This window comes from Oryzias latipes, chromosome 17, assembly GCF_053564925.1.
Source record: "Oryzias latipes strain Hd-rR chromosome 17, Olatipes_Hd-rR_3.1".
NCBI classification, from domain to species: Eukaryota; Metazoa; Chordata; class Actinopteri; order Beloniformes; family Adrianichthyidae; genus Oryzias; species Oryzias latipes.
The window spans coordinates 11,712,022-12,000,379 of record NC_136253.1 but is presented as its reverse complement, the minus strand read 5'-3'; the positions used below and the strand labels follow the sequence as shown (position 1 = coordinate 12,000,379).

Below are 288,358 nucleotides of genomic sequence, written 5' to 3'. Positions count from 1 at the left end.
AGAGAAATGGAACCAGGGAAGTAAAACTCAAAAACATGACAAAACAGAAAACCTTTCAAAATAAAACAGGAAACAGAACTCAAACATGACAGAAAACCATAAGCGAAAACCAAAAGAAAGAAAGCCAAACCATGACTATTTCTTTTGAGACCTGTCTCTGTCTTTCTTCATCACTTTGTTGTTTTGTTACTACTTTTCTCTTTCAGATATTTCTTCCAACATGTGTTTCTGTTCCTTCCATCACTATTTATTTTATGAGTCCTCTGTTCAGATTTTTAAGTCATGTTTTCTGTGGATAATTGAATTGCTATAAAGATATAAAAAAAGATTCTATAAAGTATAAACAATACATGGTTTTTAGTACTTCCTTTCTGAAAAAAACTAGTGAGATATTTATGTATTTTTTTCCTCAGTTTATTAACATAAATATCACTTCATAGATCCAAACTTCTGACTGTTGTTGCTAAAACACATTTGTTGATAACCATGAAGAACATGAAGACAGACTGTCCTGGTCTCCTTTTCTGAAATCTTCCTGATGAGAAAACCTTTGAAAGTTCAAAGTCTCGAAGGGAAACAAGCTGTGATGAAACCTTTACTGTAGAAAGAACTGCAGCTTCTTCAACTGGAACTCTGAAGCAAAATGACCAGAAATAATCTGGATCAAGAAACCTTCAGCTGTTCCATCTGTCTGGATCTAATGAAGGAGAAGACATTTGATGTCTTCTTTTTGTCTTTCTGAAAAGTTTAACTGCCATCTTCACTAAAGTTTTCCTCTTCCTGATCTGCAGCTCCTCCTTTGTCATGATGGGCGCAACCAACAAAAAAGAAAGGAAGAATCTGATTGGCTGAACTCACAACACACCTGTGTAAACATCTGATTGGAGGATCAGATTCAAACTAGATTTTGAGAAAGTGAAACTCTCACAGTCTTTGTGTCTGAGAGGAGAAATGTCGCATAAAGGAGTTGATCTTGATCAAGAAACCTTCAGCTGTTCCATCTGTCTGGATCTGTTGAAGGATCCGGTGACTATTCCCTGTGGACACAGCTACTGCATGAAGTGTATTCAAGGAATTTGGGATAAAGAGGCGAAAATCCCCAGCTGTCCTCAGTGCAGGAAGACCTTCATACCGAGGCCTGTTCTGGTGAAAAACACCATGTTAGCAAATATAATAGAGAAGCTGAAGAAGACTGGACTCCAAGCTGCTCCTGCTGATCTCTGCTATGCTGGACCTGAAGATGTGGTCTGTGATGTCTGCACTGGAAGAAAACGGAAAGCCATCAAGTCCTGTTTGATCTGTCCGGCCTCTTACTGTGAGAAACACCTTCAGCCTCATTTGGATGCAGCTCCATTAAAGAGACACAAGCTGGTGGAACCCTCCAAGAACCTGCAGGAGAACATCTGCTCCCGTCATGATGAGGTGATGAAGATGTTCTGTCGCACTGATCAGAAGTGTATCTGTTATCTCTGCTCTGTGGATGAACATAGAGGCCACGACACAGTCTCAGCTGCAGCAGAAAGGACTGAGAGGCAGAGAGAGCTGGAGGAGAGTCAACAACAGATCCAGCAGAGAATCCAGGACAGAGAGAAGGAGGTGAAGCTGCTTCAACAGGAGGTGGAGGCCATCAATCACTCTGCTGATAAAACAGTGAAGGACAGTGAGAAGATCTTCATTATGATGATCCGTCTCATCCAGAAAAGAAGCTGTGATGTGAAGCAGCAGATCAGATCCCAGCAGAAAAATGAAGTGAGTCGAGTCAAAGATCTTCAGGAGGAGCTGGAGCAGGAGATCACTGAGCTGAAGAGGAGAGACGCTGAGCTGAAGCAGCTCTTACTCACAGAGGATCACAGCCAGTTTCTGCTCAACTACCCCTCACTGCCAGCACTCAGTGAGTCCACACACTCATCCAGCATCAATGTCCGTCCTCTGAGATACTTTGAGGATGTGACAGCAGCTGTGTCAGAGCTCAGAGACAAACTGCAGGACATTCTGAGAGAGGAATGGACAAACATCTCACTGACAGTCACTCATGTGGATGTTTTACTGCCAGAACCAGAACCAAAGAGCAGAGCTGACTTCATCAAATATTCACGTCAAATCACACTGGATCCAAACACAGCAAATGGACTACTGTTACTGTCAGAGGAGAACAGAAAGGTGACAGTGCTGGAAAAACCTCAATCTGATTCTGATCATCTAGAGAGATTTACATATTATCTTCAGATTCTGAGTAGAGAGAGTCTGACTGGACGTTGTTACTGGGAGGTGGAGTGGAGAGACTTTGTTGATGTAGCAGTCGCATACAAGAACATCAGCAGATCTGGAAATGAAAGTGGATTTGGTTATAATGACAAATCTTGGTCATTAGTTTGTTATCCAGACAGATTATCATTTAACCACAACAACATAAAAACCTCCATCTCAGCTCCTGTTTCCTCCAGAGTAGGAGTGTACCTGGATCACAGAGCAGGTGTTCTGTCCTTCTACAGCGTCTCTGAAAGCATGACTCTCCTCCACAGAGTCCAGACCACATTCACTCAGACGCTCCATGCTGGACTGAGGTTGGGTTTTGTTGGAGATACGGCAGAGTTCTGTAAACTGAAATAGTTCCAGAAGTTCCTTAATAGAAGTAAAATGTTTGTCTTTAGTGATTTCTCTGCTTTGGATCATTTTGAACTAAACATTTTAACTGTTAATATTCTGTGAAGTAATCTTTGTAGTCAGAAATAAAGAGAGGAATGAAAAATCTCTAGAATGTGGATTTGAGACATTTTTGAACATGAATCTCGAACTTTTTGGAGTAAAATCTGTTTTCTTATTGTTTCTTTGAACTTTGGGATTTGACTGTTTTTAATTTTTATAGAAAGAAGAACTTTTACAACTTTGTTTTCTTTCCTTTTGCTTTATTTGACAACGTGTGATTGAAGATTTGTGTTTTCATTTCTATGTTCTTCAGAGAAAAGTTGTTTCTGATCATTTGACAATAAAAACATCCTGATTCTTTTGTCGTCATTCCAGCGTTTGAAATCTGATCAAAAAAAGTGTAAATAATATGAGCGAAGAGCTGAGGCAGTTTTCCTGGAACTCCAGAAATGACAGAGTTTATATAAATTTAATTTAATTTAATTATACTCATATATCGCAATATTACAACAAAGGTCGTCTCAATGGACTTCATACCAGTAATTGTAATAAGAACATGAATTCATAAAGAACATAAAGTCAAAGAATTCAATAATTAATGGCTACATTGAACTAAACAGACTAGCCTACACTGGGTAGCCCTGCCCTCAGACCTTCCTTCCTGGCAAGAAAACATTCCAAAAAAAAAAACGGAATCCGGAAAACAAGAAGAAACCTCAGGGATGTCCAAATATGGGAGGGAGGGCTCCTCCCCCTGGACGGACAGGCGATGTACCAGAAACTCTTAAAGAATAATTAGCTTTTCTAACTCTACAGTTACATGTTTAAATAGTCCAGCAGATGAGCTTCAACCAGATGGAGTTGGGGGAAGGCTGGGGGCGCGAGACGAACCAGAGGCCAAGTACAGGAGAAGGAGTACAGACGAGCCATCTGGAAACTCTGTTGCTCCCCCAGAAGAGAGTGGGAAAGAGGTACAAAACATGAATGGCACCAGGGGAATGGAGAATTAAATGATAAATAAATGAACAAGAATAAAGAAGAGGAGAAGTAGATAAGAATACAGGACAGAACACCAGTGCACCATAGTTTTCCCAGCTTCAAACTTCTACCAGACAACTAGCAACTACTTTTCATTGTTCTTTTAAATTGAATTCAAACATTTAATGGTAAGTTGCGTGCACTTTGGTACTCATAGCTAATGCTAATAGTAATAATAATAGAAAATCTAGATTTTTTGGATAGCAATTGTTATGTAAAGGAGGCACTATATTCCTCGGAATGGGACTTCTACATCCGCGTCAGGACTCCGATAAGAGAGCACAGGACAAGATGAGCATTTTAAACTTTTATCTTCAGTTTCCTTCAGTTTTCAGTCTCTTACAGAGTTCACAGCCTTGCCACATGTAGCATGCCTGCTCCCCTCCCTCCCTGTGTTTTTTTCTTAGGACCCCGTTCGTCCACATACATGCCTGAACAAAATGTACTAAACAGAGAGTAATTAACAGCAGTGCCTGTACAAAATATCTAAACAGGTGGGAATTTACAACAGCCGCCCCCAGAATAGCAGGCTATCATGAAACAGGTAAATTCACCAAACAGAACAAAGTCTCCAAACGAACTACTCAGCTTCTGGAACAGCTGGCAACTGGACAAGACGTGCTACAGGCCGTACATATGTCTTGTCTCGTACTCTGACCTCAGCTGAACGTATATGTCCATCAGCACTTAGAATCACTTTGACGACTCGGCCGATTGGCCAGTGGGCTCTAGGGAGCTGCAGGTCAATGATCATCACGACTGAATTTAGCTGAAGATCTTCAGTTGGCCTCTTCCACTTGTCAATCAATCAATCAATCAATCAATCAATCAATCAATTTATTATTTGTATAGCACTTATAAAAGCCAAGGCAACCAAAGTGCTTAACATAAAATCCAATAAAATCACAAACAATATGATGCAATAAAGAAACAATAACAATAAAACAATAAAATCAATTGAACAATAAAAGCAACAAAACAATCTTCCTCTTTCGGCTTCTCCCATCAGGGGTCGCCACAGCGAACAAGTCGCATGGTAAACTTGGCAATGTTTTTACGCCGGATGCCCTTCCTGACGCAACCTTCTCAAACCGGGCTTGGAACCGGCACAGGGGTAGAGAAGGGAACAGGGAGCAGCCCGGAGTTGAACCCTGGTTTCCCGGACGGAAGGCGCTGCAAACCAGCACGAGCTAAACCGGCTCCGCTAAAAGCAATAAAACAATAAAAACAATAAAAGAATAAAATTAATAAGACGAAGAAGTCACACTAGATATGCTCACTGGAGTTAAAAGCCTGAGTAAAAAGATGTGTTTTTAAAAGAGTCTTAAAATTACTGACAGTTCTGGCAGACCTCACAGAATAGGGGAGAGCATTCCAGAGTTTAGGACCTGCAACTGAAAAGGCTCTGTCTCCCCGAGTCACAAGCCGAGTCCTGGGAACCGCTAAAAGCATTTGATCTTCAGAAATTAGGACTCGACATGGACAATAAACATGCAAAAGCTCAGAAAGATACTGATGTGCCAGACCATTCAGACATTTAAAAACCAAAAGCAGAATCTTAAAAGAAATTCAAAAAGACACAGGCAGCCAATGAAGTGAGCGTAATATCGGGGTTATATGCTCACACCGTCTGGTCCCCGTTAACAGGCGGGCCGCTGAATTTTGAACCAGCTGGAGACGGCGGAGCAGAGACTGATCCATACTGCTGTACAGAGAGTTACAGTAGTCCAGTCTGGAAAAGATCAAAGCATGCATCACTTGTTGCAAAGCGTGAGGAGGAAGATATGGCTTGACTTTGCTAATTGGCCTCAAGTGATAAAAACTAGACTGGACTACAAGACTGACCTGTTTGTCAAATTTAAAATGTCTGTCAAGGTTTACCCCAAGTTTTCTAATGAACGGAGCATCTGAAGGGTCCAGCTGGCCAACAGCACTACAGCAGCCTGTCAGCAGGTCAGACTTTCCAAAAACAAACACCTCTGTCTTGCTTTTACAATGGCACTGCCCCACAGACAACCTTTGCTACTTGCAGAAAGGGTAGGTAATTCCTCAGGAATTGTGTCCAGAAGTGATCAGCCATCATCTGACAGTGACGCCACCGTCTCTTGGTGAGCGTGTCAGGTGCGTATGTGATTTGTGGTAGGGTGGCATCTCGCAGCCCCATCAGCAGCATATTGGGAGTCACTGGTCTGGATCAGCAACCTCTGATGACACGTATCCCAAAGGCTTAGCATTGAGGATTCCCTCCACTTCTATAAGTAGTGTCAGTAGAACGTCCTCACCAAAGGGTTGATTTCCCGACACTACTTGTAGGGCCTTTTTAACTGACTGTATCTCATGCTCCCAGGCACCACCGAAATGAAGAGCTGCAGGTGGGTTAAACTGGAACTTGATTTGTTTCTGCGAAAGCCTGTCCTGGATCTCTGGCATCATAGCTGCATAAGCTTCAGACAGGTCTCTTTCTGCACCTCGAAAGTTTGTTGCTTGATCCGAGAGAATCTCTGATGGGGTTCCTCTGCGTGCAATGAACCTTCTCATTGCTAATAAGAATGCATCTATATCGAGGCCATTCAATAGATCCAAGTGAACACATCGGGTAGTTAGGCATTTAAAGATGATCCCCCAACGCTTCTCTGGCCTATCTATCTCGATGGCCTATCTTTACAGTGAACGGACCAAAGCAGTCCACCCCTGTTGAGAAGAATGGAGGTTTTAGGAGTCGCAGTCGTGCAGGGGGAAGGTCTGCCATTATTGGGATAGTTGACTTTCCTTTCCACCTTCTGCATTCTGCACAGGTTCTTTGGAACTTCTTGATGGCTTGTCTTCCACGCAGAATCCAGCAGTAACGCCTGATTTCTGCAAACACTCTATCAGTTCCTGGGTGGAGCAGGCGTGCGTCAGCATCTTTGATGATAAGTTTGGTTATATCATGACTGGGATCCAACACAACCAGATGTATTTCATCGATGCATGAAGAGTCACTCCATCTGAGGCGTCCTCCCACATGGATAAGACCTGATTCAGAGTCCATTTCTGGGGTCAATGTGCTCAATTTGCTGCTTGGTGGTACTGGTCTGCCAGCTTTAAGGCATTTCACTTCTTCAGTAAAGCACTCCATTTGGCTTGTTCTCCGGAACAGGTTTTCTGCTTCACCAGCTCTCTCTTGAGACTGCTCACCATCTCCAGCCGCCCGGTGAAGTAATTGCTGAGTGGCATTGATTAAATCAATCCAGTTGTCAAATTGTGTGATTTCTGGTGTTTGTGGATCCTGGGTTTTCTGGATAAGACCACAGAATACGTGCTGCTTGATCTCTGTGGTATCCTCTGGTGCGGTGGAGGCTGGATGTACTGGCCATTGATCTTCTGAATTGTGCAGAAAAGATGGTCCGTCAATCCATCGACTTGGAGCTGCTATCTCAGCCAGAGTACTTCCTCTTGTGAGGTCGTCAGCTGGATTATTAAGGGTGTCCACATAGCGCCATGTGTGGCCAGCTGTCAGGTCTTGGATTTCTGAGACCCTGGTCCCGACGAAGACTTTGAATTGACATGATTCGGATGTAAGCCAGGTCAGAACTGTGGTGGAATCTGTCCAGAGGAAAGTCTGGATGATCTTAACAGTATGTTCTCTGTGGATCAGGGAAGACAGCTAATTACCTGTTAAGGCTGCGCATGGCTCTAGTCGCGGCATAGACTGCTGGCGCTTCGAAGCCACTCTGGACCTTGCCATCACGAAGGCAACATGGGTGGTGTCATCACATCTCGAGGTGAAGTATGCTACAAGTATGAATGAGGAGTGAATGAATAATGGACACAATGTAAGCGCTTTGGGTGTCTTGAAAAGCGCAGATAAATCCAATCCATTATTATTATTATTATTATTACAAGAACATGAAGTGTGTATTCGGTCGAATCGGTTGCTGCCTCCGGTGGTGCATACGTTCTTGGTATGGTTATGTTAGCCACACTGGGGAGTTCACTCTCCCAGCTGGACCAGGCTTCAGCCACATCAGGTGGAAGATTTGGATCATCCCAGCTCCTCTTCTTGGCCCAGAGTTTCTGGACCAGAATCTTGGCCCGGGTTGTATATGGGATGATGACACCAATAGGGTCATACTGGCGAGCTAGCACTTTATATATGTAACGGAGTGTTGCAGTCTCATCTTTACTCGGCCTGGTGTGGTAGCAAAGGTGGTCTGTGGGGCAGTGCCATTGTAGTCCCAATGCAGGTTCTTGACGGTCTGTGCGTTCTTCAGACAACCACAGTTCAGTGTTTTCTGATCGAGCTGAAGAGGGCAGATGAGAGACAACCGCTCGGATGTTACTTGCCCACTGCCTGATCTCAAACCCTCATGAAGCCAGACACTTCCTCATTTCATCTACAAGCTTCTTACCCGACTCAACCGTGGGGAGACTTTGTAGGCAGTTATCCACATAGAATGACTTCTCAATGGATGGAAGGATGTCTTTAGTTTGCTCTCTCCCATGTTTGTGGAGGGCAAATATCGCACAGCATGGACTGCAGGTGGTACCAAATGGTAGTACACGCCATTGGTAGATATCAGGAGGCTCTTCTCGTCTCAAGTTCCTCCATATGAATATCAGCAATGGTCTATCTTTGGGGAGTAGACAGACTTGGTGGAACATTGCCTTGATGTCTCCACTGATGGCGACAGCATGTTGTCGGAAAGTTGCTGGAAGCGACTGGGTTAGTGTATAATCTAATGCTTGTCTTGAATATGTCATAGTTGCTCCTGCTTGGGTTTGCAACATTGTGTTTTTGAGGCCTGTTTGTGGTGTCATTAAGAGTGGACTACTGTTCTGAGAGGAGAAACTCTGATAGGGGGGGTAGCTGCTGAACACCACTCATCACGGGGGACATGAGCTGGGGGGAATAGTCAGAAGGAGAAGCTGGACTGAGAAACGCCGTCGGTTGAGGGCCTTGTAGCATGTGGTCGCTCGGAATGAAACTGGGACCTGTGATATTATGGACTCTTTTTTTTCCTGGGGAGATGATGTTCGGAACTCACTGCATATTGTTAGCAAACCAGGTGATAAGCTTGCATGCTTTGTGCCACTCCACTGGTTCTCCCTATCGGCTGCTCCGGAAAAAGGGGGGCAGGAGCGTGGCCTAACTGCTCCGAACAGCCGGTCCTCCTTAGCAATAATTTGGGTTTGCAAATTGGGTGACTGCAGCTGCTGAGCAGCGACACGCTCTCTGACGTCCTGGTGTGGGGCGCATAAGGCTGGAGGGACTGTAGCAGACTGACCTGGTAGCTTTGCAGATATGAGGGGAGTTGACGCAGTCATGAGGCATGCTGCGCTTCACTCACGTTCATCGCTGCTCCGTTTCTGTCCATGCTGATGCGGGTGAGAAATCTGGCTCGAAAGGACCAAATGTTATGTAAAGGAGGCACTATATTCCTCGGACTGGGACTTCTACATCTGCATCAGGACTCCGATAAGAGAGCACAGGACAAGATGAGCATTTTAAACATTTATCTTCAGTTTCCTTCAGTTTTCAGTCTCTTACAGAGTTCAAAGCCTTGCCACATGTAGCATGCCTGCCCCCCTCCCTCCCTCTGTTTATTTTTGGGACCCCGCTCGTCCACATACATGCCTGAACAAAATGTACTAAACAGGGAGTAATTTACAGCAGTGCCTGAACAAAATATCTAAACAGGTGGGAATTTACAACAGCAATATTAATACAATATAGTATTAATCTAAGCAGGGGGAATGTGACAGACTGGCCTGGTTTATGAAACAATCTCCCTTTAGCAGAGAAAAATGTATAATAGATTTAATGAAAACTGTAATTATTCCCCAAAACTTCATTACAGTCGGTGAGGTAGGGGGAGCAAAAAGTTAAATATCCTCTGACTACTAGCTAGCCTGGCAATAAGCCCGTACAAAAAGTAAAGTTTTAAGACTAACTTTGAATGTAGAAACTGTGTCATCCTTACAAGAGCTGGGAGTTTATTCCATCCGACACGGGCTTGGTGGCTAAAGGCTCTACCTCCAACTGTATTTGAGAAAAATCTTCTGCTAGTTCCAGATAACAATCTTACAGTTCCATTCTGAACCAGCATGAGACATCTTAAGGAACTCTTAGGACACGCAGCTAACAAAGAGTTACAGTAATCCAGCCTAGACGTAACAAATGCATGGATGAGTTTTTCGGCATCACTTTTAGATAATATATTTCTTCTCTTAGCTAAATTCAGTAGGTGAAAGAATGCAGTTTTACAAGCCTGATATATGCTAGCCGTAACCCTTGTGCTATCTTAGGCACTTAACCATTGGGAGTTGGTGTCCATGGATTACATGAAATCTTTCCACCTTTATCCACCTTTGTCATGATAGGGAGAACACATCAATGTAAGGGTGGGGTCATCTAAGATAGCACAAGGGTTAAATGATAAATCCTGGTCAAATAAAACCCCTTGGTTTCTAACTGTGGAATTGGAAGCTATACTTACACCATCCAGGGAGACTATCTGATCAGACAGAGCATCTCTGAAGTTATTAGGACCTAGTACAATGACCTCAGTTTTTTCTGGGTTACAATTATAAAAATAATTAATTTTATTTATATGGCGCCTTTCTGGGCACCCAAGGTCGCCTTACAGATAAAAAACAATTATAAAATGTAGTTACAAGAATTAAACTTTATTTAAAAAACAAACAAACAATAGAATCATAAATTAATTGGGGTGCATAGGCTATAAGGTGGGTTTTGATATTTTTAGCAAACGGAGGGAGTGAGTCAATGATCTGTAAATCTGAGGGAAGTGAGTTCCAGAGCTGAAGGGCAGAGCGGCTGAATGCTCTGCCCCCCATGGAGATGAGCTGAGCGGTGGGTGTAACAAGCTGCAGCGAGGAGGCAGACCTAAGGGAGCAGGTGGGAATGGCAACATGGATAAGGTCAGACAGATATGGAGGGGCAAGGTTATGGAGGGCTTTGAAGGTCAGAATAAGGATTTTGTAATTAATCTGAAGAGGCACTGGTAATGTGCCTAGTGGAGGGGGGTTTGTGTAATGATCCGGGCAGCAGAGTTTTGGAGCAGTTGTAGTTTGTTTATAGTTTGCTAAAGAGTCCAGATAAAAGGGAGTTGCAGTAGTCCAGACTGGAGGTGATGAGACTGCGGACCAGAATGGCTGTGGAGTGAAGACTGAGAGAGGGACGGACAGCAGATGTTTTGAAGGTGGAAATAAGCAGTCCGGGTGATGTTATTGATGTGGGCAGTAAAGAAGAGAGTGCTGTCAAGGACTCTTTAGGAGGAGGTAATTCATTGTCATCCACATCTTGATGTCTCAGGCATTCCGTTTCTCTATATGGTCATTCTGGTCAGGCATGAAAAGCATAAACAGGATGGGTCCTAGAACTTAGCTCTGTGGGACTCCGTAGCTAACTCGAGTGCAATTAGAGGACTGTCCATTTACATGAACAAACTGGTATCTCTCGGATAAGTGGTATTCAAACCACTGAAGGGCAGATCCTCTGATCCTTATGTCATTGTAACCCCTAGACGGTGCTGCTGTGTGTAACAGCTCTAAATCCCTTCAAATGGAGTTACTCTAAGTCTAGGTTCAATGAGGAGACTGTTGACTGTCATGTATTCCAGTATTTAGCCAGGAATATTCCACCCCATAGAAATGTATGATTTATAGTTGAACCAGAAAAGAATACTTAGGTTTAGGCAATAAAATAACACAAAATAACAGTCTGAAGAACTGAGTGAATTACTTATATTTACACTTCACAACAAAAAACAAGTGGCCACTGACATGAAAAGGAGGTTCAAATAAAATTGAGATCTCAAAAAGAAACTTAAATCTGAGTCCAACTTTCTCTTTTCTTTAGAATAAAAATAAATAACCCTTTGAGTGCACTCAAAAAAATAAATAAAGGTAACCCCCTTAATGTCCATCCAGTAGATGAGATGAACCAAGGAGGTAAGATGACGGAATGATGATGGAGTAGATGAGTTGAATGAAGGAAGGTCTGGGATCCAGATGTACACCAAGAAAAAAACAGTCGAGGTAACGTATTTTTCCAAAAAGTTAACAAAGTCCAACGTCGCTCTTTAACAAGATTTCTCTTCCTGGGTACACTATAACTCGCTCAAGTCTTTTTTCCTCTTTACCTCGCTCAAGTCTTTTTTCCTCTGACGCTATGCTTTGAGAAAAGTTGAAAAGACGTCAAAGATAAAAACATGACAGGATGATCACTCCTGGCAAATCCCAAAAAACCAACATTTAAAATGTTGACTGCCACCAGTGGTGAAACTGAAAATTACACTAAATGAAAGAGAATAACTAAGTAACTTAAGCAGGGTTACATCATGCTTTAATCTTTTGAGTAAAATACTGTGGTCGATAGTGTCAAAGGCTGCACTGAGCTCTAACAGGACCAGAAGAGAAAGTATTTCAAATTTTGACAAAAAAATTCTTTACTGGTGCTATTTTCCTGGACCCTACGAAGGTATTTGATTAAGTAGACATTCCCAGCCTTTAGACTAATTGTTTGCCATCGGTTGTTGTACTCCATCCTTCCTGTGGTTAAATTTGTAACATTAGTGTTGTGTGTCATATAGGGGCAGTAAGTCAAACTGTATTGGAATAAATAAAGGAATCCCGCAGGGTTCTTTTCTTGGGGCTTTGTTATTTACTATATTTATTATTGACCTGCCAAATTGCTGCTCCAAATCTAATATTCATCTGTATGAGTATGACACCATAATGTACTGTTCTGAACCAAGTGTTTTTGTCATGACTTGAAGGATTGACAGACCCAGACGCTGAAACCCAGAGAGAGGACGAAGACAGGTGAAAGGTAAGAAATGGGTTTTATTTTCCTTCCAGGAAAGGTGATGTGACTTGGTGGGCAGCTGGAGAGGAAAGCGGCTTGTGGCGTGGCTGGAGGTAAAAGTGCGGCTTGGCAAAGCTTGAGGGTTCCACCAGACTGCTGGAGAACTCGAGCTGACATCCACACTGGGGACTCTTGGAGGCTGGAATCCTGAGACAGAGAGAGGCAGGTTAAGCACAAGGCCAGACTTAACAAGAAAACATGAACTAGACTTGAGACCAGGTAGAGTCACCATAGGGGGTAACGAACTGGCGTTGGCTAATGGGTCTGGATCTCCTTAAGAGCAGAGCAGGTGATGAGGTGAATTGGTCCCAGCTGGTGGAGTCAGGAGCAGAGCAGTAGGGGGAGGGGGAGGAGACTGACAGGCAACATAACAGTACCCCCCCCTCAACGACCGCCTCCAGGTGGTCCAGGGCGGCGGTCCGGGTGGGCGCGGTAGAAGTCCGTGATGAGGGCGGGGTCCAAAATGAGGGAACGTGAGACCCAGGAGCGCTCCTCAGGACCGTACCCCTCCCAGTCGACGAGGAACTGATGGCCGCGACCCCGCCGCCGAACGTCCAGGATGCGGCTAACCGTGTAAGCCGGAGCACCGTCAATGATACGGGCGGGAGGTGGGGAAGTGGAAGGCGGGCACAAGGTGCTGTCAGAGACCGGCTTGATTTGAGAGATATGGAACGAGGGATGAATTTTGAGTGCGGCCGGGAGCTTGAGGCGGACACATGAGGGGTTAATAACTTTATCAATGACGTATGGACCAATAGACCTGGGGGCGAGTTTGCGAGACGTGGCCCGAATGGGGATATTCCTGGCGGAAAGCCACACCTTTTGGCCGGGTCGGTACTCGGGTCCCACCACCCTGTGACGGTTCGCCGTCCGGCAGTTGTGCTCCCTGGTGCGGACAAGCGCTGCCTTGGTCTGTTGCCATACACGCTGACAGCGCTGGAGATGGTCCTGCACAGATGGCACAGCCAGGTCGAGTTCGTGGGATGGGAACAATGGTGGTGAGAACCCGAGGGATGCTTCAAATGGGGAGATTCCTGTGGCAGAAGAGGGATTTGAATTGTGGGCATACTCAACCCATACTAGGTACTTGGACCAGTCAGCGGGGTTATCGGCGGCGATGCAACGGAGGGATGCCTCCAGCTCCTGATTTGCACGTTCTGCCTGGCCGTTAGACTGAGGGTGGTACCCTGACGTGAGGCTGACTGTGGCTCCCAGGGCAGAACAGAAGGCCTTCCACACCTGGGAGATGAATTGAGGTCCGCGGTCCGAAACAATGTCCAAAGGAATGCCGTGATGCCTAAAAACATGGTGAACCAGAATGTCCGCTGTTTCAGTGGCCGTGGGGAGCTGACGGAGAGGGATGAAATGACAGAATTTAGAGAACCGGTCGATCACAGTAAAAATGACAGTGTGACCTTGGGAGTCAGGGAGACCGGTGACGAAGTCCACCGCGATGTGAGACCACGGTCGGCTAGGCGTAGGCAGAGGATGGAGAAGCCCTGAAGGTGGAGAGTGAGCCGACTTAGAACGGGCGCAGATGGAACATGCGGCCACGTACTCCCTGACGTCCTTATTAATGGTCGGCCAGAAAAAGCGTCTACGGATCAGGCTGATGGTTCGATGTATTCCCCCATGGCAGGCGATGCGTGAAGTGTGAGCCCATGAGATAACGTCGGACCTTAGGGAACTGGGGACAAATAACGTGCCATAAGGAGGAACAGGGTGATTGGGTTCCTCACCTTGGGCCTGGATGACTCTGGCCTCAGGTAAGGCCTTTACCTGAAACCTTACCTGTCCCAGGTAAGGTTTCCGACCACGTAGGTGGGGGGCAGGACGCTGGTGACGGAGGTGGATTCAGTGGAACAGAACTTTCGTGACAGGGCATCGGGCTTTGTGTTGCGAGACCCAGGACGGTACGTAATGGTGAAGTTAAAACGGTCGAAAAATAAACACCAGCGTGCCTGACGGGAATTGAGCCTCTTGGCAGTACGGAGATATGCAAGGTTTTTGTGGTCCGTCCACACAATGAAGGGATGAGCCGCTCCCTCCAGCCAATGACGCCATTCTTCAAGTGCCAGTTTAATGGCTAGAAGTTCACGGTTACCCACATCGTAATTCCTCTCAGCCGGGGAAAGCTTCTTGGAGAAGAAGGCGCATGGTTTCAGTTTGTTGGTGCCCGCTTCCCTTTGGGACAGTACCCCCCCAACTCCAGAGTCTGAGGCATCGACCTCCACAATAAATTGTCTGTCAGGGTCGAGCTGAATTAGGATGGGGGCCGAGACAAACAACTTTTTAAGGTGGTCGAAGGCGGACTGAGCGGTGGCGTTCCAGGAGAATGGTTTGGCAATGGACGTGAGTTGTGTGAGCGGAGCGGCAATTGAGCTATAGTTCCGAATAAAGCGTCGATAGAAATTGGCGAAGCCCAAAAATTGCTGGAGCTTTTTGCGGTTGGTGGGGGGTTCCCACTGGGATACAGCCTCTATCTTGGCTGGGTCAGGCCGGATGCTGCCGGCTTCAAAGATGTAGCCCAAAAACGGAACGGAGGTAGTGTGAAAAGCGCATTTTTCAGCCTTGACAAATAGGTGGTTCTCAGCCAAACGTTGCAAAACAGACCTAACGTGAGTCTCATGTTGGGAGGTGTCTTTTGAGTAAACGAGGATGTCGTCGAGGTAGACGAAGACGAAAAGATTAAGGAAGTCCCTGAGGACATCATTAACCAGGCGTTGAAACACGGCCGGAGCGTTGGTTAACCCAAAGGGCATGACGAGGTACTCATAGTGTCCTAATGGGGTTTTGAAAGCGGTTTTCCACTCGTCCCCCTCCTTTATACGTACAAGATGGTAAGCGTTACGGAGATCGAGTTTAGAAAAGATACGAGCACCTTGGATGGAATCAAAAACGGAGCTGAGGAGGGGTAAGGAATATTTATCTTTTATAGTGATTTGATTTAACTCCCGATAATCGATGCATGGTCTCAGGGACTTGTCTTTTTTCTCCACAAAAAAAAAACCCAGCCCCAGCGGGAGATGAAGAGGGACGGATGTGCCCAGAAGAAAGCGCCTCTTGGATGTACTTCTCCATGGCAACTTTCTCTGGACCAGACAGGTTGAATAACCTCCCTTTGGGCAAAGTTGCACCATCTAGTAACTGGATGGAGCAGTCGTAGGGTCTATGGGGAGGAAGAGAACTGGCTTTGGATTTACTGAACACATAGCTGAGGTTGTGATAACACTCGGGAACGTTACTGAGGTCAATGTCTTCCGACTGACCGCTAGGGGAGTTATTAATGGTAGGGACCGCTGAGCGAAGGCAATTGGCAAGGCAAAACTCACTCCAGTTGATAATGCAATGATTGGTCCAGTCGAACTGGGGGTTGTGTTTTCTAAGCCACGAAAAACCTAAAACTACAGGATTTTGAGGGGTGTGAGTAACGAAGAATTGAACCTCTTCCCTGTGGTTCCCAGATGTGATAAGTAATAGGGGCTTAGTACGATGAGTTATGAGGGAGAGGTGTTGTCCACCTAAGCCTGCAGCTCGAACAGGAGAGTTGAGCTTTTCGACAGGGAGCGAGAAACGCGAAACTATACTATGGTCTAGGAGGCTTTGTTCGGCGCCTGAATCAATAAGGGCTTGAAGGTCAATAATACTAGCATTATTACATAACTTGACAGGTAGAAAGAGAAAGTTCTTAGCAGGAGTACCCACCCGCGGCCTGCCTTCTAGCGGGGGGGTTCTGGAGTTTAAACGCAGCTCGCATTGGCGTACCTGATGCCCCTGGTGGCCACAGTAAAAACACGCACCCTCCTCCCGGCGCCTTTTACGTTCCTCGGCGGAGATTCGTGAAATGCCGATCTGCATGGGCTCCTCATGAGAGCTGTGAGGTCTTTCTGCAGGACAGGAGGGGGAGAAAAGAGCATCAGCAGTCGGTAGTATGGGCTTAAGAGTCTTACGTCTCTGAGGGGGATTTTCATGCTGACGCTCCCGAAGGCGGGCATCGGAGCGCAGGGCTGCGGAGACAAGTTCCTCAAAGTTATTGGCTTCAGGCTGCGTGCATAAGTGATCTTTTATGGTTTCGTTGAGGGATTGATAGAAGACACCGCGAAGCGCTGGATCAGACCAGCCGGCTTCCACCGCCAGAATTCTGAAGTCGATGATGTGATCGCTGACTGGGCGGTTCCGCTGTCTGAGAGCGAGGAGTTTTGAGGTGGCTTCTTCCTGCTTTTTTGGCTGATCGAACACCAGACAAAACTCATTAATGAAACGTTCAAAAGGAAGGTGAGTAATGGGATTGACCGCCAGAAAAGCTTGGGCCCACTGCAGGGCTTTATTTCTCAGGGAGTTGACGATAAGAGTGATTTTGCTGGAATCAGAATGGTAGTACCTGGGAGCTTGTTGAAACAGAAGTTAACACTGGAGGAGAAATCCGCTGCATGCTTCTACCTCACCGTAGAATGGTTCTGGTTGCAGGCGGAAATTTTCTGGGGTCGGAACGGGAGTGGAAGTTTGGCCGGAAGTAGGTAGCGTTGCTGTGGTGACGGAGTGAAACATTTGTCCGGGTAAATTGATTAATGTTTGCGTCATACCATTGAGCCGTGACAGTAGGTCTTCTTGAATCTTAGTCATCCGAGTAATGGCGGTGGAGTGGAGTTCCAGAAAGGTTCTTTGTTGTTTGACTGCATGGCGGAGTCCTTCTGGGTCAGCTGGGTCAGGAGTTTGGTCAGTTCGTTCTGTCATGACTTGAAGGATTGACAGACCCAGACGCTGAAACCCAGAGAGAGGACGAAGACAGGTGAAAGGTAAGAAATGGGTTTTATTTTCCTTCCAGGAAAGGTGGTGTGACTTGGTGGGCAGCTGGAGAGGAAAGCGGCTTGTGGCGTGGCTGGAGGCAGTGGCGGTTCTACACTAACTTACTCCCTGGGCGAGTAACCCCACAGGCAATTTTCTAGACTCGTATTACAGGGGGGTCAAACTCAGTCACACAGGGGATCTAAGTTAAAAACACGCCTAAGGTTTGGGCCGGTTCATTTACTGAACACACTAAAGCTAAACTTTTAAACCTTTTAAACTGAACTTTTTGAACATAAATATGAATAAAAACAGGAACACAAGTTAAACCTTAAATAACTTGTAATATTTTGCTCTCCATAGAAATATATTCTGTCAAAATTATACAAATATGAACATGCTGCAGAACAAAACAAAGAAAGCCTGGAAATATTAGTAAGAAATAACAAATCAAATATTTCCGGGTTTTTTTGCTCTTTTATAATTTTTTAGAGCATTTTTTTAGAGCTGGACTCCTGCTTCATTTTTAGCAATAATTTCTTAATGTGTGACGTCCTGTGTGTGTCTTTGTGAAACATATCAGAGGGATTAGATCTAAAATAAAACTTATTGTGATTAATATGTTTAGGTCTTATAAAACATTAAAGACTAAATCTTAGAACTCATCAGTGGGATTACTCCAAAAATATTTGGCATTTCCCTAAATTTGTGCAACACCAACAGTAGAAATCCTCCAAAAAAACTCAATCCATAAAAAATGGTCCGGCTCATCCCCCCTGTTACGGTTTCTGTTTCTTTGCCCTTGTGGTTTGTTTCCTTTTTGTTCTGGCATGTTTTGAGTTTAACTTCCTGTCTTATTTTGTAGGGTTTCCTGTTTCGTTTTTGTTGTGAGTTTTACTTTGGTTCCCCATCCTTCCTGATTGTGTTCACCTGTGTCTCGGTTGTCTGTATGTATTTAAGTCTTGTCATTCCCTTCTAGTCCCTTGTTAGTCTGCTCTCCCCGTTTCGAGTGTTTAGTGTTTCGAGTTTCTAGCCTGCCGTCTGCAGTGGTTTTGGTTTTGTGTCCTTAGTTTTGTTTATTAAAAGCCCCCGTTCCCCTGCAACCTCCTGCCTCCTCTCTCGCTCTCTGCGCCTGGGTGCTTCCTCCCTTCTCCCCCCGTAACAACCCCTCCCCCTCCCCTTCCCTCTGACACACGCGGCTCCGTCTCTATGACGGGAGGCGCAGCTGCGGCCCAGAGTTGATTGTCAGATAGAAAAAGACTCCCACCCGTTAGTGTGATTCAGCCAGCCACCGGCGAGTTGCGCCCCCCTCTCGAGTTTTTTGACTTATGTTCCAAAGACTACCGCAAAGAGGTGTGGCCGCAAGCATCTTGCAGCAGAGGGCGGTGGTCACGTGCGCGTCGGGTCTGCTGTGTTGGAGCAAGTAATTGTGGGAAATAATCCCCATTGCCTGCTTTTGTCGAAATTTGGTTGAGCATGGGTGTTTGTTCTGCCTAATTCTTTTTCATGTGCCTGTTTTACGTTTTTTCACTCTGAGTAATTTCATCTTTTTTTTTTTTTTTTTTGCACCATAAGTGTGAAGAGGAAACAGGATCAAGACATTTTTAAGAGTCTGATGTGTCTAAGTTAAAGTGTAAAGTGTGTCGGCAGTTGAAGCAATTTCAAATTAAAAGCGCAAAGTCGCCTGTTTGAATATAGTAGTACATTGTAATGCAAACGCATCGGGCACGGCAAGTGCCGCCCCCTATGAAGTGCCGCCCTGGGCGACCGCCCACATCGCCCATATCAAAAACCGCCACTGGCTGGAGGTAAAAGTGCGGCTTGGCAAAGCTTGAGGGTTCCACCAGACTGCTGGAGAACTCGAGCTGACATCCACACTGGGGACTCTTGGAGGCTGGAATCCTGAGACAGAGAGAGGCAGGTTAAGCACAAGGCCAGACTTAACAAGAAAACATGAACTAGACTTGAGACCAGGTAGAGTCACCATAGAGGGTAACGAACTGGCGTTGGCTAATGGGTCTGGATCTCCTTGAGAGCAGAGCAGGTGATGAGGTGAATTGGTCCCAGCTGGTGGAGTCAGGAGCAGAGCAGTAGGGGGAGGGGGAGGAGACTGACAGGCACCATAACAGTTTTAGATGTTAGGGAGGACTCTGAGGATGTAGGACTGTATCACTTATTTGTGGTAGGAGTTTAACAGGAAACAAGACAGAGTGTTGGTCAGGACATAGGGAGGAGGAAATAGAGATGTGACTCCACTTGGCAGATGTTCCAAATTTATTCTGTTGCTGACTAATATTCCAAGTTAATCTGCAAATAAAAAATATCACTCTCATCACAACACAAATAGCACAAACTGGCCTGCTGTAAATAAAATAAAGTACGTAAAACAAGGAAAACTGACTGAGTATGTCATGGAGAACATAAATTCCTTATAATATGCAAAATATTATTAAATCTGCTTTAAACCACAAAACAAAATGTAACAATAGTGACACCAAGTGGCCAAGAAAATAACAGCACAAATAAAATGAGTAATGCACGTATAACAATGGATTTAAACACTTACGTTTGGTCAGTTACTCAATACGGAAAATAATAAAATTGGAATGAACCGAAGACATAAGACATGGTTCTTGGGCAACTAGAGTCTCTCTATTCTGCTGACCCAGAGCACATGGAAAACAGGAACTGCCTCATGAAAACAGAGAAAACCATAGAAGAAGAAGAACTTGACATCACATCCTGTGACATCATCAACAGTGGGCTGAGCCTTCACAACAGCCGCCTCCAAATGTGCAAGGGAAATTTGCTTCAAAAGAAAACATAAAATGCCAACTAAAACTAATCTTCCCCATCCGGCAATGCAGGTAACATAACTAAACGAGCTACTGGTCGGGTGTACACATGTCCATTTACCTCAACATCAGCCGAACAGATGTGTCCATCATCACTCTGATGAAGCTTGACAACTCTTCCTATGGGCCAGGAAGCTCGGGGCAGCTGAGAGTCAACTAACATGATCGCCGCACCCACGTAGAGTAAATGCCATTTCTGTCTAGTCTGCAGGGTTAGCAGGTATTCCCCAAGGAATCTTGCCCAAATGTGGTCATCGAGCACCTGTGAGTGCAGCCAATGCCTCCGACTCAGGATCTCAGTGTCTGGATAGACCATTTGAGGCAGTAATCCGTCCGCAGAGACATAGCCAAGAGGTTTAGAGTTAAGGATGGACTCCACTTTCAAGAGCACAGGGAGAAGCACTTCCTCGTGTACTGGTTGGGCTCCAACAGAGGTGTATATGGCCATCTTCACAGAACAAATTTCCTGCTCCCACACACCACCAAAGTGCCGAGCTACAGGTGGGTTGAAGTGGAATGTGATTCTCTGCTGAGCAAGCTGTTGCTGTAGAGCAAGTCCCATGCTTGTGAAGGCCTCTTTGAGTCCAAGCTCTCCACCTTTGAAGATAGTCCCCCAATCAGACCAGATCTCTGCTGGTGTCCCAAGCCTGGCGATGAACCTCCTTAGGGTCATGAGTCACGCGTCCACATCCATGCTCCAAGGCAGGGGTGGGCAATTCCAGGCCTCGAGGGCCGGTGTGTCTGCATGATTTCCAGATACTCTTGCCCTACTGATGGCTGATTACCTGGTTCAGGTGTGTCCAGCCAATAATCTTGCCCTACTGATGGCTGATTACCTGGTTCAGGTGTGTCCAGCCAATCAGAACATGCCAGAGCAGGGTATGCTGGAAAACATGCAGGACTGCGGCCCTCAGTGCCCACCTCTGCTCCAAGGAGATCCAAGTGCACTTACTGGCCAAACTGGTTGTCAGACACTTGAAGATTATTCCCCAATGATTTCATCAACAGTGGGCTGAGCCTTCACAACATTAGATATCAACATTACGTTACAGCCGGATTTTACAGTTTTTCTCAGTCGCTTTAGTACAATTCTCAGATCAGAATGAAATTCCCAAAACTATTTGTTCAGTCTTCCCATCATGATGTCACTTGTGCACATCATATAAGCAGTTTCTCACTTCTTTGAACAAGTTGCAATTGCTTTGGTACATCCATGCAAATGATTATGTACAATTCTCTGCTCTTTGCTACATTATCAATTGTTTATGTCATGTTGATCAAAATGTATTATATAGTTCACTGTGCAATAGTCTTACTCCTCAAAACACCTAGTCATTAGTTCATTGTATAAGTCATTAACTGCAAAATGGTTGACCAAGTTGTCATAATGTGACAAACATATTTCGCTGCATTGCAAGAGAGGATATTCGCTGTGATATAGATGAGAATTTGTGGCCTAACATACAGGAACGACAAGAGGTGTAAGAAGACCACACCAATTCCTACTGCAGTGGCTGTACTGTTGTACAGAATATTGTCCTATCTTTCTTTTCCCTTTGTGTTACTGTTTGCAGTGGGTTTTTTCTATGTTGGTATGACATGGTCTGTCAACAAATTACAATATGAACAATAAAAGTGTAAATGTGAATCTTGTCCAGTCTCCTGCAATCAAACAAAAAAGGTGTAACTTACATTTTACAATAATTGTCATCAAAACTTTAGCCATAGTTTACATCAGAACCTCCCTCTAAAGCAGTGTTTTTCAACCAGTGTGCCGCGGCACACTAGTGTGCCGTGGGAGATGGTCAAGTGTGCCGTGGGAAATTCCCCTCATTAACTGATCTAAAAACATTTCCCATCTCCTGGATTTCAGCTCTGTGTTCATCCAAACAGGCCCTGATAAAACACTGAGGAGTTAGGACTATAAAATATCGTAAAATACTTTTTCTTTGCGTTTATTTTATTTTATTAAAGACATTTTGATAAGAATGACGGCACCGCGATTCAGCTGCACCTTCGGCTGTATTTTGGAAAAGTCCCGTTCCTTTAACTGTCTCCACCAATAATTCTTGGGGGGTTTAACACTAAAAGGCCTAAGGCAGAGCCGTTTGACTATTCTACCTATAGAGCCTGCCAGTTAGTCGATCGACTAAAAGACTTTCAGCTAATATCCTAAAGCAGCTGTGAACGGCTGCTTTTCTGATGTAAATAAGGCACTTACTGGTGCACCATAGCTAGGGCCATGCTGACCAACTTCAATGAAACTTGTTTTTCACTTTGTCATCTTGGGGAGAGATCAACACACATGGGTTTTTTCCTTCACTAAGATTTATTTATGGAAATCGTACAAAAACTGACATTTTTACACATATTTACAAATTACAAAAGTCAATGAGTACATTTTGAGAAATCACTCACAATCCTGGCACTGCCATGGCATCTCTTTTCTGCATTTGCCACATGTGTATCTGTAGCAGTCAACACATCGCATACTAGCATGATTGTTCTTGCAGTGATGCTTGACCTGACACGTGGCTCTTTTTCCAGGGCTGGGTGTGGATGGTTGTTGCCGAAGCAATTGTTCTTTTTGTGCCTTCTTTGCACCCACATAAGAGTGAGCCAACTCTCTTGCAAGCTCCACCAGGAAGTCCACCCGTTTCTCCTGCCTCCCGATGCATGCTTGGTACAGCACATGTGCATTTAGTGCTGCCATGTCAACCATGTTAAAGAACACAGCGACTAGCCAGCGCCGTGTTCCTTTGCGAAATGTGTACTACCGCACCATCTGGTCCATTACATCCACTCCACATTTTGTGGTGTTATACAGGGTGACTGTGTTTGGCTTCCTTTTAGTGGTTTCCTCAGTCTGAACCTCGCTGTGCATGCTGCTTAGAATGTAGACGGTCTTCTTCTTTTTGGGCGCATACACCGTCAGCGTGGCACCAGTGGTTGAAAATACCTAATAAAGACAAGTTGTTACTTTCATAGCACTTTCACACACAAATTAGAAACACATAAACATAGAGCAACAAAAGACCTGCAACATACCTGAGTGGTGAATTCATCGCGGTCTGTCTGCCTAGTAGATTGAGGAATTTCCCGGCGAATCTTGTTGAGTGTGCCAAGAATGGTGGTTTTCCGGCTAAGCAGTCGTTGCGCGAGTGACAAAGATGTAAAAAAATTGTCTGTGGTAACATTTCTGCCCTTGTCCAGGAATGGGTCCATCAGCCTCATCACTACGTTTTCAGACAGTCGCTCCCCACTGGGACGACTGGGGTCCTTGCCAAGATATGGGAGGACATTGCATATATACTTGGATTTCAAGTCGCAAGCCAACCAAAACTTGATCCCCAACTTGTCGGGTTTAGTTGCAATATATTGCAGGAAACAGCAGCGAGTCTTTGATGGGAAAAGCTGTTCGTCAACAGTGATGTGCCGACCGGGGTTGTAGGATGTGATGCAGTTGGTGACAAATGATCCCCACACAGTAGAAATTGCAGCAAACTTATCATTCTTTGCTCGCTCGCTGCGGGTGGACCTGTCATCAAAGCGTAGGTGTCGCATGATGTCTTTGAAGCGGTCACGGGACATAGTTCCAATGATTTGTGGGTTTCCCAGGTTTGCTGACCAGCAGTCACGTAGTGATGGAACCTTAGTAAGCCCCCGCAAGATCACAATTGCAATAAATGTTATAATAAACTGTTCACAACTAGGCGACGCCCTACATTCCAACATGAACAATCCTCTGCCCATGATCATCTCAACACACCTGCTTAGCAGCTCTCTCTCCCCCATACAAACAATCAACACCACCCCACACTCTCTTTTATTAGTAAGTTATTGTTATAATTTTGTCACAACAATGTTGAAAATACATTGAGAGTGTTTATACTGTAAAAAAAGGCTCTCAAGGGATTAGATTGTAAAATACGTGGGTTTTTTGGCTCTCTCAGTCAAAAAGGTTCTGACCTCTGTAAGCTTCTACTGGGGTCAAATGGAGAAACTCCCCCACCCTACATGCCTACATGAACAATCCTCTGCCACAGAATATCTCAACACAATCAGCCCTCTCTCCTCCACACAAACAAGCAACCACCCCCACCTCACAGTTCCATGCACATTCCTCAGGTAATGGCCCGATTTACAAATCAAATGATGCTAATTTTTGTCAACTCAGTAGCCAGTTAGTGTCTCTGTGGCTAAAGGAGAGCCAGAAAAATCCAGGTCTTCTAGTGTTAATCACATGTCATCGTTCTGACCAATCAGAAGTGCTTAAAGTCTTCACTTCCTTGTCCCGATTTAGCTCGTAAAGTCGCTCAGTTCTAACAAAATACCAGCTAAAGCTCGTCTTTAGCGGTGCAGCTATCCACAGAATCCGGTATCAGACCGTGGAACAAGTGAACAAAACAATGAAGCTCTGAAAACCGATCTCTGGCCGTTTTACAGTTTTTCTCAGTCGCTTTAGCACAATTCTCAGATCAGAATGAAATTCCCAAAACTATTTGTTCAATCTTCACATCATGATGTTACTTGTGCACATCATATAAGCAGTTTCTCACTTCTTTGAACAAGTTGCAATTGCTTTGGTACATCCATGCAAATGATTATGTACAATTCTCTGCTCTTTGCTACATTATCAATTGTTTATGTCATGTTGATCAAAATGTATTATATAGTTCACTGTGCAATAGTCTTACTCCTCAAAACATCTAGTCATTAGTTCATCGTATAAGTCATTAACTGCAAAATGGTTGACCAGGTTGTCATAATGTGACAAACATATTTCGCTGCATTGCAAGAGAGGATATTCGCTGTGATATGGATGAGAATTTGTGGCCTAACATACAGGAACGACAAGAGGTGTAGGAAGACCACACCAATTCCTACTGCAGTGGCTGTACTGTTGTACAGAATATTGTCCTATCTTTCTTTTCATATTTAACATATTTTCTATACATCTCCATTATATGTTTTTGTCTAAATCTGTCCTGAATTGGTAAATTGCTCTCAGGTGACTTGACTTCCTCTAACAAAAGTGCATCTCATTGACAATGAATGGGCAAGTATATACTGAATATGGCTGAAGCACAACACAATGTTCTATGTCTGACAATGGAAGGACAAGGAATTGGATGGGGTCAACAGCCAGAGAGAAGAAGAAGAGGAAGAGGAGTAAGGCTGCGTGGTGGAGGAGTTCGGGGGCAAAACCGAGGAAGAGGCCGAAGACATGTACGTGTTCCTGATGAGATAAGAGCCACACTTGTAGACCATGTTGTCAACCATGGGCTCACAATGGCTGAGGCTGGTAGAAGGGTGCAGCCAAATGTTGGGAAAACAACTGTATCCTCAATCATTCAGACCTTTCGTCGAGAGAACAGGTATGTAATCTAAAATATGAACTGTTCTGTGATGCTTCATAAAATATTACAGTATTTTTACAATATGTAAAGCTTTTTGCAACATTCAGTAAGTACTGTAAGTAGGCCTACATTTTATACAGTGACATTTTATCTTCCTGAATTTTGCATTTCTGTCTCTTTTCCACATAGGACTGCAAGACAACTTCACAGGGGCGGCAGAGGGCCCCTTTTCACTGCTCAACAGGAGGAGGCTATTTGCACCATGGTTGTAGAAAACAATGCGATAAGACTAAGGGAGATAAAGAGTGTCATTATAGAGGACAACATATTTGCAAATATCCAAACAGTCAGCATCTCAACCATTGACAGAGTGCTGAAAAGAAACCAGATGAAAATGAAGCAGCTTTACACTGTTCCATTTGAAAGAAATTGTGAAAGAGTGAAGGAACTACGCTACCAGTATGTACAGGTAAAACATGCATGGACAAGCAGCAAATGTACTGCACAGTAAACAACATGTATATCATACAACGATATACATTACAGTAAGCGGGTTTTTACACATTACACAAATCTTTACACATTTGCTATGGCTGTAGAAAAGTAATGCAATATGTGATTTATACATTTGATGTAACTCTATCTTGGCCAAAATGTAAATTTTTGTAATTCATAAAACTCATTTTGTGTCTTCTGTATTTAGCGTATGATGGAACTTGAAGCAAGTGAACGGCCGCACAGCTTCATCTACATGGATGAGGCTGGCTTCAACCTAACAAAAGGCAGAAGGCGTGGCCGAAATATCATCGGCCACAGGGCTACAGTTGATGTGCCAGGCCAACGGGGCGGGAACGTAACCATGGGTGCTGCCATCTGTGACAATGGTGTGCTTACTCATATTCCCATATTAGGTCCATACAACACAGAACATCTTATAACCTTTCTAGAAGCTCTCTACAGAGATCTCATCCCTGAAGAAGAGAGGGGTCAGAGTGGAGATCACCTGCCAACGTATGTGATAGTTTGGGACAATGTGAGTTCATCACTCCAACATAATAAGGCAATGGTTTGCATCCCACAACAGGATGCGGATGGAGTTCATTTCACCCTACTCTCCATTCCTTAACCCTATTGAGGAATTTTCAGACATGGATCGTAAACTTTCCATCTCAGCATGGAAATGGAAAGTTTACGATCGCCAGCCACATACACAAATGACCCTCCTGGCTGCCATGGATGCAGCGTGTTATGACATCACAGCAGACGCCTGCAGAGGCTGGATGAGACACTCTAAAAGATTCTTTCTACGCTGCATCGCAAGAGAGGATATTCGCTGTGATGTGGATGAGAATTTGTGGCCTAACATACAGGAACGACAAGAGGTGTAGGAAGACCACACCAATTCCTACTGCACTGCTTGTACTGTTCTACCGAATATTGTCCTACCTTTTTTTTCCCTTTGTGTTTGCAGTGGGTTTTTTTCTATGTTGGTATGACATGGTCTGTCAACAAATTACAATATGAACAATAAAAGTGTAAATGTGAATCTTATCTAGTCTCTTGCAATCAAATAAAGGTGTAACTTACTTTTTACAATAATTGTCATCAAAACTTTAGCCATAGTTTACATCCGAACCTCCCTCTAAAGTACACAGTTATATTGACAACATGACTAAGTAATTTGACTGTCTTGTTCGTAGACAATGACACAAGGACTTGACATTCTGATGGCACTGACATGTTCAATGACATAAAGACTTAGTTTTGGGAGATGAACTAAAGATTTTGAGCAAGTTACAGGCTTTTGCGAGAAATCCATAGTGTTTTGCTGTTTGAACAAATTGTTTTGAGAAATGCACACACGTATCTGCAAACTTCAATTCTGATCTGGGAATTGTACTAAAGCGACTGAGAAAAACTGTAAAATTGGTGGGCAGGGCGCTAAAAGGACATCTGCTGCTTGCTGGCAGTGATGTCCAAGCACCCAATTAAAACGGGGGGGGGGGGGGGGGGGGCTGTTCCATGCGGTAACCATGGGAGGGGGGACCACTGCCAAGTAGTTCCTTACCCCAAGGTGCATCACAGGCTGACCGGGGGGGGGGGGTCAGCCTGGGGGGGGGCCTCCATCACGCTAATAAGAAATTATATGAGGAAGAGGGTAAGTCGGGGACAGCTGGTGGACAGTCCCCTGGTGGTCAAACAGCGGCCCCCCAGCATAGGGCCCAGTTCTCCTCAGCCAGGGGCTCTCATCTCCAGCCCACCCCACCCAGGCACCGGACCCGACCCCCCGACTATCGAAGACCCCATTGCCCCCCCACCGGGTACCGGAAGGCCATGACCCCCCCCCAAGCCCAAGTGCATTTATAATTGAAACTAAACTGGGTTAGCATGACGCTTCCGGGTTAGCATGACGCTGTGACACGGACCGGCTCGAGACCTGGTGGAAAATAAGATGATTTAATCCTGGGAAACTAAAACAACAAACAAGCCAGCGGAATATCTTTTTTCTCTCTTTTTCTTCTTTTTTGGGATAAATACACCGTCCCAGTGTCATTCCCCCCCCGAATTTTTTCCAAAGTAAACTCCGAACGTCCTGGAGAGCTGCAGCAGCGAGGAGGATCTGGACAGCTTTACAAGCTACATCGACGAGCAATACGAGCGTCTCGTCATGGGAAAAACCCCTCAGTCAGGCAAGCCAGCCGCCCCCACCAAGCGGAGCCGACCCGAAGAATCACCGGGAGCTTCTCCACCGAAGACGGAGTTTGAATCTAACGCGTGGGATATGCTTCTTAGCATTGATGCAAAACTATCCAGCTTCGACAGCCGTCTTTCCCTCCTGGAAGTTCTTCACCGGGAATTTCAAGAGATCAAGGATGCTCTAGAATTTTCCCAAAAACAAGTGGAAACCCTGACCGCGGAGAATTCAGCGCTGAGGGAGTCGGTAAAGTCCATCACTGATGGAATGAGCCGACTCTCTGAAGAAAATAAGAAGATCAAGGAGTCCATTCTGGATCTTCAATCAAGATCCATGAGAGATAACCTGGTGGTCATGGGAATACCAGAAACGCCAGAAGAAAACGCCGAGGAAAAAATTAAGAACTTTATTCAAACCCAGCTAAAGCTTCCAGAGGAAAAAGTTAAAACCATAAACTTTCACCGTGTGCATCGCATGGGAGCAGCGAGACCTGGGAACCGCAGGCCCAGACCCATCGTGGCCAAGTTTGTCCTTCACAAGGAGAAGGAAGAGGTGAGGCGCCGTGGCAGGGAGCTCCGGGGAACCGACTTCAGGATGGATGATCAGTTCCCCAAAGAAATCTTGGAGCGCCGAAGGATCCTGTTCCCCATCAGGAAGAAATTTCTGAACGAAGGGGCCCGCGCTGTCATCTCTGTGGACCGACTCTATGTGAATGGACAGCTCCACCGCGACCCAAACGTCACTCCCTGGCTCTGCTAAACCAGATATGTATCCACACCCTTTACACTCTCTGCACAGGTGTTAGTTTATGCTTATATGTGACACACTGGGCATAACTCACGGGGCATAAAGGTTTCCACTTTAGGTAAAATCACCACCAGTCTCCTCAGCAGCTTCAAGCCTGTTTATGATAGGTTTGTTATGTTTCTACCCTCCCTGTTTTCTTAGTTATCCCCCCCTCTGCACTCCTTTCCCTTTTTTCTTTTTTCACACACTATTCCCTCCCCCTCACCTAAGCTGCCACATAACCCAGCCACTCTACAATAGTACTGATCTGCACAACACACTCAGACACTCAGCATGTCCAGCATTACATCACATGCACTGTACATTACACATTAAGCCTCATAGCAACATCAAGCACACAATTATGTGTACATATATACTCATTTTTGCCTCCATCAACAACATACAGTTTCTAGCATTCACCTCAACAGCAGCATGTCCACCCTAAGGTTAGTTACTTGGAATGTGCACGGAGCTGGAACCAGAGAGAAGAGACTGAAAATAATGAGCAAATTAAAAGACCTCAAAACTGATTTTGCGTTTCTTCAAGAAACTCATATGTCTAATTCCTCAGTGAATATTCTCGCCACAGCAGATTTTCCCAACGTATATTCAGCCTGTTATAATTCTAGACAGAGAGGAGTAACAATTATGATAAATAGGGAAATTAAATTAACAGAAACTAGTACAGTCATAGACCCAGAAGGAAGATTTATAATAGTCACTCTTTCCACTCAAAATATGCAGCTGTGTTTAGCTAATGTGTACGCCCCCAATGTAGATGACCCTAAATTCTTTCATTTCTTCTTCTCTGCGCTATCTGAACATACAGACAAATCGCTAATCATTGCAGGTGACTTCAACATGTGTTTAGACCCAGAGATGGATAGGCTAAATAACACAGGAAATCTTAGAATCTGGCAATCCACAAACACTGTTAAACAGTACATGGAGGATTTTGGTCTTTGTGATGTTTGGCGTTTATTCCACCCCACGAAAAGAACTTATACCTTTTTCTCCACAGTTCATCAATCATACTCCAGGCTAGATTATTTCTTGGTTAACAGCTCCTTATTGAGCATAGCTACGGAAGCACAGATCCACCCCATTACTATCAGCGACCACGCACCAGTTTCCCTGACTCTTAAAAACAAAACATCACCACCTTCATTAAGGAGCTGGAGGTTCAATACATCGTTGCTCAGAGACCCTAACTTTATAGATTTCTTTGCTAAAGAATGGTCCTCATATCTTCAAAATAATGACCACCCAGGTATTTCCTCGTGGGAGGCCGGGAAAGCAGTCATGAGAGGAAAAATAATCGCCTTCTCATCCCACAAAAAAAGAAAAGAAAACTCTAAACTAGTGGATTTAGAGCAAAAAATCAGACTGTTAGAGGAAACCTACAGCAACTCTCCGGACGAACAAACTCTACAACAAATAAGGAAAGTAAGAATCGAATTAAATGAAATAACTAATCAAAGAACACAGTTTTTATTACAGACACTACGCCTGGAGAGGTTTGATCACAGTAATAAATCTGGGAAATATTTGGCAAATCAACTCAAAATAAACAAAGAGAAGACAACTATTTCATCAGTCATAGACTTAACAGGAAATGCAACACATGATCCAGCTGCAATAAATTCAGTTTTTAAAAACTTTTACCAATCTCTCTACTCATCCCAAATTAATCCTTCTGACAATGACATCAACAGTTTTCTCAATAGCATAGATTTGCCTAGACCAACAGAGGAACAAATCACAGCCCTGGAGTCCCCTTTTACTAAAGAAGAGCTACATAAAGCATTAACCAACATGCCTAGTAAAAAAGCCCCAGGACCAGACGGCTTCCCAGCAGAATTTTATAAAGAGTTTTGGCAAATCTTAGCTCCCATTTTTCTCAGAATGACAATAGAAATTAAGGACAACAATTATCTACCTCCAAATATGAATTCTGCTAATATAATCTTACTTCTGAAACCTGGGAAAGATCCCACATCACCATCCAGCTATCGACCCATATCGCTGATTAATGCAGATCTTAAAATAATCTGCAAAGCTTTGGCGGGAAGGCTGGAGAAGGTAGTTCCCTCTCTAATACATCCTGACCAAACAGGTTTTATAAAGGGTAGACATTCATCTACCAACATGCGCAGATTAATCAACCTCATAGATTATACAACCATCAACAACCGAGAAGCAACCATTTTGTCACTGGACGCAGAAAAGGCATTTGATCGGGTCAACTGGAAATTTTTAATAGCCACCCTGAACAAATTTGGCTTTGGAAAATCATTTATTAACTGGATTAAAATACTATATGCCTCTCCTAATGCTCGTATCAGAACAAATGATCAAACATCTCCAAGCTTTAATTTACAAAGAGGAACCAGACAAGGCTGTCCACTATCTCCGTCTTTATTTGCGCTATTTATTGAACCTCTAGCTGCTGCTATTAGGCAAAGTCGAGACATTGAAGGCATTCAAACCAAAAATTTAGAACACAAAATAAGTCTTTATGCAGATGATGTTTTACTATTTAGTCCAAATTCACAATCTTCCATCTGCCAAATCATCTCCCTAATTAATAAATTTTCCTCAGTTTCAGAATACTCCATAAACTGGTCTAAAAGCACAATTCTACCAATTAATTGCAATTATCTAAATCCGTCATCTATTAAAATACAAACAGGCAACATAAAGTACTTAGGTATAAATATCTCCTCTAGGCTTTCTGATCTACTCAAGCTAAACCACACCCAACTACTTAAAACAACCGAGGCTGATCTCACTAGATGGAAAACCCTACCCATTTCTCTAATCGGGAGAGTTGCAACCATAAAAATGATGATTCTCCCAAAAATTAACTACCTATTTTCAATGATTCCTTCCAAACCTCCAACTACTTGGTTCAAATCATTAGACTCATTCATTTCCCAATACCTCTGGGAAGGTAAACCCCCACGGATCAGTTTAAAAACTATTAAAAAACCTAAAGATAGAGGAGGACTAGGCCTTCCAGACTTCCAGGACTATTACTCCGCGAAAAGATTGTGTTATGTACAAAAATGGCTGAATCCTGGTATGCTAGATGAATCCTGGCTAGACATTGAACAAAATCTCTGTGATAACCTAGATATTTCTAGTTTACCTTTCTTCAGTTCTAAAATTAAACAACACAAATGCTTCAGAAGTTTAAACATCAGCTCATCCTTAACAGCCTGGTGGGATTTTCTTAAAAAAAAACAACCTCACATTATTTCCATGTAAACTTACCCCCATTTGGGATAACCCTGACATTTTGATTAACAAAAACATGATTCATTTTGCTTCATGGAAGAACAAAGGAATCCAGCAGTTCCAGCATATAATTCAGAATAGAAAATTTATGTCCCTCTCAACGTTATCCTCAACCTATGGAATTAATATAAACAAATTTCTAGAATATCAGCAGCTTAAATCAGCTATAAGCACTAAATACTGCCTGACCCAAATAGACCTAGACCTCCCCCTTACAGTAACACGTTTCATGGACCTTAAAAATCCCAAACTCACCTCCAAAATTTACAAGATGTTATCAGACATAGATGAAACCATTTACTTACCCATGACAAAATGGGAGTCTGAGCTATCATTGAACTCTAGTGATCAATTTTGGCTACAGATCTGTTTGAATGCCTTTAATATGACAAAAAGCCCTAATCTGCAACTTATTCAATACAAGATTCTCCACAGAACTCACTACACCGGACAGAGGTTATTTAAAATGGGTCTCAATCAGTCTGCTATATGCACACAGTGCATAGGTAACAACATAGACGACTATTTGCATGCCCTGTGGGTCTGTCCACCTGTCCAATCATTTTGGCATAAGGTTTGTGAGGATTTATCAATCTGGTTTAATCATAAGATTCCTGCTTGCCCCAAATTCTGCTTATTAGGTGACCTGAATAACATCAACATGGAATCTAACAAGGCTTATATGGTTCTCACCGCTGTATGTATCGCAAAGAAAACTATCCTCCTAAATTGGAAATCTAAAAATAATCTTAGCATCAACCACTACAGAAACCTCATGTCAGAGCATATTAGTTTAGAGATAATGTCCTCCACAAAAAACCTGTCGGCTTCAGACTCTCCCTGGCTCCAGCTGGTTAGTCACATCACCTAGTAGGGGTGGGATGGTGATAGGTTGAGCCGGGTCCTGGCTGGTTGGGTGGGCCGGGGTGGGTTTGGGGGGGTGGGCTCTGCCCGGGCCTGTCGTTCTCCCGGCTCGGGTCTCTGGTTGCCTGGGTGGGGTGGTGGTGGGGGCGCACATTCTGCCGGCAACTTGGCAGGGGTTCCTGGGCGGGTGCCTTCTGGGCGCAGGGTAGGCAGTGCGGCTGACCGGGAACGGCGGCCGGGTGCCGTGCTGGATGGCTGGTCGCCGTGGCGGGGGCTGGGGGGGGGGCTTGGGGCTCTGGGGCCTGGGGTCGTCTGCCCATGTTTCGCCCGTGGCCGGTAGTTGGTGCGTGGCCTGGCCCCCCGGGGGTCGACGCCGCAGTCACAGCAGGGGTTAATGGGTTCACTTGGGTGGGTTTATTTCATTATTATTATTATTATTAATATTAATATTAATATTAATATTAATATTAATATTATTATTATTATTATTATTATTATTATTATATTAGTTATTTTATTATTATTATTGTTATTATTATTATTATTTTATTATTAATTTATTTTGGGGGGGGGCCTGGGGGGGCGGTGTGCTAGTCCTTAGGGGGGCCAGGGTATGAATGGTGGGGCTGGAACCCCTGCCCCTCCGTTCTGGCGCGGGGGCCCTTCCTTGCTGGCTGTCTCTCGGCGCCGCGAGGCTCTGGCCTCCAACTGCGGCTGGCTTGCCGTTTCTGGCTGCCCGGCCGCTCTGGGAGGGGGGGCGCCTACCGCGGCCGGCTGGGGGGCCGGTCGCTCGGGGGAGCCTTCTCCCCCGGTTGTGCCCATCCGCCCGCTCCTCCCCGCTCTCACCCAAACAAATATTGCACACAGGCACATAGGGCCCCGGGATCTGGATGGGAGGGGTATGCTGGCGGGGCTCACTGGGGATACCCCTCTCTGGGTTCTCGTTGGCACCCGCCCTCCTCCCCGCTTTTTACTTGCATATTAGACACTCTGATTCATCTAGGGCCTTGTGGAGAGGGTCTGGTGGAGGGGGGTACGGTGAAACATCCGTGCTCACCTTTCACTGGCCCCCACCACAATTTTAACTTCCTCTGTAGACACACACACTGCATGCTAGCAGCACACACACAGCAAATACACACCACTCACAGAGGGACTCCGCAGTGGGGGGCTTTGCGGCTTGGCAGCGGTGGAGCCCCCCACACTGGTGACCTCCTATTTTACCTGCAGCACACACACAGCACTCCCACACCTTATACATGGGTGGGGTCGGGGGGGGGGGGCGGCCGGTCTTCACCCGCCTGGTCCTCTCAGGGCGGCCGGGCCTATGGGTATCCTGTCGGCTGCGGGAAGGGTCGGGCATGCGGCGCTGGGGGTCGGCCGGCTGGGGGGGGGGGGGGGGGGGGGGTTACTGCGTGGCGGCGGGGGTAGGGAGGGTAACCAGATGATTGTGAGTATGTGTGTGTGAGTGCATGGGTAGGACGGACCTGGGGGCTGGCTCGCTGGGACCCTCTGGGGCTTTCCCTCCCCATCACAGAGAGGGGAGGGCACTGAGAGGGTTGGGGAGGGGGGCTCAGATATTATGGCGGGGGGGGGGGGTTGTAGTGCGTAGGGTTTTTAGGGTTATGGGGGGTGGCTGTGGGTGCGTGGCGATCCCTGGGTTGCTAAGGTCGCGTGCCTGGGCTGGCTTGCGGAGACGGGGCGCCGGTCGGGTGGTGGCCGGCTCATGGGTTCCGGGGGCCCTGGCTTCGTCCCTGGCCTTTGTCTCGGTGTCCGGCGCCCGGTGGCCCCCATGGCTGCCGCCTGGTACGGCTAAGCGCTCCTGTCTTGTGGCCTGGGGGCCGGACACTGGGTTCGCTTGTGCCTCTGGGCATTGGGGGGGCCCCTGTAGGGGGGCCCTCTCTGTGCCTGGCTGGTGGGGTGGGCGGTCCCCTCCTCCTCCCCTCCCGGGCTGCCTGGGTCCGGATGCTGGGGGGGCTTCTGGCCTGGGGGGCTCTCTTCCCCTCTCCTGGTCTGGCTGGTCTGGCTGGGTAGGATCTGGTTCCCCTTATGAACACACGGTTCACGTCGGCAGCATGCATGTATCTCCACCCCCACGTGCACGTGCACACTGCCACACTGCTCCCTGTCTGCTTCATCCCTCCTCCTTACCTACAGTGTATTGATGGACAGATTTTTTTTTCGCTCATCTTAGTGTCAGATTTTCACCTTTGATGTAACATTCGTCTTTCCAGCAGATCTGGTATAATTGTTACAGCTTAAAATAATAACTTATTCAAATCAGTGCTTGTATCCCCCACCTTTTCACCTTTCTTCCTTTTACTCTCTTCCACCCTCCCCTCACATTCTTCCCCTCTCCCTCCCCACACACACTAAATGTAACAAATAAATAAAAAATAATACGACAAAAAGGGGTTTATACAAATCTACACCTCAGTTTCTTGAAGCTATATAACCTCTTTTTGTGATAGTAAAACCTGTCCAACACAAAAAGCCTTCAGCTCTAATCTGTTTGCTCAGCTGTTGGACAGAACAAGTAAAAAGAAAAAACAAAAAAAAAAAAGAAACTAAACTGAAAATTAAAGCAAAAGCTTTCAAGTTTCAACAAGAACATACATAAAATGAAATGCTAAACAGTTTGATCAGTTCCATTTAAAATTCAAAGCAGTCATTCTACTAATAAAGTTTTACTGTTAATCTTTTCAAGTTTTACAGAATAAACAAAAATCTGTGTGTAAGTTAGGAACTGTAAGCACATTCTCAGAATTTCTTCTAGCAGTTTGGGCTGTTGCTGCTGTGCAAGTCTTACTTCTGTTTATTTCAGTCTGTGTTTGAACATGCTTGGTGGCTTTGCTTCAGGTGAAAAAACGGTTGGTGGTATTTCCAGTTTTAGAAGGAACATGCCCTCTGCACAATTTGCAGAACACGTTACTCTGTTTTGTCACATTTTAAATAACTGAAACACCTCCACACTGGCCGAAATTAACTTTTTTAATGGCCCAAAAAAAAAAATTCAGAGCAAACATATTTTTACCAGCCAAATTCTATTACTGTCTTACACAGAAATATCTTAGGGGTTTTACTCTTTGACTTGTTTTCTTTATTTTGTTTTTGAACGAAATTGCATCAGAGTAATTTATAAATGGTTTGAACACTTCTTTGTTGTCATCTAACTGTATACTAACTACATTTGAACCTTACCGTAATGATAAACAACCAGTAAACTTGTTGCTTTATGCTGCTTCATGGTCTCATCCCCCCTCCCCTCCTATTATCACCCTCCTACCCCCCCCCTCTCTAACATCCCTCTCTGTTCTAAAGGTTGGCCTCAATTACAAAAGGGGTTTATTCAGACATACCTTTGGTTTGTCTGAAGATTAATAACCCCTATTGTTAAAGTAAAATATGTCCAACACAAGAGGCCCTCAGTTCTCATCTGCCTGCCCAGCTGTTGGACAGGACAAGTAAAAAAAATAAAAAAAATAATAAAAAAAATAACTGAATACTAACATTCAAACATGCTGAGAAAAAAAGGACAGATTTTCTAGAAATGTCCTAATTCTGCCTCCAGGCAATCACACTTTATGATCAATCAATCAATCAATCAAACTTTTTAAAGTAGCGCTTTAACATTAAAAATAGAAAACACACAATAATAAGGTAAAAACCCAACCCACCCTTCACCCTTCTCACTCCCCTCCGTTAAAACATATGACCCATGGCCCCCACGTACAAAGAATAATGGTAAATGGTAAATGGCGTATACTTATATAGCGCCTTTCTTCCTACAAGGACAAAGCCCTTTACAGTCACGGACCCATTCACCCAGTCACACACACATTCACTCACACATTCACACACTGGTGGCCGCTCCGCTGCCAAACACAGGTGCCCGCCTACCACCAGAGGCAAGGTGGGGTTCAGTGTCTTGCCCAAGGACACTTCGACTCATGGGCGTGCAAGGCGGGAATCGAACCTGCAATCTTACGATCATGGGTTGACCGCCCTACCGCTGCACCACGGCAATGACTAATAATGACTATGTAACTGTAAATAAATAAATACATAAATAAATAAACAGACAAGTTAGGCTTGGATCTGCTGTAAGGAAACAGTATATGGGAATCTTTTCATTCCAGGAGCCAGCTTGTTCATGGGAGCATTGCCACAACGCCCACCCAGACTGGGACAACAGACAAATCATAAAAAAAACAGCTTGAAAGCAAAATTTAGATTATTTTCATTATATATTTTATATTTAACCTTTGCACCATTCATATTCTGCACATTGCACACTTCCGTTTTACAATTTGTGCCTATTGTACTTATTGATATATTTTTTAATATTATATTTCGTTAGTTTTTGTCTTTGCACTGCAAATGGTAATGGATTCAATTTCATTGTCCAATGCCAATACCTACCCACCCACTCATCCATCTATCTATCTATCTATCTATCTATCTATCTATCTATCTATCTATCTATCTATCTATCTATCTATCTATCTATCTATCTATCTATCTATCTATCTATCTATCTATCTATCTATCTATCTATCTATCTATCTATCTATCTATCTATCTATCTATCTATCTATCTATCTATCTATTTATCTATCTATCTATCTATCTATCTATCTATCTATCTATCTATCTATCTATCTATCGATCTATCTATCTATTTATCTATCCATCTATGCTGTCCATTTTCTTGGGTGAAATGCAGAGACGCTGCCCAGACCAGCTTTAGGTTGATGTCATGAAACGGATTTCACCGATGAAGCGAAAGGCGCTGCCTCAGAGATCAGAGCCGTCTTACTTTCTGGTTGGAAAAGAGCTCAGGAAAATATATATATTTTTTTTAATTTGTTCTTTTGTGTGCCAAAGGTAAAAGGCCTATATTATCATATACGTATATGGACATTGTTCCCTACAAATGGCTTAAGAATAGCATAGGATAGACCAGTGATAGGAAAACTACAGTCCGCGGGCTGGATCCGGCAAGCCTCCATGTTCGGTCTGGCCCACTACACAATATCAGAGATGAATGATTTTTACTAATCTGGCCACACGATCGAGACCTGTATAGAAATTGACATTTTATTTCACCCTTCTGCAGTCTGTACCCCGACCTGAAACTCTCTAAAATCCCTGTCAAACAGAACTGAAGGTATTCCTACCTTTCTATGTCGCAGCTCATCTTTCGTGGTTTCGCTCATTCTTTTAAAATGATTATGCTGCTTTTCTTTTTACGGGATTTATTTTTCTTACAGTTTTTCTCAGTCGCTTTAGTATGATTCTCAGATCAGAATTGAAGTTTGCAAATACGTGTGTGCATTTCTCAAAACAATTTGTACAAACAGCAAAACACTATGGATTTCTGGCAAAAGCCTGTAACTTGCTCAAAATCTTTAGTTCATCTTTCAAAACTAAGTCTTTATGTCATTGAACATGTCAGTGCCATCAGAATGTCAAGTCCTTGTGTCATTGTCTACGAACAAGACAGTCAAATTACTTAGTCATGTTGTCAATATAACTGTATACTTTAGAGGCAGGTTCTGATGTAAACTATGGCTAAAGTTTTGATGACAATTATTGTAAAATGTAAGTTACACCTTTTTTGTTTGATTGCAAGAGACTGGACAAGATTCACATTTACACTTTTATCGTTCATATTGTAATTTGTTGACAGACCATGTCATACCAACATAGAAAAAACTCACTGCAAACAGTAACACAAAGGGGAAAAAAAAGATAGGACAATATTCTGTACAACAGTACAGGCAGTGCAGTAGGAATTGGTGTGGTCTTCCTACACTTCTTGCTGTTCCTGTATGTTAGTTAGGCAACAAATTCTCATCCACATCATAGCGACCCCGTCCAATTCCTTGTCCTTCTATTGTCAAACATAGAACATTGTGTTGTGCTTCAGCCATATACAGTATATACTTGCCGGTTGATTGTCAATGAGATGCACCTTTGTTAGAGGAAGTCAAGTCACCTGAGAGCAATTTACCAATTCAGGACAGATTTAGACAAAAACATATAAAATGGAGTTGTATAGAAATATGTTTGTCACATTATGACAACTTGGTCAACCATTTTGCAGTTAATGACTTATACGATGAACTAATGACTAGGTGTTTTGAGGAGTAAGACTATTGCAGAGAGAACTATATAATACATTTTGATCAACATGACATAAACAATTGATAATGTAGCAAAGAGCAGCGAATTGTACATAATCATTTGCATAGATGTACCAAAGCAATTGCAACTTGTTCAAAGAAGTGAGAAACTGCTTATATGATGTGCACAAGTGACATCATGATGTGAAGATTGAACAAATAGTTTTGGGAATTTCATTCTGATCTGAGAATTGTACTAAAGCAACTGAGAAAAACTGTAACTGCACCTTATACGTCATCACTGTGGGTAATCAGGAGATGTCCTCTCAGTAACCCACCCGCCAATTTTAACTGCACCCCCTTAGTATACCCACCTTTTACCCCTTAACTCTTGTGCTATCTTAGATGACCCCACCCTTACATTGACATGTTCTCCCTACCATGACAGAGGTGGATAAAGGTGGAAAGATTTTATGTAATCCATGGACACCAGTGAAGATCACAAATCATTGAAGAAAAAAGGTTCAGCACACTGTCTAGAGGGTCTAGATGACCCAACTGCCAATGTTAAAGTGCCTAGGATAGCACAAGGGTTACAGTATACACTCCAACACAAACACACATACAGTACATACACACACACCATCACAAACACACACACGTGGTGCAATTCCCAAGGAAGGTGGGACCTCAGGCCATCTGTCCCCTATCCCATCCCTGAAGGGGGGTACCAGGCCCTTGACGATGGTGGCCGTGTTCCCTGGGTGCTTGCTTCCTGGGCCCGGCGGCCCTTTTTTTCCATGCAGGGAGAGGGATCTCTGAGTTCTCTGGCAAGACCAAGAGCCGGGGATCACATCACATCTGAGCCAGGGGGTGTCCGTGTCCTTGTGGTGTGGTTCTGGTCCTTGCCCTTGAGCGCTGGGCCCTGCCAAAACTCCAACTGTGAGTGAACCTGGTCGGACCATGTTAATAACACTCCTTGTGGACCACCTCTTCTCCTGGATGTCCTCCTCCTGGGCGGGAGTGGCCGGCCCCTGCCTTGCTCTCTTCTCGACCAACCATGCCACGGTTTCAGTTTCTTTGCTTTTGTTTTTTGGTTCTTTTTTGTTCTGTCATGTTTTGAGTTCACTTCCTGTTTTATTTTGTAGGGTTTCCTGTTTTGTGTTGTATTCGAATTTTACTTTTGGTCCCCATCTGTCCTGATTGTGTTCACCTGTGTCTCGTGTTGTCTGTGAGTATTTAAGTCTTGTTTTTCCCTTCCTCCTTTGCTGGTCCATAACATTGTGCTTCCCTATTGTAAGTCGACTCTAGTTCTCAGTTTGTAGTTTTAATGTTCCCTGTTTTTTAGCTCTCGACTCAAGTCTCTAGTTTGGTTTGTCCTGCTCAGCTGTGTTTTTTTTGGTTTGTTTGGTTTAGTTATTAAAGATCCTGTTTCCTGGAACCTCCTGCTGCCTCATCTTCGCTGTGCCTGGGTGCTTCCTTCATTTCCCGCTGTAACAAACAGCGGGTGGGTGGCTGCCTAGAGCATGGGGCGGGTCTCCCTGGGTGGGTCCTGGCTCGTGCTTGGGGTTGGGATGGGGGGATGCCCAGAACTCCTGGGTGGTGGTGGGGTGCTCGTCTGGGTCTGTGGGTGCTCTTCTGGTTGGGTTGGGGCTTGCACTCTCTGTCCCCTCCCATGCCTCCCTGCTCTCTCACTTTGGGGACCCCTGTGGCGGTCCTGCTGGCCCTGGCCTGGGTAGCGGATGAGATTGCCCAGAGGAAAGTTGTTCTCTATCTGCTACCATGCGGCTGTTGGAGTTCTGGCTGCCGCTGCTGCTGCGGCGGGGGTCTTGGTGTGGGGATGGCTGGGCACTCTCCCTCCTTTTTACATTCCATCATCCATTTTAGAAGAACATAAACACTCACACAAATAATTTGTGTGATTGAATTAAATATTTCATACTAGTTGGTTTGAAGGCATAAGTATGCATGTGCGAACATTAGTTGTATTGTTTACATGTTTGTATGTGAACATTGTTGGAGCCAGCAGGTATGTTTATAACATTTGAGTGTGTGTGTGGACAGGCCCCGCCCTTATGGAATTGTATTACATCTGACCCTCACTGCAATTATTGTAAACATCCAGTAACCTCTCTATAATCACCCTCCTATTCCCCCCCTCTCCCTCTCTCTTCTTCCTTCCTTTCCTTTTCCGTCCGGTCCGTCCAGAAAATTCATAACCCCTGTAGTTAAAACAAAACATGTGAAACACAAGAGGCCTTCATCTCTCTTTGCTCAGATATTGGACAGGACAAGTGGAAAAAAATAAAAATGAAAGTATTTTCTTAGTTATCTGACAAAACTGTTGCATTATGGTCCTTCAGTGCATGTTATGTTTAAAGTATGAAAGAAAGAAAATATTGAAATCTAAACAACCTGCTGATGATTACACATTTCTCTTATAAGCCACAGAGCATTCAAATTTAACAAATACATTTATTTGGTTTATGTCATGATTTATATCGTTATTCCTAGATATGTAAAACAATATTGTGATAAAAAAAAGTCCAGCCATAGATCAAGTCAATTATTTCTCTTCAGATGTATATGGGATTTTGGCTTCTAAGAGCCAGAAGGTACTTCCTGTTTGAAAAGGCAGGGGGGAGGAGTTAAGCTATCCAGGTCTCTCTACAGGCAATGGTTAGATTAGGAGTCTGCAACCTTCAACACTGAAGGAGTCGTTTGATCCAGTAGGAGCAGCAAAGCAGGAAAACACAACACCTCTTTTATATTTATGTTGAAAATGAAATTCCCAAAACTATTTGTTCAGTCTTCACATCATGATGTCACTTGTGCACATCATATAAGCAGTTTCTCACTTCTTTGAACAAGTTGCAATTGCTTTGGTACATCCATGCAAATGATTATGTACAATTCTCTACTCTTTGCTACATTATCAATTGTTTATGTCATGTTGATCAAAATGTATTATATAGTTCTCTCTGCAATAGTCTTACTCCTCAAAACACCTAGTCATTAGTTCATCGTATAAGTCATTAACTGCAAAATGGTTGACCAAGTTTTCATAATGTGACAAACACATTTCACTGCATTGCAAGAGAGGATATTCGCTGTGATATGGATGAGAATTTGTGGCCTAACATACAGGAACGACAAGAGGTGTAGGAAGACCACACAGAATATTGTCCTATCTTTCTTTTCCCTTTGTGTTACTGTTTGCAGTGGGTTTTTTCTATGTTGGTATGACATGGTCTGTCAACAAATTACAATATGAACAATAAAAGTGTAAATGTGAATCTTGTCCAGTCTCCTGCAATCAAACAAAAAAGGTGTAACTTACATTTTACAATAATTGTCATCAAAACTTTAGCCATAGTTTACATCAGAACCTCCCTCTAAAGTACACAGTTATATTGACAACATGACTAAGTAATTTGACTGTCTTGTTCGTAGACAATGACACAAGGACTTGACATTCTGATGGCACTGACATGTTCAATGACATAAAGACTTAGTTGTGAGAGATGAACTAAAGATTTTGAGCAAGTTACAGGCTTTTGCCAGAAATCCATAGTGTTTTGCTGTTGTACAAATTGTTTTGAGAAATGCACACACGTATTTGCAAACTTCAATTCTGATCTGAGAATTGTACTAAAGCGACTGAGAAAAACTGTAATGTTACAATTTTGATTTGTGCCCATTATATGTAGTTTTTGTAATAATTGTAATAATAATTGTAATAATAATAAGTAATTGATAAACAATTGATATTTAAAGACTAATTTATTGATTTTTACATTTAACAAAGGATTATATGAGTTCCTTTCAAAATAAACCATTGTCAACATAGGATCATCCTGATGCAGCAAATGTTCTCTGATGAAAAATGTCAACAACACAAGTGAAAAATTACATTTTCTATCAGTATAGCTATTACTTTGGTGAACTGTCATCCTTTTTCCTACTTACTGCTGCTGAATAGAATTAGGACTCTATTGTACTTTGTCTCTTAATCTTTGACTGACAGTAAAAGCTATAAATGTTTCTGAGTTGCACCCAATTGTTCTATGAGATCACAGACTGTCCTGGACTCTGATCCTGAAATCCTCCTTATGACAAAACATTTGAAAGTTCAAAGTCTTAAAGGGAAACAAGTTGGAACCTTCTCTTAATAAGGATGGTGGTCTCAGGTTTATTCTTCCATCCATCTACGGCAGTGTTCTGAAACCCAAACAAACCGAACCAGTTCCACCTGAGTCGTTAACAGCTGAAAGAGATGACCAGTTTGGGGAGGGAGTCACTGGCTCCCTCCCTCCTTGAAATTTTTTTTAACTGACCCCAATGACTATTCCACTAAGCTATCCCTGTAGATGTGGATTTGCTGTCCCATCATAGATTCATAGAAGTATTTTTTTTAACTTCATAGTGTATTCTCACCATTGGGATTCCGGCAATCATGGCATTCAAGAACGCCCAGACATCTCCCAATCAAGCACCGCTGACAACCTGAACACTGCAAGAACTCCCCCCACAGATGCACGCCGGAGACGCGAGAGCTGCAGTTCCGGGAGCTGCGACACTGCCTGCTGAACAGCCGAAAAAAGAGGGGCAGACGCGGTAAAACGGACGCCACCACATCAGAAGATGGGGGACCAGCGAGTCAGAAAAAGAATGGGGGAAAGACATATGACGCTGAAAAAGCGAGAAGGAGCATGGAGAACCAGTGACCAGTGAGCAATTTTTACTGTTCACTAGTCCACCCCTACAGTTGGAAGAGGTTTGGTGGGAAAGGTTGAAGTGGAGCAAATCTGGTAGATCTTGCTCTAGACTTCCAGCTCTATTGTGATATACAAAAAACTTGGTGTTGTAGAATTCTGACTGGCCACAAACTCCCATTATTCGTTTCTCCTCCATGATAAATTTTCAAACTGTTGGCACTTCCACAGTGCAGTTTCTCAAACTGTGGGGCGCAGAGGCATCGTTGATACATTTTTGCACATGTGACCACTACTGATTGGATGCCTACACCTGCCTTTCTTTGCAACTCTGATCAGATTTGTTAAAGAAGGGAGAAATGCGTGTATAATGGATGTAATGCCTCCGCGCCCGCCTAGTCAGCCAGTGATCAAAAGGAATGGCCCAAAAATCCATTTAACACAGCAGAAATTATCATAACACACCACTCTGCTTCAACAAACAACCCACGAAGGAGAAAGAAGACAGCAAAAAATTAAACCCTTAAAATCTATTAAAAAATTTCTTTAAATAAGCAGTTTTAGTTTAATGTAATTTAATGTTTTCTCAAACTGAAATTATTTTGCTGTCAGATTTCCTTAATCAGATTTTTTTTTTTTTGCGAGATGAGAAAACAAGTGTCTTTATATGGTGTTGAGATTCCATGTTTGCAGTCCACCACATTTAGAAAAACAGAAAACATTTTTACATAAACAACACAGACAGAATCCAGAGCAGTTTGATGATTTGATCGGTTTGAACGAAAGAACATGTTCTGGTGTTGTAGACAGAAAAAAGGGGTTAAATCTATAGAAAATCTAAAATATGAACCTATATTTCCATTGTTGCAAAATGACCTTAAAATTAGTATTTCTCTAAAAAGAAAAAAATGTGAGCAGAGATTAGCCTGTCTGTACCACCCAATTAATTGGTCATTTATGTAAATTTGCTCTGTTTTCATTGGCCAGAATAATTCAAGTCTTTAAATTAACACCATTGTATTTTATTACAGTACAATTTAAGTGGCTTAAGGCGGATTTACTATTTTTGTGTCAGTTTTTTTCTCCTGTAAAATATTAATTCATTTTTGTATTCCGTTGTGTCCCTTTTGGGGTCACGGGGCTGCCGGAGCCTGTCCCGGCCACCTGTAAAATATGATCTGACATTTTCTTATATTCTAAAAGTCCAGGTAGGAGGCCTAAATCATCATCCCTGGCTTTTAAGCCATTAGCAGTGGATGCATCAGCTTTTTCCTTGACACGTTTCATGTTGTTACGCCCCCTTTGTGTCTAGGGGCACCGAGGCAGCATAACATAAAAAAAGTAAAGTTTTGGCTAATAATTTAACTGTAACAAAAAGCACCAAACAAATGTCTCCATAAAAATATGAAAAATTTATTTACAAATAAACAACCAACAAGAACTAAAAGTGAAGCTAAAAGGCTTCAGGGTGAACCCAGGCCAAAATAACAAACAAAACCCCAACTAACTGAAACATGTAATCTTACCTGTAAAAAGGAAAAGGAAAATAAAGACAAAAACTAACCTCCTTAACCTAACAAAAACAGGAGAAAACATGTACTAAAGAAAATGGCTGTTCACCCCTACAGCTTCACTTAACATAACTATAAACCAAAAGACTTATCAGAGTGGGCACAGACAAAACTACGAAGGACTACGAATACAAAATACAAAAGTGCAACACATAACTAAACAAGAGGTGAAATCAAAAACAAAATGGAGAAGAGGGCCAAACTGCATTGGAGACTTGTTGCAGCCAAGCTCCCTTCTCATGGTCTGGAGGTCCATGTGGTGGCTTTAAAGGCCACACTCTTTTCAGCACACCTGAAAATAATCACAGAGATACAAACAAAGATCCACAAAAAACACAAGTCCCACTCTGATACAGAAATAACACACAAAAAAAACAGAACAAACAAATAAACCAAAACCAAATACGGCCACAGCCGTAACAATGTGAAAATTGTTACTTTCTTTTTTTCCTTTTTTTTTTTAACTTGTCCTGTCCAACAGCTGGGCGGGCAGATGAGAACTGAAGGCCTCTTGTGTTGGACATATTTTACTTTAACAACAGGGGTTGTTAATTTTCATACAAACCAAAGGTATGTCTGAATAAACCCCTTTTGTAATTGAGGCCAAACTTTATTAATTTCAATCATGTTTGAAAATCTTTGGTGTTGGACCGGACGGAAAAGGAAAGAAGGAAAGAAGAGAAGAAGAGAGAGGGATGTTAGAGAGAGGGGGGGGGGTAGGAGGGTGATGATAGGAAGGGGGGGGAAAGACCACGAAGCAGCATAGAGCCGCAAGTTTACTGGTTGTTTATCATTAATGTAGTACAAAAAGGGCGGGGCCTGTCCACACACACACTCAAATGTTATCAACACACCTGCTAGCTGCAAAAATGTCCACATGTCAACATGTACACAAAACAGATAGTGTTCACACACGCATACTTATGCCTTTAAACCAACTAGTGTGAAATATTTCATTCATTCAATCATGCAAACTATTAGTGCAAAGGTGAGCTAACACCTGTGCTCAGGTGAGTGTGTATGTTCTTCTAAAATGGATGGTGGAATGTGAAAAGAAGGAGGGAGAGTGCCCAGCCATCCCCACACGAAGACCCCCGCCGCAGCGGCAGCCGGAACCCCCCAACGCCACACGGCAGCAGGCAGGGAACAACCGCCCCCCGGGCGACCACATCCGCCACCCAGGCCAGGGCCAGCAGGACTGCCACGAGGCCCCCAGAGCCAGAGAGCAGGGAGGCATGGGGGGAAATAGAGCGCCGCCCCAGCCCAACCAGAAGAGCAGCCCCCCCGCCGCACCGGGAGAGCCCAACACAGGGCCCCACCCGAGAAGGGCGCCCACAGCCCCAGACGAGCACCCCATCACCACCCAGGAGTTCTGGGGATACCCCCACTCCAACCCCAAGTACGAGCCAAGACCCCCCAAGGGAGACCCGCTCCGCACTCCAGGCAGCCACCCACCCGGCCCACGGTTGGTCCAGGGAGGAGCAAGGCAGGGGCCAGCCGCCCCCGCCCAGGAGGGTAGAACCCCGGGGAAAAGGGTGGCCCACAAGTGGTCTTGTAAACGTGGCCCGACCAGGCTCGGCCAAAGTTGGAAATTTGGCGAGGCCCAGCGCTCAGGGTCAAGGACCAGAACCCAACCCCCAGGGACTCGGACACCCCCGGCCGCCGTTGCCAAGGGCCCCGTACCCCCCACCAGGGAAGGGGTAGGGGACAAATGGTCCTAGGTCCCACCTTCCTTGCAAAATGTGTGTCCGTGTATGTGTGTTTGTGTGCATGTGTGTGTGTTTATGTTTGAATGTATAGTTTGAGGAGTGAACGGTGTGTGTACTAAGGGGGGTGCAGTTGAAATTGGCGGGTAGAGGACTGAGGGGACATCTCCTGATTACTCACAGTGCCCACCAAGGGCCCCTAAATGTCTAAGGTGCAGTTAAAATTGGCGGGTAGGGTGCTAGGAGGACATCTGCTGCTTGCTGGCAGTGATGTCCAAGCACCCCCCCTACCAAGGGCCCTACATGTCTAAGGTGCAAATAAAACCGAAAGAGGGGGGGCCCACTCCATACGGCAACCATGGGAGGGGGACCACTGCCAAGTAGCTCCCTCCCCCAAGGCGCATCGCAGGCCAAAAACCCTATACCATCACCCTAATATGAGGTTATATGAGGAAGGGGGTAAGTTGGGGAAAAATGAATATATAATTAAAACTAGTATCATCTTCATTTACATTGTGTTATTTTAATGTTTGTAATTTTAAAGCTCCAGCAGATATATTTGATACTTTCATGTCTTCTGCCGAATTTCAGATGGTTACCTTTTTTTTCAGCGAATTTAGTGTTTAGACATTTTGCACTTTAAAACTTGCCTTTTACAGTAAAGGCAGTTCCCAAAGTCACATGTTTAGTCTATTTTTTATTCAGCATTTAAGCCATTTTGTCATTTTTAAAAAACAATTTTTAGCTCAACTTTCATAATATACTTCAGTTTTCAATTTTCCTTTGTTTTCAATAAATCCACATAAACTTTTTCTGAACTGTAACTCCCCCTCTAAGTATCCTTATGCAGTTTTATCTGAGTTGTTGTCAAACATTTTTTTGTTTAATTTTCTTTGCATTTTTGTTGCATTTCAGACGTTGCCGCTCCATCATTTTGGTGAACTAAGGATGCCTAAAATCTTTGGTAAGATAACATTTCAGCTTAGTTGGAGGAAAACAATCAAACAGAGCTGAGAGGAAGAGCGCTCTATGGCCTTGCAGGAGGGGAAGCAGCTGCCTGACATTGTGCTGTAGCTCAGACGAGGACTTTAACGCCGCTTTGGTTTCCAGCAGCTGGGAGATAAGACATGTGGTGCATCTTTGTGTGCCTGCACAGAGCGTAATGCTAGACTATCTATCAAATTCTTGATTCAAAACAACAGAAAATTCAGCGTGAAAGATAAATGAATGTGCTTCCTTTAGGTTATACTCATAAACGCTTATATATTTATCCAAGCTAGCGCTGGAGGAGCTCTACTGTCTGATCTGCAGGCAGATGAGCTCCAACTCAGAAGCAGCTGTGATTGTGGCAGGAGACTTCAATCATGTGGAACTCAAAGCAGTGCTTCTTAAATTTCAGAAGTTTATACACTTTCCCACCATAGACAACAACACACTGGATGAAGTCTACTGCAATATCTCAGGTGCATATAAGGCTGCAGCAGCTCCTCACCTGGGCATGTCAGATCACATATCTGTGGAGCTAATCCCAACATACAAACCTCTGATCTGCAGGACCAAACCAACCACCCAAACAGTTCAGGTACGGACCGAAGAGGCTTCTTCAGACTACAGGTCTGTTTTGAACTCACTGACTGGGATGTGCTTAAAAATGGCTCAGACCTTCAGGACAACACAACATCCTGTCCTGAGCTATGTGCAGTTTTGCACGGATGCTGTCCTGCCCATAAAGTCCATCAAAGTGTCTCCAAACCGGAGACCATGGTTTGATGGCACGGTGCGGTCTCTGCTCAAAGCTCGGGATGCAGCCTATAGGTGAAAGGCGAGCAGGGCCTGGGAAGAGCTAAGGAGGGCATTAGCCGGGCCAAACGCAGGCACAGACAATGCATAGAGGAGCCCTTTGCTAACAACAACCCGCGGGAGTTGTGGAGAGGCATTAAAACCATCATAGACCACAGGAGCAACATGCAGCAGATCACCCATGACTCCACCTTGCCTGACACCTTAAATATCTTCTTTGCACGCTTTGACCCGCCCAGCAGAAGAGACACTGGTCATCTCTTACAGCTGGAGGAACAGTCCCAGCCTCTCATCCTCCATCTACATCAAGTGAGCTCCGTCCTGAAGAGGATTGACACCAGTAAAGCCGCAGGACCAGAGAAGGTGTCAGGTCATGTTCTGAAGGTATGTGTACATCTGCTGGCTGGAGTTTTTCTGAACATTTTCAATCGGTCCTTGGAGCTCACCAGTTCCTGCTCAGCTCAGTTCCTGTGTGCCTCAAGTCCTCCATCATTGTGCCTGTGCCGAAAAAATCTTTTGTCTCTTTCCTGAAAGATTGCCGGTGGCTCTGACACCGGCGATTATGAATTGCTTCAAAAGGATTGTCCTGAGCCACATTAAGGACATCATTCCTGTTACACTGGACAGTCATCAGTTCACATACAGGGAGAGCCGATCAACAGAAGATGCAGTCTCATTAGCCCTACACATGGGCCTGTCCCACCAGGAGAATACTAACACCTACCTCAGGATGTTGTTAGTAGACTTCAGTTCACCCTTTAACACTGTGATCCCGGACAAGCTGACGCTGAAACTTCCCAACCTGTCTTTCTCTCTGTCCTTCTGGATCAGGGACTTTCTCACCAACAGGCCTCAAGTGGGGTTTTTCCTCAGCCCGGCCGTTTTCACTCTGTTCACCCATTACTGCTCTGCTATCAATTTCACAAACATGGTTGTAAAGTTCGCTGATGACATCACCGTAGTAAGTCTCAAATCGAACAATGATGAGACTCACTACAGAGAGGAGGTCCAGCATCTAACAGAATGGTGTGCCGACAACAAGCTTGTCCTGAACACCTCCGAGACCAAAGGGAGGTTATTGTTGACTTCACCTGGTCGCTGCACACATCCCACCTGGTGAAGAAGGGTTAACAGAGACTCTTCTTCCTCAGGAAGCTTAAGAGGACTGGACTCTTAATGCAACTGCTAGGAAAAGGGTGCGGTACGGGAGTTGCACTACTCAAGACAGAAAGGACTTGGCCCGGGTGGTGAAAACTGCACAGGAGATTGTGGAAGGACCTCTCCCACAACTCGACTCAGTGTACGACAACCGGTTCCGACGGAAGGCTGGTTGCATAGCTGCAGACCCCACCCACCTGGAAGATCAACCGTTTGTACCTCATCCCTCTGGAAAGAGATACAGGGACATCAAAACTCACACAAATAGACTGAGAAATAGCTTCATCCCCAGAGCTGTGAAGTCGATCCACCCCCTCCTCCCCTAATCACACACTTGTGCCCCCCCCCCCCCCCCCCACACATGCAGACTTAACACAACCCCCTAACCCCTGACAATACACTGTGACATGCTCTGGCTGCACTTTAAATTTTTGTGCACAAATTATTCATATTTTACTGTACAGTCTTTCATACTTGTAAAGGTCTTTATTCAAAAGTGCAAAATAATTTCAGTGTGCCCTGCATAATGACAATAAAAGATTTTGATTCTTATCTTGTAAAAAAAATGTTTCTATAAGTGTTATTATTTTTATTCAAGATAGTTTGTTGGTATTAAAGTGGGCACGATCCTTGACCCTGGCGAATGCACAAGTTCAAATTCAAATTTATTTTCTGTTTTATTTTATTCTGTTTTTATTGTGGCTAACCAAAAAGAACAAACAAACAGAAAAAAATGTCAAAATAACTTTTAAATCCCAGGTGAAAGTTGTTCTTGTAATCTCCAGGGCTAAAGTGGAATCTTATTTTTATTTTTTTGGACCGAAAGATTTATTCTAATGTAACTTCCGTAACAATAATATAAAGACACATAAAAAAGCAGGCAGCAACCAGTGAATCCCAGGGAAATAAAAAGACCTGTTTCAAGAAAAACTTTTATTTTCTGTCTTGCAAGAAAAATAATTTTTCTTGATTGTTTCTCTGTTTTTCAACAGCAAAACAATCTTAGTTTGAGAAAACATGTCATAGTGACTACAATATTTTCTTAAAATAAGACCTTTTTTTTTGTTTATTTAATAGAAATTTGCCAATGGGTTAAGAGTATTTGATCTCCTTCTAATGGGCCATGCTTTCAGTGAAAAAATCTGACTTGGAAAAGCATTGCGATAGGAACTGAGCTTTCATGTTTTTCTTGCTGTTTTGCTTCATTTCCAAAGATGGGCTTGGTAATGGCACCTCGATTTCTGCTCTTTATTCGGCTGAAAAACAGTCAGGAAAGGATTGTATCTTCCTTCGCAGCTTCCCATGCCGCAGCCTCTCAGCGCCGTAATCTGCCATTCTTATTCCGCCCCCCGAGGCCAAATACAGACACATATTGTGTGTCTGCTGTGGGAGCAAAGTCGCAGAGAATACCCTCCCCATTTCACAGGCCTCGTTCAGGCTGATGCAGGATCCAATTACCTCCATTGCTGCCCCTTCCAAGGTACACAGGAGTCTTACTTTACCCACAGAGCTCCCGTCTTTGTGCTGCCAAAGATTGTTAGTGTTGGACAATAGAAGGAGCCCGGGTTCCCTCGCCTCTTTGATGCTTCTTTTGGCAGGTGAGCACCGAGACGGTGAGACAGCTTGCCGTGGAAAACCTGCCAGAGAAGGATAAACCACTGATGATTGGACAGCAACAGCAACAAAAAAGAAATCGTTAAATACCTGCCAGTCCTAAAACTTTGATAAATATACATGTGTACAGTATGTGTCGGTTTTCCATTTATCCATCAATAAGCACTCAAAACGCTAAATTTATGTCACATTTGACAACACTGCATTGAAACACCTTTTTTTGAATAGTTTCTCTAATATATAGATCAGGTATGTGCAAAGTCTGGCCCATGGGCCAAATGTGGCCCAAATTCAGATGTCTACTGACCTAAGTGTCCTGGGGATGGGTTGATATAATTGTTTTTCCGGCCAATACCAAAAACCAATATTTACCCTTCAACTGTGGCTTATAGCCCATATTTGCAGATACTGATACTTACAGTAAGTGTCTGCAGTAACACAATGTTTAGATTTCCTTTTTGTTTCTTTATTAGAAATGCACAACTTTTCTTTTAATGGAAACAATCACATTGACCTTTTAACCCTTGTGCTATCTTAGATGACCCCACCCTTACATTGACATGTTCTCCCTACCATGACAAAGGTGGATAAAGGTGGAAAGATTTCATGTAATCCATGGACACCAGTGAAGATCACAAATCATTGAAGATAAAAAGTTCAGCACACTGTCTAGTGTGTCTAGATGACCCAACTCCCAAAGTTAAAGCTTTAAAGCTTTAATATAGATATATCTGAAAGCATTCAGACCATTTATTGAAGATTGGACATAACTGTAAACTATAAGCTTCTCATTGCCAGGGATCTGTCAGTAACAACATGTATCCCTATGAAAAAAAACATTTACCTGAAAACAGTCAATTACAGACTATGACTGTAAACATAAACTTCCCAATCTATTAGGAACACGAATACATTTAAAAACAAAGCAACATAAGAAGAATCAAAAGAATATCAGTAGAATTTGTTTTTAACCAATAAACTCAAATTATGCAAATGTCAGCCGATACCAACAGTGTGGGAGTGTTCGTCAGATACTGCTGCCGATATATCGCCCATATCTATTGTAAATCTCTGTCAACAATGTCATATGACCCTGAGGCTTTGTAGCTCATTTCCAAAACATTAACTGTAAATAAAACAGAAAAGTTGACGGTGGGCCACCACTTCCAGGACAAATGGGAATTGGTGAAATCTTTCAGTGAAACATCTAACAACTGTGTCTGCCTTACATGCCTCTGGCTGTTTTTAAGGAGTTCCATCTAAAGAGAGACTACCAGACAAGACATGCTAACAATGACAAGTTAACAAGCTAACTGGGAGTCAATGGTGGACGCAGACCAAATTCTCATTCTTTGATAAATCTGTTTCCCACATAAAAAAAATAATCTGCCTTGATTATGATGCATTGAGGTGTCTCTATAACTATATTTGTTTACCCACCAGATTCCCCTGAGTTTGTCTTCTTCTCGATTTCAGCCAGAAACTGAGTTAAATGGCATATATGGTAAATGGTGTATACTTATATAGCGCTTTTCTACCTACAAGGCCCAAAGTGCTTTACAGTCACAGACCCATTCACCCAGCCGAACACTGGCGCCAACCTACCACCAGAGGCAAGGTGGGGTTCAGTGTCTTGCCCAAGGACACCTCGACACATGGGTGTGCAACCGGGAACGCTTCCGCACTGCCTTCCGCATGAAGGCCTACACCCTTCGCCAGAGCTCTGAAGGTGAGAGTTCAAACCAGCTGGACCAGCACCTCCGGCTCCTTGTTCTTTTGAACGTTAAATAATTTTTGCGTTGTTTCGTGTTGGTGCAGATGCCGGGTCGCTGGCAGACCCAGCCTTAGAGGAGGGGGGCTTTCAACTGGACATCCTTATGGAGGACATGATCCCAACTGTACACTTAAGCTGGTCATCCGGGCCACCAGGTCAGCAGATTATACGGGTTTAAAATCTTAAAGAAAGTTCTGTGCTGCTCATTAAATCTGAGAGCTTTTTCTGCATAGTTGCTGAAATAAATCCAATGTGACATTAAGAGAAGAACGATATGATTGAATCTTTGATCTGGAATTGAAGGTGTTTCCTTACATCCTGACATCACTGATGGGTATCAAGCATCCCCACACAGAGGAGTTACTAAGCCAGACAACCAGTCTTTTGTTTTTCAAAGCAGACCTTAATGTCCTTGTCATCCATGAGCAAAAACTAGTACATGAAAATTATCAGATTATCAATAAATATGTCCGTCTTTGACACATTTCTCCATCGAATAAACAAAAATTCCTGCAATTTCCTGACTGATAAACCAATCTGCATCTTCATGTGACAGTGCAATATGTGATATAAGCCAAAGCTCACACATGCTGGCGGCAAATCCGTAGGCCACACAGCTGACAAAATGCAGGAATTCAATCTGGCGTGAGACAAGGTATTATCCCTGTGAAAGCTCTCCTTCCTTCACCTCCATTATACGGAGCCTGAATGGCTCTCTGGAAGGGATGTTCAGACCCGCAGAGGTTATGGTTACAGGACTCAAGACTTTCTGCCAAGCCTGGAGCTGGTGCAGCGGCCTCTGAAGGTACGGCTTGTGTGGGACAAAAGGAATGAGCTCATTGGGCGGGACCCCCAGTGAAGAGTCTTTCAAGGAAGGGAAAGACGTCAGGTTTTATCTGCGGTGCAGGCGTGGCGAGTGTTCGTCAGACTTCTTTGTGTCAGACTTGTTCTCTTGCACTTCTCTTTGTACAGACACACTGTATCACACGGACAACAGACAACACTATTAAGGAATGTTTGCTTCTCCCAGTGGTCTGTGTAGACCAGGGGTGCCCAAATCAAGGCCTAGAGGGCTGGTGTCCTACATGTTTTCCAACCATCCTGCCTTTGAAGCTACTTATTGGCTAAACACACCTGATCCAGGAAATCAACAGAAAATTAGGCAGGGTTTCTGGAAAACTACCAAGGCTTGGATTTGGGCACCTATGTGGACTCTCATACATCCATTGGTGGAGTAGAAAAACTGGATTTGGGTTGATCATTACGTATTGAAGATGTATCACGTCTTCTCCTAGAGGCTTTTATGAATCTAATCTAATATAGAACCCAATATAGAACCTATATTAAACTTATTGTTTCATAATTACTTGAAAAATAGTCATACATTTGCACACACACGCAAAAGTGAAGGCACTTCTTTCCATCATTCTGCTTCCAGCGTCACAGCAACCTTTATGTAGATTTGATTAGACAGTTTGACTTTTCACTGTTTACTTTTTTTGAAGTTATGTATCTTCTGTTCCAGAGGCTCCAAGAGAGATGCTTATGGAAGAGGAGCCTACTGGATCCAAAATTCCACCTACCTCAAATCAGTTGGTCCAGCTGAATGGCCAACCACACTCTCTGATCCAGTAAGAATGGATTTGGTGCAAAGAGGTCCTTTTCAGACTGAGAAAGACTATGACTTTCCAAAATCCCCCTCATTGAGCTCTTGTGTTCATTATTTTGGATTGTTTTATTGATATTAGATTTGCTATTAAGTTGCTGTTTTAATAATAATGATACATTCACAAAATGTATAAATAGAGAGATCTCATTTATATTACAACAGTTGCGTTTTGTTGGTGCTGCTGATCAGTTAGAGGGCCCACAAATTAAATTTCGCTTAGGGCCCCCGGAAGACCGGGGCCGGCCCTGCTGTGACTAAAGAGCAGCTGTTTCTGTCTCTAATGTGGTTTCAGGTACAAACTTTTCCTGTTTTAACCTGAAGTTTGCAGTTAGTCTTAGCAGATAGTCTCTTCACTCTGCTCCTTTAGATACTCTTGATAGTTTCTTTTTTTCTGAAGCATTTATGCAGCATGTTGCAGTATATACCGGTAAGTCTGGACCGCATGTCTCAGTATTCCTGTAGTTTTCTGTAGCTGCACTTTACTTAACTGGAGTCTTATTTTTTGAACTTTTCATGTAGTTTTACAAACTTTGATTGACTTCAATACATTTCCTTTTGAACGGAAGGGTAGTTTTTGTCAAACGAAAACTAAAACTTTAATGTTAAAGCAACAGTAGGTTTGATGCTTTTGTTTCACATTTGTAATCTGCCTTTTGTGGATTTTTTTCTGAGCTCTCAGCAAAAAATAAAATAGATGATCTGCACTAATTAGTATTTTTACTCTCTGCCTCTGTGGGGCAGCACTGTGCAGCCATAGGGGGGCAGATTGTTCCTAAAGTCTGACTGTGTGTCAGGATGATGATGCTGCTGCCACCCCGGCTGATCAAAACCAGCATGTTTACTGCTGAGCTCTGGGGTTGGGCTCAATGTTGGGGGAGTTCAGAAGGGCTGCAGCGATCGCAGGAGGATTTGGGCTGCAGGTAAGCCATGTCTGTGTCTTCATGTCATTACATGGGGAGGTTGTAGGGAAAATGGTCCAGTCCATTTGTGTTTTTCTTTTTTTTGTTATGTCCAGTAATCTGAGGGTGGAGCAAATGTTTTTTTCTTTACTTTTATGCTTTTTAAAAGTTTTCATCCCTCCTGTACTCACATTCAACAGGTGTTTTTCGCTGATTCATTTAAGGACTTATTGCTACTTGTTCCTTTTTTTTCTTGCATTCTCCAACACTTTTTTTTCTTTGAAATTCGGATTTGAATTAAGCCTTGAAAGACCTCTGACTGGTTCCTGTGATCATTCCGATGCTGCTGTGTTGTCAGGGTAAACCACCAGGATGGCCGGCTCCTTGAGGTTCCAGCATCATCCACGCCTCGCTCTTCTGACCACGCTTTCTGCAGTCTCCCTCCTTTTTTTCTTCAGTCGAGGTGAATTCTCAGCATTTATGGTGTGAAATTATGATTTTTTTTTATTTCTTTGTTATTTTTCCTGGTTTACAGTGGCAGTTGTTGGGATGTTTCTGCCTCATCAGATGTAGGAAAAAGTTTAATGAAATTCTGTTTAAGTCAATGTTTGATTGGAAAAAAGTGGTCTCAGTAACACATAGACATCCGTCCCTTGTCCAAAGGCGCTTAATCCAGTTTAGGGTCATGATTTGCTGGAGCCTGTCCCAGCTACTGTGGTGTGAGGGCGGGGTACACCCTGGACAGGTCACCAGGGTCCCAGTTTAGACTCCAGAAGAAGAAAAGTAAGAAAGAAATGTCGAATTCCTCTTTTAAACATCTGTTTTCTGCTGTTTTCCTGAAGCGTTTAGACTCCAACATGAAGCAGGCAGACAGAGAAGACACTCTCCTGATCCCACAGGTATTTAGGAATTCACTTTTATGCTCTTTTTGTTTGTGTTGCCATGGTTATTTCAGTTTCTATAAATTTATTTGCAAATGGTTTTGGTTTGTCACAATAAAAATGTGTTTGTGGTTTAGTTGAAATGTTTGGACAAATTAACTGAGACTCTTTTAATTATCTTTAGTTCTGCGCTTCTAAAGTCTAATATTGAGCATATTTTGACCAACTTTTTTCACATCTTTTTTTCAACTGCTGTATTCACTGATACATTATTGATCCTTATTTTTTTCAGAGATTGTTAGAAATGAAATATTTTAATGGAAAAACAAACAGCTTTTGTTGTATTTTATGATGGATAAACTCCGTCTTTGGAGGTGGGAGGGGCTTGTGGTGTTGGTTCTCAGAAATACACACTGATTGGAGGTCTGATAGGGTAGGAACAATGACCAATGACCATTTAAAAAAAGCTGGACTGGGTGAGTGTGACCTCATCAATAATTTTTTTTTACTTCCTTCTTCAACCAAAGGAAGCAAATTCAGTGGCCTTTTTTTCAACATCATGTTGGAGCCAGAAATTGTCAATAAGCAGGTATTGGTCAGAGTTGGTCTGAGTCAATGTTTCTATGGCAACAACTCCCACCATTGCGTTTAAACAATTTTTCATGTGAAAAAAAAAGGTATTTAAATATATTTTTTCATATACCATTTCATAATTAGATCACAGTGGATTCATAAATAGTCTTCGTAAAACACTAATGTTTATAAGGTTTTTATTTCAGAATCAGTGATGTCATAATTCCCATTGAACCCTTGAGAACCCAAGAGAAATTTTCTTCTAGGCCCTTAAACTTAATTTGACTTTTTATTTGTGTGTGTTCATTTTAAGTGGCTGCAATTAACAGCCAAACAAAATTTCTTGAATGAATAAATGAAATAAAAATTAAAAAAATATGCAATTTAAAAAAAGGACAGCCAAATTTGACCTTGTGAGTTCTCCAGAGTTTAAAAAACAGTCTTGAGGTTTTAAAATCCAGGGCAGTGGATATTCCTGCATTTTATTGACTTTTTAGTAGTTAGGGAGTAAGGAGGGAGTTTAGACATGGCCTGTCAATCAGTTTTGAAAGTTTGTCGTGAGACCATTGCTTTTTAGAGGCATCTGTTTGGTAAGTCTATAACTTGAATAACTTAAACTACAGAAAAAAATCACTAAAATGTTGCATTAGAAAGAGCCTTCTAAAAATGTATCAGAGCAAGAATAATTCATCTGATAAATAAAATGACTGAGTAGCTGTTTTTCTTCTCCATAGAAGTCGTTCATAGGTCTGCCCACCATTTTAAATACACACCCCTGATAGGCAAGAGTTTGGTTGTCAATAAACAGATGTCTGATTAACTACCACACACACCCCCGACACAAACACGTTAACAGGTCTCATGAATAAAAAAAGTAATAAACCAAGAACAAACCAAGAACAAACTTACACTCTGAAACCAGAGTGTAAGTTTAGTGACATGGTAATCAAGTGTAAACTGCTCCCTTTTGAAACCAGCATCCAGTGGTCTTTTGAAGTACTGCAACCTTTACTACCAAATCAGGAATGTGAGGTGGGGGGGTTCTTCAAAAGTCACAGAATGAGTTTGGGATTCTTTTTTTTAATTCTTGAAAACAAATTGCATTAAGGCCTATCAGAAGAAGAAAAGGTTTTTAGTTCACAGATGTGCTGTTTTTTAGTTTAAAGCTGGATTTTTTTATTTTCAAACTTAGTCTTTTTTTAAATGGGGCTCAATAACAAAAATGTCACAAGGCTGAAAAATCAAAAAATCATGTTAATTCTGATTCCCCCATTTCTTCTAGATAGCTGCATGCTTTTTCTAATTCTGTTCAGAATTTCTATATTTCGTATTTGTATTAAAGCCTGATCAAAACGATACATTGGATGTGTTTTCTTAAAAATCAATAGTATTTTCTTTACTTCTCGATATCGGGGGCTACCCTCTAACGTACAGGATGATCTGGATGTTTCAGTCATGGCTAAGCTGAAGGACTAACTTTTGATCTGACCTTGAGTTGGTCACATGACTAACACCCCAGGATACAACTCGGCTGCGTAATTGTCTCTTTACTGGTACCGTTAGTTCCTCAAGTAATTATTCAGGCCCTTCCTGCTGAGACAGCATCAGAGATTAAACTGTGACTAAACTCTCTATGCCTTCACTCCTCAGATACGCTGGCGGAGCACATCGATCCGGATGCCATCGACCTCACCTCCCTCGTCAATACTTTAATAAATTCAAGTCAGACAGGTGAGTATTTGTTGCACAAATCTGCATGTTTCACACGTGTGTTGATGTGGTTCCATGACTGCTGTCCTGCAGGATCCCAGCAGCTCTTCTCTCTGCTCAGCATCATGTCCTACAGCTCTCTGGCTCTACACAAGCTCACCCTGCTGGTCTACAACAGTACGTCACACTTCCACATGAACTCGCACATGTGCACACACACACACACAAACACAGACACACACAGACAAATGCATGCACAGGTTCGTGCATTTATGCATTCAAGGACACACATTCTAATCCACATGTACACTTGTGTACGAACGCACACATGCACACACATGCAGGACACACACATACTCGTAATTATTCTTTGGAGGACCTAACAGTTTTTTACTAAGTTGTAGGATCCAACATTTCCTGAACTGCTGCTGCTGTAAAAAAAAAATCAGGAAGTACACTTAACAATTACGAAACCTGAAAACCATTTTAATTTTTAAAGAATTTGCACACATATGTGCGCAACCTTTACACACAAGCACAATCAAACAATCACACACACACACGTGTAAACATGCCCATGGGCACACATGTATTCACACACGCACAAACACACACACTCACTCATGCAAACATGCCCATGCGCACATTACCACCTGGCCACATGAATTCACAGGCAGTTGTACACACACAATTACACATACATACACATTTATATGCATCCAGACATGTACACTCAAACAACATGTAATCATTATTACACAAACATATGCACACAGAGATACATGCATGTACACACAGACTCACATGTGCGCTTACTCCCAGCTCTACCTGTTGCTGTTTCCTGCAGTTCATGTCTTTGACTATGCTGCCATCTTGTGGTTCTGATCACTGCTAATTTTTGATAAATACACTGGTTTTATTTCCACTATATTTTACTTAAGTTTATTTAACCGATTAAACTCATTTTCTTTTAATGAAATACTGTAAAATATTAACGTTTTAGAGATTAAAATGTTTTTAGTCTGTGTCTCCCTGACCTCATTCTGCTCTCTGGATGTTTTTCCAGTCTCCAGCGTCAGAGGCGTGGACAGCGGCGTGTTCAAGAGGAGGTTCTGCTACTGTGTCACTAACCAGACCAACGATTTAACAGGTCTGACAGTTACTGCTCAGCAGAAGGGAATCATTAAAGAACACCTTTGAAAAATCTTCTTATCACATCAGATTTCACAGCTGTACTCTTGGATGTGATGGGGAACTCCACCAGTCACCTGCAAGAACTCTTCAAGTCTTCCTCCTTTTTGTCAGGTGGGAGGGATTTGTCAGGTGGGAGGGATTTGTCAGGTGGAAGGGATTAAAAAAAACAGTTTGATATTTGGGTATTGGAGTTGACATTTTGTAAAATAGAGTTGAAATTTTGTGTTTCTGCTTCTGTGTCTCAGTAAGTCAGCGGAACGACTCGGACTGCATCTACATCTGCGTGATGGCGGGGAAGACGGGTAAATAGAAACCTCACCTTACTGTATTATAACCAATCAAAAGATAGGGAAATTTAAAGAAGGAAAGTCCCCGGTTGGGCTGCAACATGTGAAGAAAACCTACGATGATCAATATTGCAATGGGTATATGACTTCCAATACATGATCAAATAGCAAAACATAAAAAAGTTTAAAGAAAGGCCACCATAACTTCAATTAAACACAAAATGACCCACTTATACATAGGAGGCGGACATCTAACTTAAAAAGGCTTAATTAGATTTGTCAATGATGTGAAGGGTCTATCCGATTGGTCAAATGCATAAAGGGCTCTTTTGGATTCTTTAAGTAATTCAAGGTGTTGTAAAATTGTATTGGCGTGTGTGTAAACATTTAAGGTAACCATTTTCTGCAGTATTCGCCATCTTTTGCGATTCGGGTATTTCAAAGGCTAATATCATGATGAAGGTAAATTTACAATTATTGTGCAGGGCAAGTCCACTGAAAAGTTGTTACTTTCAATTATTTTTCTGAAGCAACATGAGTCAGAAAAAACGTTTCAACTTTGGTGAACCAAACTGAAGCTGTGAAGCTAATGGGGAAAACAGTATTTCATCTCTCAGTATATGTAGTAACAAAAAAGTTTAACTAATGGCTCAGGACAGCTCCAAACTGTTCCCACTCACTCACAGTGCATTGTGAGCAACTAAACTGCACCTCATGGTGGTCAAAGACATACATTACATCCTAATTTAGCAATGAAAAATACGTTTTCAGCCTGAATGGATTGACTAAAGTTATCTCAACACAAACTCTGACTGCAGGGGTAATCGCACCCTGCAGTAACACAAAAAAACCTACACAAAAAAACCCCAACTATGGGATGCTAATGAGCTTAAGAGTAAAACTTCACAAGCTATTAATTGGTGGGAAGAAGAACTACAATGACCACCGAAAAAAAAACTTTTTTTTGTCGCAATCCTGCACTCTGTAATGACTCAGCTGTTCATCTCAGATGGCCTCTCAGTTGGTGTTCCACAAAGTTTCATCATTTGACCCCTAAAGTTCTAATTATGAGGCTCTAGTGAAGTGATTTGATTTAAACGTTTAAATATACATGAACAATGCACTTATTATTATTCGAAACAGTGTTTGGTAAATTACTTAAAAAAGTTATTGACTACTTTACTTTAGTTACTGGATGAAATTGTAATTAAATTATTGTACTCATTCCTTCATTTAAAAAGTAATTCACTACTCATTAGTTTACTATACTTTTTTTTCCACTCATATACACATTCTCAAGGGAAAAACAACATTAACAAGACCCCCTTGTTACCCCCATTTAACTTTAAGTTTGAGGATATTACCTCGTCCAAAGAAGCTGATTTTATAAATCAGACAAAAGGGTGAAAAATGACACAAACAAGTTACAACACGAGTCCCATGCCATTGTGCAAAGTGATATGTGATAAAAGACTGCTACACTTATTTACATATAACTATCGAATCTGAAACTGAAAGGGTGTATTCAAATTACAAATTAATTTTATTTATAAAGCACCTTTCTTGTAATAGGAACAGCTCAAGGTGCTGTACATAAAAACAAACAAGAACACAAAAATACCAATCCCCACACATGCAATAATATAATAAAATAAGCCCCTCACAATGATATACACAAAAACAAACTCAAAGACAAAAGAAATTAATATTAGAAAAGCTTAAAAAGAGAGAACCCAGAAGGTACCATCCGCCCCGTCCTCCTGTTGGCTTGGGTGTCAGCATCCGAGCAACACACAACAACTCATCTCCAGCACCTTCCTCCCCACAATCCCCCAACCCCTGCGTCTAATGCACCTGACATGGGCACACCAGGCCAGGAGGACTCAGAACAAGAGACACCAGAGGACGAACTCTGGGAGCACCCATAGTTTTGAGCCTCGCAGTGGATTTTTGTTCTAAGCCAAGGGATCGTTGCTTTATATTTGTCCACGGTTCATCTGTTGTTTCATTCCTACTCTCTTTAAATCGACGTCTGAATTGGTTCAGTTGTCTGCTCCGAGGACGGATTTTATTTAGACTAAGGAATTCCGGGCAAACCAAAGCTCAGTCCGACTGGAAACGAACTGAGACCACCTTGAAAGATGGGTCGGAGAGCGATTCCTGGTCCCAAACCAGGGTCTGCTTGAATGTATTCAGACTGAAATATTTTTCTGGATTTTCGGGGGAAACTAATCTGGTTAATGAATCTAGGAACCATTTAATTTGCAACGGGGTTTCTGCTCTTCTGCTCACCTGTTGCTTCTTGGGGATGTGAGTCCAACACTCGAGACGGGAGGTCTTCTCACTTAATCTCTATCTATCATTGGATTTTGAATTGAAGCAATGTGACTGCACCAATGATGTCATGTCTGTACTTTGACCGATCCCCAACTCTGCATTTGTATACACATATTTGACAAAAGTAATTAAATTTAATTAATTTGTTATTCTGTAATCCTATACCCTCAACTCTGTCAAAGGTTTGACAACTGACGTGACCCCATCAAAACTCCCAATTACCGTATTTTCCCGACCATAAGGCACACTTTAAAGTCTTAAATTTTCTCCAAAAGGTAGGGGACACCCTATGAGGCGGTGCATGTGTTGTTGTGGAACATAGAAGACGACGGCATGGGAACACGGGAGGGAATTGTGGGTGTGAACAACAGAACAGCATTGTTTACAACATCACTAAAGCACAGTTTAAACTGCAAGCTATCAGTTACGCGTAGGAACACGTGAGCAGCTGCGAGAGAATTCAAGATGAATTAATCCATTGTTCACAAGTGGAGGAAGCCAAGTGGAGGAAGCCAAGTGGAGGAAGCTGGAAAATGAACTCAGACAAGTCAAGATGAAGCGGCTGAGTTTCCGTGGAAAAAAGGCGACTCGAGCGATGAATTAAATAATAAACGATCAGCGAACAGCTAAGAGACGCATCTCTATAGTCACCATTCGTCTGAGGGCAGTAACACTTGCGAATAAAGCTTTTACTTTCGCTTTATAAAAACACTTTCATCTTTCCATCCCGACGAGGAATACGGTGGTGCAGCAACTTCCAGCGGATTATAATGAAAAGCTGCCCATCTTCCGTTACTACTACAGTAAAAGATTGCCGACAAACACCTCCAGCACAGCCACATCACTAACACGGATGACATCCTGGTAAGTCACACCGTCAAAAAGAACGGTAGCAGCATGGTAGCGATACTCACAATGGGGCAAAGCCTTTATTGTTGTGGAAGGCAGCGCAGGGCAAGTTACGCCAAAATTTGTGAATGGATTTTAGAAGCTTGAACTAATGTGTCTGCTTGCACTGCTTACAAAGTGCCGAAAAGCTGACATCATTCTCGAGGGGCCACACAGCAATGAGACGAACTCTGACAATGACCAAAGGGAACCTGCCGTGTTTAATGAAATTTTGCACACCTGTTAATTTCGGACACAGAAGATGAGGACTTTGACAGATTTTTGGATGCTGATTGATGACTGAAAGATGAAAAATAAATCAAAACCAACTCAGTTTTGCACCTGCTGCCTTTTTTAAACACACACTAGCATGCATGTTTTACCGGTATGTGTTAACTTGCCTACGCCCTAACACCTGCTGCGCCTGTTGTATGTGTCAAATACAGAAAAATCCCCCATACCTGAGACTGCACCCTATAACCCAGTGTGCCCTATGGTCGTGAAAATAAGGTAAAACTAAAAACAATACTCAAGTCTGGCACTCTGCGATCCCCTATAAGAGTATTTATGGGCGACCTCACAGTGAGGAAACCTAGCTGTGAGGTTGCCCACTGCAGCCATTTCAGGGGTTAGAACGACTCATCCCCTGGAGGGAAACCAACCCCGGAAAGGGTCTCAACAGCTCACCCTTGGTTCGCTGACTGTGACCATCGTTTTCCTAGAGTTCCACCATGCCCCCCGTAATCCTTAGGTGTAGTGATCTCCGGCTCGAATGACCACGTTTATGTTGGGTTCAAACAAACTGCAACGTCAGAAAATAACGTAAGGACAGAAAGGCAAGAAAGATTCAAGGTACCTTTACGCTTGAGGAAAACGGATAGAGATATGCTCAGTTACAATCTCCAACTGCTCTGAAGCATATTCTGCCATCCCCTCTCCTTTTATTAATCTCAGGGCATTTCTTAGGTTACATGTGTGTGACCGTTCTAAAGGTTAGGGGTCACACAGCAGCCATGCAGGCCAGGAAACTGACTAAACATATTTAGTTAGACAGAAAACTAAACATATTTGTTCACATGTTATGCTGGCTCAGCAGTCTTTGGTTAGGGCCTGCATCCTGTTTTGCAGAGATAACTTGCTGGATAAATGCTGGGCCGTTGTGCTGCAGTCAAAGGATTTTCTTGTACTTTCCTGGAAAACAAGTTCTTGCAAAAAGAGTCTGCACACTTCGTCACATATGATCACACAGTAGTTTAATAGGTCAATAGTTCAGAGTAAATATGGGATGACAACCAAATCCTGAGGGCTTTGGCAGACACAGTAAGGACAGCAATCATCAACTGCAAGTACCAACACACCCCCAAGCAGTCTATCACCTTTGTCAGAGCTGGGGAGAAGGCACAACAGCAGCCAAGCCTGCAAGAGGGGTTCTCACCACTCCACGAGACTCCAAGTCCACCTAGAACAACTCAAGTTCCCAGAGCACAACAGTTCACTCCACCCAGACATGGTGTTAACATCAGTCATGAAAGCAAGTGGTCCTGGTTAAGCTTACTGTTGACTGGAAAGACAGAATGGAGGAGCCCAACGAACACATGTGGGCCAAATACGCCAAGCTAGTGTCAGAATGCCGGTGCAAAATCTGGAAAGCCAGCTGTGAAACAGTTGAGTTGGGGAGCTGGGGTTTTTCTCGCCAGTCACTACCACATACCCTCAAATTCCTTCAACTACCCCTGGCTGCAGCCTGCAGAACTGCACAACATAGTGGAATGCTGAAACGCTGAGGAATGTGAACATGCTGTGGAATGTTAACCCCGCCCATGCTGAGCCCATCTTCTTCTTTGGTTTCACAAGTTTCCATGTGCAATATTGCCACCTACCAGTTTTTAAGGAGTTTTTCCTTACCGTGAAGGGGGGGTCTAAGGGCAGGAATATCAGTTTAGATTAATCTGTTTTGTTCAAGTTTAGTATTAATCCTAATGCACTCTTTGTGTTAATGATCCCTTTGTCGTTGTATGTTTACCTTACAATTACCGGTATGAAGCCCATTGAGACGTCTGTAATTCGAATTGGCGCTAAATAAATTTTTTTTTTTTATTGAATTAGAGAATTTATACAGTGATTGCTGTCTTCTTATGCATTTTACAAGTTTCCATGTGCATGTATTAGGGAGTTAATAAATTTTGTCTGGCCTCACGGACTCAAAAAAATAACTCATTGGATGAACTCAATTTAATTGTGGGCAGGATTTCCATCCAATAAATATGTGTAACCCCACCTCAAAGAAAATTCTTCCATGTAACGAAATATAATTGAGTCAATTGAACTTAATTTTTATCAAGAAAGGCAAGGGAAAAAAAAACATGCAACAGCAGTCTGAAACCAGCCTCAAACGCAGAACCTCTGGATGTTAAACCTGCTAACTAATCCAGTGAGCTAACACTTTTGTGATGTCATAGAGCCGCCGGTATAAACAAATAGATTAATTATTTACACGAATGAGGCTCGTCGTGTTTCATCTTATTGGGAGAAGCCGAGTTGAAACGATTTCATGCCACAGTTCGTTTTTTACGTGAAAAGTCGAAGGATTTGAAGGACCAAAAGTCAAACCAGGCATTAGACGAAGGAGTTGAACATTTTAATAGTTGAATGGTTAAAATATGTGAAAAATTGTAGCCGTAAGACAGCAAAAAGAATAAATAAAGAGAAACAGGGAAACAGCATTCAACAGCATGTCCCTTACTTGAACTCAATTATTCTGGATTACTGGAGTTCTCGGGGAAACTATTAATACATTTTGTGTTAGGTGAATTAAATGTAGATACATTCTTTTAAAATAAATATTTTTAAATAAAACAAACACAATTTTATAGTGTTACATGAAAGAGGGGCTTGAATCATTTTTTTGAGTGATAAAAAAAACATTGCACCATTCAAATTTTCCTCCCCTCTGTTCTCTTTCTTCCTCATATAATTACCAATGACACAAAATATGCTCCACTTATTCTTCCCCTTTCCTGCAATCACAACTGCACTGACGAAGGTGAATCAAATGCACGGGCTCAGCGTGGGCGGGGTTAACATTCCACAGCGTGTTCACATTCCTCAGCGTTCCAGCATTCCACTACGTTGAGCCGTTCTGCAGGCTGCAGCCAGGGCTTACTCAATTCCTTGAGGGAAAAGGTCAGCTGTGCAGAAGAGCCATAAAAACATCAATAAGGCTGCGAAGAAAGCCTTAAGATGGCTTTGGATCCTGAGGGGGGATTTGTGGAGTAGTGGGCCACTTGGAACCAAGTCAGGGACCGATTGCCCCTGGCCGGGTCATTTGAGCGAGTTTGTTTGATGATTAAAGACCCAAAACACCCCATGACCTCAGGTTCATCACTGATGATGTATCCAAGTAGCACCTAGTGGTGTATGTAAGAACAAAAAAAAAACATTAATGTGAGTGTTTGTTTTTTTTGTATTTTTTACATTTAGAACAGTAAACTTCAAACCCTTGCTGTTTATTTATACTTCACTCCATTTCTTTGTCTTGTGTTTGGACATATTGACAGTCGAGTTGAATCTATTCTATTGTCATCTAATCTAAAATGTTTTCTTCCAAAATTAGAAAAGTAACTTAAAAACATTTTAAAGGTTTGATTTTGATTTTAAAATGTTTAAAATTGTTTAATTTCAACAAGAAATAAAGGCAAATTTAATGAATATAAATACTGTTAAGCTTTAAATACTGACAGGGGTTCATCCAAATAAACACCTCATGTGTCATAAGATTCATAACCTCCTATTGTAACAGTAAAAAGTGTCCAACACAAGAGGCCTTCTGTTTGTTCAGCTGTAAAACAGGACAATATAGAAAATTATAATAACTTAAAAAAGGGGGGGGGTCAAAATGTCAAACCATACTTTTTTACAGTGTTCAATTGTAATGGTGATTTGCAAAATGCTAATCTATTTATCATTGTCTGATTTTTCAAACTCCTAGAAAAGGAAAGGTTTTAAACCACCTAATACATTAATGAGACCTCACAAGACTTTAGATCTGATCGGTCCGATCTGCTGTTCCTAAACAAAGATCTGAATCAAGATTTTATTCAAAAAAAATATGAACAATTCTGCAGGGCTTTAATTTTTTAAAAATCTTCCTCTTGGATGGTTCTGCTTCTTCAGGCAGAGACATTCCTGATCTTTGGAGAGACGGCTCCATCACTCCACTATTCAACCAGACTATTGTTGAAAGTCCCCAAACAGGTGAATGAGTCGCATGACCAGCAGGTGGCAGCACTCACCTGCTACAACTGTTTCAACACAGATTATTGTGCTTTTGTGTTTTTGCTCTTTATAATCTGTTTGATTGAGAATTTTAGTCACATTTTCTGAATGTTAAATCATTAGAATCTTTTTTGTTTCCATGACTGTCGTGTTGTTAGCTGTGATTTCACACTATCCTTCATGGATTTAACTCCAACATTGGAGCATTTTTTATTTGTAAACAAACAAACAGACCAAACAAATATTATTTGGTGAATTGTGGGCAAAAAGAAAGACGCCATAAACTTTTGCTGATTAGATGCTTCCTGTTTTCAGTAATCTGGAAATTTAAACACAATTTGCAATGAAGATTTATTTTATTGTGAAATTTGGAGATAAATCTTATTTGAAGGAGAAAATGTAAGACATTTCTAGAGCTTTTTTTTTCCATTTCTTAGTAACCAACATATCTTCCTTGGAGCTTCCTGGTGGTGAGTGTTTACTAAGAAGAAGTTGGTCATCAAAGAGCTGTTTCTGTCCTTAAAACCTGATCTATGTCTGTTTTTACCTCAGAATGGAACCAGCAGCTCACCAGTTTGAGTCACTCTCCTCCATCTGGGATGAGCTCCACGCCGGCCAGCAGCGACGGTGAGTCTGTGACACTTTGAAAACCAACAAAATCCTTTTTTAAATAAATTATTTGTACCCATATGAAGGATGTGTGTAGTTTCAGGAACTTAGTTGTGGCTTTAAAGCAGGGGTCTCAAACTCAATTCACCTTGCAGCCACTGAAGGCTGAGCGCACATGCACATGCGCACAGTTCATGGGTGTCTGAAAAAGAATAAAATGAACTAGATTGAAATAATGTTTGGCATATTTGCCATTCATCCGAATTCAATTTTTTTATTTCTCTGTGATAAAACAATGTAAAGGCTGAACTCTGTGGATTTAATCTTTAACAATGTTTATTCAAGTAGAAACTCACATTTTATGAAACTTGCTTGAGGATCAAAAATACCTTTTCCTTTTATTTTCTTCATGTCGCTGATGTTCAGCTTCAACAGTCACTCTGGAACAAAAATCTGTGACGACAAATGAGGTCACAGCACGACGATCTCCCACGACCTTCGTGCCCCAGACTCCCACAACTAGAAGGCAGGAGACGCCACGGACAACCCGAAGGTTTAGCACGCCATCAGTGGAAACCAAAACTTCAGCTTCACATCCCAGAACAACAACAGCTGGATCCTCGGACACAAATCCTCGGCAATGGAGCTCCTTCTCCTTCTCCTCCTCCTCTTCAATCGCCCCAGGAAGTACACCTGCAACCTCCTCCCAGCTCACCTCAGAACCACACACACCAGGTCCTGGTCCCTCTCTGGTGACAGCAGCAGCGAGGACAGCGGTTCAACAAACCTCTGCTGCTGCTGCTGCTGTAGCAACCAGATTCCCACCCGTCCAGTCCACAGCCACTTCCACGGCATCCAGGAGGAGCACCGGCAGGAGAACGACAGCGTCCAGCACGTTGGTGCAAACAGAGGAAGCAGGTAAACGTTCACCACTCTCCAACCGCAATCCTCCTGCAGGATTTTCACTCAATAGTGGAAATAATCTAAACTGATGCAGCAGAAAGCTGCGTTTATCCTTCAGTCTGATGTTGTGTCACAGTTTCAAGCGTTAGAAAATTAAGGCAGTGTTGCCAGATGGAGTTCCGGTTTTCCAGCCCAAAAGTCATCTGAAAAGTGAGCAGGAAGCGAATGATTCACTCACTGCTCAGAATTAGTTGAGCAAAATATGAATAATCACATAAAGACATAAAAGTTCTTTGAGAGTCTGTGGCAATTTCTCCTTGGTCCACCAGGAGGTGACGGACCTTCTTGGAAGAGAGAACAAAGGTATTTCCAGATTAAGAGGAGTTGCAACAAAAACTGCAAAGGCTGAACGTCACTCACTTGTGTGATGAAGGTAGTATCTGGTGGGGACTAATAGTTCAACTACATGGTCAAGATAATCCAAATGTTCTGTAATCCAAAACCAAAAACAAACTAAACTAAACAGTCTCACCAGAAGAAGAGCGTTTTTCAGGCGAGTAAAACAGGCAAACCCACCCTGGCTGGGGAGTCACAGGCTCTGGTGACTTTCTGGCAATGATTGGCTGGACAGCAGCTGCTATGAAGGTTGCAACACAGGTGAGAGAGGCAACAAATTTACCTGGTGAGGCTAAACGCGGCCAAACGTTTTTGAGTCAAGCTGCTATGACTCAACCTTAATTTGATTTGATTTGATTTATTTGATTTATTGATTTATTTCAAGCATTGTAGTCAATGCAATAAAGAATTTACACATATTTATCAAACTCAATACAGAAATGATGAAATGCATAGATTAAAAAGACAGAAAATAAAACAAAACCAAAATGTCACTTATAACACATTTGCTAAATTAATACAGTGATTATTATCTAAAGTATAAGTAGAGTTTGATTTATTGCTTGAAAAGGAGTAGGAAGAAGCACGTTTATATAATCCCACCCCTACTGAGTTCATTCATTTGATAGTTTTACAGTGTTTTAAATCCGGTTTTGATCAGATAGATTGTCTTCAAGTAACAAAATCCAGTTCCTAGTAATGATTGATTATCTTTAGAAAACATTCATTCATGCTTTCAGTAAACAGTAATGGTAACCATTATGTAATAATCATTGATTATCATTAGAACACATGATAACACTAAACCAGTAATTATTGCTACACATTGCAGATCAAGTAAACAAAATCAATAGCTTATTGGTTGTAATTCAAACCTTTCAGTAATCATTATTGCACATTACAATGTAACACTCATTGGTGGTGATTAAAAGAGCTTTGATTATTTCACCACAATGAAGTTCACACATGTATTTGGAATTATTCAAACACCTGATGATCCTTAAATCCTCTTATCTTCATATCCTGAAATAAGAGTTTCTTTATACATTTTCTTTAATATTTGAATATTTGAACATTTTTTGAGCTCATTACTTAAACTGTTCCAAAGCTTAGTGCCACACACCGACACAGAAACCTTTTTTGTGGTTCTTATCAGTTTGATCTTGAAGTTCCTAATTCCCCTCAGTCTGTAGCCTCCTTCATTTTCTAAGAACTGTTTTTGGATGTTGGATGGTAACAGTTTCCAGCTGGCTCTGTATAAAAGTTGCGCAGTGTAAAAATCCACAAGGTCATACAGTTTTAAAAGTCTAGATTGATAGAATAAATTGTTTGTATGATCAAGATATCCGGCTTTATGTACAATTCTGACGGCTCGTTTTTGAAGTAAAAAGAGAGGATGTAGTGAGCTCTTGTAATTATTCCCCCAAATTTCTATACAGTAGGTGAAATATGGTAATATTAAAGAACAGTACAATAAATATCTACTGTTGTATCCTAACATATGTTTAGATTTATTTACGATTGAAATACTTTTTGAGACTTTAGTTTGTATGTGTCTGATGTGTGGCTTCCAACTTAGTTTGTCATCAATAAAAAACCCTAAAAATTTGATTTCTGTAACACTTTTGATTAAGACATTATTTATTTCAATTGAGAGCTCTTTATTTCAATGTAGTTTCCAAAAAACATCACAACCTTAAGATAACACCAAGAAGTTCATCAGAAATGATATAACCTGTTGTGAGTATTTACAAACACGTGATCCAAATAATATTTACCTACTACGGATTAAGTTTCATATGACCATCTTTTTATGAACTTAGCAGGACCATGTTGGACCAAAGGAGAACAAAAAATGTCCAGCGGTTCAGCAAAAAAACACCAAAGTGAACGCTACAGAGAGACTACAACACAGAGACAGCACCATGAAGAATACACACACACAGACACACAAAAAGCCTCTCCTGGACAAAATCTACATGACTCTATCGTTAAAGTCCTCCCTATCTTTTTAGTTTTAGAAGCCTTTCAGTCTCAATAAAAATGTGTTGGTCCAAAACTGATCATCCATTATTTATTCCTTCACATTTTGATCGCCATTGGAAAAAGCTCAGAGCTGCCTCACAGCTAACACTGTATTTCAACAGGAAATATGCAGAGATTTTCTGGATAAAAATGATTAAAAGGATAGGAAACATACATTAAAAAATCATTTATATAAATTTTATTATTAGCAAAAATCCTATGTTGTCAAGTGAGGATGACAGCTGAAGCACTGCCTCAATTCAATTTTTTATTTTTCTGTGATAAAACAATGTAAAGCCTGAACTCTGTAGATTTAATCTTTAACAATGTTTATTTAAGTAGAAACTCACATTTAATGAAATTTGCTTGAGGATCAAAAATACCTTTTCCTTTTATTTTCTTCATGTCGCTGATGTTCAGCTTCAACAGTCACTCTGGAACAAAAATCTGTGACGACAAATGAGGTCACAGCACGACGATCTCCTACGACCTTCGTGCCCCAGACTCCCACAACTAGAAGGCAGGAGACGCCACGGACAACCGGAAGGTTTAGCACGCCATCAGTGGAAACCAAAACTTCAGCTTCACATCCCAGAACAACAACAGCTGGATCCTCGGACACAAATCCTCGGCAATGGAGCTCCTTCTCCTTCTCCTCCTCCTCTTCAATCGCCCCAGGAAGTACACCTGCAACCTCCTCCCAGCTCACCTCAGAACCACACACACCAGGTCCTGGTCCCTCTCTGGTGACAGCAGCAGCGAGGACAGCGGTTCAACAAACCTCTGCTGCTGCTGCTGCTGTAGCAACCAGATTCCCACCCGTCCAGTCCACAGCCACTTCCACGGCATCCAGGAGGAGCACCGGCAGGAGAACGACAGCGTCCAGCACGTTGGTGCAAACAGAGGAAGCAGGTAAACGTTCACCACTCTCCAACCGCAATCCTCCTGCAGGATTTTCACTCAATAGTGGAAATAATCTAAACTGATGCAGCAGAAAGCTGCGTTTATCCTTCAGTCTGATGTTGTGTCACAGTTTCAAGCGTTAGAAAATTAAGGCAGTGTTGCCAGATGGAGTTCCGGTTTTCCAGCCCAAAAGTCATCTGAAAAGTGAGCAGGAAGCGAATGATTCACTCACTGCTCAGAATTAGTTGAGCAAAATATGAATAATCACATAAAGACATAAAAGTTCTTTGAGAGTCTGTGGCAATTTCTCCTTGGTCCACCAGGAGGTGACGGACCTTCTTGGAAGAGAGAACAAAGGTATTTCCAGATTAAGAGGAGTTGCAACAAAAACTGCAAAGGCTGAACGTCACTCACTTGTGTGATGAAGGTAGTATCTGGTGGGGACTAATAGTTCAACTACATGGTCAAGATAATCCAAATGTTCTGTAATCCAAAACCAAAACATTGTCTAAACAGTCTCACCAGAAGAAGAGCGTTTTTCAGGCGAGTAAAACAGGCAAACCCACCCTGGCTGGGGAGTCACAGGCTCTGGTGACTTTCTGGCAATGATTGGCTGGACAGCAGCTGCTATGAAGGTTGCAACACAGGTGAGAGAGGCAACAAATTTACCTGGTGAGGCTAAACGCGGCCAAACGTTTTTGAGTCAAGCTGCTATGACTCAACCTTAATTTGATTTGATTTGATTTATTTGATTTATTGATTTATTTCAAGCATTGTAGTCAATGCAATAAAGAATTTACACATATTTATCAAACTCAATACAGAAATGATGAAATGCATAGATTAAAAAGACAGAAAATAAAACAAAACCAAAATGTCACTTATAACACATTTGCTAAATTAATACAGTGATTATTATCTAAAGTATAAGTAGAGTTTGATTTATTGCTTGAAAAGGAGTAGGAAGAAGCACGTTTATATAATCCCACCCCTACTGAGTTCATTCATTTGATAGTTTTACAGTGTTTTAAATCCGGTTTTGATCAGATAGATTGTCTTCAAGTAACAAAATCCAGTTCCTAGTAATGATTGATTATCTTTAGAAAACATTCATTCATGCTTTCAGTAAACAGTAATGGTAACCATTATGTAATAATCATTGATTATCATTAGAACACATGATAACACTAAACCAGTAATTATTGCTACACATTGCAGATCAAGTAAACAAAATCAATAGCTTATTGGTTGTAATTCAAACCTTTCAGTAATCATTATTGCACATTACAATGTAACACTCATTGGTTGTGATTAAAAGAGCTTTGATTATTTCACCACAATGAAGTTCACACATGTATTTGGAATTATTCAAACACGTGTTGATCCTTAACTCCTCTTATCTTCATATCCTGAAATAAGAGTTTCTTTATACATTTTCTTTAATATTTGAATATTTGAACATTTTTTGAGCTCATTACTTAAACTGTTCCAAAGCTTAGTGCCACACACCGACACAGAAACCTTTTTTGTGGTTCTTATCAGTTTGATCTTGAAGTTCCTAATTCCCCTCAGTCTGTAGCCTCCTTCATTTTCTAAGAACTGTTTTTGGATGTTGGATGGTAACAGTTTCCAGCTGGCTCTGTATAAAAGTTGCGCAGTGTAAAAATCCACAAGGTCATACAGTTTTAAAAGTCTAGATTGATAGAATAAATTGTTTGTATGATCAAGATATCCGGCTTTATGTACAATTCTGACGGCTCGTTTTTGAAGTAAAAAGAGAGGATGTAGTGAGCTCTTGTAATTATTCCCCCAAATTTCTATACAGTAGGTGAAATATGGTAATATTAAAGAACAGTACAATAAATATCTACTGTTGTATCCTAACATATGTTTAGATTTATTTACGATTGAAATACTTTTTGAGACTTTAGTTTGTATGTGTCTGATGTGTGGCTTCCAACTTAGTTTGTCATCAATAAAAAACCCTAAAAATTTGATTTCTGTAACACTTTTGATTAAGACATTATTTATTTCAATTGAGAGCTCTTTATTTCAATGTAGTTTCCAAAAAACATCACAACCTTAAGATAACACCAAGAAGTTCATCAGAAATGATATAACCTGTTGTGAGTATTTACAAACACGTGATCCAAATAATATTTACCTACTACGGATTAAGTTTCATATGACCATCTTTTTATGAACTTAGCAGGACCATGTTGGACCAAAGGAGAACAAAAAATGTCCAGCGGTTCAGCAAAAAAACACCAAAGTGAACGCTACAGAGAGACTACAACACAGAGACAGCACCATGAAGAATACACACACACAGACACACAAAAAGCCTCTCCTGGACAAAATCTACATGACTCTATCGTTAAAGTCCTCCCTATCTTTTTAGTTTTAGAAGCCTTTCAGTCTCAATAAAAATGTGTTGGTCCAAAACTGATCATCCAATATTTATTCCTTCACATTTTGATCGCCATTGGAAAAAGCTCAGAGCTGCCTCACAGCTAACACTGTATTTCAACAGGAAATATGCAGAGATTTTCTGGATAAAAATGATTAAAAGGATAGGAAACATACATTAAAAAATCATTTATATAAATTTTATTATTAGCAAAAATCCTATGTTGTCAAGTGAGGATGACAGCTGAAGCACTGCCTCAATTCAATTTTTTATTTTTCTGTGATAAAACAATGTAAAGCCTGAACTCTGTAGATTTAATCTTTAACAATGTTTATTTAAGTAGAAACTCACATTTAATGAAATTTGCTTGAGGATCAAAAATACCTTTTCCTTTTATTTTCTTCATGTCGCTGATGTTCAGCTTCAACAGTCACTCTGGAACAAAAATCTGTGACGACAAATGAGGTCACAGCACGACGATCTCCCACGACCTTCGTGCCCCAGACTCCCACAACTAGAAGGCAGGAGACGCCACGGACAACCGGAAAGTTTAGCACGCCATCAGTGGAAACCAAAACTTCAGCTTCACATCCCAGAACAACAACAGCTGGATCCTCGGACACAAATCCTCAGCGATGGAGCTCCTCCTCTTCTTCAGCCGCCCCAGGCCCAAGAAGTACACCTGCAACCTCCTCCCAGCTCACCTCAGAACCACACACACCAGGTCCTGGTCCCTCTCTGGTGACAGCAGCAGCGAGGACAGCGGTTCAACAAACCTCTGCTGCTGCTGCTGCTGTAGCAACCAGATTCCCACCCGTCCAGTCAACAGCCACTTCCAAGGCATCCAGGAGGAGCACCGGCAGGAGAACGACAGCGTCCAGCACGTTGGTGCAAACAGAGGAAGCAGGTAAACGTTCACCACTCTCCAACCGCAATCCTCCTGCAGGATTTTCACTCAATAGTGGAAATAATCTAAACTGATGCAGCAGAAAGCTGCGTTTATCCTTCAGTCTGATGTTGTGTCACAGTTTCAAGCGTTAGAAAATTAAGGCAGTGTTGCCAGATGGAGTTCCGGTTTTCCAGCCCAAAAGTCATCTGAAAAGTGAGCAGGAAGCGAATGATTCACTCACTGCTCAGAATTAGTTGAGCAAAATATGAATAATCACATAAAGACATAAAAGTTCTTTGAGAGTCTGTGGCAATTTCTCCTTGGTCCACCAGGAGGTGACGGACCTTCTTGGAAGAGAGAACAAAGGTATTTCCAGATTAAGAGGAGTTGCAACAAAAACTGCAAAGGCTGAACGTCACTCACTTGTGTGATGAAGGTAGTATCTGGTGGGGACTAATAGTTCAACTACATGGTCAAGATAATCCAAATGTTCTGTAATCCAAAACCAAAACATTGTCTAAACAGTCTCACCAGAAGAAGAGCGTTTTTCAGGCGAGTAAAACAGGGAAACCCACCCTGGCTGGGGAGTCACAGGCTCTGGTGACTTTCTGGCAATGATTGGCTGGACAGCAGCTGCTATGAAGGTTGCAACACAGGTGAGAGAGGCAACAAATTTACCTGGTGAGGCTAAACGCGGCCAAACGTTTTTGAGTCAAGCTGCTATGACTCAACCTTAATTTGATTTGATTTGATTTATTGATTTATTTCAAGCATTGTAGTCAAAGCAATAAAGAATTTACACATATTTATCAAACTCAATACAGAAATGATGAAATGCATAGATTAAAAAGACAGAAAATAAAACAAAACCAAAATGTCACTTATAACACATTTGCTAAATTAATACAGTGATTATTATCTAAAGTATAAGTAGAGTTTGATTTATTGCTTGAAAAGGAGTAGGAAGAAGCACGTTTATATAATCCCACCCCTACTGAGTTCATTCATTTGATAGTTTTACAGTGTTTTAAATCCGGTTTTGATCAGATAGATTGTCTTCAAGTAACAAAATCCAGTTCCTAGTAATGATTGATTATCTTTAGAAAACATTCATTCATGCTTTCAGTAAACAGTAATGGTAACCATTATGTAATAATCATTGATTATCATTAGAACACATGATAACACTAAACCAGTAATTATTGCTACACATTGCAGATCAAGTAAACAAAATCAATAGCTTATTGGTTGTAATTCAAACCTTTCAGTAATCATTATTGCACATTACAATGTAACACTCATTGGTTGTGATTAAAAGAGCTTTGATTATTTCACCACAATGAAGTTCACACATGTATTTGGAATTATTCAAACACCTGATGATCCTTAAATCCTCTTATCTTCATATCCTGAAATAAGAGTTTCTTTATACATTTTCTTTAATATTTGAATATTTGAACATTTTTTGAACATCACATAAAGACATAAAAGTTCTTTGAGAGTCTGTGGCAATTTCTCCTTGGTCCACCAGGAGGTGACGGACCTTCTGGGAAGAGAGAACAAAGGTATTTCCAGATTAAGAGGAGTTGCAACAAAAACTGAAACAAACAAACAAGAATTTGATTTCTGTAACACTTTTGATTAAGACATTATTTATTTCAATTGAGAGCTCTTTATTTGCATTGTAGATCCAAAAAATATCACAAACTTAAGATAACACCAAGAAGTTCATCAAAAATGATATAACCTGTTGTGAGTATTTACAAACACGTGATCCAAATAATATTTACCTACTACGGATTAAGTTTCATATGACCATCTTTTTATGAACTTAGCAGGACCATGTTGGACCAAAGGAGAACAAAAAATGTCCAGCGGTTCAGCAAAAAAACACCAAAGTGAACGCTACAGATAGACTACAACACAGAGACAGCACCATGAAGAATACACACACACAGACACACAAAAAGCCTCTCCTGGACAAAATCTACATGACTCTATCGTTAAAGTCCTCCCTATCTTTTTAGTTTTAGAAGCCTTTCAGCCTCAACAAAAATGTGTTGGTCCAAAACTGATCATCCATTATTTATTCCTTTACATTTTGATCGCCATTGGAAGAAGCTCAGAGCTGCCTCACAGCTAACACTGTATTTGAACAGGAAATATGCAGAGATTTTCTGGATAAAAATGATTAAAAGGATAGGAAGCATACATTAAAAAATCATTTATATAAATTTTATTATTGGAATACATCTTATGTTGTCAAGTGAGGATGTCAAGTGAAGCACTGCCTCACTTGCCTCCCCTGATCACACATCCCTGGTTGAAATGTATTTCAATAACCAAACCTGTCAAAATTATGTTCACCCGCCCACAAATTCAGAACCAAAACCTCCTAATTAGGCAGGAAATGGCCCAATCTGACAACACTGGACCTCAAGGGTCTGACCTGAGAAGGAGAGGTCACAGGTCAAAAGACGAGAACACAACCGTTTCTGTCAACACATAAAACTGACACTGAAATCTATCTGAACCATTACTGATAGGTGGGGGCTGCAAGGGGAGGTCAACTTGACTCCCCCATCAGGAGAGCCAGCATCCAACCCATTTGCTGTCATTTCTGACAGATTCAATTTTAGCACGGGAGAAAGGTGTGCTGCTCGCGTGAGTGTGTGTGCTGGAGCATGGCTTGGGGAGACGGAGGAAAGCCATGTAGGAGATAGTAACCATGGCAACGCCAGCTGCCTCCCTGGACGTGAGCATGATCAGAGGGTAAAAAGCACCGACATGAGACCCGGGAAACAACAAGATGTGTGGTAAAATGCAGACAGCATGAATGTATGGAGATTGCAGCTAAAACATTTAGGTTTGTTAAAAAAATAAAAATAAAAACGATAAATTTGCAGTAAAAAATGACAGCAGAGTTTTTTTCTTTTTGTTTTTCATAAATTTCAGCGACTTAAAGTATAAGCAGATCTTTCTATAAAATGTAATAAACAATGGTTTTGTTTTTAAAAATCTGCTCTTAGCAGAAGTAAACACTAAAAACAGAATCTGAAATCAAGATTATACAGAACTCTCCAGAACCATCGATCGCATTGATTAATTCAAAAAATCATGATTTTGTTAGAAAACCCAGATTTTCATGAACTTTGTTAACAGCTAATAAAAAGACAGAATTTGAGGTTTAATCAGTGTAGCCCCACACCGTGATACTTACACCACCATGCTTGATTATTGCTGAGATGGTCAAGGTTTACTGTAGGAACTGTAGGAAGTGGCGGTGCACATGTCCAGACAATTTTGAACAAATTAAATCTGAGGTTTGGCAGTCTGACCGCTAGATGGCAGTAAGAACTCAGATTTAGAAAGAGTTCTCACCCCCTCCCCATACTTTCTGCCTAGCAACAATCAAACATGAGCCTCATGTGTAAATTGTCATTAGCGTGCAGAGTGCAGCAAAACACATGCATCTCCAGCTCTGCATGCATGCAGGTGCAGCTCTGCAGGCATGCAGCTGCAGCTCTGCACGCATGCAGCTGCAGCTCATGAAGCCACAACCTCTGCGGCTCTTTTTGTGCTTCAGTTGTGTTGGAGGTGATCCGAGGACACGCTCTGTCTTTAAAGGAACCCATAGAGGGTTCAAGTGTCGCAGCCTCAGTCGGCTCCTCATTTTCCCACGAATTCTTCTACGACCAAATCTAAATTCAGGGAAGAAGTTCCCATGCCTTCCTTTATCCACCATCCATGTAATCCCGCTAAATAATTTCACTGAGGTACATTATAGGTTAGAGTGAATCAGGACGGTTATTGTGATCCCAAACTTTCATTAAAAACTGGTGCGGACGTTGAACCTCAGCATTATGATCTGTGGCTGACGTGGCGTCTCCACCCGTCTGTTTTGGAGGTTGTCCCTGGAGAAGGCCGGCGCCAAACGGCAGCACCCAACCCGGCAGCACCACGGTGGTCAGTGCCCACAAGCTGCAGCCCTGCATCTTTGAGCTCTGCAAGTTCTTCTCGCAGTGTCTGTGCAGCCAGAGAACACGCACGAAAAGGTTTCCACACCTGCATGTCACACCTCCCAGCAGCTACATCTGCAGACTTTATGGTGCTCAGGCTTCTTCTCAGGTGGTACTTTTACTTTTAACAGACAGGAAATTTTCACTTTTTTAATTTAATGCCATGTTACATTTACTCTATGGGAAGTCTAAAGGATCATAAATCGCCAGGAAAACCAGCGTAAAGTACTGTGTATTGGGCATCAAAAAGGGTCCTTCATAGTTGCAAATAAAAATGAAAAGGAAGGGGCCCAAATCCATGCAGCAACCATGGGAGGGGGACTACTGCCAAGTTGCTCCTCCCCCAAGTTCCATTGGAGGCTTGAACCCCCTACACCACCACCACCACCCCCATATTGCCTTTATTAGTGGTCGTATGAGGAAAGATGGTTGGTCGGACACAGCTGCCAGACTGACCCCCGATTGGTAAAACAACCACCCCCCAGCCCCATCCAGCATTGGGCTCCAAGTCTCTCCAGCCCAGGGGCCCAATCGCATGAGGAGCCAACCCCCAGGCCCAACACCCCCCACCCCATAAAAAGAGAGAGGAGCCAAGGAAGAGCCGGTCCCAGTAGGCAAGGCCCCAGCCCCCAAGCGCCGCCCCTGCGAGAGCTCTGGTCAGGCACTGACAGGACAGTGGGGACAGGTAGGGCTGCCTCAGTGGAGACCCCAACCCGCCACCTCCAAGGTCCTGTACCGATAGTAGACCCCCCTCTCTCCTACAGACAGCACCCCTGCCCAATTGGGGCCCTGCGCCAGTGCAAGCAAAGAGACCACCCCCCAAGCCAGGCCAGCCCACCCAATTGTGCCATCCACACCCCCTACGCCCAAGCCCTGAAGACCATGCAGCAACCCCGCCCTCCCCACTCAGGTGCAAAACTAAGCTAAAACCAATGTTACTGGGACTATGCTAACACCCAACCCTATTAGTAACACGTAAAAAAAACAAAATCAGAAACAAAAAGAAAAGTCCAACACTGTATCTCGTTAGCCACATTAGTGTATTTACAATAAAGTCAAACCTTGTTTGCATGTCATAAGAAGAAAAAACGGACATTTTGACAGAACGCTGTGTTTCTCTCAAAATCGCTTTAACATCAGTAAATACCACCAGAATAAATGCATATATAGGGCACTATGGATTATTTTTCTAAAAAAATCTAGGCTTTTACGTGCACCTCGTAGTGTGGAAAATATGGCATAGAAAAAAGAAAAAAGATTTTATTTCAAAATGCAGCAGTTCTTGTGGTGACCTGAGCATCCATATGTGTCTGTTTTCCAGGATCTGTTCTGATAGCCATCTCTGGTACGAGCAGCACACAGCCGAGGTTTGTCGTCGCGTTCGGAGAATCTCCTTTTCCAGAAGTAAGTGAACAGTGCAGGAGGCTGATCCAAAGCTGTCAGAGGTAATCCCTTCTCATCTGAGAGGCTGGACCCCCACCGCTTTGCTCACAGAGCCCACTTTAGAGGAGGTCTGAGCTCCTTTTCCAATTTTTCCTGTGAGCGTGAAGAGTATGTCTCATGAAATCATCATTCTGTTACGAATTTAGTGATGTGATTGTTTAAATCACATTTACAGTTAAACACTTAGCATTGGTAGAGAAAGGAGGGAAAAAAATGTATAACCTTAAAACGTTTTATTTTGAAAAGCTACAGGAAAAACTCTCTAAACAAAACAGAACTTTAACTGGTCTTTAGTGCATTTCAAGGTTTCACAAAAAGTCTAATATTTCTTTCTTGAAGGCTATTTGATAGATCATTGATGAAGCCCATAGTTCAGGATGGCGAGGATGACCCCAATCTACGCCTTCAGTAGTTCTACCATAGGCATAGACTGCCGGGGGATGTTTAACCCTTGTGCTATCCTAGGCACTTTAACATTGGGAGTTGGGTCATCTAGACCCACTAGACAGTGCTCTGAACCTTTTTTCTTCAATGATTTGTGATCTTCACTGGTGTCCATGGATTACATGAAATCTTTCCACCTTATTTCATGGTGGGAATAACACGTCAATGCAAGGGTGGGGTCATCTAAGATAGCACAAGGGTTAAGGACACAGAAAGTATTTTCCTCACTTTACTTACTGGACATCCATGGTCTTCACACCTGCATCAGGTGTGTTCCACCCTTAACCACCTGATCAGCAGTAAGGGGGTGCGGGGAAAGCGAGCAAACAGGAAGAAGGGCACGTGCCTTCAAAATAAAACACAAACTCATAAAGAACACAATTAAAAATATTTAATATATAGTTTATTAAAAAAGAAAAATCCCACTTTGGCTCTATGAAGTCAGGTGTTTGTAGCTAAAAGGTTGCTAGTTCATTCAGATTGTTGCAGACAGAGGCCTGGACTCAGAAATAATTGTGTCACAGTTCTGTCTTCCACCTGGTCTGTGTGTGACGCGTCGGCCGTGCTGGTGGGAGTCGGGCTCATTAGAGCTGCAGCTCAGTGGGAATAACGGGGCCCAGGTCCTGGGGAGCTCCGCTTGGTCTGACATGCCGGAAACAGACGTGCAAACTCTGCCACATCCCTCCAGCTCCGCCTCTAATGAGACCTTGGCGTGTATTTTTAGCCCCCCAGGTGGGCTAGTTAGAAACTGAAAAATCCCAGAGGTCACTGACTCAAATCCAAAATGTCAGAAAGTCCGAGCTGTTCAGGCTGAGCTGGTAAAGACTCAAACATTAGAGAGAGAAAAACTGGAAATGGGTTTAACTTTTTAAGAAGACTGTTTTGCACAAAGAAAGTTGAATAATGAACAGAAAAGTTCAATTTATTTAAGAGGAGCTTGTTTCCTGGAAGAAAGTCAGGCTTATTTTGGGGAAAATTGGATTTCAGGGTCCAAATTCTGTGAATAATCCATCCGTTTGGTTGGATTTAAGGAATCCAGAGACGCAGGAGCAGACCCAGACTCAAACCCAATGAGAGTCCTCCACCTGGGAGGGACTTGGTCCTGCCCTGAGGGGGCTCTCCATCTTTCTCTGTTTCAAAGCAGAGGTGCTGCTTTTCCGAATTCAATGAAGCCACAAACTGCAGATGATGTGGCAGGTTTTCGCGTTGTAGAGAGGAGCGGCTGTATTTTAAGAAGGGAGGGCGCAGGATAATGTACGTCATACACACCTGTACAGGTCATGCTGTTTGTATGTCCTTATGTTACATCCTATGGTTGGTGGTAAGGTGTCGGACTGGCTCCTAACTGACCATGTGCAAATGCTACACACGGGGTGTGCAGGTGACATGACAGTGTCAGTAGCATGTCCATCCAAACTACACCCTGTCTCCTTTCTTCTTTCCCAGCTGCACGTGAGGGACATGCACATGTAACTTAAACATCCCTAACAGGCTTTCTGTGCAGCATGCAGTGTAGCATCCCGGTTGAAAAGATGGTCTCTCAAACTGATGGTTCACAACCCTTTATTTCACCGTGTGTGTGAACACACCGTAAGAGCTACAAAAAAAATACAAATATATTTTAAATCTCTTACCGTTGTATTCACCATTTCAACCCTTTTGTTTTATTCATTACTTTCAACACTTTAAACCATTAATTTATTACCTTAAGATGTTTAACCTCTGATGCAAATAAACTAATGTAACTGAATTTTCAACAAAATCATTTAACAATAAAATTACGTTTCCTTCTGTATAAACATAAAATAAATCCTAATATTAGCATTCATTTCAAACTGACTCAGCATTAACTTGACATTACAGTGCCACCTAGTGGGCAAACAAAATGTGCTGACAATGTAAAATTATGTGAAAACACAGAACTAAATTGCCAAAACATAAAAATTACAAACCTTGTCCCCTCATCAACCAGGTGCTCTGGGATATTGTAAACTTTCGTTTCTTTTAAACTTTTAACACTTTTATAACCGTTTTGGCTGATACGAAGCACATGCAGCCTTCACGTTCGCTTGCGTGATGACTTCCGGTTTAGCGCGTCCTTCAAAATAAGAGCCACAACCATGTTATCCAAAATGGGAGAATTACAAAAATAAAACTATAATAGGCTGAATCTAGAGGTCATTTACACTCCCACCAAATCAATCGAGCGTATCTACAAACTAAAAACGAGCGAGAATGATTTACAAATGTAGCAATGACCCATAAACTGTAACATTAAATACACTTAAGTTAATCTTACTCAGTCTCTACAAGCAAAATCAATCTTTGCACTGGGCGATCAAGGATTGACTGTTTTCCGGAACTATATCCCTTTTCAGTTTTCCTCTCTCCGTAGCGAATCTTCACCTTTCTCACAAGTCCATCCTTGTCCGTTGTAGTGTCCATTACTCTTGCTAATCTCCATTCATTGCGAGGCAGCTCATCCGACTTTTCCATGACAATATCTCCAACTTTCAGGTTTCTCAGTGGAGTGTGCCATTTCTGCCTTGTTGTAATGTTGGCAAGATATTCCCTTTTCCAGCGTGACCAAAACTGTTCTGTTAAGTACTGGACTCGTCTCCACCTTTTGCGAGCATACATGTCCTCTCTGATGAATTTACCTGGAGGTGGCAGTGCAACGTTGGACTTCATAGTAAGGAGATGATTTGGTGTCAAGGGTTCTGGGCTGTTAGGGTCACTTAGATTGTCCACTGTAAGAGGCCTGCTGTTTACAATAGCCATTGCCTCTTAAAAGAATGTCCTTAAGGATGCGTCGTCCATTCTGCCTGAGGAAAGTGATGCTGATGAGCGAAGAACGTTTCGAATTGTCCTGATTTGTCTTTCCCATACGCCTCCTGTATGGCTTGAATGGGGAGTGTGGAGAATGATATCACACTGTTTCTCAGCTAAAAATGTGACTAGTCTTTCAGAATCGACTTGTTTCAAGCATTCTTTCAGTTCATTTTTTGCTCCAATGAAGTTGCTTCCTTGATCGCACCTTATTTCTCTTACTGCTCCTCTTATTGCTATGAAGCAGCGGAGTCCATTAATGAAGGCGTCTGTGGTCATGTCATCCAACATTTCTATGTGAACCCTTCTGCAGCAAAGGCAAGTGAAAAGAAGTCCATAACGCTTATGCACCTTGCGAGCTTGTTTAGTTAAAAAGGGTCCAAAACAGTCCATTCCGCAATATGTAAACGGTGGTGATGGATCCAATCGTTCTGGTGGAAGATCAGCCATTTTTTGTTCTTCAGTGCCTCTCCTTAGTTTACCACACTTTACACATTTATGCACAAAAGATGCAACTGCTTTGTTGATGCCTGGAATCCAGAATCCATTTGATCTGATCTCATTAATTGTTTGTCCTTTTCCCTGATGCTGCACTTTGTTGTGAAAATGAGCTATCAGAAGTTTTGTGACATGGTGATTCTTTGGGACTATGACCGGATGTTTCAAAGCACTTTAGAATGAAGCGTTTTTCATCCTTCCTCCCACCTTTAAGAGTCCATCGTTGTCAAGATAGGCATCTATTGCATACAGTTTACTTTTGCAAGGAAGTGGATTTCCATTTCTGAGTGTTTTTATCTCTTCTGCAAAAGCAGTAGCTTGTAAGTCCTTCAGAATAACACATTGTGCCTTCTCTCTTTCCTGTACCGTACTATGTTTTGTTGCTTTGTCCTTCCTTATGAAGCGCATGAGTCGAGATATGGCTTGAGTGGCTTTGTACCAAGAGGAAAACTTGATCAGCTTGTCTGATAAACATATGTGTTCTGTTTTGAGTGTGTTCAGCGCTTGTACCTTTTTGACTTCTGGATCACCAAGGGGAATGTTCTTGTCAACTTCCACAGGGGGTGGTATCTCCCTTTCCCAGAGGAAATGCGGCCCTTTAAACCAGTCTGATGCAATGAGCTGATTTGCAGTGGAACCTCTGGAAGCAATATCTGCTGGGTTTTGATCTGAAGGGACATATCTCCATTGCTGGGGAGAGCTGTTCAGCCTTATTTTTTGAACTCTGTTTGATACAAATGTATGAAAACGGCGTGCTTCATTACTTATGTATCCCAAAACTACTTTGGAATCTGTCCAGAAATACTCATCTGCCTGTGACAATCCAAGCTCATTCTTTAGCATATTACTTACAGTAATTGAGACAACGGCAGCTGTCAATTCAAGCCTTGGTATTGTTGTGACTTTAATTGGAGCGACTCTGCCCTTTGCTGTAACTAGAGCACAATGTACATCACAATCTTTGTTAACTTGTCTCAGATATGAACACTGACCATAATCATAGGAGCTAGCATCAGAAAAATGATGCAGTTCAGTTTTCACTATCTGACCAAAGTCTTTGGGAACATAACAGCGTGGAATTGAAATTTTCCCTAAATTTATCAAGTCATTTTTCCAGCTGTCCCACACTGGTTTGAGTCCCGAAGGAAGGGGTTCATCCCATCATATCCCTTGTTTACATGTTTCTTGCAGCACTCTTTTACCTGTGAGTACAAATGGGGAGACAAGTCCCAGTGGGTCATACAGTGATGCGACCGTTGACAAGATGCCCCTCCTTGAGGCAGTTTGCTCGCTGGGGAGAAGACGAAATCTGAGACTGTCTGAATCAATGTGCCAGTGTATGCCTAGTGCTCTTTCAATGTTAGAGTCATTAAAGGATAACTCACAATCTTGCTTTGGTACAGCACATTCTGATTGAGGAATGCTTTTCAACACAGATTTTTCATTACTTACAAACTTGTGCAGTCTGAGGCCACCGGATGCACACAGTTGTTGAGCCTCTGTTGCCAACTGAATGGCCTCCTTAATACTTGTAGTGCTTGTCACTCCGTCGTCCACATAGAAATCCTTCATGATGAACTGTGAAGCCAGAGGGAACAGAGCCTCGTTCTCCTTGGCAAGATGTTTTAAGCCATAATTGGCACATCCTGGTGAGGATGTTGCACCGAAGAGATGCACTTTCAGTCTATACTCTTCTGGCTGAGCACTTAGGTTTCCATTTTTCCACCATAGAAATCTTAAATAGTCTCTGTCACCTTCATGCACATGAAACTGGTGGAACATTTTCTCAATGTCACACAACAATGCCACTTGGTGTCTTCTGAATCTGAGTAAAACACCGTATAGATTGTTTAGCAGGTCTGGGCCTGATAGCAAATGCTCGTTGAGGCTGCTTTCTTTGTACTTTGCTGAGGCATCGAAGACAACTCTGAGCTTGTCTGGTTTTTGAGGGTGATATACCCCGTGATGGGGAATATACCACTTTTCTCCTTCCTTTGCTTCACTATGTGCTTCTTCAGCATCACCGTTTTGTATTACCTCACTCGTGAACTTTGTATATTGTTCCTTGTACTTTGGATTTTTCAGTAGTTTACCTTTGAGATTTTCAAGTCGGACAGTAGCCATGTGTTTGTTGTCCGGCAAGTGTGGTCTTTCCTTGAATGGGAGCGGCATTTCAAAATGTCCTGCCTTATTTTTGTAAATGCCTTCCTTGAGTGTGTTAATAGAGAAAATGTCATCCTGTGACACTGACCTGTCTTCCTTATTGTCATCCCTGAAGTCAAATTCCAGAATCTTGAGAGCTTCTGCTGGAGTAACTTCGGGGAGTTCCTTGACTGTAACTCTGTGGCATATAGATGAGCTGGTTAGTGTGGTATTGCTTGAAACTGTGGGGCCTACAATGCTCCAACCTAATGCTGTACGAACTGCATAAGGCTCGTCCTCACCTCCTAAGATTACCTGCCTTGGAGCCAGTGCCTTGGAACAATTATATCCAATCAACAGTCCTACTTCACATTCCAACTGTGGGGGAATCTCATTTACTATTACCTTGAGATGATTCCACTGCCTTGCTGTTTCACAGGAAGGAATGTGTGCGCGGTTCACTGGGATACAGTCTTTAGTGTAAGCAGGAGGGAGTTCGGTTAAATCTGAGGAGTTGTAGCCTCTTACCTTGAGACCTGAGACACGTTTACTTGTCATAACAGCATCTTTACCAAGCATTGTTGTTAACTTCAACCTTACTGGAGTGGACTTGGTTTTGAGACGGTTTGAAATATCTTCATCAATGAACACTGTGTCACTTTGGGTGTCTAAAAGTGCATAGACAAGTTGTTCTGTACCTGGCTGGAGCTCTGAGGAAACCCATACTGGTACAATCATGGAAGTGCTCGCTTGTTCGTCAGTCTTAGCGTTGAGAGATAGGGTGGTTGCAGTCTGTTCTGCATTGCTCTGATTTGGATTTGTAACTTCTTTTTCCTTTTCATAGTTGAAGTCGTGGAGACATGTGGGATGTTTCTTCTTGCATATTTCGCACACGTGCCTATTGCGGCAGTCCTTTGCACTGTGTCCAGGTTTCAGACAGCCATAACACAGTTTTTTCTCCTTTATGTATTTCCTCCTTTCATCGAGTGATTTCCCTTTAAACTGTGAGCAACTGTGAAGCTTGTGCCCTTCATCTTGACAAAGCATGCATGAGAGTCTTACATTGGGTCTTTTCTGTTCTGTCATTCTGGCATTTTGTTTTTCTGTTGATGTCTCTGTATGCAGAACATTACAAGCTGGTCTTTTGTCCCTTTGAATTTTACCTGCAGTTGTATCTGATGACCGGAGTGCATGGAACTGAGTAGCTTGACGATTCCATCTTGCAGCTGCCCAGTCTGGTAGCTTTTGCACAAGTTTTTGGTTCTCTTCGCAATCGTTGAGAATGCTTAAGCCTTTAATGTGGGGCATAGCCTCATGACATGTCTGGATGAAATCAGCAAATGCTCTGAAGCCTGCAGCATCTTTAGTTTGCAGTTTGGGCCAGTTTGCAAGCCTTTCTCTGAATGCTCTTTGCAGAACAAATGGCTGACCATATCTTTCATTGAGACGTTCCCATGCATCCTTGTATGCATCACTGTCATTTCTGTAAAATATGCCATCAAGTGCCTTTTGAGCTGGTCCTCCAACATATTTCTTTAAATAGTGCAGCTTGTCAGCAGGTGAAATGTTCTTTTTATCTATGAGGGCAGAAAATGCAGCTTTCCATTCGATGAACTGTATTGGGTCACCTGTGAAAATAGCAGGCTCTGGCATTGGCAGTCTGTTCATTGCAATACTGTCTTGCACTGCTTGTGCTAAGTAGAAGACGTCTGCTTGTGGAGGTGAAGGGATGGCTACAATACTATTGACCATTGGAGGGAGAGATGATACTATGGGAATCTGCTGCACTGATCTGCTGACATCTCCAGAATAAACACTTGTTTTCTCTTTTCATTTCTTCATCATAAGCAGGGCTCCAGACTAACTTTTTTCACTAGGAGCACAGTGGCCCCCAACTGAAAATTTTAGGGGCACAACCAGAAAATTTAGGGGCGCATACCGTAAATCAACATTCTAACCAAATCTACTAATTTCCACTGTATTACTAATAAATACTTTAATAATAGATGCAGAAATTACAATGTGCTGTTTCAAATTCAGTGTCACATTTTAATCTGCACTTTTGAAAATGCAACAACAAGGTAAACTGACAAAAGCATCGCTGTCATGACAGTACAAATAAGTAAAGAAAACAGATGGAAATGTATGTTGGTGACACCAAATAAGTGCAGCCAAGATGTGTAATAAGCGTGTTTGAGGTCACCCAGATGGACGCAACGCTGCACATATCACCTGGTGTGAGACCTATATTTTTGTTTTTGCTCCAACATCTCCTGTCAATCAAAACAAAAATATCAGAGAAAGGGGTGGGAGCAAGGCCCCAACCTGAGCGAACGCAGCTGGAAATTTAGGACTGCACTGACTGAAAGCTGCCCTACAGACTACAAAACAATGCATTATGGGACATGTGTCCTGATGGTTTTTGTAGTTCAGTGATCAATCAATATAATTTAAAATACCAATTCATTAAAAAAGGCTACATACATCACAAAACATTAAAATAATCATAAAATATATAATAACACAGATCATACTGAGGGAGAGAGGAAAATTAAAACTAAATTGGATGTTAAGGACAACTCCAATTTCCTGTTCTCCTTCATTACCCCCCCCCCCCGCCTGGTCTCCCCAACGATCCAGGCGCGGCGCTGGATCATCTTAAACACGTCTATCGTTGCATTTTCCACACGTGTTTTCAGTGTGTCTAAGACTGCTCCGTTAGCTGTCCGTAAGCCCCGTTAGCTGTCACGCATGTAGGTGTGGGACATTTATTCTCCTCAGCCGACACGACTCCCGCGGGAGCGGTGAGCTGCCCTAACAGCCGTGCGTAAACCGTTTGTGGTCGGGGGTGACACGCCGCCGCGCGCTTGACCAAAGCCCTAAACCTTCCTCCGGGTCTGTGCGACCCAGAGAAAAGTTCAGCACGGACTGCATGTATTTAGAAAATTACGAGCGAATAAATACGTTCTAAAGGAAAGTAAGGAACTCCTTAATGTGGTCCGGGGAGGGAGGGGGCGGTCAGGTTTCCTGCTTTCAAACCCTGTCATTGTCACGCCCCCCAAGAGTCATATTCCCCACTGTGATTGGTTGGTCAGCTCCGCGCACGACAATGAAAAAGTGTCTTTCATACAAACTGGCGGGCCGCATTAAAATTGAACTTTTTCATATTAAGGCGGGGGCCGCAAAATATCATCTTGGAGGCCGCAAGTTTGAGACCCCTGATGTACACTCTGGCCCTGGTACACTAGCCGCAGGTCGGAAGAACGAATCAATAGTTCGCTTGCTCATAGCTCAGACGCACATATCAGGTTGTGTTATTTGTCTCTATTTCCTTCCCACAGATGTTTACGCGCGCGTGACTATCTCTAGGCCCCTCCCCCTTCACGCATTTTAGCCACTCACAGTGGCTTTCCCTATTCTTCTCACACGCATTCGCCGCCTCACACACAGGCATCACGCGAGTGTGTGCTCGCGTTTCATGAGTATGTGCACGAGTGTGTGTGTCTGCCTGCGTGAGTGTGCGCTCGCCTCTCATTGATTATTTCATTGATCATTGACGTGCCCCTTCCACGTTTGATGTATTAAAAATACGGAGGGTGGGGGAGGCAAATTTACTGGTCGCACATGTGCGACTGGATGTAAAATTCAGTCGCACACTCTCAAATTTTGGTCGCAAAATGCGACCAATTGCTCGCAGTCTGGAGCCCTGATAAGTCTTCAGTCTAGCTCGAGCAGCCTTTAATTCCTTTTCCACCTTTTGTCTGTCCAGCTCACGATTCAAAAGATCAATCTTTTCCTTTTGTTTCTCTTCTTCTCGTACCACTTCATATTCTGCTTCCTTAGCTGCTAATTCTGCTGCAGCCTCCGCTCTCCTTGCCGCCACTACTGATTTTGCAGATGAATGTGATTTGCTAACAGAGGAGTGCTGATCTGAGATTGTAACAGAAGAGCCATAAACAGAGTGAGCATAGTCCTTCAGAAGCTCATGAAGACTGAACTTTACCTTGTCGCTATCATAGTCATCCACTCCTGAAAGTCTTTCATGTGCCACTTTAATTATGTCTGCTGTGACAGCTTCACAGGCATCTATGAGACGTCTTGTGTCCGTACTGGGGAAAATGTGATCTCGGATTTCAATGTATAACTTTATAACATTGTCTCTTTCATGTTCTAAATTGTCCAAAAGTTGACCAATCTGACTGTTTGAGATGTTTTGTTTAAGTTGCTCACGTGTTGAACGTACTTGTTTTTTCCATAGTTCGTAAAGATGATGAAGCCGTTTCTCTTTTCTGTGTGCCTCCTCCTCCTGATACATCTGCATCCTTTCTGTGCGTTTTCTTTGACGAGCGGAGTGATGAAGCTTGTCTTCTTCACCTACTTCATAGTTGTCTGTGTCCTCTGAGCTTTCTTTAGGTGCCTCCATGTTTTAAATGGTGGTGTGTAGACTATCAAATCCCAGGTAACCTTGGGTTGAGTCGCAGTGATGAAACCTTGCTGGAGCGGCTCTTTCTGGGACCTCGTGGCTGAAGCTTGGGCTTCAGGGCAAGCTCTTACTGTAGCATCCCCGGTTGAAAAGATGGTCTCTCAAACTGATGGTTCACAACCCTTTATTTCACCGTGTGTGTGAACACACCGTAAGAGCTACAAAAAAATACAAATATATTTTACATCTCTTACCGTTGTATTCACCATTTCAACCCTTTTGTTTTATTCTTTACTTTCAACACTTTAAACCATTAATTTATTACCTTAAGATGTTTAACCTCTGATGCAAATAAACTAATGTAACTGAATTTTCAACAAAATCATTTAACAATAAAATTACGTTTCCTTCTGTATAAACATAAAATAAATCCTAATATTAGCATTCATTTCAAACTGACTCAGCATTAACTTGACATTACAGTGCCACCTAGTGGGCAAACAAAATGTGCTGACAATGTAAAATTATGTGAAAACACAGAACTAAATTGCCAAAACATAAAAATTACAAACCTTGTTCCCTCATCAACCAGGTGCTCTAGGATATTGTAAACTTTCGTTTCTTTTAAACTTTTAACACTTTTATAACCGTTTTGGCTGATACGAAGCACATGCAGCCTTCACGTTCGCTTGCGTGATGACTTCCGGTTTAGCGCGTCCTTCAAAATAAGGGCCACATCCATGTTATCCAAAATGGGAGAATTGCAAAAATAAAACTATAATAGGCTGAATCTAGAGGTCATTTACATGCAGGGCTTAGGGGGGGTTGGAAGAAAAGGACAAATCCCTACGACACGCCTGCGTCTCACCTACTTCTCCAATACTTCCCCTTAAGTGTTCACTTCAACCTGTCATCCGCAGCATGCATATAGAAAAAAATGTGCATAAACATTTTATCTCGAGGTCCTGCGGGCCACTGGTTTGCCCCCTACCTAATTCTTTGGCCAAAGACCGCCCAAATCCATCCATAAGGACAGTTGGGACTTTATCCACTCCAAGATGCCTTAAACCCTCCAACTACTTTATAGAAGGTTCTAGAGCCCTGAGCTTCGATTTGAGGTGAACCCATTGGACCAGCCCCATCCACGATTCTTCTGACATCACAAAGTGGCTGTGAAAATTTCCGACAAAAACTTAAAACTCCTTAAATATTTTTCACCTCATTTAAAGTTTTTTTCCTTAGACATTGTTTCAGATTGTTGGATTCCATTCGACTGGTGGTTTGTATGGTAACTCTTTGATCGTTACCCGATCAACGTCAATCAGCTGATTCTGAATCTAACCTCAAGTGTTGCATAACGACGCAAAGCCGCATTTCTCTGTGTCAGAATCAGCTGATTTGCATTGATTGCATGAACGATTCCATTCTGTAAAGTGTCACATATTGCTGTAAAGCTGCTTTTCTCCGCTTTAGTATCAGCTGGAATTACGTTATTTTCAGATATTTTTTTATATTTTTAATTCTTCAAGTGTCAGTAAAACATTTGAAGCTCCCGCTTCTCCTTTTCAAACCTGCGTCCTTTTGAAGGAGCGCCTTTCTTCTCGATGATCATGTTTGGATGACTTGTCGCCCCGTCAGGCGGAGCTGCAGTCACATACCTGAGCTCGCTTTTGTGCCCCTGACAGATCTGAAGCAGAGATGCCTGACCAAGATGTGCAGCAAACTGTGACGCACGGGAACAAGGAGCCGTTCATCGCTGCAGGAAGTGGGCGAAACCGCCAGGACGGACCCCTGGAGCAACTCATGGACACGTGGGTGAAGATTCCCAAACATGAAAAGACTCTAAAGGTTTCTAAATCTCTGCCAAATATGAAGTTTCTATTCAATAATTGTAAAAAGAAATGAGGATTTAGTTTTTCAAATTAAAAGTTGCGCTGCAAAAGGGCAATTATTAGTGGTCCTGCCAATTCAAACAGAGTCTGTTGAGAGAAATGTCCCAGAGAGGAAGAATTTCTCTGTAACGGAAAATGTTTTTCTGTCATGGATTCATGTAGGTGATTTTATTAGCTTCCTCATGAGCTTCCTTTGGATTTACGTCACTTCAGGGCTGGATCCAAAAGCAATTCAACAAAGAAATCCATTTTCAGTTTGTAAATAAAGTATTGAACAATTAAATCTGTGGATTGATTTACCTGTTGAACATCTTCCTGTTTTCTGTTTATCAAGCAAGAATTAATTTTCATTTTAGCCAACATTGTAAAAAAAAAAATCGGGGAGAATTTAACCACGACAGAGCAAATCCAGGTTCTGCAACCTGAGGTTCTGAGGTCACATGCAGCTCCTTCATCCCACCATTGTCGCTTTTTGACTTTGAAGAAAAATGCTAAGATATAAATGACTAGTCGGTTTAAGGTTATGGTAAATCTGTCATTTAGATTTAGATTTTTAATAGGTCTTCTTCTCTTTTGCTGAACAACAGGGTCTGGTTCATGGGTCTGCAACCTTTAATGCCAATAGAACCATTTGGTCCACTTTACTACGATATTGCCTTTTAACCCTTGTGCTATTCTATGACCCCGCCCTTTCATTGACGTGGTATTCCTACGATGATAAAGGTGGAAAGATTTCATGTAATCCATGGACACCAGTGAAGATCACAAATCAATTAGAAAAAAAGGTTCAGAGCACTGTCTAGTGGGTCTAGATGACCCAACTCCCAATGTTAAAGTGCCTAGGATAGCACAAGGGTTAAGCATATTTGATATCTCTTCAAAATAAAAAACACCCTGTGTCTAAAAGGATCCTCCTGCTGCAGCAAATCTATGCTACTTAAATAAAAAAAGTAAGAAAGTCAAATCAAACATGGAGTTTTCTATCGTTATGATGACCCGTCATCCTTTTTATTCCTTTTCGAATACATGACAACATTGATGTAGAATCCATTTTTTAGAATAAATCTATACGCTTCAAGCTTATTCTAATAATAAACCACTCTTAACATTGGTGTTCTGTTATTTGACATGTTAGAATTCTAAATATAAATGACATAGCTGACGACGATGACATTTTATTTCAGACATGTAATTTAAAAGGAAAATAAATTTAAAAAGAACTGACAAATTATTGACTTGATGGTGACAAAAACACACCTAAAGGTTACTTTTAAGGTTGTAGACCCCTGCCTAACAGACAGATGAGTAAAGGAAGGGAAGAAACATCTGGCAGAAAAACGATCTGAAGTCCCACATTCATCAACATGGTTTTATTCTGATGAGCATCAAACCAGGAAGGCAAACTTGCAGCAGCAGCAGCTCTGCCCCAACCAGAACCTTCAAAAGTGTTCTGTCTGTGTTCATCTGTGCTGCATCTGCAGCCCCCCTCCCTCACAGATGCACCTGTCTGACACAATGCCCCACTATCAGCCCACTGTTATTAAACCAGCAGCTCTTCTGCATCACTGAAACCCCCCAGTCATTGATCTGAACCTCCGCACGGATCAGGTGAGACCAGCTTGACCACAGGTTACAGGACCGGACCTGCAGGACAAAGGCCACTCTGTGGGGACCCCCCCACTCCCACACACAAACCCCAGTGTAGGAATCAGTGTGTGTTTAAAGCCGCAGATACCTGAACGGAATCAAACCACCGTAAGCTGCTGCTCAGGTGTCACACAATGACTAATTAGAGGATCTTTTGGGGGAGTGTCTGTTCCCCCCTCCCAGCTCCGCCTGATAAAGTCACTTTTCAGAGCTGAGGCTTTACTTTGAGGAAACAAGGCGACGGAACAAACTCCACCTGCTGCAGCCTGCGCCTCCAAACCAGGTGAGATCTCAGCTGTTGGCATGTTTGATGTGTTGATATGATGCAGGAAGCGTGCAGACAGGAGGCCAGAATCCGGATCTGCTTGGTCCTGAAACAGGTTTCTGTTGCAATAAAACTTTCAGCCTCCCTGCTGTTTCTGCTTCAGTGTTTCATCTGTGATCGTCTGCTTGCAGCTTCAGCTTTTATTACTTCACACAAAATTCATTCATTTTTACTTCACCCAAAAAAAAAAAAAGTCAAACAAAACAGTTTCTATTTCCCACAACCCTTACTATGTCTGAATTGTCCTTTTTTTAAAATTCAATAATATGTTTCATTTCACCAGAAACTCTGATTTTGATGCAACTTTTTAAACATTTCTGGTTAAAATGAGACGGCCTCTGCTTTGCGTTTTTTTCAGGAAGTCTTTGCAGTTTGATTTTTTGTTTTGTTTTGTTTTCTCAAAATAGCATCAGTCAATTGTTCCACAAATTCTAACATTTTTTACAAAAATAGAAGAATGCAAAGTGTTTTTTATTGCAATTTAATAAGCAGACAAATATTTTCTATTTCATAATATTTATTTAAATAAAATTTTCTGTCATGAAGGCCCAGTTTTTCTTTCTAAATTCCATTTAAGGTTTGATTCATTTTTGAAGTTTGAGTTCAGTATAAATGAGTGAATAAATGAGACACTAAAAAAATAAAAGTGATGAAAGTAAACCAATTACATTTAGTTACAGACAAAGAATTTTTACTTAAACTTATGATTCAAACTAAAAAAAAACTTACATTAATAAAATTATGAATTCTTGCTTTAAAAACAATCTTTTTAAAATAAAATGGATACATGGATTTGGATCTTTTTAAATGCAGGTCATGTTAATATTGTATTATTAAAATTTGTTATCATTTAGCACTATGACTGAACAGTGAACATTTAACTTCTATAGAATTTTTTTTTTCTCACAGTCAAAAGGGGAAAAGCTTTGATTTAAACTGCTGCTGTTTAAATGTTCAAATAGACATTTATTCTTTTAAGCAAAAGTTATGATATTTTATCTGTTCTGATTGGCAATAAGTCAGCTCATATTTTGTTGAAAAGACTGTTGATGAAGAGCCTGAAAACTAATTCTCTAGTTTGTATCAGAAAATGTTAGTAATAAATGTTTTTAGTTTTTAAGAAAAAATGACTAAAAAGTTAGAAAATATGTATTATCTATTATTACTTCTTTTTAAATAAGTTTCTTGGATCTGATTGTTGTGGTCACACTTCACTTCTTTAGTCTTTCTTTGAAATCCTGTTCCTTATTAGGTCGTTTTCGTTTAAGTTTTACTTTGAAAATCAGGCCGTGCAGACGAGGTCAATGATTCCCACATGGCATGCACCTCTGTCAGCTCCTGATCGTTCTCCACAGTCATGTTGCACTTCTGCTCCCCTCACAGTGAAACTTGATTAGGGAAATGATTTAGCTTGTTCTAACATGCAAAATTGCTTTTACGCAAACTTTTCTTCTACAAACAAATTATTAGTTCTATTAGTTTAGTCATTAAACATATAAGCAGTAAATGTTTGAAAATCTGTTGTTTCTGAGTACATTTTGGCTCCGTTTTCCACATTTTTTCTGCAGTTTCTTCTCAGCTTTAGAGCGTTTCCTGTCTGCAGATCGATCACAGCCTCTCTGTGCTCTCTTGCATCCATAATAATGAGCTGCTCAGCTCTGAGGCTGACATTAAAGATGTAATGAGGGCATCATAAAAGCTCCGCCCCCTTCTGTAAAGTCTGCCCCTCTCTCAGGCTGGAGCAGCATTAACTTGTTCACCTCTCGCCGCTGAACTGCAGGTGGGCCGAGCTGTTTGAGGCCATCAGGCGCAGAAGCCCCGCTTTGTAATCACTGTAATGATTGGGGCAATTTATGGAGCTTGGATATGAGATGTCAGAGCCTCCATTACAGCCGGCAGTAACATTTCTGCTCCTGTCATTAATGCAAGAAGCTGTGACGTGAATGATGAGGCCTCTGTGCCGGAGAAGGGTTTGAGTCTGAGTAGAAACGTTTGTGCTGAAGCTCACATCTCTGACTCATCCAGGCCCCTTTAAAAGCTGGATGTAAACTCCTAACGTTTCCTGTTTGCGCTCCTCTTTAGAATCCCAGCATGCAGTGCGGGCTCACGCTACAGTTTTGTCAGGGCAGTTTTCAGATCAAACCTCAAAGCCAAAAGATTTTCAAAAAAATCCAAAAAATCGCAAAGTTCTTCTGCATAAAGTGGAGCTCTGCTCAACCAACCTGACTGCAACTGCAACTGCAGCCTAAAGGCCCGTACACACCGGGACGAATATTTGCCAGGCGTTGTTCGCCAGGCGTTGTTCGCCAGGCGTTGTTCGCCAGGCGTTGTTCGCCAGGCGTTGTTCGCCAGGCGTTGTTCGCCAGGCGTTGTTCGCCAGGCGTTGTTCGCCAGGCGTTGTTCGCCAGGCGTTGTTCGCCAGGCCAGGCGTTGTTCGCCAGGCGTTGTTCGCCAGGCCAGGCGTTGTTCGCCACGTTTTTTGTGTTCACACCCAGGCGATTTTCGCTGACGATGAGCCGAGTGAACATGCAATTTCATTACCTGACATTAGATGGCGCTTAATGTAAAACAGAAATACTCCTGTACACAAGGTGGCGCTGCGCAACTTCTACTACGCTTCTTAAAGTCGCTTTTCCCTCAGAAAAAGAGGGCAAGTATTTACGCGCTTGTCAGAATAATACAAAGAAAACATGAATATTTCAAGCACCAGTAGCTCCAACTGGTGCTTGGTTCGGGGATATTTTAGAATGTCCGTCATTATTTCTTCGCGGCTGTGTAGACGCTACTTGGCGTCTATCTTCTTCGCTGGTATGTGTGCTCAAAAATGTAGTTTGATGTTTGAGCGCCCCCAAGTTGTGTTTTACTGTAACTTCAGAAGCTCCAGACACGTGTGCAAAAGCGCCGTTCTCATTGGTCGTATAGTTTTCGATGCGACGCGTCAAACCAAAAAAAAAAAAAAAACGAACGTGGCTAAGTTAAAGTTAAAAAAAAGTTAAAAAAAAAACATAACAAAAAAAAGTTAAAGTGTCTCAATGCCGCCCTCTACTGGGCGTAGGCTGCCACCACCATAAGTTAACTTCCAGGGTTTCCAGGTGTAAATTGAACTAATTCCTGCACTTTTTCTCTACTCTTCATCTAATCAACTTTCCTGCGACTTGGCTGCACCTTTGCTACAATTTTGCTGCATTTTCTTAAAGGCAACTTTGCAACTACTTTGCAACAACAATTCTGCAATTTTGCTACAACTGTGCTGCAACTTTGCTCCGCCTTTGCTAAGATATTGCTGCAGCTTTGCAACAACTTTGCTGCAACTCTGCTACCACGGTACTGCAACATTACTGCACCTTTGCACCAAATTTTCTGCAACTTTGCATTAACTTTTATCCAGCTGTACTGCAAATTTGCTACAATTTTACTGCATTTTTTATGCAACTTTGCTACAATTTTTCTGCATTTTTTATGCAACTTTGCTACAATTTTACTGCATTTTTATGCAGCTTTGCTACAATTTTACTGCATTTTTATGCAGCTTTGCTACAATTTTTATTGCCTTTTAATGCAACTTTGCTACAACATTGCAACCACCGTACAACAACTTCTCTGCAACTTTGCTACAAATCTGCTACCACAGTACTGCAGCATTGCTGCACCTTTGCTAAAACTTTGCTGCAGCTTTGCAACCAATTCTCTGCAACTTTGCTTCAACTTTTCTGCAATTGCACTGCAACTTAGCTACAAATTTGCTGCATTTTTTGTGCAACTTTGCTACGACGTAACACCCACTTTGCAACAACTTCTCTGCAACTTTGCTACAATGTACTGCAACTTTTCAACAACTTTTTTGCAACTCTGCCACAACTGTGCCGCATATTTGCTTAAACTTTGCTGCTTCTTTGCTACAACTGTGGTAAAACTTTGCTGAAAGTTTGCAACAACTTTGCTTAAAAAAACTGTCATTTTGAGCAGATTGTGTCGTGCTGCTCTGTCTTGTTAACACTCGCTAAATTATTGCCGTAAAAGTGGCGCGAGATCGGATCTCATTTTGTGTGGCTTTTATAAATGTATATAAATAATACTAAATAAGCATCACTTACAGCTCGTTAGAACATGCACTGCCCTTTGACCCTTTTGACCTTGATATTCTGTCTCCTGGGCCTCCTAGCCATTCTGGGTCTCAGTCCATCTATCTTTATGTTGTGGTTGTAACGTACTGACGATTTGTTGATTTAAAATAAAATGTAAAAAACAACACTAAATGAACATTTTACACTAATATCATATTAACATTTATTTTATAAACAGGCAGAAATTAAAGTGAATCTTTGTAACTGAAACTGCTCGATAATATCAGTGATGAACAACAAATTCAGTTTTAAACTCTTTGCAAAAGAAACAAAATAGTCCTAATAGTTTTATAACAACCAAAGACATTTAAAGACGTTTATAAATAATTTAAAAGTAATATCATCTTTTCTCCAACCAGTCAAAAGTTTGTGTCACAGTTTCTCAAAGTTTTCTTGGGCTTTTGCAGGAAATTTAACAGAAAAGCCTAAAAATAGCTATTGTTTCAACATTTATTTGGCAAAATATTGAAATATCGAGAATTTTAAAGTAATTTAATTTCCATGGACACAGAGTAACCAATTAAAATGATCATTTGTTTCACAGTGATGTGGATTTGATTCTTACAGAACACTTAAAAAAACTGTTTTCTAGCTCCTTAAATAAGGATAATTAACTAATTTAATTTAAAATTATACAGATAGAATTTGTATCTGTATATTCCTACGTAAGTAAATAATACATTTGATTACATATTTTGCTTTATCTTAAGCATTAAAATAATAAAATAAACTATAAACAGACTACAAAACACAGATAAATCAAACTCATTGCAGATATTAATAAAAGAAAACAACTTTGCTCCAAAGTTTTGTCAAAACCATGTTCAGAAACATGATGTGCACTGTACTGAAAGGGCCTTTTTCTCCTGATTGCAGACATAAATTATGATTCTGATGTGGATTTTGAGTCTATCAGCATCTTCAAGTGGTGAGTTCCATTAACCATGAAAGGAACCCCTGAAACCGTCATTACAGCCGCCGCTCAGCCGCTTGCTGACCGATGTCTGCGTGGATCTAACCCCCCCGAACTCTTCATTTGTCTCCAGCTCTGTCCCCCATCTTCTGCCCGGAGCCGGAGGGCAGCAGTGGACTCGCGGGTCACATGACGGGTGAGCTGCATAACCGGCTGATGGCCCTTCAGTGGTCATGACACATGTGGAAGGGATCAGCAGAGGAATTAATTAGCATTAATCACAGATTAAACCTGATGCTTCATTGGGCTGAAAGGATGAGTCAAAGCCTGCAGGATTCTAATCGGCTGCACCCCTTTATCTGATAATGAAACATGCTTTCATCCACTTATCAAGAACTGGCCCTCTCCGTTCTCCTAAACCCATCTTTGCCCCTCTGATGGACTTCATTTGAGCCTCAAACATGTTCCCATTCTCCATCCCAGAACCTGGTCATGTCAGAGGCTGAACTTTGAGGGATACAGATGAATGGATGAAGAAATGTCAGGCCGGAGGGTAAAAGCTGATTGAACCCCCCCCTCTCGACCTATGCAGTCTGCAGTGCAGCTGTTGTCATGATGCTTGACTGATTCTACTCTGATGTTCTGGGACGCCTACAGGTTTAATGAGCAGCGTGCCCCCGTGCTCTGCCCTGCAGGCTCCTCTGGACTTGTGTTACTGGAAGTTGCCAACAGGATTATCTATGATTAAATCACTCTGCTCTCCTCCAGCAGAATGAAAACGTCTGTTTGGCTTTGCCCTCGTGCATCACTGTGTGTCCCTTCATTCCCCTCCTGTCAGATTGTCTGGGCCTGCGCTTCACCTGGCTGCACGCCATCTTCCATAATTTCCCCTCTCTGCTGAACTTTGCATCCAAGCTCCGCTGTGCTTCGGGGATTTGCCCACGTGACCTGGAAGATTACGGCTGCTCCTGCAGATATGCGGCGCGTGGAAACCCCGTGGATCCTCTGGATGTGTAAGCAAGTCTCATCAGATCCGGCGGGAAGCCGCCGCCAAAGCAGCAGCTGCTGAATTTAAGATGCAGCACGGCGGCCTAGTTTAAGTGAGGATAGAGGCGGGCGTGAAAAATATTCTGTTAAGAGAAGATCGAGCCCATCACATGATTAATTCATGCAATGTGAGAGAAAACACAGCTTTGAATGCTAACCACAACAGAGGACCAGCCTTCTCTACTGTGGAAGTTTAAACATTGTTATACACGTATATATATATATATAACAATTAAAATAAGGATAAACAATGTTAAAATGTCACTTACAGCATTTAAAGAAATGCACAAAAATGATTGAACAACAGCAAAACTTAAAACTGTCAGGAGAGTGAAGTGAAGCCTGATGATGCTAGCTAAAGTAAAATTTGAAAAGTTCAAATTTACCACTAATGCTAACTTTTAAAACAATGGAAAAGAAACACAATAAAAAAAAATACCCATTAATGTAAAATAATATTATGCACTCATTTCTGCAAACTGTTGAATAAAAAAGTGTAAACTTTGTGAACCTAGCTAAGATGCCAAAGTGAATGCTAAAAGCCAACATTTGATGTAAATCATTTCTATATAATTTAGGGAAAATAAAGCTCAAAAATAGAATTTGCATTATTTTCAAAATACCACTTTGTGGTTTATAATGAGGAATGAATATTATGATACACCTTAAAGCTCAAATAGTTGATTTTGCATTTACAGGTTATTATAATATTCATTCCTCATTATGATCCATTCATCCATTTTTGCATATTTCTCGAAAAACCTTCTCTGAGCACAAGCCCCTCCCAATCCACAAACAGACCAGTAAAATCGTTCTTCAGTGTGCCAGATGTAATAAATATTATCATACATGGATATAGTTTAGTCATGATTAAGAAAAGCATGATAAAGGGTTAAGAAGGCTCAGAATGATCCACACAAAAGTTCAACCCTAAACGTGTGATGCTTCCTTGTAAAGCTGCAAACATGGAAGCAGCACAAAGGAGGTTAAAAGTACTAACCATGCTAAAGGAAATTCTAACAATGCTATTTTTTTTAAGAATGATTCTCAAAAGTAACCTAAAATCTTTCATTTGGGGGATTTTCTTTCCTAAAAATTATTGATTAAACAAATGGAAACATTCAAACAATCTATCGGGGAAATTTATGCAAAGTAATTTGAAAATGACGGAAGCCAAAAATGGAGGTTATCTATGGACAATGGGCAAGAAAAGCGTAGGCTGTTTTTGGCTTCCATAGAAAAATGAAATGCTTAAAAATACAAAGTCCGTGTTTGAATTGTACAAAGATAATAAAAAGTGCAGAACATTTTTACTCCAGCTGGATTTTTTCACCGGATTCTGCTTCATCTTGATTTTCATAAAGGAATATTCAGAAGTGTAGTTTTAATCTCAACTTTTTTTTCATGATAAAAATGCCACAAGAACATGTTAAAAACATTATTGTCATTGGAGGAGGTCTTAAATGAGAAACTCCAAAAACAAAGGGGGAAATGAAAATATAAAAAGTCTTATAACATAACAGAAATGCTCATTGAAACAAATGCTAAAAGTGCAAAACTAATAAAGAATAATGTTAAAAAGCTAAATGATGAAAAAGAAATGAAAGGAATAAAATAATCAAAAGAGAAGCTAAAAATGTTGTGATAGCTGTAATTCGCAGTTAAAGTATTTTGCTGAATCCAGTCAGTTTCTTTTTTTGCCTCCAGATGCTGCGCGAACCACAGATTGTGTTATGAGAACGCTGCCCCCTGTAGGCTGGAGCTGCCTCCAGCGCCGTACAACTTCAGCTGTTCTGCAGCAAACAGCAGCTGTGGTGAGACTTTTATTTTGAAAACTTTACAACAGGATAAGGCCAAAAAGAGATACTTTCTGCTGTACGTAACATTTCGTTGTGATTCACAATAAGAACATTTAACGCAACAGTTAGTTTGGGGACTTCCTATGCATGTGTTGACGTTTGTTCAAACTTTGTGTCTTGATGCAGACGTTGGTGACACGTGTCAGCAGAAGTTCTGTGAATGTGACCAGGCCGCCATCGCCTGTCTCACTCTGAGCCACTACAACGCCTCTCTGAGAGGCTTTGCTGAGTCAGCGTGCTTTGTTGCAAATCACTCAGGTCTCCGTCATCCTCTCTACCACTTCCTGAAGGATCAAAACACATGAACCGACACTGTAAAACACCTGTTTTAGTGTCCATGTCTTTTTACTGCAGTTCTAGTGGAATGAGCTTTTATATGGTCAAAGGAAAAAAAACTTAAAGCTTCACCACTCAGTAAATGTCACTATGGCAACTGGTATTCAATTCTATAAAAACACAAACATTACATTTTGTCTCCTAATTTAAGCCAGAAATTTAGAAAAACATGTCAGTAAAATGGAAAGTTATTGTAAAGATGCAGATTTTATTCTGAAAAAATAAGCTTTGATGTCTGCTGAGCTGCAAACAGCTTCAAGCTCGTAGCAAACAGGAATCATTTAATTTCTCATTTAATATGTTTGTTGGTATGTTGTGGTTGCTAAGGAAGACTGGAGAATCGGTTGAAAGCAGAACATTTTTCTTATTTCCTTTTGCCTCTTTAGGTGAAACTATTCAATCAGTTAGAAAGTTTTAGTCTGAATTTCTGACTCAAACTTGCTGATAAAGTTTGTTAGGAACATGATGACGTCTGCTTGTTAGAGAGCGCAGGAAGTGACTCTGAATTGGTTTGCTGTTGCAGATTGGCTCAGCGGCGCCACGGAGACTGGCGAGCTCCTCACAGGAGCAGGTGAGTCTGAGTGCACACTTCAGCTGAACCTGAGTGGGAGCCGCTCCTGCGTCAGCCGTCTGCAGGCGGTGCGTCACTTTCCTCAGCGGGTCAGGAAAAGGCTGCGTCACACCTCAGCCAATTAAAACAACCGCCTCTTCATGGTTAATGTTCTCCGCCCACCTGATAGGAAATGCCTGAGGTGTTGTGAGCGGCGTTTGTCGAGGCAGACGCACTCCGTCTCAGACTCCCTTCAAGTCGAGTGTTTCTGAGGCCTGATGGACACACGGGTTCAGAGTGTTTCTCTTTGAGTCTGTGTGAACCCGTTCCACCTTCAAACATCTCTCTGAGGTCAGCAGCTCTCTTGGACTCACGACGTCCAAATGGAAACTTCAGCAGAGGAAGTGAAATTCCCTCAGATTGAACTCTTTAACAACAGAGCCTTAGCACCCATAAAGCTACGTTCACAGTCAATGAAATGGCCATAAATGTACATTTCAGGTTTCAGCGTTTACATTGCTACGCACGTTTCTACGACCATTTTTGGGCTCCACAAACAAAATGCACGTCTATTAAAGTTAAAGCAGTTGAACTTTGACCAAAGAAAAACTGGGATTTTGTAGTGACGTATGGTTGATGTTCTTTTTAAAAACACAGAAGTACCAACTGTTGGTAGGCTAAAACTAAACTAAAAAAAATATATCAGAATAGAGCTGTGAAAGAAAAAGCCTGAAGCAAAATTCACCAGATTTACACCATTTGGCACAAAACCTCTCCCAACTGTAGGAGGCGCACAGCAGAAAAAGGAATAGAAGAAGAATCCCCTCCCTGTGTTCCCAGATTGGACGGTTTTGATTGTGAATTTGAGGGTGAAAATTGGTTTGGGCGGGTTTGGGGTCGGGTTGGCGGGTTTTATTCTTTATCAAAATACTTTATAATCAGGAAAGCTCACCTTTGGTCTCCTGTGGTCATGGAAGCTCAATGGGAGTCCACGATTTGATGTTTTCCTCGGACTAGCAGCAAAGTTGTGGATTTATTATCATTTAAAAACGTTTCAAATTTGGACTTTCAATCAAAATGGGAAAATTAAATAAAGGATGATTGATTACTGCTAATTACAGCTAATTAATCACTGATCAACTTTTTTTTGTTTTTTGTGGGACCTGGCAGATTTGCAACACAACTCCATTTGGCAACACTGCCGGTGTGAACAGCATCAACTAGATGCGCGTTCAAGAATGTGCTTTCTTGAACGCGCATCACATGAACCGTATGAACCGTTTACGCAATTAACATAATTCCAGCAGATTGTGAAGAGGAGAAAAGCAGCGGAAGTATTAACGCAAACAACATAAGTCAGCCGATTCTGTGGCTTTTCAATGCATATCAGTCCAAAATATGAAAACCGTTGACCTCAAAGTGCAAAATGTATAAATATATATTAGAACCAAAGCTGGTAGAATGTGTTGTTCCTCTAAAACAGTGATAAAACAACACGTTTTTCTTTTCAGATGCTTTTCCTGCAGGAAACGACTCAACAGGGGATTTCTTCTCCAATTCGTCCCTCCTGGCTGCAGGTAAAGGTTTGACTTGTGAAATGTGTCTCAGTTGAGTTTAGATGTTTGGGAGTTTTACTCCTGAGAAAGCATTGAAGCTTGGATAGAAGGTCTTCATCCATTTTTTTATAGATTTAATGGAGTTCTTCTGATTTAGAGGTTTCTAAAAAATAAATTTTGTGTCCAAGCAGGAGAGAACGACTTCCTGATGAACACAACATCATTGAACCGCAGTGATGCGAGTGATGCCATCACTCCACCACCAGGAGCGCCGTTCCTGCCGCCGCATGCTGGTACGTTCCACTGTAAAGCACCGAAGTGGATCAAGTTTGTTTTGTTCAAAGAAAACAAAGAAGAGAAGAGGAACTCTGCACCAGTAAGAGTCAAAAGCCTGAATAGTCATTGCCCAAGCCTCTAACCCCGCCCACCTGTACTCCTCAAGGAACAGGTCAAGGTTTTGATTCAAAATTATGGCTTTGTGAAGCTGAGAAACTCATAGCAACAATCCATTTTTCTTCATGTCCCGCTTTCACAAACATCTGTAACTAAAGTCGTGTTTCTACGGCAAAGTTTTTTTTTGGGTTTCCTTAGCAACCATTCAAAATGTTTGCCATAATGGACAGTTGTTAGTGGTGATTTTGTACCATCTTAAACTCAGTGTGTTGCTCTTTTGTGTTGACCAAATAAGTGTGTAGTGTTTACAATATAAGCACAAAGCTAAAAACTTTGCGACGACTACATTAGCAACTATAAACTGATGAGTGAGAACACTGTGTTTGATGTCTGGGGTTCACGCGTCTAAATTCACGTGTATTATTCATTCTTTGCTGTTGCGTCACAGTTCAATGTTGTAACAGCGCCCCCCTCAGGTCAGAATTAGCCATGAGGAACAGATGTGTCCCAGAGGCTGACTGACTTGATATCAAAACTTTTTTTGACATGGAAGGCGTGAACGTTTTTTGAGTCTTGATAATATTCATGATATTGTTTAAGGATTGAAATAATCCCAAAGGGATTGAATTTTGGCCCTTTTATCCTCAGATTGAGGCCTGGTGCGTCCATGAAAACCCACGTTTTTCAGGTCATCCTAATAAAAACGGTAGTTCAGTAACTCTTCGGCAGCCTCTCACTGGAAACGTAAAGGTCTTGAAATGTTAACATGCAGATTGCAGGGAGCTGTGATCATGTTTCTGTCCTCAGAGGAGCTTGATGAAGAGGTGGAAGACATGACACAAATGAGTCTCACTGCTGCAGGTAACTGTAGTCTCTGCTGTTTTTTCCTGCTAGCCTCCTGCAAACTCAGAGAAGTTTGGCTGCAGCGGGTAGAGGAATGAGCCTCCTGCTGCTCCTTTGACTGGGACCTTTCCTTCTTTTGCAGGGCTGAATGAAACGGGTGTGGAGGAGGCGCTGGAGCCGGAGGAGTTGGAGGAGGAGCGGACGGGTCCGAGTGTTTCTGCTGTCGGTTCCGGTGAGCTTCAGACACGTCATAGAACAGGAGCGATGAAGGAAGTCATCTCTTTGAAATACAGGAAGGGGTTTCTTCAGATAAAAGAGGAAAACTATACGAGAAAAAGTTCAACTTTTGCAGAGATTTACATTGCTTTCCATTGAAATTTTTACTTTTTACTTATAAAGTTTTAAGCAAATATATTTGCTCCTGTCAGGTTGTCAGATATTTAATGAATTTGTAAAAGTAGCAGTGATCCAGTATTTTCACATGTTTTTATAGAGATACAGTAAACTGCTTCGTTCTGCACTCCCCCTAGTGTCCAAACTCTGAAGTACAAAGGCGTGAAGTTCTTTTGGGGATTGAACGTTAGGTCTGTTTTGAGGTCGTCCCATCACTCTGACATTCTGACCTCCTATTGTTTCCAAATGATGCCGTCAGTTAACCGTCAGTTTATCAGGTGACCTGGACTGGATCGCCATTACCAGAACCCAGTTCCATCTTTTCTGATTCCACTTCTTGTCTTTTGACTCCTCACTTAAGGGCTCTGCTCTGCAGTTTATGGTCCGTGGCAACAAATCAACCCCACATCATCATTGCTCCCGTGCCGTGCATGACTGTTAGAATGTTTCCGACTTGAATTTAGGTCTTTCTTACAAATAGATGTTCTGACTTGCTGCTCAGCAGCATCTGGGATGAGAAAGAACAACGTCCAGGCCTGAGGCCGTGGTCCTGGAGAAAGATGGCGTGGACTCTTCAAGTTAGGAATAACACCCCCCACTGGTGGCGCTCTTCACCAGTGGAGGAGAAATGACTCCAGTCATGACTCCGCCACTTTCATATCTCTACGATAACCAAAAAAAAAGTTTGATTGGATGTAAAACACATTGTTTTTTACAGATGGAAATATAAAATAATAAAAAAAAAAACATCAGTTGACTTATACCCTTTTTTTTATCTTTTTTATCAGCATAAAGAGGAAGTGTTGACAGATGTTGATGCTGAATCTTTGTGGCTTCACCACCAGACTTTTTCTGGTTTGTTCTATCCTATGACCCCACCCTTAAATTGACGTGTTCTCCCTACCATGACAAAGGTGGATAAAGGTGGAAAGATTTCATGTAATCCATGGACACCAGTGAAGATCACAAATCATTGAAGAAAAAAGGTTCAGCTAACTGTCTAGTGGGTCTAGATGACCCAACTCCCAATGGTAAAGTGCCTATGATAGCACAAGGGTTAAACGTTTTTAAAAACATTCAAAGAATTGAAGAAGATGGAAGGTGATGATGTTCCTCAATCAGGTTTCTTGTGGTTTAAACTCGCAAACAATTTTAATGATAAAACAATTGTCTTATTGACACAAAATTTTATGAAGGTAGACCTGTTTTTTCCTTCCTGGCCTTTTGCTTTGGAAGCTGATTTAAAATCTCTGTCTTAGTAGATTTTTGAAATTAAAATTTCAGGAAATCGTGTTGATTTTGATGTAAGAAAGCCTCGACAGGAGATCACAAAGATTTAGAACATAGAGTTCAAGGCCTAAATCTGTGTTTTTGCTTTAATCTGTGTTTTTGCTTAAGATAAAAGTTTATTTAAGTAATTTTTTTATCAATCTTCTTCCTGCAGATCCAGGATTTCCCATGGGGTCACCTCTGACCCTGGCTGAACCTCAGATCAGCCCCAAGATAAAAGTCTCGGCTCGAAAGATCCACCCAGAGTCTTCTGAAGAAGATGAGGCAGAGGATGCTGCTGATGAGGAGAAAAATCAAAGTGAAACATCTGATGAAGGCGAGGGTTATGGGTCACAGTGATTTCCTCAAACTTTCATGGTTCAGTATGTTTGATCTTGACGTTGATAAAAGTGACTTTGTCTTTTTTTTTTTTTTTATAACCCAAATTTGATACAAAGGCAACAATAAGATGAAAGTCTTGTTGATGTTAGGCTACAGAAGCCAGTTTAGATTCTTTTATTCTGAGATACCTGAAGAAGAAATCCTTTTTTCTTCTGGAAATCTTCAGTGTTGGATTCTGCTCCGAGTACAAAACTTTCTCTGTGTTTCTTTGTAAATAGAAAATTGTTTCTCAAACACAGACGTTGATGGTTCATGAAGCTCAAAGTTCCCATTTGCCTGCAGAGAAGTCACAATGGGGAACTCTGCTCCTTCACAGGCTCTCCAACCTCTTCATCTCCAACCGTCCACCCATCCACACAAAGAGGAGAAACCTTCAAGCCTCGCTCTGAGGCCACGCCCATCAGAACCACCATGTGGGTAGCCAAGATGGAGGCGGGGTCTGAGGAGCTGCTGGAGAACGCCACGGCTGCAGGAGTGGGTACGAAACCTGCAGCGGCTTCTGTTATAGACATCTGAGATTACAAGAAACTTTCTTTCTGGAGAACAGAGAACAAAAAACAAACATATTTTCCATGAAGATATGTGTATGTTGACATAGTACCGTTTAAACTTACGTAACCCTTGTGCTATCCTAGGCACTTTAACATTGGGAGTTGGGTCATCTAGACCCACTAGACAGTGCGCTGAACCTTTTTTCTTCAATGATTTGTGATCTTCACTGGTGTCCATGGATTACATGAAATCTTTCCACCTTTATCCACCTTTGTCATGGTAGGGAGAACACGTCAATGTGAAGGTGGGGTCATAGGACAGCACGTGGGCTAAATAGGGGAAAAATAAAAATATTACTAAACTGCAAAGATAACATTTCAGACTGAGTAAAATAATTTCGCACAAAATGTAAAAATCCAATAATTACAAAAAAAAAAAAGTCCCAAATTTGTTTTAAAATGGAAAAAATTTGTAAAAAATATTTGTTAAAATAAAAAAAAGTGGACAAACTATAAAGTTCCGACTAAATGGGACTAAATTCAGACTAGATTCTGTTCGATTCACACAAGTGTAAATGATGAAAAACCACAATGAATTAGTCTATCTGCTGAATGTTTATAGACCGATCTTTTCAGTTATTAAACTTTTTTTTTTATATTGACCTAAAGCTTTTTCCATTTCTTTTTTTCTTTTTTATTCAGCTCAAAACTAATACTTGAAGACAGAAACTCAAAAAAAGTTCTGCAGCTTCGCCTCACAGACAATTAAACATGAAATACTGACAGTGTTTTAGGTGTGTTGATGAAAAATCCATCCCATTTTCTAAATTTTTGTTCTTGTCAGTTTTTTGTAATTAGTTGGGTGGTTTGTAATCAGCTACATTTTTTCACTTCAAATCAACAGTTTTGCAAAAATGTTTTTCATGAACAAAGATTAAAAACTATGTTTGATATTTAAATCAAATGTCTTCTGGCAGATGGGGCTCAGAGGAGGACGGTGCCGTTCTTCGCCTGGACCCTGCTGGACTCGGCTGGTCTGACTGACGGGCAGCAGCCGAACGTTGCAGGTAAAGGCCAAAGGTCAGAGGTGGCAGTGAGGTTTCTGTAAGTGTGACTGAACCGCCGAGCTCCGTTTCAGAGTGCAGCCTCTCCTTCAGCGTGTCCGGCAGCGATGGGCGGAGCAGGAAGGAGATGCCAGCGCTCGGGCAGATGCTGCACTGCCTGACAGGGCGCTGTCCGCAGGAGTACGAGATGTACGGCTGCTACTGCGGGCGGGAGGGGGCGGGGCAACCCGTGGACCGCCTGGACAGGTCAGCCCCCGAAAGCATCTAGGAAAAGCATCCATATGGGAAAAAAATCCACTTTTTGTCTCCTTTTGGGCTGATAAACATTTTTAGTAAATTAAAAGTGTTTATGTGAGAAAGTACAATTGAACATTTTTTAAGCCTTTTTTTCAGGATATTATCAAGATATTATGCTTAGTTTTATTTTGGTACAGGCTTGGCGAAGGTTTGGTTCTTCCTAAACATGAAACTTAGAAAAAATTGTTTATTTGCAACTAAAACTATAGATAAATAAGTAATTAACAACTGTTAAGTGTTTGAGAGCCGCACTGTTATGTGAGGGTCATGCTTGTCTGTTATTGGACAGTTTAACATTTCATCCTCAGTTTTACAACTCTAAACACGAGGATATGAGGATGGTTGCAGAGCAAGGTGGCGCTCTACAAAAAAAAGACTATACAAACATTAAAAGAATCAACTGAAATAATAATTTTACTTCAACAAATATCTTTACATGTTTATTAGCATTTTGTCTTGTTTTTCTGGATGGAAGTAAATAAATGTTCAGCTAGCGCTACCATATTTGGACAGTTACCATGACAACCTTTCTTCAGCCTTTCCATGTTTCTGCACATTTTGAAACCTTTGAGTTTTTCAGTGAGTATTTTAACAGTGATTTGAGTCTCATTTCTGCAGGTCCCATGCTCTCACATAGGGGGCGCTAAACCTGTGCTGCTCCTCTGCAGGTGCTGCTTCTTCCATCACTGCTGCCTGAAGCAGATCAGCTCTATGGGCTGCAGAGTGGAGAGGAGCCGGAGTGTTCAGGTCTCCTGTGAGGAGCACAAACCCCGCTGTGAGTCTGATGCTACACAACAGCAACAACACAAAGCTGCCGGCCGCATCACACTCTGCTGCCCCCGCAGGTCAGGGCGCCACCCTGTGTGACAAGCTGCAGTGTGTGTGCGACAAAACCACAGCAGAGTGCATGGCGGCGGCTCACTTCAACCACAGGCCGGCCCCGCAGCAGTGCCGGGGGCCCAGCCCCCCCTGCCGGCGGCCCAGCAGACCCCCAAAACCTGTGCAGGAACCCCCTGAGTCCAGTGAGGAGCAGCAGCAGAGCGCCAGGCCAGAGGACCCCACGAGTCCACCTGTGCAGTCCCCCCACAGGTGAGAGGACACGCCCCCTTAATGGCAAAGAGGGCAAGGAGCACGGCAGCTGCCAACAGGACTTGGTTTAAAAGTCTAAAAACTCGTCAGAACAAAAGAAAACAATAGAAAAATTCACGTTTTCTTTTATAAAGTTCTGGTGGGTAAAACACTTTAAACACCTCTGCTTCATTTTCAGATATTTGTGTAATCTAAATTACCACAAAACAGTAGTTCTGTTTGTGTTGTAAAAAAGTGAATTTTGCTTTAAACATAAAACTTCAAAAACATTTAGACCCTGGAATGCCACAAAGTTCTGCGCTGGGCCCCCCTCATGTTTGCATAAAACCTATGACCCTTTATGGCAATCACAAATATTAAACTGTAGTCCAACATTTTACTTTTTGCAAAATCTAGTTTCCATGATCGTTTAATCTTTTCCTTCAGATCGAGATGATTAAGATATTCCAACATGATTCACAGCCACCGTGTGCATCAGAGGAACCACCATGTGTTCTGAACAGCAGCTGAAAGTTGTTTCTGGTACATAATCTGAACCTAAAACTGTTGGATTGATGAGTTTAGGATTATTTTAAACCGCTGAGTTTCAGCTTCAGCATCAGGGTTAGATTTCCGCTCACATAATGACACAAAGCAGCATGTGAGTCTTTGTCTTAAAGTCACTCCGATCATCTTTTGATCGATTAACAAAGCGTTTCTAGTGGTCATTAGGTAAAATGCCGTTTTCAAGCAAAATTTAAAAAAAAACCTGTCGTTTTCTTGGACATAGTTTCTGCAGAGCGTTAATACTTTATTAGAAATTCACCTCCGAGTTGTGGGCGGGACTGTCGACGTGGAGCAACAAGATCTCCAAAAAGTTTGGCCAAATCAAGCAAAAACATTTGCACATACAGTCAGACCTTCAAGAATGCGCATGGGGGTCAGACATTAAAGACCCCCTCCAATGAAAATTGTTTTGGGTGTTTTTAACATGTTATGAGGGAAATTATAATTAAAATTTCATTTTATGAGTTTCTTTCGTAATTCAAATCGTTGTGAATCAGGTGCAGATGGAAAAAAAACAGTCTGAAAAAGATTGTGTTAGTGTCATAAAAAATACGCTGGGTGGGGTTGCTACTCTGGATCTTAGTAAAACCATTTTTCATTATTTGACATTGTTTTGTAAGTGTAAGAATAAAATCAACTCCTTCAAAATAAAATGTCATTGTCTGCAGTGAAGAGGATTCGGACCAAAGGGAAGAAGTTGAATTGTGGGTTGAAGAAACTCCCCCTATTTCCATCGAGGAGAGCAGAGAACAGCCCGCTCTCGACGGGATTCAGACCCACAACCAAAGACCAGCAGAGGAGGAAGAGGAGGAGGAAGAGGAAGAGGAAGAAGAAGAATTTTAGATCATCTTCAGTCTTTCAGCAGCTGTGAGATTTGAACCAGTTTCAAAACGTGACCACAGGTGCTGAAGAAGAACGACGAAGGTCCAACTCCACAAAAACATTTTATTTGATCTCTCCAACATGAACGTACAGACAGGAAGCTTCTTCTGATGTGGCTCAAAATCATTTTCCCTTTAGTGTGGCGTGTGTGCCAGCAGAGCGTGAACAACAGCTGCAGCAGCCATTCGCATTAGACAAGAAGCGGACAAACATCACGACAAACATGAAAAAGCTGGTTTCTTTTCATTTAGTCTCCTAAACATTCAAAATAAACACTTTTTTAAAAAACAGGCTGGTTTGTGTTGATGTGTTTGTTCTGATGTGTAGCAGATATGAGGTGATCCATCACTATTTTCGATGAAAACAACTTTTTTTGCAGATGGTGTTTCAGTGAATCTTGGAGCTAAAATTAGCACATTGCACAGATTTCAAAAAATAGACTCTGACTACAGATATACATTAAAACTGATTCAGTTTCATCCACAGAATGAGAAAATGCTCTACGAGTTTAAAAAAAACCAAAGCTATGAAGGCCTTTTGATCTCTGCTCCAGCAGGCGACGCTTCCACCATGCAGAAAACATTCCTGCCGACGACGCATTAACATTCCAGCCACGCATCAGCATGAACCGACTTCCCAAAACCCTTTAGACGATTCAGCGAGAAGCTAAGATTGTGCGGTTTTAGGCTAAGAGGTGGACATCAGGCTGTTTTGCAGCAAAAATGTCGGTTTTCCAGCATCTGTGTTGCCAAATTCGAACCCAAACCAGGAAGAGCTTCCTGGGATTAGGCGCTGGATTATTCTCCAAGAAAGCCTTGAGTTTCTGACAGGGGGATCACATTTGATCTCAGAAAAAGCACTGAAAGCATCGGGTTGAACACAGCTGGACCTACATGTGCAGACGTGTAGGTGTTGCTTTTATTGCTGGTCAGAGGCTGAGCTAACATGTTTGGAAGGATTTTAGCAGATAGCCTCCTGCATAAACACTCACCACTCACATAATCCATGCAGGTCGTTCAGGTGACCTTACCTCTGGTTAGGTAGCTGCTGTCACTCAGGTTTGGTGGTTTTTCTATCCTAGCATGTAGGTCAAGCTGTGCTTTAGACGCCTACACTGAAACCAAGTTTGCAAACTGAGCGTGAACATTTCTGATGCTCTGATCGAGGTTCGAGACTCCAAAGGTTTCATTTGAAGCCACCTCACAATCTCTGTGACTTTAAGCGCTTTAGAGGCTGGATTATTTTTAATATTAAGATAGATTTTGTATGATTTGAGCATGATCTTTGATAGATTTCCCTGAATCTTAAGAGAGCGTAAAATGAAAGTGTCACAGTTTTGGGCTGAAGTTCGCTTTCTTTTACCAAACCTCTGAAATCACATTTAGTTTCCATCATGGACTTCCTTTTCCCATCATAAACCTTTATCCTGATCAGCTCCCGATTCTGCTTCCAATCTGTAAAGTACCTGCTGACCACGACATTCCTCCACTCTTTCCTCGTGTATGTCTACTATTTATGTATTCTATACAATACTGAGAACTATAGGAAGAGGAGCTGTGCAGCCAAAGTCAGGCAGAAGCTGCTTGGCCTCATTTCTAAGCGCTTGTCTTTGCGTGGAGTTTATGTACAAGCTGGTCTACCGATAAACGATGTGTAATTCAGCAGGAAAACCATGACACAGCAATATTTTGGCTTTTCCTTTTTTTGTTCTTTTTGACACAAAGTTCTTTTTTGCTTCATGGACGTGACTCAAATGTTTAACATCTCCAAGAACACAAAGATGAGACAGTGGTTTGCAGAGGTTGATTTAACAGGATTTTAGTGACCGACAGACTTCTCCTCCCTCACTGCATCACTTCCTCCCTTTTTTTTTTTTTTTGGAGTGCAGACCGTGGCTGCGGCACTGCGTTCAGTAGACACACAGGTCTGGAAACTTCATCTCGTAGACGGGGACGGACGGATGTTGAGTGTGTCCCGCTGAGATGGAGACCACTCCAGACGGGCTGGGGGGAGGCCTGCAGGGTGGATGTAGAAACGAGTTACTCCACTTTCATCCAGAAAACCAGGAGAGCAGAGACGCTGTGCGCTCAGCAGCTTAGTCTGCAGCTGAACATAAAGAAATAACAGCAAGGTTTCTGCTGCCCAATGCTATACTTTGACCCAAGACAGCTGCCATACTAACGGTTGGAGTCCATAGCAACCATCCATCTATTTTCATGCCTCGAGCTGCTCGATGTATGCAGCAAGATTCACGTCTCTGCCCAGAACTAAGGCTATGAGCCAATTCCTTCACTACTCACTATATAGTGCGTTCGCCATTTTGTGGTGCTGCTACAATTGTCGCAAAATGCTGACATCAATTTGATTTTCCATTCGTGAATTCAATTTCATATTCGGCGTTTAAAAATAGTAGTGAGCATGGTGTCCAAATTGCTTTTATAATCCAGGGCACCACATAGTCCCGCACTAAATAGTTTTTTTAGTAGTTTGGTATTAGGGCAGGAATTCAGACATTGCTTAAGACCTCCCTGGTTTCCTTGACAACCCAGTCCTTACCACATTTTCCACACTTTCAGGCACACTTACAGAAGGTAGCGTAGGAACAGTAACGTTCGTTTTAGCTGTATTGGTCTGTTGCAAACTAGCATGGTAGTTTTAGGTATCGTAAAAAAAAAAAACGCTAATGTGGCTAACACCTCTAATTTGGCTAACCTGTAGAATGTTACAAACAGGTTCCAGAGTTACGGTGAACAATGACGTCTGAATGACTTCTGATTCTTTTGTCTCGCCTCTAGTTCAATGGGCCTTATACCATGGTCCGGGTGAATACTCGATTCTGATTGGCTGCTGGGTGTGCGTTAAAAAGTCATATACCACAGGATAACTGCATGGTGAAAAAAGAAGTTCCGGTCACCTAGCTTAAATGTTCTGCATCACTGTGCCGGCTTCTTTAAAACAACCTTTAGCATTGGACAAAAACAAGCGGTAAGAGGTGAACTTCCTCTCTGAACTAATGCTTTATTCAACCCATTGGAAAGATCAGCATATATATACTGTATTTCACTTTATATCGCCGGATCTTGACTACAGCGGTGGTGCGGCCTATTTGTTACGTGACGCGCCGTACCACGTAACAAATAGGCCGCTTTTGTGAGTAAAGTTATCCAAATCGGAAAACAAGATTTAAGGACTAAAAACTGTTTAATATTTATTGCTTTTGTAAGTGACCATGGTATAAGCGGGTTAATGGCCTTCGAAGTATGCATTATTACTTTTTAAGGCACGCCGTGGAAGCCTGAAAGTTCAGGCTTCCAAGGCGTGCATTAAATAGTGATAATGACACTTCGTCGGCCATTAACCCTTACTTATTTATTACATAAGTTCAAAAATGGATCTTTCATTTTAGTGGAGATAATACGATACATGATCAAACAACATGGCTGTTATCCGCTTATAAGTATTTACAAAAGACAGACAGAAATCTTTGCGATGTATTGGCAGGAAACCCGTTCATGAGCAGAACAAATAACTGATAATAGTCCACATTTCTAAACTGACTAAAGAGGGTTGCCGTCGGTGGAATTGTTAGGTTCAAGGCAAACGTCTATATACCTTTGTTTTTTAGTACAACATAGTCTGGCAGTTCAGAAATGTTAATTTTTGCAGGCAAACGTTGCTAGCAAGCAATCACCCAACAGCATGAACATTTGGGATCACTCTGAACCTGGACGACTTCATGGGAGAAGCGGGACGCTGCAGGACAACTTTCTGGATTGAACAGGTGCTTTCTCCTTGTGATATGATATCATACTTTGACTTAAGATGGCGCTTAGTCACAAAGGTCACAAATCATTTCCACTGTTATATACTTTTTTTCTAGTCTTAGAAAAAGAAAAAAAGGAAATAACCCATAGCATCCCTAAAGAAAAATCTTGGACAGTTTTGATTCTGTTTATTCCAGGTTCTGAACCATAAACAGATGTAAATATGATGTACACTTTTAAACAGAAGCTTAAAACAATAAACTTACCGGATGGTAAGCTCAAAGATCTGAGCCAGACGGTCGTGCAGCATGTTTGCCTAAAGAAAACACATTTTAGGGTGGAACGTTATTCATCATGTTTCATCTGTTGACTATTTCTATTTTCGTTTTCTTTTTTTGATACCTTGGACTCGCAGTGAGCTGCAATCTCCTCAAACGGAGCTTTCTGGAACTTCTCCATCAGCTGACGCCTCTTCTCCCGCTCCTGCTCCTCCAGGCCGGTGGTGTCTGACAGCGTGTTTGGATCGGTTCATTTCGGCTCAAAGGTGGAAGGGGTATATTTTGTGGTCAGGAGAGCAGAAAAGTGCTTACCAATGGCCTTCTTGAGGGTGGCAAAGGTGATCTCTTCTGCCAGCTGTGACTGCTGAGGCACAGAACAGGAGCCGTGTTGCCTTCACACATGAACTCATTTTTGTTTTTACAACGGAAGAATCAGACCAACCTTATCTGGGAGGCTGTTGGGCATGATGTCCACCTGCAGGGAGATGGTGTCAACAAAGCTCTTCCTCCTAGTCAGTCGGTCTTCATCTGCAGGACAACAGTTGCCAATAAATCCCGGCGGCCTTTAAATGTACTGTGAGGGCTTCATGAAGCAGCAGAGTTTATTGTAGGTCTCTTGTATCTTACAGATAAGCTTTATATTTTTCCTCTTTTGGGATTTCTTTTACTACTAAAAGCTGAATGTGGGGGGCCAAACAGGCTCCCACGTAGATCCCCGCTGAGGGGGCATTAAGCTCCCTCACGGAGTAGCTTTAGGGGCGTGTCTTTGTAGTCAGCATTAGCAGATGAAGTTGTATGTGATGTACTGACGATGACTATTTTCACACCATGCTGTATTTCTACTTATTTCTGCTTCTGTTGGCTTTGAACCAAAGAAAAATGGGGGCTTGTCCGGGTAAATGAGGATTAGTAATACGGAAATGCACAAAGTATCTTCTTAACTAAGACAAACCAGATGCATTTCTGGTCAGCAGCCAAGTTAGTGGGACATGCACTCAGGTCATGCAAATGTACCGTATATGTGTGGTACTACTAAATAATTTGGATGAATCTAAATCTATTTAACCCCTGTTTTGCATCCAAAACATGAGCAAGCACTTAAAATTAGTCCAACCTTGAACTATCTTGCTCTACTACAACTTTCTACTCTATTGCTGCTCGTGGACAACTTAAGCTTGCAGTTCTGAGATCTGAACAAGTCCACCATCATGGTAACGACCAACCAAATGCTTCAACCCACACATCTCTTAATGAAGACATTTAAAAGGCTTTTTTTGTCTCTCCAAACATATTTATCAGTCATCACATTTTCAAAGCTCAACAAAAACAGTCTAATCATGACCAGGAAGAAACTTTCATGCTCATCTCCAAAGGAAGGAGAAAAACCTGGAGAAGTGCAGCGATGCAGGATGAGTGTCCACGCTTTTACACAGATCAGTGTGAAAAATAAGCCAACGAAGAGGAACGCCAAGTGGCAGCACTTTTTAATTAACTTCTGCATGAGTCACCGCGACCTCCGCTGTGTGCCTGGAACATGACTCAGCAGTCTGCACTCTAAGGAGGCTCATTCCAACTGTGGAGAGATCGCGAACCTGCAGAGAAATCTCTGCTCTATCTGTCCGCACTCTGACTTGTGACACGCAGTAAGCTTTTTTCTATCAGCACCAACGCCTCTGCACACCTGGGACAGGTTGACAGAGGCAGCTCTGAACATCCACACTGAAAGAAAAAGCTCTTTGTAAGGGAGAACAATGGCTTTTGTAAAAGTAGAGCATTTTAGAGCACATTTAGAAATGTTTCTGTAAAATAGTCCAGCATCAAACCATCAACTCAGTGACTAAATAATGGAAACAAGTCACTGTCATTGGCCGCGGTTACATGGGCAAAATATTTTGATCAGAATGGTCGGATTAAAATTCAACCGTGCACATTGGCACAGAAAACCTTTTTACGATTAGAACAAACGTTCAGATGGTCACACTTTCGGTCAGAATAAATCATTTGGGCATGTGCAGTAGTGTTGAAAATACTGGAAAAGGAAATGAGTCCCACAGTAAACAAACCTTGCTGTCATATATATTTATGCAGCTGCTCGGTAATATATAAGACGATCTTCCAAACATTCATTCTTTCATTTTCTTGATCGTTTTTCCCTTTCGGGATCACGGGGCTGCCGGAGCCTATCACGGCCACTTGTGGGCGAAGGCAGGGGACAACCTGGACAGGTCGCCAGTCTGTCGCAGGGTAGAATGTCCACAAACCCATTCACTCTCACTCTCACACCTATGGACAATTTAGAGTTGCCAATTAACCTGTAAAGCATGTTTTTGGACGGTGGGAGGAAGCCGGACATCCCGGAGAGAACCCACGCTTGCACGGGGAGAACATGCAAACTCCACACAGAAAAGTCCCCCATTGATGTTGTTTTTTTCATGTCCCCCAGCCGGGACTTGAACCGGAGGCCTTCTTGCTGTGAGGCAAGAGCGCTAACTACTGCGCCACCGTGCAGCCATCTTCCAGACATGCTTTTATTAATGTTATGAATATCATGAAGCGCAAAACAAAATCGACACGTGACAAAGCATCCTCCCTCCCCTCAAACACAAAGTTCTTAATCCGGTTGCTCTGCTTAGAGACACAGTTCGCTCGGTCCACTGGCAACCGAGCCAGGACCGCGCAGGGTCCAGCCGTCACGGGGCACGAAGCGCTCCTCCCCGGCACCCCCCTCGTGAGGGGTGTAAGAGAGTGGGGAGGCCAAGAGCCAGCGGGGCGAGAGCGGAGTGGCGCTTTTCACCGGGCCTCCGCAAAGGAGTGGGTCGGTTCTGTTTGAGCTCCAAAGCTTTCTTTGGAGCAAAACACCGTCTATGCATGTCGTAAAACCAGAGCAGAAGTGACACACGATCGGAATGAACCGTTTACATGAACAACGATCGGGTCAACAATCGGCATAACCCACCTATCTCGATCGAAAAGAAATTTTGATCCGAACGAGTCTGATCGGGGCAGAGTATTCCGAACGGCGTGTTTACATGATGCATTTTTCTTCCGATCAGGCGTTCTTTCTGATTACTTTTGCCCATGTAAACGCAGCTAGTGATGGTATATTAGATAAGACGGATAGAAAAGGAGGGGGGTGGATATAGATAGAACAGAGACATAGATAGAGAGAGAGATAGAGAGATGGAAAGAAAGAATAAAAAAATGTATACAACAACCAATGATTCCAACTGAGGCTGATGACTTCATTAATGCATCTCAGAAGCTGCGCCAGTTTTAAAAACCTGGCTGGTTATGTGAGGGGGTAGTCCGGGATGTGCTATGATTGGATGTGGTGTCAATGAAGGCACTATGGGCCTCTATTCTTCAGGCAGCATTAAGAGATGTTTGTGTCCCAGGTTTCCACCAAGCGTCATGCAGACTTCGACACATGAGCAGCATCAAACTTCAGCTACAACAGTCAGGTCTAGAGCAGATACTCACCACCACACGTCCAGGTGAGATGCAGATGAACAAAGTGCGTAGATTATTCCTCTGTTGTTTTTAGGATCTCACATCAACAACATTAAAAACTTGTGAAGACCTACAGACTAAAGGTTTTAATCGCATCATTGGGGGGAGGGGGGGTCTTTTTTAACATAGACATCTACAGGTCTGCTGCAGGAAACAGTCAGCTACAGGTGTTCTGGACAACGGCAGAGGAGGAGGCTCTGCATCACGATTTCAAATCCACACTACAGACCACACTTTATGATGAGAGACTCCGCCTACTGGGATGAGTGCCAACATATTTGAAGAATCCGCTCAAGCTACAGATGGTTTCTAAGTCGTTTCCGCTTCTTGATTTTTAACTTTGTTTACATATTTGGGGATTTTTTAATCATTTATCTACAAGTATCTACTACTTTTTTCTACTTTTAATTTGAAACTTTTACCTTTATAATTCAACAAAAATGTAGCTGTTGTACACGAACACACATTTACACATTTCAACATGAATGATGTTCACTCATTTGGTGAGCATAATAACTGCACAACATATTTCTACGTGCCAACATCCACACAGACACAGTTTGAGGCTTAGTGGTCAAGTGGGGGGTTTGAACCATGACCAACAGTGCTAAAACCACACAGCTATACACAGGGTTTTTAAAAAAACGTTTGTGGAGGAGTGTCTGCTCTGAAAGCAGGAGGTCAGGGAGGGTTCTCATCTGACGCTGATCTGCTCTTACATAACAGTGGAGGAAACTACGTCTACAGCTCTATTTCAGTCCGTTACCTCTAGACGTCTGCTTGCACCTGTGGATGATTTTACCTACAGTGTACAGCACTGACGACAGGGGGCAGCAGAAGGAAAACAACCAAGATTAACCATTTTTCTGTTTAATCTCTTCACCTCAGAAGAAGAATCCTTGCAAGAACAAAAATGAACTGATCTGTTCTTTGATGAGCAAATATTTGAAGCTTGAAGTTTGAAAGGAGAATTCATCTCACTAATTAGCTTTCCTTTGGTTTTCTGGTGAGAATGCAGATAACTAACGTTAGTTATGATGATGACTGTGGAGGATTCCAACTCCAAACTGCCTTTGATGTAGTCTGAGGCATCAGTTGTGGCTTTAAACATCAAGTTTTTCCTATAAAAGGTTCAGCCTTTATCCCAAACACCTTCATTGATTAGCTTTCTCCACTGATTACAAAGATTAAACTGAACCTCAGTGATGTAGGTAGAATTGGCCACAGCCAATGTTTCACAGGGTTCTTACTTTGGACCACTTCTGGTTTGGTTGTTGACAACTATTACAACAGCAATTTCTGTTATGCTAAGTGGATCACTTTTTAATCTTTATTTCACATCCTCAAAGCTGCTTCATAAATTAAGCATTATATTGGATCCCAAAAAATCTAGGAACAGAACTGAAGAAACCAGACAAAGAATTAAGCTAAAACCGTTTTTTATTTGTGATTTAGTTTAAGCACTTTTTTTTATTTCTAAAACTTTCGTCAGCAATCTTTAGACCAAAAACCATTTCAAATCCAGATGCTTCTGTCATTTGCACAGACATACACACATAGAAATGTGTGTTAACATCTGGAACCCCTTCCCCTGAATGTAGCTCTAGTCATACCTGTGACCTGGGGAATGTACGGGACGGACAGCCTCTCTGCGTTGTATCCCGGTCCTGCCAGACACTCTGCAATGTCTGCCGTCTGAAAATAAAGATGTTTGTCTTCCTTGTCCAATGATTCAGGGAGTCTGGAAGAAAGCAGGAAAGAAGCCAGAGCTAATTATCCAACTTCACCTCTTTAAACTCTTCGGATTCGTCTGAAACCAAATTTAGACGCATGAAATATCCGGATGAGATTCATGACGCTGAGGCTCCAAAGGTCAAATTTAGCAGCTGCAGCTCATGAATCTCTGACTGCTGAGAGTGTTTTAACGAGGAGCTCTGAGATCAGAGATGGAATCTTATAATCTCATAATCATCTGCGATCAACAGATGTCTGCTTTTTATTCCAGATGGAGTTCTGAGCCGCAGAAAGATTTCACACAAAGCAGATGCAGAAAAACACCAGGGAAGGGTTTGTAATATTTTTACAGCTACATTTATTGAGTCAAATCCACTTTTCCATTTGTGATCATTTTTTAACACTTTTATTTTGATTAAATAATAATGATCACAAATGATCATTTAGAACGGCAGTTGGTTCAAAGATAACATCAAATGAAAGCTGTTTATAAAAAAAGGGTGTAAAAAAATATATTTAAAAAGAGTTAAATATAAAAAAATTCAGAACTTTGAAAATCATTAATTTTATACAATAAATAATACCCAAAATGAAATTTCTTTAATGAATCAATGAGTCTGTTGTTTGGACAATAGTTACTTTGGTATATAAATGTGTTTGTTTCTGTAAATTTTGTATGTGAGAGGAAAACAGTGTTTTTTTTGTTCTCTTTGGGCTTCTGTAGGTGATGTTTGTATGTTGAATGTAGACAGCATTTATTTTTGTCCTCTATTAGCTTCTGTACAGAACTATGACAGACATGTTTTTCACACAGGAATCTCAGCACTCACGGACACTTGTCTTTGAAAATGTGTTCTGGCAGGAGGAACAGAGCTTCCACGCTTCTCATCTCTATAACCTGAGGACGAGAAGAGCAAAGTCAGTAACGAGATCTTCCTCTGAGCAAGACTACCAGAGCAGAGAGGTGGTGGTGACTCACCTTGCTGACATGTTGACAGAACGGGGGGTTGGCAATCATCTGGCTCAAGAAGTTGAGGTATGCTGCCACGGATGCCATGATGCCACAGCGGATGAACATGGGCATGTTCTCCTCGTTTATCAGACACATTTCCTGCAAAAGTAAGATAGTCAGGGGATCTGCGAAAGCAGACCAATTGTTTTTTTTAACAAAAAGAGCAGCAGTCACCTGCAGAGCGATGGACAGTCGGATCAGGTCAATCACTACTTCCTCATTGGCCAGTTCGATGGTGACGATGGCAAGAGTGGTGAAGAGCAGCTCAAAGTTTTTGTGGTTGTTGTCCTCTTCTTTGCAGCCCAGGTAGATGTGACGGTAGAGCTGCTGGCCATGCTGGAAAGGAGGGGGGGCACACACACACACAACCATAAAGGTTAACAGGAGTTTCGAACAAAAAACAGGCAATGAAGAGATGCAGAGAGAGAAGAGCAGAAAGAAGCACAGCCAGTCGGCGTCTAAGACAAATGCATGAGACTTAGTGGTGTCGACCCTTTGTCCCAGCTGCTTCACACTTAACTACAATGCATGCTGGAGATCCTGGCTGAAGCCAACAAGACAACATCATCTGCAAAAAGCAGAGAGGAAATTCTGTGGTCCCCAGACCAGACTTGCTGCCGGCTATACGAACCAAGGTCTTGGTCATAAAGAGACGGGACAAACCTCAGTAAGGTTCCCCAGACCCCATACTCTCAGAGAACCCCTCCAAAAGCACACCACGGAGGATGTGGTGGAACGGGTACTCCAAATCCACAAAACACATATGGACTTCCACAAACCCTCCAGCACCCTAAAGAATATGTAGAGCTGGTCCACTGTTCAACAATCAGGACGCAAAACCCCTCTACAACTATTGGACGGACTCTCCTCTCCAGTACCCAAGACTTTCCCAGGGCGGCTGAGGCATGTGATTCCCCAATATTTGGAACAAACCCTCTGGTCGCCCTTCTAAAAAAGGGGAACCACCACCACTGCCTGCAGAGACGTGTCACTCCCACAGCATCCAGAGACTTGAGGTACTCGGGGAGACATCATCCACTCCCCTAGGCTCGTCACCAAGGAGCTTGTTGACCTCCTCAATGAGTTCAGCTTGGGTGATGAACAGCCCCACCCCAAAGTCCTCAGCCTCTGCTTCCTCAAGAGAAGGTGTTTCAGAAGGATTGAGGAGATCCTCAAAGTATTCCTTCCAGCAACCGACAATGTTGAAGTCGAAGTAAACAGCTCCCCACCTTCACTAAAAACTCTGTTTGCATAAAAAACTGTTTTCCCCTTTTGAGGCACCGCACGGTTCGCCAGAATCTCTTCTAGGCCAACCGATAGTTCCTCTCCATGGCCTTCCTGAACTCCTCCCAGGACAAAGTCTGCCTCGGTTTCAGCCGGAGTTGCAGCTTGCAGACTGCCAGTACCTGTTAGCTGCCTATGGAGTCCTACAAGCCAGCCAGGCTTGGTGGGACTCTTTCTTCAGCTGAACAGCATCCCTTACTTCCGGCATCCACCACCGCGTTCTGGGATTTCCACCGCGACAGGCACCATGCAACTTGTGACCAAAGCTCCGAATAGCAGCAGAGACAAAAGACGTGGCATACATGGTCCACTCGGAATAAAAATCACCAACCTCCAATGGTACCAATTTGAAGCTCTCCCAGGTGTGGGAGTTAAAGACCTCCCTGGCTGAGCTAGACATTCTCAGCAGACCCTCACAGTATGCTTGGGTCTCCCAAATCTTTCTGGCCTCCTTCCCCTCCAGCAAATCCTGAGTTACCCAAGTGTCCAAGACACACAGCCGAAGTTAGGGTGTCCTGATGCCATGTGTATTGATGGACACTCTTGTGCTGGAGCATGGTGTTCACTATGGACAAGCTTTGACAACCACAAAAATTAAACGACAAAACCCAGCTCTGGTTCAGAGAGGGTTCTGAACTGGTCTTTGTCTGACTTGGCAAACAGGAATTGTCTCCCTTGGGAGACCCCTCCAGGAGCGAAGCCCCAGACAGCTTAGCTTCTGGGATCAATCAAACTCTCAAACACTGTAATGCCTTTGAAACAAGTCAAAATAAGGCTCAGTAGTGTGTGTGGCCTCCCTGTGCCCGTATGACTTCAATGCAACGCCTGGATATGCTTATGATTAGGTGGAGGATGGTCTCCTAGGGGATCTCCTCCCACACGTGGAAAAAGCATCCGCCAACTCCTGGACAGCCTGTGCTGCAACCTGGCATTGGTAGATAGACCGAGACAAGATGTCCCAGATGCGCTGAATTGGATTCAGGTCTGGGGATGGGTGGTCCAGTCCATTACGTCAATACCATTGTCTGGCAGAAACTGCTGACACTCCAGCCACATGATGTCTAGCATTGTCTTGCATTAGGAAAAACCCAGGGCCAATCGCACCAGCATACAGTCTCACAAGGGATTTGAGAATCTAATCTTGGTACCTAATGGCAGTCAGGCTACCTTTGGTGAGTCCATGGAGAGCTGTGTGGCCCTCCAAAGAAATGCCAACCAAAACAATAAATGACCTACTGCCAAACCGGTCATGTTGGACAATGTTGCAGGCAGCAGAACGTTCTCCATGGCGTCTCCAGACTTTGTCACGTTTGTCACATGTGCTCAGTGTGAACCTGCTTTCATCTGTATTGGGCACAGGGCGCCAGTGGCGAATTTGCCTTTCTGGGTGTTCTGTAGAAAATACGAAATGTTTTGCACAGTGTTGGGCTGTTTATAAACACAACTCCCACCTGTGAACGTTGGGCCCTCATTTCACCCTTATGGAGTCTGTTTCTAACAGTTCGAGCAGTGCCGGGCCTTCTGAAGGTAATTTTGGAGGGCTCTGGCAGTGTTCCTTCAGTTTCTCCTTGCAAATCCCTGCATCAGGACCACTATTTCTAGTTGTCTGTAGTCACTACTTGCAGAACAACTCCTTTATTGGAGGTGTCTTAATATTCGGCTATTATTTCTACCTGTTGTCTGTTCCACTTGCACAAAAACATGTTAAATTGATTGTCAGTCAGTGTTACATCCTAATGGGAAAGTTTAATTACACAGAAATGTGCACAACATGGGGGAAGACTAAGTTGTTCAGATGTTCTTATTTTAAGCAGTGTGTGTCAAGAACAATTTATTCTTGAAGGCGCGTCACACGCCCGTGTGTTTGTGGCTTTATTGCCTAATAAAGCTGAGCTCTCACATGTCTGTAGAAAATTAAGTTTTCATATTTGCACTCAATTTTTGCCATTCCACTAACCTTGAGCTTTTTTTCCCAACATTAGCAATAATCAGTGAATTAGTAGAACAAACAGCCTTGTTTTAAATGCGGTCCCCCTTCCTCCCTCACCATAACTCACCTCGCTCACCATGAAGGAAACCAGCAAGTTATTGTTCTGCAAAAATGCAAATGCCAGTGAAAAAAAAAGACTCCTATTAAGGTAAATGGCTCCAGAAATAACAGTTTCAGGGTCTCTGCTGCAGCAGACGCTCTGCATTAATTGAAGGGGGGGGGTTTGGACACTGAGGAGCGCTGACCTCTGCCCATTACTAATGACTCTCAATTAGATTTCATTAATGCTCTCAAACTGCAGATCTGTGGAAGCTGGCTAGAGGGGGTGGGGGTGGGGCTAAAGACTGAAGCTCAGGTGTGACTTAGGTGTGAAACTCTGAGGCTGTCATAGGAAATGCTACAGAAGTGACAAGGACGCTTACTGACGGGGTCAATAAGCTCAGAGACCCGCTTAAAAAACAAAGGTGTGAGGGCGTTTTGGGGGCACACTGCCAAGGGGCGGGGGTTTCTTTCTTCTGTTCTAAGATTTGTATCATATTAAGCTGAAAATATGCATTGATGTTGAGGTGAGATTTTTCAGAGGAGCATCTGAACTCTGTAATTTGTGTTTTTTACACTTTAGCTTGTGTGTTGTGCTTTAAGGCAGAACAACCAACGCCCTTCCCCCCCCGATACATCTTCAACTGCCTAAAGGGCATCCTAAACCAACAGAAGGAATTTCCATCTGTTGAGATCAGCAATATCCATCCATCAAAATGATTTCTACCTTCTTCATGAACGCAATATCCTGTTTGGAAATCTTCTCCCTCTTGATCTTCAATGCCGCCACATTTGGAATAATTCTGAAACCAAGACACAAACTTCAGATATCAGAGCAACATCAGAAATCCTGATGACCACATAGCCTATCATCAATGTACCTGATGCCGCGGAGCTTGGCGCGGTTGTCATGGCGATCAATGATGTTGTGCAGGATCTCAAGCACCAGCTGCCTCAGCTCGCTGTCCTCCATCAGGGAGATGGAGAAGAGCGGGTCCAGGAAAGAGGGCGGCAACGCAGTTGACATGGACTTGGATTTAAAGCCGGATGTCACCTGTGGAGCGAGATGATAAAATCATAACCATGTACTCCCCAGTGATCCGCCACCTTAACGTGGTTGGGGAGTTTGAGAGCTCGAGTGATCCCAGGAGCTAAGCTGTCTGGGGCTTAAGCCCCTGCTAGGGTCTTCCATGGCAGACAAGTCCTGGGTGACGAACCAGACAAAGAGCGGTTCAGAACCCCCTGATGAAAGGAAAGAACAAGGACCCGATTACGTCGCCCAGATTGGCGTCACTGGGGCCCCACTCTGGAGGCAGGCCTTACTGAGGGCTGTCTGGTCTCTGTATGACCGGAGTAGGAGCTTGGTTTGCATAGCCGGTCCACGTTCTCGGTCCACGTTGGACTCCGGCAGGGCTGCCCTTTATCACCGGTTCTGCTCATAGTTTTTATGGACAGATTTTTTCGGCGCAGCCAGGGCCGGAGGAGGCCTGATTTGGGGACCACAGGATTTCCTCTCTGCTTTTTGCAGATGATGTTGTCCTGTTGGCTTCATCAAGCCAGGAGCTCCAGCGTGCATTGTGGAAGTTTGCGGCCGACTGTGAAGCGGCTGGGATCAGGGTCAGCACCGCTAAATCTGAGGCCATGGTTCTCGACCAGAGAAAGGTAGTTTGCCATCTCTCGGTGGGTGGAGTGTCCCTGCCCCAGGTGGAGGAGTTTAAATACCTTTGGGTCTTGTTTAGGAGTGAGGGAAGACCGGAGCGTGAGATTTACAGGCGGATCAGAGCGGCGTCCGTTGTCATGCGGTCGCTGTATCGGTCTGTCATGGTGAAGAGAGAGCTGAGCCAAAAAGCAAAGCTCTCAATTTACCGGTCGATTTTCGTTCGAATACTCACCTAATGTCATGAGCTATGGGTCGTGACCAAAAGAACGAGGTCCCGAATACAAGCGGCTGAAATGAGCTTTCTCCGCAGGGTGGCTGGGCGCTCCCTTAGAGATAGGGTGAGAAGCTAGTCCGGATGCCTCCTGGACGCCTCCCTGGAGAGGTGTTCCAGGCATGTCCCACTGGGCGGAGGCCCCAGAGAAGACCCAGGACATGCTGGAGAGACTACGTCTCTCGGCTGGCCTGGGAACGCCTCGGGGTCCCCCCAGAGGAGCTGGAGGAAGTGGCTGGGGCGAAGGAAGTCTGGGCATCTCTGCTAAGACTGCTGCCCCCGCGACCCGGTCCCAGATAAGCGGAGGAAGATGGATGGATGGATGTATGGATGGACATAACCATGTATCAGGTATGCATTGTGTTTCCTATGACGTTTTTCTTTATAGAAAGGTTTGAAATGTCCTTCATCTGTTGCACTTTGTACAAAAGCATTAATACAACAATCTGAGTCTTCTTTTTGTGAGACTAAAAATGTTTTTCATTTTAAAATCGGTCCAAGATTAGGCATGCGTGACTCATTGTTAACTCCACTTTCCAATACGGCGTTGCTATTTATGTACATAGAACAATGGTAACAGGCTAGCATAGCGTCTCTAGACAGTTCGGCCGGAGTTGTTGAGTGGTTTTCTGCCCAATTGAGATATACTTCACTGTATTTACACAACTTTGTTTTTTAAAAATGTTTAGATGCTAGCCTTTTTTCCTTCATTCATTCCTTCATTCCTTCATCACTTTTAGTGTTTTATTTTTGTTTGAAACATGTTTTTGGCCCAGAACTCCCATCCATGTGTCTGCGTTTGCTGTATTTCATGTGGTCTTCCTCGGGCAGTAATTACACCTCACAGCTTTAACCTTCAGTTTAAGGAGCGATTCTCAACATCTGGGCTCCAACACTCTGTGGTGTTGCAACAGTTTTCACACTGACAGTTTTACAACAACCCCAACCCACTTTGACCACCTCCAAACCGCCGCCGCTTGGCCTCATCTGCAGCTGCAGCGTTCATTTATACTGCAACCATTTACCCCCTTCCAGCTGCTCAGAGGAGCAGGTGGTGGCGAGGACAGATGGCTGTTATGAAGCTGCCCGAGAGCGTGCACGGCCCACCAAAGCGCACGGCACAAATGATGTAGGAAAACGTGGAGGTGCTGGTGCCACCTGCGCCTCCTCATTTCCCCCCAAAGATGAAGAGGCTTTCGGTGTCAGATAATCACAAAGATGAAACATCTTCATAAAAACGTCGACTCATTTTAACCCAACAGAAACAGTAATGTCCGTTGGATGACTCAGTGCAAGGTCGCCTCCCTCATTAACACAGCCACATTCAGGATGTTCGGAGGAACAGGAGCAGAGCATTGTTCTCACCATGATGAGGGAGCTGAGCAGCATGGTCTGGATCCGCTTGGTGCCCCGATGCCTGAGTCAAACACAAACACGTTAGGAACAACAACTGCAGACATAAAAGCAAGCTGCTCTGCTGGAAAAAATGAAAGTGACATGGAAAAGTTTAAATGCAGCCAGAACTCTGTAAAGTTAGGATTTAGTATTCAAGGATGCAGGCATAAAGTTAGAGCTTTCCTCCAAGAGAAAGCCTCAATCTTTTTCCATAGTGTGGGACAGCCTGTACATCACTGAGGAGGTTGATTTAGAGCAGGATAGTCTCTGTTTGGTTTGGGATAATATGTAGGTTAGAGTTAAATACACTTAAATACAATTTGCATAATAACTTGAAAACAACTGTATTTCTCAATAGAGGTCTTTGGGATCAATGATTTGTCCTTTTAGGCCTTCTAATGACCAATTCTCTTTCCTGATTGTCCTTGCAGTTACTTCTTTGACTCATGGAGCCTCTGAAGAACAGGTCAGACAGTTTTTCATGTTTACTCTGCTGGACTGAAGTGCAGTTTTTTTTTTACTGTGTTGGATGTATGGCAGCATCTCCTTAATCATTTCCAGTCTTAAAACTTTAAACCTTTAACAGCTTTAGTGTGGATGTTCTTGGAATTAAGAGGCATGTACAATCAACAAAATTCTGTTGTGGAGAAAAGTGGCTTTGTGCTGATATGCAACACTTTGCGTTGCGTATCGGTGCAAAGCTTTTTTCCGCATCAGAGTCAGCCGATTCACGTCGATTGTTGCGGTATGTCAAGGCTTGTGTTATTTAGGCGTCATCTGTGACGTGTCCGGTGTTAATGGGTTAATGCCAGCAATACAAATCATTGATTGTTTCACCCTCATAATGATAACAGGATAAAAGCATTTGTAGAATGAATTTGACAACAAAACATGCTTTTTCATTGAGAAGAACTACTGTTGATCTCATTTTGATAATAATCAACTAAAGTGGTGGATCTTCAGTTAATATTAGCTGATTCTCATGTTCTCTGTCGGGTTTTTGTGTTCATTGAATTGTAAAAACCCAGCACAGTTACTGAGACCCACTGAGGCTTATTCCTTATACCTCCTGAATAATAAAAACAGATGTGGGACTCACCCAATCTTCACCGTATCCAGGGTGTGGCAGGGCGTGCCATACACGGGCACCTTTCCCATGATGAACATCATGACTTCAGCGCGCTGGTAGTCTGGAAGGTTTCCTCCAAAGAAGCCTGAGGGGACGAGTCAAGGGGATGCACTTTGGCCTTTGTCCTTACAAAAGGGGGTTGTCGAAGAGCCACAGTGGCGAGCATACCGATAGTCTGGATGATGGCATTTTGGACGATGCGCTCTTCGCTCTCCTTCCCGCGCCCAGATGAAACGCTGCAGGCGGAGTTCCTCCGGGAGCTCTCGCCCAACTCAAAGTCCACGCTCATCCGAAGGTGCTTGAGCAGAGTGTTGAACACCTCCAGCACCGTGGGACCTGCCGTCACACAGCAATCGATTACACCAGATCAGGACCAACGGCGGCTTCTGCATGAGCGGCTTCAAACGCAGCTTCAGAGCTGTGGCAAGGCGGCTGACCCCGACTGAAAACTGGGAAACCGTGCTCGGTTAAACAGAGCATGAAGAGAAAGGAACACATGCTGGTGTGCAGCCCTGTACAGTCACAGCCTTACAGTTATCTCAACTCTTTCTGTCACACGCCACCACACCTCGGATTATTGCACAGTCACTGACTGCCTGAGGCTGTGAAACCTCCAATTATGTCAAAAACAATGAGAAAATGTGTGAACAACAATGTGTACTGTTAATTTTAAAGCATTTTGTGGGCTAAAATAAGATGAAGGAGGCTGGCAGCCTCTTACTACCCCCCCCCCCCCCCCCCCCCCCCCCCCCCCCCCCCCCCCCCCATGTCATAGGGGCTATAGGCAGTCTGGCTGTTTCAACACTTTTGAGTTTAAAACAACAGCTTAATTTTACACTAAACACAACATCAGTGAGATGACATCTTTACGTGAAGAAGGAGGCTTTCACAAAAGTGATGAGAATTTGTTCATATCAGCAGCTGATGGATGTGTTCACCAATTTCTGTGGCTGTAAGTGAAAAATCATTTTAAAAATGTATTTAGCAACAGCAGTGATATGTCATCTTTATTAAAAAAAACACAGGCCTTGGTTAAGTTGATAGTCCATAGCATAGCAACCATAGAATTCTTTTATGCGTTAGCAGCTGAGTATGTGCACCGATTGTAGTGACTAAAAGAGGAAGTAAATTTTAAAGCTTTATTTAGCATTCATGTGTTGCAGATCAGCTTTGCACTGAAACGGAACACTTTAAATTGGTAATGTGTTACATACTGAAGCAAACTGCTTTGCGCATGAAATAGAGGATTCATTTTGATTGGGCAATGCAATCAACACACTACAGTGTTGCATATCAGCGCAAAGCTGCTTTTATTTGCTTCAGAATCTGCTGGAGTGACATTTATTGACAGATTTCTAAAGATAACAGAATAAAAATATACCTCAGTTTGTTTGCTCACTGAACCTAAAGGTTTTTTTTTTTAAGTAGGAGTTTAGAAAAAAAAAAAAAAACATCAAAGTTTTAAGGTAGATGTGAACCGAAATGGCAAACACCAGATCATCACCAATCAATCAACTTATTGATGACTTCAGTCGTGGTCAAACTCAGGCGGAAGCTTATTGATCAGAGACAACTTTCAAATCAGCCATCGTCAAGAAGATTCCCCCGTCGACACCTGTGCAGACTAAGGCAACTCCGTAGTGAGCTCAAGAAAACAGACAAAAAAATTCAAGATCACAAGTCAGCTATCAGCTTTCTCGTCTAGTGAGAATGAGTTAGTGATTTGTTATTGTGAGAAAACAATATGACAGAAAGTATTTGCAGACACAACTGTTGACATTTTTCCGGGATTGAAAGTCGTATGAAATAATAAGTGGCTGTGGTTGAAACTGACAGAGGACTGTATCTGGTCTGTGGGCCGGGCTTTGGACACTCCTGACCCTAAAGCAGAACAGAAATTCCGGCACAACATGCAATTAAAGATTATAAAAGTTGATTAATTGATTTTGTAAGCCATATTCTCCTTAATTAATCTTCTTCAACATTATGACTTTTTTCATGTCCAACATTTTAGAAGCTTAACAGAACAAAAACACAGACTTCACTAAAGGAGCCTTTTCCGGTTCTGTTTCTAAGGACAAACACTTTGCTACTTTCACTCGTTTGTACTGTTCTAGTCCACAGAAACTACTCTACAGACATCCAACATGGACACCAAAACCATGAGCAAAGCCTGCAGCGCCCCCTGTGCCTCCCTCCGCCAAACAGCAGCCTATGGTGTCTGTTTTGGTGTCTGTTTATTTCTTCTGGCGGTGGGTCGTCCTCTCCACTGGATTGCCTCTTGATGTTGTGTCTAGATGTTGTGTCTTCTACTGATGTATCTGTGTGCGTCTCCTCCATCTCACAGCTTCTCTGCTCCTCTATTATTCCAGGAAGGTATTCATGTGGGCTTCCTTTTAACTGCAAAACAGACTTATGCTGCCCTCAAAGGTGTTAGTCTGAGGGGAAGAACAGGAAGTGCATGGCTGCAGATGAAGCAGTGATGGAGGCAGGCGGGTGGGAGGGGGTTCTGCAAGAGCTGCAGCTGCAGCTTTGGCCACGCTCAAACCCTACCGAGCCACAGGTTGGGAGGATTGTTTTCGCTCTCAAAGCTGATGGCGTCGCTTCTCCGAGACTCTTGGATCATCCCTGTTTGCAGCGACGGCACAAAAACAAAATCAGCAGAAATGATTTTATTCCTAAAATGATTAAACCCAAACATGGCTGCTGATTATCTCCGCCTGGAGCAGCGTCTTGTTCATCTCAGGGCGATGATCTTCACGGTTGTTTGATTTGTCCTAATTATCACATGCAGACGCTCCAGCAGAGAAGCATCATGCAGAAGCAGAACTACCAACACCTAACACCTGTTTTATTCTGGAATCAGTTGACATTCTGCTAAAGGTCACTTCCTAATTTTAAATTCACCTACATAATGAATAAAACATCTCAGACTTTAATAATGAACTCTGAAATTCAGAAAATAAACCTGAAAAGCTATTTTGTCAGTTTATGACTAAAGCTATGCTCACACCAAACGTGGTTTGAGTGGCATGGCCGTCCAATTTCAAGGAAAGTCAATGCAGAGACACATTAAGACGTGGTGAGACGGTGGTCCACCAGGAAGCATTTCAAGTGTTCCATCACAAAGCCTCCAGAGTTCAAATATCCAAACTTTGCTGAAGAATTTGAGTCACATCAACCAATCAGGAACTCAGCTTTGGCCCTCGACGTGTTGATGCTGTCATCAGGGGGTGGAGCCAAAAACCAACATGGAGGAGAAGCTGATCGTTGCTATCTGTTCTTCCCTGAACTGTAAGATATTTAAAGTGGACCACGGCATTGACTGTACATGACATATATAGTCAATGCTTCCATGTAGCGATGAGGCTAAGACAGCGATGAGCCTTTGACAGTGGCTCCTCCCACACCCGTCAAAAGCATCAGGTTTCCAAACACATTTTTGGACAATCAGATTTAGAGGATGTGGTTGGTTTGGGATTAACATTTTCCCCCAAAGTGTACATTTCTGTGATTGCTAAAGCCATTACCATTTCCTGTTTGAACCTTTCCCCATCAGGGTCTCTGGTGTCAGATGTAAAGAAACGATGAAAACCATCAACTATCAAATTGATCAGTAACAGATTTGTCTTATTGATTGATTATTGATGGCTTCAAGTGTAAAATCATGGATAAAAATGCTAACACTGTATAAAAAGAGGAAAACAAACCAAACTGAACTCGGTCTAACTTGGTTGCTGATCTTTCAGAAGAACGTCTCTTTTCTCTGGTTCTTTTCTTCTCCCAATAAGGACATTTAATAATTTGCAAACTAGTTGATTAATTGCTATTCTCCGTCCTGGTTTTCCAGTGTTGGTCAGCTAATTTTTGTGCCATAGCGCTCCAAACGAGCAGTTGCAGGAACTGCACAAATTCCTCTGGATGGTTAAGTCTACTTCAGTTTTGGTTTGCTCCCCAGGAGCGCCGTGTGAGAAACTAAACCAAACTGGATGAAGGCACAACATTTCCCACCATCCCTCTTCTCAGACTGGCAAAGTTCCACACCCTCTCTCCAACAGTTCTGAAGTCGGACTCACCCACAGAGCCTTTGGCGGCGATGGCCACAGTTTCCAGCAGGACCTGGACGATGCCGGCGCGGACGCGGGGCGTGCTCTTGTTGTTGGTGTCCAGGTGGTTCAGGACCTGCTGGATGACGTGGTGCGAGTGCTGAGCCTGCACGACACAGACAGGACGTGAACCCGCACAGATTTTGACGCCTAGTTCATCCAAAAACAACACCTGACTCTTTTGGATCTGAGAGTTCATGCAAGGTCATCTGTGACAGACCAGCTTTGATGAAGACTTATGGAGAAACAGAAGCTTCTTTGAATAAAATCATGTTAACTTCTAAAAAGCACATTCCAGCAGAAAGAGTTGAGAAGTAAGAAAACACAAACATGAAAAATGGTTCTGAAATTAAAAAAAAAAGAGCAACAGCGCATCATCCCCTGCTCCCATGAGCGAGGAGATCAATGTTCTCCTCACCTTAAATTGATTTCTCACTGTGGAACTCAACACAATGACAACAAAGGACATCGAGTTTTAATGGAGTTCAATGGAGCGCCTCAGGGTGCATGACCCCAAAAAAACCAGTATCCCGACTGAAACATGGCTTCAGACGGCGTTTTTAAAGCAAATAGCGTTGATCCGATGCTCACAGTCAGCCGGTTTACCTCCCGGAAAAAAACTAAAAACTCTGCTCGGTGAAAGACATCAAACACTATTTACTGAATTATTCGAGAGAAAAAAGGAAGAAAATGTTCAAGATATTTTTTCTGGTATATTTAAAAGCAAAATGAGGTTTATAACGTTAATCTGTACGACGTTTTTTTTTTTCGGGAAGAGTGGGTTTTGTAAACTTCCCACACAAACGTCCATCACTACTTTGCAGCTCTGCGAGATCAAAACTTTTCCGGTCAATGAAATCCAATACCAGACGTTTCACACGCATGCACGCGCGCACAAGAGTTTTTATCATGAAAAGTTATAAAAAAATAATAAATAAAAAAGTACGACCAAAAACAAACTGTCAAACTGTAAAATTATATTTAGGTGCTGCACTCAGTTTGTCCATCTGAAATCCACATTCATGTGACCGCAGGTGTGCTTCAGAGCTCCGTCCTAGGGACCCTTACTTTTAATTTGCTCCCTCCTTCTTGGGCATCTATTTTGTGTAAATACAACATCCACTTCCACCTCTTAATAATCCAGCTCTACTTCGTAACAACTAACAGTCAAATTACAAAAATCCCAATCAATGTTGACTTTACCTGTATGGAGTACATGATGATCCTAAAGCAGGACACTGCAAAATCGTTGGGATCCCACAAGTGATGGTTGTCCAAGTGACTGGAAAAAAACAAAAGACAGTAGTTCTACAAGTTGTTCCACTGAAACAGTTGATTTTGGTCTGTGATGTTCATCATTGAAACACTTCAACTTTTAGAGTGAAAATGTAAAAACAAAAAAAAAAAATCAACATTAAATGATTATTGAAGAATTTATTTGTATAAAAAGGAGCATAAAATAAGTTTTGAACAAGGAGAAAAGTTAATTTTAATTAGGGCTGCACGATATGAGGAAAACTCGCGATATGAGTTATGAGTGATCAATATTGCGATGATGACATAACGTGCGATAAATGAACAAATAGCAAAAACAACAAAAACATTTCCATTTCACTGCAAAAGTTTAATTCAAATAAGAGTCAAAATACCTTAGATTATTCAGAAAACAACCCTCGTCGAATTAAAAGGGTGACATCTAACATAAAAGCTCCACCCGATTGGTCAACAACGTGAAGGGCTCCGTTTTATTGGTCAAATGCATAAAGGGACTTATTCCATTATTTAAATGGTTCAAGTTGCCATTAGATTGTTTTAGCACATTTAAGGTTTCCCATTTATTGCGATTTTCTCCAACTTCTGCGATATGGATATTGCACGGCTTGAAATCGCGATAACGATAAATTTGCGATTAATTGTGCAGGACTAATTTTAATACATACGATGTAACCCTGGTTTATCAATGACAGAAGTCAAAAGTTTCCTGTAGGTCTTTAGCAGCTTTGCTCAGTGGCTTCTGTTTTGTTCCATTCTTACATACTGATCATCTCAAGAGCTGTGATGCTTTAGGGCTGTTGCCAGGCAACACCAAATTTTAACTTCCTCCACAGAGTGTCTACTGAACTGAGGTCCAATGACTGGACAGACCACGCGACAATCTTGAAATGCTTTTTGCATAGCTACTCCTTTGTTACCATGGCGATGCTTTTGGGATCAGAACTGTTTTCCTCACAACCAAATTCGAGTCCCTGATTGGTGAAAGTTCAATCTGGTCCAACTTCAACACATGTTGAATTGCAGTACGTTTTGTACGTAGCTTTTAAACTTTCTTGGTGGCTTTGATGACTTAAACATTAATCTCATAAAATAACAGATAATTGGGCTTGTGTACTTCTTTGTCCAATCCTACATTAATCTATTTATGGCTTCTTTTCATTTTGCAGCAGATTAATTACAGTTTGTCTGCTTTATTTGTTTCTGGGTTGTTTATTCCATCAGCACCAGCTGGCTGGCTTATGAATAATTCCTCGTGCAATCGATCCATTTTACACACAAACCAAACAACAATTGTGATGGTCGATCACTTAATTCATCTTGTTTAATATTCTTTATTTGCATTTTTTGTCAAAAGTGGCTTATAACCAGGATTCTACCCAGTGAAGTTTTTTCAAAGTAACAGTGCTTCTAATATCACACAGCTGTGCTTCTACTCAAACACACTGATATAATTAGATAATGCAGAGGAGGATCAGTTATGAATAAACCACAGAAACGCAGGAAAACCGAAGGAGGAAATCTGACACATCCCACCCCTGATCCCTGCAGGGAAACGTATGGTTGAGGACGCTAGAGGTCGCCGGCTTCAAACCAAAAAATAAACACTCGTCACGTGGGCGTAAATAAGATGGGTGCGATGAGAGAGATCTGTTCGTCTCTGTAGGAGCTGATCTGGAGCCTGCAGGTAAAACAATCAATACATGCGTTTGCTATTTCTGTCTGCAGACGCGCCGACGCAGACTGCAGCTCACACACGCCCACACACCTCCCTTTACACAAGACATGTGTGAAGTGTGATCCACTCACACTTCGCTTCGGTTTACTTTTTCATGTGACAGAAACTGGATCGACACAAGAGCCCAACACATGGATCTCATTTTCAGACTTCTGTGAGTCACAGTGAGAATCCACAAGCTGCCTCATGTTTTAGACACGACTCAATAAAAAAGAAAAAATATTTTTAGGAAATCTTCTATTTGAGGAGAAAACTCCTGTCGGAACTGAACGGCTGTTATCTGTCCAGACGCTAAAATATAGAAACTGGAGAGAACAATGAAAAAAGCAGGAAGAGGTTATTTACTGTTGCAATGAGAGAGAAAAAAATACACAAAATGAATTTACTATACTCCTTATTAGAAAAGTAACAAAGAGTACACGGAAAGGCGATGATCTTGGGAGGACATTCCAGACATCCACAGCTTCATCCAAAACACTGATTTCAAACTTCAGCCTCACAGTCCCTCTGTGAGCAGAAACTTCCCAAACACTGAGCCATAGCAGCTCAGGGTGCTGACCAAGGTTGTGCTGTCCTTTTTTGGAGGATTAAGGACCTGCAGGAGGCCGCCCGCCTCTTCTTTCTCATAAAAACAAACCGACCCGCAGAGATGCCTCGCTGGTTCTGGAACCGACTCTCTGACCTGAAACCAGGACAATCTCTCCATCCAGTCCAACAGTTTGCTGCGACTGCAAGGTGAAAAGTCCAACAGTTCGCTGTGACCTTCATTTTTTTAAAAAGATTTCAGAGTGAATGACTCATCCTGATGAAAACACAATAACTGTCTGTACTTTAGTCGTATCTTTAGCGTGAGTAAGGTGGAGGCTTCTCTACCAGGTAGATGTGAGTTATGCTGAAGTCCAGCTTCAGCCTGGAATAGTTTATGGAGAATGAAAAGTTTCTCTTCATATCAGCTTCTCACGTATTGGGAGGAAGAAAATGGACTGACTTTTGCTCTTCTGCAGCATAAAGCCTCCTTGCTGTGAGCCTCTGTGCTCTTCTACTCTGAAGGTCACGTTTCTTAAAACTGTCAATACAAATAAAGCTTTAATCAAATTCCTGGGTCATTGGTGTCCCCACCCGATCTGTACGCTGTACACCACTGTACGCAGCAAAATCAGATTCTTAAGAAGGTAAAAAGACCCTTGTTTTTTCTGTCTTGCAGGAAAAATACAATCGCATCAAGAAACATTTTTAACAGCAAAATAATCGGTTTGAGAAAAGATGTCTCAGTGACTAGAACTATTTTCTTAAAATAAGAATTATTGGTAGATAATTGTTTGCTACGACCTTGATCTTTCATGCATGTCTCATTCAGGGTTTGCCCACAGAATCAACCCGTAGGGCACTCTGACCTATAAGAACCAAAAATGCTTCAAGTGCAAGTTGACTCATTTCGTGCATGCAGATTACCGATTGGGTTTCCGGTACTGATCGGGTAGTGACGATTGGGATGCTCCAGTCTCAGGTGAGAGGGCTGACAGGTGTGAGGGGGAGATGGATGTGTGGAGGCAAAGTAAGGGGCTTCAATGCTGCCTGAAGCTCAAAATGTCTTCCTTTATTCATTTATTTATTTATTTTTTTTGCATTTTCCAGAAAAAAAGCAAGTCCATCACTGATGGAGTGATTCTAAATGACCAGAGTCTGCTTTCCAGACGGATCTAAACGATTATGGACAGAGTTCCTTTTAGCAGTCTAAACCGAAAGCAGTGTGAGCATGAAACCTTCAGCAAAAAGGACTGTTCGGTTTGAACTACCACAAACCAGCAGCATGTGAGCAGATGTGACAGGGGAGGAGGAATGAGGAGCAGAGAGCCAAACAACGGAGGAAAGGAACAAAAGAGGAGAGCCATAAAGACGTCTGGAAGCTGCTCGCAGGAGAACGATTTGCCAAAATGACGTCAATCCAAACCCCAAACCCCCACCCCCTTCTCTCTGTTAACCCCAATCCTCGCTATTTATAGCACGCCCTCACCCCCCTCACTCCTCCTCCCTGCAGGAGGAGAAAGTGGTCTCACCCTCCGACAGAAAAGCATCTTTTGCCGTTTAACGGACAGTGAGGGTTCAGCTGACGGTGATTCGGAGAAGGTTTTACCTTTGTTGTTGGCGGCCTTCAGAGGTTCTTGTTCAAGTTCTTAAACATGAACCCGAGCTAAGGAAAGAAAAAGTGAAGACGACTAATCTGTGGCAGATTGATGGATCTGTGAAGACAACCAGAGACTCTGACTGCGAGAATCAACCCGACAAACATCTAAACTGTGATGTCTTCATCGTTCTCCTGTCATCAGAGTGTCACGGTTTTTTTTCAGCACGTTGAAGCGCCGCATTCATCAAGCTGAGCTGCAGAGATTTAGTTCAAAGACAGAGGCTGCATTTAGGGAACAAAGTTTCCTTCTAAAAAAAAAAAAAAAAAAAAAAATAGAAAACTTTCCCGCCCACTCATCCCTGATCACGTGATGGACGCAACCGTGGCACTGAGCCCATCTACATGCACACCAAATGTCTGACCTTCACCTGGTTGGACGAGACATTTTAAAGAACCACGTAGACTAAATAATAGGATGTCTTACCTGGTAATGATAGTTATTTGATTAAGTCAAATCACATTAGAGCATGTAGATTTTTTCCATAAGAGACAACATTTCCCAGCATGCACACACCTTTTTCTGATATATTACGTAGTTTAACATCTGGGTGAGTGTAAACAAAACCCAGGAGATAGAGATCCAGCTGCAGGTTCAAAGGAGGCGCTGCTCCCACCTCAGACTAAACAAAAAAAAAAAGGAGCACCGTAGGGTTCCCAAATTAGCAAAGCTGACCGTCAATGCAGAGTTGGCCAAAAACAACCACGACTTTGAACATTTTTTTGTTTGAAAATCCCAAATAAAGAAGATCAAAAGCAAACTTAGCCAGAACCAGAGCAATGATGGCAGCAGAGGTCAGTCACGTTAGGTCTCACGGCAAACACTGTGTGTGTAAACTGAGCGTTTACGCTACTCAGTCGCTCAGACTTTCTTTTGCTTTCACTGATTCTCAGTCTGTTCATGTCCACGAAGACCATCATTTTACCTTCTAGCCAGCAGTGAATGCAGTTTATTTAACCATTGAACACCAGAGATGTCGCCGCCCTTTGACCTACCATAACTCGTCATCCATTTACGCAATCAATGTGAATCAGCCGATTCTGTCGCAACGAAAAGCAGCTCTGCTCCAACATGCAATACTTCATGTTAACCAAAGTAAAGTGTTGCATAACCGTACAGTGCTGCTTTTCTGCAGGACAGAATCAGCTGTTTTATCAAAACTGTCTAAGAACTTCACCATTGTTAACTGTTGCATATTAACACAAAGCTGCTTTTCTCTGTTTCAGAATCCAATGGAATTACATTATTTGCGTAAACGGTTAGAGTAACAGCAGGCAGGTCCACACACAAGGCCCCAGCAGTGCTTGACCACCTGCCATTTTAGCCTCATATTAGTAAGTGCCCTAGGACCTTTTTTTAAATTACTCATTAGCACTAATAAATTCATGTCAGAGGTGTGAGAAAAAAAGAAAAGAAAAAAAAAAAGGCGAAACAAAATCCCCACGGTTATCTGTCGGACCCAATTTACGGGGTGCTTTAGAGCTGCTGCTTCTGTCTCTGTGGCTCCACTCTGACTCATAGCCGCCAAAGACGGAGACACATAGCGAGCGACGGCATGGCAAGCTGCTGTTCCACAGAGTACTGAGGAGACCTGACGTTAAGCACCTCGAACCAGTAAGTTATGGTGTAACTATGAGGTCAAATTAGGATGGGCTTAGAGTGAATGAAAAAACGTCCACTTATTCAACGAGCTTAAATACAGATAACATTTCAGAAAAACGCTCTATATTAATCAGTATTTCAATTTATGCTTGTGTCAAACATTGGGGCATAGCGCATCCAGTGAGCACAGGGTAGGTCGTGCAGGGAAAGGAAATCGTGTATAAAATACAAAAGAAACACCAGATTCTATCCATCCATCCAACTTCCTCCGCTTATCTGGGACCGGGTCGCGGGGGCAGCAGTCTTAGCAGAGATGCCCACACTTCCCTCGCCCCAGCCGGCTTGATGAAGCCAACAAGACAACATCATCTGCAAAAAGCAGAGAGGAAATCCTGTGGTCCCCAAACCAGACCCCCTCCGGCCCCTGCCTGCGCCTTGAAATTCTGTCCATAAAAACTATGAACAGAACCGGTGATAAAGGGCAGGCCTGCCGGAGTCCGGGGACCGGGAACAGGTCCGGCTATGCGAACCAAGCTCCTACTCCGGTCATACAGAGACCGGACAGCCCTCAGTAAGGCTCCCCGGACCCCATACTCCCAGAGCACCCCCCACACCAGATTAAACGGTCAAAATAAGTGGCCCTTGTTTGGTATGGGTTCATTTGTTCCTCACTACAGGTCTGAAGTTATTTATTACCTTGTTTTTGAACGTATGTTATTATTGCCTCTGGCGCCTATCATCTATGTTTGCTTGGTTAGTTTTAAATTTTAGACTGTTTACGAGTGTTTTCTCACCCTTGGCAGGGGTATTTGTGTCTATGCTGATACCCTAGCCAACAGGGGGACAGGGCGGACGCCGCCTTCTGGGTTCTCTCTTCTTTAACTTTTTTTTTCTTTAGTCATTTCTCTTTTACTTGCGTTTGTTTCAGTGTATTTTATTATAAGGGGCTTGTTTAGTTATTTTATTGCATGAATGGGAATTAGTGATTTTGCATTCTCGTTTGTTTTTATGTACAGCACCTTGAGCCGTTTTCTTTACATGAAAGGTGCAATAAAACTAAAATTATTTTGAATTTAGTTTCTTTTTAATGTATCATATGATTGAACATTATCCATAGTTTCAATTGTAGAAAAAAGTTTGCCATTTGTTTGACCAATCTAGTTCTTTAAACTTTGTTTAGTGGCGGTTAAAAGTTGTAGGATAAAACACATATTGTGTGAGAGACTTTGAGCCCCCGCCGCTCTGCAAGCATGAGCTCTGAGTTACCAAAATCGAAAGAATGTAAACGCTGGAGGTAACATTCCGGTGCTAAGGGGTTAAATTGTTTTTTCTGTCTATGATAAAAGCGTCGAAGCAAAGCTGCACCTTCAATTAGAGAGCTTTTTAACTGACCAGGAGTCTGCTGAAAATAAAGTGCGTTTAAACAAGTGTGTTACACGTTTTTAACAACAGACGCCTGTATCTAAATAACAGGCGTTCTCACAATAAGGAGTAAGGGATGAACAGAGATGCAGCTCCACAGACGACCTTTGAGAAGATGACTATCTAAATGCACAATTCATTTGTTTTTCAAATAAAACTGCAAAACTGCTGAGTTCAAAAGAGCAGAACATTCTCCTACCCCCACCCACTATAACAGAGTAAATCAGAAAATAGGATGTGTCAGCTGTAGACAGACTGAAGCGAGAGGAAGATCAGTTCAGGAGAAAAAAACTGTTTGGAAAATATGTAAATAGTCGTGTAAATAACTACGCGCATGCAAATACCTCCAGACAGAAATAGAACAAAGTGATCCTTTTCTGCACAAACAGTTTACACATGAAACTGCAGAGTTTCCTGCATTTATAGTTGAAGGAAAATGGATAGAAAGTCGACTGAAGCTGCAGAAGCTTTTCTTGAGCGTGACAGCAGTCTCAGCCGAGGGCAAAGAAAACTCTTGACTTGCAGTAGTGCGGTTAGACGGTCGCAAACTGGAACGAAGGATCAGAGGAGCTCAAAGTATCACTCAGGAATGAAAAGCTCGTGTCCGGCCTGCAGGGGGCGATAGTTTCCAGCCAATCTGTGAGCGTCTGGTTGCCAGAGTGAGAACAGTGAGAACAACACTGCAGCAGATTTCAGCTGCACTCAGTTCTGGCTGGAGGCGAGACGGCGAGCGTGTCGAGTGTCACGCCTGTTAAGTGCTGCCTGTCAACAGAAACAACCACGATTACTCTACAGACGGACCAAAGGAAGGGCTGCAAAACCGCCGACAGCCTTGCACCATAAATAAAAACAACAGACACAACAACATGGAAATCTTTCAGCAACAAGACAAGGAAGGTTCTGAAATTTGAAGATCAGGAAAGGAGAGACTTCTTTCAGAGGATGATTGGCAATCAAAACCATCAACTAATCCTCCTAAACATTTCGGAGACTCCAGAATGAGAACATCTGCACATTTCTTAACTTCCAGATTCAGGTTTCTCAGTTTTTCTAGAATTTCCTAGCACTGGAACCATCTGCACTTTCATTACATACTGATGGGACTTTAGTGGCTTATAGATGCCTTGTGTCCTTCTGACTACCAGCAATGAAAATTTGTCCTCTGTAGAGGACATTTCTAAACCTGAATTTCTCTCAATTTCTCCCACTGCATACAACTAAATAAACTCCTTTTGGTATCTACAGAGGACATTTGGGGCTTTCCAATGATCCCAAACATGGAACGACTGTCTTCAGTGGAGATGGAAGTTTAGCTGAAGGTTTCTGCAGGGGGGTATTCCAGGAAGCATGTTTAAACTTCCCCTGACTTTAACCCTGAACTCTGGCTGAAATCTGTCTGAACTTGCTTACTCTGGGTATGTCGGTTCCAAAAGACCGGATATGAGTTAGCGTAATTACATTCGACTTGGTAACCCTGGGTTAATGCGCGTGCAGAGACATTCTCAATAAATCATCGACTTCCGGAGTCACCATGGAAACGAGTGGAGAAAAAAAAGAGTGCTATATATACTCCAGTGAGACAAAGTTGGAGATTTTAATGACGGCGTATGAAGATTATAAACCCATCAATTAAGTAATACGGCTGCATCATCAGCAAAAGAAAGAGTTTCTGCTTGGAGAAAAATAATGGACAGAAAGTAAACGCAAGAGTTTCTGATATTATTTCTATTTTCATTATGACGCATATATATAATTTATCCAACGTAAACGATTTACTTCAATTGGTAACAACAAGTAACTATACATTTTTCAACCTAATTTTTTTACGTCTATCCAACGTCTGTCAACAGTCTATCCAAATGTTTATACAACTCAAATTTACATATTTATCTAACTAAATGTCATATTACTCCAATTTAAATATTTTTCCATCCTAATTTATTGTATTTTTTTAACTCTAATATGTCTAAGTTTGAGCCTGCAAATATTCTCATTTGTATAACATTAAAATGAGTAATTCAATATGGAGTTGCAATATATAACATGTATTCAGTTATCATGAGTCTGACTTTAACTTGATCTTGTAACATGGCATAGCACTAGGGGTGCTAAATAAACTCATCATCCTCTCCCTCCCTCTCAATCATGGTGCAGAAAGAATTAAACATAACAGGACAAAATAACTCGGCAATACACAGTAAAACAGCTAAACAACTAAACACATTTGGACAAAAACCCACACTTAAACAACAATCCGTCCAGACAGGCAAAGGGAATGGTATAACACAGTTCCTTGCGCTGCCGATCTAACAGCAGCACCAAAGTTACACCTACTTAATTGAAATAATTTGAATGAAAGTAAAATAACTGTCTGATGTGAAAAAGATTTATCTGAGCTTCTTCATCCACTAAATTATCTTCAAATGGACACGGCATGCTGCTTCACCTCTCTGAAATCAAACTAACCTTCAACTAAACCTGCTCCAGACCAGGTTATGGTCAGAGCATGAGTTGCTATTGCAACTTGGCACACCCTGAAACATACCTCAATTTTTGGAACCAAAAGCTGAGGTTATCCGCTTCCTTAGCCTCAAACTTACCGTGGTAACTAGCACATCCTGCTTTATGTAATACCCCCTTGAGTTTTAATTTGGAGCTTTAATCATAACTTCTCTCGTGTAAATCTTTTATAAATGGTGCACAAGTTTTAATAACACAATAAGCAGGAACCTGGGCTAGCGTTGCAATGGAGACAAGACCGCCTACATACTATTATAGACTAAAGCTTTTGGAGCTTGGAGTTTGTCCTCATGAATTCACAGAGTTCAATAAACATGGATGCAACAAGAGATAAACAGCACACTATGAGGGGCCGTATAAGACATTATTTACCAACGGGTTTGGAAAAGCCGGTTTGCTGCGTGACGGAGAGAACAGCGCATGGAGTGAATTTACACTCCATTTTCGGCTTCTAAGGAAACCGTAAAAGCGGAATTTTGCTTTGAAAAACTCACAGCCTCCGTGTGAGCTGGAGACATCTTCTCCTGCTGATTGAGCTGCGGGGCCGATGGCAGTCTGAAGGCTCCCACACGTAACAACGCACCCGCCCCTCATACACAAAACGTACAGTAGTCCGATTGCTTTGCACAGAAACGATTTGCTCCATCCACCGGCGCAATGGGGATGAAGTGTTCCTCCTTGAAGCCGCCCTGGCCAGAGGTGTCGGAGTAGATAGGAAGGGGAGACAAGGAGCGCGCGGGGCGGGAGCGGAGCGCAGAGGCGTCCGCGGAGTGCAGAGGCTTCTGAATTCTGACGCACGCGCCGCACTGAGGCGCGCGTATCACGCTGAGGCGCGTGCTTTTCAGTCGCCGCTGCTGTATTTTACCGGTGTGTTTTTTAACCAGCCCTGTTACTCCCATAACGCTGCCGCGACACAAGCGGAAGGAGAGCTGTACCCGTTCACCCCTCCATGCACTGCTGATACTTGCTCATTCTTAAACACGTACAACAGAATGGCGAGCCGGGCATTGGCCCCGCCTTTAGCCCCTAAGACTCATGGGAAATGTGGAATCGCGGATGTAAATTTCCTCATCATAACTGAGGGATGTAATGTTGATTATATGGTTACTGTTTGTAATTTTATTTATGATACCTAGATTGTCAATAAGTTAAAAAAAATGAAATAAAAACACCATAACTGAGGAACTTGTGAACAGAATATAGGTCCATGCTGTTTGACAGATGTCGATACACTCAAATACGTGACCCATAGTCAAAACTGGCACCACCCACAATGTGCTAATGAATTTCACTCACTCTGGGATACTGGCCGTGATCTGTCAGGACGACAATATCGCCTAACACATGCGCGGCTTGTACTCTGACGCGGCTTGTGTATGTATAAAACTAATTAAACACGTGAAAATGGGTGGGTGCGGCTTGTAATCGGGTGCGCTTTGTAGTCCGGAATTTACGGTATATGAGCTGAATCAGAACAATGAAGTGAAGAATTTAACCACTTCTGATTGGTAAGACTGATGACGTATGATTAAGCCTTCAAGAATGATTGGTGGAGACAGTTAAAGGGGCGGGACTTTTCCGAAAACAGCCAAAACTGCGGCTAAATCGCGGTACCGTCATTCTTATCAAAATGTCTTTAATAGAATCAAATAAACACAAAGAAAAAAGTATTTTCTGATCTTTCATATTCCTAACTACTCAGTGTTTTATCAGGGCTTGTCTAAATGAACACAGAGCGGATATCCTGGAGATGGTAAATGTTTTTAGATCAGTGAATGGGTAATTTCCCACGGCACACCTGACCGTCTCTGGTTAAAAAAACACTGCATTTGTAGACACTTGAGCTAAAGCTCCAGTGCTAAAGGCTTAACTGAGGTGAAGCATTAAGTCAAGAAATGTGTGATGTCACAGATACAAACTATGGTCCACATGAAACACTTTAGTCTTAACTTTCCTTTACACCTTTTGGACGATTAAATCCTAAAATGTAGTGAAAACCCTCAGAAAAGGCAGCAAAACACAATATGTGCATCATCTGCGTAGGTGGGGAGTTTTAGGCCCCCTTTCTTCCTTAGAAATTCATTTCTGCAAATAGAATCAGGGTTCAATGGTCAGATTCAGCCATAATAATAAGAAACCATAACAGCCAAAGTGAGCATCAGTCAATGTTCACATACTTTTAGACACTGCAGTTTTTGTGTTTACAGTTGTCCTTCGTGTGCTATGAGGGGCCGTATAAGACATTATTTATTCTGAACCATTCACATTCATACATTCTTGCTCTCACAGTCATATATACTCTCTTTCGCATACATATATTCTCTTACGCATCCATATATTCTCTCTCTCACATTCATACATTCTTGCTCTCACAGTCATATATACTCTCTTTCGCATACATATATTCTCTTACGCATCCATATATTCTCTCTCTCACATTCATACATTCTTGCTCTCACAGTCATATATACTCTCTTTCGCATACATATATTCTCACTTGCACATCCATATATTCTCTCTCTCGCATGCATATATATTCTCTTACGCATTCATATATTCTCACTTGCACATCCATATATTCTCTCTCTCGCATGCATATATATTACTTTACACATACATACATTCTCACTCTCATTGTCACTCTTAAAAAACAATGTATGTATGTGAAAGACAAGTATATATGAACGTGTGAGGAAGAGTTTATATGTGTGTGTGAGAGAGGAGTATGCATGAAACGGAAGTTACTTTGCATGAAAAGGAAGGCACTTTGAATGAAAAGGAAGGCACTTTGAATGAAACGGAAGGCAGATGATTTCTCGTGCTCTGATTGGACGAGAGGCCGCCACCTCCCATTTTGAACAGACGCTAACACGAACCAATAAGAAGGCCATCGGAACCTTAAGAAATATTTTATCTTCACCTCAAGTGGTCACAAATCTGTCTGCATCTCTAGAGACACAAAGGAATGTCTCAAATACCAATAATGGTAATAGAAGTGCCACCGAAACAGAAAATCCGTATCCACCTTATTCCTAGCCCCCATGAGCCTTTGCGTGAATTATGGGCGACACTTCCTGTAGACGCTGGAACACGCATTTACATTAAAACAAATTCCTCTTGTTTTCGATCCATAACTACATATAAATGTGGGAAAACCAGCTGTCATTTCTTAAAAAAGGCAACGGTGAGGTGGAGATGAAATATTTGTTAAGGTTCCGATGGCTGCAGGACCCCCGTGGCTACTTCTTGCCGGTTCGTTTTTTAAAAAAAATAAACTTTATTAACAATATCTTGCACATACAAAATACCAAACACAAAACTCCACTGTGTGCAAAATACAATCTTCACGTTCGCCATGAGAATGAACAAAAAAACATAATGATAACCATGTAAAACAGGTTATGCAAAAAGAAAACAAAAATAATAAGGCAAAGGAATCTGTTAAAGTTTCAGGAGAGACCATGTTTCAACTGTTCTGACAGCTTTTTTGTTAGTGGAAGATTTAATACTGTTCACATACAAAACCATTTCTTTCTGAAAAACATAAAACACGGTTTTTTTGTTGGCATATTTACACTTGTGTATAAAGTATTTAGCCATAATTATAAGTAAATTAACTACATATATTTTTTCTGCATTAAGTCTTTCTTGTGTAAAATATCCAAAAATAATATGCTCGTAAAATAATCTATAATCTTCACATAGATGAGTTCTTATAAAATGTATCACATCTTTCCAAAATAGTTGAGTGAAAGAGCAAAAGCAAAAAAGATGAGGCACAGTTTCTGGTGAGGAATGACAGAATGAACAGTTTATGTCCAGATCTTTTTTAAACTTAGTAAAGAAATGTTTCACTGGATAAAATTTGTGAAGAATTTTGAAAGAAATTTCTCTGATTTTATTGGTGATGAAATACTTTTGTGGCAGGGTCCAAACCTTTTCCCACTGAATTCTACATCCAAAGCTGTTCCAGTATGAGATAACATACGGTTTTGTGGCAATCTCATTTTGAAACAGAGAACGGATACTTTGATTATTCCTGCTAGCTGAAAAACATACCTTTCCACAACACAAGTCTGTTAATTTGGGATTTCTTGCTTGTTCATGTTAGCGTCTGCACTGTAATCCCTAGCGAGTTGACTGAACTTAAAAATTATTTTGTAACAGATTACGCAACAGTTAAGTTATATTATTAAAACTTTTAAGTTAACATTTATTAAAATTCATATTGTCAGTTGGCTTACATTTGTATTATTTCATATAAAAATATTAAGATTCCTCAACTTATAAAAGAGAGATTATTTACTTAAAGTTTTTAATATTTTCCAACTAAAAAACGCTTTAACTAACTATATTTTTATATTACTCAACTCATAAAATATGTAAAATTCACTCAAATGCTTTATAAATTCTTTAACTCATTAAATGTGTAGCATTGAAAATATTTAAAATTCTTCAGCTTAAAATGTATTCTAAACAGAGATATTGATACTGCCCCACTACATTTTAAAGGCTAACATTGATAAAAACCAACAAACGTGAAGGCCACACAATAGTGATTGCTTAATACACTTTTTTTAATTGCTCTTTAAAAAAAAGCACAAATATCAAGAGGATGAAGAAACAATAAGTGCAATAAAACTGCATTATAAGAGTGCCACACAACATATTGACAAAAAGAGTTGGTTTTGTATTTTACGGCAGAAAAAGCAAATGATCACAACAAAACACATTAGTTACATAACACTTAAACCAACAAATAGTCCATTCTGGAAGACTCACTCAACGAAACATTCTTCAGCGTCAATAAATGTCCTTTCAGTGGTTTGCTGTCCTCAAGGCTCAAGACAGCATTCTGAATAAATATGAAGGCAAGTTCAAGTTTTTTGGGGTGCTGTAGGTCCAGAGCATAGATGTCCCCGAAGAGTTAGAAGAGATTAGTCAGCCAGATCTGTGGGACCACTGACGGCAGCATCCGGAGCGTCACCACGACAACTGAGAAGATACCCACAGCAGTGTCTGTGAGGTCTGGTATTCTGGAAAATACAAAACAAAAAACACAGATGAGTTCAGACCCTCAAAGATATTCATCACACTAATGTCCAAAACTGACATTCCTGCCATCTGTCAATAGGAATCTTTTCATGCTAACATTCTGTTAGCTTTTAATCAACTGGCTATGATGTTTTAAGGACCAACTCCAATTAAAATTGTGTTTTTAAAAAGTTCTTTAGCATTTTTCTGAAGGAGGACATTTATAAAATAATTTAAGACTAAAGCTTCATTTTTCTTTATTCAAATAATGATGGATCAGGAGCAGAAAAGGTAAACGAAACTCCACTCCTTCCAATCAGGAGTCCCTGATGTTCGCCTTTCATCTTCCGTCTCAGTTTTAAAACCATTTAAAAATATCACTCAGTTTACAAACTACAAACAATTGCCCTATTTATTATGTCACTCAATAAAATCTCAATCAATATTAAAGGATTAGTGAAAACCATTGACAGGGAGTCGTGTGCACTTACTGTACAGGTCTTGAAGAAGTTGGAGGCATCTTCATGCAGATAAACAGGAAGTGCAAGGAGGACAAGTGCCCGTCTCATGTTCACGTCACGCTGGTCCTAAAAGAATAAAAAGAAATATCCATTACCTTTGAAGCAAATGCAGAGCAAACACTTCCAATATTTACTTAAGGAACTTTAAGAAATAATAAAATGATACCTTTTCTAGATGTCTATTTCTAGTAAGAGGACAATACAGTGTTTATGTCATGATCCACTTCAGGTCAAAGACCCAAAGTCATTTGAAGGCAAGTTACACCGTGGCTTCTTACAGCTGTTTACAAATGATTTGTTATCCGTTTTTGAATTATGCACATTAGAAATTCACCTGGAGGTCATAAATCCTAACCAAGCTGGCCAGTTCCTGTCTGTTTTGGTGGACTTAGTCTCAGAAAAGGGCAGCTTTAAGTTACACAAACATGTAAAAACTGCACAATTTCCTCTGACTGCATCTACTCTACATAAATCCATTTCAGATCTTGACAGATGAGTTTTCATGGTTTCAAATGATGGAATGGTGCTAATGCAACATCATTTTATTATTGTAATATACTGTCATAAAGACATGACAATATTCCAAAGTGTCTCCACATACATGGCAGTGGAAACACTTTGGAATATTGGCTATGTAGTACTGCAGTATTATATGTAGTACTGCATAATGCCAAAGTAACAGAACACAACTTGCACCTCCATTCCATTGTGCCACCTTCAGCCTGCAATCTAAATATGTTTAGTTAAATTGTAAATAATTTCAGCTCTATTTAGACCTTTGGCTAGTTAAAATGTGCATAAATGTTTCCATGCTGCCGTATAAATCTAATAATGGTAATAGTTCAGGATGAATGTATTAAATAAGTATAAAACTCACCCACTGACAGGTCTTTTCTGGTGAAATGGTGACTTTCTGGTGAACTTTCTGAAGTTCAGTATCTGAAAAAGTCCAAAAGAGATTTTTCAATGTTAAAAAATGTTTCAATTATATTCTGATCAAAAAACATTTATTGCACTACACAACCTATTGCATTTTTTGTTTTTTTAAAATAGCTCTAGACAAATAACTGAGACAAGTTACCTGGCTGGCCTTGGCGTCTACCTGGAGGTGAAACACTGAACACTCTGTAGTTCGGTACCTGAACACAACACGAGCACGTTGATTAATTTATTTTTACAAAAACCTTTTTTATAACGGAGATCAGTGATTTATAAAAGCTTAAAGCTGCATTCAAAACCCAATGCTTCCATGTAGCAACCAGGCTTAAAACTGTTGGCGGTAGCTCCTCCCACACAACCGTTAGAGGCTTTGAGTGACATTTTTGGACAAATGTCCAGCAGCAAACTTTAGCCACAGACAGAGGCCTCCAACGCGAATTTCACACGCGGATCATGTTTAGTGTGATTGCAGCATAACAGATCATTTCTACCTCTGAAAAAAAAAAAACCTCATCACTGTCGTAACTTACGGGCAGAAATGCATTTTGGGTTTGGCTCGCCATACGTCTGCTATGACAAACTAATCATGTATACATTTCCACATTAATCTCTAAAACAATCATAACACACATATGTTTAAACAACAGTAAACCACATTTACGGTAGTATAAGAGCATTTTTAAAGCATTCATTCATAAACCATGAACGATACTTACCAAATTAAATCAGGGCTGAAGACAAGACGGCACCATCAGCGATGAGGCGGATGAAAAAAAAACCCGAGGTTGGGGCGTCTTGAAGCGGGACGAAATCGCAACGCTTTGCAGAATAATAAAATGCTCGACTTTCAATTTCAAACGTCGCATACTCGCATTCGGCAAATCCAACATGGCCACCTGAGCTAACGTAGAGAAAACGAAACACCCTCCCACCAGTACGTGATGACGTCATAACGCTACTTCACGGATCTTAAAATTTTTGAGTGCCAGATACAAATAAGCTTTAAAATATTTAGCACTGTTAAGTTAAATTTGAAAAAATCTTGATAGAGCTTAATACTTTATAGTTGAATCAACTACAAAATGACATTTAAGTTGTGTAACCTTAATAGTTATGAGTCAGTACAAGTGATAGGGTTTAGAGTGTGTTCAAAATGGGAGGTGGCGGCCTCTCGTCCAATCAGAGCACGAGAAATCATCTGCCTTCCGTTTCATTCAAAGTGCCTTCCTTTTCATTCAAAGTGCCTTCCTTTTCATGCAAAGTAACTTCCGTTTCATGCATACTCCTCTCTCACACACACATATAAACTCTTCCTCACACGTTCATATATACTTGTCTTTCACATACATACATTGTTTTTTAAGAGTGACAATGAGAGTGAGAATGTATGTATGTGTAAAGTAATATATATGCATGCGAGAGAGAGAATATATGGATGTGCAAGTGAGAATATATGAATGCGTAAGAGAATATATGGCGTATACTTATATAGCGCCTTTCTTCCTACAAGGACAAAGCGCTTTACAGTCACAGACCCATTCACCCAGTCACACACACATTCACTCACACATTCACACACTGGTGGTCGCTCCGCTGCCAAACACAGGCGCCCGCCTACCACCATATATGCATGCGAGAGAGAGAATATATGGATGTGCAAGTGAGAATATATGTATGCGAAAGAGAGTATATATGACTGTGAGAGCAAGAATGTATGAATGTGAGAGAGAGAATATATGGATGCGTAAGAGAATATATGTATGCGAAAGAGAGTATATATGACTGTGAGAGCAAGAATGTATGAATGTGAGAGAGAGAATATATGGATGCGTAAGAGAATATATGTATGCGAAAGAGAGTATATATGACTGTGAGAGCAAGAATGTATGAATGTGAATGGTTCAGAATAAATAATGTCTTATACGGCCCCTCATAGCACACGAAGGACAACTGTAAACACAAAAACTGCAGTGTCTAAAAGTATGTGAACATTGACTGATGCTCACTTTGGCTGTTATGGTTTCTTATTATTATGGCTGAATCTGACCATTGAACCCTGATTCTATTTGCAGAAATGAATTTCTAAGGAAGAAAGGGGGCCTAAAACTCCCCACCTACGCAGATGATGCACATATTGTGTTTTGCTGCCTTTTCTGAGGGTTTTCACTACATTTTAGGATTTAATCGTCCAAAAGGTGTAAAGGAAAGTTAAGACTAAAGTGTTTCATGTGGACCATAGTTTGTATCTGTGACATCACACATTTCTTGACTTAATGCTTCACCTCAGTTAAGCCTTTAGCACTGGAGCTTTAGCTCAAGTGTCTACAAATGCAGTGTTTTTTTAACCAGAGATGGTCAGGTGTGCCGTGGGAAATTACCCATTCACTGATCTAAAAACATTTACCATCTCCAGGATATCCGCTCTGTGTTCATTTAGACAAGCCCTGATAAAACACTGAGTAGTTAGGAATATGAAAGATCAGAAAATACTTTTTTCTTTGTGTTTATTTGATTCTATTAAAGACATTTTGATAAGAATGACGGTACCGCGATTTAGCCGCAGTTTTGGCTGTTTTCGGAAAAGTCCCGCCCCTTTAACTGTCTCCACCAATCATTCTTGAAGGCTTAATCATACGTCATCAGTCTTACCAATCAGAAGTGGTTAAATTCTTCACTTCATTGTTCTGATTCAGCTCATATACCGTAAATTCCGGACTACAAAGCGCACCCGATTACAAGCCGCACCCACCCATTTTCACGTGTTTAATTAGTTTTATACATACACAAGCCGCGTCAGAGTACAAGCCGCGCATGTGTTAGGCGATATTGTCGTCCTGACAGATCACGGCCAGTATCCCAGAGTGAGTGAAATTCATTAGCACATTGTGGGTGGTGCCAGTTTTGACTATGGGTCACGTATTTGAGTGTATCGACATCTGTCAAACAGCATGGACCTATATTCTGTTCACAAGTTCCTCAGTTATGGTGTTTTTATTTCATTTTTTTTAACTTATTGACAATCTAGGTATCATAAATAAAATTACAAACAGTAACCATATAATCAACATTACATCCCTCAGTTATGATGAGGAAATTTACATCCGCGATTCCACATTTCCCATGAGTCTTAGGGGCTAAAGGCGGGGCCAATGCCCGGCTCGCCATTCTGTTGTACGTGTTTAAGAATGAGCAAGTATCAGCAGTGCATGGAGGGGTGAACGGGTACAGCTCTCCTTCCGCTTGTGTCGCGGCAGCGTTATGGGAGTAACAGGGCTGGTTGAAAAACACACCGGTAAAATACAGCAGCGGCGACTGAAAAGCACGCGCCTCAGCGTGATACGCGCGCCTCAGTGCGGCGCGTGCGTCAGAATTCAGAAGCCTCTGCACTCCGCGGACGCCTCTGCGCTCCGCTCCCGCCCCGCGCGCTCCTTGTCTCCCCTTCCTATCTACTCCGACACCTCTGGCCAGGGCGGCTTCAAGGAGGAACACTTCATCCCCATTGCGCCGGTGGATGGAGCAAATCGTTTCTGTGCAAAGCAATCGGACTACTGTACGTTTTGTGTATGAGGGGCGGGTGCGTTGTTACGTGTGGGAGCCTTCAGACTGCCATCGGCCCCGCAGCTCAATCAGCAGGAGAAGATGTCTCCAGCTCACACGGAGGCTGTGAGTTTTTCAAAGCAAAATTCCGCTTTTACGGTTTCCTTAGAAGCCGAAAATGGAGTGTAAATTCACTCCATGCGCTGTTCTCTCCGTCACGCAGCAAACCGGCTTTTCCAAACCCGTTGGTGACGGTGGACTTTTTTACGCTGCTTTTAACGATTGCCTTTAACTTGAAAGCTTCATCATATTGTAGCGGCGATCTGGTGCACGTTGGGTCTAATGGCACCAAAGGATTCTGGGATGCGGCCGGGCATGCGTGTTTCATTTTGTTGAACCATGACTGAAGTGTCTAAGACCTGAAGTCAAGTCCATGCTGTTTGGCTGCTTAGAGGTGTGTTGAATAAAAATGCCTCGTGCTTGGTGTTAGATAGAGAATTCAAACTATTCACTGAGTTTGAAAGTACGTGCATGGCGGCCGCTAATTAAATCCATAAATTAGCCGCGTCACTGAATAAGCCGCAGGGCTGTAAGCGCAGGAAAAAAGTAGCGGCTTGTAGTCCGGAAATTACGGTAGTCTCTGTTCCAACAAAACATAACAGCTAAAGCTCGTCTTTAGTGGTGTAGCTTTTCGCAGGATCCGATGTCAGACCGTGGAACAAGTGAACAAAACAATGAAGCTCAGAGAAGCGAGTCTGTTTGCGATCTGCAGCATTTTCCCGCTACATCTCCCATGATGAGTAGGGTTAAAGTGACAGTGTCTCAGCGTACAATGAGTCTTCCTTGTTAAACATCTTGAAACCACAACGAATACACTAAATCTTCTTGATGAAATCAGAGGTCAACAGTTTAGTTCTCCTTCAAGGTTTGTGTTTATTAACAGCCAAACTTCCCAGACTTTGTTCCAAGTCATCTTTCTAAGTGAAACACTTTTCTAAAAAGTTCTGGATTATTTTATATGTTAAATTTAAGAAGTAATAATAACACTTAAGAAACAGGATTAAGGTGAAGTGGCCAACAGACACAATTAAACTAAATTGAAACAATTTAATCATCTAAAAGGAAATAAAACAATTTTGTTAAAGTTTTCAGAGACTTCATGTTTAATTAAGACAAAAGAAAAACTAAAACTTCAACATGTTAACTTTTTGTGTAGCTACAGAAAACATAAATATAATGTTAGTCTTTTTGTGTAAAATTTATCAAACATATTGTGATCATATAATTGTTCAAAACTTACAGTTGTTTTTGCACTAACATTGAAAAAAATATATAAAAAAATAAATCACTATTTAGAAAGACTACTTTGTTTTTTGTGAGGTTACATAAAATTGCATGTTAATAAACTGAAGGGAAAAACAACTAACAGGGTAAAAAGTCAAATAATTTGGTTGCAAATTATTACTGAAAACTAACTTAACTTTTATTACAAATTTTAGAAAAAAAACAGCTGCAACTTCCAACTTTTTCTGCCACAATTATCACAAAAATGCATTTGACATTGTGGAGGGACTGTACATCAATACAGACTATTGAGCTTCTCCTTTTTTAATTTTTGGATGCTGGTGTGCAGCAGGATTTTTGTCAAGGAAAAAGTCTGCCTTGGCTCAAAAAAGGTTGAAAAAAACACTGCACTAACGTAACTCTTTAACCGTTTTGGCGATTAGCGTAATTCCAGGGTAATCGGCAATGGATAAAAGCTCCTTTGCTCTTATATGCAACACTTTACAGCAGTAAAGCGTTTTAAATCAGCTTATTATCTCGCGTGGGGGGGGGGGGGGGGGGGGGGGGGGGCTTTGTGCCATTATGCAACACTTTGCTTTTAGTCATGTGCTGTTTCAACAGAATCAGCTGATTCATGCTGATCAAGTCAAAGAGTTATTTTGGTGTTGCTGGCAACATCTAAGGTGTTTAAAGTCCCCCTCAGATGAAAACCAAGTATTTTGAGTTTGTGACATGTACATGTGGCATCTTTCTAATGAAAGAGAACAAATGTAATAAAAATCATTTCATTTTTGCATTTCTAAGTATTTCTCCTTTGAAATCGTTGTCAATCAAACTTTTACAAAGACGCTCGGTTTGATTGAATGAGCCGTTGCGATGTCACAACCGCACATGCGAATTGCACAGGGTCCCTGATCTGGCCCGTCCAGCGTGCACATCAGCTCAGGTCCAGGAGAAGAGAAGATGGCGCATTGCCCGCATGTATTTTAAATGTGTCCAAGGCTGGATTTTGTTGTTGGACCCATGTATTTAAATTTAAACTTAAAGTTAAAGTCCCAAATGTGTTCTCCGCATTTGTGTTCTCTCTCTGACAGAGTTTGAAGGCTTGTTGTCCCACATTAACCAGGGTAAAAATAATAACTTTAAAAACAGGGAACCTTTTTTTATTATTAGCTCGATGAAAATAAGAACAATAACAAAGTTCTGGAGGCCCGTGCAGGGTGGTGCCCCATCCTGCAACGGGTTTCTCGCCAGCTCGCCTCCCTGGAGCCAGAACAGTGATAGGGATCGTTTCAGCTCCATTAGCCCTGTGACAGACTGTCCAGGATGCACCCACAATTTAGTTCAGACGGGTACTAAATTGCGCCGCTGAAATTGCACCGCTGCCAGACTTTCCCACTGAATCGCGTCTGTACCATTGAATTAACATTAAAGCTGGCCACCTCTACCACGCGAATCACGTTTGGTGAGTTTGGTACTTAACCCTAACCTGTAATCCTAAACCTAACCATTCCTCTGGGTCTGTGGGGACAAGAAAAAAGTTCAGCAATGGCCGCACATACTTGGAAAATTGTGTGTGAGTAGTCACTTCCTTTATGGCATTTCATTTTATTTGCTGTCAAAATGAACAATCTAAATGATCTACAGTCGGTGCTGTTTGCTGGTGCAATGTAACTTATTTTATAATGTAGTTCAAAACCTTTTTCAAAGTTCTTATCAAAGTTCTGTTATGTGTGCAATGTTATTAAACAGTAGGGTCTGGTAGACACATCATTCCTCACATTGCTTAAAAAATGTCAATTTGGAGCCAAAAATATCCCACTTTTCACCTTTTCTTTATCACTTAAGAGAAACTTTTGGGAATAGAGACAGTCTGTGTCGTTTGAGTATTAGGTTTAAAAAAAATTAAATCAAATAAAACAGGTCCAAATGGCTCTTTAAGTGGTAAAGGTCGCTGTCCCCCTGGTCTACCAGGTTATCATTTTTTGAGTGAGTGAAACCTTTTGCTTCCTCCATTCTGCAGTGCAGAAACACACCAGGTGAGAGAGATCCTCGGCTGGGCTTGGCCATTTACTGTCTCATTTATGGTCCGCGCCACCAACAGTGGCAGTGGCTTAAAGCCCAGGAGACGATTACTGGGTGGTGGGGGTGCAGCAGAGCTTATTTTGTTTTGTTTTGTGAGTGCACACACACACTCGCATGTGTGTGAACACAACATGCTTTTCTTTGAGAGAGACAGACACATGCAGCATGTCATACCTACGACTGCATATACTGCACATACTACTGTGTATATTTGATGGGCTGCTTGATAAAGCAGAAATTTGGGCTCTGATAAAAGAAAAGTACCTTATTTCTGGTGTGAAGTTGCACTTTCTACCCAGGTAGTGGCAGAAATTGTGCCTTTTTTAACCTGCCTCCATTGGCCTTTTGAGGGACTGACTTCTGCCAACTCAGAGACTATTTGGGGGCTTGGGTAATTGAGTAAATGGGTAAATGGCTCTTACAGGCCAACCTCTGTTTTGGTGTATACGACTATGCCTTAATTAGAGAAAATTAGTGAGTGAACCAAACATTTCTTTCAAAAAGGGCAGTGAGTGAGATGGGGGGGTGGACTGGGTGGAGATGTAGACATAACTGTGGTCTCTAAATGTATTTGCAGAAGATGTGAGTAAGGGGGAGAAGATAGACAAAGAAAAAAATCCCTAGAACAGAACCTTGGGGCATGCCAAAGGTAACAGGAAGCCATTAAGAGTGTAAAGCTTTTAACTTAAAATGTAAAAAGAAAAAAGAAAAAGAAAATCTGATATGTTTTTTATATAAATGGGGAGAAATTAGACATTTCTTTTCATATATGGAGTGTATGGTGTCACCGCCGGTAAAGTACTCACACCAGCACGGGCCGAACCGCGTTGTTCATGTTCCCATATGCCGCTCGGCCCAGCAACTCCCGGAAACAGTTCTCAGCCAGTACAGCGGGGTTCTCCTCGCCATCCTGCCCCGTCCCAGAAGGCGTGCTAGGGTGTCCCGTCCTGTCAGAGACAAACCAACATCAAGTTCGTGTTTGGGCACCTTCACAGTCTGTGAGAAAACACCAAGTGAGCATGAGCAGAAATCATCTCAGTGAACAGAAAAGGAATCTCAAAAAAAATTACAATCTGAAGAGAAAAAAATTTAAAAAATGCCCTTCAGGATATGAGAAAAAGAGTGATGATGGCAAAGAAGAGCCACTGAAGAATGGAGAAGCATCAGAGCACAGGATTAAAAGAATCAATCAGAGCAGCGAACAAAGGGAAAAATCAAAAGCAAATATCGACCAGCCTGAGTCAGACAGGTGGGAGTGTGTTTCTATACCTGTAGGACCGACTGCTGCAGACAGACTAAATTGCTGAGGGTTTTCATCTACTCTGATGCGAGCTTATAGACAAAAGTACACTACTGTATATTATCAAACCTATTTGCTCACCCAACCAAATGATCAGAATCAGGTGTCCTAATCATTGATCTGGCCAAAGGGGTACAAAAATCAAGCACTCAGGCATGCAGACTGTTTCTCCAAACATTTGTGAAAGAATGGGCTCCTCTCAGGAGCTCAGTAAATTCCAGTGTGGAACTGTCATAGGATGTCACCTGTGCAACAAATCCAGTGGCAAAATTTCCTTGCTCCTAAACAGGGCTGCATGATATGAGGAAAACTTTTGATTTGCGATATTAGTAATCACCACTGCAATGGCAATATAACTTGCGATACTTGAACAAATAGTAAAACATCTAAATACATCAATTCCAATTCACTGCAACAGTTTAATTTCAATTAAAGCCAACATGACTTAAATTACACTCCAAATGACCCCCGTTTATATAGGAGGCGGGCATCAAAGATCAAAGAACATAGGTTACCATGCATTGCAATTTTCACCAACTTTTGCAGTTTGATTCTAGTGCTGAAATCTTAATTCATGCTTTTATCACATCTAGATTAGATTACTGTAATGCCCTCCTTTCTGGTGTAAAGAAAACCACTCTTAATCATGTGCAGCTAGTTCAGAACGCTGCATGCTCTTTAACGAGAACCAGGAAGAGGGAGCACATTACACCAATCTTAACATCTCTCCACTGGCTCCCTGTCAGCTTTAAGATTCATTTTAAGATTTTTTAATAGTTTATAAGAGTGTTCATGGTTTTGGTTTTTCTTTTATATCAGAGTTGCTTTTAGCTTATAAACCTTCCAGAGCCCTTAGGTCCTCAGGTGCGGGCATGCTGATGGTCAGAACAAAAATCCACGGCGAGGCCTCATTTAGAAACTACAGGTACCATCTATGGAACAGCCTGCCAGAGGATGTGAGGGCCTCATCCACTGTTGACGCATCTATTTAATTGAGCTGTTAATTAGATCTAGGTGTTTTGGGCATTTTTTTCACTTTTTATGCATACACTTATTTTAATTTAATTTTAATTTTGTGTAGGACCATACCAAGTCCTTCTAACCACACCAACAGCTGTAAAGATAGCTGAATGCCGCTGCTGGATAGTGAGTTGCAGCGTGCACTAGAGGCCTAAAGGAGGTTGTGTTGGTAAAATCTGCCTACAAAGGGGGTTTGGCCTTTTAGTGGCAGTTTGTCTGAATCTTCAGTGAAGAAACCAACAGAACTCGACATCCATTAGAACTTGGGTCCTCAAAGTGACTCTGCAACCGAGCAGCATGGAAGGCCCACTGCTGGGGACCTCAGCAGGTGTGTGCGGAGCTGCACTGTGACTATAGCATGTCTGTTTGTTGCCCTAACCTTCCTAGCCATGAGGAAACCAGGAGAAGGCGGTTCCAACCTAGCCCACTGGTCATGGGATCTGTATGAAAAAACAACTCACCTCAACATTGCCACCCAAAATCATTCCTAAAGTACCAATCTCCGGTGGCAACTAATGAACAGAACTGCTTCAAACAGCAATATTACTAGCTGTTATGTGTGCACTTTCATGCTTTATGCTTCACACAACACAGGTCTCCGCCCAGGCAACATCACCAAAAGACAACTAGATTGCCTGTATGAACTTAGCACACACCCTGGCTACAACCAAACTAACGGGAGCACATTCAACTCCTAGAGCAAAAGGAACTACTCAGAGCATTTTTGGGTTCCTCCCAATAACACCCATGGACCGTTTGACCCAATGAGAGACTTGTTGCCACTACGACAAGACCCCATCAAGCTCCCGGAGGTGATATTTTTGGTGAGCATGAAGCCCGACACACTTGGACAGTGTGTATACACTAATGGTGCAGTGAAAGTAGGCATGGTGCCCTGGCATCTGTGTAACACCACCTTGACCTTCTGTGACTACAATCTTACCGTTCGATCTAACCACCGAGCTCGTGTGCAGAATACCAGCAGGGTCAGAGGAAGCTGTGGACTATTCCTGATCAGACGAATATTTGGCTTGGGGACAGAGGATCCAGGGTCCTAGCTGATTGGTACTTCCTGTGCGGACACACTGCCTGCGATTCTTCAGAACAGAACTGTCTCTAAACCTCACCCTCCACGACGAAAACGCACCGGAGTTCCACATGAACGCCTTACAAATAACCACAAATACTGGAGTCCCATGGGAGTTCTTTATCTGGGCTGAAGGAACGACGGCACCAGTGACTGACAGGACAGTTCTACCGCACTGCAGAACTTAACAGACCTGCAAGCCTACGTTAAGTCTGCAACTCCTGGTGCCAGTCCCATTAGTGACATTTGGTCCTGGCTTACATCTGGTCCATGGTGGCATCTTTTGTTGAAATGACTGACGCCTATACTCATCGTTTTGCGCCTGTTTGGTCTTTTTACAACATGTGCTCTGCCCTGTGTCATGTCCATGATAACAAAGGCCACTATGCAGTCTTTCATCCGTTACCAGCTGATCCAACAAATTGAAGACCCCTCCCCCCCTGCACTCTTGTGTGAATACTTCTACTTCAAAGGCATCATATGAATCTTTCACTGACAATGTCATGGAATGGGTTTCCATGGCTGAGCAGCTGCGTCCTAGCCACACATCACCAAGTGCAACGCAAAACATCAGATGCAGTGATGTAAAGCATGCCACCACTGTGTAGTGGTGTAGTGGCTTTTCCATCTGGCAATCTGATAGATGGGTCTGGTTTTGGAGGTTGCCAGGAGAAAGGTACTGTGTTGTGCCGAGTGGGGAATTTGGTGGAGGAGGAATTATGGTGTGGGGTTGTTTTTAGGACTTGAGCTTGGCCTCTTAGTTCCAGTGAAAGGAACTCTAAATGCTTCAGGATACCAAAACATTTTGGACAATTCCATGCTCCCAACCTTGTGGGAACAGTTTGGAGCAGCCCCTTCCTCTTCTAGTGTGTCTAGTGTGGATGAGTCTAGTGTGGATGAACTTGACTGGCCTGCACAGAGTCCTGACATGAACCTGACAGAACACCTTTGGGATGAATTACAGCGGAGACTGAGAACCAGGTCTTCTCCGCCAACATCAGTGTGTGATCTTACCAGTGCGCTTCTAGAAGAATGGTCAAAAAATCCTACAAACACACTCCTCAACCTTGTGGACAGCCTTCCAAGAAGAGCTGAAGCTTTAATAGCTGAAAAAGGTGGATCGGTATCATATTGAACTTTGTGGGTTAGGAATGGGATAGCACTTCAGTCCATATGCAAGTCGAGGCTGGTGAGCTAATATTTTTGGTAACGTAGTGTTTATTAGTGTTATTCTATTCTGAAAAGGAACTTCCTCTCAGCAGGATCAGAAAAGTTCCTCTAAATGTTTGAAATGAAAGATTTAAATAATTATGGTTCAAAAAGGAGAAACTGTCAGATACTTTTTTTTTTTCAAATCGCCTGGTTGTGTAGAAAAACGAAACCTCTCCCGCTGTGCCATAAAATAATGCAACAGTGAACTGGCTCCCCGGCAATGAGCGCGGTCACAGATGGACCGGAGGCTGCCGGGTCTCAGGAGAGAAACAATGCAATTACTGTCGACCCACACAGCAGCTTCATGGGAAATTAAATGCTTATCGCTTGTTAGGAGAAGGAAAATGAGAGACAAAGTGTTACAAAAGGTGAAATTTTATTGCTGCTCAAGAATGTGGGCAGAGACGACTTTTTGAAAGTTGGTTTCTTTTGAGGAACAGATCGTATTAAGCTTAAGATACAGGAATTTTCTATATCTTTGTTCTAACATGTAACATTCTACAGCAAGGAAAAGACCTTTATGAAGTTTAAACAAAGCTTTCATTTGGGTAAATTAGGGGTTTGTTTGCATAAGCGATAACCGGGCCATAAGATGAGAAGAGCTTTTGTTAATTCTGTTCAACTTGCTCAGGTCGTCCAGGTTGCCTCGAAGTGCGTGAACTGGATTCCTCCTTTAAAATGAACAAAACCATGGATTTACGTACGGACTACAGGGGTTTCTCATGCAGAACGACCATCAGATAATTAAGCACAAAATATTTGATTGTGTGTTATGACTACCCAGAATGCCTATGAAGTCAGGCAATTGATCAGAGGAGTTGATGGGAGATTTTTTTTCCAAAGAATTGTGTTTATTCATGTTGTCTCCTTATCAGCAATAATCCACCTTTGCAGGGAGTGCAACACAACAGACAAATCAAACTTTATTCATCAGAAATCTTAACATTGTTCAGTTCTAACACATTAAATACAAAACAAGTATGCATCACTCAACCAGGCTCCTGACTACAGCAGCCATAATGCTCGATCAGTGATAAATAGCATATGCTCCTATTTGCTACCTACCAAAGTGATTTGCAGTCACAGCCCCATTCCCGCACACACACACACATTCACACACTCTGCTGCCTAACACTACAATCCATCAAGTGGTGCCGCTGTGTTGTTTACCAAAGTCATACTAAAACGTGACAGATTTTTGAGTGTCATGTTCCACAGAAATCAGTTTGGGGTCAGTAAGAACACCAAGAATTCATAAAAAAGGTCCTCCACTTCACAGGTCTTTGATCTACAGACACCGTATTATCAATTATTGACTTAACTCTGGTCCTTCTCCGGTAGTTTCCTAACGTCTCATAATTTCGCTTTGGTATAAAGACTTGTATCTTTCAAACGAAAGTAACTAAAGGGTATGCATTGGGTGTCAGCCATGGACTGTATAAAAAAGAGGTGTCAAACTTGGGGCTTCGAGGGTCGGCCTCCTGCTGGTTTTCCAGAAATCTTGCCTTATCTGCTGCCGTTTACCTGGATCAGGTGCGTTTAACCATTAAGGAGCTTCAATGGCAGAATGGTTGGTTACCAGCTCTCGAGGCCTGGATTCTGACACCCCTGGTATGAGAGACCTGGACTGAGCGAATGTGATGTCACACTTCCAAGAAATGAAGTCAATTCACTATTTTTTTGTAATACAGACGTTGCCGTGATGGAACCAGAAATCATCATCAGTAAGCAATGATTGATTCAAATTGGTCTGGGTCAACAACATTTCTATACCAACCCAGTCTAACCAACCAGGAGTGAGCTTGTTGCAAGTCCACACCCCATCAGAAAAAAGATGGCTCAGGAGAATCTGTCAATGAAGTGCATCGAACGTTTGAGGTGGGGGCCAGTGAGAAATATATTTTTTTACTGAAGCATCTGATTGGTCAGTTCTTAACATGAATAACTTGCAATGCAACTATAGCAAGAACATGGAATGATTATTTTAAGAAATGGAATGACTGTGTTATGGCTGTTTTTTCTATATAGAAGTCTATGGGATTAGAGCCAGCGGGTACTTCCTATTCGGAAGCCAGGGGGGAGGGGTCACTCAGTCCAGGTTTCATGTTCAGTCAGTGATGTTGACACCAGTCGTCCTCCTAGGTTTCTGTTTTTCTTGTTCTCCATAAAAACCTTAAGAACCTTTTTCTCTTTGTTTACCAGACAGTAGCTTGGACAAACGCAATTCTGTCAGCATTTTTTCAGTGAACCCTGATGTTTCTCTGTTCTGTGTGCTGAGAAAACACTGCACAGAGGAAGCCATCTGAGGCATGCTGTGACATGTTTCTTCCAAAGCAGCTCATCCTCCCCAGGATTAGCTCAGGAAGTAGCAAAAAAACGTCTGGGATTGTGGAAGATGACTGGTCATGGACTGCTGTTGGACTCCATTTTCAGAAACAAGAATAAGAAAGGAGCGAATGACAGACGCCTGTCGGTTCGGCCTGACCACCTGCTTCAATTCCTCCACATGTCCAAGTGCTCCTCTGTTTCGGTGAGGAATACTCGGTGGGAGAGGAAACACAAGCACAAGGACACTAAAGCATCTAAAAATAGCTTTGTGTTCGCATGGAAACCACACAAATGAGACGAGGAGCAAAGAGGATGCGACAATGAGGGCGAAGAAGAAAGGAGAGGTGTCTGAATGAGGCGGATGAAAAGAGCCACAAAGATGGAGATAAAAATAAGTGACAAAAAGGAAATGCTGTTCAGGTGGAAAGGAGGAGAGAGGGGGAAAAAGGAACAAACACAACAGCAGCCAAGACCCACAGGTGACCAGGTGGAGAGGAGTTTACACCAGAAAAACCACAAAAAAAGCCGCTCAACTGTTTTTGTCATGTTTCGGCTTCAATGGCGGGTCATGTTTTTTTTTTTTTTTTATCCTTAATTTCTGCCTGGTGGCTTCCATACAATGAAGACTGCTTTTATTTTGGTAACACCTTTATGAGAAGTTACAAGATTTGGCTCCAACAGCAGCAAAACCATGACTTCACTCATTTATCTGAGGAAACCTGTGCTCATAAACCCAAAACTTGGTACAAACTTTGAATTTAACAAGCTGGTAGAAAGAAATTCTATTGGAAATGGAACTTGTAAGCCAACTTCACCTATTGTGAAAGCGTGGGATGACACTTTAATACAGTATTTTGCAGGTGAATTCCTCCAGAAGTTAACTTGGAGACCTGTCTAAGTTTTTTAGATGTAGGGCCTGGTGTCACTTCCAATCTACTGGATCAAGTCTGTTTTGATTAGCAACAATTTTTTATTCTACACAATGAAATTAATCAAATTTACATCAAAAACCAGTTTTCTTTTATTTTTTTATAACCATTTTTTTTTTCCATAATAATTCCAAAAAACTGCACAAAGGTGAGACTTTCAATGTTAAAATCCTGCTTTTTTTTTACATGAAAAACTAACCGAAAGACTGTTTTTTTTATGTCCAACAAACAAATAAATTGACTCAACACTAAATAACATATTTGAGGATTTGACTTAGAATTTTCTACATCAAATGGTGAAAAATGGTGTCTACTTTCCAAAATCAATTCATTGAAGCCACCTCCCTGCCTCCAGTGCGGCTCCACTGGTGTGTGATTGTGAATGTGAATGAATGTCCCGGTGATGGTCAGAGGGGCCGTAGGCGCAAACTGGCAGCCACGCCTCTGTCAGTCTGCCCCAGGGCAGCTGAGGCTACATCAATAACTTACCATTACCAAGTATGAATGATGAGTGAATGAATTATGGACATATTGTAAGCACTTTGAGCACCAAGAAAAAGCGCAGGTAATCTAATCGATTATTATTTTTATTATTATTTTACCGTACTTGCAACGGTCACTTTACAGTCTTTTGATTTACCTGTACGGGTAGAAGTTACTTAGCAAATAAGCTAGCGTCAACTTTACTTCAGGTCTTACTGTTCTTTGTGGAGCCTTACGTGTCGGACTGCTCTATTTTAGCTGCATCTTCTGCAAAAATGTTTATACCCAAACGTAATGGCCTTGGGAAATCATTGATGGAGCGTCTCCTATTGGTTGTCCTGCATTTGATTGGTTGGAAGGTGTTGATTCAAAACAACATGGACAGAATTTGATTGGATGTTGTGCCAACAGCACAACAAAGACAGCAAAGACAGCAAAGACACATGCATGAACACAAAGAGAAGGCGGTCTTTGACAAAGCCTTTAGGTGTTGGTGGAAGTGGCAAGTTTTTTCAAGTCATAAGTCCAAACAAAGTCACAAATAGCTGCTGTTAAAGTCCAAATCAAGGAGCAAGTATTTTTACATTTGGCTAAGTGGAGTCTAAAGTTATCAAATTTACGGGTCAAGTCGAGCAGTCCTTTATTTCTATTAATAATATTATTCTGTTATTTATTTACTGATTGACAAAAGGCTTATTATTAAAAGGTTTCCAGTAGGTTTAAAGTCATTATTTTAAATTGCAGGAATTGAAGGCTCCATTGAGACAGCCTCCTCACTCTTCCTCCTCTGTGGAGCAAAGTTTCATGATGCAGGAAAACTAGTTTGGCTCCTTGAACAGCCGGGAGAGCAAAGCCCAGCGCTCCATGCATAATTGATTTGGTGGAAAGTTCTCTGTTGAAGCCCGCCTCATTAAAAAGGTCACCTCCAAAAGGAAAAAGCTTCTACCTTATAAAAATCTAACATTTGATGGAGATACAGCTCTGCTTTCAAGCCAAAAATAATGGGTCATGGAGAGACACAAACCACAGCCGAGTTTTCTCTGCCAGTTCTGCCCCTGGGGCGGGACACAGAGGAGCTGAGCGAGTGGCGCACCTGTCCGGCTCCTCGCCATCCTGCATGTTGAACAGCATGGAGGGAATCAGCTTGTCCATGTGCTGGGGCTCCCAGATGATGGCCTGCAACTCGTCGTTCACAGTCTTCCTCACCACACCTTGGAGACCTTTAATCCCAGCCACACGGATCCTGACGAAAACACACAAACGCAAACGCTCAGACGAATGGAGGCGCATCCAAATGAGTTCCACCACCTCGGCACAGACTGTTGGTCTTTTTGGGTGGGAAAGACATTTTTTGTACCTAAATGCAACATAAAATGAGACTTAATGACAGTTTTTGTGAATAAAAACAGTGATGCGTTTGTAAATAAAGTCATAAAAGGAAAATAAATATGCTGAATATGTTAAGAAAAATCTGAAAGAGCAAAACCAGTGTTAATGCTGAAGAGACATGACCAACAAAAAAAGCTAGTTGTTGATCAAATCCAATCAAACTGACCTATACCATTAAAGTTTATTTCAAAATTACATTAATTATATTGGAAAATACCATTTAGATTGAGACATTGTAGGTCTATTTTACTATAACATAAAAATGACCAAGTGTATCACAGTGGACAACACACGTGTGATGTCAGCGGAAAAGGATCAGTCCATCATAACAGTCTGATGTGTGGAAACACTGAATTAAGCAAAGACATTTGACCCTAAAGTGTGGTAGAATGTTCTAATTATGTTCCTTTTGGATTATTTGGATGTGGAAAAACAACAGTGGGCTGAACTTTAGGAAACTAAAGGTGTACTCAGGCTGTACTGGACCCAGTCCCCTTAATTTGCTCCAAATAGAGTCCTGAACCGTATGTTTGGTCTGTATTCAGACTGCCGTCAAGGAGACTTTCCTGTTTCCAACCAAACTTTGTAAAGAAAAGCAGATGACTAAAGATCTCTTCAGTCATTGGCCAAAAACTAAGAGGGTGGGGCAAGGTAACTAGAGGCAGAAGTGATGAAAGACCTGCGCTTTGCAGTCCTTGTCGGGATTTTTTATTTATTCAAACTCACTGACCATTTTTAAACGCCTGTATCAACGTCAAGTATGTTGCAGGGCGGTTACTGAGAACAAAACAGCTAAGAAAGGACACTGATAAGTGTTTATAGATTGTTGGGAGAAACAATGTGTATCATGTTAGTAGTTTATGGAGAGAAATTAGACTGAGCCGGAATTGTGCGTGCATAATTCTTGATTTGTGCGTAAATTAGGATTTGTGTATGCATATTCTTGCTTTGTGCGTGCGTAAACTAGGATTTGTGCATAAATTTGGATTTGTGCATGATTTGTTACTCACATAATACGTTTTGTGTATAAGTTAAATAAATATAAAATGAAAAAAATACAAAATGCAATTTACATATGCACAAATTAAGATTACAACAGCTTGAAACTACTTACACACACACATCTTTTAAAAAACGCACGAATCCCTTGTTACGCACACACGAAGCCAAAGCTACGCACGGATCTACCGTGAGACTGTTTTCACGTCTCACAAATCCGTCCGTAAGTGCTGCGTTTAAATACCAGTGGAATGCTCGGTCATTAGAATTTTCCAATCAGCCTTCCCTTCTAAACGTATTTCCTTCAGTGGGTGTAGCAGGGCTTAAAAAAACTATAAAGGAAAATAAAAATTATTATCTGAGAATATGACGTTCACTTTTAAACGCAAATATATATATTAAAAGTATATTATTCTCCGAGACATCGAATTGATACAAAATGCGTAACAGGAACGACCAGTAGGGGGCACTTTTTTTTCTTCCGGAAAAAACAAAAGCAGTCACACAGAGAGTCACGGGAAGAATGGCGGCCCATCTCGGTGGTCAGCGCCCAGATTTAAGGAAAATCTGTTCTAATGAATGATTACACTAGTGGGGGTCTGAACTTTCTGGATTTCAGTACCTTAAATATGACTTTTAAAATTAATTGGATAAGAAAGTTTTTAAAAAATCCGAACTCTCTGTGGAACTTCATTCCCAATTATATTTTCTCCCAGGTTGGTGGCCTCGACTTTTTACTGCTCTGCACCTACAAGCCCGACAAAGTGCCCATCAAACTGTCTTCATTTCATAAACAGATGTTACTTGCTTGGTCCATGATTTATAAACCTCTCTTCTCCTCACAGGTTTTACATTTGGAACAATAGATATATTCTTTACAAAAACAAAACTATCTTTATCCAACAGTGGTTTGATAATAATATCAGACTAGTTAGTCAATTATTCAATCAACAAGGTCAACTTTACACTTACACCGAATTCCTTCACTTCTACCAGATCCCTGTTTCTATGAAGGACTTTTCGGTTGTTTTTGATGCCGTTTCCCTCAACCTCACCTATCTTTATAAAGGAACTCCTACTCCATCTGCTCCCCAACCACAGCTTCATGTGACGGACACTGCTGTCGGAAAACTCTGCTTCTCTGCTTTGAGAAATCAAAACAAAGCCATCCGAAGACTGTTCCAGCAGGAGCTAAAAACTGAATCCCCGGCCATAACTTTCTGGACTTCACTTCATGGTCAAATATGTTGGGAAAAGGTTTGGGTTCTGCCAAACAAATATCTTCTAAACAACAAAGTGAAAGAGGTTTCGTTCAAGATCATTCATAGGTTTTATCCAACAAATCAGTATATGCAAAGGCTAAAAAGGGATATTGATAAAAAACTGTTCTTTCTGTTCTCAGTCTGAGGAAACGTTGGTGCATATTTTTTGGACCTGCACGTACACTGAAAAAATATGGGACAAATTGACAAATTTGATAAAAACTCAAATTTATCCACATTTTAATTTAACCTGGACAAACATTTTATTTGGTTACGTTAATTATGATAAGACATTTTTATCTCAATTTTATTTAATAAATCTTCTGATTTTATTAACCAAGTATTATATTCACAAATCTAAATTCAGCCATAAAGCTCCTAATTTTCTTGATTTTCTAGCCCAAGTTAGATGTTACTTACATTCTATTTCCCCCAGTACAAACAAAAAAGCTATTAAAACGTATCACCTTGCTCAGCTGTATAATTTAGTTTATTGTTTCTTGTTCTTTTGCTGTATGTCACTTTTGTTCTGCATCAAAAAAAAAAAAAAAAAAAAAAGAAAAAAACGAAGTGCGTGCATGCTAGCGAATCTTTTCTGTTTCCACATGTTCACTTTTCAATAAAGTTTATTCAAATGGTGTTGAACAACAGTACCTGGCGCGAGCGCTAGAGGTCTCCAAAACACGCAAAAAGATTTAAAACACATTCATAAAACACTATAACTTTCACTCAGCAGAACTGACTGACATAAGCTGAAAAAACCCTTTTTCCATGGGATTGATATGATATTCTAAATTTTTACAACAGTCTTTGTATTTTATATTAGTTAAGCAACGATTATGAAAACCAAAGAAAAAAAGAACCAATTTAAATATTTAAATCTGTGTAAAGATACTAGTTATAAAGATATTAGTTTTACGTTTTTGGCAATACTTTGTGTAACCAGATGCTTATAAATTTAGTAAAATGTTTGTTTTTAATATTTAAAGAGTTTTTCAAATGTCCATCATAAGAGGCAGTTGATATTAGACATATAGAAGAAATAAAGATGTAAGTACTGACATTGAGTAGGTTTCGTTGCTGTTGAATATCGGTATCGAAGGACAACCAAAAATTGGGAAGGACAAGCAAGTTTAGTTGCCAGCATTTTTTTTTCCTTATTTCTAACGCTGTGTCCAGTCTGAATACACCCATTAAAATTTGAATGTATTTGCCATCAATTCTTGTTTACTTGTCTGTTTGTACACATATTTAGTTTACACTTTATTATCTTACCAAAAATAGAAGAAATCGGGAAAATTTCACCTACACTGTTCAATCCCCAGGTCTTTAGGTGTCACACTTGAGGAGTTTACATCTTAAGGCCCGTACACACCGGGACAAATTTCGCGCGCGATTTTCGCCGACGTTTAACGCCTCGTGACTAAACAAAGGGCACCAATGAGAGTGTGCACACCAACGCGAAAAAACGCCACGCGTCAAAGCGTCAAAAAAAAAAAACGCCTCGGGTTCGTTTTTTTTTTTCGACGCGTTGCGTCGAAATCTATTCGACCAATGAGAATGGTGCTTTTGCACACGTGTCTGGAGCCTCTGAAGTTACAGTAAAACACAACTTCGGGGCGCTTAAACACAAAACTGCCTTTCTGAGCACACATACCAGCGAAGAAGATAGACGCCAAGTAGCGTCAACACAGCCGCGAAGAAATAATGACGGACATCCTAAAATATCCCCGAACCAAGCACCAGTTGGAGCTACTGGTGCTTGAAATATTCATGTTTTCTTTGTATGATTCTGACAAGCGCTGAAATACTTGCCCTCTTCTTCTGAGTGAAAAGAGACTTTAAGAAGCGTAAAGTTGCGCAGCGCCACCTTGTGTACAGGAGTATTTCTGTTTCACATTAAGCGCCATCTAATGTCAGGGAATGAAATTGCATGTTCGCTCGGCTCATCGTCAGCGAAAATCGCCTGGGTGTGAACACAAAAAACGTGGCGAATAACGCTGGCGAATAACGCTGGCGAATAACGCCTGGCGAATATTCGTCCCGGTGTGTACGGGCCTTTAGAAAGTCTTTTGTCCCACAAGCCATCAGACTGCAGAGGGCTTTTACTATAATTTTTTATTAGATCAGGCTGAAATGTTCTGAGAAACTTGATTTTAGGTAATTGTTCTTTGCTTTTTATCCTTTTATCTTTTTATGTTTTTATTTGTGATAGGAATGATTGTATTTTCTAGGTGTGGGCAGCTGGCCACTTGAAATTTCCTTCAGGATTAATAAAGTCTATCTGGGATTAATAAAGTCAATCTATTTCGTTATATGTATGTTTTGCATGTGTCATATAGCAAAAGATACCTAAAATGATTTGTTAAATACCTAAAGCTACATGGGAATCAAAATCAACAGCAAAGCTACAGTTTTAAGAAGCAAAACTACGATTTTCAACAATGAAAGCTAAATGCATTTAATAACAGTAATGTAAAAAGGAATGTGTAATACACCTGAAAAGATTCAGGACTAAAACATGATTTATTCCTAAATTTTCATGAACATTTGAATGCTTCATGCAAAACGAAACAGAAAGAAGCGAAATCGAGCCAAACAAAGAGTTACAAGGTGTGCAACTGAGATTTTTCAAAGTCTGTCAAAAGTTTACTCTGAAATGGACTTAAAATGAGTTTTCCATTCCTCACCTTAAGTTTGTGTGACCACACACATAACACACTCGCACATCTCCAAGTCTTTCCGGTGATCCAGACAGCACAGCCTCCATGGAGTCTGACAGCAGGAATATTCTCAGGAGTCCGGACCAATCAAGGCCAGACGAGGCTGCCTTTTCCTTTTAACAGTTCCATTTTGGGCACAAAACTCTCAGAGCAATAACAACAAACAGGGCAGGTAACCCCAACTCCCACCTACTCTGATCTCCGCCAGAGAAATTCTATTAGGGGATTCTTTTTCACCTCCGGCATCTCGCCACTGAATGGAATAATGAAATACAGAGGGGGCAGAATGCAGTGATATCTATTTGGCAGCGGAGAGGTAAGAAGAAATAACTGGAAAGCAATCCAAGAATCTCCTGGCTGCCACGCCACCAGACGACCAGCACGCGTATTCCCTCATACATACAAATGGAGACAAAAGTGGGTTTTTATGCACAAATATCCTGAGCGCTCAGAGGGCTCAGCTGCTGGAAGGAGCTCTCTGCAAATAACGTCAGACTATTCACCAGAGCGAGCTTGAAAAAGACTGTAAATATTGGTTTCACGTGCCGCCCGTCCACATCAAAATGAATTGGAGCCATTCAGTGGTAGAATTTCTTTATTTCTTTTAGCTGCACATGGCTTGATAACCAAGACAGACTTTATATCATTTAATGCTAAACAGATTTTAGCAAGTGAATGTAAGGCATGGCTGGAGGGTTACTTATTTATCAGTTTGTTAGAAGTTTCCTGCACAAATGCTAAATAAAATAAAAACAAGCTGGAGCTGGAGAAAGGTAAACAGTAAAGCTGGAAAATTAATAGAAAGAAAAGTATGGAGCCCAGTAATTAACCAAGAGGAATCCCTAATGAGATTAAAGAGAATTTTTCAAAGTGAAAGTCTAAAACCTTCTAGTTTGTATTTTCAGCGAAGGTAAACATGTTTGTTTTCCGTATAGAAGCAGAGCAAGTGTTCAAAAATGTGTTTTGTGGCTTAAGTTTGGATATTACCTTGAATTCAATCAACAGAATATATGCAACCAAAAACTGTGAGCACGGTTCAGCACATCTTCAGAAAAACACACAACTTCAGTGTGTTCACACCAACTAATAGGCTTGTTATCCTCATCAGGCTCTAATCCTGCAGGCCTGCACTCCTAAAGTCGCTGAAGACTGATGTGCACAACTAATTGATGGTCTTTCCCTCTTCACAGATTAGGGCCAACTGTGCATCTCTTCCGGGAAAATGTCTAACAAGATTACAAATGTTTCCACAGAGTAAACTCCTCTGTTGCTAATGGATTTACTATGAATCGTTTCAGCTCTGATTATTAAAACCACTGATTATTAAAACTGGATGACTGAGTGTGATTTGCCCTAATATGATGAAGGATGTGTGACTGACTAACGCTCAGATTTACCACATAAAAAGAATATATTCCCTTTCCACAGAAATGTCAAATTTCAATGAAGTTTCTCTAAAGAGATGCTATGTTTTGGTATTTTTAAGCCACATTTGCGCTAAATGTCCATTGACGCTGTGTTGACTCTTAAAATAAGCGTTTGTTGATAATATCCAATGTCTCACAAATTCATTTCAGTCACGGTTTGTTTTTGTTTTTTTGTTTGTTTTCAGAGTTGACGGGTAAATTCCATTACAGCTACTACTGATTATGGCTTGTTTGGGAGGTAGGGCGCCTCTGACTCTTTATCATCTATATCACCCGCGTTGACTTCCAATGAAAAGTCTACGCAAATGCGCCTAGACCTGAATTTCAGTCTTCCACGTCTGAAACCCTCGTGATCGTGCGTCCCCACGCAAGTTTTTAAGTCTGGTCGCCTGCACTACGTACAAATTGGGCATTCCATTTTTTTTCACGCTTTAACTGCGGCAACGTAGGTAGCATTGTGACCAATCACAGACTCGGATTAGAAAGTGACGTATAAGTAACGTCCACTTCAAAATACAGAAGTACCAACCGTTGTAACATAACAAAGGACAAATTAATGACCGTTTTGTGCCCGGCAGGATTAATATGACACCAAGACCTACATAGAACAAGAACTGTGAAAGCAAAAAGCCTGGAGCAAGTTTTGTGGGATTTGCTATTAAAAATGTGACTTTTCACATCAAGTTTCATCCCACTGTGGGTGGCGGACAAGCGCAAGTACACAGTAAAAAAAAAAAAAACTTTAGAAGAATCGCTCTCCCTGTTGCTCTTTTTGTGTCCAGTGTGTACAGCACTGACTGAATGCGTGTTCATGAAACCACTGTAGGCTGTCTGATGAAGTGTGAATACAGTATCACAAGGACACTGGACTTTTTCAGGTAAACTTACTGTTAGATAGGCACCGATGGTCGTTGTAGGGTATAAGCCGAACTGTTTCAATGGAACTCAACTGAAAAGTTCCTAAAGCTGATAGTTACTTTTATGCAAATCCAAGCTAAAGCAGACATTGTGCTAAAACTTTTGTACACTCTTCATTCAAAGACGCATAATGTTGTTAGAATATTGATTTCAGCTAGAGGTGGGCGCATCGATCCAGGTATCGATAATATCGATACCAAGGTGAAGTATCGATACAAACCCTGTAATTGCTTGGATCAATACCCAAATTCCTAGCATCATCCACCCCTTATTGTGGCTAATAAGAAAATTCCATCCATTTTTACTCCCATCAGGTAATTATTCTGTTAGAAATGTCCTCTAAATGGAAAATGCAGAAGCAACATTTGGACAGAGAACTAAAGGAGATTGACCAGTGAACCCTGAGGGACTTTGCAGAAACATAATGTAAGCTGGCAAAAATAGAGTTTGAAAAGTAAAAGGCTGTGTGACAGAACCTGTTTCTGGTGTCGGTATCCTCATGCATGGAGTGACACATGGCGCTGAACTGGGAAACGAAGAAGTCGTAACGGCGATGGTAGGACGGCGTGTCTTCCTCAATGTTGGCAAACTTTACAAACTAGACAGAAGACAGACAGACGGGGGGAGAAACATTAACAAGCAATATAAGGTCAACGTCGTGACAGCCAAAGTCTTCTGTACAAAAACAGAGACCTAATGAAAGAAAAAGATTGTAGAGTCACAGGAATAGATGAACAGAAACCTGACAGTCAAGTTTACTGATGAAAGCAACATGATCAGGAACCTTCAACCTGGGTCAAACTTCACCCAGCGTCACTAAACGAGAGTAATAGCAGGCAGAATGTCCCGGGCCTTAGTAGTGTTTATGTGTGTCTGTTTCCTCTGCAGGAGGCCCAGTGTGGTCCAGCACACCGCCTCACTCCGCCTCCTGCAACTTTGTTTCAGGCTTCCCTCACGTCCTCCAATGACAGCAGTCCTTGGGTGCTTTTAAGTTTTTGACATCGGCATTTCATTTTTGGATTGAACTTTGGGTCCCATCTGAACCTCTTTGTCTGGACTTTTTGTTGGGAATTTTGTTGGTGAAATTTGTTCAGGAGCCACAAAGGTCACATGACTGTTGGGTTAGGCTTATCAACAACTTGTGTTGCAACTAATCTACATAATACAAGCACAGCTTTGACCAGTCTGAAGTTTGTTTGTTTTGAGAAGCATTGACACAGTTTACTTGTTAATTTTGTATTCTTGTTCACACTTTTCTGCTTCTGAAACACTAGAGCGCCACTGTAATCCCCCCAGTTTCACGTCATTATATTACATAAAGAACATGTGGAAAGTGGGAGTAACATGCTTGAAGATTTTCACACATTTTATGTTTATGTTTTGGTTTAAACTACAGAAAGATACCCATAAACAATTTTAGTATAAATTAGTATCTTAATCAACTTTTCTTTCTACGGGCACCCTAGGGCCAGCAACACTCAATGGTAACGTGTGGGTGAAGTGGATGTGACGCAAATGTGTTGTAAAATCTTTCCTTTTTCAGCCCTTCCCCTGATTCCATGGACCGTGGAAGGAGCTTGTTGGTGCCGTCTGAGTGATACGCTGTGCTCATTGCGGTGCAGCTCGACTGATTGGAGTAAGGAGAATAGACAGAGAGCAGTTTGTGTGTCTGTCATATTAGCGTCCTATGGACATATACCCATTACCTGAACACCCCGTGTGTCAGTAAGGGGCTCAGTACTAAAACCTTACTAATAACTAGAGTGTGGCGTAAGGATATGCTGGCATCATGTGTGCGTCATAAGTATGTGGCGCAACTTGCGTTTACTTTACAAATGCTTCAGGATAATCAGGCATTTTCTTTTCAATGAGCCTCAATGGGAACGGCAAGACACATCGGCGCTCCACTTAAGATGCTATCGCTCCTGTCTAAATCCCTCCATGGCTCTGGACTACCCCAAAATCAGTAGCACCTGCACGGTTCCACCCCCTCTACATGTGACTAAGGCTTCTGAAATAAGCAGCCAACATTGATATGAGGGTTTTCTAACAGTGTTTTGCTTTTTGATCAAATGATCTTATCTGTGGTTTCGATCTAAATAGTTTGTCAGTGCATCTCTAATGCTTTTAGTTTGGTGACCTACCTGTAACAGACATTCCTGCTCTCTTAGCTTGTAACTAGGCTGTATTTGAACATGAGGTAAGCCACAGAGCGATGATTTCTGGAAAACCAGCAGCTATGGAGGACCCGCCCTGCTCTACAGTATCACATGTTTATAATTATCCCATCATCCACTTAAAAATAAAGTCAAATGATCAAGTGCTGAACTTGACAGGCGCTCTCGTTCAGCAGCCTGAAATCAGACCTAGAGGGCGTTGAAGCTGCTAACAGAGAACCTCATCACCTTTGAGCTATTAGGTGACAAAAACAGGTGTTCCTCTGGGTCTGTCGAACAATGACATTAATGTGACTAAAAGCATATTCATAATCCTGCGTGGCTCTGGTAATGACAACCATCAAGAGAACAGGCCCCTTCTGTCCAGCCTGTAATTTTCTTGTTCCAAACAAGCATAGAGTGTCCTCTGGAGAGGCCTCCTCCTTCTCCACCTCCTCCTCCTCGTCCTCTACCTCCTCCTCGCATTCAGCTGGCGTTTCTCACTACCCTGTCATTGTCCACTGCAACAAATTGCTCGCGCTCATTTCAGCATCAGTGACAAAACCCCACTGTTATGTCTGGTAATTTCCTCTCATTTGATACCTAACCTCTCCTGGGGGTAATGGCTCAGATGGATGGCAGCCAGCAGCGGGAGAGCAGCTTCGCCTCAGGGTGGAGGATGGTGGAGGTAATTCAGGCGATTCACGGTTGAGCACTTTCTACTGGGTCGCGCCGATGATTTGAAAAGGTCAACACTTAAAGAGATCATTATAGAGGAAGAAACAAAAACTCTGCATCTCAAGGTACATTCAGTGTTGCCAGATAGAGTCACGGTTTCCCACAAAAACCAGCCCAAAAAGTTGAATGATTAATTAGCTGTAATTAGCAGTAATCAATCCTCCTTTATTTATCATTCCCATTTTTGATTGATAGTCCAGCTTTGAGACATTTTTAAATGATACTAAATCCACAATTTTGTTGCTAATCAGAGCAAAACATAAAATCGTGGACTCCCCTTGAGCTTCCAAGACAACAGGAGACCAAAGGTGAGCTTCCGTACCCCCCCCCTTTTTTTTTCTTAAACAGTAAGAACAATCAGTTTAAAAAAAAGCAAAGAAAAAACAAGAAACTTTTTTTTTTTTTTTTTTTTGTGCAACAAAAAGAGTAAAAATCCTCCCAAAAATGTTTATGCATTTATAAATAAATGATTGATTGTGTCTTTATCATAAAAAGCACAGCTGTTTTCCACACTTCACGTCTTTTCAGTTCAGTTTTATGTCAGATCTGAACACTAAATTAAAGTTAGACAAATGCATATATATTAACTATTAACTGAAAAGTGAGGACATACAATAGAAAATGTTTAAAACGTATTTAAACAAACATGACATAATCTACATATGCTGTGTAAACTAAAAAGGCTAAAATTCAACCCAGTTTACAGGATTGAGAGATCTGCCGTGAGGCTGCGATCCGCGCACTGCTTCACCTTGCAGTCTACTCCGATACTAAACAATAAAACGCAAAAAACACAGAATTTAGGGAAAATAAGGATTAAAAGTATACATAGAAATTACATTTCTAGACCGATTAGTAGACACAAATTTATTTTATTATCAGCTACCCATGATGAATTGTTTGGTGCACCAAGATCACTTTAAATTCAACTTCAAAGTTGACAACTTATTTTTAACAGTATCTATAGTCCAACGTGCAATGTTTACTTACTACTAATTGAAAAACAAATGTTTATGAGATGACGTGTAGAACAATACTGGTCATGGCCTGGTAATATGCTCCAAAGTCCCTTTATTCAACTTCAAAGTTGACAACTTCTAATAACTTTAGTCAAAAACACTGTTCATGTACTGATAACTCAGGAACTATAGAGAGAATTCACAAATATCTGTAAGGAGATAGCGTTGTTGTGTGTTAATATTTTGTAGTAATACACAGAACAGATAAGGCCTTTTGTTTTATAAAATAGAAAGAAGCAACAATCACGTTTCATGCTCTGTGGTAAACCATGTGGGCGTCTGGTCCTCGGTGCAGTTCAACACAGTGACGCCTGTTTCAGAGGATTTTCTATTGGTTCTTCTGCATGTCAATCAAGAGATGTATTTCACGGGGAAGATGATGATGATTCGCTGAGCTGACGGATATTTAAAAAAACAACATTGTTTTAATTTTTTGGTTTATTTATCTTTAATGGTCCGCGATCTACCGTCACATCCTTCATCAACGTAATGAGCACCCCAGATCTAGTATATATGATTTAATTTTTTAAGAAATCTTTATATTTGCATGTTTTTGTACATTTACTGACTTGCTCACAAGTTTTGCCAAATGAATGTCTCTACAGAAAGTGTTAAGACAGAAAATAAGTCAAGCAGTGTCTCCCTTTGAAGAGTGCCAACACCTCTGACCATCTGTGAACTGCATGTAATGTGTGAAAATCACACTAAGAGCAAAGTCAACAGATGGAATTTCACAAAAAGAAGAAGGAAACTGTAGATTGCAGAAAACTTCCAACATTTAAGCCATTAAAAGGATTTTTCACAAACAAAAAGATACAAATTTCTTTTTGTCCAGGATCAGCTATAAATTCCAAAAAAATATGATCACAGAACTAAAGCAAATCCGATGAAACTGATGAAGACAAAGACAGGGGGTATGTGGACTCCCAGTCCACTTAACCCCCCCCCCCCAAAGGAAGGCTCTGAGTGCATTTCCATGAGATACTCATTTGTCAAGACTTAGTCCTGGAGGAAAACCTCGTCGCCATCACAGCCTGACAGACAGGCTCTTGTGATAAAGTTCAGTGACAGAGCGGTAAGGAGAAGGGGATCACAAAGCAGTGAGGTCCCTTCACCACACTCACCCTGAGGTTGATAAATGTGTTGTTTTAATAAAAATGTCACTGCTGGACTTACTGTAAAGGGTTTGTATAAATTATCTGAGCAGTGATTTATCACCTTCAGCTCTGACCGTTTTCTCTTCAGTGTCACCGGAATGTCTCACTTCCTCCACGTTCTGCCGGCTGTTTGGGCTTCAATTCGATGAGGGATTTGACTTTTCTTAAATGTTGGGTTGTTAAACATTAATGTTATTTAATGTTTGATTATTTTGTTTTCTAAAACACAGAGCTATTATAAATCTATTTTTAAATCATTGGCAATAATAAGCTTAAAGTTTTCAAAAATTGAAGCAGTTGATTTATCCTTTTCACAAAATTAAAAATCATGAGTTTTTTTAACTTCATTGAAAAGTAGCCACAAACAGAAACTTGTGTGTTTTGTTGTTTATTTTCTGTCAATTACAAATTCTTAAATATGACAGAGCTTGAGGGCCAGATTACAAAACTTTTTTGTAAAGGTTTTTTATTTTATTTATGACTTTAAAAGTCATCGGCTAAATGTATTAATTATTCTCGTAAATGTATTAGATTTCAAGACGTAAATTTATGATTTTTTAAACACAAATTTACGAATAAAAATTTTAAAACAAATGTAGGAAAAAAACGTAATACATTTCTGAGATTTAACGTTGGAAATTTACGACTTTAAATCTCATAGATTCATCACTTTAAATCTCGTAAATTTACGATGCGTAAAAGAAGTACATTTACGACTTTATATCTCTTATTTTGACTTTTTTATGGTGACTCTAAAACGCCCTCGTACTTAAACAGCCACTCTGATAAAGTGTTACATTTTTCTGATGATGATGTAGGACATATATAAAGAAAATAATCTAAAAACTGTATTGAATTTTTCTTTTATTCGAATTGAAAGAATGTATTTGTGATGAGGAAAATACGAAAATATGATGCAACCACTTGTTGACGACTACGTTGAGGTATAGTTTTTTCTTACTAAAGGGCACACCTGAGTATAATTCCGGTCCTTGGGCAATCTATGCAAAAAAAATAAATCACTGCTTACCCTTCGAAAAATACAGTACGTCAGATGCTGCTCGCCATTTTTGTTGCACCGCTAATGTTAGCTAGGGGTTGTGAGGGTCTGTAGGCTAGCAGGAGAGCATAAAAACAGTTATGGGGGACAGGAAGGGGGGCGGGGATGGTTTGTGTCAGTAGTCACGCCCACAACTCAAAGATGAATTTCTGATGAAGGACTGCTGCTCTACAGACACTATGTCCTAGAAAACGACACGGTTATTTGGATTTTGGCTAAAAACTGCGTAATAATACTTAAAAGACCACTGGGAAAAATGTCCTTGTTTGTTGTTTAATTAATTAAAAGTACTATAAAAATAAAGTTGTTTTTTTGTTTTGTTTAAAAAATTAAGCTTTGGTTGAGTTTCCCCCTGTCGTTTTTGCTGTTTGAACGCAGCCCGCTCCACATGTACACACAAACGGAAAGTGCTTGTGGGTAATTAGTGGCTGGGAGCCGTTTGGTGGCTGAGTTGTGTTGATGCAGCTCTGCAGACTTTTCAAACAGGCAGACGTTACAACAAACACGCAGGGCCTCGTTTGGCTCGACACGAATCAGAAGCATTCATTGTACGTCGGCTTTGTAGGGAACTGCTTAAGAAAGAAAAATGTAATTACAGCTTCCACCTACAAGCCGCGTGCGTCTGACGCTGAAGGCGCCTTCACCCCCCCACGGCTCAGATGCCTCTGCTCTCCTCTGTCAGACTCTAAATATCACACATTAATAATGCAGAGGGTGTTGGTTCTAAAGTTTCGGCTCGGATGGGCAGCTAACAATGGCGAGGCGGCGGGCTCAGGAGGGAGGGGGCTTCACCTTCAGCTCATTTGAAACAGAAAATGAGGCTCAGATTTGGTTGTGGCTTCCAAGAGAATAAATATAATTACAGCTCACGTGACACAGCTTTGTTGTCTTTGCACGATACGTTTGTTAAAACAAAAAAAAGTAGGAAATACGGACAATTCGTGGAAGAATGCATGATGCACAGAGAGCAGAAGAGCTCCACTGTCAGCAGGAGCATTAAAGTTTCATGTGATGAAAAATATTCTCAGAAATACTGCAGAGGTTCTGCACCACATCTGCAAGAGAATGGGCTCTCTTTGGTGTAAAGTCAATTTGTGTTATTCATAAGTCTGTTTCATTGAATCTCATGATTCTCTTCAGCAATTTTAAAATACAAAAATCAAGCTCTGCTCCGGATCTCAGAGTTATCATCTGCTTCTTCTCTCACCGAGTTGGTTCCCAGAACCTGCAGGTCGGGCTCTCTGGACTCCAGCAGCTTGGCGACCATGTGCAGGAAACTCTCCACGAAGGGTTTGATGCTCTGGGAGTGGCACGCCATCAGCAGCTGGTCCAGAGCCTCCATGGCGATCACCACGTACCTGCAAAAAAGGTCACGCTGAAACTGGACTTTGATTTCAACCATCTGTTTAATCCTGAACCTCTGATGTCAGGACATTTTCGGCTGTAAGGAGCCAAGCAGGCCTGAAGGGCCGTACCACAATTGTGTTTTCTAAGTGAAAGTAATCGTCAGTCTGTAGGAAAACAAAGACTTCCTTAATTCATCAAGATGTTCAAGAAGACTGTTTTTGGGTGTAAAGGCACTGCTGGGTCATTTCTTGATTTCAAAAGATATTTACAGCAGGTAGCAGTGGATGCAGTTTATTTTTTCAATAAATAAACAAACATTTCCTGAAATGTTTCATAATTATCAATAGTTAAAACAGAACTAATCATACAAGTAAAGCTCATCTATGTTCTTTATTCAGCTGCAGAAGATTTGATATTTATATAGCGCCCCCTGCAGATGAAGGATGACAGCTATAAGACAGTTGAGGGTTGGGCAGAAAAAGGCTCTTAAACGTGTGGGTTCTGTCGTCATTTTAAAAAAGATCTAATTTAGCACTAAAACTGTCACAATTGAATACATTTAGTTTAAAAAGCTGCATTTTCTAATTATCTAATGTATTTTCAGCTTCTAAAGTGTGTTTATTTTTTTGGAAAGCCACACAGAATGAAATCATTTCCTTTTTGTTTACATGCTTTTAATCTTTAAATCAATAATGACTCCCAAGTAACCTCAAACGGAGCCGTTTAGCATAATCATTTTAACATTCATGTTGCAGAAACAAGCTGCTCTTTATCAGAGCTCCGTTCCTTCCCATCAGTTTCTGTCTCTGAAGGTCAACCTTCTGCTTGGAGTATTTGCTCTCCTGCAGACAAGCGCCCCCGGGTTCTCTTTGGCTTGGAGCGGAAACATATTGATTATCTGTGCGAGGGCATAAATTATGGAGGGAGTTTCAGCCGCATGGCGGGCTGGGAGGTGCAGCGGCACTCACCCGTATCGGTGTCGTACCACGTCTCTGCTCAGCCTCTCGGCCAGGTAGGCTCCGATCCGGTCCAGCTTCTCCGGAGCCGACACGGCGTAGAAGGTCAGCTTCTCCATGTCGGACTTGCTGAGGCCATCCTGATACGAGGCAAAGCGGGACCCATTAGGGTGGGGGGAAAAAGAAATGTACCAACGACTGAAACGAGCATTTGCAGCCTGCAGTGGTTCAGATTCTCTCTACAGCAGCTGAAACATGGAGTCAGAACGGGGAGAAGAGAAAGAGTGCTGCACCCTTTGGTGGAGGACGTGTAATGATGTGGGGCAACATCTTCTTCACTTAAAAACCCAACTCGTCCCAAATGAAAACAACCTTAGGGCATCAAATACTTGGGATGGGTACTGTTTGGACATGATCCAGTGCTGAACCAGTACTTTTCAAATGGTTCCTGTGCCTAAATGGTGCTCGAACCGCCACGATGTCTGTCCTTTTTTTGGAGCATTGCACACTAAACTCATGTCCATCAGGTGGCTGCATTAGAGTCTTTTGCTGTGAAGTACAGCTTTGCCTTCTGCTCCACCCACCCTCACAATCACTGGAAACGTTAAAAACAACAATGATTAACATGTCGGAAATAAAGCATGGAAATCTGCATTTTTCCTCAGTACTGGTAGTACTGTTTACGTTTGTACCATTACCAGCTTGGCACTGATGGGTTTAAAAAAAAAGAAGTAAAAATAAATAAAATAGGAGGACTAATGAATAAAAACTGCAAAATAAAAGCTCCAAAAATACACAAAGCTCTTTAAAATGGCTTAAAAATAGTCTGATAAAGTAGCTGAAGTGAACAATTGCTTCTAAATCATTTACCTGGACTTTAATATTTAAAAACAATGAATTTTTAAGGACAGAGTATTATCCAAGTCGCTGAGTTATTAAAAGTTTTGAACCATCCATCTACTGAGTGTTTTCAGAAGATCTTAAATCTCGAAGAGGGCAACATTTTTGGTGATTCATTCTATAGGAACATAAATCAATCTGACATTTTAAAAACATAAAAACAGCAAAAATGAAACTAATGGAGGCGGCTGGAGGTTTTTTATACTGGATTGATGGTAAGAGCAGCTGAAAAAGTGTAGTTAAACAAACAGAATGAAGTGTGAAGGTTTCTCAGAGGACACACAGGACAGACTGATCGATTTCTTGAGACAGGGAGATGAGAGCAAACAGTCACTCCCGGATCTCCAGGATCCCCACACTTCCTCTACAGAACGACGGTCAACAGCAGAGCTGTGGAAAAACTTGAAGCCATGATCTTCACCAGAAGGACAGCTGCAGACTTTGAAATATTAAAAATATATGATTTATAACCCAACATAGAACACCAACTCTCAATGACACACATGATTACAATGTCTCTGAGCAGGGACAAGATTTATGCTGCGTTCACACCGAACCCAGGGACGGCCCGTGTGCAGACGCAGTGAGAAGTCCCGTGGCGTGATTTGAGCGTCGGGTGTGGTGCGATGGTCTGGTGGCTGGGATTTCCAAGCAGGGCGACAATGTGGCGCAGCTAAAGTTCTGTCAAGATCCTCTGTGTCTGTCATGCATTGTATACGATAGGCATGTCCAAAGTCTGGCCCGTGGGGGAAATGCGGCTGGTGTTCAAAATCCTACCGTCCTGTCATGAAATCGATAAAATGTCCAAGAAATCTGTTTTTGCCTATTAAGACACGGCAGAGTCATTTCTTTATTTAAAAAGATATTAACAGGAGGTAGCAGTGGTTGCAGTTCATTTCTTTTTATAAACACATTTTAAGAACTGTGTGTACTATCTTTCTGATTGTGATTGGCTAAATTTCGTTATAAGCCGTGGGTAACCTGTGGCCACATCCATCATGGGAAACTTCTGTGACACTCCGTAGGCCTTTTTCTTAAATGAACAGATTTGTTTCTTTGATCAAAAATACAGCATTTTATACGTTTTAAATAAGATAACTATTTGTGTTATTTTCCTGTTCACATGGTTTTTCATTTTAGAATTTTACTAATGAATAATATGCAACATTTCATATGAACCCAGATTTAACGTTGACAAAAACTTTTGTTTCCAGACTGACATTTTTTTTTTACATATTTTCTTTCTGGTCCTCAAATCTGAATGTTACAGTAATTTAGGTAAAAATGTATTTAGATGTGGTTCGGTAGGTCCCCCAGAACATTTTTGGACAACATTCCAGCAGTGAATTCGCCATGCGTCTAAACAGAGGTAGTGACTTGCGTTTTGTGTAAAAGCATCATCACATGTTCCTCCTCAAGATTGCTACACTGACAGGACGACACATCAAGTCTGTTCAGTTGTTATCCAGCAGCTCCATTCATTTGATTGTTCTGATCACATGGTCTTCACTTTAGCTAAACCAAACCACATCAGCTCTCTTCTAAGAAAAGCTGAACAATAGAGATTTAGAGATTTTTGATCTGAACTAAAGTGGAAAAACAGAACCGCTGATGTGAGTTCACCTCTTCGGCGCATAAAATAACAAAACTGAGCCAAAACGTCTGAAGTGGGGCATCAATTTGAAAGCAGGACAGTCAGACTTGGGTGGCTGTGAGGGAATTCTCCCTGCTCATCAATTCCCTCACTGTTGAGGAGACAAACTGGGAGGAAGAGCTGCGTTAATGTCATTTAAATCTGCTATGACCCGATTCTATCTGAAACCCAGTTTTCCGGCGCCTTCGCAGCCTTCGCCCGTCCTTTTCCCATTCCATCAGAGCCGCTGCTGCCAAATAACCTTGTTTCAAATGGCGCCTCTCATTTGTCTCCATTTGCAACATTTGATTTTGTTTTAAGGTCGGACTCTGACCGATCCGGACAGTGAGATGAGCTGGGAGGCCCAATCTGGCCGTAATGAGGAATTAAAATGGCCGGTGGATCTTGTCACTTTCATTTTGGTTGAACGGCGTGACGCGTGCCAGCACTCACTTTAGGGTCCTCGGGGAAGATGTTGTCCACCAGGCGTTTGTACCTCGGCCTCAGCGGCCCGCAGCAGCCACAGACGCCTGCAGGAACACAGAACATCCAATCATTAGAAGACGTTGACAAACCTGCACGGACGAGGTCTTTAAGTAACCTGCAAAAAATATCAAGGTCATAGATCAGCCGCGGTGCAAAGGTAAGGCGGTCGACCGCTAATCAGAAGATTTCAGGTTTGGTTCCCGCCTTGCCCGCCTGTGCATCGGAGTGTCCTTGGAAAATACACTGAACCCCTTATTGATCCTAGTGTTTATAGGTTGGCGCTAGTGTTTGGCAGGGAAACCGCCATTAGTGTGTGGATGGGACAGTGACCGTAAAGCGCTTTGGGCTTTTAAGGAAAGAAAAAAAGTGTTATGTAAGTATATGTCATTCACAATTTACGCTTTGTGAGCCTATAGAACGAAAAAGTTCATGCAAATTCTAGGGGCATGCTGTGGGCGACAGGTCGTATTGACCACTTAAACAAAACGTCAGGGTAAGTAAGGGTGAAGTAGGCGTGTTGCAGGAACGTCGTACACATTTTTCATGTATTCAATCCTCCCAAATCCTATGGATTTAGGGCTGTTTACATGATAAATACACTGCCTGCGTGCAGTCTGACAGTTAGAAATGAAGAAATTAGACAATCGTTTTGTGTGGACATCCTTTTGGTACTTGTATATCAAGTCCACACCCCGTGCATCCAGCATTTATGCATCATTATTACAGGTCCAGTACTCACACCTTACCAATGACTAGAGTGAGGACAGTATACGCCATCATCAAACATACTTACTTACCACATCATCTCTCTTGAGTTTACCGTAAAAGCCTCAAGAACACTGCATTCTGCAGCCCCTCCCCTCTACCACCCTACACGGGTCCGGACAACCCAAACACATGCAGCACCCAAACGGGTCAACCCGCACCGTACAAGTGCTTGAGACTAAGGCTTTACACTTCAACTAAGACAAGTTACAATCACACTTTTTGTTCAGTTTCATTGGTGTTTAGATTCATTTTGTTGTGAAAGGGAGAGTTTCTGGACTTTAAGACTTCCATTTGCTTTGATGAAGGAGCAACAGTTGAATCTACGTCTAAAATCTAGAAAAAAAGAAGGTGGTTCCAGAAGGAGCAATGATATCCATCTTAAGGATAATTGTCTGTATTTGCAGCCCGAGCACAGAACTCCTTCCTAGCTGTCAGCAGCACGCCGTCTGTGAAATGTCGATGTTTTGGAGTGTGAAGGAGCAGCAGACAAGCAGCACAAAGGTCACTGCAGCTTTCAGCTTTGCTGACAGACGATCGAAGTGGCAAACCATTTAGCCTCTGAGACGCAGCTGCATGCTATGAAAATCCTACAAATAAACACAGAAGTTTTGAATGGTCTGTAGTGGAGATTTGTTACCAGGAAACTGAACTAAAATAATAAAATTCTGGTTTTCTTTGTGCTGTTCTGTGTGGTGAGGTCTTTATTCTAAAACAGAAATTTTCTTTACTAACATCTAAAGGCTTAAATTAAAATGCTGAGGCTTAACGTTACGTTTTGAACAGAATTCATGAGTATTCTTATTTATTTATTTATTTATTTTTTACTAGAATGGGAAGCAGAGTTGAAAAATTGTTTGGTTTTAATAGAGCTCATATTCCGGTTGGCCTGCCTGACTCCGATTCTCGTCTTTGGTCTGCGACGTTAGACGTCGACAGGTAGGTTTGATTTTAGGATAACAATCAACAGAAGATGGACAGACGGTTGGTTCTGTGTGGGGGATTTGGGTCTTTGGGCTCAGAGGTCGCCTCTCTAGACTTGAAAATCTAAATGATTCACTTCAAGCACAACCATCTTCACCATCCATCGTTTTAAACCTTTTTATGGTTTTCCTCCAACTACTTCCAATTTAATTCCAACTCCTTGACCGTTTCTGCAACTAATGTAATTCCAACCAATTCTGAAAAACAGCTTTGTATATTAGCTATGCGTCGATAAGAAATACTTAATTTAATGTTGATAGCGTCTCAAATCAGCGCAAATCTGCTTTTTTCCACTTAAGAATCCAGTGGAATTGCATTAATTGCGTAAACGGTTGAAAGTTATGGAGCTGAAAGAACGTCAACACCAGACTTAAAGTCCGGTCTTCAAAGGGTTAAAATAAATCAAGGCAGACTTGATTTTGTGAGGACCCCTTTAATAGTCAAACAATGTACACTGCCTTGCCTTCTTTGGGTTTTAAGGGGTCTCAGTTTCATCTTTAAGCAGATGTTCCAGTATTTTTGGTGTTCAGTTTCCCAGTTGCATGCTCAGCATGAAGTTGTTGATCACTGATACAGACCATTATAAAACACCATCAGAATAATTTGAACTCAGAGTCATTTGGACTAAATTGGTTTCTTTATCTTGATTCTACTGAATGTTTTTTAGCGTTATTTGCGTGAAACCATGAGATGACTTCTGTTATGGTCAGCATTTTAATAACAAGAAACTGAAGTAATTTAAAGCATAAAAAACAGCTGAAATAAGCTCAAAATGTGTGTGAGATGTTTTTACTTGAATGTACTGTAGTGTACTATAGTTAGGTTTTCGAAAATTCACTTTGAACTCAGAAGTGATAAGTATTTCCTCAAAACTTTAGTAAAAAGCTTAGTCTATAGAAACAGAGTTTGATTGGTTGTTTTAGGGTAAAATAATTTCATACTTAACAGTATCCAAAAATAATTTATATCCAACAAACCCTTTTTTTTTTAAATGGTAAAAGGAAACAAAAAGTCAAATAGTAAATCAAGCTAAATTCTTTTCTCCTTCAAGGATTTCAACTTTCCTTCCATCACACTTGTTGCCTGTTTAACATCATCTGAAAGGCTGGGAACTTCATTTCCCAGATGCCCCTGCTCACCCCATTAGGGGGGACTTGCATAAAAGCCCGTCAGGTGGCGAGAGGTCACCTCAATATCTCTGCAGTTTATTTTTCCAGCGAGCGGCTCTGCAGGTTGATGGGGGCCCTCGAAGCGTGAAGATTAATCAACTTCGCTGCAGGTCAGATTGGGAGGCGGTTGTCAAGGCAACCACTCCACTGCAAAAACTCCCATCATGGATCATGCTACTACTCTGCTGCAGTCAAAGCGCCTCGAACACGACAGCACAACTCTGCGTCTTTCACTTTTGGCAGTTTTTAACGAAGAAAACCGAAGCATTTCTCAGTCAGAAGGATCATTAACATTAATATTTGATCTTCAACTGATCATCAGTGACTAACTTCAGCAGGAGATTAAATTGATGCAGTGTTTGATCCATGTTTTCTAGTGTTAATTTGATGTTCCGAGGCTGAAAATGAAATAAAACGCTGGAACTCACAAATTGTCTGTCACACACGAAACAGCCTCACAGTGAAATGTTCAGCAAGAAGACGTTTTCAAGGATTTTTTTAAAATAAAACGTTTTATGTTACAATAGTTTTATGTGTAACTGATGTTTTATGACCATGTATGTGTTTGCGTAGTGATGCTGACAACTTCAAATGAGACCCTTATGTTGAGGATCAAATTGAATTGCTACCTTAAAATGAGGATAAATAAGTCGACCAAAGTTAAGTTTGTTGCTAGCATTTCGGAGCTGCTGCCAATTCACAGAGGAGGTCAACTCCACGTGCCGCTCGGTTTTCTTTTATCTGTTTTTTTTTTCCAGTCCTCACACTGAAAGCACACGCAAACACACACACAAACAGCAGATGAAGACACTCCGAAGGTCCTCTGGGACCAGAACCAGGTCGGCTCAAGGACCGGGCTGCAGACAGTACCGCCATGACAGCCGGCTATTTTCTGCCTCATTAGTTCAGCATCTTCAGGGGAAAAATGAAATGACTTCACGGGGATTTGTCTTTCAGTTTCTGCCAGTCTGGAGGCGAATCCCTGAAGGAAGACGCCATGAATTCAATCCAGCAAAATGATCACAAGCAAAGAGCGGGTCCAGTCATTCTACCGTTAGCCTTCCAGAAAGGTGAGGAAGTCCAGACAAATTACCTTCGACTTCAATCCCTTTGAAGAAACATGTAGTCTGCCATTTATGTGGACTAATTTGAGCACTAATTAAATCATTCATCACCTATGATGTCACGATGAAGTCAATATTGTGTAGAACTTCATGTCGACTCATTAGCTTAATTGCTGACAAATTGGTGTCAGTCTTAATGAGCGCCGCAGATGAGATGAGACGGCCAATTGTGACGCATTTTCACTTATCCTTCAGTGAAATATGATCCATGAGGGAAAAGAAAAATAACTTTCAAATCTAAAAATTGCTAAAAAACTTTATTGGTTTATTTTAAGATGTTTGAATGGTGCTGTGGGATAAAGACACTATCTAAAGCTCCTTTCGTAATTGATTTAGACGTGTAATCTTGGCTATGGTGGATTGGAAAACAAACAGCATCTGTTTGAACTACTTGTAGCTCAGAATCTAAATTTGTCTTCAGGCAGCTTCCTTTAGCGGTTTCCACAGTAAATCGTCGGCCTCCATCTATCCCCATCATCTCCGTCCTCCTCGCTCAAACCAACCACCATCATGTCCTGCTAAACATCATCTATGAACCTCCTCCATGGTCTGTAAGACCTTGACCAACATCAAAACTGCTTCCCTCTAAATATGTCCAAACCATTTCTGCTTTCCTGTATTTGTCTCTAGAACAGCGGTGCCCAAATCCAGGCTTTGAGGGCTGGCCTCATGCTAGCTTTAAGAAACCCAGCCTTATCTGCTGTTGATTACCTGTTCAGGTGTGTTTAGCTACTTAGCAGCTTCATTAGCAGGATGGTTGGAAAACATGTAGGACACCGGCCCTCGAGGCCTGGATTTGGGCATCTAAAATGACCTGTTCCTCTGATGGATTCATTCCTGATTCATCCTCATCACTCTCAGTTAACTTCAACATCTCCAGTTCCACCTCCATCAATGATCTCTAACTAAAGCCTTAAGGTGTGTTCACACTGAACGCGATTCGAGGGTCTGGGGGAGTAGTATCAATGTTAAGTCATGGTACAGATGTAATTTGAGGTCTTGCGGCGCGATACGAGCGACAGGCACAGCGCGGTGGTCTGGCAGCATTGCGATTTGAGTGATGCAACGCAATTCGCCAGAGTTCAAATGTTTGAACTTTGGCAAGGTCACTGTGTTAGGTCAACCAATCAGGGACCACACAGACAATGTCAGGGATTCAGCTTTGGGGATGTGACATCTTGAGTGACTCAATCAGCGGATAGAATACACATTCAATATGGCGGATCAATCCAATAGTTCTCCTGAACTATCCATCCGTTCATTTTCTTAACCCGCCGTATCCCTCTCTGGGCCACTGGGTCACCAGTGGGCACTTTATGCCATCAAGAAGATCATACTTTCACCACAAAACCTTTTTAATTTTGCTAAAAAAAGTGTGAAAATATTTGATCTTCAACCATTAAGTCCTGGAGCATCAGACTGACAGATGGAACATCCACCATCAGGTGTTTCTGCTGTTGTTGTGATCAGCCGTCGTTTGTTTGTATGGAGCAGATTCAAATCACAGTCAAATGCATCCCGGCTGTGAGGATAACCACCCTTATACTGTTATGTAGGAGATGTATCAGCCCTAGTCTGTAGCTGTAGATGGGCTACTGTGTACCACGCTGAGATGGAGGTGAACATGCGGCGAACAGCGTGCACGTCCCCTGAGAAATTACACTCAAGCACAAACAACAGCTAATCTGGCCCCTAAAGACCAATAGAGAAGATCAGACGCATCATTTGCCTGCAGCCAAGCAGCAATTTCAGGAAAGAATTCCAACTAATGGGTCATGGGTAGGAATCATTCCAGAAACTGAGATGCAAGACATAGGCCAAGGACCATGAGGAACAGAGGACGTCAACAGGAGGTCCATTCTTCATTAAAATGTCTCAGTAAATCTGAGGAGGGTTGGAGGCCAACATCCCAGCATTCAATGCTGTTAGGGGCCAACTCGACACACTGCAGCTCATAAAACAAATTACTAAAGGTTTCTTCTTCTAAAACACAGTTTGGAGATTTATTGACTGTCAGGGGAACTAAAAGAAGAACTTCAGATTTAATTCCATAAAGAAAGTTTTCTAAGTTTAACAAAGTAAAAATTAAAATAAGCAGCTTTTGATCAAACTACTGCCATTCAAAACGAGCCCAAGCTTTTGGTTTTTATTTTACTGTTTTTATATACCTAAATGAGTATAAATGAAGGGCTATCTTTGACAGCTGTTTTAACTTTGACGAACTAACTGACAATCTTGTCAAAATGAGCTTTTATCACTAGAGTCATTTAGCTAAAGCTAAACTTTCTTGAGCTGCAGTGACCTTGAAACACAAATCCACGCCCTGATTACCTCTCAGATTATTGTAAGCCTGGTACTTATTCATTGTTCTCCACATCACAATAATCACTAAAGCAATTAAACTACAGTTTTGACACAATCAAACCTAAATGAAATAATTATGATGCAAAGAAAAGCAGTGTTGTGTGTCCGTTATGCAACATTTTACCCTAGGAATAGGTTAGGCAGTGTTGTGTTTTGTTATGGAACACTTCAAAATAAAGTAGAGCTGGGCGATATGGCCAAAAACTAAAATCTCAGATTTTTTCATTCCAAATTTGATTTTCAATTTTAATCGTTTTTTTCTCTCTCTCTGCTCTTATTAATTACAAATGATGGAATATATTTCACAAAAACTTTTATTTTAACCTCTCTTTCGGAAATTGGATCTAACACAAAGTTCAACTAAATACGAAGCTGTAAAGATGTTAGTAGAACAATGCAGCAGATGTTTTAGGAGCTACCGCTAGCGTAAGCATCTCATAAAGATAAGATACTAGAACGCACTCGGCAGAGCTTTTCTGGTAGCAACGGCTTTAAATCGGATTTTGCTGCGTGTGCTTTGATGCTGCAAGTTTGAAATCACATCCACAGTGACCAAAATCTCATTTTTCACTCACCAGCCAAGTTAGATAAAAAATAAGAAAAAAACTACCAACCAAACCAATCCTAGCTCTCTGCTTTTGTTGATTTCAGGCCGTCTATGAAATGTTTTACTTTCAATCATAAAGGAGTCGTTTCTGTTTTCTTGCTGAAAAACTTCCCAATAAAAAGAAAGGGGGGGGGGGGGGGGGGATCAGTCAGTCACCTGTAGTCTGAACCAACTGTAGTCAAATTTAAACCTGCTGAGAAAACAAGGACAGATTTAGAGAAAAGGCTTTTTTCTTAAGTCTTTGTATTTTTAATCGTTCTTAATTTTTGTTTTTAATTTGCTCCATTTTTAATTGTCTCTTTATCATCTCTTGTTGTACGGCCCTCTGGTTTCCTGATGACATTGTTGCTAAATAAATGAAGCTTAATTTGTTTCTTTATTCAAATTAATGTAACTGAAAAGAAAGTCCTGCAAATATTTTCAGCTGAATGCTGCATCAACACTGCGAAAAAAGTTAATGATTTTATCCTTATTTTCCGCAATGTTCTGCATTTTAATTTTAAGTTTTAGTCAAAGTTTGGATTGTGGAGAAAAATCTAGAAAAGAAAAATGAATTTTTTTGGACTGAAATAGGAACTTCTGACCTCATATTCACATTTTATCAGTGTATAAAAGTGTATAAATTCAGATCCCTATTTTTACTTTTCAAAATAAGACTCCACTTCTTGTGTCTATATTTACTTCATTCTGGGTTGACTTTTTTGTCAAACATGTATCCGGCTGAAGGCTTGTGGACAGTTTTTTCTAAATCCTGTTCATGTTTTTTTTTTACTTGGAGAAGATGGATGGACATACCGGCGCTCAGCAGACCTTGGCGGTTGGAGGCTCGGTTGTAGTTGAAGGTCCCATCGGCCTCTGTTCGAGGCACCTGCCTGTATCTCCTCAGGATCCCCCTCCTCACAGTGACACAAAAAGATGGCATGACCCAAGGAAGGCTCCTCTACCCCCCAAAATAAAAGTCCTAACAGAGTCTGTGGAAATCTTTTTAGTCCAAATGATTTTTCTCCAGGAAAATCCACCTTGAACAAGTTCCAGTGACGTAATCTGCAAGCTCGCCAGGTGAGACAAACCAAAAAGCTCCCTGGTGCATGTTTTTAGAGGCCGATTCCACGCGTCATCCTTGATGGACAACCCGTTTACCCAATGAGCGCATTTCTAGGACATCTCTCGTTCTGACAGGGAAGTCGAGCGCAGGGACTCGGGTTACTAGCTCCTGTGCTCACAGGAAAATGTGACCAGACTCTCAGATAAACCTGGACACAAAGGAGCCTTCAGAGGCTGTACGGTGCAGCCGTGTTTCACCAAAGAGGTGGAGGTCCTGCTGCTCATGAACCTGCACCTAGGAAAAAAAGACGTAAACATCATCGATGGCGCGTTCTAGTTTGAATTGATTTTTTGATTTTTCGAGCCCAAACGTTCTGCAGCAGAATAAAAAGCCATGCCGGAAGAAGCATTTTTATTTTTCTTCTTCATAAAGTTGCTCTAAAAAGAATTCCCACCAAAAGTCAGCCACCAGAGCTCCTTAAAAACCAGACTGTTAGTGTCGCCATGGAAACAACTCACAACTGGGGTACATCTAATGAATGGATCACCTTTTTCAAAATAAAATATCCAATTTTTGCAAAAGGAAACCGATTTCAATCATAACAAGATATACGTTTATTCTTTTGAGGAAAAAGCAAATATGTTTTAAGTGTTTTGATTCATTTTAAGGTACAAAGTTTGATGATTGACTTGAGTCTAGAAACCACCAACATGGATTGCAAAATCCCACCTCAACAAATAGAATTGAAGGTCTGAAAGGAGAACATGACAGAAGCAAAGCTCTCCTCCACTGCTGCTCGAACGTGGAGGAAAATGAAACGTGAGCTCGCAGGTGAGCCGTCACTCACCACGCCACAGTCAATCCCGCCCCCTGCAGAGCCCTGCGCTTTCATCTACCACCCAGAACATCTCCACAACATCATCTACAAGATTAAAGATGGTTGCTGGCCCCCGCTGATTAATTCCTTGGCCTTTGACAAGAACGCCGAGACGTGACAACATCATCCCGCTGTGTCCTTGTTCAGCAGCACAGTGCGGGTCAGAGACCGTGAGCAGACTGTCAACATCACTCTGATTGGGTATTTGTTCGCCCTTGAAGAGACCTGGAGATAGACCCTCCTTGACATGCTGTTTGAGGAGCAGAGATAACCTCGCTGCATTCTGGGAGCTCTTGACAAACAAAAAAGGTTTATTGCAGACATTATCCAATTAAAAAAAAGGAATTTATTGTGTGATGATTGATTAAGGAAATTATTCATAAGAAAGTGATGTTGACTTCAAATCTTTGTATAATCAAAGGAACGAAGAGCCTCAGGAAGGGTTGACCCGTGCAGGTGCTGGGGGTTTTTGGGTTGTCTGACGTTCCCGTTAGGCTCCCTCAGCCAGCTCTATAGACTTCATGAAAACAGAATGCATTGTTGTGGATGTGGCAGATTTATTGGGAAGTTTTTATAACACTACCAGTTAGTAAGGTGCAAACACCTCCCCCTTACTGACCGTGAACTTAATGTGTAAATGCCTGTAAGACGTTCACATAACTACGATCCGATTGACTCATTTCCTTATTTCTAACTGTCAAGCTGCATGAAACAGCAAGGACTACGCACTTCTCACGCGAACAGCACTTACAGACCCCTTGCACATTCTGCAGGATTTAAGGGGCTCCAAAAAAGTAGGGACGTCAAATTATTTAGTTAATCGCTATAAAATTGTTAGACTTTTTTTGAAATCACATTGATTTAATTTTTGATCTATAAATATCGTTGTTCTCAGATATAAAAGATAAGGGTCCGACTGTTTACTTGCATGACATTTTATTTGAAATCAACCGAAAACTATAACTGCTGTAGTCCTAAAAAATATTTAAAAGAATTCTGGAAAAAAAAATTATTACAAAAAAAAAAAAAAAAAAAATCACAGCGAGGTTGACAAAGTTGACCACACCCACAGCGTCCAGCAGGTCACCCACAGACACTTTCTGCCTGATATTATTGTTGTGAGGATTGACTCAGAAATAAACAAATAAATAAACAGTTCATACTGGTCAATAAAAAAACATCCAGTGTTTTGCTCTATGATATTTGTGGATAAAGCCAGTAGGAAGACCAACACAATGCATTCAGTCATCTTCTAAACCCGTTTATCTCCCTTTCGGGGTCATGGGGCTGCAGGAGCCAATCCCGGCCACTTTCGTAGGGCCACAATCCCACACCCATGCACACTAACACACACACCTAAGGACAATTTACAGTAAGCAATGAATCTATGAAGCATGCTGACGGTGGGAGGAAGTCCTCAGTGTTCGGCAACTGTTGCTGCTTCTAACCTTTAGTGGCTCACCAGCCCCCCTCCTCTAATGCTGCTTATGTCGATGGACTTGCGTTTCATGGTCTTTCCTTGAAAAGCCACTTGTTGTTTAATAAGCCAGATTTTCCGGCATTTTGTAGCATTTCACGACAGCAGGCTGAAAGCGCCACAGACTGAATCGACGACAACTGAAACTGCTTTACGGCAACGTTAACTCCCGTCACAGATAGTGCGGTTGAACTTTTGCCACAAATTTGAATCTCAAATTCATTTTTTTATATGCTTTTTTGCTTCCAAGACATGAACATTTCTTTTCCAAGACTTTACTGAAGATTTCGTTTTTCAAAAACAGTTTGAGAACCTAAAAATTGCATCTTCGGTTTCCAAAACCTTTCCAGGTTTTTCATGACCGAATGAACCCCGTGGGGGGTTTTACTCCTTTAAAATATCAATGGTATTTGGAAAAAGTAAAGATCAGGACAATAAACAAGGGAACTGTATGTTGTTGGGACGTTGGGCTGTTTTGTATTGATGTTTATGATGGCAGGTTTTATTTTGAAAGAAGAAACCTACTGGATACACAGAACTGATCTGGCTCCAATTACTTTGGGGTTCAAGCTCGCCTCAAAGAGAAAACGACAAAGATTCTTCTTAAATCTTCTGGGTTCTTTATCAAGACCAACAGACCAGGAGAAACACAGATAACATGGTTAATGAACCACAACTGATCTAAACCGATCAATAAATGGCTGTTCTTTACAAACAGCTTCAGTACTGTGGGTTTTTTTTAGTGGTTGCTACTGACAGCAACGCTGAAGAGGAAGCACCATCCAAAACAAACATGGCATCTGATCGTTTTCTTTCTGAACTTTATATTTTGCTTGTTTGCATCGAGAGAATATTCATTTTAATTTCATTTTTTCCTTCCTCGGACTAAAGCGGGATAGCAAGACATTAGTCTGGATTATAGACGAAAGTACCGCTAAAAGCAGCCGTCATTCACATGTAGCTCCTGCAGTGGAAGGTAAAGATTGCAGTCAAAAAATAAAACTGAATGATCTCACACAAAAGACATTGAGACGTGTTGACCAAGGCCATGGTAAAGGCTGTTTAAAATAATTTCTCTGATCTCTTGTCATCTGTGTCCTCCATGCATTGTCAATGAGACAAACGATGAGGCTAACAACTTAACGTTAGCTTCTCCCACACACAACAGGAGCATCAAGTTTATGAAGACATTCTTGGACACGTATTTAGCATTGAGTTTGACACGCGTAAAATGAAGAAAATTAACAAATAAATAAAAATAACTTGACGCGCGTCAAAAGAGGCAACAGACTCGAATTTGGTGCATGTATCGTGTTCGGTGTGAACGCAGCAATAGGGCTTGGTGTATTTGTTCAGAAGTGTTGCATTTTTCTCCCAAAAGTGCGACTTCTACTCCGGTGAAAATTATAGTCTTAGAGGGATAAGTTTGGCCGTTTTATCTGCATATCCCACAAAAAGAAATACAATTTAGTCCAAATCATTAAAAACAAATAATAATAATAATAAGAACACCACCAGCTGTTTACTCATTTATCCCTCATGAACTGCTCCATGAACAGAGAACAAGCCTCAAACCGTCTAACGCCATCCGCCCGCTCGTCCATCCACCACTTCATCCCAATATTGTTTATTATACGCTCCAAAGACATTGTTAACTCTCATTAAAATCTAAAAATCAATGTTCAGGACCTGCTGCCAGAGGCCTTTATTAAGATAAAATGAAAGAATTCTGGAGTCCATTACCATCTCCATCTTTATTATCTACATTGCATTTGTTCTGTGATTTATGTGGAGCTGCAGAAGCAAAGTGCTCCATCCATCTTCTAGACATCCACAGATCCCTTCTCAATATTAAGATTAACGCCACACTTGTGCAGTTCAGAGCCACAGACGTGGAGAGTATGATATTTAATGTGGACGTCTAAATCTGAATTAGATCCAAGTAAATCTGAGCTCCATGAACAACCAGCTGACAAAATTAACCAATCACAACTTTTCAGGCATCATTAATTTCCTTGATTATGTTGGAGATGAAAAGGAGGTGTGGAAACACTGACTGCCCGTCTAACTGCAGCCTGCTGCTCAAAGAGGTTTGGCGTTCAAAGACAGTTAAGAGACACCTTCATGTTTCACACTGTAGTTGACCTTCCTCTTTGGTAGGTCAACTGAACCTGAGCTCCAAAGTTTGTAACCTGAATGGATGTAGTAGGGAAAAACCAGACAAACCCAGTTCCATGTTTCAGTGTAAAATGAAGAAGTCCAGTGTCCTTGTGGTCTATAAACTCAGTGTTTCCCCCCAGAATTTTCTGACTTTTATCTTTTGCAGCCATTAGGCTCCAACTATGGAACAGTTTGCTGGATGTTTTAAAGAATTCAGGCCTTCTTCTGCTTTGGATTGTTTCATACCACCTAGAGAAAGAGCAGTGCAATTCCAACAGCTGTTCGTTTGGGGGCGCTATTGCTTGATATGAGCTTTGACCAGGACGGTGGGGAGAAAAAAAAAAGCAAAAAGAAATCCAGCAGGTCTGTCAGTCTTCAAGCTTTCATACCTTTAATCTTTAATTTCCTGTGGTTGCTTCCACGCATATCTCTGTTGTCTTGGAGGACAAACTCCATAACCGTTGCTAGTGAAGTGACCATCAAATAGGAACATAGTATAAAACCCACCAAAGAGACCAAAACTTAAACTAAAACCAACAAAAAATTATAGAGACTGAAATGAGCAGGTAAGATGAGGCCTGGGCTTTTTAAAATAACCTAAAAATTGAAGATGGTGAGAAACAGAAAAGATTAGGACTACAGAGCTTAAACCTTTGTCACAATTGCCTCCATCTGTACGTGACACGCAGGTGACCTGCACAAAGCCTCATGGGCCGTAGTTGCTCAGTGAGCCTGTACAATCAAAAATTTGATGCACATTTTTTTTCTACGGGTGTGTAGCAGGCAACCGGCCATGGTGAGAATTTATGCTACCAGGCAAGTGTCGTGCTAAACACACATTCTGACATGTGTTTCAGCATATGGTGTTCACTGGACTGTCAATACCCATGCTTGTGCATATACTGACAGTTGGAGAAGGCTTCTTAGGAAATGTTCACAGCTCTATTCTGATATATGAAAGAATTGGTGTCGTATAATACCGGCCAGACACAAACAACATTTATCGATTTCTCTTCCATGATCAATTTTCAATCCGAGTCCCTGATTGGTCAAAATTTAACAGGTTTAACTTTCAGCTTTTGTTCGTAGAACCCTAAAACAGATTTTAGCATAATGTGGCCATTTGAACGCTGCCGAGGACGGTGTAAACGTAGCTTCATTGAACATACCACTGTAAATAAGGGGGGGGGGGGGGGGGGGGGGAGTAGGTGAGACACAAGCGTGTCATACATATTTCATATTTCCGACCCCTTCAAAATTATGCAGACTGCTCATAGAGCCTGTTAGTACTATTCCTGTAATAAGTGAAAACGTGCCCACCCCATTCATAACAACTAGAGTGTGGCGTAAGGTCAACATTCCACACCAGCACCCATATGTCAAGAGTGCGTACAACTTAATTTTCATGACGTCCTTCTGAGGTGTCTGCACGAGCCTCAGGAAACTTCAAGACATACCTACACTCCCCTTAATGCGTTCAGTCAACCCAAAAACCTGCAACAGCGATATTGGTGCATGTACCCAAGGCTTTGATATAGTCTTTTAAAGATGCATCTCCATTCCATGGTCAAAGAGATTGGACCATACAAACCAGATTATCAAGATGCTGAAATATGAATGTGACTTGATAAAATATTCATCTCTCACTCCAACATAATCTGGTTTACTATGACCTTCATCAGGTGCTATTGAAGGAACTGCGGGGCCTTCAGCTCTGCTTTGACAGAAAACATTCCTCACATCTGCTGGTCCGGCTCACATGTTTCACGCTCACTCTTTTCAAGACGTGTCTGCTAATGTATTCTTGCACTTCAGCAGCTGTTTGTTCATCTGAGCGTTTGTGCAAAAAAACTGAAGTTGCCCCACCGACCCATCCTCTTCCTCCTCCTCTTCCTCCCTCATCCAGGAAACAGCAGTCTCAGGTTTCTTGTGGCTTCTGCTTCATCCAGCCCACATGAATATTTAAATAAGCTGCAGTGCCCGCCCCACAGCAAGTCCACTATCTGCGGCTGAATCATAATTCAATTTGAGCACAACGTATTTATCACGAGGCACTGAGCGTTGAGCACTCGCTGTTAAATGTTTATGAGGCAAAGCTGGGGGGGCATTCGAAAAGATCCAATCTGCAGCCATCCATCTGAAACGGTTCCTCTGCATGAGCAACCTTTGTCTGAGGCTGAAGAGCGACATGTGTCTACATTCCTCAGCAGACGAGGGATCAGCTGAAGTGTCTCCACTGTGCCACAAAAAAAAAAAACAACAACTTTCGTTTATCTGCCTTTACCTTCGAGGAATGTTTGAGGCTGGTTCCTCCACATTTCTGCCAGTCCCGTTTACACCTTCATCCCGTTACAGGGAAGCTTTGCTTTTTGCTTTTGCTTCTGGGTGTTTTAGTTACTGTGACTTTCATCGGGACACGCAGCTGTGCAAACGACTACAGACCGTCTGCATGGACACACGAAAACAGGGCTAACAGAGTGTGGCAAAGGTCTCGGAGACCTTAGTAAATAAGAGAAACTGGTTAGAGGGTTGACTCCGTTCATGGAGAGGGAATATGCAAAAAGATTTGTCTGAACTTCTCCAGGTCTTAAAACTAAATTCAGTTCAAGATCAAGTTTTATTTAGACATTCAGAAAGAGAATCATGCAAAGCGTGAGAAAACAAGAGACAAACATATTTGCTCATGAAATGACTTTGAAGAATGTCTCAATCCAACTACCCGGCATGGTAGGGGATGCATTATGATTTGAATTTGTTTGAGCAGAAGAAAATAAATGTATCAATGAAATAATGAATGTATGAATACATAAATAGATGCATGGCTGAATGGATGATTTGAATTTGAGTGTGTTGAACAGTATGTTGGTGGAGCCGTTGATCTCAAATCTAAAGGTTGCAGGTTTGGTTACCACCTATGTGTGCCTATGTGTCGAAGTGTCCTTGGGCAAGACAATGAAACCCCAAATCTCGTCGGGTGGTTATAGGTTGGCGCCAGTGTTTGGCAGTGGAGCTGCCATCAAAGTGTGGATGTGTGTGCGCTTGGGTGACTGTAAAGCATTTTGGGCCTTCTAAGCAGCTATAAAAATGCTATACAAGTATGCGCCATTCAACACCATCTCTGAAGGTATTTTGTCAAGCAAACACAAAAGGCAGGCCTTAATACATCAAAGCTTTTTTCATACTATTTACAGAATTTTATCAGCTCATGTTTCTTGTAAATGTGGGGAATATGTGCCATTTATTCCTACTTTTCAAGAGTAAAACTGTTGAGAAGAAGATGTTTTGATGACTTCCATGATTTAATTTGAAAGTGTGGGCTACAACAAACACTCTGGGTAAAAATAAAATGCTTAAAAAAATAGTGCAAATGTTGGGATAATCGTTTGATAATCGAATCGTAGGACCCTAAATCAAACAATCAGATGCCCCAGAGAGAACACCTCCGACATGAACTCTGCTGTGGTTCACTTAAGTCTGTTTTTTCCTGGATCATTGTCATCTGACACAGATTGTCCTGTTCTAGCTGTCTCTTACTGAGTGCTAAGACGAACACGCCAACCTTGACTGGAATCAGAGCCGACCCTATCTTGCTACTCCAGACTGCTATAGTCTTGTGTTTTGATTAAAAAAATAAAATAAAAATAAAAAACAGCAGACGCATAAGAACAAGGTTTACAGAGTGTCAATCAGTTTTTATTCTACATTTAGTCTAATCACAGACTTTGCATGAGAACTTGACTGAGTGCCCCCCCCCCCCCCCCCCCCCTCGCATTCCCGCTGGCTCCAAGAAGAAAAAAATTCCATAGACTTCTATTAAAGGCTGTATCACACAACCGCTACATACAATTTGTGCATTTTTCACTGATGAACTTTCGGTCTTTCGTGGTATATGCACAATATCCGTAATTCAGAATAGTTTCTTGTGTTTATCATTCTTCAATGTGCGCAGAGGTTTGTCCAGGGTCTTAGCCATCAGGCCCTTACGTAAATTCAGTTTTGAGACATTTAAAATTTTAGGTCCTTTAAATGAGCAGCAGTCCCCCCCCATTGTTAATTTATTTAGTTCATCCACAATTATTACATGAATTATACGTAACTGTGCACAATTCTTGTGAGAAGCACACGCAAGTTTGTGGCTTGCTATGACCGTTCCACGTATGTCTAACAGACTTTTCACACTGTACAACTTTCATATCATGTAAGAATTGCGTAATTTATGCACGAATCCCTAATTAATTGCATATAAACAGCCCAATAGTCACGCATGATTCGCATAGTGTGACGGGTATAGAGCATACAGCAGTCTATAACGGGTGGGGGGGGGGGGGGTTCTCGTTCTCTACCAATCATTTTCTATGGATGACGTCACACTCGTTCATTCTAGTTCTCATATAAAGTCTACGTATCCAATTAAATGATTGTTGATATTAATTGTGGCCCAATTTGAAAACAAAAAACCTCGGAAGCATGAATGCAGACAAAACTATGAATCTAAAAATGTTTGTGATGTGAAGCAATTGTAAATTTCAATGGCCCTTAAAACTGAATTGATATTGAATCAAATCCAGAATTTGGCAGTGAAATTCAGCTTTATTTGGCAGAAGAAGAAAAAAATCTTCATAAGTGTTAGCGTTAGCTCTCAGAGAAGCACTCAAAGCGTTTTCATTAAACGTTGACCCTTTTCTTAAAGCGTGACTGACGGCTCCACAATCACTCATCTCAGCACGCACTCTGGAACATGACATTTCCACAAATTATCTGCAAAATGAGCAGGAACGAATGACGAGGACAAAATGACACTGTGCCCTCCTAAATGTCTACGTTGCTATGACGTCTACAATCTATGAGGTTCCTTCAGTTTCGGTCAATTCTCTTATGAGGAGCAGCATTCTGGACCAATTCTGGACCTGGACCGAAATGCCTGAGTTGACGCTGGAATCACGTGACAGCTAAAGGTCCCGTCACGGCGGTCATTAGCTCCATCAGTTTGCTGCTGAGGGGTGGGCCCTGCCGCCAGGAGAACGCCAACAGCTGAGGCGGGAGCTCCATCAAAAGCAGCAGGCAAGGGAATGATTGCAGAGCTCGTCCATCCATCTACCAGCAAATTACAGCCACCATGAGGGAGAAATCAACCAGTGGAAGGGCAGGGGAGTGAGGGAGTAAAGGAGCTGGGAAAGAAATGAAAGAAGGAATGATGAAGACAGGAGGGAGAGAAAAAAGCTGAAACCATGAGATGACGGGAAGAAAAAAACAGAGGATGGATGGGGGTGGAGAAGAAAAGGATTTGACAAATGGGTCCAATTCAAAGTAATTTTTCCCCCCTCTTCATCATCCATCCCTCCTGTTTCCAGAGAGGGCCCAAGTCCAACAGGCTGAGTATCCCAAAAAACACCTGATTCAGGCAGTCTCCGCCCATCATCTCAAAACCTTAAACCGGGGCCTGAAGGCGACACTCCTGACCACACCCATCATTCTCACATCATCGTCTGCCCCAAAACCAGCTGAAAGAATGTGGCGAACTGACCCAAACATGGCGCAAATCAGCAGAGATGAATGGAGAAGCTCACCACTGATGTACTTCATCATGAATCAAGACTAAGGACTCTTCATTACCTTCTACTTCAACACTTCCCTCAAATGAAACAAACAGCCAATGGCAGAAAAAGAAAAACAAACTCAATCTGAATCAGAAACTTGACTTTTACAATAAAGGTTTCTGAGTTGGTCAAGTTCCTCTGAATACAAACATCTGGGTGTGAAAATCTAGTCTCAGCAGTCCAAACCTTAAGGCTCATCTTCTGCTCAAGGGTTCACTCAGATGGGTTCAAGTGTCACACAGAGGATGAGCTTCCTCCCCCAGAACTCAATCCAGCCTCCTCTTCCCTGTAGAGGGGTTAGAACCTACTCTCTGTTAGAGGAAAACATCCACTCCAAAAAAAAAAAAAAAAAAAAATCCTTCAAATTTTATTTGTATAGCCCAAATTCACAACAACAGTCGTCTCGATGGGCTTCGTATTGGTAATTGAAAAAGTGAAACATAAAATCAGAAGGATCATGAATACATAGAGTTCAATAGAAAAATACTAAAATGAACTAACAAACTGACTAAGCTAAACTGGCATCCCTGCCCTTAGACCCCCTTCACCAAAGCTTAAAGTCATGATTAAAAAATGTAGAAAAAAGCAGGCAGATTTCAGTCCAGAAATCTTCCTCTCTACTGCTGCTGGTACTCACTCAATGACCATGAGTGAATGCTGCACACAAGCGTGACGCAAGAAGCATGCACTTTACACATGGGGTGACTACAGAACTAAAAAAAAACCTGTAAAACACGCCTATGTCCACCCACTTCAGCCTGACTTACCAGTGTATGTTCTATACATGTTAGCTACTATCCGTCACTTGCAGCCCACTCGGAGAGATAAAAGAAAAGAAAAAAAAAATCAGCATGAGCTTTTGTTGCTCTAGATACTCACCAAGTGGTACACTACCTTGATATTTATCCAGGCCACCTTAGCGTACTGTACAGATTTACCATTTTTCATCTACTATACATTGTATGGTTTATGAATCCCAGGCTCCTGCCCACCAAGAGAGAGCACAAAACCACTAAGGTATTGCAAAAATACATGTGAATACTGAAGCTCCAGAAGAACAAGTCAAAGCTAAAAGAAAAAGGGTTGACCTGATAGAAAAGGCTGTAAAGTCACTCAGTTATGGCTGGAGGTTTTTTACAAAACAGCCAGGAAGCTCCAGAAATAAATACATTTGATCAAAAGCCTGAGATCAACTGTAAAGCAATAAAAAGAAGTCTAACCTAAATTAGAAAGGACAGTTAGAAACTGTTACACAAAACAAAACTGTTTCTTAAAATGAAGTTACACTGGCTACACAACTACAAAGCTGTGTGTCCTGGTTGTAAACTGTTAAGCTAAAGTTTGAATTGCTGCTTATCTATTAAGACTTTGTAGCTAAAAGTTAGCATATGTTGAGTTTTTCTATTTTATTCTAAATGAGCATAACAATAAGCAAAATAAAAAAAACCAGGCATCTGATTGAGTCACTGAACGGTTTAGATTCCATGTTGGTGTTAAGTTGAAGATTTGTAGACTTTTTTTTCTGCTGGAAGTGTGAATGTTTGTTTGCTTGGGATCTTGTAAGTGTGAAAATCTTTTATCGCTGTGACACGACACACTTGGATCAAAAATAACCCTTTATCCTCAAGCTAAATAAGTGGAGTGTTTCAGCTAAAAAATGACTTTTTACACTAACTTCACATCAGATCCTCTAAAAGTCAGAATAACTGATGAACAGCTCATTTATCCTTCAGCAGGTATCCATCAACTTTAGTGTTTTTTTAGTTAAAAGATAACAAACAAAAGACGAAGGTGGGCCTGCCTTCTGATTGGTTCCACATAAAGTCAAACTATTTTATGGGTTAAATGTATTTTTTTTATTTTTTGATCAAGCATTTAACTTTTTGTTTGTTTGTTTTTAATCTATAATTTAGGCTGTTTGCAGTTGGCAACCTCAAACACTGTAATAATAAAGTTTGAAGTTCCACAAGGCTCTTTTTGAGGAACCTTTTAGTTCTTTTCCATGGAGAAAAATGTAAATTTCTACAGGCAGACTTGATAACGGAGCCAGTTATTAAAATAACTAACAGCTAATGACATTCTCTGAAAGAGGTCTTAAGATCTTAAGGTACATCCATGGCAAATTTGCTGTTTGTGCCCCAAAATACACGATTTGTCTGAAATATCAACCTAACCGGCGCTTTAATACTCATTTTACGCAGACAACATACATAATTCAAAGGGGACTGAATCCAACAGCCATGATCAACAGGACTCGCAGCAACAACACAGCCGGCTGGGACGTCACCCATGGAAAAGGCCTCACCTCCTGTTCCAGCGAAATGAAGCCAATTCAGTGACCATTTTTCTGCCAAACGTGCACCGCCATTCAGAGCCAGTTGACAGTCCAAGTCAGTCTGAGTGTTTGAAGAGCACTACTGTCACCAATCATGAGTACGCTTTTTTGAAGTCCACACCTCTTCTACTTAACGTGGCTCAGGGGAATCTGTCAATCAAACCTCTGAGGGTCACTGCATGCTTTTAGTGATGCAACTGATTGGTCAATTTATAACTAAACATTTTCGGTAAAGAAAAAAATAGCATGAAAAAAAAATCGGTTTAGCAAAAAGATGATAAAATGATGTAGCAGAACAAGAATAGTTATTTAGACCAATAGAATCACTGAGTAACAGCTGTTTATTTATCTATAGAAGTCGATGGGATTTTGGCTTCTTGGAGCCAGCGGCTTCTTCCTGTTTGGAACACAAGGGGGTGGGGGGCGTCATTTTGGGGTTTGTTTTTAAATAAAGTTGACAAAGTTCAAGGGTTTTTTGTCACTAAGACATGAGGTGAACACAGCCGGAATGATTTTCAGCAGGAAAAATATAAATAAAATAAATCGAAAACATCTTTTCTCACATTGAATGGCTTTTTCCACGCTGCAAAACAAACGAGAAAAAATTCAGTTTAAAGCTACATCTGATTTGAACAGGAAGTTTCCAACAAGCATGATGGGAAATAACCAGGTTTATGCATCAAAATCATCTCTTTAGAGCTCTTCTGACGAAAACACATTGCTCCCCCTTCAGCAATGTCACCACACTGCTGTGAAGGACAGTCCTGCAGGAAGGGGGGGCACTGCAGAGAGAACAGATCCAGCGTGACGGTTTGTGTCCACGCCTCCTTCCAAAACCTTCAGTGTTTGTCTGCCATCCACACATCTGCAGCCATGCAGGTTATGAGAGAACGTAAAGGTTCAAATCCTCACTGGACTGAGGTGAACGGACGCTCTACTAACGTGTGGACACACTCCGCAGAGACAAGTCAGCATCTCCATCACAGCTTCAGCAGATTTCAGACAGAGAAGCAATTGCTATGGGGACATTAAAGCTGAGAAAAATGTAAAAATGAAGGAAAAGTGAATGGGAAGAGGGTGTTCCTCCCTGTGATTCCCTTTGCAGGAAGGAACACCAACAGGTCTGACAGACTCCAGGTCAATGTTAAAAGGGGAGGGAGTTAAAAGAACCAACCCTGTTCCATTTTCTGGACCAGTTTCTCAAACTTTTGGATTGTAGCAATATCATTAAAACAAGCCACCTTTGAAACATGATAAATAGACAAAATATAAACATAGTAATTTGAGAAAAGATTCTAAATGCTTTAAGAAGTTTGCTTATTTTATAACTTAAAAATCCAGATAAAATCTGAAGATGCCTCCAAAGAAGAATAATGTAAACTAATATGAATATAAAAACAGAGACTCCAAAATGCATCAATTAATATTATCAAGACGACTAAAAGACATGCAATATCTTGAACAGATGAAAATATGCAAAAAAATGGGCTTAAAATTGCAAAAACAAAGAAGTTATGAAAAGCACCAATGAAAAATGGCTCTAAAATATAGAAAACATACATAAACAGTAAGTATCTAAAATAAAACTAACAAAAAAGCTAAACAATGTTAAAGAGAAATAATGTGCACCAACATTTTAGTAAATACCTTTCCAAATTGTCAACTTTTAACCTGAACCGATGTATTTTTTTCCGTACAAAAGTAAGGCCAAACATGGTTTCAATTTTTGTTAGTGAAAAATAACATGGGAGTAAGTAGGGAAAAAAAGTATTTAAAAACTAAATTTTAGGCCTAAAAAAATTATTTTGAATGATCATTTGATAGCACTGAATAAAGGGGGTTCAAAATGAAAATGTGTGCTGAACACATCTGTTTACTTTTATTTGTTTACAGTATATATGAATAATGTATACACAAGAAGAATGTTCTATTCATGTCTATAAAAGAAATATTCTCTGTAGGAGAAATATGTGCATCTTATATGCTGTTACCTGCTGTTGGATGAATGGTGAAATATTCAGTTCTAGCAATTGTAAATGTGCCTCACTATCCATGAACCTCACAGCACGTCACTGTTGTAAACCATAAGCTCCCCATGGCCAGGGATGTGTTAGGAACAACATGTACAGTGGTGGACAAAATTGTTGGTACCCCTCAATTAAAGAAAGAAAGTCCACAATGCTCACTGAAATGACTTGAAACGTTCAAAAGTAACAATAAATTAACATTTGTTGAAAATTAAATACTCAAATCAGCCATTACTTTTGAGTTCATGATTAACAGAATTATTTAAAAAAAGAAATAGTGCTGGACAAAAATGATGGTACCTCCATAAAAGACTGAGAACTAATTGTCAAGGGGGTCATGATGAACTCAGGTATGTCCTTTAATTGACATCACAGCTGTTTTCAAACCCATAATCAGTCAGTCTGCATATTTAAAGGGAGACAAATAGTCACGTTGCTGTTTGGTGAAAAGGTGTGTACCACACTGAACATGGACAACAGAAAGCCAAGGAGAGAATTTTCCCAGGACATTAGACACAAAATTATAGACAAACATGGTAAAGGTAAAGGCTATGAAACCATCTCTAAGCAGCTTGAAGTTCCTGTGACGACAGTGGCAGATATTGTTCAGAAGTTTAAGACCCACGGGACAGTAGCCAACCTCCCTGGACGTGGCCAGAAGAGGAAAACTGATGACAAATTGAGGAGACGGATAGTTGGAACTGTATCTAAAGAGCCTAGAACAACCTCCAAAGACATTAAAGGTGAACTCCTAGATCAAGGTACATCAGTCTCAGATCGAACCACTCATGTTTGAGCCAGAGTGGACTTCATGGGAGACGACCAATGAGGACACCACTGTTGAAAGGAAATTATAAAAAAAGCGAGACTGGAATTTGGAAAAATGCATGTTGACAAGCCACAAAGCTTCTGGGAAAATGTCCTTTGGACAGATGAGACAAAACTGGAGCTTTTTGGTAAGGCACATCAGCTCCATGTTCTTAGACGCAAAAATGAAGCATACAACCAAAAGAACACTGTCCCTACTGTGAAACATGGAGGAGGCTCAGTTCTGTTTTGGGGCTACTTTGCTGCATCTGGCACAGGGTGTCTTGAAGTTGTGCAAGGTCAAATGAAATCTCAAGATTATCAAGGCATTCTGGGTAGAAATGTGCTGCCTAGTGTGAGAAAGCTTGGTCTCAGTCGCAGGTCATGGGTCTTCCAACAGGACAATGATCCAAAACACACAGCCAAAAAAACCCAAGAACGGCTAAGAGAAAAGTGTTGGACTATTCTGAAGTGGCTTCTATGAGCCCAGATCTGAATCCCATTGAATATCTATGGTAGGAGCTGAGACAGGCCATTTGGAGAAGACACCCGTCAAACCTGAGACAAGTGGAGCAGTTTGCTGATGAGGAGTGGGCCAAAATACCTGTGGACAGGTGCAGAAGACTCATTGACTAATACAGAAACCAGAAAAAAAACATTAACCTGAAACCAGTCAATTGCAGACTATGAATGTAAACAGAAGCTTCTCAATCTATTAGGAACAAGAATTCTTCCACTTTCGGCTTCTCCCATCAGGGGTTGCCACAGCGAACAAGTCGCATGGTAAATTTGGCAATGTTTTACGCCGGATGCCCTTCCTGACGCAACCTTCTCAAGCCGGCCTTGGAACCGGCACAGAGGTAGAGAAGGGAACAGGGAGCAGCCCGGAGTCGAACCCTGGTTTCACGGACGGAAGGCGCCGCAAACCAGCACGAGCTAAACCAGCTCCCTATTAGGAACAAGAATACATTTCAAAAATAAAGTTTTTCTAAAAATAGTCCGAAGAATATCAGTAATTTTTTTTAGTATCTGACTGATGCCGATACACTCAAATCATGCAAATATCGTCCGACACCGATACTGGCACCGAAATATCGCCAATACCTAAATGCTAAACAATGTTAACAGCAATGCACCAAACAAGCTAATGACAATAACATAAAAATGCTCCAGTTTTTGGATCATCTGTTGTATTTCATGTCTGCTGGGTTTCTCTGCTTTGGATTTTTTTTTTTTTAATTGCGTGTTTACAGAGACAAAGGATTCTGAGGATTATCGAGTAAAAACATTAAAAAAGGGGCGAAAGACTAAAGTAGATAAGAATGACTAAAGATAAGATAAGAATCTCCTCAGCTTTTCCCTCACAATTGCGACAGTCTAACCTTCTGATGAAGCCTCAGCATCCGGTGTAAAGGAACGGCGATCAGCTCTAAGAAGGCATCTGATTGGTCGGTGAGGCCGAGACCGGAGGACCATCTGTCTAAGGTGGTCAGGCAGATCGATGGAAAGCGCACTCTTACCACAGTCGTTGCTCTCAGAGTCCATGTTGCAGGTGCAGCGCTGGACCTCCGTCCTACTGTTTCCAGCTTCGGTCGCTCTCCGTCCCCCCCTGCACCCGCCTCCCTCACTGACACCCACGGCTGACCTTGCAGTGCAGAGCTTCCCCTTGTTGACAGCAGCAGGGCTGCAGGTGAATCATGACAACTCCTCTGGTCTGCCACAGCCCCACCCGGAGCCAAGTGCACAGGCGTTCACCCCCAGAGCGTGCTCAGCAGAGCTGAAGCATTTCTGTCAGCGTTTACACAGAAACCCTGAAGAACAATGCAGTCGGGTTTCTTTACATGAACCAGTGGGCCTCAGCAGTTATGTAACCCCCATGCCAACATGGAGAGATGTGGAGCGAGAACGTGCATACTTGAAAGCACATTTGGACCCCGGTGTTCACACTGCATGGGCAGGGAGGGGCTTTTTTTTTCTTTTTCTATTGTTTACAAGCACATGTCCATCGTCTACAGTTGACAGAGGCCTGTTGCAAAATGTCAAAATGGTGCAAATCTCATGAAGCTTGCTTCTGTCACAGCTCTGTTCAGGTTTCTGAAAGACTTTGTGTCATAATTCATGTTGTACACGCAAACCTTAATTGTCTTTTCCGTGATCAATTTTGAAAGGGTTGGCACTTCAGGGAATTAAAAGTGACACCATCCATACGTCACTACAAGTCCCTGATTGGTTAAGGTTCGACCTGGTTTAACTTTCAACATGTCTTCAATGGTTGCATGTTCTGTATGTAGAGCCCGAAAATGGTCATAAAATGGTCATCGCGTAGCGATGCGACGCGTGAACATGAGAGTTTTTAACACGGAAGCCCAAAACATACATTTATATAGACTTTTCACTGAAGGTGGTTCCTTGTTGCAAAAGGCAGTGTGAACGTTGCTTCATGCTTTCCAGATCACTTTAATGCCAGATTTCTAATCTTTCTCCCAACTGTGGTCTAAGCTCAGGAGAGTTCACAGATTCTTCAGAAGTAGCAGAAAATCTCTACGCAGAATGTAGAGCCTAAGTCGATCAGGTTCCTCAAACTAAAAATTGTGTCCGCATGTTATTAATTTGAGGCTATAATTTTCAAACTCAAACATTTGCCCTGAGCTGGACTGAAGAGTTGGTTTCAGAGTGACTAGAACTTGATTCAGTGGAAAATTTCAGAGCCAAACCATTATGAGCCTAATTCTCTTGCACTTCCAACAGGTGATATCGCAGATGCTAAGACAAGCAATGACCAGGAAAACAAAGATCACACAGAAAACAATCCAATTATCAGTCTAAATGTTTTTTGTTTTTTTTTAATTCAGACTTGTTCGGCAGAGTGACAGCGATCTAACTTCAATTCCACAAAACTTCAGAAACGTGACTTTATTTTGGAAAAAAAAGGGTCATCTTTTGAATTCCAGCAGCATGTTTGTTCTCCTTTTGTGGAAGTGTTTGAATGTTTGTCAACCAAAAGGAGAAAAGTCCAACTCTGAATGTAGTCCTACAGAAGGGGCTGTAGCTACTCTTCCTATGCTTATATCAGGTCAATAATATCCCACTGGGGCAGCCTTGGTGCGAAGGTAAGACGGACAGCACTGATGGGTGGATTGAAGGTCTTTTCAAAATGCGAACCAGGACACTTGGGTATGTGGTCCTGAATCCGAAACGTATCCGATCTTTTGAAATGCAACCTCCGTCTGAACGGCCAGGCCACATGTATCCGACCCGTACGTCATCGATACGCTACAAACGTCATCATTCTGCTTTCAAGTAGGCGGGAACGAGAACATAAATATCAACCATGGCGGACGATGCTCCTGAGACCAGTCAGTGGAAGGGAAGCGAGGTCACCGATAGGATTAATATTTGGGTGACAGCTCCATTTAGGCCAAATTTGAGGTCTCTTATCTCAACCAGGCAGGTTTTGAAATAAATTCCAGGGAAATGGCCGAGCGTGGTGTTGAACCTTTCCCGCGATTACCTTTTTTACTTTCCGACCGTGGTCAGAAGTGCGGGGGACAGAAGGCGGATCCTCCTTCAGGGTTCACTTCCCCGTTCGGACCCTCAGATTATCCAGAGCCGGTAAATAAAGAGTCAATAGCATTTATTCTGGGGGAAGCCTTCTTTTATTACCGTTCTCCTTCCTCCATAACACACAACATGAATGCGCGCCCCTAACACACTTCCTCCGGCCCCCTCATTCCCTACCTCGCTGCACACGCCTTCTCCTCTCTCTTACACACCCGCGCGCGGCCCCAACACAAACACATCCCCATTCCACAACTGTGGGTACAGACGATCCTGGCTCCAATGCCTTCTTAAAATGAGAAGATTTTAATTGTGCTGGCTCTTTTGTGAAAATAAATTTAATAATGCAAAAAGAGCTCCGTTGTTACCATCCATTGTTAACGTTAGCTACTTCCGCGAACAACGAGTGACGTGCAAAAAAAAAAAAAAAAAAATTAAAATTGCATTTTTTCAAAAGGTAGGAATTGAGCATTAAGCTCTGCAGTGTGAATGTAGCCATAATTAAACATGCATTTCCCATTAAGTCTCATTAACTTTTTGATTTTTAGTTATCAGCTGCTTTTTTACTCATTTCCAGGTGAATTGTAAAGCTGACTGAACACAAAGAAATCTGGAGTCATGAAGAAGAGTGAGACTTTAAAACGCAAACTCTGCAAATAGTTCCTAAGTGGAGCTTTAAACACCATTAGAAACCTAAAAACCCCAACAAGAACTACAGTAAACCCTTGTTTTTCGCGCGGGTTACGTTCCAAAAAGAACCCGTGATAGGCAAAATCCGTGAAGTAGAAACCTCTATTTTTTTTTTAATAATTATTATACAATTAAATACACTGTTATACATTGAAAAGAAAGAACAGACCATTTTACAGGCTCAAGCATTTTTTTCACAATTAGAAGTACTTTAAAAACGAATAACTTCTGTACTGTACTGTCAAATAATAATTTTAATCATCAATGTGAACAGAAGGCTTCAAATCACGGAGATTAGCCCTGCCCACCGCGACCCGAGTAATTGGATTAAACGGGAGAAAATTTTAAATGATTATGAATAAAATACAAAGTACATGGGGACAAATAGTGACTCAGGTGTATTTCACTGCTCTACAGACTGAGCCACTGCATCCTGACTCCGCTCTGCAGTGTTTTCTCCCTTTGAAGCCCGCGGTGCAGTGTTTGTTCAGGGGAAGAACATAGTGATTGGCAGTTGTTGTCGCTCTTTTTCTATGGGCTTTAGAGAAACTCGAAATTGCAAAGGAATTTGCACGTACGTGTTGTAAATTTGGAAAGCTGTTTTACGTACGTGTACATATTAAACTGCAACGTTATTGACGCACAGGTAGAGAAGAACCGGAGTGACTTTTTAGCGAATCAGAATGCAGAACACAATGCATGATGCAAATCCGTGAAGTAGCGAAACCGTGAAAAGTAAACCGCGTTATAGCGAGGGATCACTGTATATCCTCCACAAAACCTCCTGAGCAGAGGGTGACAGAATGAGGGCCGGTGTCCGACATGTTTTCCAACCAACCTGCCATTGAAGCTCCTAATTGGCTAAAAACACCTGATCCAGGTAATCAGCAGCAGATAAGGCAGGGAATCTGGAAAACCAGCAGGAGGCCGGCCCTCGAGACCTGGAGTTTGACATCCCTGATTTAGAGACAAAAATCTGTTCCAGACTGTAAATAAAATACAGTCACAGTCATGTGACTAAAAATATAGCCACAATATATTTCAAAGAGAAAAAAAAAGAGCCCAAAATGCAGGGGGGGAGGGGGACTGCATCAAAAATCATGTTATCCTACTGTTGTAGTTCATTGAAATATTAATCTGTTCTCACAAACAACATCCAAAAGTGTTTTTAAACCATCTTAAAATAATTAAATGGGTTTCAATATCTTAATGTTTCTCATAAAGAAGTCAGCGTTTTCCTTCTGTAACCTTCTTTGAACAATAGAAAACCAGTAATGAATTCATTCAACAATGAAGACATGTAAAGACAGAGGACTGCCTTTAGGTGGTTCTGAACACTCTGATGGGTTTCTGTGAATCTGCTTTAGCAAACCAATGCAGTGAAGGTTGAGCCGTGCTAGCTCGCCGTAAACCAGGCAGGTAGAGCCCGTCACAGAACCGCAGCTCTACGACAGAATCCGTCTAACGGCCGCAGGATGGAAAATCCCTCCCAGACGGATGAAGAGCAGCCAATCCAGCGCCACACAACAGGCACAGAAAGATAAAGGCGCGTGCAAAGAAGGGACCGGCGGCGCAGAAGTGGGGAGGTGCCCCTCCTTTGAAGTTATATTTAGGCCAAAATCCCTCTTTGCAGAGCAAACCGTCTTTTTGCTGTGAACACAGATCACATCCAGCAACAGTCCTGAGAGCGCGGGAAGCAGCTCCGCATAAGCGATTACCCAGCCGAGCATCGAACGTCGGTAGGTCTTTGATTCCAGTTGCAATGCAAATGCAACCGTTCCGCATGGGACACAGATGCATGCTGGGAGCCATCAAATGAAACCTCAGAGAGAAAATTCTGAGGAAAACAAAAATAAACCACAGAGTGACCTGAAAAAGCTGCTTCTCTTCAGCTCAAAGTAATGCTATATTCTATTAACATTAACAAGTGGGTTCAAATAGGCCTCAACCCCCCTTATTTCCCAGCAGCCCTCTGGCTTTCCTGTTGAAGCCTCTGTTTGGCATCACAGTAGTGAAACGATTGTAACCTCAAACTATAAACCCACAAACAGCTTTATTTATAAATTGCAGCTGCCATGAAGGTGACGGTCCATAGCAACCGTTGCTTTTCCTTTCGGTCTCAGGATGATGAAAACATGCAGCTTATTTCAAGTCTTCATCTTAAAGTCAGTTTCACACTTTTCCCTAGCAACCGTTTCTTCCATTGCAAGTCCAACCATGGCTCTTCTTTGTCTGCATCTAAAGCTGCATTCACACGCACCAGCAGGGAGATGTGGTCCTACCGACAACCAGTCGGATCAAGGTGCATCTTTAAGAACCAATCCAAGGAAAATTGTACTTTTGCTCTTTTTAACATGATTTTGTAGCATTTTTTTCTCATGCTGGATGACAAATATAAAGAAAATTTCAGATTAATACTGTGTTTCTAAGTATTTCTTTATTCCAAATTGTGGTGATTCAGGAGCAGGCAGAAAAATGTGTACCGGTAGTTGTTACATATGATCTACAATAGCCAGGCCTCAAGCACCATGCTCTGTTCCATTCTAATTCAATTCAATTCAGTTTCATTCATATAGCCCAACATTACAACAATAGTTGTCTCCATGGGCATTTATTTGCAGACACAAAGATCCATTAACGTCTTTGTTTTCCTCGTCTGAGCTGGCATCCGACTCAAAATTTTTTGTTGCACTGCAAATGTTAGCTTGGGTTTGTGTGGGGCTGTATGTAGGCTAAAGGAAGGGAGTGTAAACAAAGGGATAATGGGAAATTAGCGCAGGCTTACCCCCCCCTCCAACAGTCTCACCCACAACTCAGAGGTAGTTTCTAATGAACTCCTGCCGCTCTGCAGAAACTATGTCCTTGAAAGCGGCAGGTTCTTTGATTTAGGCTAAAAACAGCTCAATAAAGGGACCACGGGTAAGACTTTAGAGATCAAAAGATGATCGAGTGAGACTTTAAGCTTCTGGCCACCACCTCTTTACCACAGTTTAATCAGAACATCCTTCTGCTTCTGCAAAACTTAAACATCACCATCCAGTCAGTTTCCTTGATGCTCATATGGACACCTCAAGGAGCGTCATGGAATTGAACAAACCATTGTTGTGCATTTGGTAAGTGTATCCTTAAGTATTTGTACGCGCAATATGAGTTGCAGGCACTTGTGGCATACGGGTGATTCTGTCATGAAGTGCCCATACACCACCTTTTAGTCATTAGTAAGGTGCGAGTATTGACCCCTTACTGAACGCCGCAGGTTTCAGAAGCACACACACACATCCTCATGCTGAAACAGAAGATTCCGTCTCGCGAGGAAATATGACAAATTTACTGCGTTCTAATTATTAATTTCCATTGTCTTCATTGCCATTACAAGCTGCGAGCTTTCTTGAATGCACGACGCAGCCGTGCGCCGGAGGATTTTGTTTTTGTTTTTTGTTTTTTTGTTGTTGTTTTTTTTTTTTTTTTTTTGGGGGGGGGGGGGATATTACTGTTCTCCTTCACTCCGTAACACCAAACATGAACGTGCACTGTTAGATTTCGATGAATATCACTACATGTTTTATTTGGGAACTATTTTGTGCAGCGCAACGTTACGTCTCTGTATAAACAAAGGCGGAGCCTCCTGCCCAGCATTCTTCATGGGTGTCAGGCTTCATGGCTACCAGAAAGGTGACAAAGTGTCTGCAGTCTGTTTATTACTGGGCAATACATAATATTCTGAGAAGATGTCTGTACCAGAGAGCACAGGTGAATCCTCGGTGCAGCTAGAGAGCGGTCCACTGCACAAAAAACAACAAGCACCCCCGACACACTTGTAATTGAATTCATTTGCGACGTGGCTGCCGGGGGATTTTGTGTTGTTTTTTTGTTTTTTTTGGGGGGGGCTGCGGGTGACCACGACACAGCGCCCCCTGCTGGTTCATCACCGCAGTGATCACAAATACCACACCGTCACAGCTCTACGCATAGAAAAAAACTACATGAGAATGTTTGCCTTACAGGTTTTACAGGCTTACTAAGTGTTCTAGGACAGTGTTTTTCAACCCTTTCTGAGCCACGGCACACTTTAACCCTGACAAAAATCCCGCGGCACACCAGCATCCCAAAAAAAGAAAAAGCAGAAATTCATGGTCTGTATTGATCGACAGCCCCCCCCCCCCCCCCCTTCCAATCTCACGTGGATTTGTATGATAATTGTGGCAGAAAAAGCAGGAAGTTGCGGCTGTTTTTTTCTAAGAGATGAACCACCAGCTAAGGACGAGCTTCATCTAGTATTTTTGTTAGAACTGAGCGACTTTATCAGCAGAATTAAGAACAAGGAAGTGAAGACTTTAACCACTTCTGATTGGTCAGACTGATGACATGTGATTAAGCCTTCAAGAATGATTGGTGGAGACAGTTAAAGGGGCGGGACTTTTCCTTACACAGTTATAGCTGCAGCTAAATCGCGGTACCGTGATTCTTATCAAAATGTCTTTAATAGAATTAAATAAACACAAAGAAAAACTAATTTTAAGATCTTTTATATTCCTAACTACTCAGTGTTTTATCAGGGCCTGTTTGGATGAACACAGAGCTGAAATCCTGGAGATGTTAAATGTTTTTAGATCAGTTAATGAGGGCAAGTTCCCACGGCGCACTTGACCATCTCCCACGGCACACTAGTGTGCCGCGGCACACTAACACTGGTTGAAAAACACTGTTCTAGGATATTTCACAGGAGCCACCGGCGCGCTAAAATTGTCATTTTTAAAAGGACAAATTTTGACAGAAGAAAGGAAAACAAAGGACTGATAACCGCTGTACTGGTTTATAGTTTTAGGATCTTTCACAAGTTCAAAAACCATCATGAAACCTTCCATGATTATTCCACGAACTTTAATTAAGTTATTGTTGCAGAAATTATCTGGTTTGTCGATGAGCCTCTGGAGACCGCAGGAAAACTCCAGCCATCCCAACAGTTTCAATCTGCACACTTCCGGGTTAGTGCTAACAGGATCTTCCCCATCCATCCATCCATCCATCCATCCATCCATCCATCCATCCATCCATCCGCCTGCAGCCTGCGACTCCAGCGTAGGAGTTTGGACTTTGAGAAGCCACCACAGACACAGGAAGAAAAGCAGGAGTAAAACAGAGAATGAAACACAGCTGAACTGACACACGCCAGTTTCAAACTCAGAGCTCCCCGTGCGTCTGTGCTCTTCCAGGTCAGACTCCACCGGCAGGCTGGTTTAGCTGCATGATGATGTAACCAGGTCCTGCTGACAGCAGCAGGCGGTGGGAGGCATCAGCGCGCCCGCCAGCATCACAGACGCTCCATCCCGGCCTCTTCCAGCCATCCATGCTGAAGGCATCGCGTTACCACCAACAGCGTTTAGCAGCGACCGCAGACGCAGTGCAGATGTGGGGGTTTGGGGGGGTTCTCTGCAGCATCCAGACAGATCAGAGGAAGACCTCCAGCCGCTCACCTGACAGAGCGGCGCAGGGAAGCAGCGCTCCCAAAATAGCAGCACAGACACAGACGTGGTGGCGTCTTTGCTTTGTTTGCAAAGCTCAAGCAGGTGCATGTAAACGACTGCAAAGGTCAAAGCGGTCGACGCTGCAGTAAGGAGGCCGTCAAAACATTTCACCATCACAGCTGTGGTTCTGCTACGCGCTCTACACAATAATCCACAGATTACCATGTCAGGAGGAAACAGATATTCCCACCTCGTCTGTGACCTTGAGCTCTCATGGAAACCGTCACCATTTTCACTCCCATCTCTGACCATCATCCAACATTCATCCAATTTTTCACCTGTTCACTGCTTCTTCACCTCCTTTAGCATGTCCCTAGCATTCATAGCATTGGTTTGTTTCTGCCAGCATTCCACTTTCTCCAACTAATTTAGCTTTTCTGTTTTACTTTTGAACTTTGACAGTTTTTGGTGTTTTAACCATATTCATCTTTAAATTCTTTAGATAATTCATTGTAAAATAGCTCAACTTTAGCAAAAACTTAAGTTACGTAAGCATACTTTAACAATATTAACACTTTAAGCAAATGTATTGCTTCCTTTTATATACAGCTTAACATTTGTCGTGTCTTTAGTCTATTTCTGCATTGTTTAATTTCTGCTTCATTCTCAAGCTAATTTTTATATTTGGTATTTCATTTGGTGCCAATTTACACTTTTTATACTTTTAGCTTTTACAAAAATAGCACTATATTAGCACCTAACACAACCCAGGTTTATATACCTCATCCTAAACTTGCTCAGATACATTTAAAAAAAGTGTCTGGACTTTTTTCTTGGCCGCATCGACCCGCACTTCAGGTTTAGGTTAGAATTTCATTTGGGGTTAAAATGGTTTCTGTTTCTGCAGCTCACCACTCCCTCTGCCCCTCAACTGTGGACAACATATTTCACACACCAAGGCAGACTGCTAACCAGACTTTATCTCTAAATATGTGCGGCCAACAACGGCATTTAGCCTTGAACGCACTTTAAATACATGCGGCCAAGATGAATTTATTGCTGTTTGTACTGGACGCATGTCAATAACAAATGACATCAGCATCCATTTAAATTTCTTCAGTGTTTAAGAATTATTGGCTTCAACACAACTTGCTTTAAAAGTTCTTTATCTCATATCCTTTAGCATGTAGCCTAACATGTGTAGCAGTTCACTTTATTTCCATCAGCATTATACTTCCTTCAGCTAATTCTGCATCAGTAGTTTTCTCTTTTATTGTTTAATAAATGCTCTTATTTGGCAATTCATTTTGTGTTTTAAGTTTACCCATTTTGAGTCATTGTTTACATTTCAGTGTAGCTTAGCATTTGTTGTGTTTCTTGCAAATGCTGCATCCTTTCAATTTATTTCTGTTTCATTCTTTAGGCTTATTTAGCTTTAGATTTGGTGGCAATTCACACGTTCTATACGTTTAGCGTTTAGAAAAATAACAATACTTAAGAACCTTTGGCACAAAGCAGTTTTTTAATCCATTTAAACTTTCTGCAGATGAATCTGAATTTCCTTTTTAGTGTCATCTCCATCAACATGACTTGTAGCAGCTTTAAAACCTCTTTAGCTCATTTGACATGCAGCTTTGCTATTTGGGGATTTTTTTCCAACTAATTTACCAGAATGTGAACAGTGTTACTTCTTTAAATTACATTTTCTTAGTCAAGTTTGAACAAATGCAAACAGAAACCATCTCAGTCATTTCAGGAATTTATACAGACCAAACAATAAAAGCCAGAACTGTAAAGAGTCACTTTTTGACTTATGCAGAAGCTGAGTCACTTAAGTCTGACAAAGAAAGGACCGTTTTTTTTTCCTTCTTCTCAGCTTCAGACCATCCGTCCATCTTCTTATCCCCGTTTATCCCTTTCAGGGTCACGGGGTCGTCTGCGCCTGTCCTAGCTACTGTTGGGCGAAGGCGGGGTAAACCCTGGACAGGTCGCCAGTCTGTCACAGAGCACACAATCACACACACAGCTAGGGACTCTTTAGAGTAAGCATGAAGCATGTTTTGTAGGAAGAAGCCAGAGTGCAAACAGTAGAGAAAGGTCCCAGTTGGGATTCGAACCAGGGCCTTCCCGCTAACCACTGCTCCATCAGGTTCAGACCGCCACACAAAGACTTCTGTTTTACTTCAGAGCAAATTAATTAGTAAAAAGTAAAGTCAAACAGAAAACTGTTTAAAAAGGTCAGCTGCAAGGTGGCGCAGTGGTTAGCGCTCTTGTCTCCCGGTTCAAGTCCCGGCTGGGGGACCTGAAACAGAACACCAATGGGGGACCTTTCTGTGTGGAGTTGGCATGTTCTCTCCGTGCACACGTGTTTTCTCTGGGGACTCCGGCGTCCTACCACCGTCATAGGTTGATTGGTTACAATAAATTGGTGTGAAATTGTGGCCCTGCGACAGACTGGCGACCTGTCCAGGATGTCCATTCCCCCACGAGTGGCCGTGATAGGCTGCGGCAGCCCCGGGACCCCGAAAGGGAACAAACGGGTTTAGAAGATGAATGAATGTTTTTAAAAAGGTCAATTTGATGTGACCAGAACTGTGTCTCTGTGCAGAAAAAAATCACTTTCTCTACAGGAGAATAAAGTAAAACACCAGCCGTTCAGTTAGATCAGCCTTAAAATGATGCATTTATGAGACAGTTTAGTCTCCAGGAAATACAAAATCCAGACTTTAGCTGCAATCTGCTACCTCTTGCAGAAACATCTGCTGTTGAAACACAGAATCAATGTTGAGATGTGAAGATGTTTCTAAATAATGCGACACAAGTTTGATTTTTTTTTTTAAAAAACACAAACAGAGCAGCTCTGCTTCCCTCTGAGTAGAAGAGGAAGTTCATCATGGAAGTCAGCTGACTGTGCTTCATGAGACAAAAGCAGAAGAAGCAGAAACATTTCCCCTTAAAGTTTCATCTAAAGCAAAAGAGTCTACCTTTGATTTCCATGGCTGATCCACACATTTAGAGAGTTTCCTCTGATGGAAAATTCTGCAGGACTCTCTGCAAACGCTTAGGATTTTAGCCAGTCCAGTTTAAGGATCTGGATCCAAATGTTGATTTTTTTTTTACTCTGGAATGTTCTTGTGTAACTTAGAACATAAATCCAGTGAGGATTCCCTACATGCGTGCTGATAAAAGTCCGCAGGAGCAACAGAGTCAGTGGAAAAGGCCCATAAAGGTGGTTTATGGTTTCCTCTCCTAATCCAACAAACAGAAGCCAAAGTCCTGGAACATGTATGGAGAGAAATTAGACTCAGTCAGATTTGTGCGTGCGTAATTCTTGATTTGTGCGTAAACTAGGATTTGTGTATGTATATTCTTGCTTTGTGCGTGCGTAAATTAGGACTTGTGCATAAATTTGGAATTGTGCGTGATTTGTTACTCACATAATACGTTTTGTGTATAAGTTAAAAAAAATATAAAATGAAAAAAAATACAAAATGCAATTTACGTATGCACAAATTAATATTACAACAGCTTGAAACTACTTACACACACACATCTTTAAAAAACACGCACGAATCCCTTGTTACACACACACGAAGCCAAAGTTACGCACGGATCTACCGTGAGACTGTTTTCACGTCTCACAAATTCGTCTGTGAGTGCTGCGTTTAAATACCAGTGGAATGCTCGGTCATTTGACTTTTCCTATTGGCCTTCCCTTCTAAACGTATCCAGACAATGACTCAATCAATACAGTAAGACAGTAGATGTTAGTGTTGAACATAGAGGCTACTTACTTCGGGGCGCTGACCACCGAGATAGGCCGCCATTCTTCCCGTGACTCTCTCAGTCTGACTGCCTTTGATTTTTCCGGAAGAAAAAACAGTGCCCCCTACTGGTCGTTCCTGTTACGCATTTTGTATCAATTCGGTGTCTCGGAGAATAATATACTTTTAATATATATATTAGCGTTTAAAAGGGAACGTAATATTCTCAGATAATAATTTTTATTTTCCTTTAAAGTTTTTTTAACCCTGCTACACCCACTGAAGGAAATATGTTTAGAAAGGAAGGCTGATAGGAAAATTCTAATGACCGAGCATTCCACTAGTATTTAAACGCAGCACTTACAGACGAATTTGTGAGACGTGAAAACAGTCTCACGGTAGATCCGTGCGTAGCTTCGTGTGATCGTAACAAGGGATTCATGCGTGTTTTTCAAAGATGTGTGTGTGTAAGTAGTTTCAAGCTGTTGTAATATTAATTTGTGCATACGCAAATTGCATTTTGTATTTTTTTCATTTTATATTTTTTTAACTTATACACAAAACGTATTATGTGAGTAACAAATCACGCACAAATCCAAATTTATGCACAAATCCTAATTTACGCACGCTCAAAGCAAGAATATGCATACACAAATCCTAATTTACGCACAAATCAAGAATTACGCACGCACAAATCCGACTGAGTCTAATTTCTCTCCATAAACATGCAGTATGGTGGTGAGATTTCACCCAGAATGCACCTTTGGACCTTTGCACAACTAAGATGGGACAAGACAAAGGAGGATTCTTCTCAACCACCAACAAATATGTCAACAATCACACTGTCAACCAACTAAACCAACTCAGGTTAAACTTCAACAGAGTAATATGTGGATATAAATCTGAATGCTACTAAATAATATTAAGTTTGTGGGGTATCAGCAATAAAAAATGTAGTTTTGTTTTATTTTACCATATATTTCAACTTTTTATCATTTAAATATTGACCATTGTTAACCCTTTGTATTTAATTGCTTTATTATCTGTGAGTTTTGCTCGTCTCTATGTTTTTAAAGATATTTATTGGAGTAAAGCTAATTAGCTTCCCGTAAAAGTGTATTTACATTCAGGGGACTTATTTAAATCCCATGCTCCGTGAACGCACCATTCCACTTCTTTTTAACTTGTTGTCCTTTGCCATTAAAGGAGTCTTTAAACGCAGCACGTTCTCACACAACAGTAGCGTGTTGTTGTTTTTGTTCTAGTCAGTGTGTGTCAACACACAGACGGTCGTCTTACCGGCTGGCATGTCGCCGTGATGTACCGCAGTCCGGTGTCCGGGGGTTAGTAGTTAGCCTCCATGTTGCCTCTCCGCTGGCTGTCCGCCTCGGCGGGCATCGGAATCAATGACGGCTCCTCCGCAGCACACAAATCACCGCTCTGCGCCTGCGGGCCGCTCCGGCGCTGACACGCAGACAAACCTGGCGAGCCGGTGAACACGCCGCAGGAAGGATTTAGCCGAAGACGTTAAGCTAACGTCTGCTGCTGGACGCCCGTCCGTCACTCCGACAGGCGTCAGGCGGGCTCACCTGCAGGAGGACGCCCGCTTCGCCTCCTCCGCAGCCTCCTGCAACACCTTTGACAGATACGGAAGTGACGGGAGCCAGTCACGCGCCCGCCACAACCCCGCTGCGGTCCAACGCAGCCTGCACGCGCGAGATCCGGCCGGGCACGCGGCTAATTATAGCAGCCAGGTGTCTCTCTCCCCCCTCTCTCAGTGACAGCAAATCTATCTGAAATAATACGCAACTGTTGCGTTAACCTGCGGTACTTTCTTCGTAAGATTAACTTTTTTTTACGATTTAGAGTCAGAGTTCAGGGGCGGAGTCACATTCTTAGCGGACAAGGGCACAAAGTCACAACTCAGCTGCCCGACTTTTGACTGTGAAAGATAACTGAACTAAGTGACCCCTCCCCTTTACATTGCAAAAACCCATAGACTTCTGTTGAAAAATAAACAGCTGGCTCAGTCATATTCATCAGAATAACCATTCCTTCTCCTATACCTTTTTTTTTAAACATGTTCTTAATGATTTTTTTTTCATATTTTGGCTTTAGCGCAAGTTATTTAAGTTATAAAGTGATCGATCTGATACCTCAGTAAAAGCATAGAGTCTCAACGTTGAACGTTCAAAGTGTTTGATTGACAGATTCTCCGGAGCCTGTTTTCAGTGCAAGTGGTGTGGTCTTCCAACAGGTTTATTCCTGACAGAAGAAAGTGGTTGCTATAGAAATGTAGACTCACTCCATCTCGGACCAATTACTGCCTACTGACGACGTCTGCTTCCAACATGGCGATGGCCGTATCGCCCAATAATTGTTACATATTTGTCATCAAAGATGCTCAAGACAAAGGGGTGAGCTGGACCGCAGAGTGAAGGCCAAAGGGCCAACAAGTGCTAAGCAGTTTCACACTTTTTTGTTATGTATATAATTCCACGTGTTAATTCACAGTTTTGATGGCTTCAGTGGGAATCTACAATTTTCATCAAAATAAAGAAAACTCTTTGAATGAGAAGGTGTCTCCAAACGTAAAGAATTGAAATAATTTGCTTCCAGCATCATGCTAATAGTTTCAGCTCAAGTCACTGCAACACAACAATACACAAACTAAAGCACGGTAAATCTACTGCAGGAGACCCTTAGCTATGAACAATGTCTGACCTTAAAAAAAATTAATGTTTTGATTTTAATTTTTCAGATTGATCAAACAAAATCAAGTTGAAGACCACCACAAAAACATTCACTTTGATTTAAAGCGGTAATTATTAATACAACATTCAAAAAACAATACATCCATGACTTTCAAAACTCCCATCTTTACTGGAAAAAAATGTTTCTTGATCTTTTATTCCTTTTCTCTGCACGTCCTCCATCATCAAAAAAAATAACAAGAACATGTTAGAAACACCAACAGTTTGACTTTCCGTGAAGTGGGTCTTCACGAATTTCGCTTTACAGTCATAGTAATATCTAAAGGCTCTTAAGAACTAAATATTTCACTAGTTTGTGTTTTATTTTACCCACCCTACTAAAATCTAATTAAAAAAGTAAATATGTGACAGTGATCTGACATCAGGTTCATGTCAGGACTCTGTGCAGGCCAGTCAAGTTCATCTACACCAGACTCTGTTATCCATGTCTTTATGGGGCTTGCTTTGTGCTCTGGTGCATTGTCAGGTTGGAAGAGGAAGGGGCAGCTCCAAACTGTTTCCAAACTGGCCACAATTTTTTGGTATCCTAAAGCATTAAGAATTCCTTTCACTGGAACTTAGGGGCTAAGCTCAAGTCCTAAAAACAACCCACACCATAATTCCACCAATACCAAATTTCACACTCGGCACAATGCAGTCCAACATGTACTTTTCTCCTGGCAACCTCCAAAACCAGACTCATCTATCAAATTGCCAGATGGAAAAGTGTGATTCATCACTCCAGAGAACACGTCTCTTCTGCTCCAGAGTCCAGTGGCGGCGTGCTTTACATCACTGCATCCAATGCTTTGCGTTGCACTTGGTGATGTGTGGCCTGGATGCAGCTGCTCAGCCATGGAAACCCATTCCATGAAGCTCTCTGCATTCTGTACTTGGGCTAATCTGGAGGTTACATGAAGTTTGGAGCTCTGTATTGACTGTGCAGAAAGTCACCAACCTTTTTTGCACTCTGCGCTCTCCATTAGTTTGTGTCATCTACCACTTGGTGGCTGAGTTATGTAGTGTATATGATGTGCTGAAACTATTTTGGGCTTTAACCCTTTAACACTAGAGGTGTTGGAAATGACATTTAAACACCACACGCTCTTTGACATACCATAACTCTTCTAGCATTTACACAACACATTGATATGCAGCATTTATAAACAGTAAAGTTTTCGTTGTGCCAAAACCAGCATGATGGCACAAGCACTTCACTACTGTAAATTCCAAAACTCCTTTTTTCTCCACTTCAGAATCTGCCTGATTCACATTAATTCTGTAAACATTTGAATAATTATGCTAGTTTGAAGTGATGTCCACACCGGAGTTAAAGCTCCAGTGCGAAAGGGTTCGTGACATGTTATTTATTTATTTTATGGTGACCTGTAAAATAAAGGCATGCGTGTCAAACACAAAGGTGTCGGAAGACTCCAACATAAACCTGTGTGACACCTGCATAAATGTGAATCCTGACAAGTCTACAAGAAGACAAGCCGATATGTGACAGATGGAACAGATTTGGATCTCGCTAAACACAGAAGAAGCTTCTTTATTCAACCTCTTAACCACAGACCACGTGCGGGTTTGGACATTTACTTTGATCCACACTTTAAATAGAGAAATAGACATGAACTAATGGGGCTCAGCATTCACAAAAGTGTCAACAAGGAACATTTTGTGGTTACTTACGTCAGGTTGCTGAGCTATTGATAATAAGACAGCACAGATACTTCAAAAAGATTTTAATCTCAACCATAAATGCTATATGTCATACTATATGTTTGTATTTGTTTACACCTTTTTCAAGGCCCAAAGTAATTTACAGTTGCAGGCTCATTCACACATATAGGGGTCAGTGCCTTGCCCAAGGACACTGACACAAGTGGCAAGTGGGTGAGCAGAGCGGTAACCGAACTTGCAATCTTTTGCTCAGAGCCCCCCCCCCCCCCCAATTGATGGTAATTATCCTGAACCAACTGTAACCCTCACAGCTGATGTGAGCGTGAAAGTGTGCCGTTTGTGCTTTTTAAGCTCTTAAGGACCTTTGCTGGAGCGTCCAATGGACTTAAGGGTCATTAAAGGCTTTGACCAAGCAGATGGCGTGCCGACCGCGTTAAAGTCAAATGAGTGACAGCAGCCAGAGGCACAAAAAGATGGAGTTAGTGTAATCGCTCTAATGCAGTACATGTTCACATCAGAGCTGTACTCACTGAACGGTTTGAAAACAGAAGATCAGGATAAAACATAAGAAGAAACAAAACCTTAAAAACCAATACAAATGTGACATAATTAAAATAGAAAACAAGCAAAATATTTCATAAAACCATTTTTGTAAAGTGATATATAATAGTGATAAAAGCTAAAAAGGGAATATTTATGTATCTATGTAAAAAATACACCAGTATGGCTACAAACTTAATATTTTTATTGTTTTTTTTTTAATTGTATTTTCTGCAAATTCTTTATTTGAAATTGATATTCCAAATTGTTTTTTGGATCTTATCATTTGGTCATGGTCCACAAATAGATACGTAAAAATTCAATTAGGTTTGTGGCTAATTGTTTTACCTAAATGGATACAATCTAGATGTTTATTATTCATTTGGTATTTAAATGCCTTTTAACAGAAAAGCTCTTTTCTCTTTATCAACAAAAACAAAATGCCAAAAGTTTTGCAGTCGGACAGAAGCAGCATCACTACAGTCGACAGTATTTTAGTAACACTTAAACTGTGACATCAGATTCTGTACATTGGTTTTCGTTTTTTCCAGATACTCTGACATCTGTGGCTTTGTGCTCTGATTGAATCATGCTCTCTCATTGAAGGAGTGACAGCGTCTCACTAAAAGGAGATCATTAACATTCAGGCTCTGGCAGCAGACGGCAGATTCAAAGACACCATTCCTCTTTGTTCAGATCAATAAAGTTGGATTGAGTGTTTTGATGGTTGTGGGGATTTATTGCTGCTTCTGATGAGCCTGGGTTCATTCTGATCCGGCTCTTTAAGCATCAAAGCCTAAATATCAAAGACACGTTCTGTCTGAACTTTGAGTCCATTAAGGAGAAGTTTCAAACGAGAAACAGAATCAGGGTCATTGGGAAAAGGGGAGTCTTTGAGCTTAGGCGACGCCCCAACGTCAATAAAACCTTTAAATAATATCATTATGAAAAAAAATGACTGGCTGCTTTGAGATATTTTATTTTTTTTCCAATTTGTGACAAATTGGGATGTGGACAAAGGGGGTTCTGGGTTCACAGCTGTATGTCTTTACTATGTCCACTCCAAAAATCAGATTAGAGTGATAAAAACAGAGTCGGACAGTGCTTTAAATCCAAACCTTTTTTTCTCTGGTTTGTGACTTCAGGAATGGAATAAGAGATGCAGAATTCTTGATATTTTTTCAAATGATCAGTTTTGATACATTTGGATTTCCAGGGTTGCTGTTGGATTTTTTGTGAACCCAAGGAAAAAAAGTGCTCTGCTTCAAAGATCTACTCCCATGTGTGTAAGACTTCATAGAATTCTGGCCGGTTACAAACAGTAATTAGTAATTTATCCTCCATGATCAATTTTCAAAGGGTTGGCACTTATGCCATTAAAAGGGACAGCATCCGTACGTCACTACCAAATCTGAGTCCCTGATTGATCAAAGTTCGACCTAGTTCAACGTGCATTCAATGACTGCGCATTTTGTACATACAGTCCAAAAACAGTCGTAGAAACTTGCGTAGCTTCGCCTGAACACAAGAGTTTTGAAGGCAGAAGCCCGAAGCGAAGCATGTAGGAGCGTTTACATGGACTTTCCATTGGAAGTGGCAGCTTGAATGAGCAATGCCAAAGGCCGCTGTGAATGTAGCAGGATGGTGCTGAAGGTGGTGCAGGATGGTGTGAACACCATATGGCTTTGGTCCCAAATAGATTGTCAATAAATTTTTGCTTATGTGTGTTATAGAAGCACAGCTTTAGTTCAGTTTAAATCATTGATCGAAAATCAAGTTCTTTTTTAGAACCACAGCATCTGCTTCCTCCTCTGTTCTCTCAGCATCCAGACTGTTGGTTCTTCAGGAAGCAGCAGCAGGAAGTCACCTGCGACGCCCTTCTGCAGGTGACTTCCTCTGCTCAGTCCATGTCTGGACTTGACCCGGCAACCTCACGGCTGTGTGAGTAATCCCAGCAACCGCCCAGCAACAACACGCAGACAGGGCGTGGAGCTGACGAGCTGCTATGGAACCGAGAACGGACAAGAACGGCGTGCGAGTCAAATCAAAGGCACCCTCAGCTCTGCACGAATCATTAAACACACTAATGTCTCTTTTGCTCAACAAACCATTGAACTTCCCAGAAAGAGCCTAACCCGTCAAACACCTGAAAGAACCCACAATAGTGTTATGGTAAATGGCATATACTTGTATAGCACTTTTCTACCTTCCTCGAAGGCCCAAAGTGCAAAGAGGTCGACTGCCCTACCACTGCACCACGGCGGCAATGTTTGGAGATCATCTGGCTCATGGAATTGACTTGTGATTTTCTATCCACACATAACCCCTCATAACAGTTTAGTCAACATAAACAAGACATGACAGAGAAAACTAAGCTGCTTAAACTCACATGATTAAACAATGCTAAAAAAAACAACCCTGAGTTTTTGTGGATTTTTTAGAAAAACGAAAAAAAGGGACTCAGGGGCTCAGAGGAGTTAAAACTCATCAGAATATTTTGTTTGTACTTTAAATATTTTGTTTATTTTGACTATAAAACACTAATGATGAAATGAAACTTTCTTTTTGCTTTGGGGTTTTGAACTTGGAGCTCGTAGCCAAAGACCTAACAACTTTGATCTCTTCTTGTTGATTTCTGTACCTCAAAGACAAAACACATCAGACATTAACATCTGATTATTATTGATTCATCTGATTAGTATTTGTTGACTTTGTTTACTCAGAAAGTTCACCAGCACATAGAATATTGTATTTTGTACTTTTACTCTAACCCGACATAACCATCTGTGTCATATTGATACGCTCCCAGTGATGTTTTAATTATAACAGGGCACTGTGCTCTCTCCAGTCCTGTTCCCCTTGTACACCTCAGATTTTCAGCACAACTCAGAGTCGTGCCACTTACAGAAATTCTCTGATGACTCTGTGGTAGTGGGGTGTATAAGCAGTGGACGGAGTGGGAGGGAGAGAATCGCCTGCTGCTCAACGTAGTCAGATGGTGATTGACCACTAAAGGAAGGGGACAGTCTTGTAGCCTCTTTGCTTTCTGGACAGGGATGTGGAGGTGGTGGAGGAGTACAAATATCTGGGAGTGACTAACGACAGCAGACTGAGCTGGAGGAGCAATAGTACTGCTGTGTACAAGAAGGCCACCTTTCTTAAGGAAGCTGAAGTCCTTTAATGTGTGCAGCAAGATGCTGGAGATCTTCTATCAGTCTGTGGTAGCCAGCACCTTGTTCTCCTCTGTGGTATGCTGGGAAAGCGGCATTGCAGTCAGTGACACCAACAGACCGAATAAGCTGATCAGGAAGTCGGGTTCTGTCATTGGCTGCAAACAGGAAACAGTTGAAGCAGTGGTGGAGAGGAGGGTCACTGAACAAGATCTTATACATCATGGACATCCCAGACCATCCTCTCCACCCTGTTCTGGACAAACAGCGGAGCTCCTTCTTTAAGAGACTCAGACAGCTCCGCTCAAAAGCTGTCCGATACAATAACACTTTACAATAACTCACAGTGTAATAGATAACTTTTACACATTTTTGCCTGTACTGTTTAATTTAAAAAACAAACTAAATAATAAGAACTTTTTTAAATATTATTTTATTCTTTTTTTAAATGCTACAATGCTACTGTAATGCACAAAATTCACACGTGTGGGGTCAATAAAGTACTTCTGATTCTGATTTTAATGTTTTTAACCAAAATCAAACAACTTAAATGTCTTTAAAATTATATTTCATGTTTATCTAAAGCCTCTGTTTTCCAGAATTTCCTTTGGGCATGGCTATTGGTGCTGAGCTGAGCAGCTATGTCCCCAATTCCCCCGTTCTGCAGGCTGTGTCTTGCATGAGTGAAGAGCTTGATACAATAGGGGGGGGGGGGGGCATGAAACAACACCGACTGACAGTCTCCATTCCTAAAGAAAATGACTATTTGAACGTAATTTTCTAAATCTGTGCGGCCAGTGCTGACCATTTTTATAGTGGCACAGACCCAGACGAAGGGTTAAGTTTAGGGTTATATGTTACGTGAAACTGCTTTCACGCGATTAGAGGCGGCCAGTTCCAATGTTAAGTTAATGGTACAGACGCGTTCTAAGGTGCAGCTCTGCGATTTGAGTGGTGTGGCGCAATTTGGTACCCGTCTGAACCAAATCGCCCAACAGTACCCATCCCGTCTGAGGGACACCCTGGACAGTCCCTTGCAGGGCCTTTGGAGCTGGAGCAATCGCGGTCACTATTCCGCCTCCCGGGAGGAGAGCTGGCGACCAGACAGAGACCTGCTGCGATTATGGGAAGCCAGCCTGCTCGGGCCTCCTGAACTTTATGATATTTTTCTTTTTTTCATCAAGGCAATAATAAAAAAGGTCCCCTGATTTTATTCTTTTTAATTTTTACCCTCTCTGGTTAATGCGGAATAGCAATACTTCAAACTTGGTCATAGCGAGAAAACAAATGCATGCAGCCATCTTCTCTACTCCTGCACCTGAGCTTGTGCACGGTGGACTTGTTTTCTGCCCTGTAGTTCATCATCATTCCACTAGAGGCAGTAGAAGGGCATTTTCTGTTCATTTCATTTCAAAATATCAGCTTCCGTGAAATCTCAAAAAAACTTCTGGCAGGTCAAAGATTAGTTAATTTTCTAAACATTAAGGTAAGAATAACTCATCTGTTATTCATTTTTTAAATGACTACTTGCTGCATTGAAAGAATGCAAAACTTGTTGATATTTTTTGTATAATAAAGTTACACCATGTTCAAAATGTGCTGACTTAAATTTGAGACCGTGGATATTTAAGGTCGTTTCTGAAAACATATTCATATTTTTGCATCTTAAACCAACATAATCGTGAGCAAAAACTTACCAAATCACACAACGTCTCATAATTGGTCAAAGCTGAAACCCATCTTATTAAAATAATGACATTGCAACATTTTTTGTGGATTTCATTAATTTAAAAAAACCTAATTCCAAACAAAAAATAAACTTCTGTCAATTCGTTGATGTGATAGGCTTTACAGGGTTAATTATGATTGACTTAAGCTGATATAATAAGAGTCTGCTGAGGATTTTCCTCTTCAGACCAGATTTTAAATGATGGTTCTCGTTTATCCATGAGATGTCGTCTCGAATGCGAGTCATGACATCTTGACTGAAAATCTTCCTGTGAAATGTTTCACCGCTCATCCAAGTGGCTCCTTCAGAGACTGCTCATATATAATTCTCTGATGAAGCTACCTGGTTGATTGTTGAAACATTTCAAAGAAAAAAGTGTGGATGCAGTGACTTAACTCCAAGACTTCAGACCAAACATTTGTCTGTTCACTTGTCACATGGATTTTTTTAAACAGCATATTTCATGCTTTTCTTAAACCTTTCATAGTAAACTATATTCATATATGATAATATGTTACCTTTTGCACACTAAACACATTTTTTTAGGAAGCAGAAATCTAGAGTGGGATAATCTCCTCCTGAAAAAAGCTCCACACAGCATGATCCTCTTCACTCCATATTGATTTGAGCGGTCCATTAATGCAAAGACCTGAAAATCCTCTAAAACAATTCAATAAATAAATAAATAAACTGACAGCAGTCCAGCACAGCGACAACCTCCAGGAATCCACACTTAGAGTCACAACAACTACTAAGACGGAGCAAACAAACAGCACTGGAGTGAACAGAAACAGTATATATGCAGTAGGGGTGGGCGATACTGGGAGTTTGGGTATAGGTCCAATACCAAGTAACTACAGGGCTAGCATCGCTGACATGGATCCTGATACTTTTTGTTTGAAACGTTGTGATAATAGTCATTTTTGGAAATGCACACTTTTTTGTTAAGTGCATAAATAAAACAAAGGAAAGATACGTTCAGCAAATTAAAATGAATTACAACAATCTAAACTTTAAAGAAGACTTATTTATTCTGAAAACTGAATTTACTTTTAAATAAAGTTGATCTTCATCTTAATATATAATATAATATATTAATATTGGCATAATACAATAATAATACAGTAAAATACAATAAAACAGTTAATTACAATAAAACAGTAACTTGTGCAGAAAAAAAAGCTACAATGAAATACAATAATTTTAAAAAAGTACCCCAAATAGATATATTAAAATAAGGGTAGTAGTGAAATAACAAAGTAAATGGTCAAAAAAGTAAACAAAAGCAACATTGTTATAAAGTTAAAGTCCCTTGGGTGAAATGTGTTCCCCACATTTGACCACTGGGGGAGCTGCAGACACAGCCACGCTTGGAAACCATTTGGTGGTTTAAATAAATATAAAAATATAAATACCAACAAAAAAATGGTAAGATTAATGACTCTTTCTGCTCTGTCGCCATTGCTATAGATACTATGACTCGGAGCAACTCAGACCAGTCACTGTTGACCGGTTTCAACATGGTGGCGCCCAAATCAGGAAGCAATGGTGGGGGATTTTGCCTGACTTCGTGAGAGCTGGAGGTAAGGTGTTTTCTATGGGGGACGTCACACCTCGATTCCTCCACTGTTTTTACAGTCTATGCTGTTTACACACACAGTGTTGTCAGATTGGGCAGTTTTCTGTTCAAATTGGGCGAGTTTTTCCTCAAATTAGCCAGATTTTTGCCCATTCTGGCAACACTGCAGACAGACCACGCTTGCATTAACTCCATAAGTAAATTTAACCCTTTTGCTATCCAAGCCACAGTAGCGTTGGGAGTGGGGTCATTTGGACCCCACTAGACAGTGCGCTGAACCTTTTTTCTTCAATGATTTGTGATCTTCACATGTTTCCGTGGATTACATGAAATCCTCTTCACCTTTATCCACCTTTGTCATGGTATGGAGAACACGTCAATTTAAGGGGTGGGGTCATTTTGACCCCACAAGATAGCACAAGAGTTAAGCACCTTGCTGCACGTATTAAATAAAAACGGCAACGAAAGTGTAGAAAGGGTCAATCTCATCACACTCGAATCAATACTACTGTAGTAGTTTCGATACTACTGATTGATACGCACACCGCTAGTTGACAGGTGAGAAAAATGAGGACTGATCAAAGGAAGCTGGGCAGAAAACAGAAGACTGCAGTGAGACTGAGGACAGGACAAATGTAGGAACATAAACACAAACAGCGTCGCCATAAGATGGTTGACATCAGATAACACGCGTTCAACTGCTGCATTTTTGGTCAATATTTAGCTAACAGCTGGATTTCTGCTGTCAGCTCGTCACTGAAGACACAATCGAAGCTGCGCTCAGCACTATCCACATTTCACTATTTGATTTGGAGTTTTTTTTTCTCTAAATGACAGTGAGAAGTTCAAGCTGTGGAAATTAAACCAAACGGCTCAGCTTTGGTGTTCAGGCTGTCGTTTCATCTGCTGAGGCGGCAGCTGCACGCCAGATGTTCTACTGCTCTTCAGAGAGCCCGGGATAGCAGTGAGATTTTTGTTTGCAGGGGATTTCCTGCTGTCACGTTCTCTGAGAAATGTCCTGGTTTGAAACTTTCCCAACGTTTGCTTAGAGCAGTGGTTCTCAAACTTTTTGTCTTCTTCCCCCCTTTGGAGGAGGAAAAATGTTCAACCCCTCCCCTGAGAGAAATCTGTGACAAATTAAGCCAAAAATGTTTAACTTTAATACCATATCAAAATTTTAAACATATCTGCAGCTAAAGACTAGAAAATAAAAAAACAAAAGATCATTTACTTAGTAAGAACAATAACTCTGAATCTATGTGCAAAAAGAAACACAAAGTTGTGTTAATGGTTCTGGCTCCAGGCTGAGGTCCAGGTAAATCTTGGGAGGAATGCTTGCATCCTGTAATTAAATTTTTTTTTGTTTGAATCGCCCTTAGTCTGGCCCGTCCCCCAGGAGCAGTTTACCATGAAACAGCCCAACAGGGCAAATGCTTCCAGCAACACAACTCCTGGGGTCATCCGGGCACACAAACCCCTCCACCACGATAAGGTGGCGATTCAGGGAGGGGAATTCATCAGTCACTAGCCAATCACTGAAAATGACTGTGGGGAAACCAAAGAACTTGGAGAAAACCCACAGGACTGCCAGGATTTGTTTGACTTATCTCCCTATAAATTTGGTGACTGATATTTATTTGTTTCATTTTTTTTTTGCCAAATTAGACTGTTTAGGAGTGTTTTCTCACCCTTGGCTGGGGTGTTTGTGTCTACACTGACTCCCTGGCCAAAAGGAGGACAGGGCAGACGGCACCTTCTGGGATCTCTCTTCATAAATTGTTTTTCTTTTTCTTATGTTGGTTTTTGTGTATTTTATTGTGCAGGGTCTTATTTAATTATTTTATTGCATGTATTGGGATTGGTGTTTTCTGCATTCTTGTTTTGCTTTCAGTCAACCGTGTCAACCAACAGGCCGACGTGCTGCCCCTGTTTTTGAAGCTCATTTTGGGGATTTTTCCACAGAGTGGAGAGAAACTTTTCGGGAGGAGGATTTTCTTCATGGGTTTGGAGGTCCAGACCTGGCAGTCAGTGGCCGAATTGTTGAAGAAACTTTGGATTGTTAAACCCGTAGGCGTGCCCTTCACCTTTGTTTCTTATTTTGCGGGAGTGGGGGGTGAAGGAATGCAGCTGAAAACTGTCTGGGGCTGTCTTTAACTGCTGGGCTGCAATAAAACGAAGTCTTGGACCAAAGCTGAGCTGGAATCTTTTTCTAACATGTCTTTTTTTGTATTAACATTTCTAAAATATTTTTAATGATAACATTTTTTTTTATTTATCATATCATTTACAAATTTACTATAACTATTATTAACTAAATATAAATGAAGTAACAAAAAAAATTTGAAAACAGCTATAATTACACAGGGTCTCATGGTGCCAGTCCCAAGCCCGGTTAAATACAGAGGGTTGTGTTGGGAAGGGCATCCGACGTAAACTCTTTGCCAAATCATATATGCTAATCCTGTCACGATGTGGGGGGGTCGAGAGCCAGGGAAGGACCCAAATGCAGAGGCGGAGGCACACAGTTCAAGGGCAAGGGGGTTTAATGCAAAAACAAAAAGCGCTGCAGAGCAGGAATAACAAAAACTAAACTTACTGTGGCGTGGCTTGAAACATGGAACAAGGCATGAAGACAGGAAGACAAAAACACCATGACAAAGCTAATGGACCAGCACAGGAGGAAGGCAGAGACAAGACTTAAATACAGACAGCGCAGACAAGACACAGGTGAACACGATTAGGGCAGATGGGGACCAAAGGAAGTAAAACTCACGAAACAAGACAAAACAGGAAACCTTTCAAAATAAAGCAGGAAACAGAACCAAACAAGACAGAACAAGAACTAAAACGAAAAACAAGACACAACAAACTCAAACCATGACAAATCGAGTGCTTCTCAAATATTATTGCCAGGCCCCCCCAGGAAAAAGAAAATGATTCTCCCTGGAAATGAAAGAAAAAGCTTTCAAGTTTCAACAAGAACATAAATAAAACAGAATGCTACAATGTTTGATCAGTTCCATTTAAAAAAAACAAAATATTAATTCTACTAATAAATTCTACTGTTTTCAAGTTTTACAGAATAAATAAACCACCCTAGTGCACAAATCGTTTTCTTTATACACAAAACAACCACTTCCACCAAAAAAGAAAGAAACACATTTTAAAATAATATCTAAAATTTACCCTGTTGAAGATCTTTTACATAAAAGATTCTAATTTCAATCGGAACAATGCATATTCTGTTCATCTGAAACTGAAATGTTAGAACATCTCTTATACAGTTGCAACCAGATAGGAATATTTTGGACTGATATTCACAATTGGTTGTCACTCAAAGTTTTAAATATTCCCTTTTTCTTTACCTAATGCAGTTCTTTTCTTCATGGGAAATCTGGACCCAGGACATTCTGATGTCATCAATTTTGTTTTAATTTTATGCAAACATTTAATTCATTTATGTAAATGGAAAAAATACATGCCCGTTGTTTAGTATTTTTTGAATTGTTTTTTTATTATTACAAGTGTCTTAAATGCATTCCAAACAAAAACAAGAAAACTACAGTAATTTATCAAAAGACTTCAAAAGTATTTTTATTTTGAATTGTTTTTTGCCTTGCCTTTGCCTATTTTTTAAAAATTTTTTATATATGCGCATTTATAATGTTTGTTCACCCTAACTTGGTTTATATATGAGCATTCAAAAAAAAGATACACACAGGGCCTATTATTATAGTTGTTTGGTCTTATATGTGCTGCTGTGCAGGTTTTACCTTTGTTGTTCTTGCTGGAGAATCATCGTTTATTTCAGTCTGAGATTGAACATGCTTGGTGGATCTGCTTCAGATGAGAAAAAAGGTCAGTTTTAGAACGAACATGCCCTCTGGACAATTTTAAATAAGTGTAACGCCTCCACACGGACCGAAATTACATTTTTTAATTACTGACCAAGTTGGCCAGTAGGAAAAAAAAACTTCCTGCCAAACATATTTTTAACCGGCCAAATGATATTTTACACAGAAATAGCTTCTACCTTAAAAAATGAAAAAGCGTCAAAGTAATGTATAAATGGATTATTCAAACATGCTGGGAATACATTTTGATTCTGCTTCCAGGTTTTTCTATTTGGTGTTAAATCATAACATAAAAAACCTAAATAACAGTATAATATTTTGGGCTATTGTTATTATATATCATCAACATTAAAGCTGCAGTCCTCTCACGAGGGAAGCAACATCTGACAGGTTGTAGTTTCTGGTGTTTCTACAAAGACGCTGCTGAAACACAGTGCATTCTATTCTGCTCTTATTTAGAATATGCCAAGCAAATAACTGAAAATAAACCAAGCAGACATAACTAAATTTTAATAAAGACAATTTGTTTAATTTTTATGCTTAATTGGCAAAGTGAGTTGAAAAAAATGTATGTGAGTCAATGGTTAACATTTAAAGAAACATGACAAGTGAAAACTGATAGAAGATGAAAACAGAAGAACAAAAATGCTTCAAATAGTCAGGATGTTTTGGATTTTTTGTCTCCTGCGAGGTGTTTTTTTAGATTTGTGATCAAATCAGAAAGCAAGAATTGTAAAAAAAAAAAAAAGTAAGTTTTAAAGAAATATAAAAGACAAACACAGGAATAAATATATAATCTGTGGTCAATTTTAAACAGTTTAAGGTTTTATGAAGGTATTTTTGTGCTCCAACAGATATTTTGTCATCAGTTCAACAGGAAGAAGTGTTAAAACGTATTTCCAGTGGGAGAAAAGTGAAGGAGATGCAGCTGTGTGCAGTTGCAGGCGGTGAAGCAGCCGCAGACACTAACCCGGTTCCTCTCTTTAGAGGGCAGACCTGAGCCGCTGCTGACTCCTGTCCCGCCTGCTCAGCTCCAGCTGCAGGGAAAGTAGGCCGCAGCAGGGAGGATTACTGACGGCAAGAGAGGAGGGGATCTTCTCCTGCTCAGCAGAAGAGCAAGACGAGTCGCAGACGTGTAATTTGGGGGCATCCGTGTGTCAGGAAGGATAAACATCAGAGGAAAAAGCTGCTTCACCATTTCCATGTCTGACAGTCAGCGCTACGTAACCGTGACGACAGGACTTACAGAAGATAGTATTCATGCAGTCAGTCAGACAGAAACAGGTTTGTTGTTTTCACAATCTGAAGCATAAAACCAAGCTTTTTGGCTTAGCCAGACGCTGTAAGCGACTGCTAGACGCTCAGTAATCCAGTAGGTCAGATCATGGCTTCCATCCTCCTGAAGAACATTCTGCCAGCGTGTTCTGGTTCACCGTGGAGCTCAAAGCAGACATGCTGCAGAAAAATCTCAACTTTTATCTTCAAAGCCTTCACTTTAGCACAAACCAAGCCTTTAGTTTCATGTTACATGGTTTTTGAAGGAGGAAGATGTCGAAGAAGTGGAGACCTGGACATGTCAACAGGTCTCTGGGCCCCTGTCCTACGGTGGTCCACAATGCAAAAACAGATTAAAGACCCACTCCAATGAAAATTGTGTTTTTGGTCTTTTTAACATGTCATTGAAGCATTTTTCTCATGATGGAGGACAGATATAAGGAAAAAAGACTTTATGATGCAGAAGCTACAATCGAGGGGCCACAATCTCCTTGCTCTATTTGTCTGCATCCACTTGCAGACAAATAGAGCCATGTACGTCTTCATTTTCCTCGTCTGAGCTGGAATCTGGATCAAAACCGTACGGCTGGATAGCTCCAACATTGCTTGCCCTTTTTGTTGCAGCACTAATGTTAGTTTTCAGGTGTGAGGGGTTGTAAGCTAGCGGGAGAGGATGTAAACAGAGAGCTCTCTGTACCAAGTTGGGTAAGGGTGAGGCAGACTTGCTCGGCACCAACGGTCCCATCCGCCCGTCAGGTTACGTTTCAGGCATCTGCATTTAAAACTCTCGCATTCTCACACTGACTATGCATGTTTCTATGAGCATTTGAGGGATCTCCGTACAACACGCATTGAAAGTTAAAGCAGGTTGAACTTTGACCAACCAGGGACTTGGATTTGGTAGTGACGTGTGGATTGGATTTCAAATATCGGAGAAAAGCTGTAAAAGGAAAGGTCGGATTCACCAGATTTACACCACCTTTTATATTTCCCACCAAACCTCTTCCAGCTGGAGGTGGCGGACATGCGCTGGTAAACAATGGAAAGAAAAACGAAGAAGCCCCTCCTTGCTTGTCCAGTGTGAATACCATGGGCTAAACAGTGTTCATAGCTTCAGAGGTGAATTTCTGATGGACTCCTGCTGCTCTTCAGAAGCCTTGTACTAGAAAACAAAACAGGTTTTTTTAATTTTGGCTAATAAACGGCCTCATTATAATCAAAAGAGCCCTGGAAACGCTTTGAGAACAGATCAAAAGATGATCGAAGAGGAACTTTAAGCTTCTGGCTCTGGAAGTTTGGTACAGTAATGGTTCAATCAACTCTTTACCACAGTTAGATCAAAACATCCTTTTTCTTCAAACTCAAACGTCGTCTTCCAATCATCGACGTCCCATAAGACTTCCTTTTCCAGTTTCTTTATGTTGTTTCATTTTTTAACATTTTCATTTTGATTACTGGAAAAAAAAATAGTTTTCTCAAACGTTTTTTTTTATGTTTTTCTTTCTAAAATTTTGTTTTGATTTCCAAAATCTGACGTTAGTTTTTTTGTTATTTGTTTTGCTTTCTTATTTGTCATTGGGATCTTTAACATGTTTTTTTCCTGGTTGATTGAAGGTTCCGGTTCCGGGTTACACAGCAGGACGCGTGGCGTGCCTCTCTGCGAATACAACTATCTTCAAATTGCTTAAAAGGTTGATTTTCCCCAAAAAAGAGAGCTGACCATGCCCTCGAAGAAACCCCAGGAATACGAAGACCTCAAAAAGACTCTTGACATTATTCAAGAAACGCTGAAAAGTTTTTTGGAACAAGTGTCGGCTAAGCTAACGCCACTTTGGGAAATGATGGAAGAGTTCCGAAGATTTCGGCTCAAAACGAGCAGCGAGAAAACCGGGTCGAGATTCTGGAGAAAAGACTGGACGATGTGTAACAACAATTAAGGATGAATAATGTCATTCTAAATGGATTACCGATCAAGCCTCAAGCGAAGCTGAATGCAGCAGGAGCAAGCACTGCTAATGCTAGCGCTAGCGTAGCTGGCAGTGCTAATACGGAGATCGGTGCAGTGTCTTTGGAGCAGCAAATACATTCATTTCTCACATCTAAAGGGATTTCCCTGGATCTCAATACCATCGAGACCTGCCACCTGCTCCCCAGGAGAAAGGAGACGGATAAACCAATGATCCTCATCAGGTTTGTGAGTCACAAACACAAACTAGCTCTGATGAATCAACGCAAAAATCTCAGAGGATCTGCTGTTTATCTGAACGACCATCTGACCAGAAGGAATGCTGAAATCTCAAAACATGCACGGCTTCTCAGGAAGCATAAGCAGATTAAGAACACTTGGGTTAAAGGCTGCAGGATTTATGTCAAACCGCTCAGTCCAGAGGACCGATCCAAGGTTCTGGTTGTGAACACCATGAAGGACTTTGAGAAGTGTTTGATCACGGTCGTCTGAAACAACATGGAGTAATAAACCAAAGAGCCAAATAATTTCAAGAAATATGACACCTGGATTCCTCACTTTCTCTGTATGTCTGACGTCACCTGAATAACAGCAGAGTCTTTGACCTGCAGACAACTTGACCTCAACTTTCACCGCAGCTGATATCAGCTGAAGAAGGATATGGACATGAATCTAATGTCTGCAGACATAACATCGAAGAGAACTATTAACTGTTTTGAACCCAGAAGAACGGCTGTTACCAGTAAAAGAAGAAATACCAACCTTGGACAATCGACAGTTATGGACCCTTTTTACTTTTCCTCTACAGCATTACTTTATTATAAAAAAAATAAAAAAATAAAAATACAAAAAAATATTTAAAAAAGTAAAACAAATGATTAATCACTTATTGAAAATTGTTAAATTGATTGACTTTTAATGATATTACTTCACTTTCTCCAAAAATTGATAAATTGATTCAAAAATCTTTCCCAATGTAGCATAATTTTGCACATGTTTTTATCTTTTGATACTTGATGAAATTTTGCTATGAAAATTCCTGAAACAGTGTTGTCTATTTTACTGATATAGTATTATGTTTTATTCATATGAATGGCTTTTATAAGTAATATAATCTGCATATATTTCAGATGACTGATCTGCATTTGCCATGTTGATTTCAAAAATAGTTATTTTTGACGTAATACCTAAGTAATTCATCTTTGTCATGTGCTTTATCGATATCTTATGATTTTTAATTCTGTCTGATAAAAACCGGGAACCGGATATTGATAAATCATGTAATAAAATGGTTACAGTATAACGGGGTGGGATTATATAAGTTTGCTTCCTTCCACTCCCTTTCAAGCAATATTTATTAATATGTCTAATTATCCTAAGTTTGATTAGTTACTGTATGAATGTATAACTGATGTTTATATTGCTGTTGTGTATTATTTCTACTTAATTGCTTGAAATAAACCATTTCAAATAACAAATAAAAAAAAAAAAAATATGATGCTGTGAGAATCACAGCCACCTCCTGGAAAATAAGCGTTCGGACGAACTTGTGCAGAGCTGGCAACTTTGTTTTGCGTGTTTTTGTGTCTCTGTTGTGGATTTTGCTGTTTACATCTGCAAACCCTCCAGATGTGACCAGGAGCAGCAGCAGGACTAACCGGAACGCTGTTCTGCCCTTCCTGCTGCGACATAACAACAGGTGACCGATGCTGAGACAAGGCTTTGGACTTTTTGACTGTCGTACTGATTGTTTCCATGTCGGTGTGTGACCATGCGACACACCAGGGCCTCTGCCACTGAACATGTGTGCTGCAGCCTCACTGAGATCACAAGAGCGGCTCAGGCTGACTGACGGCCCATAAATCCCCAGCATCCTCCTCCAGCTGTTCTGAATCCAGGACAGAGCTGTCTGCTCTCTTTACATGCCTCATGTGGATTCCAGTTTTCTTCTTTCAGACATGTCAAGAATGCTTTAAAATGAAATCAATAATGTATTTTCTCCCCCCTCAGTTCCTCTGAGCTCTTTGTCAGGTTGTTTTTCTCACTGGTGCCGTACGGTATACTGCAGCCGCCGCTGAGGAGCCTTTTGATTTCCCATCCCTCAGCCGGTTGACATTTCTTCCACAAACACTTGACATTTGGAAATCGTCTTTCTGGATCAGCAGTGTGTGTGCGTGCGCCCGTCTGCAGACACACAAACGGCGGCCCCGTGCTGCGGGCCGTCTTTATGCAGAGCAGCTGGATGCTCTGGAGTTTGGCTCCGTCCACTCTTGGATCGATGGAGTTTTCAGCTGGGGAGCTCCAGCTCATCTGAAAGTTTTTGTTCACCAATAATCTGCTAATTTAATCCCCTTTTTGACGCCTTTTCTGGTTTGGCGTTTACTCTACATTCACCTGAAAATGTGTGAAACACACAAACGTGTGGAAATGAGAAGAAAATGACAGTTTTTATTGGTGACCTTTAACCGTTGTGCTATCCTATGGGGTCAAGATGACCATTGATGTGTTCTCCCTACCATGACAAAGGTGGATAAAGGTGGAAAGATTTCATGTAATCCATGGACACCAGTGAAGATCACAAATCATTGAAGAAAAAAGGTTCAACGCACTGTCTAGTGGGTCTAGATGACCCAACTCCCAATCTTAGAGTGCCTAGGATAGCACAAGGGTTAAAAAAAAACAGTTACGTGTTAAAAAAAAAAAAAGCTTTAAAAAATTGATTTTATGTTAAGTTCAGGAAATCATGAATTCATTTGTGTCCCATAAAGGTGTTAAGTTGTTATATTAAATTAAAAAAAAAACACTTGGGAGTTGTAGATGGTGAAAAATGGATCCTGCTTCAGCGTTCTTTCGAGAACAAAAGACCCTATAAAAACCAGAGACATGCAATCCTTGATAAAGATAAGGGTAAAAAAAATATTAATATTAAAAAAATAAAATTAAAAATCAACAAATGTTGAGAAAAGGGCAAATAAATGGTGACTTCCCTACGATAACCGCAAAGTTTCACCTCGTTTGAACATTGAAGTTTTGTCCGAATTCCTTCACTACTTAGTTCACTATGTAGGGCAGGGGTCTCAAACTCAATTTACCTGAAGGCCACTGAAGGCAGGGTCTGGCTGAGGCTGGGCCGCAACTTCAGCGCACACACATAGACACACAATCTGTGAGTGTCTGAGAGACAGCAAATTTGAATGGAACATATATTATACTATTAACTATACACTATTATTAACTGTTTTCCGTAAAAATTTACTTATAAAACTCTCATTCAAATGAAATAAAATACCCAAATAAAAAAAAATCAATAAGTAAATAAATCAGTAATACATTTTTATTCATCTAGTCTTCTATATCTACTGTTTTCTGATTTAAACATCCTTATTAACACAGTTCAGTTAACACTGTTGAATTATCACTATTAAACACAAAAGAAGACTCCAATTCTACAGTCTGTAAACCCATCAATGGTTCTTTTGAACACGGCTTCTCTTGTCTTCTTCTTACTGCTGGACACTTGGCAGCACTTCCTCCCAAACAGCCGAGACCCTCAGTGTGGATGAAGAGGATTGTCTGTAAATCTGGACTGTACTTGGACTTATTGAAATTTACGGATGATAAGAGATTTGCGCTCCCAATTTTGAGTCTGTGTTGAATTTTTTTTTTTTAAAGTTTACTCTTTAAAACACAAATTAGTAAAGGAGACACAAAATTCAGTTACCATTTTTGGATTTTCTTTCTTATGACTTTTTGCACATTTAAACCCTGGTCACAAGTTATTGTAGAGCAGCTGGTCATCCACTCCTATATTTTCATAGATGAATTCAAACTGTGGTTTGTAAAAGAACGGGCGCTGTTCATTGGAGATCAGAACAATCGTTACCGATTCCTGAGATCATAGAAAGGCTCAAAAACGGATGGAAATTCATGTTGGCAACACCAAATAAGTGCAGCCAAGATGCACAATAAGCATGTTTGAGATCACCCAGGTGGACGCAACGCTGCACCGATAACCTGGTGAGTGACGTATGTTATTGTTTATGCTCCAACATCACTTGTCAATCATCACAAAAAAGGGGCGGGAGCAAGGCGCCAGCCTAAGCGATCTAGCTGGAAATTTAGTACTGTGCTGACTGCCAGCTGCCTATGACTACTAAACAACGCATAATGGGAAATAGTGTCCTGACGTTCATCAATCAAATCAAATCAATCAAAATAATTTAAAATACCTATTGATAGAAAAAGGCTTCCGGCACATACATTACAAAACATAAAAATAATTATAAAAGATATGATAACACAGGGGGAGAGGCATATTGAAACTAAATTGAATGTTAAGGACAACTCCAACTTCTTATTCTGTGTTCAGTCTAACTGCAGTTTTGTCTTCATCTGACCGCAAAATATCATCTTTGGGTCCACGAGTTTGAGACCCCTGATGTAGGGCTTTCACCATTTTAATATCTCTGTGAATAACCAGTGTTGATGCTTAATGGGTTGGAAAACATAGACCACAATGCATGATTAAATGATGTTTAAATGCGACACAAAAAAGCATTTTAATTTGATTATCTATAAACATCCTAGTTTTCTATGGAAGCATATGTGTCTAATAATTCAAAATAAAAGTCAATACTGGAATAATTTTCACAATAAAGCTGCGTTCAATGACTCAAGAACACAATGAAAAATTAAGCCGCCAAGCGACTTTTTCTTCTTTAACACCGCTCATTCTGTTATGTAAGAAAATAGTATTTGACATTTCAGTTACAAAAAGTTCTCTAGTAAATGTGTAGCAAAATTAAATTAGAAATAACTAATTTGACAATTAAAATGGATTAACAGAAATTTTTTTATTTTCTTCTTCAACACCGCTAATTCTGTGACATAATTAAAGTGAAAATGCAAAGAGGGCATTTTTGTTTTTACATCCACCGCGCTAAAACTGTCGCATAATTCATTTCCACTCAGCAGTTCCACAGGGGGAGGCGGGGCAGTGATGTCAAATCTGACATGATGTCATATTTACTGTTAAAAAACCTCCAGGTTGACTTTGGTAACACAGCCTGAAAGCTCTTCACAGTTTGACATTTCCTACTGGAGTGTTAGTTTAGTTTTAGCTAGTTAACCAGTTTTAGCATCACACAATGTAACTAATGAAAATCTTTACTCTAGCTGAACAGCTTCATCGCCTCAGCAGGACAACAATTTTACACTAAAACTCCCAATGATCACACCGAGATATTTGATTCAACCAAATATATTTAACTTCAATCTATGGTAAAGACCTTCACATGCCTCAGTCCCAACTGCCCTTACAGGTGGGTACGGGTTACCAGCAGGTGAGAAATGGCCAAATCTGTACAGGAGATGCAAGCGTCCTGCCAAAATATCATGGTCTAAGACAACTAGGTAAGCATGTAGACTTATGATATCCATGCTCATTGTTTTCCACTTGGATGCTGCGTCAGGTTGTAGTTAACACTTAAACAACACGAAAGGATGGAGTAGGAGAGACACGTGCGTGTCATATGGATCCCTGGAGCGATAAGCGCGATAAGAGCTCCTTGCGTGGCCCGTACTGGTTTGCCCATGCTTTTGTCAGCAGACAGCCCGTATCTAGCCAAGGGCAATTCTGACTAACGTTTTACTAATGACTAGAGTGTGGCATAAGGGCAGCATCATCTGTATGTCACAAGTGCAATTTAACTCACATATGTACAAATACTTCACGACACACTTGCCACATGCACAACAATCACTTGCTCCATTTTCAACCAGCCTCAAATGAACTGGAGGACACACCTGTGCTCCCCTTGAGACGCCTTGGACCCGTTGCTCCTCTCCACGACCCTCCACAAGCCCGGACAACCCCAAACCCCCCCAGCACCTGTACAGGTTTACACTCACGTAGGTGCCGGAGACTATAGCTTTATTCATGTTACCATGGTAATGATGTGACTGTATAAAAATGGTAAATTGCGTATTTGTAAATTATGGTGGAAAATAAGTATTTGATCAACAACAAACAAGCAAGATTTTTGGCTCTCACGGACCTGTAACTTCTTCTGTAAGAGGATCCTCTGTCCTCCACTGGTTATCTGTATTAATGGCACCTGTTTGAACTGGTTATCTATATAAAAGACACCTGTCCACAACCTCAAACAGTGACACTCCAAACTCCACTATGGCCATGACCAAAGAGCTGTCTAAGGACACCAGAAAAAAAGTGTTGACCTGCACCAGGCTGGGAACACTGAATCTGCAATAGGCAAGAAGCTTGGTTTAAAGAAAATCAACTGTGGGAGCAAATATTAGGAAATGGAAGACATGCAAGATGTTACATGCAGGGGTTTTTCATTGTCTTTCTTTTGTTTCCTTCCTCTGCATGTGCTAAAAGTGCTGAGTGAAGACACCTGGTGAAGACCAGACAAGCTGTGCAATCAGGCCCCAGAGCCAGCCACCAGGCCTGCATATAAGCTCTTGTGGATCACTTGAAGGGAGAGCTCAGGCTGGATCACAAACAGATGAATGTGAACAGGTCTTTGTGTTGGAGATTGTGCGAGGTTTGTTGACAGGGTACCCTGAACATCTCATGTAGCTTGCTTTCTGTTAGACACACTAAGTAAGTTGGTTGGTCCCACCCCTTGTATGTTTTATCACCACTTTATAGAAAAGTCAGTGAGACTTTTGTTTTCTTGTTTTAGTTTTAGAGTTTTGATAGCCAGGCTGGGTTTTGTTCTATTTATTTCATTCCTTTTGGCCCAACCTTAGTCCCTACCTCCCCTCCTCCTTGTTCAATAAAACTCTTAAATTCTTACATTGTGTGTGTTTATGTTGCGTACACTCCAGCCATAGACCTGTACGTTTGTGGACGTAACAAAAGACCACTGATAATCTCCCTCTATCTGGGTCTCCCGCAAGATCTCACCCCATGGGATCAAAATGATCACAAGAACAGTGTGGCTTAGCTAATCTACAGAACTCAACTCCATAGATCAGGGGTCGGGAACCTATGGCTCGCGAGCCATATATGGCTCTTTTGATGGTCACATGTGGCTCGCAGACAAATCTTTAATTATACTTTTTTTTTTTCATTAGACCAGTCCTTCTCGGGTGTCATGCGATGCCAGGGGGGGCGCGCAGTATTATCAGTGCTTGGAGAAAATAAATCTGCACCACTATCAATTTACTATTATGTATTATTTCACAGAGTTTATAACAGCCCGAAACCTGCGAACCGCCATCCCTTCAACTGCGCGCTCCCGTCTCTGAGAAAAGGCGCAGTTGCAGCGGGATGTGTGTGGAAGAAAGGGGGGTTCTGGGCACACAGGCAGCAGGTGAATCGCGCAGGGATTGTCAAAACTTAAAACGCGCTGCCCGTCACTCACTGCAGCATGTGAGTGTGTGTTTGGCTCCGCGTCTGCATGTGAGCAGTCTGTCTCACATCTACAGAACATTCAGACCTAAGATCACGTTTAAAGTCTTAACGCCTGCATGAAGCTGAAACTCACCACGTATCAACCAGACTAGACCATCAGCAAAACCATGCAGCACCAGAAGTTTTAATTATAGTAAGAAATACTCATCATTTATTAGCAAGAGTATAATAATGATATTAAAAAAGAAGCCACAGACTTATTGTTCTTTAAAAGTGTTGAAATTACATCAAATGCACACATTCACTTGTATATTTAGTTTTAAACATTGTTGCGGACTGAGTTGGACTGGGTGGCTGTTGTTGGGTCGCGTTCTAAATTCTGGAGTTCATTGAACGCATCAAGCAGAGATCTGATTGGCTCTCAGTTCTGTCACTCAGCCTGGGGAGTTTGGACCAATGGGGTTAAGCTATGGACCGAATAAGGGCTGTTGCGGCAGTGAGGGAATATAAAGTTGGGAGAAGCGCTCTCGTCTCAGCAGGAGAGATTGAGTTGCTGAATTATTTGTACGGCGTTGGTTACGGCCTGCAGTAACCAGAATAAAGAACCTTAAAAGAGGTTAAGTCTCCATGCCTCAGTGTGGGAAAGGGACACTACATTATTGTATGGCTCTTTCGAAATTACATTTAAAAATATGTGGCGTTTATGGCTCTCTCAGCCAAAAAGGTTCCCAACCCCTGCCATAGATAATCTTTGGAGAGAGTATAAAGTCCGTGTTGCCCAGCAACAGCCCCAAAACATCACTGCTCTAAAGGAGATCTGCATGGAGGAATGAGCCAAAATACCAGTAATAGTTTGTGAAAACCTGTCATGACAGAACTTATGGCTGGACTCAGATGGAGAGTTTAGCTTTAATCTCAGATAATGTCTATTGCTGTGGTACAAGATAAGACCAAACACACCAGCACAGGACAAAGGGAGACTCAGAACATTTAAGACACGAGGGAAAGAATCACAGGTGGAAACAATCAGGGAGGATTAGACATTCACACCTGTAGGGAACTACACCACGTCAGGACGTTACAAGGCCTGAAATGAGAGGAGAGTTAGTGTTTCAAAATAAAACAGGAAGTGACAGACATTCACCTAAAGTGCACAACTCAGGACAAAACATAAGACTGACGAGACATGACAAAACCTTGTGAAGACTGACAGAAAATGTTTGACTGCTGTCATTGCCCAACAAATGGTTTATAGTAATGTATTCAGTTCAACTTTTGTTATTGACCAAATGTTTATTTTCCACCAAAATTTACAAATAAATTCTTTAAAAATCAGACAATTTGATTGTCTGGATTTTTTTTCTCATTTTGTCTCTAATAGTTGAGGTATCCTTTGATGAAAATGACATGCCTGACATCTTTTTAACTGGCCCCACTGTAAATTGACAGACCGTGCTCCTCTGATTCAACCATCTCTGTCTGTACAACGAGGCTGCAGAGCTGAAGCTGTGTGTCAAACATGAAGGAGGAAACTCTGCTCCTGTTTGCTCCAAATGATGAAACCAAAACCCCAAAGGAACAAAGGAACCCAGGAGCTCCCTCAAAAGACTCAGACAGAGCCTTGAGCAGGCCTCAACCAAGAACGATGTGGGCCCCCACGTTCACAAACAGTAACACACCTGTAACGCAGACTGAAAGGTGGCGGGAAAAAGGGAAGCCAGTGACCGGCACGCGTGCCGCAGTTTTCCTCTGAAAAAGAAGTTTTCCTCTAAAATTCAGTGAATTTCTAGACTTTTTAAACTTGAGGTACAAACAAAAAAATTAACGACAAATTTTGAACAAAGAAATCGTTTCTCTACAAGGTTACAATAAGTCTAACGACATGAACAGAAAAAAGCTTGTTAGTTTATGGAAATCCATTCATTTGAACTAAAATTGTGAATCTTTACATTGTTTGAACAATGCAGAAATGACACCAAAGAGCTGAATAAAACCAAATGCTGTGCATTCTACATTAAAAGCAAACAAAAAAATTTAAATAAAAAACCTCAGAAATTTGAAGTAACAAGAATCAGCTAAAAGTTGGAAAATGCGTAATCAGCAGCAGATAAGCAGGATTTCTGGACAACCAGCAGGAGGCCAACCCTCGAGGCCTGGAGTTTGATACCCCTGATCAAACACGTTTTATAGATTCATCATTCAATCATTGGTTTCTCTATATTGCCTCTAGGTGGGATTGTGTGGCCCTGTGACAAACTGGCAACCTTTTTGGTGTGTACCTTTGTTGCCTTTGCCCATCACTGGGATAGGCTCCAGCAGCCCTGTGCCTCTAAAGGGGATTCAACATGTTTAGAAGGTTCCTTTCTGGTCATAGCTCTTTTGAGGTTATATATAACCGATCAGCTTCAGGACCTCTAATTGTTTGTGTGTTGGTCCACCCTCAGAGGTGTAGTTTGAAAAATAAACTACCATTTGGCTGAGCAGGGAGGTAAAGGGTTAAGAAAGGCCATTTCTCACAGCCAGAAAACAAACTTTCAGGGCAGAAAAACAAGAACAATAATTGACTAATCGAGCTCTTTTTTTTCTAAAAAACTTGAAAATGTTGAGAATCCACTATGACCAGTGATTTAGTTAGTGTTTTATGATGGTTAAATCTCAGTTCAAAGAGGTTAAAGCTGATCAAAAGAACAGAAAAATGCCTGATAATGTCATTTAGGAAATGATTCCCTGCTGAAACCTTCCCCGCAGTTAGCAGAGTTTCTGCAGAGTGAAGAACGCCGTCGTGTTTGTGACTCATATGAATGTGTTTTTCTCTCACTATGGAGCTCAGTAAACAGCAGATGATGTTTTCCTTTGTCCTCATACTTCCAGCCCTCCTTTTCCTTCCACAGGGTGGGAAGACAGAGCGAGTGATGTGTTTCTTAAACAACACCCAAACACACATTCTCACTGCGGGCGCCGATGAGTCATCGTGGCGGTGGTGATCCAGGCGGCGCATCAATCACCCCCCTCCTGGTGGGAGCAGATGGCGCGCTGCGGCTTCATTACGGCATTTGGGAAGCAGCTGGATGAAGGCGACGCAAAGAGCAGCGCCGGGGAGAGCGGCCGCCCACAGACGGGGATCTCTGGAGTTGGTGCCAGATAAACAGCTGTGGCGAAGTGACAACAACAAACAAAAACAACCAGTGTGCTAGTGCTGGTAGGGGGAAAGTGGGATTTGTGAGGACGAGGAGGAAGGTCCTGTGGCAGCACAGGTGTCAGGACAGGTGTGATGCGCCCCGTCACGCGACCTGTCTCCGTGTTGCCCTCAGACCCAAAAACGATGCCTCCTTCTGTGGGCAGTTTGTCAGGACAGCTTTGTCAATTTCTCTGTCAAATTGGGATCGAAGGGTTCTTTTGTTGTCCCATCACACCCTCTCAGAACTGCAGCTCCTCGTTTTCACCAAAAATCTGAATTTTTTGGATCTTCTTGCGATCCGACATGTGACAGTTTGACAGCACAACATTCAGGCTGCACCTCTTCTGTTTTTGTATTTCAAATATCTCTATGGATGCATGCACAGTGTAGATGACTTGACCAGGGCCTTTGTGAACGAAAGCAGAGAACCTCGTACTCAGGAGGATGAGAGTTTGGTGTTTCTGCTGTCAAACCAAGCAGACAATCAGAGAAAACGTTAACTGCCCCTATGGGTGGATGTGGGTTGTTTGAGGCTGAGAAATAGGAAAACCTGTACTGCAGGCGGCCCAAACCAAATATCAAGGTCAAGAACCGTTTGGTCAGTCCATAGAATTAAAATGCTTAAGTCCACTTTTTCCACAGCTGTGCTGCGGGCGACAGGTCGTAGTGAAAACTTGACCTAACATCATAGGTCATAACACGACATAACATCATAAATAGGGCTGAGTGTCACCAATAATTTACAGAATTGATTTGATTCAATTTGTAAAATTATTGAAAGGAGAAGCTCCAACAAAAATGTGAAGATTGTTATGTTCTGCCTCTACTTGAGGGCGTTTCCGTTTGGACACTAGGTGGAGCTGGCGCTATAGCATGACGCATTATTTCCGAAGATATGAGCAAAAAAAATGGTGCTTTAAACTAAAAATGCTTACTTTAAAGTAAAGTTTCCTCAAAAGTGTTTGGAAAAATCAGGCTTGTAAGTTTATAAAACTGTAAGTTTAGGTCTACCGAGCATTAGCATTAGATGAAATTCTATTATATTTTAACATCAAGCTAGCAGAATTGTGCTTTACTGCTATTATGTGTTATGTCCCCAGAAAAGGAAATGGGATAAAAGATCGATCTGTACTTTGAAGGATCAATTATAAAATTATCACGCTTGGATGGATTCAGATCGATTAATACATTTATCAACCCAGCCCTGGTCATCCGTATGTGTGTAACTTACATTATCCCTACAAATACTTCACGATACAGCTTCCGAACACATGGAAATGGTATGTTCCATTATTGTGACATCCTTTGAAGTCGCTGTACAGAACTGCTTCTTTCTACGACCCTGCTCGGGCCAGGACAACCCAAAAATAAAGTGAAGAGGATCGGTTGTATACTACGCCTATTAGTTTGTAAAAGTGGACTGCTGAATTTTGAAAACAGCCTGTCTGCCTTAAGCTGCATCCTGAAGGGCGGAGAAATGTCCGTCTGTCAGAAATTTCTTTAAAATAGAAGTTTTGAAGTGAAACGTGATGTTTTGGAGGTGAACTTTTGTCAGACAGAGTCAAACTTTTATGCTGGGTTTGACTTTACAGAGGAAGCTTTGAATTTAGAGCCAGATCTGATGGATGAAGGTCAACTTACAGGACCAAAGGCCGAGGAGCTCCGCCGTGCTCGGACAAACATTGTTTAAAACAAAATTCATTAATTTTTATTTAAGAGAACTAATTAGGAAGAAGGTCAGAAGCAAGTACATTCTTCATGCAATCAGCAATGTCTGCAAGTCACAAAAGAGAATTCAGGCACATGAACTTGCGCCTGATCTATTTAGTCTAATGTGTATGTACAGACTGAAAGTCGTACTCTGGTCATGCGACACCAGTACGAGCTCGATTTGAACCTGGAGGCAGGATATGACATAATCAAACTCTAACTGTCTAAAAGTGTGAAACTCTTAACCCTTGTGCTATCCTAGGCACTTTAACATTGGGAGTTGGGTCATCTAGACCCACTAGACAGTGCTCTGAACCTTTTTTCTTCAATGATTTGTGATCTTCACTGGTGTCCATGGATTACATGAAATCTTTCCACCTTTATCCACATTTTTCATGGTAGGGAGAACACGTCAATGTAAGGGTGGGGTCATCTAAGATAGCACAAGGGTTAAACCAGAAGGTCCTGGAGGTGAAAACTGTCAGACCCAGATGGGACAACCTGCAAATATTTAAACAACGCGTTAAGGTAAGTAAAGGTGAAATTAGGCAAACCGCAGTTGTTTATCAACTCCCCTGAACAATGCACAAGAGGCCCGTTAGAGCTGGTCAAGTGTTTCCTTGTGTGCAGTCTGGCTTCTAAAAATCACGGAATTAGACAATCAGAGCTTAGTGTGATTGTTCATCCTACGGGAACTTATGTATCACCTGTGCAACCTGAGCGTCCAGCTTTTGTGCGCAGTCAGTATTTGCACCTCACTAACAACTAGAGTGTGACAGCATCATCCGTACATCAGAAGTGCGATGTGCGTAAGTCCTTGCAAATATTTCATAATAGAATTACCACGCGCACAATAATGATACGTTCCATTATTATGACATCCATTATAGGGCTGGGTTGATAAAGTTGAACTATCCAATAATCCAAGCTTCATTAATGAAAAATTTATCCATAACAGTAGAGATCGATCTTTTATGCCTTTCCTTTTCCGGTAACTTAACGAATAACAGCACTTGCTAACAGTCACTCACAACCCCAAGGTAATATTAAACGGGTGCCAGCTCAGAGGGAGAAAATGAAGATTTACTGGGATTTACTTGTCTGCAAGTGGATGTATCGGAATAAAGCGGATCAGAGAGCTCATGACCACCCAACTGTAGCTTCTACGTCATAACCACAAGCATTTTCCAACACGTTTTTCTTCATCTGCTCCTGATTCACAAAGATTTGAATAAAGGAATACTCAGAAATGCTATTTTAATCGTAATTTTCTTTATAGATATGTTCTCCGTCATCAGAAAAATGCTCTGAGAACATGTTAAAAACACCAAAAACATCATTTTTATTAGAGTAAGCAACAGAGAACAGCTTCATTTTGCTTTAGCTTTAAAAAAAAATCATATTCTGTTCCTATCTCAAAATTGTATACCATGTTGACATACAAGGTGATGCATCAGTTTTTTATTTCGTTTTTCATAGTTATGCAGGAGTAACCATCATGAAAAAGCACAGTTACATCACTTTCAGCCCACACCTGCTTTTATGTTGACCTGCTTTCTTTGTCTCAAACATATCTCATATCTGCTGAGTCATCTTCTGCTTTAGTTGCAGTTTGCAGCAGGTGGGAAGCAGATGAAAACACACACAGCACTGTGATGACAGGAAATCATTCTGAAATGAGTGTTGGGGGCTGTTAGCATGCATGGCTGGAACAAGTGGACAGTGAATGAATGTTTGCGAGACACAACAGATTGATCATCTTGGCAGATAATCATCAACAGCAAAAGAGTGCAGCGCAGGAATACTAAACACAGCATGTTCGCAGTGAATCTGCATGTCTAATGTGCCGAGGAGGAAAAATGATCACTTTGGAATAAATGAGATGCTTAGCCGGAGTTTCGTGGACCACTTTGTTTGCTAGTATTTCATACATTTCAGTTTTATTGCTGTTTGTTAGTTTTTTCTGACATAAAAAGTTTGATCTGATATCAACTATTTTTTTAGGACAAGATTTGTAACACTAAAAAGGAAAACTAAATTTTAAAACCTTTTTTTTTAATAGCATGCAAGCAGTAGAAAAGAAAACTATAAAAAAGAATTAAGTAAAAATTTACGGAAGATGATTAGGGCCATGGAGAAAGAAAGAAAAAGGGCATAGAAAATTCTGACTTTTTTCTCAGAATTCTGACTTTACTCTCAGAATTCTGACTTTAATCTCAGAACTACGGAGGCCTTTGACCTACTTCCTTCAGTTAGCTTTAGCAGTACTGTGGAGTCATACATGCAGAGCGGATCTAACGAAAATGTCTTCTTTAAGTTTCTTGTTGCATGCTTGAAGTTTACCAGAGGCCTCCTCTGTTAACAGCACAACAGAAAGTGAGTAAAAAGATATTTATATATTTGGAATTTGTTAATGAAACGGCGACAGACTATGCTAGCATTTTTCAACTGTAAAACGTCTTTTAAAATGTACGGGGTCGTGTCCTGAGATGTAAAAAATAAAATACATCTGGTTCCCTTAAAATTAATATCTCGTTCCCACAAAATAATTAAGTTGTGCGAAAGAAATGGTATCTTGTTCCCACAAAATAATGTTCCGTTCCCATGAATTAATTAATTTGTGCGAACGAAATATTATTTACATCATAAGTCATTCATAAACACTGATTGCTGCTTCGCCTACCGGACATAGCTACTAGCTTCATAAACACGGATGTGAACAATAGTTGGATACACAGAAGATACTTTCACATTTCTGTCGGTGTGTGTCTCATTACATTGCATTGAAGACAAGGAGGATATTTAGAGATCAGATTTATTTATTTTTAAAAAACAGAAAAGCATCGGTAATCAGGTTTTCATGTCTGGGTTTATTAACATCCTGGTACGCTCTCCGTCCATCCTGCTGCAAAAGCCGCTTTCTGCTGCTACTTCCATGTCTCTGTGACCCACATTCATTCAATAGGGGGAAAATAAAAACAAGAATGATCGATCTATTATTGTCTCGGTGAAAATCAGAAAAATATCATAAGATTTAGGATGCCCAAGCTTCCTGCTTTGCTTACCGGACATAGCTCCTAGCTCCATAAACACGGATGTGAGCAATAGTAGGATTTACAGCAGATACCTTCACATTTCGGTCTGTCTGTGTCTCATTACATTGCATGGAAGACACAGAGGATGTTTAGAGATCAGATTTATTTATTTTAAAAAGCTCTACAAATGCATCATACTTGTTAGCAGTCGCTTTACATCCGACGGCTAGTAGGCTACATGCTACGTAGCCTATCATTTTTCCCATTCTCTATGAACGCATCACAGTTACAGGGCCACGGGGATTGGTCGAGATGCATTATGGGATATGTGTGATGCATGATGGGATACGTAACATGTATCCTTCACATGTTAATAAATAGACAATAATAAATTGATCATTCTTGTTTTTCTTTTCCCTTTCTTGAACGAATGTGGGTCACAGAGAAATGGAAGTTACCGCTGAAAGCGTTTTTTGCGGCAGGACAGAGTGCATATCCGTGTTTATGAATGACTTATGACGTGAATAATTATTTTGTTCGCACAAATTAATTATTTCGAGGGAAAGAATTAACATTTCGTGGGAACGGAATATTATTTCGTTGGGAATGGAATATTACTTTGTGGGAACAAGATATTCATTTGTGGGAACAAGCTATATTTTATTTTTTCCATGTCAGGACACGAGCTCCGTAAAAACTTATATATTGCTGTTGAAATATCAAGGTAAACATCTGTGACTGACGGTCTCACAGAGTTTCAAGTTGGGCATTTCTGCACACTGCAGTTTTGTTTGCATGCAGCCTGTTTACATTCAACCACCTGATTATCTCATTTCTGAAGATTTAAAGACGTTTTACCCGGGTGACTGTAATGGCCACCGATTTTTATTTTAGGCGTCCTGTCACGTCACTTTATATCTTTTTAACGTCTTATTGGCCGACATGCAGGACAGTGCCCCGTTTAATAAGTATCTATTTTCATAATACTATTTTAATACCAGACCACGCAGATTATCTTAGATTAGCATGACATGTCGGAGTGGCGTTGCGTATCCAAGGCAACCGTTGTGGGTACCGGATGTTCTCGGGTTGCCAGATGTTCTCGGGGTCCTTCAGGGTCCTTCCAATGAGTTATATAACTAGAGGAGACATCACGTGGTTCCTCATGGGAGGAGAGCATCGCCATCTTGGTGAGGTCAAGTTTTGAAGACCAAACCACTTTTTATAACATTTAATAAAGAGCTCTGTTTTTACTTTCAATCACTTCATTATATGAAAAAGAAGAATGGCTTGAAATTGCTTAGTTTTGTTCAGAAATACAAACTTCACGAGTACCCCTAACTTAACTATTTAGATTTTTTCTTTGTTCCTTTATTTTATTTTACTTATGTTTTTATTTATTTGTGTGTTATGTTCATTGTTTCTTTTTTCCCCTTTATTCTTTATTTTCTATGTTAATATATTATGTTTGGCAATGGTGACTGATCTTCGAAGCAATATTCATTACATTGTTATTGTTCGTTGTTAACGTTAATGTCATTGTTAATGTATGATACCGCAATTGTCAATAAAGTTTTAAAAAAAACTTAGCGACGTTAACTCATTGGTCGTGGCAACTTACAGCCAATCAAATAGTGTGACGTCATCATTGGTCGAAGGACCCCGAAGGACCCCGAGAACATCCGGCAGCCCGAGAACATCCGGTACCCACACCGTCATCTCTTCCTCTGAGAGTACAGACAGAAAAAAAGGCCATGTGTGTATTATTTTTAACACCCACATTAGCAAAGCTAACAGCATGTCTATCAATGCTGCTACAATGTTTACAGAGAATATGCTTTAAATTTTTGACAGGTGTAGTTAGAGTTAGGGATAGTTTCAATTTAACGTCATCAGGTAGTTCTCCAAAATAAATAAGATAAGTGACTCAATGTAAATCAGGATTTTCCAAGAATGCATTTTCACAGTCTATTTGGATGCACCTGATTTCTCCCAGGTATCAAATGTTGTCAAAGGTTTGTACACAGCAATATGGAAGCTCCTTATAAGTGAAAGTTTTCATTTATCCAGGTGATGTCTTGAAATTGAGTCCTGTCATCTGGATTTCAAATCTTTCTTGAAAAAAAAGATGGAACTCCAGATGCCAAGACTTTTTTTTAAGACAAAGAAGATGGTTATTTTCTTATATTTTTACTGTGACATCAAAGAAAAATCATTTACTTTTTAAAAATTATTATTAATAATTAATTTTTCTTTTGTGCACATTGACCGTGATGTCATCGCTTTGGAGAATCATCTGATTCTGCAGAACTACGTACATAACAACGTAACGTTCAAGCTTCCCGGTGCTTCAAAAACCCCCGCCCAAAAAAAAACAACCCCGTCCTGTAAAAAAATAATAATCTGTACCCTGTAAAGTTTGTAGTGGTGCCGATAGCTTCGCTAATGTGGGTGCTAATGTGCTTTGAAAATAGTAAACACACTGCTGCGGTTCTCGGTTCGAAGAAGAACAAACGGTGGTTGCCGTGGATACGCAACGCTACTCTGAGGTGTCGCATGACTTCCACCTCCTGAGCGTTATTTAAACTCGCGCAGATACAGAATAACAAATTTGTGTTGTATTAAACGTTCTGAAAGGTTATGATACAGTAACGGGGGACTGTCGAATGCAGAGTGTTTGTTTGGCAATGAGATAATAAAAAAAGAGACCGTGTCACGTCAAGAGAAGGCTGAAAACTGAATGTTATAGTGTTGGAGAGTAAAGATCGGTGGGTATCAGGCATAGTAAAACATGAAAATCTGTTAGACTTATACCGAGAATATCTTCTGAAGGCTGTAAAAAACGAGATTATAAGGTAGTTGTTTATATAAACGGGCATGACAATGGGGGTGCTAAACATATCTAGACATAGCCCTTTTTGCAGCAACTATGCAAAGCCCTGCATGGTTGATGCAAAATGCTAGCATAGCCTGCTGCCCTTTCATTTACAAGATCCAGTTTAAAACCCTTTCTTTTTTACTTACCTTCTGTTCTTCCATTTGCAAAATTACCTCCTCCGCTAAGCCTTGAGCATGCAAAAAGACACTTACAGACATCAGTTTTGTTGGTTTCACTCCTGCAGCTCCTCGGACTCTGCAGTGCTGAAGGATGTGGCTCACATGCGCCAGTAGCGCATTATTCTGAGATTAAAGTCATTAAAGTACTGAAGATAGCCTTATGGTAATTCTTCAATAAAATGTTACTAGTGCTAAATGAAAAAGGTAAAAATGCCAAAATTAATTAAAAAAAGTAACAGTTTGAATGCTTACGACCTGATGTACTGTATGACAGGAGAACTTTGAAGGTTAAAACAGAAATTAAAAGCAACTTAAGTGTTAATTGTTTTAAATTAGCTTGAATCTGTTAGATTGCAATTATTCATTATTTAACAGACTCAAACAAAGTTCAAGCTCTGTAAAAGTGCAGTACTTGGAAGTCAGAAAAAAATATTAGTATTATATATATATATATTACATATTATTATAATACTATAATTAAAATTATATACATTTTTTGAAGAATTGGATCACAATTGTGTTTATTGCTTTAGCAGACTTACAGGAATAAAATAAATTCCGGCAGTTCACAAGCTACCTTCACCTAAACAGCCGAAGACAGATTACAACCATCACATGGTCTTTCCTCTGAGGCCATTGTGCAAATTTGAGTGACAATGGATCATAATTAAAGAAACCTAAGTGAAGATCATGGTTCAATGAAAACAGGAGACAAATGGTCAAAAGGTCCCTTGGGTCCAGTTCTAAAGGCTCTTTATTAGCCTCTGCCCGCCAGTCTGAAAGGCTCTGGTAATGGCCAACCAATAAAACCCAGCCCTGGAGTAACAGGACGGGAGCACAAAGCACAAATGAGTTAAAGCTTAAAAAGGCTTGAATCGAAAAAGACAAACAAAGAGTAATATAATTTTACTATACTTTCATTTGTTTTATCTAATTGGTTTCACTGTCTGAAGCATTTCTTTGCTGCTTTGAATAAACTGATCAAAATACTACTATCTTTAAAATCCACTGTTTTAAAGGAGATTAAGCTTTAATACTACGATACATCTCTGTTCATTCTTGCAGCTGTTTTATCACAAATTACTGGAAAAAATCAGAACGATAAGAGCAAAACTGTACTAAAAGTTGCTGATTCAGATAACAGTATGGGCATTTTTTCATCTCTTTTCAGGAGTGATTTAAAAAATCAATTTTAGAAATTATTTCCAGTTTGAAGTGGATTGTAGCTGTCAATCCACTTCAAATCTACTGCCACAGCTAACCCCTAAGACATGTTAGACATTACAGATGTTAGCCAATGTGGAGTTTAAGGAGAGTTTTCCAGTTTTATTTTATTTAAAAAAAAGACGGGCAGATTAATCTCCATTTACAAATTTTAAAGCATTTTAATGTTACTTCATGAGCTGCTAAACTATCAAAATGTCTTATTTTTTAACTTAGTCCTTTTTGTTACCATCGACAAATCAAATTTAACGTATAAAAAGCATTAGTAAAACTAAAAGCAAAACAGAAATATTTTTAAACCCAAAATGGACAGTGCAGTTGTTTTCTTGAGTTAAAACTCTGACTTTAACATAGCTTCCAATTTAGGCTACTGTTAACTTGTGTAAAGTAAATCATAACCAGCTAGCATTTACATTACAGGCTTTTATGTCTTTTTCATTTACTTCACAAAACAACAAACAAACAAAACTTGTTCTATAGTCTGATGTTTTACCAGACCTGTTAAATACCCATGAAAACTGCATCGCAAACACCCTTAGTGTCAGCTGAATGCTCATATACTGACCAAAAATATAAACGCAACACTTTTGTTATTGCTCCCATTTTTTATGGTATGAACTCAAAGATGTGAAAAATTTTCCACATACACAAAATAACCAGTTCTCTGAAATATTGTTCACAAATCTGTCTAAATCTGTGATAGTGAGCACTTCTCCTTTGCCAAGACAATCCATCCCACCTCACAGGTGTGCCATATCAAGATGCTGATTTGACAGCATGATTATTGCACAGGTGTGTCTTACATGCCACAAGAAAAGGCCACTCTGAAATCTTCAGTTTTGTTTTATTGAGGGGGTCAGGGGACTCAGACAACCAGTCAGTATCTGGTGTGACCACCATTTGCCTCATGAGGTGCGACACATCTTCTTCGCAGAGAGTTAATGAGGTTGTCTATTGTGGCCTGTGGAATGTTGGTCCAGTCTTCTTCAATGGCTGTGCGAAGTTGCTGGATATTGGCAGGAACTGGAACACGCTGTCGTATATGCCGATCCAGAGCATCCCAAACATGCTCAATAGGTGACATGTCCGCTGAGTATGCTGGCCATGCAAGAACTGGTATGTTTTCAGCTTCCAAGAATTGTGTACAGATCCTTGCAACATGGGGCCGTGCATTATCATGCTGCAGCATGAGGTGATGTTGTTGGATGTACGGCACAACAATGGGCCCCAGGATCCCGTCACGGTATCTCTGTGCATTCAAAATGCCATCAATGAAATGCGCCTGTGTTCTTCGCCCATAACATACTGTATGCCTGCCCATACCATAACCCCACCACCACCATGGGCTACTCGTTCCACAACATTGACATCAGAAAACCGCTCACCCACACAACGCCACACACACTGTCTGCCATCTGCCCTGAACAGTGTAAACCGGGATTCATCCGTGAAGAAAACACCTCTCCAACGTGCTAGACGCCATCGCATATGAGCATTTGCCCACTCAAGTCGGTTACGACGACGAATGAGGATGAGGACGACGAGCATGCAGATGAGCTTCCCTTAAACGGTTTCTGACAGTTTGTGCAGAAATTCTGAGGTTATGCAAACCGATTGTTTCAGCAGCTGTCCGAGTGGCTGGTCTCAGACGATCTTGGAGGTGGACATGCTGGATGTGGAGGTCTTGGGCTGGTGTGGTTACACGTGGTCTGCGGTCGTGAGGCCAGTTGGATGTGCTGCCAAATTCTCGGAAACGCCTTTGGAGAAATGGACATTCAATTCCCTAGCAACAGCTCTGGTGGACATTCCTGCTATCAGCATGCCAATTGCACGCTCCCTCAAAAACTTGCGACATCTGTGGCATTGTGCTGTGTGATACAACTGAAGATTTCAGGGTGGCCTTTTCTTGTGGCCAGTCTAAGGCACACCTGTGCAATAATCATGCTGTCTAATCAGCATCTTGATATGGCACACCTCTGAGCTGGGGTGGATTGTCTTGGCAAAGGAGAAGTGCTCACTATCACAGATTTAGACAGATTTGTGAACAATATTTCAGAGAACTGGTTATCTCGTGTATGTGGAAAATGTTTCACATCTTTGAGTTCATACCATAAAAAATGGGAGCAATAACAAAAGTGTTGCGTTTATATTTTTGGTCAGTGTATTTACTAGCTTGTACCAAAATGGTGATTACCAAAACTCAGATATTAGTTTCACCTTATAGAGTTTGATTTTTCAAATAGTGTTTGTAAAATATCTCAATTTCATCGTTCAATGTTATAAACATTCTTTGCTATTTCCATTTTTTCTGAACTACCAGTGGGGTTTTTTCCATGAAACATATTTGAATAATCAAAAGTGGGAACTCAGGTTTTGTCAAAAACAAACCTTTTGCAGAACTTTGTGTTAATTTTTTATTTTTCTTAAGTTGGAGGACCTATTTACCACTCTACGTCTGCCTATTTTTAGTTCTTTTTGACTTACTCTGGATACTCAAATTCAAAAGCTAATAACAGTTAATGCAAGACAGCATTTAAAAGCTATTACCATGTGGCATTTACAGAAGCCGGACAAATACAAATTTAGAGGGTTGTCATAAATCACTTTTGTTGATAGGCATATCATGTTTTGTGAAAGCTAAGAATGACAAGATAATTTATATTCCAGCAACTACTCAGGTGAAGTGTGACGCTCCCTATAAAAATTGAAAATTTAGTAAGAAAACCAATAGAAAAATAATGGTCTCTAATTACTGCCATTAATGAATAATACTCCCTTGTTTTCCCTAATGACCCATCCTTGAAGTTTCCAGACTGTGAGATGATCCAAGTCTTTGTGAAGGCATCTGGACAAGGGCGGAGTGGGTAATGAGGATTGTCGGGAGGATTCCCTGTGGGCCGCTTCATTCATGGGCCGGCCGGTCGGTGTCAAGGAAAAATAGTCACAGTAGAATTTGAATGAATCTTTGCAGCTCTGTTTGCTCTGAATTGACCCGTCCCTTTGTGAAAGGACACTGCCAGTGTGGGAGTTAACAGTATACACAAAAACCCCTTGGGAGGTAGGGTTGAGTCCACCAGAGCACGTCTTACCAACAAGTCGAGGCAGAGCGGAGAAGTGGGACTGCCAGCAGAATAATACGAGTAAAAATAGATAGGAAGAGACTAGGTGGGGCAGAAAAAACCAGGTTGAAGAAAAGAAAGGCATTGACTGAGGATGCTGCCAAATGTGCAAAACTCACAGACAGAATCAGAATCAGAATCAGAATCCTTTTATTGTCATACGCACAGCTTTTACACCGACATACGAAATTACTTCCAGTAGAAAAGGGAAATGGTAAAGAAGGTACAACTCTAAGCCTAATTGATAATTTAACTAAAAGCTAGAATAGTACATTAAGCTAATGTCACTTTGAACGTTGTGCTATGTTACCACAATTAGTAACCAAACTGAACAATAGCATTTAAAAAGGTAAATATTAATGTATTACAAAGCCAATAGATTTTAAAATTAATGTCATGTATTTAAAAAGTATCATGTAAATAATTGAAAGTGTAATATAATCCCTTTATTGCATGCTTTTTGTATTATCAGAAGAGCAAAGCCTGGCAAACGATACTGACGAACCCAAAATTAGGGAGGGGACAGGCACAGCGTGGTAAGTAAAACATTTATGACAAAAGTTGTTTTTAGGACTACTTACAATTCATTGTGTTGAATACATTAAACAACAAATATGATGTTTGTGTCCTGGCATTAGTATGGCTATTTGCATATAGAACTTGAGAGCAAACAAGGTTCGTCTCACATAAATTGTGTAATATTTGTTTACCATATACTGACATTATACAACCTCTTCACAAGTTATTGGGCTGGCATACACATTTTTGTTGACTCTTTCATTGTCCCACGTTGCATGTGAGAGAATCTTCTCCACCCTAAAGTTCATTAAAAACAGGCTACATAGCACGTTCAGTCAGGAGCATTTGGAGGCATTTACGCTCATGTCAACAGAAAAAGAAATTCTCGTGTCCATTGACTGTGACAAAGTAATAAATAAGGTTGCACTTATTAGACCAGAGGTCTCAAATTCGCGGCCCGCGGGCTATTTGCGGCCCCCAAGATGATATTTTGCGGCCCCCGTCCTTGATATGAAAATTTAATGTTAATGCGGCCCACCAGTTTGTGTGAATGACACTTTTTTATTGTCGTGCGCGGCTGACCAACCAACCAATCACAGTGGGGTATTTGACTCTTGGGGGCGTGACAATGACCGGGCTTGAAGCAGGGGGAACATTTAAGGTTGGAAACCTGACAGCCCCCTCCCCAGACCACATTAAGGAGTTCCTTACTTTCCTTTTTAGAACGTTTTTATTCCATCGTCATTTTCTAAATACATGTAGTCAGTGCTGAACTTTTCTCTGGGTCGCACAGACACGGAGGAGGGTTAAGGTTATGGTTACGGTTAGGCGCGCGGCGGCGTATTAACCCCAACCAAACGGTTCTCGTGAGTGGCTGTCACTACAGCAAACCGCTCCCGTGGGAGATGGTCAGCTGAGGAGAATAAATGTCCCACACCTACATGCGTGACAGCTAACGGGCTTTAACATTAAACATGTGTGAGCGACAAAAAGATTTAGTCTGAAACGCACTTAAAACACGAGGGGAAAATGCAACGATAGACGTGTTTGAGTTGAACCAGCACCTCGCCTTGATCGTCTGGAGGGCAAATCTCCAGCGAGACTGAAGGAGAACAGGAAGTTGGAGTTGTCCTTAACATTCAAATTCGTTTTAATGTGCCTCCCCCCCTCAGTATGATCTGTGTTATTATATATTTTATATTGATTTGAATTTTTTGTAATGTATGTAGCCTTTTTTGTAATAAATTGGTATTTTAAATTATTTAATTGATCACTCAACTAAAAAAAAACATCAGGACACATGTCCCATAATGCATTGTTTTGTAGTCAATAGGGCAGCTTTCAGTCAGTGCAGTGCAAAATTTCCAGCTGCGTTCACGTAGGTTGGCGCCTTGCTCCCGCCCCTTTCTCGTGATATTTTTGTGATGATTGACAGGTGATGTTGGAGCAAAAACAAAATATACGTCACTCACACCAGGTGATCTGTGCAGCGTTGCGTCAACCTGGGTGAACTCAAACACGCTTATTGTGCATCTTTGCCGCACTTATTTGGTGTCGCCAACATGAATTTCCATCCATTTTTGAGCCTTTCTATGATCTCAGGAATCGGTAACGATTGTTCTGATCTCCAATGAACAGCGCCCGTTGTTTTACGAACCACAGTTTGAATTCAACTATGAAAATATAGTAGTGGATGACCAGCTGCTCTACAATACCAGGGTTTAAATGTGCAAAAAGTCATAAAGAAAATCCAAAAATGGTTACTGAATTTTGTTTCTCCTTTACTGATTTGTTGTTTAAAGAGTAAACTTAAAAAAAAAAACATTCAACTCAAAATTGGGAGCACATATTCTCTGACTTTTCCACCTTAAATTTCAATAAGTCCAAGTACAGTCCAGATTTACAGACAATCCTCTTCATCCACACTGAGGGTCTCAGCTGTTAGGGAGGAAGTGCTGCCAAGTGTCCAGAAGTAAAAAGAAGACAAGAGAAGCTGTGTTCAAAAGAACCATTGATGGATTTACAGAACTGTGGAATTGGAGTCTTCTTTTGTGTTTAATAGTTATAATTCAACAGTGTTAACTGAACTGTGTTAATAGGGACGTTTAAATTAAAAAACAGCAGATATGGAAGACTAAATAAAAGAAATGTATTACTGATTTATTTACTCATGGATTTCTTTTGTTTACGTATTTTATTTTATTGTTTGAGAGTTTTATCAGTAAATTTTCTACAGAAATCAGTTAATAATAGAGTATAGTTAACAGTATAGTACATGTTCCATACAAATGTATTGGCTCTCAGACACTCACAAGTTGCGTGTGTGTGTGCATTGAAGTCTCCCTCAGCTAGACCCCGCCTTCAGTGGCCCCCAGGTAAATTGAGTTTGAGACCCCTGTCTTAGACGGTTACTTATACTGTAGATTCTGGAGTTAATATGTATGTATGGTTATGGTTTTTTGAATGTTAGAAAAATGTTCAATTGAACTATTGATTACATAATCATACTGTGAAATATTTCTGTGTAATCACAAATTTTTTTATTATAATTATTTGATTGTTATTCATGATTATTTTAATTACAGTAAGAAAATATTTGCATGACTAATTTTTCATGTGGCCAAAAATGGGCCGGTCTTGGCCGTTAAACTACCAGTCTGAAAGGTTGTCCCACTCCGCCCCTGCATCTGGATAGTGGCTTCTTCTACAACTCTGGTTTCCTTTGTGCAGTCAGTTCCTGCAGTATCACACAGCTTCAGCTTGAACTCTTTGCTTTCTTTCCTGAGCAGTTATGATAGCATTTTGTTCCGCCCGTTTACCGGGAAAAGAAGATGCTCAGGAATGGCTCTGAAGGCCCTTTGAAAATGGGACACATTCTCCTGTTTGAAGATAAGACGCCGCTTTGTGGCTCGTGCACGCCATTAGTCTGGCACAAAGGGAGCCTCACGGGAGGAGAGCTCATCCTACAATGGAAATAAGTGTGGGGGGGCGAAGCGCTGCTGAGGCATGAATTAAATGTTACAGTCTATTTGTTGAGTCGCTGTGCTGCCCTTGAGCTATTTAACGGCGGACACAGTTCTCTGAACAACTAATGTGGAGGCAATGATATAGCAGCTGAGGAAAGGGCTGTGTTTTAAACCAGACTGTAAATCAACAGTTCATTTCATTCTTGAACGCATCAAGAGTAGGATGAAACCATCATATGCTAATTATTATTTGCATTTCCAGTGATCTTTTGATTTTGGTCGCCTTTATGTTCCTCAGTGATGTGAGCCGTACATGTGCAAAAAGTAACGTTTTTATTTGTGGACTGAGGATTCTGGGAAATCAAAACGTCACAATCTGGGGCTTTACATACGGCGTTTGTCATAGTGCTGTCCCAATCTTCAATTCCGAAATACAGGGCCCTAGAATTTTCGAAGAAGTCTCTGTGAAAAAGCTGTGTGCATCGATTCTCACCTTGATTGGTGAATTTAGACCACAATGCATTGCGTGTAAACCACGCTTCTATCATCAGAATACAGATGATTCATAAATAGTCTTTGCAAAATACTCATTTTTATTAAGTTTTATTAGTTTTAAGTATAGCAAATAGGTGACGTCATGTTTGCTGTTTAAAAAAGAGAAAAAAAATATTTGCATGGTGTCTCAAATGCTTTTAAAATTCAGGGCACAAGATAGTCCTGCACCATATAGTTTTTTAGCAGTTAGGGTGGGGAATTCGCACATAGCCATTGACTGTTGATGAGAACTGGACAAGTGACTCCTCCCCCTGGCGTCCCAAACAGGAAGTACCTGCTGGTTTAAAGAAGCCAAAATTCCATAGACTTCTAAAGAGAAATAAACAGCTGTTACTCAGTCATTCTATTTGTCAGAATAACCATTTTTCCTCTGCTGCTTTTTTAACATGCTTTTGCTATACCAACTCTTTTTTTTTTTATCATATTATTCTTTAAGTTTTAAACTGATCAATCAGATCCATCCATCCATCCATCCATCTTCCTCCGCTTATCCGGGACCGGGTCGCGGGGGCAGCAGACTGAGCAGAGATGCCCAGACTTCCCTCACCCAAGCCACTTCCTCCAGCTCCTCTGGGGGGACCCCGAGGCGTTCCCAGGCCAGCCGAGAGACGTAGTCTCTCCAGCGTGTCCTGGGTCTTCCCCGGGGCCTCCGCCCAGTGGGACATGCCCGGAACACCTCTCCAGGGAGGCGTCCAGGGGGCATCCGGACTAGATGCCCGAGCCACCTCAGCTGGCTCCTTTCGATGTGGAGGAGAAGCGGTTCTACTCCGAGCTCCCCGCGGGTGACCGAGCTTCTCACCCTATCTCTAAGGGAGCGCCCAGCCACCCTTCGGAGGAAGCTCATTTCAGCCGCTTGTATTCGGCACCTCGTTCTTTCGGTCATGACCCATAGCTCATGACCATAGGTGAGTACTGGAACGTAGATCGACCGGTAAATTGAGAGCTTTGCTTTTCGGCTCAGCTCTCTCTTCACCACGACGGACCGATAGAGCGACCGCATAACTACGGACGCCGCTCCGATCCGCCTGTCAATCTCACGCTCCGATCTTCCCTCACTCGTGAACAAGACCCCAAGGTATTTAAACTACTCCACCTGGGGCAAGGACACTCCACCCACCGGGAGATGGCAAACTACCTTACTACGGTCAAGGACCATGGCCTCAGATTTAGCGGTGCTGACCCTCATCCCAGCCACTTCACACTCGGCCGCAAACCGCCCCAATGCACGCTGGAGGTCCCGGTTCGATGAAGCCAACAGGATAACATCATCTGCAAAAAGTAGAGAGGAAATCCTGTGGTCCCCAAACCAGATCCCTTCCGGCCCCTGGCTGCGCCTAGAAATTCTGTCCATAAAAACTATGAACAGAACCGGTGATAAAGGGCAGCCCTGTCGGAGTCCAACGTGGACCGGGAACAGGTCTGACTTACTGCCGGCTATGCGAACCAAGCTCCTATTCCGGTCATACAGAGACCGGACAGCCCTCAGTAAGGCTCCCCGGACCCCATACTCCCAGAGCACCCCCCACAGGATGCCACGGGGGACGCGGTCGAACGCCTTTTCCAAATCCACAAAACACATATGGACTGGATGAGTGAACTCCCACAATCCCTCCAGCACCCTAGATAGGGTGTAAAGCTGGTCCACTGTTCCACAACCAGGACGGAAACCGCACTGTTGTTCCTGAATCCGAGGTTCAACTATCGGACGGACTCTCCTCTCCAGTACCCTGGCATAGTTTTTCCCAGGGAGGCTGAGGAGTGTAATTCCCCTATGGTTGGAACACACCCTCCGGTCCCCCTTCTTAAAGAGGGGAACCACCACCCCTGTCTGACAGTCCAGTGGTACGGTTCGCAACCGCCACGCGACGCTGCAGAGACGTGTCAGCCAAGACACTCCCACAGCATCCAGAGACTTGAGGTGCTCAGGGCGGACTTCATCCACACCCGGGGCCTTGCCACCGAGGAGCTCGTTGACTACCTCAGTGACTTCAGCCCGGGTAATAAACAGCCCCACCCCAAAGTCCTCACTCTCCGTTTCTTCAAAAGAAGGCGTGTCAGTGGGATTGAGGAGATCCTCGAAGTACTCCTTCTACCGCCCGACAATGTCCCCAGTCGAAGTCAACAGCTCCCCACCTGCACTGAAAATGGTGCCTGTGGAGAACTGCTTTCCCCTCCTGAGTCGCCGGATGGTTTGCCAGAATTTCTTCGAGGCCAACCGATAGTCCTTCTCCATGGCCTCACCGAACTCCTCCCAGGACTGAGTTTTCGCCTCCGCAACAGTCCGGGCCGCAGCTCGCTTAGACTGCCGGTATCTGTCAGCTGCCTCTGGAGTCCCGCAGGCCAGCCAGGCCTGGTAGGACTCCTTCTTCAGCTTGACGGCATCCCTTACTTCCGGTGTCCACCACCGGGTTCGGGGGTTACCGCCGCGACAAGCACCAGAAACCTTGCGACCACAGCTCCGAGCAGCAGCAGAGACAATGGAGGTGGAAAACATGGTCCACTCGGACTCAATGTCCCCAACCTCCCTCGGTATGTGTTTGAAGTTCTCCCGGATGTGGGAGTTAAAGACTTCCCTGACGGAGGGCTCAGCCAGACGTTCCCAGCAGACCCTCACAGTACGTTTGGGTCTTCCAAGTCTTTCCGGCCTCCTTCCCCGCCAGCGAATCCAACTCACCACCAGGTAGTGATCGGTGGACAGCACCGCCCCTCTCTTCACCCGAGTGTCCAAGACACAGGGCCGAAGGTCGCCTGAAACAACTACAAAGTCGATCATTGACCTCCTGCCTAAGGTGTCCTGATGCCAGGTGTATTGATGGACACCCTTGTGCTCGAATATGGTGTTCGTTATGGACAAACTATGACGAGCACAGAAGTCCATTAACAAAACACCACTCGGGTTCAGATCAGGGGGGGCGTTCCTACCAATCACACCCCTCCAGGTGCCACTGTCATTGCCCACGTGGGCATTGAAGTCCCCCAGGAAGACAATGGAGTCCCCCGTTGGGGCACTTTCCAGTACCCGTTCGAGAGACACCAAGAAGGCCTGGTACTCCGAACTGCTGTTCGGCCCGTAAGCCGAAACCACAGTTAGAGACCTGTCCCCCACCCGGAGGCGGAGGGACACCACCCTCTCGTCCACCGGGGTGAACTCCAACACTTGGCGGCTGAGCTGGGGGCTCACGAGTAAGCCCACGCCAGCCCGCCCCCTCTCACCTTGGGCAACTCCAGAGTGGTAGAGAGTCCAACCCCTCTCTAAGGACTGAGTTTCAGAGCCCAGGCTATGTGTGGAGGTGAGCCTGACTATAACTAGACGGTATCTCTCAACCTCTCGCACCAGCTCAGGGTCCTTCCCTCCCAGAGAGATGACATTCCATGTCCCAAAAGCCAGGTTCCATGATCGGGGTTTGGGCCGCCGAGGCACCCGCCCTCGACCGCCACCCAAACCACATTGCATCGGCCCCTTTTGAGGTCTCCTACGGGTGGTGGGCCCATGGGAGAGTGGTCCCACGTCGCTCCTTAGGGCTGTGCCCGACCGGGGCCCGTGGGAAGAGCCCCGGCCACCAGGCGCTCGCCTGCGAGCCCCGACCCTGGGCCTGGCTCCAGAGCGGGGCCCCGGTGACGCCAATCCGGGCGACGTAATCGGGTCCTTGTTCTTTCTTATCATAAGGGGGTTATGAATCAGATGATCAATCAGATGCCTCGATAAAAGTATGTGGTGCTGGCCCCCACATCAAATATTTGAAACATTGGATTGACAGATTTTATGTAACCTATTTTTAAGGGTGAGGACTGTCGACAAGCTCAATCCTGTGAAAATGATTGCGATGGAAAATTGTGACTCAGACCGACTCGGACCAATCACTGCTTACTGACAACATCTGGCTGCAACGTGGCAGCATCCATAACACAAAAAATGGCGAGTGATTTGACTTTATTTCATTAGAGGTGGAACTAAGCCATTTTCTATGGGTGACATCACACTCACTTGGTCCAGTTCTTTTATACAGTCAAAGGTTTAAACCTTTAACCTGAATAACACACACCATTAGACATACTGTGACTGCTCAACTGTTAAAACGATCAATGTGAATCAGCTGATTCTGACAGAGAAAAGCAGTTTTTCATATCAGCTCCAGACCAACATGAAAAACACAACAAACAAAGTGCTATAAACCCGTTTTTCTACGCTGAAGAATTTACATTAATGGCATAAAAAGTTGGAGAGATAGTTGAAAGACTGGAAACACTAGCACTGATGCTCCGGTGTTAAAGGGTTAAAACAGGAATCAATAAACCAAAACAAACCTGATTAAATTAAGTTAAATTTGTCTGACAAAAAGAAACTGCAGATAATAATCATCTGAAGCACTTTTTACACCAAAACCTCAAAATGCCTGCCTGGACTTTTGGATTATTTTGACTCTGAACGGGTCAAAAACATATGCTTTGAATTAGTGCTTTTGTGTGGAACTTTTTCTGTTCCATCAGATTCTGAATTTTTCCAAACCCTTGAATTTTTTCTTTCCTGAAATTCTGGAATCTTCAACATCTATCAGCAATTCACAGACTGATTTGCCACTGTAATATGAGTTTATCACTGCAGAAAAACACCAACTGGAGACTTAAACCTAAGAGTTTGAGTGGAAAAACAAACCAATTGAAGATGAAACAGGCTTTGTATGTCATCCTGAAAATTAAGCTCCTCTAAAGTTACTTCTCCTCGCTAGAAGTTCCTCTCTTCTTTTTTCCTTCAGTCTCAAACCTCTAAACCACCGTGGAGGTTTGTTTACCCAGGACTTACTGACAGTTTTCTTCATCTTGTAAATACTGTCTTTGGCTGCTCTGCTCTCCGTATTTCTCCACCGCTCTGCATGTTTTCCCAGAAACAGAGGGGTTATTCCTGGGCTCTTGAATGAAATTACCCTAATGACACCATGCTGACTGTAAAGTGCAATGTCTCAGCTTTCAGAAACCATTGGAATTACGATAATCTGGAATACATTTTCGCAAACGAGTCAAAGCCGATAATTCTAAGATAAAAGTGTAAAAAAAGGTAGTTAGTTTTACAAATGCCTTTGTAATGCAAAAAAAACTCAAACCCTAACCCTAACTCAACCTGTCCAGTTTATGGCTGATTTTATTTTGAAGTCTCCTTGTTTCCTCCACTGACTTGCAGACCTGATCTTAGCACAAGGTTTCAGTGAAGTGCTTGTCTTTAGGGTGGAGGAGATGTTCTTATCGCTCTCTAGCAGATGTCCCGAGCTCAAACGCAGGAGTGTTTAACCTTTCTTAGATTGACTGTTTTTTTTTCATTTAGGGAGAAATTGTTCTTTGTTCTGCTGAATAGAAATACAACAGAGTGGGTGTGACTCATCTTTCTTTAAAAATGGAGCCACAGGAGCCTGAGCACGTTTATGATCAAACAAAGAATGGAGAAAGCCATCTGCCGTGCCACATTAGATGATAAAAATAAAAACTATAGACAGACCTGTTTCAACTGCTCCTTTATTAACCATAAAGATCTATTAAATATACAGGTGTTTGGATTATTATTATTATTATTATTATTGGATTATTTAAAAAGCTCCAACTCCTTTAACTGTTTTGCACCAAACCACTTAAGATGGTTTGGTTCTGGTTTTAAGTCTTTTTTTTCTTTGTATTTATACTACAGAAGGACAGGAACTCATAAATATGAAATGGTTGAAGGATAACAACCCACTTCTTTTTAGGTACCAACTCCAGGCTGAAAGAGCTTTAACACTGGTCTGAGTGGTCCAGAGACCTGGACTGGGTGACCCCTCCCCCCTCGCTTTCCAAACAGGAAGAGAAGCCAAAATCCCATAGACCTCTATAGAGAAATGAATAGCTGTTACTATTGGCCCAAATATCTATCCTTGCCTATTTTTTAACATGTTCCTGCTAGTCGATATGTTTTATTATATATCTTTTTATGTCATTTAAGCTCTAAACTGGCCAATCAGATGCCTCAATAAAAGTAAGCTGTGTTCACCGGCCCTCATATCCAACGTTCGAAACGTTATATTGACAGATTTCATGCAGCCCACTGTCAAATGGTAGGTGTGGAATTTAACCAGCCCACTCCTAATTGGTGCGAATGGTTGCCACAGAAACGATAACTCGAACTAATCACTGCTTACTGACAATTTCTGGCTCCAACATTGTGACATCCGAATTGCCTAAAGCGGCAAATGAATTGACTTCATTTCGTTGGAGCCATGAGTAAGCCATTTTCTATGGGTGACGTCACCCTCACTCGGTCCAGTTCTAATATACAGTCAATGATCCACACCAGAGCTGGTTTCTGTCAGAATTACAGTGCAAGCTCACTTTTCTGTAACAAACACTTTAATAGTTCACTTTAGTTGAGTTTATTTATGAAGAGTCAGGTCACAGCTAAGGTTGTCTAAAAGTATTACACAAAAAGGTAAGTGGTGTATACTTATATAACACTATTTTACCTACCTTAAAGACCCAAAGGGGCTCTGCATTCACTGTCCCATTCACCCACACACACACATTCACACTGACGCCGGCTCCGCTGCTGAACACTTGCGCCAACCCATAACCACCTGGAGCAATGAGGGGTTAAGTGTGTTACCCAACAAAAATTCCACACCTTGGTGGATAAGACAGGAACTGAACCAGCAATCTAAAGATCAAACAGTCACTTATCAACCACGGCTGCCCACAAAAATTCATAAACACAGCCAAAACATCTTAAATAATTATTAATATTGTTTTAATCAACTTCAGTCCAGAGACCAAATTGTCTTTATTCTATAATAACAGCCTAAATAAGTGATCAGCAGATTTCAGTGAAGGGTTTTTCCCTGTGCTGAGTAAGCAGAAGGCAACAGTGGACGGGAAAACTGATACTTAATGAAAGATTAAATAGAATCAGATTAAGACACAGAATTATTTTCTGATCATCTTTTGATCGATTGTAAAAGCATTCTCAGTGGTATTTTAATCAAGATTATGCTATTTTTTGGCAAAATCAAAAAACTTCCATTGCATTCAGGGACATACTGGTAGTTTCTACAGAGCAGCAGTAGTTCATTAGAAATTCACCTCTGAGTTGTGGGCGGGACTGTTGTTGTGGAGCAAGCCTGTCCATACTTCCCGTCATGCATCTATTTCCACTCTCTCCTGCTAGCTTACAGCTCCTCACAACCCCAACCTCACATGATGAGCAATACTGGAGCTATCAGTTTGGAGCCAGATGCAGCTAGGATGAGGAAAACAAAGACGTACATGGATCTAGTTGTCTCAGAGTGGATGCATCAACAATGAGTGGAGCAAAGAGGTTTTGGCCCGGCTGGAAATACTCAGAAAGGCTATTTTAAGCTGCAAATTACTTTATGTATGTCCTCCAACATCAGAAAAATGCCACAAGGACGTGTTAAAAAAACCAAGAACACCTTTTTCATCACAGTGGGTCTTGAAATATCTGATTTTAGACAAACAGAGAAGTTAGTGAGTGCAGCAGATAAAGCAGATGGACGAGTGACCTGGATTTTGTGGTACCATCAGTCATAGAGCGGAAACGATGAGTCATTTTAGCAGCGACAGATCAGTAAAGTTTATTTCTGTAGCACTTTCCCCAGAAAGAATCACAGCGTGCTTAGCAACACAGGTCAAAGCCACATCACAAACCGGATTAAACAAGAAATAAAAACTATTGAGGATAAAAAACAACATTAAATGACAGAATCAACAAACACAAAAACCCACGTTTGGTTAAAAGCCTTTTAAAATAAAAAGGGTGTTATTTCAAAAGCTTCGGCTTAGTCCGTGGAGTGTCAGGACGGAGGCAGAGTGCTTCGGAGTTTGAACCCATCGCTTTGAACGCTCCATCCTCTCTAATCTTAAAATGTGTGTGAGGGACGATCAATAAAACCTGACCGGGTGATCTAACAGTGCAAGAAGGTTTGAAAAGTCGAAGAAGGGCGGTTATAATGTTGGTCCTGACAGCTCCAAATGAAATCTAAGATGAACTGGGATTCATTGGTGCTGCTGAAACTGGAGGTATGTCTCTTCTGCTGGTTTGTTAAATCGTTTCTTTTTTGAGCTTTTAAGTATATTGTAAATATATTTCCTCACTTTAAACAACCTCAAAGCGATATTTTGATCCATTGATCCATTTCTGAGTATTTCTCTGAAACCCTGCGCTCTGAGCACCAGCCCCTACCAATCCGCGAAAACGAGCGTGTGTGACATCACAATGTGAGAACAGCCCCTTCCAGGAGGAGTCTACGCTGCCAGCACCGCCCCCAGGCTAACAGACACACACTTTCTCCAAAAACGCTTTCATTTTCTAAGCACAATAAACACATCCATCTTTGCAAAAGTTTGGATGTTGTTGGTTTTCATGGAAGAAATGGACACACTGCAGATGATGACGTCATGAAATGAGCGGCACCCACACGGAGGGGGTGTCCATCAGAGATCTAGTCGTCTTACTTCCTGTAGGAGAATGAACTGTGAAAATAACATATTTAATTAAAAATCTTTCTTTAGTGTGCCAAAGGTAATATGTTATCAAATACATGGATATGCTTTACTATAAAAGGCTTAAGAAAAGCAATATATAGGCCCTTTAAAGCCTATATATATATAGATATATATATATATATATATATCTATATATATATATATATAAAGCCTATGTATAAAAAAAGAAAGATAGTTGAACGGGGCACGCAGAAGATGCACACGGAATTGACCGGTCACAGCAAAGGTGGTAGTGAAGATTTAAACAACACATAAGTAAGGGTGAAGTCGGTGAGACGCAGGCGTTCTGTTACTGATTTTTTATTATTTCAACTCCCCCCCAAATTCTACTAACTGTGCAAGAAGCCTGCTGTTTACGTGAAAAGTGCGCACTCCCTGTGTTCAGGCCGGCTGTTAGAAATGAGGAAGTCAGTGCACACACCTAACTATTGAGTAGAGTGAGGGCACCACACGATAGCATCTCCCGAACATCATAGGTGCATGCAACAAACACTTCACCGTCACAGCTCTAGGTGCATGTCTCTGAGACCTAACAGACGCGCAGCCCGAAAGACATGTTTGGATTCATTATTCGCTGCAACAACAAGAATGCAGTCTGGCAAACTCACTATCCATGTGTTCCTCAGGCAGGCTGTTCCACAGGCGAGGCCTCATGGGTTTTTGTTCTGGAAGGATGAACTGCAGCAATGAGAGAGCTACAAAGACACAAACACTATTTGGAGCTAGGTCTTAGGAAAATAAAACAGACCTGAGCTTCCCCAAAGAATCTCCAAAAATCTCTAATATTTTAGAATGTTTCGGGGTTCCTGAGCAGGTACTAGATGGGCCTGAAAGCTGTTTTTTTTGTAAGTCCACGTCAGTTCATTTTAAGGAAGTTTTCCTCTCCACTATGTGCCCTGTTTTGGAACTGCATCTCTCACCTGGTCTTTCATTCAGAAAGAAGTGGAAGAAAAGATCAAAAAGGCAGAGGTCAAAAATTCGCTTCTCTGCTAGAGGTTGTACACAAGATTTTTATTCCACTTGGAATCCCTTCGTAAATTATATGAAGAACTTAGATGTCACTGCTGTTAGAATATTTGATGATTGACTCTGTATTTTAGAAATGTGCAATTGAGAGGTTTATTTCTTTTGACAATGTATATTTTACAAATTATTTGCAATTTGAAAGAGTGGTGCAGTAAGGGGAGGGAGGGGAGGGTGTGAGGGGATCGGTTTTGTATACCTTGTCAAACTTAAATCCTTGTACCCTCTGTTTAAAGTTGAAATACCAATAAAAAGAATTGGTGTAAAAAAAAAGAGGCAGAGGTCTGAAGGCCTGTCACTCATAACTCAAAGTCAGTTTTCTGACACTAGAACAATACAATTTACTCTCAAATCTCCACATAATTCTTTGTTTTATTTGATTTCAAAGATATGAGCAAGGTTTCACATCATTATGAGGCCTCTGCCGTGCTTAACTGTTGGTGGAATTATCTCACCCTCCTGTCTGTCTTTGAAACTATAGGTTCCTAAACAACCCCATTTCTGTGTCATTGTCTCTTCAAAAAAGATCAGTTCTACTTTTCGTTTCATCTTCAGTGACCATGTCCTTCTCTCCCATGAAGCTTGTCGTCCTTGTACAGACCATGACCCCCACGCTGGTCCAGGTTGACCTTCTGTTCTGTCTTTTTTTCTGTTCTGGAGTCTTTTTTTCAACCATTACAACCTCTGTCGTCTTTCTTGGAAAAAAACGCAACCTAATTTTCAACTGATGAACCTGGAGATGACCTCACCCCCTCAGGAGGATGGTTTTTCCAGTAAAAGCACCTTTGATGCCCCCGCAGGTTTTTTGTTGTTGTCCTTAACATTGATACACTTTGTTATTTTTACTTCCAGGTGGATTTTTTTGGTCATTTTTTGCTCTTTTGTGTCATTTTCATATGAGCTTCAGTTGATTCTTCTTTTGCAACTCAGGTCTGAAGCCCATCGGTGTCAGCCTGAGGTTCTTCAGGACCCACTCCGATCATCTTTTGATCTATGGCAGTGTTTTTCAACCAGTGTGCCGCAGCACACTAGTGTGCCGTGGGAGATTGTCAAGTGTGCCGTGGAGAAATTGCCCTGATTCACTGATCTAAAAACATTTTCCATCTCCAGGATATCAGCTCTGTGTTCATCCAAACAGGCCCTGATAAAACACTGAGTAGTTAGGAGTATAAAAGATCTTAAAATTACTTTTTCTTTGTGTTTATTTAATTCTATTAAAGACATTTTGATAAGAATCACGGTACCGCGATTTAGCTGCAGCTATAACTGTGTAAGGAAAAGTCTGGCTCCTTTAACTGTCTCCGCCAATCATTCTTGAAGGCTTAATCACACGTCATTGGTCTGACCTATCAGAAGTGGTTAAAGTCTTCACTTCCTTGTTCTTAATTCTGCTGATAAAGTCGCTCAGTTCTAACAAAAATACCAGCTAAAGCTCGTCTTTAGTGGTGGTTCATCTCTTAGAAAAAAACAGCCGCAACTTCCTGCTTTTTCTGCCACAATTATCACAAAAATCCACGTGAGATTGCACGGGGGGGGGGGGGGGGGGGGGGGGTCGATCAATACAGACCATGAATCTCTGTTTTTTTTTTTTTTTTGGGATGCTGGTGTGCCGCGGGATTTTTGTCAGGGTGAAAGTGTGCCGTTGCTCAGAAAAGGTTGAAAAACACTGATCTATGGTAAAGCATTCCCAGTGGTCTTTTAATTGTGATTAAGTTGTTTTTCAGCGAAAATCGAAAAAAACCTGTCATTTACTATGGGAAGTAGTTTCTGCAGAGTTTGCCTTTAAGTTGTGGCCGGAACCACTGGCACGAAGCAACGCCACCTCTTTTCCCATCACCCACGACTGAGAGCTTTTTTGTTTACACTCTCCTGCTAGCTTATAGCCTCTCACACCACTAACCTAACATTACCAGGGAAACAAAAATGGCTGGCAATGTTGGAGCTATCCAGTTGTGCGGTTTTGAGCCAGATGTCAGTTCAGATGAGAAAAACAAAGACGTTTGTGGATCAATTTGTCTGCATCAGAATAGAGCGGAGCAGGGAGCTTGTGGCCTGTCCAGCACACTTTCTACATAACAAATAAAATCTTTTTTTTAACAAATTAGTTTTCTTCTGCTCTTGAGTCAAAACAATTTGAACAAAGAAATAAAGTTTTAGTCTAAATTTCCATCATATATGTTCTCCATCAGAAAAATGCCACAAGATCCTATAAAAAAACAAAAACATTTTTTATCATCTGATTAGGTCTTTCAGCAACTTTTTCAATCTGCAGTATTTATGTCAGAGTTTTATCTAGTTTTTCGCTGCGTGACAAACCGCCTCTGCTTTTTACTGCGACTGAAACCGAGACCCGTCTTGTCGGATTTGGGCGGTTGCCGAGCAACAGGATCCTGCCTCATGTACCTGCAGTTGACTGAGTTGTCACCTGACTGCCAGGGCAGACTGTGCTTTGATAGCGGAGACAGTGAGGAGGTTTAGAAGACATCCACCGCCGAGGCTCGTCTGTGTGCGGCCAGTGGGTTGTTTTTGCGCTTTTCTGCTGCTTCCGCTTGGTCAGACTCACACAGGCAGAAGGTTTGCTGGACCGCTAAGCTACCACACCCCGGTAGCAGATATGGAGTTTTTCTGCCTCCCAAAGCCCAGAAAGGTGTGAAAGTTCTGTGCCTTATTTTTTTTCCTAACCGGCCTGAAGATCAGTCACTCAAAACAGAACCTCAAACAGAACGCAGACAGAATGCTTCTCTTGTCGGTGTTTTACGCGCTCTGGTGCTGCCTATTTTAGGAAAAATGACAGAATAATATTTTATGTTGTAATCTCACATGTTCATCTAAATTTATAAATCTATCTTAAAATAACAGTCTGATTTGCTTTAGTTACATTTCAAACAGTTTTGCTCCCCGAACTGTTTGTATTTATTATTAAGTCTACTTTAATGAATAACGTTTTAGGATAAAAACATGACAAAAATTTTAAAAAAGATAGAGTAAAGGAAATTATTAAAGTTGTTTTTTTTCCTGTTGCTTTTGTTTTTTTAGCTTCAGAAATTATTTTAGTTTAGAGGCTTTTGTATGGGGAAAGATAACTATCAACTATGCATGAATACAAAATTGTGCAGAAATTAATACTTGTGCACAATTTAAAAAAAAGGAAATGAATAGAACATCTACTTTTATGTATGACATGTCTGTTTTAAATATGATTTGTCTTTTTTAGATTACGACTCTTGCTTGTCTTGACCATGAAATTTTCCCTGTCAACAAACTATCAAAAATAAGTCACGGGGTCATAGGCATGTACTGTACATCGAGTCCCAAAACATCGATTCAACTGACTGAGCATGCGCTCTCAGCCTCATTTATTAGGGTAAAACAGAATTAAACTTTAATATATTAATACCATAGCTCTGTTGAATAACATAAAAGCAGATTATAACACCAATGTCCTACTGAATTGTTCGTTGCCAGGGGAAGTGGGGAAGTTCCCCTGGCAGCAGCTGCTCTCCCGGCGGGCAGACGGCGGCAGTGGCGGGCAGCGACAGGTAATGCGGCACGGGAAATCCCTGCTCCGCCAGCCAGTTTATTCCTGGTACAGGCGGGTCAGGCGTGCTCAGTCCCCTGGACCTGCCCAGGCGTACCTCACTTTTGCCGTATACACCTTGTGTGTGGTAACAGTAAAATATGTCAGACACAAGAGGCCTTCTGCTCTCATCTGTTTGCTCAGCTGTTGAGCAGGACAAGTTAGAGAAAAAAAAAATAGATCTCATTTTGAAATAGAGCTCAATAGGAATCTCTAATTTTAGGCTTAAATAACAGTGAAGTGTACAGACATTCAAGCACAGTTCCTCGCCTTAATTGAGAATGAAAAACATTTTCAAACTGAGGCCCTTGAAAAATTAATTTCAAATCCTTGATTCACTTTTTCAAACACTGTATTATATTATATTATGTATTTAACTTATGCGTTGATGAATGTCTGTATCCAAATTTGTGGAAAGTCTCAAAAGGTTATCCCCTTATTTAAACAAAAGCTACAGAGCCATTGACAGGGTAAAACAGTATTTTACCAGTTTTGAGTACATTGATAGAGGGAGCAGCAGATTCAAAATTAGTTTAATGTAAATGGTATTTACTCTGATGCCCAACATGCTTATAAAGAGGACTTTTCTACCAGTACAGCGCTGACAGCTTGATCTGATGACTGGTGTAGAAAATGTAATTCGCATGTAACTTGTGCGTCTGTAGGTCTTTTAACTTGAGAATCCAGATATCTGCAACAATGTCTTTAATCTGTGTTAGAACTATTGTCAGGGCAATAAACTTTGTGTATTTTTTAATCCGGTTGAATCCTTGGTTTTCTTTACCACTCTCGTCTCCTGAACACGCATTGATGGAAAGAACTGAAAAGCGGAATATTTCTTTCCTACACTGGTTTAGACAGACTGATAGGAAGCTGTCTTTTTAGACTCCAGTGCAGTTTTTGATATCATTGATCATAAACTTTTATTGAAGAAATTACCAAATTATAGTTTTAAAAATTAAACTGTTCACTTTATAAGCAGCTATTTGGCTAACAGAAAGCATTATGTTGTATTTAATGGCTCCCTTTCCAATATTATGACCTTTAGCTGTATAATTCCACAAGGGAGCTGTCTTGGCCCTTTGCTCTGTATTATTTTTGTAAATGATATATCTTATGCATAAAGTATGACTGGATATGCAGATGACACAACCAATCAGGTCAATAACATGCTACATCAGGAGTTTATGTCTATTTCTGAGTAAGTTGTAGAGAATAAGTTTAAGTTTGAAAGCTAAATATCTGTTAGAAGGTTCCAAACCCCCAAAAATTGCAGATCTCATTACGGAATCAGCCAACTGAACAAATCAAGGAGGCTAAACTTTTGGGTATCATATTAAATGTCATGAGCCACACATATTAATGACATAGTTAATAAAACAACATGAATATATTTTATTAATCAGAAGCTATACGCATTATAATCCAACTGAAACAAGAAAATGACTTTTGCAGACTTAGGTTTTGTGTCACTTAGATTACTGTCCTGCTATTTTGTCAAGTGTAACCAAAAAAAAGAAATGTACGCAAGTCCTGCAGATTCGGATGCTGGGAAAAGCGGCTTTGTATTTTGACTTTGTGTTGATATGCAACACCTAAAAGTAAAGAGTTATTAATGTAAAGTCAAAATGCAAAGCTGCTTTTCTGCGCTTCAGAATCCGCTGGAATTACATTAAATGCGTAAACGGTAGAAGAGTTACGGTAGTTGAAAGAATGGGTTAACTGAGAATATTTATTTTTAAAAAGTTTCCAAAACTCAAGTAGGAGAAAACCTCAAATGAAAGTCAGTTAAAAAACTTAATCCTGAACAAAACTCAATTATTGAAAAACAGAAACATTTTTTTACTTTTGCTCCTTTTCTTTAAACCTGTAAAGTTGATGGATGACTCTTTGAGGAACATTGATGTTTTCTGCATCCCATACTCCCCCACCCCCCCATCACACAGCAGCACCATTCAACATCTCATTAGCACTTTGAATCATTTTCAAGGAAATTCAAATGGCAAGCACCTTGAAACCCTGTAAAAATGTAAGTGCAAAACATTTTACCTAAAAAAACAAACAAACAAGTATTTTCCATTTCCTGTGCACTTTAAATTCACCCCCAAAACAAGTAGCACTGAAGTAAATTATTCTGCTCAAACCAGCACATTTTCCCAACTGCTTTATGAGAAGTGGTGCAGAATAAAAAGTCTAACCACTAATCAGTTTTTTCAGCATTATGTTTTCCTACAGGGTTTGGGAAAATTGCAAAAAATCACAACAAGGTTTAATCGAGTGAAAATCAAAGTGATAAAAGCAGCAACCTTCAGCTGTAATTTGTGTCCTCATTATTTCCGTTTGCCTACATTTTCATTAACAGCCTTAAATGAAAACAAACAACACTTTGATGGAAAGAGAAACGGGTGAAAACCCATCTTTCACCAGGAATCTGCTCATCTTCTGCAGAAAAAGAGAAAATAGCAACAAAAGGTTTTACCTTTCTATAATGGATGAGCCAAAAGCCAAAGGGCAGACGGCAGAAAACAGACCAACAAGGCCAGGGCCGTACCACTGATGATACGAGATCCCAAAACACTGCTGATTGATTTACGTTTACAACCGTAAAAATAATTTTAATTAAATATCTGTTTTATATGCCAACAGAAATGTAGGCTATTTTAAGGGAAAGCAAGGCATCCAGCGCTGCTTTCAGAATATATGAGGAAAAAGAACATTTATTTTTTCTAATTATATTATTCACATTATTATTGTCGTTGTTGTCAGGTGGGGAAGGCTGGGGAGCATGAAGGACCCAAATTGAGAGACGGAGGCACACGGTTCCAGGGCAAGGGGTTTTATTAACTAAAGGCACTGCAGAGCAGGGTAACAAAACAAAACTCACTGTGGGCAAAACTTGAAAACATGGCAGAAGACAGACATGGACATGACAGCCAGGGAGTCAGGGAAGAGACGTTAACGGACCGGCCCAAGAGGAAGGCAGAGACAAGACTTAAATAGAAACAGCACTGACAAGACACAGGTGAACACGATCAGGAGAGATTGGGACAAAGGAAGTAAAACTCAAAAGCATGACAAAACAGGAAACCTTTCAAAATAAAACAGGAAACAGAACTCAAACATGACAGAACAAGATAGAAAACAAAAACCAATACAAAGAAACCCAAATCATGACAGACGTATTATTAAAACCGAAAATGTAAAGTGTCCAAAGTTGAGTCGCTTAAATGAACCCTGCCCCACCTAAATCGCACTGCTACTCCCAACGCTCAAATCGGCAGCTTCAGACGAGATCTGAAGCTGGCCGCTCCTGACACAAGAATTGCATTTGGTGTGAACGCGGCTTTACGCACCTTTACGCAACTATTCGGAACCAACGGAATCACATCAGAATCCATTTATTTAAATTGATTAAAGTGTTGCTTTTCTCTGCTTCAGAAATAGTTGGAATTATGTGAATTTGGTAAACGTTTTAAGAGTTACGGCAAACAAAAGAGTGTAAACACTGGAGCTAAAGCTGACCTGAAGGGGTTAGGCTACATTCACGCTGAACACGACCCCTACATCCAAAGTGTCTAGTTTCAATGTTAAGTCAAAGGACAGACAAGATGAGAAATCCTGCAGCACGTTCTGAGCTTTAGGGATCGTGGGATTTGCATTTAAAGCAATGCAACGAAAAGTCAGACTTGCATCCAAATTTTAGCTGCCTGACGCAAGGTTTCCAGGTTCCAGCCATTTAAACTTTGGTGAAACCTTGCATTGCATCAACTTATTAGATACTTAGCTTTGACCTGCAACATGTTTACATGATCATCAGGTGGAGTCTGATCGGAATCCGATCGTTTTCCTCCTGAACTTTAATACATTTTCAATATGTGCATCAGAACAATGATTAAAAAAGTCCTGTAATTCTATTTCACATTTTTCCTCCTCGGACAGCAAGTCTATAACCCTTGTGCTATCTTAGATGACCCCACCATTACATTGACGTGTTCTCCCTACCATGACAAAGGTGGATAAAGGTGGAAAGATTTCATGTA

The 288,358-nt window shown here is 41.6% G+C and overlaps 4 protein-coding genes and 1 long non-coding RNA gene across 18 annotated transcripts; 3 read left to right on the top strand and 2 right to left on the bottom strand.

Moving 5' to 3' along the window:
- Positions 1–932: 932 nt before the first annotated feature.
- Positions 933–3,008, top strand: LOC110016942 (E3 ubiquitin/ISG15 ligase TRIM25-like). Its single transcript, XM_023965375.2, has one exon. It carries the CDS (start codon positions 952–954, stop codon positions 2,608–2,610), a length of 1,659 nt encoding a protein of 552 aa, XP_023821143.1. The 5' UTR covers positions 933–951; the 3' UTR covers positions 2,611–3,008.
- A 51,296-nt stretch (positions 3,009–54,304) lies between these two features.
- hhla1 (HHLA1 neighbor of OC90) lies at positions 54,305–94,658 on the top strand. Of its 3 annotated transcripts, XM_078934429.1 has the most exons (17): positions 54,305–56,259; positions 56,597–56,701; positions 57,081–57,137; positions 59,343–59,423; positions 59,496–59,579; positions 60,469–60,552; positions 60,624–60,707; positions 60,842–60,898; positions 68,282–68,362; positions 68,821–68,853; positions 68,936–69,010; positions 69,419–69,910; positions 72,737–73,228; positions 76,051–76,536; positions 80,426–80,573; positions 81,859–81,941; positions 94,002–94,658. In XM_078934429.1, the coding sequence occupies exons 2-17, from the start codon at positions 56,611–56,613 to the stop codon at positions 94,043–94,045; spliced, it is 2,472 nt and encodes an 823-aa protein (XP_078790555.1). In that variant the 5' UTR covers positions 54,305–56,259; positions 56,597–56,610; the 3' UTR covers positions 94,046–94,658. The 3 variants fall into 3 exon arrangements, with proteins under 3 accessions (XP_078790555.1, XP_078790554.1, XP_078790556.1); XM_078934428.1 differs by having other exon boundaries at positions 54,305–56,701; XM_078934430.1 differs by lacking the exon at positions 69,419–69,910 and having other exon boundaries at positions 54,305–56,701.
- A 1,354-nt stretch (positions 94,659–96,012) lies between these two features.
- Positions 96,013–114,757, top strand: oc90 (otoconin 90). 2 transcript variants are annotated; one of them, XM_020711291.3, is made up of 18 exons: positions 96,013–96,138; positions 101,181–101,232; positions 101,351–101,413; positions 102,056–102,230; positions 103,972–104,078; positions 104,250–104,381; positions 104,983–105,030; positions 106,521–106,586; positions 106,757–106,858; positions 107,766–107,819; positions 107,944–108,033; positions 109,639–109,800; positions 110,182–110,343; positions 111,334–111,423; positions 111,495–111,666; positions 112,386–112,492; positions 112,563–112,806; positions 114,021–114,757. In XM_020711291.3, exons 2-18 carry the CDS (start codon positions 101,190–101,192, stop codon positions 114,193–114,195), a joined length of 1,992 nt encoding a protein of 663 aa, XP_020566950.1. In that variant the 5' UTR covers positions 96,013–96,138; positions 101,181–101,189; the 3' UTR covers positions 114,196–114,757. The 2 variants fall into 2 exon arrangements, with proteins under 2 accessions (XP_020566950.1, XP_078790552.1); XM_078934426.1 differs by lacking the exon at positions 107,766–107,819.
- Positions 114,278–227,821, bottom strand: efr3a (EFR3 homolog A (S. cerevisiae)). 11 transcript variants are annotated; one of them, XM_078934421.1, is made up of 24 exons: positions 227,477–227,698; positions 227,187–227,368; positions 189,040–189,116; positions 186,066–186,193; positions 184,958–185,108; positions 178,097–178,218; positions 169,996–170,145; positions 161,350–161,490; positions 137,610–137,688; positions 136,377–136,512; positions 132,469–132,636; positions 132,271–132,385; positions 131,142–131,193; positions 128,727–128,899; positions 128,573–128,648; positions 124,707–124,868; positions 124,500–124,631; positions 124,351–124,418; positions 123,400–123,527; positions 118,719–118,804; positions 118,589–118,640; positions 118,401–118,504; positions 118,265–118,314; positions 114,278–116,249 (listed from the first exon to the last, which is right to left on the bottom strand). In XM_078934421.1, exons 2-24 carry the CDS (start codon positions 227,194–227,196, stop codon positions 116,144–116,146), a joined length of 2,466 nt encoding a protein of 821 aa, XP_078790547.1. In that variant the 5' UTR covers positions 227,197–227,368; positions 227,477–227,698; the 3' UTR covers positions 114,278–116,143. The 11 variants fall into 11 exon arrangements, with proteins under 11 accessions (XP_078790547.1, XP_078790549.1, XP_023821340.1 ...); XM_078934423.1 differs by having other exon boundaries at positions 118,589–118,637; XM_023965572.2 differs by having other exon boundaries at positions 227,187–227,821.
- On the bottom strand, positions 151,700–154,545 carry LOC144986684 (uncharacterized). The gene is made up of 5 exons (XR_013650532.1): positions 154,354–154,545; positions 153,780–153,837; positions 153,576–153,637; positions 152,669–152,764; positions 151,700–152,179 (listed from the first exon to the last, which is right to left on the bottom strand). It is a non-coding gene; the product is annotated as an uncharacterized LOC144986684 (long non-coding RNA).
- Positions 227,822–288,358: the final 60,537 nt, after the last annotated feature.

What these genes read in the sequence shown, in the direction of transcription:
- LOC110016942 (XM_023965375.2), top strand. Translation starts at nt 952, where the DNA reads ATGTCGCATAAAGGAGTTGATCTTGATCAAGAAACCTTCAGCTGTTCC.
- hhla1 (XM_078934429.1), top strand. Translation starts at nt 56,611, where the DNA reads ATGGCCGGCTCCTTGAGGTTCCAGCATCATCCACGCCTCGCTCTTCTG. An exon ending in TTCCTTGGAGCTTCCTGGTG is followed by an intron (nt 68,854 to 68,935) that starts GTGAGTGTTTAC and finishes TTTTTACCTCAG; the next exon opens with AATGGAACCAGCAGCTCACC. An exon ending in GGTGCAAACAGAGGAAGCAG is followed by an intron (nt 76,537 to 80,425) that starts GTAAACGTTCAC and finishes TCTGTTTTGGAG; the next exon opens with GTTGTCCCTGGAGAAGGCCG.
- oc90 (XM_020711291.3), top strand. Translation starts at nt 101,190, where the DNA reads ATGATTCTGATGTGGATTTTGAGTCTATCAGCATCTTCAAGTG. An exon ending in TCTATCAGCATCTTCAAGTG is followed by an intron (nt 101,233 to 101,350) that starts GTGAGTTCCATT and finishes ATTTGTCTCCAG; the next exon opens with CTCTGTCCCCCATCTTCTGC. An exon ending in GTTCCTGCCGCCGCATGCTG is followed by an intron (nt 106,859 to 107,765) that starts GTACGTTCCACT and finishes TTCTGTCCTCAG; the next exon opens with AGGAGCTTGATGAAGAGGTG.
- efr3a (XM_078934416.1), bottom strand. Translation starts at nt 197,007, where the DNA reads ATGCCATCTTTTTGTGTCACTGTGAGGAGGGGGATCCTGAGGAGATAC. An exon ending in TGCCATCATCCAGACTATCG is followed by an intron (nt 132,386 to 132,468) that starts GTATGCTCGCCA and finishes TCGTCCCCTCAG; the next exon opens with GCTTCTTTGGAGGAAACCTT. An exon ending in CCAACAGCCTCCCAGATAAG is followed by an intron (nt 118,641 to 118,718) that starts GTTGGTCTGATT and finishes TCTGTGCCTCAG; the next exon opens with CAGTCACAGCTGGCAGAAGA.